This window comes from Saimiri boliviensis, chromosome 11 (assembly GCF_048565385.1).
Source record: "Saimiri boliviensis isolate mSaiBol1 chromosome 11, mSaiBol1.pri, whole genome shotgun sequence".
Lineage (NCBI taxonomy): Eukaryota > Metazoa > Chordata > Mammalia > Primates > Cebidae > Saimiri > Saimiri boliviensis.
In genome coordinates this window covers 102,713,570-102,962,049 of record NC_133459.1, presented here as the reverse complement: position 1 = coordinate 102,962,049, position 248,480 = coordinate 102,713,570, and the positions used below count along the sequence as shown (strand labels likewise).

Here is a 248,480-nt window from a genome sequence, read left to right as displayed (position 1 = left end):
ATGTCAGTTTGAAACCAGATTCTTCTCTGCAGATTGTAAGGGCCTCCCTGGACAGTACAGATTTTAAAAGGTTATGTGACTAAAGAGAAAGCACCCTCTCTCTTGTCAGGACAGAGTAGGGTATGGACACTCTGGGAGAAACCCCCCACACTTCCCCCCAGTAGAGAGGATCACCCAGGAAAACCTTGTACCAGATCACAGCAGAACCTGGCAGGACTCTGATCTGCCCCCTCAGACACTGCCCACATCTCCAGAATAGAATTCTCAGACCCAGTCTTCTTGTTTCGACTTAGCCCACCTTTCTTCAACATCTCGTGGTTTTCTTCCTCTTTCTCTGTCTTACCCTTTCTCTTTCACCTGTTTTCACTTCTTCGCTTCCTGTACCTATGTATCACTTACCTGGTAGCAGCACATAATGAAATCTTTTCTTCCATTTGTATGATAGGTAGAAAATCACTGGTGGAGTTAATCCATTTCACATTATACAAAGTGAAACAAAAAGAAACCTAGGCCAGGCACAGTGGCTTACGCCTGTAATCTCAGCACTTTGGGAGGCTGAGGCAGGTGGATCACCTGAGGTCAGGAGTTTGTGGACAGCCTGACCAACACGGTGAAACCCCATCTCTACTAAAAATACAAAAAATAATAATAATAATAGCAGAGCATGGCAGCGGGCTGTAATCCCAGCTACTCTGGAGGTTGAGGCAGGAGAATTACTTGAACCTGGGAGGCGGAGGTTGCAGTGAGCTGAGATCGCACCACTGCACTCCAGCCTGGGCAAGAGTGAGACTCATCTCGAAAAAAAATCAGGTGCAGTGGCTCACACCTGTAATCCCAGCACTTTGGGAGGTCGAGACGGGTGGACCATCTGAAGTCAGGAGTTTGAGACCAGCCTGACCAACATGGAGAAGCCCTGTCTCTACTAAAAATACAAAATTAGCCAAGCATGGTGGCTTGCACCTGTAATCTCAGCTACTCGAGAAGCTGAGGCAGGAGAATCACTTGAACCTGGGAGGCAGAGGTTGCAGTGAGCTGAGATCACACCATTGCACTCCAGCCTGGGCAACAAGAGTGAAACTATCTCAAAAAAAAAAAAAAAAAAAAATTTAAGAAACCTAAACAGGCATAAATTTAGACATTCCCTGGGTCAGTTATCTCTATCCCATGTGAACTATTTAATAGGAAATGTCAGAGAACTTCCCAAATGAATGTTTAGACCTCCTTCCCAAGCATTTATAACCCAGCTAAGATGAGACATCACCTCAACTGTTACTTATGAAATTGACTTCACTGCAGATCTTCAAACCATATCAACAGTCTTTTTCCTTAGTGTATGCATTGAAGAAAACCTCAAACCTCTGCAGAAAGTTGGCATGCCTAAGATTTTTTGATATCTTGTTTTTGAATCTTATATTGGGGAATCCTTAAAGCGAGTATGTGCAGCTACTTAAAATAGGAAAAGTGTGCCACCTTCTGGTGTTGAATGTCTGTTGATTCAGTTCAAGTCTACCTGTTTTAATTGATCCTATCTGCTCCTATTTCACATATATTTCATGAAATTTAGACCAAAGGAAAAACACATTTTGTATCTTTTCAGTAATTTTTAAAATTTGAAATAATTTCAACAGACTTTGAAGCATTGCACATTTTGCTTAAATAAAGTAACATTGTTTCCTTTGGTGTGGGATTAATGAAAGATTTTGTAAGTACAGTTCCATGAAGATTTCTACCCAAAAGCACTTCATGGGCAGCATGGTAAAGAACATACGTACAAGGCTAGGCAGGACACAGCAGTGAGAAAACACAGAGCCTGTTCAGTGAAAGTAAAGCCTGTTCAGTGAAAGTAAAGGGTCAAGGGTGATGTGTAGTAGCAGGGAGTTGTATTGCTGGGGAAGACAATCAAATGATCACAGCTTCATCTGATGAATTCTAGCTTGAGTCACAGCATGCAGGATGAAGTGGAGCAGATAGAAATGAGATCGTTGCAGCAATGGAGGCAAAAGTGTGCAGGCAGAGTGCATACAATTCAGCAGGAACATCGTTAAGAAACCAATAGAGAAATAGACAGAGGGCATGAATTGTTAACTTTCAAGATAAAGGTATATGACACATGCTGCTGGCTTCAAAAGCTTGTATTTAACATTTACCGTACACATTTCTGACTTCCAGCTCCTAGCAACTTGTTTGCTAAACCTCAGCAATATTCCCAAGTGTCCCCTTTTTCTTTTTTTTTTGAAACAGAGTCTCACCCTGTCACCCAGCCTGGATTGCAGTGATGTGTGATCTCGGCTCACTGCAACCTCTGCCTCCCAGGTTCAAGTGATTGTTCTACCTCAGCCTCCCGAGTGGCTGGTACTACAGGAGCATGCCACCACCCCAGCTAATTTTTTTTTGCATTTTTAGTAGAGACAGGGTTTCACTTGGTTAGCCAGGATAGTCTCAGTCTTCTGACCTCATGATCCACCCACCTCGACCTCCCAAAGTGCTGGGATTACAGACGTGAGCCACCGCACCCAGCCGGTGTCCCCTTTTTCTAGATATTACCAAGGATGTGCATCATATATGTGAAAGGAAAATATCTTGGGCCCCCAAAATCACTAAGCTAAAAGGAAAATTCAAGTTGGAAACTACTCAGGGCAAACCTGCCTCCCATTCTACTCAGTCATCCTTCTGCTGAGATAGATGTGTATCTGATTGCCTCCTTTGGAATGGCTTATCAGAATCTCAGAAAATGCAACCATTTGTTTCTCATCTACCTGTGCCCTGGAAGCTCCCTCCTTGCTTTGACTTGTCCCTGCCATTCTGGAGGGAACCAATGTACTTCTTACATCATTGATTAATGTCTCCCATCTCCCTAAAATGTATAAAACCAAGCTGTGCCCCAACCACCTTGGGCACACGTCATCAGGACTCCCTGAGGCTGTCATGGGAGTGTGTCCTCAACCCTGGCAAAATATACTTTCTAAATTAACTGAGACCTGTCTCAGATTTTCAGGGTTCACTTATATAATGATAAGCCATGTTTGCTGTAGTTAGCACCTAGCATCCTCCATGAAGGCAGAAACCCACAATCTCCACAGGACCAGACATAATGAGATAAAGATTTAATGTCCTTGGCACCCAAACTCTAGTTGAGGAAATGGCCTTTATTTGGAGTGCTCCCCTGATAACCACTGGTGGAACAGAGAGCTGAGAACACTTTAAGGGAGCTGGGTGGTGCTGTGGAGGGGGAGGTTGGCAGTCACTAGAGAGGAGGGGAGAGGGTGGGGCGAGCAAGGGCAGCTGGGGAAGGTGAGCTGAGAGCCGCTGCCGGTGAGGAGGCGGGGAAGGTGGGACTTGTGAGCAGCATAGAAGAGGCTGAGATTCACATCTCAGTTGTATGGAACTGAACTTGAAGGCAGGCAGTGCTGTGATAACTTAAGCTTTTAGGAAATCATAGAAGTCACAGAGTTTTGGAGTTGCCCAGACCACAGAAATAGGAGTTGGAGGCAAATCCTATTCAGATCTCAAGAGCCAGGGAGGTTCCAATACCTGGCAGTGCAGATTTCATATCTAGTCTGGGTGGTGGGCAGTGGCAGTGAGAACCTTCTCTCAAAGAAGACGGTAGATTAAACTCTTCTCCTGCTGAGCCCACTTGTTTTCTTATTGTCTGTGGTGGCTTTGACTCAAGCAGAGTTGAATAGTTGTGATAGAGACTGCATCACCTGCAGATTTACTATCCAGCCCCATTAGCACATTTGGCAACTCCTGGCCTCGAGTATTAATGAGCCTTTCAGTGTGCAAAGAAAGGCCTGTATCCAGGCTGGGGGAAAGACAAACTTCTCAAGAAGAATGTAAGTACCGAAGTCACAGAGAGAGCAGGAGGGCCATGGAAGAGTGGCTCCAGCCCCCATGGCAGTCACCAGCACTTAAAAGGTTTCCACGTGGCGGCTTCAGTGATTAAGCTAGAACAAAGTTAACTGATTAACTTTCAAGAAAGAGCGGAGAAGGGGCTGGTCTTGGCTAGAAACCTTGGCTCTACCACAGAAAAGCAATGGTAAGGGAACTCTAGAGTGAAAACTGTGCAGAGGCCTAGAAAGGTGAGGACAGAGGGACTTTGCAGGCAGGAATGAGATGAGGCTACAAATCTCTTGCTCACATGCACCTTTGAGCACTCATTGGGGAAGTCTGATAGCAGTATTAGAAATTCAAGGAAAAAACAAAGCTGGTTTAGCAACATAATGTGATTAAAAGACTCTTTTCACCGGAATCCTTTCATCTCTCCCTGCTCACCAAATCCCCTTCCCTTCTACATTATTATTAACCCTTGGAAACTCAGCTTGAGAATGACTGGCCCCAGCCCTCTCCCAGCACCAACTCTCTGCATTGGCACAGCCCCCATTCCAGACTGGTCGGGATGTCCCAGCTGTGGCACAGATGGTTATTTGCCACAATGCCTCTTCTCCCTTTGTTCGTTGGCAGGCGAAGTGGATACATGGCCTCCCAGAATAAAGACTACACTTCCCAGCTGATATGGTTTGGATCTGTGTCCATACTCAAATCTCATGTCAAACTATAATCCCCGATGTTGGAGGTAGGACCTGGTGGGAAGCGAGTGATCATGGAAGTGGATTCTTCGTGAATGGTTTAGTACCTTCCCTTTGGTGCTGGTCTCGCATAAGAGTCCTCCTGAGATCTGTTTAAAGGTGTGTAGCACCACCCCCTCGCTCTGTCTTGCTCCTGCTCCCAGGTAAGACACCTCACTCCCCTACCCTTCGCCTTCTGCCGTGATTGGAAGTTTCCTGAGGCCTCCCCAGAAGCAGAAGCCGCTATGGTTCCTGTACAGTCTGCGGAACCATGAGCCAATAAGCCTTTCTTTAATGCGAGAATAAACTAATAGACCAGCTTCCTTATGTGTGGCCTGAAGACTTCATTCTGATCAACAGGAAGCAGACATGTTGTGTAACAACTCAAAGCAAGCCTTACCAGACAGCTTGTGTATGTCCTTTGTCCCTTCTTTCTGCTTGCTGTTTTAGAATATGAAAAGTGGTAACCAGACCTCCAATCTCTGTCCCTAGATGGCATGCTAAGTAGCCACAACATGCAAGATGGACCTCTGGGTCCCTGAAGTGGCAGAGCCCCCATGCCTGGGGCTTACCTCTAGACTACTGTGCCTAAGAAATACCTCTCATTTCAACTACCGTTTTTCCCCCAAGAGATGAAGCCATGTTTCTTTCTCCCATTAGTACTACCACACCAATTTCAACCAGGATGTTCCTGAGAAGGTGCTCAAAAAACAATCCCAGCACTTCAGGAAGCTGAAGCAGGAGGATCACTTGAGCCCAGAAATTCAAGACCGGTCTGGGTGACATAGTGAGACCCTATCTCTACAATTTATTTAAATTAGCTGGGCATGGTGGTGCACACCTGTAATTCAAGTTACTGGTGGGGAGGGGGTGAGGTGGATTATTTTATCCCAGAGGCTGAGGCTACAGTGAGCCATAATTGTGCCACTGCACTCCAGCCTGGGTAACAGAGCAAGACCCTGTCACAAAAAAAGAAAAAAAAAAAAAAAAACATGGACAGCAATTACGTTATGAAGAGGCTTCTGTGCCCTCCAAGCACCTACATTCATTTCTCTTTTGTTGATGTTCTAGGCTAAATATTACCCAGGTTAGAATTTGGCACAAAGGAGACAAATCCTAGAAAGATTTTAAAGCTACTGGGAAAAGGTTTTGAACACTTCAATTTTTAATATCACAATTGATATGGTTTGGATTTCTGTTCTTGCCCAAATCTCACGTCAAACTGTAATCCCCAATGGTGGAGGAGGGGCCTGGTGGGAGGCGACTGGGTCATAGGACAGATTTCCTCCTTGCTGTTCCTGTGATAGTGAGCTCTCATGAGATCTGGTTGTTTAAAAGTGTGTAGGCCCTCCCCAAGCTCTCTTCCTCCTGCTCCAGCCATATAAGACATGCCTGCTTCCCCTTCCCCTTCCACCAAGATTGTAAGTTTCAGGAGGCCTCCCCAGCCATGCTTCCTGTACAGCTCCTTTCTTTAGAAATTACCCAGGTTCAGGCAGTTCTTCACAAAAATGTGAGAACAGACTAATGAAACAATCAACTCATGGCTCTTAACACAAAAAATATAGGTAAGTTCAAAATTAACATGATGTTACCACATACAACTTTTCTTTATTCTTGAGAAAAAAAAGTCCAAGATCAAAGGAAAGCACCTGTTTTTAGTTAAACCCTAGTATCTTTCTCAGGGCTCACTGCAGTCTGGCCATATGTCAAGCAGGTCTGTCCAACGGCTTTGAACATAGACTTTTGCACTAAAACTTTAAAAACATTACTTGAATTAGGACCACACACACACACACACACACACACACCCCCACCCTAAATTCTAAGTGAACACAACTATTGCTGAGACCCTGAAACTTCAGGAAATAAAGATGGTTTAAAACTCAAAACTGCTCATCAAAATAATCACGCAGGTCAGCCACCACTGCAGAACCATCACTGCTCAGAGGAATTGAGTCAGCAATGACTGATCTCATCATCTCTTCATTAGCACATAAGCGGTTCAACTTGGGATAAGCAAGTAGTCTCTGCAGAGGCACAAAAAATTTATCTCCAACACAAAAGGGTTTGGGAGAGTTCTCTATCTTAGCTTTCTCAACCTCTGTGAAGACTGGTCCAAAGCATGGGCCGGGGGCCTTTGAGTCTTTGGGCTTATCACCCCATTCCTCATCCTGTTTTTTCTGCCGTGGCAGGTGGCTCACTCTCAAGCTTTCCACTTGTTGGGACACCTCATTAACCAACACAAGTTTAAAGAACTTTTCCTGCTGTAAGCTCGGGTACGAGGTGGTAAAAACCTAAAGGGAAAAAACAAAACTCTTAGAACATGGAAAATTTTTTGAAGCTTTTTTGCCATGTAAGAATAAATGTACATACTGAATATCTGTCAGATCCTACTAATCATACATGCCTCATTTACAATGGGAATCAAATTACTGACACACAGACATTAACTATCTGATGCTAATACTCCATGTCTCCCAGCTAGGTTTCTACCAAGTCACACAAACCCAGTATTCCTACTTGCTATTACAAGGGAAAGGGCAAAAAATGAAAAATGGTTCAGTTAAAAGGGAAAATATGGCTAAGTGCAGTGACTCACACCTGTAATTTCAGCATTTTAGGAGGGTTGGGCAGGATTGCCTGAGGATGGAAGTTCAAGACCCACCTGGGCAACATAGTGAGACCCATAGTCTCTATGGAAAAAAAAAGTAATTAGCTGAGCATGGTGGTACATGCCTGTAGTCCTAGCTACCTGGGAAGTTCAAGTGGGAGAATTGCTGTGTCCAAGAATTCAACGCTGCAGTGTGCCATGATTGTGCCAGTGCACTCCACCCTGGGTGACAGAACAAGACCCTGTTCCTAATTAAATAAATTTTTCAAAGAATGGGAGGATGTGTTTCTTCTTCTTGCCTCTTTAAACCCAAAGGGTCTAAGAAGTTTGTAGGTTCAGTCCTAAGAGTCATGTCCTAAGCCAACTGGAGAGGAACTGCTGCTGGCCTTCCTTTTTACTACTGATAATCCTAACAGATTACAAAAAGAGTCTGCTGAAGTACTGCTTTGAAGTATTCTAGGTGTTTTTGTGTAGAGATGGAGATCTCATTATGTTGTCCAGGCTGACCTCGAACTCCTGGGTTCAAGCAATCATTCTGCCTTGGCCTCCCAAACTGCTAGAACCACAGGTGTGAGCCACTATACCCAGCTGCTCTGAAGTATTCTAAGACGACTCCAGCAGACCATTGCCTTCAATGTACCTTGCAACATAACAAAAGGCCAGGCAGTCTAAAAGGATACCATAGGCTAACTCTGACAGCAGTCATGGGGCCTGAAAATTTTACACTTATCTCTACTTTGGGGATTCTTACCCCTCAAAAAGTTCACCACCCTAATGTATCTCTAGCCCTGACAGATACCTCACAAAGAATACTCACAGCTTTATAAACATGCTGATCATGCTGCTCTGAAACACATGATTCCATTGCCTTTCCTCCATTTTTCTGGAAGATTCCTATCTGGGTACAGTATCCAACATTCTCAGCTCCAGCTGGTGGTTCCCCAACACCAGTAAACTCCACGGAGTAATCATAGCGATTTGCCACAGATAAAGCCCTGAAATCAAAATAAGGACAGCAATCATTTGTCTAAATGTAGAGCTACTGTTAAATAAAGAATGATTTCTGCTCAGCAGTACAATAGAACACAAAAAATACAAAGAAATAAATACTTCCAAGTTTCAAATTCCTAACCACTAGTGTATTTATTTCTATGACAAACCAAAGCAAGGACATAGTGTCAGTTTCCAATTTACCCTAAGAGTACGGAAGAGAAAAGGGACATCATGGACAGGGTGTAGGGATGAAGAAGGAAACCACAAGGGCTCAAACCGGCTACCCATTTGGGTTTGCAATTACACCAGAAAACATGACCAATCTCCAGGAGATACCCCGGGCCAGGGGCCTGAGGCTCACTCTCACTGCCCCAAACCTTCCCTCTGTTTTGTTCCTCATCTCCATGCCAATACTGCAGATGCCTTCACATAAAAGTAACCACAGACCCTCTCCACGCTTGCCCAAATGACCACACACCCTGTCCATACTTGCCCAAAATGCAATGGTCGCTTTGTGATCTTATTACACACTAAGTCACAGGTTGGAAATCAATTTTATTGGAAGAAAGTACAAAACAATTTAGGCAATATATGTATATCAACATTTATTTCCTAACATTTTAAACTCCCGCAGGATCCCAAATAAACAAAAATCCTTCTGAACTTACCAGGTTTGAAACTCCATTCTGGTCCACTCAAATTTATGATCTGAATCTCTTAAGGTCACTGATGGGAACAGGGGATTGAATTCAGAGTTTGGTGTGCTGATGACAATCATGGATGGAGATAGGTACCCAAATACCACTTCAGGAAATCTGGCCAGATCACCTGAATCCAAATGTTCTATTCTAAAATGGTTAATGAGAAAGATATAATAAAATCTAGCTTCACTTGCACCTAGTTTTCTAATTGATTTATCAAAAACAATTTCCATCTGTATATCAATTTCTCCCTTCTTTGAAGATGTAATAATGCTTACATGACCTAAGAACAATTATTCAGGCTGGGCGTAGTGGCTCATACGTGGAATCCCAGCACTTTGAGAGGCCAAGATGGATGGATCACCTTAGGTCAGGAGTTCGAGACCAGCCCAGCCAACATGATGAAACTCCATCTCTACTAAAAATATAAACATTTGCTGGGCATGGTAGCACATGCCTGTAATTCCAGGTACTCAGGAGGGTGAGGCAGGAGAATTGCTTGAACCCAGGAGGCAGAGGTTGCAGTAAGCCAAGATTGCACCACTGCAGCCTGTGCAACAAGCAAAACTCAATCTCAAAAAAAAAAAAAAAAAGAAAGAAAGAAAAAAAGAAAGGAAAGACCAATTATTCACATATTCTCATCCTTTCCTACCCCTCAACTCCACCTATGATGTTTCCTTATCCAACTAAGGTCCTTTGCTGTGTTCTACAGCTTCATTATCAATACCTCTAAAAAAAAAGTCTCTGAGGTTAAACCTCCCTGATATAATGCATCAGGGAGGACAATATCACTTCTATGATACTCTTGTCAAAAATGCAGTCCCTGAATTTGATAATGAGGAGACACTTAGATTGAGGGACATTCTAGAAAATAGCACATATTCTTCAGAAATATCAAGGGCAAATAGGACCAAGCAGAAAGGCTGCACAGACCTGCTTCAGATTAAAGGAGACCACGCAAACATGACAACCAAATGCATTGTGTGATCCTGGGCCATTTTAAATTTTAGCTAAATTTTAAAATAGCTATAGAAAAACATTACTGGAACAAATGATGAATGGTGAATATGGACTTAGATGAGTTAACAGTACTGTATCAATGTTAAATTTCCTGATAGAGTTATGTGGTTATGGTAAGAAGTCTTTGTTCTTAGAAAATATTTACCAAGGTATCTAGGGGCAACAGGACACAATATACCCAACCTACTCTGAGATGGCTGAGATAAAAAAATACATGTAGAAAACTATATTTAGAGAAAAAGACAAAGTAAATAGGATCAACTATAAACAAGTGGTAAATCTAGGTAAAGAACAGCTGAGAGAATTCCTTGGACCAATCCTGCAACTTCTGTAAATTTGTAATTATACAACAACTAAATGTTACCAAAACAGAATCTGACAAAGTTTTGCTGCCATCCCATCTAAGTCAGTATATCCTAAGGAAACTAGATTATTGACAAAAATGCTTCACACAGGCCTGAGCTTCTACGCAATTCCCAAGAAAATTAGGAGCCGGCTGGGCGCAGTGGCTTACACCTGTAATGCCAGCACTTTGGGAGGCTGAGGCAGGCAGATCACAAGGTCAGGAGCTCGAGACCAGTCTGGCCAACATAGTGAAACTCCATCTCTACTAAAAATACAAAATAATTAGTCAGGCATGGTGGTAGGCACCTGTAATCCCAGCTACTCAGGAGGCCGAGGCAGGAGAATTGCTTGAATCCAGGAAGCAGAGGTTGCAGTGGGCCAAAATGGCACCACTGCACTCCAGCCCAGCTGACAGTGCGAGACTCAGTCTCAAAAAAAAAAAAAAAAGAAAGAAAGAAAGAAAAAAAAAAATTAGGAGCCACATTAAGCTGTAGAAAGACAATCTCCTTCCACAGGCTGCAAGGACATCCCCATATCACCACTAGGCCTCTATTTCTCAGCAGGATGGTGATGGGCAGAAACATCATGACCTTTCATCCGGTTATAGGAAGCAGCACTGAAGGTGAACTGATGACCTGTTTCACTAGTCAGTAATGGTCTTCGAGCTGCCAAATCTAGCTGTTTCTTGAGTCTTCTTATTCTACCTGACTTCTTTGCATCACCAGTGCAAATACTACCATAACCGCAATCTAGGGTTATAAACATAACATAATTAGAGGGAAAGTTATTGCTTTATCATATACTGGAAAATAAGAAACGCTGAAATTAAATGAGCTAAGTATTTATTTCAAGAAGTTAGGAAAACACAGCAAACGAAATCCAAAATGAGCAGATGCAAGGAAATACAAAGGGATTTTTATTTTCTTTTTTGAGACGGAGTCTTGCTCTTGTTGCCCAGGCTGGAGGGCAATGGCTCAATCTCGGCTCACTGCAACTTCCACCTCCCATGTTCAAGAGATTCTCCTGCCTCAGCCTCCCGAGTAGCTGGAATTACAGGTACTCACCACCATGATCGGCTAATTTTTGTATTTTTAGTAGAGACAGGGTTTCCCCATGTTGGCCAGGCTAGTCTTGAACTTCTGACCTCAGGTGATCTGCCCACCTCAGCTTCCCAAAGTGCTGGGATTACAGGTGTGAGCCACCACGCCCAGCTCAGAAGGAAATTTTTAAAAGTAAAACATACACACACTCTTAAACCTATGACCTAACCAGTAATTCCACTCACAAGTGAAGTAAAATTTGCCTTTGCACAAAACCAGTATGTGAATGTTTGTAACAGTTCTATTTATAATCACCCCAAACTGGAAACAATCCAAATATCTTTAAAATGGGTAAAGAATGAAAAGTGGCACTTCCATACAATGGAATGCTACTCAGGAATTACAAGGGACCAACTACTGACACACAGAAGAACTAACTCTCAAAGCCATCACTGAGTGAATGAAGACTGTCTCAAAGGTTATAAACTATATGATTCTATTGTCACATATTCTCAAAAGGACAAAACTATAGTCATGGAAAACAGGAAGGTGACCACAAACGAGTAGTGCAAAATAGGTGTTTGGGGTGATGGACTGTTCTGTATCCTGACCATAGTAATGGTACATTAAACTATGTGTGTTTAAATTCACAGAACTATACCCCCTAAAAATCTTCAATTTTACTACATGCTACTTTTACATCATCATAAAGTCAAAAAACAAAGTGGGTGTAAATATCTGCTATGTGTATCATGGTTACCAGGCTAATTCCCCTAATATAAAAAGAAAGTATATGAATTAGTAAGAAAAATAGCAACAATCCAATAAGAAAAATTTACAAAAGAAACACATAGTTCAGAGAAATTTTCTGAACTCTGGAACAGGTGAAAATGTAATACAGGAAAAATACAAATTCAAACTACACTGAAATTAAACTTTCCTCCTATCAGACTGTCAAAGATCAAGTTGGATAAGACAACACTGGGTAAGTCACACGGTGAAGGGGTAGGAAAATAAACCCTCCTACATGAGCAATCGGCATGTGAATCAGTACAACTCCTAACGAGGGCAGTTTGGCAAACACTTTCGTGGTGGATGCTGCTAGTTTTCAACCAAATTCTACTCTATTCTTCCTCCATAGTAACAGTTGTCACAGGCATATAGCTGCCCAGTTACAGGATCCATTTTCAGCCTCCTTTTCAGCCAGGTGTGACCACAAACCTAAGTTCTCATAAACGGAAGGTGAATGGAAGAGATATTTGCCCTTCTGGGTCTGGGTCTTAAAATATTTAGCATACATGCCTCTGTGATTTTCCCCTCTCATTAACCAGGAGAATGTGTCTGTGACCCAGCTATGACCACAGCTAGGTTTAATACTCCAGGGGACAGTAGAACAAGACACAGGAATTTGGTTCCTGAGTGACTTCAAGGAGCCAAGCCACTGCCAATCATGGACCAGTCAGTGGTAGGTTCATAACGTGAATGAACTGGTGAATCTGTTAGAGAAAACAGTATGGCAGTTCCTCAAAAAATTAAAAATAGAATTACCATACAATCCAGCATTTCCATTTCTGGATATATACCCAAAATAAGTGAAAGCAGGGCACAAATGGGTATTTGTATACCATGTTCAGAAGAGCATTTTTTTGCAATAGCCAAAAAGTGGAAACAACTCAAGCGTCTATCAACAGATAAATGCATAAACAAGCTACGTTATATACATATACCATGGATGATTCAGCCTTAAAAAGAAGGAATTTCTGACACATGCTACAGCATATGGGTAAACCTTGAAGACACTATGAGAAGTGGCATAGCCAGTCAAGTCTCAAAAGGACAAATAATGCCTGATTCCACTTACAGAGTCAGAAAACAGAATGGTGGCTACTGGGAGGCAGGAACTAGGAGTTGTTAACAGGTGAGTAATTGTTTCGGTTTTGCAAGACAAAAAGTTCTGTGGATGGATGGTGGTGTGGCAGCACAACAATGTTAATGTATTTAATGCCACTGAGCTATACACTTAAAAATGGTTGATGTGGAAAATTGTTATGTGTATTTTACCACAATAAAAACAAAAATAATAGATGAGATACACAGATTTTAAAAACTGAAACACTAACTTCAAGGAGGACAAATTGGATATATTTAAGTATGAATGACGAGACCAAAATACGACGAGTAGATTTTCTTATTGCCAGTTGCTGTTCTAAACTTTATATATGGCTTCTTTGTTCTTCAATTTTGTTTCCTATAACTAATATGTTAAATTTGGCAACAGAAAGTACAAAAATACAAAGTAAACTCTCTGCTCTAGAGGAACAGTACATTTTACTAAAAATAAGAAATCAGGCGGGGTGCAGTGGCTCATGCCTTTAATCCCAGCACTTGGGGAGACCAGGAGTTCAAGACCAGCCTGGCCAACATGGTGAAACCCCATCTCTACTAAAAATACAAAAATTAGCTGGGCATGGTGTCACGTGCCTGTTATCCCAGCTACTCAGGTGGCTGAGGTAAGAGAATCACTTGAACCTGGGAGGTGGAGGCTGCAGTGTGCCAAGATCATACCACTGCACTCCAGCCTGGGTGACAGAGTGAGACCCTGTCTCAAAATACATAAATGCATACATACATACACAAATACATACATAAAAAAAATTAGAAATCAACCTGAACACACAACCAGGCAAACTGACCACAGAGCAAGCCCCTTAACTATTAAATGTCATTAAAAAGCACCTATCTTGGGTGTCTAAAAACCAATCCCACTTTAAAAGAAACAGAGCTCCTTTGAGAAATAAATTATTCCAGGACTAGAGAAGGAAAAGTAGAAGAGGGGCCTGACACATCTTGGATGTCAGAAAGTGCTCAGGAAAATGAGACCTATCTCTAGGCTCAGGAGCCAGCTCATTGGGGCCCCCACTAGCCAACCCCACTAGACAATGAAGAAGTGCAGAAATAAATCACAAACTATCAAAATATAAGAATTCATGAGTTCACTTACTGATACATAAATAAATAGGGAGAGGGAGTGCTCTTGCTCCTGGTAAAATGCCAACGGTTGACTGGTAAATGTCCAGAGGTAGTACTGGAATAGCAGTAAATATCATTTGCCACCACTGTCATAAAGATTGGGCCAGATAAGAATCACTGATGATGCTAAATCTAGGGGGAAATATGAATGAGTGACAAGGTATCTGCATAGTCTCGATATGTCTCCCTATAAGTTGTAATGAAAAAAGGCAAAATCAAAACAGTAATTACACAGTGGAGCAAACACCTTGACCGGAAGCAGGGGAGAGGGAATCAAAATTAATGTCACCAAGGAGGGACAGATGGACATCATGTGCTTCCAAATGGGAGGCCCAGAGAAGGACTCAGATAACCTCTGCAGTGTTCCGCAGTATTCCAAAGATGCATAAGCTGAATCTAATCAATAGGAGCCCAAAATGAAAAAGTACTCTTGTTAAAAAGAGGGACAGGGGACTCATTACATAAAACCCCTTGCCTTGGAAATAAGCTGAATTTTTCCCTTTTAAGTTGACATGTAATAACTGTACATATTTATAGGGTGCAGAGTGATAGTTTGATATAGGTATACAATGCGTAATGATCAAGTCACAGTAATGAGGACCTCCATCGCCTCATTTATCATTTATTCATGCTAGAAACATTCAAAATCCTCTTCTAGCTCTTCGAAAACACACAATTGTCGTTAACTATATTCACCCTACAGTGCTACAGAATAAAACTTATTCCTCCTATCTAGCTGTAATTTTGTATACATTAACTCCCTATACTCTCCTCCTTGCTACCCTTCCCAGCCAATAATTCTACTCTCTACTTAAATTTGAGCTTATTTTTTAAGCTCCCAGATATGAGAACATATGGTATTTATCTTTCTATGCCTGACTTATTTCACTTAATGTCCTCTAGGTTCATCCATGACAATTTCATACGTTTTTATGGCTGAATAGTATTCCATTGTGCATATATACCACTTTTTTTTTTTTTAAGACAGAGTTTCATCCTTGTTGCCCAGGCTGGAATGCAATGAACTGCAGCCTCTACCTCCCAGGTTCAAGAGATTCTCCTGCCTCAACCTCCAGAGAAGCTGGAGATGTATTTTTAGTAGAGATGGGGTTTCTCCATGTTGGTCAGGCTAGTCTTGAACTCCTGACCTCAAGTCATCCGCCCACTTCGGCCTCCCAAAGTGCTAGGATTATAGGTGTGAGCCACTGCGCCTAGCCTACATGCCACATTTTCTTTATCCACTCATCTGCTGATGGACATTTAGGTAGATTCCATATCCTGGCTACTGTGCTGTAACACTGGGGTGCAGATATCTCTTCAATATAATCGACTTCTTTCCTTTGGATAAATACCCTGTAGTGGGATTGCTAGATCACATGGCAGTTCTATTTTCAGTTTTTTGAAAAATGAAACCCAGCCTCTCAAAACTGCCTCAGCCCCAAGTGCTGGGAGTACAGGCATGAGCCACTGTGCCCAGTTTTTAGTAATATGTACTGCTCCTCCAGAGCAGAGAGTTTACTTTGTATTTTTTGTTTTTTCTATTGCCTGGTACATATTAGTTATAGGAAACAAAATAGAATGCAGAACAAAGAAGCCATATATAAAGTTTAGAACAGCAACAGGCAATAAAAAAATCTACTCGTAGGTATTTTGGTCTCATCATTCATACTTAAATATATCCAATTTGTCCTCCTTGAAGTTAGTGTTTCAGTTTTTAAAACCTGTTTTCCATAATGGCTATAATTTACATTCCAACCAATTTATATGCGTTCCCTTTCTCTGCATCCTGGCCAGCATTTATTGTCTTTTTAATAACATCCATTCTAAATGGGGTAAGATATCTCACTGTGGTTTTGATTCACATTTCCCTGATGATTAGTGATGTTGAGCATTTTTTTATATACATGTTAACCATCTGTGTATCTTTTGAGAAATGTCTACGCAGGTTCTTTGCCCATTTTTTAATTATTTTGGAGTTTTGGGTTTTTTGCTGTTGAGAACCTTGTATACTCCCTTGTATATTAGCCCTTTAATACTCTGCAAATATTTTCTCCCATTCTATAGGTTCTCTTCACTCCATTCGCTCCTTTGCTGTGCAGAAACCTTTTAGTTTCATATAGTCCCATTTGTGTTTTTGTTTGTAGCCTGTACTTTTGTAGTCTTATTCAAAATCTTTGCCTAGACCAATGTCCTGAAGCATTTCCTGTTTTCTTCTAGTACTTTTATAGTTTTGGGTCTGCATTTAACTCTTTAATCCATCTTGACATTTGTATACAGTGAGAGATAGGGGTCTAATCTCACTCTGCATATGTATATGCAGTTCTCCCTGTTCCATTTATTGGAGACAGTGTCCTTTTGCCAATGCATGTTCTTGTTGTCTTTGTTGAAATCAGTTGGCTGAAAAATGTGTGGATTTATTTGTGGGTTCTCTATTCTGTTCCATTGGTCTATATGCCTGCTTTTATACCAGAACCATGATGTTTTGATTACTACTGCTTTGTAGTACATTTTGAATCAGGTAGTGTGAGGCCTCCAACTTTTTAACTGAATTTTTTAGTAGAGGCAAAGGGCCACATGTATACCCTTAACTGATTCAGAGAAAAAATAACTCTACAGGGAGATGGAGGTGGGGGGGAACAGGAGAGGGAGGGTGGAATGTACAAATGATTTTAAAAGTGAGGAAGGTGTTAACATCTGGATAAAGGGGGTATAGGTATTCTTGGCATTATGTATTTATGGCAATTTATCTGTATACTTGAAATTTCTAAGTAAAATGCTGGAAAAGAAGAGTAAAAAGATATCCCTAACCAATGAGCAGTTTTCTTTACAAATAATAATTAAAATCTAAATATTTAGGACACTAAGATCACTCAAACTTATTCAGGTTTTTCTAATGAACAGTTATACAGTATAAATCAGTTTAAAACTTACAATTCAATACACGTTATCAAGTCAAATCCAAGCAAACGAGAGTCTCTCTCCACAACAGACCCATGATACAATGTGATGGTCAAATTTAGATCCCGAGGTTTCAGAAAATCACCCATGAAAGGAGCTAACGTATCCCTGCAAAATAATTATTGAAGAAACATTCTGAACACGATCTATTTAAAAATTATCACCAGCTACAGAACTCAGATCCTCTGATAATTATCTTCTACCTATGTTGATAGAAGTCTGACATGGCCTGTTTTTCTTGTCTTGATATATTAAATACCAGGTCATAGGGAAACTTCCAGTCACAATGGGAAGTTACTGGCCAGTGAGAAAAAGACTTTGAATATTTAATATTGTTATATTGTTTTCACTTGTAATAGTTTTGGTTTTCCAGCTTTAGTTTCAATGATTTTCATATTTTTGTTCTTTAAAAGATCATTCTTGAAGCAATCTGTGGAAATCTAATGTATATATGCTATATACACAAGAGATAGGAGAAATGCTATGGTTCAAAATGGAGGCAAAGGCCTGGAGCCTTGGCCTTAGTGTTTTGGAGAATTTTAAATCCTCTGCTATAAATTATCCTAGTGTCTAGCATTAAAGTGATGAGATTTTGAAACTGAATTTGAATATCTGAAATTGAATTTGCAATGCTTCTACTATTATAATCATTTAATTGAGGCTACACTTTAAGTTGGTAGCAATAAAATACAAGTATTTTTAGTGTTACGGCAAATCCTGATCATTCAGTGAGTTGAAGACCCCTAATAGCTCCAATCTTTTAAGACAAATATAAAATCAACACTTTCTCTAAACTCAATAATGTCATTAGTTTTATATTAATGAGTAATTCTTTCAGAAACTAGGTATTACCGTCTCCATCGTAATTTATCCTCATTAATGTCTACTCCAACAAGCAATTCAATGCATGGATTGACTTTTAGCAGCCTTAAGAGTGAAGTATCACCACATCCCAGGTCTGCAACCTGTAGATGAGACAGAATGTTATTTCAAAGATATTTACAGCCAGAAAAGTATGATCAAAAACTTTTATTTCTGAGGAGGAGAGAGGGGAGTACATATCAGTAATAAAATAATAAAACCATTATATGGAAGGATTTTTTGGTAGAAGATTCTATACACACACACACACACACACACACACACACACAAATTAACCTGAGACTGTATAAGCCCATAGGCAAATTTCTATTTGATCACAGTAAAATAGAAAGGTCCACTCCTATTCCAGAACAACTATTATTGCCTATATTGAACTAATAAAAAACAATTAGGTACATACTGTTTTCCCATTCAGAATCAGAATTTGGAGTCTTAAATATTCTCAGCATATTTCAGCAACAAAGCTTTCTAAAACTTTGCTTTCATCCCTCAAACATTAATTTGATTAAACAATTACCTCAACCATCTGAAATTCCATACTGAACTTTGAGTTGCCAAAAAGCCAATTTTAGATGCCTTACCTGAATACACATGCCTAGATGGTCACAGAGATGTAAACTAATACCTGCACCTTGGTGTGCAAGTGTGAAACAGTAGTGGTGCAGTTAAGGGAAACCTTTACACACAGGAATCTTCACTGAGTCTTCAACATCAAGCAGAAAAAGAAAGCTTTCATCTAGAAATTCACCTTACCTGCATCTAGTTCACATCCAATCCATTAGTATAGTAACCGGGTATGAATATATGTATGTAGGTTGTATGCAATTATGCCTTTACTCTGAAATTAATTGGGAAGGCTCACTATGATCTAATTTTCTTTTTGAGACAGGATCTTGCTCTGTTGCCAAGACTGGAATGCAGGTGATAACAGCTCACTGCAGCCTCAAATTCCTGGGCTCAAGGGATCCTCCCACCTCAGCCTCCTGAGTAACTGGGACTACAGGCACATACCACCATGCTCAGCAATTTTACTTTTTGTAGAGACAGGGTCTCACTATGGTGCCAGACTGGTCTCAAGCTACTCAGCTGCCTCAGCCTCCCAAAGTGCTGGAATTACAGGTGTGAGCCATCACACCCAGCCCATTATCGTCTAATTTTAAAATAACCACAATACCTGTGGCTACAATACCAGTTTGCCTGGTATTTTTAGAGCATTTTGCTCTAGAAACATGGTACCTACAAGATCACATCCCAGTACAAAAATCTCAAGATTTTCTTCACATTTGAATCGCAATTATGAACTCTACCTCAGCCCTGTGTTTCTGGCATCTGTTAAAGGAATCCACCTATGCTCTGTGTTCCAGGAAAGGGCTCACTGCAAAGAACCACCCTCCTCCATAAAACTTAGATAAGATTCCTTGTGTTTCCATTCTTTGCCTCAAATGATTGGCAGGAATATTTGTCCCCATTGATCAATAGGAAGAAAATTTCTTTTTTAACCATACTTTATTTGAACTTTCCTCCTTCCCCCAGGGCCCTGAACTTTGGCCTGAGGAAACAGTCCCCTCCTTAAGGCTCCCCATTCTACTGTCCTTTCAAACCACCCTTTCATCCCACTTCCCTAGTTTCTAGCTTTTTTTCACTCCTCTAGTAAAAGAAAAATCGCTTTGGCTCAACTCTTGAGACACTTGGGGATCTTGTGGTTACGGCATTCTCCCTATTGCAATAATCCCTGTGAAAAGTCTCTCCACACTAATGCATTTGACAAACCACCTCATAAGACTAGTCTACTAGTCTTAGTAACTGAATGTTTGGAAAGAGAAAAAATACCTACCTTCTTGGGCTCATGTTGCTCCACTAAATTTTTAACAAACTGGTACCGCTGCCTGTATAGTGGAGGTTTAAACTGAATGACCGTCTCCCTAGGAACTTCTTCAAAATTACCGTCAATCACACTACTGCACTAAAGTTCACAAACAAAAAAAGATGGGTTCTAAATCATGCATGACTTCAGAAATTAAATAAAGAAAACCCTTAGTTTCCCCCAATCACTTCGAAAAACACACTGGCCTTCACATACCCCTTGTCTTAAAATCATTAGGGAACACTGTTTCCTCCACAGTTCATCTAAGCACCCTTTCATGACTTTTAATAAGTGAGAATCTGGCTCTATGCTCCCTATAGCTTAGTTTCAACTGAAGGGAACATTACTAATGAATGTATTCAATGAAAACAACTAGAAGCCTCCAAGCCACAAGGGACCTTTTGTGGAGTGAGTTGCCAAAGCCTGTGGTCCAGATAGATAGGAGGCTGGAAAATATTTATAATGACTAACACACACACACACACACACACACACACACAAACACACACACTCTCCCTTACACTTTTTTTCTTCAAGACAACTCTTGCTCTGTCACCCAGACTGGGGTGCAGTGGTGTAATCTCGGCTCACTGCAACCGCTGCCTCCCTCCCGGGTTCAAGCAATTCTCTACTGCCTCAGCCTCCCGAGTAGCCAGGATTACATTACAGGCACACGCCACTATGTCTGGCTAATTTTTGTATTTTTAGTAGAGACAGGTTTCATCATGTTGGCCAGGCTCTTCTTGAACTCCTGACCTCATGATCCATCTGCCTTGGCCTCCCAAAGCAGTGGGATTACAGGCATCAGCCACCATGCCCGGCCAACACTCTTCTCTTTTTAAGAGAAATGGGGTCTCACTATGTTGCCCAGGCTAGATTAAGACTCCTGGGCTCAAGCAATCCTCCCACCTCAGCCTCCTGAGTAGGTGGGCATCTGTAGGAACATTCTACCATACCAGCAAAAGACTCTCTCCCTGACCAAACTTTAGTCAGGTTTCTGAGCCATCTTCTTGAACAGACCTCAATCCTGGCCCCAAACTGGTCCTTGGGCTGCCTAGCCCAATTTTAACAAGAATACTTCTAAGTCAGTTTAGGCAGAATCTTCTACCCCTGATATCTGATCACCCTTAATAGCTGGTCAAATTTTTCATCCTTGCAATGTCCTTATTGCAACAGTCTTCAGTAAAGTCAGACTAATTTTTTATTTAACATGACCCCAAGAAAAAACTGAATTTATAAGATTAATCTGGAACAGTTGTTACTCTGTTCCATTATAAAACAGTCCAGAGGATATCTGATATCTAGTATAGCACTGTCCAATAAAGATAAAATACAAGTAGGCAATTTTCTTGTAGCCCAAGGATTGTAATTATAATTGGAATTAGAATATTTAGCCCAATATATCAAAAATATAATTTCCACATAAAATCAATATAAAAGTGAGATTTTAGATTCTTGTTTTACATATTAAGTCGTCAAAATCCAGTGAGCTATGTATTTTGTACTTCTGCATTTCGATTCCAAAATGTTCATCAAAAACAGTTGTCTGTATTGGATTTCAAAAACTTATTTAAAATATACACTCACACACTCAAATTATTCCAAACATACTTTTTTTCCAATAATGAAATCAAATATCCATTTTTAAACTTAAAATTAAAAATGAAGTTATGAGCCTAGGTGGTCAGCACTGCATGAGTCGTTATTGGGCCAGTGCATTCAAGCCTGTGCAACAGAGCAAGACCCTGTCTTAAAAAAAAAAAAAGTTAAAGTTCAGTTCCTTAGTTCCACTAGCCACATTTCAAGGGCCCACTTGCCATGTGTAGCTACTGGACAGCAGGAAGCTATAACCTAGACACTCCCAGTGTGGTTTCCAAACCAGTGGCATCTTCACCTAGAAACTTTCAAAACACAAAAGCTTGGGCCTCACCCTAGACCTCCTTAAACAGAATCTGCAGCTTATCAAAATCCAGGGTGATCCAGATGCAGGATCACATTTGGGAAAACACTACTTAGAGTGTTTTTAAAATAGATTTTGCTACTTTAACAACTAGTGATAAAAACAAAAACATTTTACTTACATACACCAAATGTGAATCTTTCATCTAAGTATACTCTTGTTTACCTCAACCAACACTGCAGGAAATGTTAAGACCTAAATGTGATTAATTTTGCTTGCAATTATCTCACAATACATACAGGTAGTAATTCTTTTTTATTTTTTTGAGACAGATTTTCACAATGTCACCCAAACAGGAGTGCAGTAGTGCAATCTCGGCTCACTGCAACCTCTGCCTCCCGAGTTCAAGCAATTCTCCTGCGTCAGCCTCCTAAGTAGCTGGGATTTCAGGCGCCCGCCACCACGCCCCGCTAATTTTTTGTATTTTTAGTAGACATGGGGTTTCACCATATTGGTCAGGCTGGTCTCGAACTGCTGACCTCAAGTGATCCACCCACCTTGGGCTCCCAAAGTGCTGGGATTACAGGCGTGAACCACCAAGCCCGGCCTCATCCAGGTGGTAATTCTTAAGAGTCAAATAAACAGCTAAGAAGCGTGGCATTACCTGTAACTTGTTTTCTTCCATTTTGTTTCCACGTTTTGTTGAAACAAACATGAAGATTTATCCTGCAGGCTCTATTTGAGAGAATCAGCACTGACTCAGCTGTAATAAATACAAAACCGTTTTTTGTTTTTTTTTGTTTTTTTACAAAACCGTTTTTGTAAAGAAACACCTGAAGGAATTAACTGCCTAGTTCAGTAGGGAAGAACGAAAGTCTCTTTCTTACTCCTTACTTACTACAGTATATAATTTAAATAGAACGCTTAAAAGTAAATAACGAATTCACCACTGGGTACTCAAAAAAAAAAAAAAAAAAAAAACAACGAAAGCAGGATTGGAACAGATATTTATATACCGAAGTTCACTGCAGCATTATTCACAGCAGCCAATCTGTGGATTAAATGTAGTCTACGTTTAACCCACAGAATGTATCAAGTATTTTTTCAGACATTCGCAAGCAGGCTCAGAAAGCCTAACTTTTCACTACGTCAAACCCTGCTAAGAGCAACACACATTCTTTCCCTTTACCATCATTAACAGTTAAATTTGATACAAACGGAACAATCTTAGGGGTTCTGCCCATTTCATTGCTAAAAGCCTCAACTTCGAATTTTTTCAAAAACAATTTTTCCACACATGGTCAAAATGAAATTTCGAGGCGGGGGAGACATTGCCCTGATAAGCCAGGGGTACCCCAACATCTATCCAATTCACTCACGATCTTGAATTTAAATTTTGGTTCTCTATGGCACGTGTCTCCATCAACTAGACTTTAGACTGAAATTTAGGCAACTTGTTAGTCACCAACTTGTAGCAGGAAACCGTGTTCGCTGGAGCCAACGCTTCTGTCTTTGTACCGGCCGTCGCTTCCATCACCTTGCAGTAAAGAGCACGCCCAACCGGAAAAGCGAAGCCCGGCGCGGAGCAGCCAGCGCCTTCAACGCTGGGCGCCGCCCTGACGCCCGCGCACGCGCAGCCTCGCTGCGTGACGCTACCGCCGCCGCCACGCCTGCGCCCGCACCTAAGCCTAGGCCGCCCTCAGGGGCTCGCCAGCCTCGTGCACTCTCACCGTCAGCCCTGGGCCCCGGGAGCCTTATGGTGCGCTGGGCGCCGTCCCTCTAGGGTCTCGGCTCCCAGGCGTCGGTTTTGCGTATCGTAACGGCCGCCGTGGCGCATGCCCGGAAGCCATTTTCAAGGTCCTCGCCCGAATCTTGGCGACGACCACTTGCGTCCGCCGCGCCGCGTACCCAGCCAGCGCGCGGCTGAGACCCGGGCCGGCGCGGCGGCTGTTGGCGAAGGCCCCCGGCTCCGAGCGCGTCCCCAGACCGCGAGCAGGAAGGCGGCTCGGGCTCGGGCGGCTGTTGGACTCGTAGCGCTCCCGAGGCGCGGCAAAGGCCTAAAAAATGGTCCCGGCCAGCGGAAGGCGGCAAGAGGAGTAGCCAGGCTCCACGCGAGGCAGCCGGTGGCTGGATCCCAGAGCAGTCCACCGGAGCCTTAAAGAACTCTACGCTGAGTGAAGTTGGCCCGGTGACACCTGCGCTTAGAAAAGCATTATTACCGCTCCCAGCGCCCAACTCCCCACCCCCAAACCGAGGTTTCCCCGAATGCTGTGAATAGAACTGTCGATCTCTTAGAAGAGTTATGGTATCCTGCCCTCCTTCCCTCTGGAGACTACTTAATATATATAAGTACTTACTTTCCTGTATGTGACGGAAGAGTATACAGGGTGACGGGAGGGACGAAGCTGCCTTCTTTAGGGGAAAAAAGATTGACTTCTATTTTAAAAGATAAAGCTGGTGTTTTTACTACTGAATTAATAGCCTATTAATGTGCCATAAATGATATATTGGAGCTGTATTTTCAAACATTTAACACCTGTATGCAAAGCACTATGCTAACGGCTCTAGGGTAACGGAAAGATAAATTACACCAATCTTGTTTTTGGTATTTGGGGGAGTCTACTTCCATAGTTAAGAAGTACATAACTAAAGATTAAGCTTCAAAAATTCAAGTATAGGGCCCGGCATAGTGGCTCCTGCCTGTAAGCCCAGAACTTCGGGAGGCAGGCAGATCACTTGAGCCCAGGAGTGTGAGACCCTGTCTCTACCCCCCAAAAAAAAAAGAAATTAGCTGGGCATGGTAGTGCTTCCTGTGGTCTCGACTATTTGGGAGGCTGAGGCGGGAAGATCACTTGAGCCCAGGAGTCCCAGGCTGCCGTGAGCTATGATTGCACCACTGCCCTCCAGTCTGGGTGACAGAATCAGACCATGTCTCAAAAGAAAAACGCAATAATACTTTCATATTATACTTTGAGAGGTCCCTGTTGACTTAGGAAAACTAGTTTTAGCAGACTGTCTTCATTAAAGGAGTATACACCTTGCTACAGGATGTAATTTAAAAAGAACGTTTCAGAGTAAATAATAAATTCATTTCTGGGTATATACTCAAAACAGGAATTGAAACAGGTTTTGGACACCAGAGTTCACAACAGCATTATTCACAGTAGCCAAAATGTGGAAACAACCCGAATGTCCATTAAAGAATGAATAAACAAAATGTGATATAGACATACAATGAGATATTCAGCCTTTATTTTTCCAATCACAGAGTTTCAGGAAAATCAGCCTTTAAAAGGACTGAATTTCTTTTTTTTTTTTTTCAGTCTGCAAAATGTTTAATGTTTAAAATACATTCTCACAACATTGAATGTTAAAATGTTTAAAGCATCTGATTTACCCACAACAGCAAATGATATATGACTGGCCCTCAAGAAAGTCAAGTCCCATGCATATAATATACAAAGAAAAAATATTAGAACAAAAATAACATTTCTAACATAAAGATACAGTATCTGTTAACATCTCTAAGTTTCTTAGTATGTCATGTCTTCATGCCTTTGCCTTTTTTCAATTAAAAAAATACTAATATCTTTAAAGAGTTTGAAGTCTTCAAGAAAGTCATTCCAGAGGAACAGACTCCTATTGTTAAAAGAAGAAAAACATCATCACCAAGAGGTACGAGCTGGAAGAAAGTCAGCTTTTTAATTTCATGTTTGCAGTTGTACTTAACACATGTAAAAATACTAGTATCTTTTAAGCCACAGTGGCTATGGAGGAAATCATTTCAGAGATGGATCCTCCAAGTAGAAGCTGTATGCATGGCTCAGTGAGTCAAGAGAAAATAGAGGGAAAAAATACCTTTAACCTACACACATGGAAGATGGTTGAGTCAGTGTATTTTTATGAAGACTCCAGAGAAAATATATATACACATATTATGAACAAAACATGTCTTAAAGAAAATATTTAATTCAGTGTGAAGTTGATCTGTAATATAATCTCTGCAAGATTAGACCACCTGAGAGCCTCCCAGAATGAAAAGGACTGAAATTCTAACATTTGCTGCCACATGGATAAATCTCGATGGCATTATGCTGAGTGATATAATCAATCACGAAAGGACAAATATTGCATGATTCCATTTATATGAGGTACCTAGACTAGTCAGATTCATAGAGACAAAGTAGAATGGTGGTTGCTATGGGTTGGGAGGAAGAGGGAATTGAGAGTTGTTTAATAGGTACAGAGTCTCAGTTTGGGGTGATGGAGAAGTTTTCTAGATAGTGAGGATGGTTGCACTGAACTTAATGCCACTGAACTTAAAATTTGTTAAAATGGTTTTATGTATATTTACCACGGTTTCAAAAATTTAAAGGAAAATTTAAAAATTAAAATTTATATATATAGGATTCCTGGATCTAGGCTGGTTGACCCATTTATCAACTTGAACTCCTCACGTCCAGTTCCCTCTCCCTGCCTATTTCATCATTCTCCTGCCCTCCTACTCTGAGAGTCTGAAAAATCATCTTTGACTCTATCCACTTCTGTCCTTCCCACACTTGGACAATCACCAAATTTTGACCTCTTCAAGCTGTCACCCACCATCTGCTCCTGCCCACAGCTAATAGCTTAGCCTTTGTCATCTCATCTTGTTATTATAACTCATCTTTCCTTCCTCCACCAGGTAATCCCACTGAGTTACAGATCATGTAACGTCTTTTTAGAGTGAATCTGAAGTCAAATAGGCCTTAAATCCTGATTTTACTATTACTGCATAACCTTTGGAAGTTCACATTCTCTCTGAGTGTTAGGGTTTGGGTTTTTTTAAAATTGAAAAATAGCAGTTAAATGAGATTACTTATTTGGTAAATGTGTATAGAGCATTTATTATGGATCAAGTACTCGTCTGAATTAAAAAGATAAAGGTCCTTTCATAGCTTTTTTTTTTTTTTTTGAGACGGAGTTTCGCTCTTGTTACCCAGGCTGGAGTGCAATGGCGCGATCTCGGCTCACCGCAACCTCTGCCTCCTGGGTTCAGGCAATTCTCCTGCCTCAGCCTCCTAAGTAGCTGCGATTACAGGCACGTGCCACCATGCCCAGCTAATTTTTTGTATTTTTAGTAGAGACGGGGTTTCACCATGTTGACCAGGATGGTCTCGATCTCTTGACCTCGTGATCCACCCACCTCGACCTCCCAAAGTGCTGGGATTACAGGCTTGAGCCACCGCGCCCAGCCTCCTTTCATAGCTTTTACAATCCAGCAGTTGTAGGTGTCTGGCACAGAATGGGTAATCAAAAGTTATCCTGGGTGGAGTAAGATGGCTCATGACTAATCCCAGCAGTTTGAGGGGCTGATACAGTAGCATGGCTTGAGGCTAGGAGTTCAAGACCAGCCTGGGCAACATAGTGAGACCTGTCTCTACAAAGAAAACAGCATTATCTGGGTGTACTGGCAAGCACCTGTACGCCTAGGTACTCAGGAGGCTGAGGCAGGAGAATCGCTTGAGCCTGGGAGTTGAGGCTGCAGTGAGCTGCGATCATGCCACTACACTCCAGTCTGGGCAACAGAGTGATACACTGTCTTAAAAAAAATTAATTTCAAAAAAAAATTTTTTGAGACGGAGTCCTGTTCTGTCACCCAGGCTGGGGTGCAGTGGTGCAATCTCTGCTCACTGCAACCTCCACCTCCCTGGTTGAAGCGATTCTCCTGCTTCAGCCTCATAAGCAGTTGGGGTTACAGTCACGTACCACCATGCCTGGCTAATTTTTGTATTTTTAGTAGAGATGGGGTTTCACCATGTTGCCGGCTGGTCTCAAACTCCTGATCTCCAGTGATCCACCTGCCTCGGCCTCCCAAAGTGCTGGGATTGCAGGTGTGAGCTGCCTTGCCTGACTAAAAATAAATTTTTAAGTTATCCTAGATGCCAGCTTGAGCCTGATGCTTAACAAGATGGAACATTTGGAGGTCTTGAGAAGAGGGTGATTGTATATTGCATATAAGAGGAATATAAACAGTTTTCTGTCCAGAAGATTGTAGCAGATTAAGATCCATGAATTCCTTCTCATCTATTGAGAGAAATGGGGTCTATTTCTTCTCCTTTTGAATCTGTATGGGTTTTGCAATTTCACCAATGAATAGAATACCTCAATGCCAGTTTCTGGATCTAAAACTTAAGAAACTAGCAGCTTCTACTTCCTGTTTCTTAACACATCCATTCTTGGAACCCAAATGACATTCTGTGAAGACTAAGGGGCCCCATGGAGAGGCCCACATGGAGAAAAACTCAAATCTCCCCTCACCCCCTCTCAAAGGCTGTCAGCCAGCACCACCTTGTCTTGCCAGCCATGTGAGTGAGCCATGTTGGAAGTGAATCCTCCAGGCCCTGTGAGCCACTTAAACTAACTGCCTGAAGACAGCAGTTCTGTCCACAAGCACAGAGAGCTGGAAGCACCTGAAAATTGATGTTTTCCTAGGTAGTGCTTTGCCAATGACTGACTGGTGTAGATGTGTAAAAGTCCAGCTCCCTGATTTCAGACTTCTGGCCTCCAGAACTGTCAGAAAATAAGTTTTTGTTGTTTAAGCTATCTAGTCTGTGGTATTTTATTTTGGCCACCCAAGCAAGCTGATAACTCTGAATTATGTATATAACTGAATAATAACTGATAAAGCAATAAGATCACATTTGGAGCATCTTCTCTATCAAGCAAGAAACAAAAATGTCCTCTCACCTTATCAGTATTCTACAGGTTAACCTCTAACTTCTCATAGTTGTTAACTGTTTGGACCTTTGCTTGTAGGGAGCGACTCAGAGAAAGTTACAATCCCCAAGAGAGCCATATGTCTGTGAGACAAGCATGTTATTAAAATGTCAGCCATGTGCAGTGGCTCATGCCTGTAATCACAGCTCTTTGGGAGGCTGAGGTGGGAGGATCACTTGAGGCCAGGAGTTTGGGACTAACCTGGGAAAGACCCGTCTCCAAAAAAAATTTAAAATAATTTTAAAGTTAAATACTGTGAAATAATCCACTTCCAAGTGTTGGATATTTTTTCTGCATAGTAGTGAAATTATTGCTGTCTGTCTCAGTGTAAGAGTGGCCATGAAGCTGCCTGGCATCCTGATGGGAAGGGGCAGGGCCAGAAGTTGAATCACACTATGAGTGCGTCTTATGGGCCAGCTCTGAACTTACATGGGTAATGAAAAAGAAATAAGATTTAAAATGCATGATTCCAAAAGAGTCTGGAAAATTCTTCCAGTTGTCAGACATGCAAAGTTGCCATTGCATATCCATAATTCTTTATGCTTTTTTCTTATAGAAGACCCTGACATTGTATAAGCTTCAGGCCCCACAAAACCTGGATCTGCCCTGCCAAGATCAGCATCTACAGGAAAACTGCTTCTACAATAGCACAACCAATCTGATCATCCCTGCATCAGTCAGCATTCTCCAGAGAAACAGAGCCAATGGGTTATGTGTGTATATATGAAGAAAGACTTATTTTAAGGAGTTGGCTCATGCAATTATGAAGGTGCAAGTCCAAAATCTGAAGGGCAGGCAGATGGGCAGACTGGAGACTCAGAGAAGAGTTGCAGTTCAAGTCCAAAGTCGGTTGGAAGAATCCCCTTTTGCTGGGTGGCGGTAAGACTCGGGAAGTGGGAGTAGTTGGAGAGGGGAGGTGTCAGGCTTTGCTCTATTAAGGACTTCAGCTGATTGGATGAGGCCCAGTTACATTACGGAGGGAAATCTGCTTTGTTCAAAATTTACTGATTTGAATATTAATCTCATCCACAAAAAATAAATAACCTTCACAGAAACATTTAAAATATTTGACCAAATATCTAAGTCCATGGCTCAAACAGCTTGACACATAAAATTATCCATCACAATTCCATTCTCCCAGTACAGGTCGGCAGGGCGTTGGGCAGGTGGTAACCTCAGCCCTGGAGTTTACAGCAGTACTCTCACACCTACCAGATGTATTTCTGTGAGTCCAGGTCCCACTTCTCAAGACAGAATCTGATTGCTAATTTTGACCAAGTCTCCTTTCCTAGTTCAATCACATGTAAGGGTTAGAGCAGGCATCCCCAAACTACAGCCCGTGGGCTGCATGCGGCCCCCTGAGGTCATTTTTCTGGCCCCCCACCACACTTCAGGAAGGGGCACCTCTTTCACTGGTGGTCAGTGAGAGGAGCACAGTATGTGGCGGCCCTCCAACAGTCTGAGGGACAGTGAACTGGCCCCCTGTGTAAAAAGTTTGGGGACGTCTGGGTTAGAGAAAGAGTTGGACTCACAAGGGACTTAGCCTTTCTGGGCTTGGGAGAGCAGGACTTCTCAGAGATAAATGGTTAGAGAGTGACATAGCTTGGATATTTGTACCCTATAAATTTCATGTTGAAATTTGATGTTCGGTGTTGAGGGCAGGTCTGGGACCTCCCTCTCTGTTTTTGTTCCCTGTCTCTCCATATGACACACCTGCTCCCTTCACCTTCTGCTATGAATAGAAGCTTCCTGAGGCCTTCACCAGAAGCAGAGGCTGGTACCATGCTTCATACACAGCCTGCAGAATGGTGAGCCAAATAAACTACTTTTCTTTATAAATCTCCCAGTTTCAGGTATTCATTTGTAGCAATACAAAATGGACTAACACAGAGAGGAAATAATGTTGAGCACATTGAAGGCCCCAAAATATTGAGCTTTTCTTTTTAACCTATATAGTACTTTTCTTGCATCTCAGTTTTCTTATCTATAGAATGAGGATTAATAAGACCTACCAACTTCAGGAGGTCATTCTGGTGAAAGAAGTGAAAAATTAAAATTTGTAAAGAAGTGTATAAACTTGACATTGTTTTTTTTTAAACTAAAATGATCTTTAACACCAAATTGATGATCTGATCACAAAGATGGGGTAGCTGAAATGAAGAGAAAAGGTTTCTGACATCTGTATACTTAGAAATGTATCCAGGCTGGGCATGGTGGTTTACACCTGTAATCCCAGCACTTTGGGAGGCCAACTCATGAGGATCACTTGAGACCAGGAGTTCGAAACCAGCTAGGACGACATAATGAGACCCCCATATCTACAAAAAATTTTAAAATTCACCATTTTAGCTGTCCATGCCTACAGTCCCAGCTACAATGGAGGCTGAGGTGAAAGAATCAATCAACTAAGCTCAGGAATTCCAGTCTGCAGTGAACTATGATCACACCACTGCACTTTACCCTGGATAACCTGTGTCAGAAAAAAATAAAAATGAGAGAAAGAAAGAAGGGAGGGAGGGAGAGAAAAAAAAAATGTATTCAGTCAGTGTTCTTGATTGCAAACAATGAAATTCACTCAGGCTGGTTTAAGTAGAAAAGTAATTTTTTTTTTTTTTTTTTTTTTTTTGAGACAGAGTTTCACTCTTGTTGCCCAAGCTGGAGTGCAATGGTGAGATCTCGGCTCACTGCAGCCTCTGCCTCTGGGTTCAAGCGATTCTCCTGCCTCAGCCTCCCAAGTAGCTGGGATTACAGGCACCCGCCACCACACCGAGCTAATTTTTATATTTTTAGCAGAGATGGGTTTTAGTCATGTTAGCCAGGCTGTTCTCAAACTCCTAACCTCAGGTGATCCACCTGCCTCAGCCTCCTAATGTGCTGGGATTACAGGTGTTAGCCACTACGCCTGGCTGAAAAGTAATTTATTATTGAACTCTCGCCAAATCTCTTTAGACAACTAAAGAACCCTACTCTTTTTATTATTTTATTTTTTTAATTGAGATAATGTTTTGCTATGTTGCCCAGTCTGGTGTCAAACTCCTGAGATCAAGCAATCCTCCTGCCGCAATCTCTCAAGTAGCTGGGATTACAGATGCATAACCACCATGACTGGCTTCTGAATCTAATCCTCAAATCCATGTATCTAATGGACTGAGCTTAGATTATTTCCAGCTTCAAGAGTCTTGGGTTGTAAAATGTTTTAGGTGGTGGGGACAGGGCTTCTATTTGGGTAAGATGAGTATCATTTATGTGGGAAACTACCAAAATGTAGGGAGAGTGTTCAAATCTACAAATAACAAATTTCTACCTCAGAAAAGTGCATATTGAGCATCCCTAATTTGAAATTCCAAAATCTGAAACTTCTGAGCACCCAAGATGATGCCACAAGTGGAAAATTCCACAGCTGACTTCATGTGATGCGTCACAGCCAAAATGCAGTTAAAACTTTGTTTCAAGCACAAGATTATTTAAAATATTGTATAAGAAGATGGAGTAAGACGGTAGAACAGAAGCCTACACTCTTTGCTTCCTGCCCCTTGGCAGGAATACCAAATTTTAACAACTATCTACATGCAGAAAAGTACCATCACAAGAACCAAAAATCAGATGAGCTGTTACCTGATTTTAACTTCATATCACTGAAAAAGGCATTGAAGAGGGTCAGAGAAACAGTGCTGACTCACTGACACCACCCCTCCCTTATCCCCTGGCACAGAGAGTCTATGCACTTAGGGGAGGCAGACCACGGTGACTGGGGAACTTTACATTGAACTCAGTGCTGCCCTGTCGCAGTGGAGAGGACAGCAAAGTTGTGCTGGGATCAGGCAGTGCCTGTGTGTGGAGGGAACATTTGGACCAGAACTAGCCAGTGGGGAATTGCCCATTTCAGTGGTCGGCACTTGAGTTCTTGGCAAGCCTCACCACTGTAAATCAAAGTGCTCTGGGGTTCTAGTAAAGTTGAAAGGCAGTCTAGTACACATAGACTGCAATTCCTAGGCAATTCCTAATGCTAGGCTGGGCTCTGAGCCAGTGGATTAGGATGGCATGTGACCTAGAGAGACACCAGGCAGGGTGGCTAAGGGAGTGCTTTCACAACCCCAGGCAGTGCAGCTCACAGTGGCAAAAGTGACTATTTCCTTCTGCTTAAGAAGAGTGAGACTAAAGGGGACTTTGTCTTGCATACCTATTGCTCAGCTGCAATAGGATGGGGCACTGAACAGAGTGATGTGGCCCCCATTAAAGAGCCCTTGGACCCTGAATAACCAACATGATACCCAGGCAGTATGCCATGGGCCTTGGGCTCTGAGATATGCTGACTTCAGGTGAGACACAGCACATTTCCAGCTGTGGTGGCTATGGCAACAGACTCCATCTGATTAAGAAAGCCAGAGGGAAAAGTAAAGGGGACTTTGTTTTGTACCGTAGATACAAGTTTGGTCACAGTTGGATAGAGCAACAGGCAGGCTCTTGCAGTTCCCAAGTCTAAATAGCCCTAGGCTCTTGGACAGCACTTCTGGACCTGACTCAGGCAGAGGGAAGCCCACTTCCCTGAAAGGTGAGCCTCAGGCCTTTCAGCATTCACTACAAGCTGAGTGAAGAGCCATTGGGCTTTAAGTAAAAATCAGAAGTGGCCTGCCAGAACCTCTGCTGTGGGCTGGTAGTGGCCACAGGGAGAGGCTCTTCTGCCTGTGAAAAGGGGAGAAAGGAACAGGAATGACTTTGTATTGTAGTTTCACTGCGAGCTTAGCCACAGTAGAATAGCGTATCAGATAAATGTATCAGGTTTTTTACTCCAATCGCTGGCTCATCTCTGGACCTGCCTGGGGGAACTTGCTGCTCTGAAGGGAAGGACGTAAACCTGGCTGGCTTTGCCACCTGTTGATTGTACAGCCTTAGGGCCTTGAGTGAACATGGGTAGTGGTTACAGTGGGTCTTGGGCAAGACACAGAACTGTGCTGGCTTCAGGTCTGACCCAGTGCAGTCCCAGTGGTGGTGACTGCAGGGGTGCTTGCATCACTACAACCCCAGTTTCAGGTGGCTCCACAAAGGAAGAGTCTCTGGAAGAAATTAAGGGACAAGACAAAGAGTCTCTGCCTGGTAATGCAGAAAATTCTTCCAGATCTTATTGAAAACCAACAAGGCAGTATCTCTATAATATAGTCTGCAAGAACCACAGCTTTACTGGACTTGGGGCCCAAGCCCCTTCAAATACCTGGAAAGCCTTGTCAAGAAGCATGGCACAAACAAGCCCAGACTGCAAATATTACAATAAATACCTAGCTCTTTAATGCCCAGACACCGAAAAACATCTACAAACATCAAGATCATTCATGAAAACATGACTTCACCAAATAAAGTACCAGGGATCAATCCTAGAGAGACGGGAATATGTTACCCTTCAGACAAAGAATTCAAAATAGCTGTTTTGATGACACTCAAAGAAATTCAAGATAACACAGAGAAGGAATTCAGAATTCTATCAAATAAATATAACAGATTTAAATAATTTTTAAAAATCAAGCCGAAATTATAGAGTTAATGCAATTGACATACTGAAGGAAGCATCAGAGTCTCTTAATAGCAGAATTGATCAAGCAGAAGAAAAAAATAGTGAGCTCGAAGACAGGGCATTTGAAAACACACAGTCGAAGACAAGAAGAAAAAGGAATGAAGCATGCCTACAAGATCTAGAAAATAGCCTCAAAAGGGGAAATCTAAGGGTTATTGGCCTTAAATAAGAGGTAGAGAAAAAGACAGGGGTAGAAAGTTTATTCAAAGCAATAGTATCAGAGAGCATCTCAAACATAGAGAATGTTATCAGCATTCAAGTACAAGATTATAGATAAACACCAAGCAGATTTAACCCAAAGAAGATTACCTCAAGGCATTTAATAATCAAATTCCCAAACATTAAGGATAAAGAAAGGATTCTAAAAGCAGCAAGAGAAAAAAAAAAAAACATACAATGGAAGTCCAATACATCTGGCAGCAAGCAGACTTTTCAGTGGAAACCTCACAGGTCAAAAGAGAGTGGCATGACATATTTAATATGCTGAAGGAAAGAAACTTTTGCCCTAGAACCGTATATTCAGCAAAAATATTGTTCAAACATGAAGGAGAAAAAAGACCTTCCCAGACAAACAAAAGCTGAGATATTTCATCAATACCAGACCTGTTCTATGAGAAATGCTAAAGTGAATTCTTCAATCTGAAAGAAAAGGATGTTAATGAGCAAGAGGAAACCACATGAAGGTACAAAACTCACTGGCAATAGTAAGAATACAGAATAGTATAACACTAATTGTGGTGTGTAAACTTCTGTTAAGTACAAAGACTAAATAATGAACCAATAAAAAGTAATAACTACAACAACTTTTCAAGACATAGACAGTACAATAAGACATAAAGAGAAACAACCAAAGCTAAAAAGCAGGGGGATGAAGTTAAAGTGTAGAGTTTTTGTTAGGTTTTTTTTTTGTGTGTGTGTTTCTTTATGCAATCAGTGTTAAGTTGTCATCAGTTTAAAATAATGGGTTATAAGATAATATTTGCAAGCCTCATGGTAACCTAAAGTCAAAAATCATATAATAGATACACAAGAAATTAAATCATACCACCAAAGAAAGTCACCTTCACTAAAAGAAAGACAGGAATGAAGGAAAACAAAGAGAAGACTGCAAAACAACCAGAAAACAAATAACAAAATGGCAGGAGTGAGTCCCTCCTTACCAATGATAACATTGAATGTAACTGGACTAAACTCTCCAATAAAAAGGGCAAATGGATGAAAATCAAGACCCAGTGATCTGCTGCTTACAAGAAACACACTTAATCTATAAAGATACACACAGACTGAAAATAAAAAGATTGAAAAAGATATTCCATGCCAATGGAAACCAGAAAACAGCAGGAGTTGCTATACTTATATCAGACAAAATAAATACCAAAATAAAAACTGTAAGGCAAGACAAAAAAGATCACCATATAATGATAAAGGGGTCAATTCAGAAAGAGGATATAGCAATTGTAAACATACATGCATGCAACACTGGAGCACCTAGATATATAAAGCAAATATTATTAGAACTAAAGAGAGAGATAGACATCAATAGGATAATAGCTGGAGACTTTAACACCCCACTTTTAGCTTGGACAAGTCTCCCTTACAGAAATTTAACACAGAAACACTGGACTTAATCTGCACTATAGAACAAATGGACCTGATAGATATTTACAGAACATTTCATCCACTAGCTGCAAAATACATTCTTCTCTTTAGCATATGGATCATTCTCAAGGATAGACCATATGTTAGGTCACAAAACAAGTATTAAAACTTTCAAAAAAATTGAAGTAATTTCAAGCATTTTCTCTAACCACAAAGGAATAAAACTAGAAATCAGTAGTAAGAGGAATTTTGGAAACAATATAAACACATAGAAATTTAAACAATGTGCTCCCGAATAACTAGTGGGTCAATGAAGAAATGAAGAAGGAAACTGAAAAATGTCTTGAAACAAATAATAGAAACACAACATAACAAAACCTATGGGATACAGTGAAAGCAGTATTGAGAGAAATTTATAGCTATAAAACCCTACATCAAAAAAAAAAAAGAAAAACTTCAAATAATAACCTAACAGTGCATGCATCTAAAAAAACTAGGAAACTAGGGGCAACTCAAACTCAAAATAATTAGAAGAAAAGTAATAATAAAGATCAGATCAGAAATAAATGATCTGAAATGAAAAAAGAAAAGATCAAATAAACCAAAAGTTGAGTTTTTTTAAAAGAAGATAAAATTGGCAAACCTTTAGCCAGACTAACAAAGAAAAAAAGGTAGAAAACCCATATAAATAAAATCAGAGGCAAACAAAGAGACATTACCGCTGATCCCACAGAAATTCAAAGGATCATTAGTGGTTACTATTAGCAACTATATGCCAATAAATTAGAGAATCTAGAGGAATGGATAAATTCCTAGACACATACAACTCACCAAGATTGAACCATGAAGAAATCCAACTCCTGAATAGACCAGTTACAAGAATGAGATCAAAGATGTAATAAAAAGTTTCCCAGTAAAGAAAAGCCCAGGATCTGCTGGCTTCACTGCTGAATTCCACCAAATATTTAAAGACAAACTAATACGATGTACATTTTAAAATAATATACATGGTATTAGTTCATCTTTAATGAATGGATGGCTGGGCATGGTGGTATAAGTGGATGGCTGGGCATGGTGGCTCATGCTGGTAATCCCAGCACTTTGGGTGGCCAAGGCAGGCAGATCACCTGAGGTCGGAAGTTCAAGATCAGCCTGGCCAACATGACAAAACACTGTCTCTACTAAAAATACAAAAATTAGCTGGGTGTGGTGGTGCACACCTATAATTCCCACTACTCACGAGGCTCAGCCACGAGAATCATTTGAGCACTGCACTCCAGCCTGAGTGATGGAGTGACACTCTGTCTAAATAAATAAATAGTTTGTAACACAAAGGATAAATGCTTAGAGGGGTAGATACCCCATTTTCCATAATGTGATTATTATGCATTAGATACCTGTATCAAATATCTCATAATATATATACACCTACCCCATAAGTATATATACCTACTATGTACTCACAAAAATTTTTAAAAGCACTTTTATTCAAAATATACAAAAAACTCTTAACACTCAACAATAAGAAAAGAACCCAATCAAAAAATGGGCAAGAGACCTAAAAGACACCTCACCAAAGAAGACACACAAGTGGCAAACAGGCATATGAAAAGATGTTCAAAAGCTGAGCAGGGTGGCACACACCTGTAGTCCGAGCTCCTGGGAAGGCTGAGGGAAAGCAGTTTGCTGGTGATTTAGCTGCCAGGCCTTTGTATAAGCAGGTCAACATAGTAAGAAAGGCAATGAAACTTGAAATTTCAAGCTTGTTGAAGAAATCTTGGAGAAGAACTGGCATATGATTTTACAATTGTTTCTTAACCATTAAAAAAGTTGAAACACCTTATTCAGGTGGAGGTGAAGGAATTGACTGATAAAAACATTTATCTATTGATTTTCAAATTTTTTGGCAATGAAAGGACATGCAGTCATCCTACTTTATTTCTAAGGCTTGATATTATTTTTTTCTTTCTTTTTCTGAGACAGGGTCTCACTCTGTTGCCCAGGCTGGAGTACAGTGGTATGATCACAGCTCACTGTAGCCATGACCTCCCAAGTTCAAGCGATCCTCCCACCTCAGCCTCCCAAGAATCTGGGACTACAGGCTGGCACCACCATATATGGCTAATTTTTTATTTCTTTTTTTTTTTTTTTTTTTTTTGGTAAAGACGGTATCATTGTGTTTCCCAGGCTGGTATCAAACTCCTGGGCTCAAGCAGTCCTCCCACCTTGGCCTCCCAAAATGCTGCGATTACAGGTGTGAGCCACCATGCCGAGCCTGATAATTTTTCTTAACCCATTTCTTGTTTGCCCTGAGAAATGAGCACTGGCAGCGAGCTGCACTTTTTTTTTTTTTTTTTTCTAAACAGGAAATGGGTTAACACTTCTAATCCAGCTTTTGTCAGTAACAATTGTTAGATGACATTTTAATCTCCATTTGTCTGAGTTAGTTGTCAGTTGATTCTGAATTCAAGCTCCCTCAAACACCTAATATCTAGTGTACCCAAAATAGGCTTAAAGGATCTGTTGTTTTGGGAAGGGGGCACTTTCTTTCCTTAGGTCAGAAAGACATATGACCCACGGCAACAACAGTCAAAGCCTGCTGGCAATGTCTAGCAGTATCAGACCTGAAGCATCATTGTTAAAACCTGTCTTCATGAAATATTATCTCCAAGTCTGTGGATTGTTTTCTCATTCTGGATCTCTCAGTCATCTTTAAATTAATATATACAATTTTTCATCAAAAGTTTAGGTAGAAGACACGGAGATCGTTGAGGGAGTTCATTCCACCTTCAAGTCTTTACCCAGAGGAGCTCTGGCCCAGTGCAGTTTAGATCCTGATCCACCAGATTATGCTATGTTTTAGGGAGGAATAATAACTGCCTCTTGAGGGCCATGTGTGGAGAGCACTCAGGGGAGGTGTAGGAAGTTCTGAGAGATCCCTCAACATGGGGCGCTGAGGTTCCATACTGGGATTAATGAGACATTTAGAAGGTAGTGACCTGCTTCGAGTTCGCCTAGGGCGTTTTCTGAAGCAAAGAGATCTGTTTGATCCTAGACTTGGAGATGTTAAGTGTTACTAGCCCAGGCTCCTTCTTTTAGATGTTAGGAATAGCTAGTTCAGAGAGGGAATTTCCTCAAAGTTAACATGCTAATTTGGACAGATTTGGGGGTGAGGGCTCAGTGTTCTTTTCCCTGTATCCCTTAGTTGTAACCCAGAATAAGTAGGTCCAGAACCTTCACGTTTTGGGTGGGAAATGGCCCTTGCATGGCCACTCCGCTGCTCTATTCCCCCTAAACAAACAAAAGAAAGCCTGCGGTTAGACTCACTACCTGTGAGTTTACTAACCCAGAAACAGGCTGGCTTGAACCGAAATGCCTTACTTAGAAGAGAAGCTTCTTATAGCCTGGACAGGACAGTGGGACTACCCAGACTCTATAGATGACCCAGAAGTTACTGTTTTCTTCTACAGTTGATTATGTATCTTATATTTGCTTGCAAGGGGAGCTTTCCTGCCTGGGTAGTTTAGTCAATTAGAGCTTTAGCCAATTACGGCCTCGGTCTTTATACACTGACAACTTAAGCTATGATTATTGAGCTCTACAGGCAAGTCATTGCACAGCTTCTATAAATTATCCATTCTTTATGTTTCTTAATTTGTTTTTAATCATAGTTCTTTCATTCTGCCACTTTGGTATGATTGCCTAGAGGAGAGGTAATGCAAGCCCCATCTTTTAATCACCTGAGCAAAGGCGCTTTGACTATCTGGAACATTTGTGAAAGCTTGGAAAACGTCATTTTACAGCTAATATGAATCAAATATATTGTTCAGCCTGAAAGATTATAAATAGCACTGAGTTATTGATTAAATTATTTCCTCTCCCTTTTTTTTTTTTTTTTTTTTTTTTTTTTTTTTTTTTTTTTTTTTTTTTTTTAGTGAGCTCCCATTATTTGAAGGTCAGTCCTCTAATTTTCTTGCTTTTTTTCCTGCATGAGATCTTCACTCTTAAATGGGCCTGGTGTCCTCCAAGCTGAAGAATCTATGTTCTGCCCTCTTCCAAGGCTAAATCTCTGGGCTTCTGCTATGATAGGGAAGGAATCTGGGCATCTCACTAATTTTTTTTTTTTTTTTTTTTTTTTATGGAATCTCGCTCTGTTGCCCAGGCTGGAGTGTAGTGGCATGATCTCGGCTCACTGCAACCTCCACCTCCCGGGTTCAAGCGATTCTTCTGCCTCAGCCTCCCGAGTAGCTAGGACTACAGGCACATGCCACCACACCTGGCTAATTTTTGTAATTTTAGTAGAGACAGCCTTTCACCTTATCGACCAGGTTGGTTTCGAACTCCTGACCTCGTGATCTGCCCACCTCAGCCTCCCAAAGTGCTGGAACTACAAGGTGGGAGCCATGGTGTCTGGCCGCATCTCACTGATTCTTAAAACAGACTTTCTACCATTCTCCCTATTTTTAGGACACCATACTCTCTTCTAGTGTTATCTGGTGCTCCCAATTACTGAGCCTCATGCAAAGTTTAGCTGTGTAAACCAGATTGCTCCACAGCCTGCTAAGATTCCTATTTCTCAAGTCTGCTCAGGTAACAGCCACTTGACTCATCTACTTTGCAGTTTTTCAATACTTTGTTGCTATTTTTATGAGGCAGAAAAAGAAGTGAAAATCAATTATGTGAACAAATATTCAACATCACTCAAAATGCAAATTAAAATAAGCAATGAAATACCATTTTCATCTATCAGTGACTGGAAAGGAAGGAGTTAAGTAGAAGATCTATAATCCATCTTCTCTCTTTGTAGAGAAATATTCCTAGGAAAGCAAGAAAACATGTGATTCTTATAAATATGGTAATTGCAGACCTCCTGGCAAACTAATGATATTTGATAGCAACAGAGTCCATATCTGGCTACCAAGTGGATAAAATTTTATCCTAGTGACAAATATTTTATGTTCAGACATCTCCTACTGGTCATATTATTATATAAAACTACCCATGTTGTTAAAATGCTTTATTTCCAATAAGGCTGATAAGTTCTAAAACTTTTTCTTCTGTTTGACTGTTTAAACAGTTACTATTAGGACACAACTGATATCAAAATAACATAGACATAAATATTGATAAGTAATTATTAAACACAAAAAGTGGCATTTTTATTTTAACTATATCTTTTGATGAGATGACACATCTTTTTAGCAATTACTTCATATAGCTGTTTATGAATATTACTGATTTATAAAATGATACAGTTAAGCATCATTCCTATCCCTATTTTTTTCCTTTTTCACATGTGTTGAGAAACCTCATTTATGTAATGAGTAATGGATCTCAAAGTTTTGTTATAGCAGTGTGACAACTCTTTGAAAGAGTTCCAAGTTATATGCTAAAATGACCTGGTGAGCCTTCATCAAAAATTATGGTTAATGACCAGGTACAGTGGCTCACACCTGTAATCCCAGCACTTTGGGAAGCCATGGTGAGAAGAACGCTTGAGCGCAGGTATTCAACACTGGCCTGGGCAGCATGGCAAGACCTCATCTTTACAAAAAATAAAAATAATTAGCTGGGCATGATAGCACATGCGTGTAGTCCCAGCTACTTGGGAGGCTGAGGTGGGAGGATAGTTTGAGCCCAGAAAGCAGAGGCTGCTGCACTCCAGCCTGGGCAAGACCCTGTCTCAAATCAAAATTATGTTTGATGATCTCTCCGTGGACAATTTCGTTAGATCCTTCACCTATTTTGTTGAAAGCAAAACATTGGAAACCACCTGACTTGTGAAAGGAAATTATACCTGGTCTTTCCAACACCATTTTTTTTAATGGCACTTTGGTACCTTGGGGATTTTGTACCTCAGGGCAATGCACTATTATAAGATTTGGATGAGTGAGATGTGTACCTTTATTTTGCAATGTGGAAGAGGAGGAAGCAGGAACAAAGAACCCATATTAAATCACCACTTTTAGATACAAATATAGTATAGAAATTGAGGACCTGGGAAGCGAAAAAGTGAATCCCTTAAATCAATCCGAATGTCCATGTATACAGGAGAACCTCACAAACCTAAGCTGTTGTACTACTTGTAAGTTTTTTAATAACTATTTAAAGGGTAATAATGATTATGCTACATTTTCATAGCATACTGATTTAAGAACTTAATCTTTTCTCCACTTGATAGCTCCTGCTTATTTTTGGTTTTTGCTTACTCAGAACCTGGGTATGAATCTGAATGATTCCTTCCCTATCTCATTCCATTCTTTCTGTTTTAGTGCATACTGCTAACTGCCTGATTCTGTTCCCCATTCAAATTCCTGCAAGGATCTGGAAGCTCTAGATCATCTATTCTCAAGGGAGCTCTATGACAGGTGACTAGCTAGCATGTAGATTAGTGCCACCTCTGGTCCAACTGGCTGTGATGAGAGAGCCAGGGTCACTTGGTATAAATCATGGCCACATAGGGTTGCCCCATTAATAGCACTGTGAATGAGACAATTTCACTTAGAAGGAGCAATGGGTTTACAAAGGCCAAAATAAAGAAGGGACTAGTCAGAACTCTTCCATCCTGACTTTATTTTGCAGCAAAAGCAATTCATAAAAGGATAAAAAAAAAAAAAAAAAAAAAAAAAAGGTTTGGAATCTATTACCTAATTTCATTTGAGCCTTGGTGTGACAATCACCCATTCAGCCAAGTACTCTGTCTCTAATCAGACATAAAAAGAATTGTCTTTTAAAAGATAGACTGGGCCAAGTGTGATGGCTCATGCCTGTAATTCCAGCATTTTGGGAGGCCGAGGTGGGTGGCTCACCTCAGGTCAGGAGTTCAAGACCAGCCTTGGCCAACAGGGTGAAACCCTGTCTCTACTAAAAATAAAAAATAAAAATAAAAATAAATTAGCCATGCGTGGTGGCAGGTGCCTGTAATCCCAGCTACTTGGGAGGCTGAGGCAGGAGAATCACTGGAACCCGGGAGGTAGAGGTTGCAGTGAGCTGAGTTCATGCCACTGCACTCCAGCCTGGGCAACAAGAGTGAGACTCTGGCTCAACACACAGTGGCTCACACCTCTAATCCCAGCACTTTGGGAGGGTCACTTGAGGCCAGAAGTTCGAGACCAGCCTGGCCAACATGGCAAAACCCCATCTCTACTATAAATACAAAAACTAGCTGGGCCTGGTGGCAGGGGCCTGTAGTCCCAGCTACTCAGGAGGCTGAGGCAGGAGAATCACTTGAACCCAGGAAGCGGAGGTTGCAGGGAGCCAAGATGGCACCACTGCTCTCCAGACTGGGTAACAGAGTAAGACTCCATCTAAAAAATTAGATGCAGTTTCATCTCATTTGTGTAATTTTTCCAAAGGTTTGAGATATAACCTCTGAATAGTTCTTATTTCTTATCAGCAGCTTAAAATGAATCTAGTAGCAACAAATTTATGACCCATCTGCTGAGTGGATCACTTCCATCTGTAACCCTGGCCACGCTACAGAGTTGGCAGCCACACAAAAATGTCCCTGGCAAACACTGTATCAGAATTTAGATTCCTCATGGGAACTAAAGTTAACTGTTAGATTTTAAAAGAGAATAAGACTATTATAACATTTCAAGGTGAATTTAAATAACTTCAATAATTTTCAAATTGTAGTCACAATCAAATGGCCATAATTTAAATAATTCAGGTTCATTCTTATATTATCTTACATTGTAATACTCCTCCCGTGAATAAAACTGCTGCATCTTTAAGACTTGTATCTTCTTTCCCCTAACATGGCATTAACTGACTTCCTGGACTGTTCTCACATTCATTGAAAGCTTTGGATTAGTCTTACTCTCCAGCCAAGTGGAACCAATAATTCATTCATTCATTTGTTCTCTCAATAAATAAATATTTATTTAGTATCTACTATATGTCAATCATTGTGTGTCTGGGGCCTGGAATGATTAGATGAAAGGCATAGACCCTTCCTTTGGTGGCTGGAGATGACAAGCAGATATTCAGCTCCACTATTCAGCTAGTATGTATTTGTATGAATCCGTGGTATTTATTTATTTTTTTTTTAATTTATTTTCGAGATGGAGTCTTGCTCTATTGCCTAGGCTGGAGTGCAGTGGATCTCAGCTCACTGCAACCTCTGCCTCCTGGATTCAAACAATTCTTGTGTTTCAGCCTCCCAAGAAGCTGGAATTACAGGCATGAGCCACCTCACCTGGCTAATTTGTTGATGATGTTGTTGTTGTTTGGTAGAAAAGGGGTTTTGCCATGTTGGCCAGGTTAGTCTTGAACTCCTGACCTCAAATGATCCACCGGCCTTGGCCTCCCAAAGTGCTGGGATTACAGGCATGAGCCACCACACCAGGCCACCACTGGTTTTTAATTTGCCCCTGAAAAAATAGTCAAGTGCCTTAATAGTGACAACCCTTTCCAAACACACCATCTGTTCTTTCATGCCTCAGAGGCTTTGCACAGATTTGCCCTACGTAGAACATCTGTTCTCCTTATTCACCTAGTTAATGCATGGTAATTCTTAAACCTCAATTCATAACTCATCTGATTCAGTATTTTGGAATAATAACCAAGGAGATGGGTAGCTTTGTCCAACACTCTTGATTCTTCAACGCAAACCACCAGTTGCTTCAGATTTTCAATTTTTGTGTGCTTTAGTCAATGGCTTCTTATGTTACTGTAGATTTGTGGTTGTTCTGAATAATCAAATGTGTAGTTTCTTTTAGTTGTACTTGACAATCATTTTAATCTTTTATTCATTTATTCAACAATGATACATGTTCACTGAGCAACAATACATATCAATATACTAGGCTTTTTTTAAAATTGAGCCTTGGTATGATAATCACCCATTCAGCCTAGTACTCTGTCTCTGATCAGACATACAAAGAATTAAAAGGACCTAGAGTAACCAAAGCGACTTTAAAAAGGAAGAATCAAGTTGGAATACTTACTCTACCTGATTCTAAAACTTACTGTAAGCTACAGTAGTTAAGAAAGTTTGGTATCAATGAAAAGATAAACACAATGATCAATGGAACACAGTCCAGAAGTACACCCACACGTAGTAGGGTTGATTGATTTCTGACAAAGTGTTAAAGCAATTCCAAAGGAAAAGGAAAGTCTTTTCAACAAATGATGCTGGATCAACTCAGTATCTGTGGGGGAAAAAATGAACATTAAGCCTACCTCATACCACAGGCAAAAATTAACTCAAACTGGATCCAAGACCAAGATGTAAAAATTCAAGCTATACACTTTTAGAAAACATAGGAGAATATTGTACTCTCCTGTGGGGTTGGGATTGGTAGTTCTCAGAACACAGAAAGCAGGAATCATAAACAAAACAAAAAATGGATAAATTGAACTTCATTAAAATTTTAAAAAACTGGCTCTTTGAAAGACATCATTAAAAAAATGAAAAGGCAGCCCGGGCTCAAACCTATAATCCCAGCCTTTGGGGAGGCTGAGAAGGGAGGATTACTTGAGGCTAGGAGTTCAAGACCATCCTGGGCAACATAGTAGGATCCTGTCTCTACCAAAAATATATAATTAGCTGGGTGTGATGGCACATGCCTGTACTCCTATTTACTTGGGAGGCTGAGGCAGGAATATCATGTGAACCTAGGAGTTTGAGGCTACAGTGAGTTATGATCACACCACTGCTCTCTAGCCAGAGTGACAGAAAGAGACCTTGTCTCCAAAAAAGTGAAAAAGAAGATAATTCAATAGCAAGCCAAAGATTGTGCAAAAATACTTGCAATGCATATAGACAAAAAACTTACGTACAGATCATGTAAAAAGCCCTTGCTACTCAACAATAAGACAAAACAATATAAGAAAATGGGCAAATTATTTGAACTTACTTCACAGTAGAAAATATAGAAATGCCAATAAGCACCTGAAAAAATGTTCAACATCATTAGTGATAAGGGAAACATAAATTAAAGCCACAATGAGATACCACTTTACACCCATTAGAGTGGCAAAAAAAGAAAAGAAAAAGAAAAGAAAAAGTTCTGTTTTTCTTTTTAGAGACAAGATTTCTCTGTCACCCAGACTGGAGTGCAGTGTTGGGATCATAGCTCACTGCAGTCTCAAACTCCTGGGCTCAAGTGATCCTTCCTCTTGCACTCCTGCGTAGCTGGGTCTACAGGCGAGCACCACCACGCCTGGCTAATTTTTCAATTTTTTTTGGAGAGATGGGTATTACTATGTTGTTCCAGGTGGTCTCAAACTCCTGGCTTGAAGGGATCCACCCTCCTCAGCCTCCCAAAGCACTGGGATTACAAGTGCGAGCCACTGCTCCCAGCCAGAATAGCTAAAACTAAAACATATTTATTATGTGAGGTGTTGGTGAGGATATGGAGCAACCGAAACTGTCATACACTGCTGGTGGGAATGAAAAATGTACAACCACCTCAGTAAACAGTTTGGCTATTTCATAAGTGCTGGGCAAGGTGTTAGAGCCTTGGCATCAGAAAGTGGTCAACTCACGGGTCGGTAAATAATTTACGGATGACAGTATAGGTTTAAAAAGGAAACTTCTATTAAATAGAATGCTGCAGAAGAGTGCAGCAGGGCACCTCAGCAAGAGAGGACTGAGTGTGCCACAGTGGATTTTTCCTTAGGGGTATTTATGGACCTTAAAATGGGAGCTTATAGGCAATTTGGACCATATTAGCCATGTAGGTCATGATAAATGATTACATTTATAGACATTCTGGTGCCTTAATGTCAGCTAGGGTTGCAAAATAGGTTTTGATATGCATGCATTTTGGAGATGTATAGAAATTATAGTTACTTATAAATTTTGGGAGGAAAAATCTGGAACCAGATGCCTGTGTTAGATAATAGGGAAGTCTAATTACTTCTGAATTCCTCAGATAAGTTTTTGTCTCCAGGTCCTGCTGGATGGTCACCAGGTGATTTTGCTCTCCTCATTTTCCCCTGACAAATATCTTGGTCAAATCTTTGATCCTTTATATTCCCCCATGCTCACATCTGCCTGCTGCATATTATGGTCTCAAGAAAGAGAAAATAGCATTGTGAAGAAGGGTTCAAGTCTATCCAGGTACTTCCTTCTTAAAGAGGGAACTCCAGCCTGGATGACAGAGCAGGACTCTGTCCCCCACCCCACCCCCAAAAAAATGTCCACATAGTCTAGTCACAAATGTCCACAGCATTTTTAACAATTTATGTTGCTTCTAATTTGGGGCTATTACAAATAAAAACGCTGTGCCCATTAGGGATTGGATAAATAAATTGTGATAAATCCATACTATGGAATACTAACCAGTAATTTTAAAAAACAACAACAACCTGCTGATACATGCAATAAGGACGCAAAAAGAGAACATTGTGTAGGATTTCATTTAATTAAGATTCAAGAAAATGCAAACTAGTCTTTACTGACAGAAGTGGTTGCTTGGGTGTGAAGTTAGAGAAATGGATTACAAAAGGCACAAGAAAACTTTTGGGAATGATGGATGATGATTTTTATTGCTGTAATGGTTTAATGGGCATAAATATATGTCAAAACTGATCAAACTTATAGCTTTATATGTGTGCAGTGTAGAATTCTTCAGTCATAACTGAATAAAGTTTTTTTTTAATGGGGATAAAAAATAACACCTTCAGGCTGTTGTAGGGATTCATTGACTATGCTAAGCATTTTATCATAATACCTGGCTCCCTGAGTTTGAAGCCACGGAGATTTAAATATCAAACTCAACCTCTCTATCAAGCTCTTCATCCAAAGAGACTAGGGGTAAAGACTAAGACTATACAGAAATATCATGTATCTGAGGAATTAAAAATAGTACATAAGAGAAAGAAAAAAAAAGTGCATAAGATTTGGCAATATTTCACTGGATAAACTCAAACTTATCAAGGCAAAAAATGTATATACAAAAAGTAAAAACTGGGTTCAAAAAAACTTTTTTTCCTATGGACTTTTAAGTGATTAACTCATTTATAGAGGGGTTAGGATCTTCAGTTTTCCTTTGGAAGTAAGTTAATAAAAACCCCTTTAGAGAAAGACAAAATCGACTAGGAAGAATGTGAAAACTGCTTTTCCTCTCAGGGGTCATACTGTACAGCTCTAAACATTAATCAATCACTCAATTCATTCACTGTCTTTTCTATTTCCTTGTATTCTGTCATAAAACTGTCTCTTGGTTTACCTCCTTTTTTGCTTGTCTTCGCTCTCTCCTCCTGGTTTATTTTCATTCAGATATCCAGATGTGGATTTTCCCCAACATCTTATTCTTTTTTTTTTTTTTTTTTTTTTTTTTTGAGACGGAGTTTCGCTCTTGTTACCCAGGCTGGAGTGCAATGGCGCGATCTCGGCTCACCGCAACCTCCGCCTCCTGGGTTCAGGCAATTCTCCTGCCTCAGCCTCCTGAGTAGCTGGGATTACAGGCACGCACCACCATGCCCAGCTGATTTTTTTGTATTTTTAGTAGAGACGGGGTTTCACCATGTTGACCAGGATGCTCCTGATGTCTTGACCTCATGATCCACCCGCCTCGGCCTCCCAAATTGCTGGGATTACAGGCTTGAGCCACCGCGCCCAGCGACATCTTATTCTTTTCTTCTCCTCTGTGTATGTGTCACTGAGGTTAAGATTGCCACATTCAAACTTCCTAACCCAAAAGTTTGTAGGAGAGAGTAAATGATTAAAGGTGCCACAAGGAGAAAACGAATAGGTTGAAGAATAAAAAAGTCACTGGATTTAGGCAATTAGGATGTCATTGAGTGAGCAATCCAAGGTTTCTGAATAGGGTAGTGATGCACTTTTGGAATAACTCTGGCAAGCTCTGTGAAGAATGCCTTAAAGCCAGAAAATGTTAACAATAGTATCTTTATTTTTCAATTTTTTTTTTTTTTTAGAGGAGCTTCACTCTCATTGCCCAGGCTGGGGTGCAATGGCACCATCTCGGCTCACCACAAATTCCACCTCATGGGTTCAATTGAATCTCCTGCCTCAGCCTCCCCAGTAGCTAGGATTACAGGCATGTGCCACCATGCCTGGTTAATTTTTGTATTTTTAGTAAAGACTGGTTTTCTCCATGTTGGTCAGGCTGATCTCGAACTCCCGACTTCGGGTGATTGGCCCTCCTCGGCCTCCCAAAGTGCTGGGATTACAGGCGTGAGCTACTGAGCCCGACCAACAATATCTTAGTAGACATTGGGAATTATGGGTGTCGTTATGTAACCCTCAAATTTTAATGTCATCAAGTTTCTAATGTTTCATTTTGTCACTCCAGGTACTTCACAGCAAATATTCCCTCTTTAGGCATATCTCCTGGCCCCTCTCCAACAGCCTGTTCTTCCCTGCTTCTATAAACGTTCAGGCTGCTCTCTACCGATAAAACTGCTCAACCCAATTCCACCTGTGAAAACCTCAATGTCCTCTGTAGCTTACTCTCAACTCCAAACACCATGAATCTTCCCTAAGTAATCAGCAGGTAAAAGTTATCAGAGCTCAGACCGACTCCGACTCGTCTTTATACCGCTTCCCCAACTCCTCCCATTTCCTCACCCCCACTCCCATTTCACAGTATCTCACCCATTGTTTACCACTTCGACCGCAAACCTAGAATGGAAAGATCTGGAGCAGGGAAGGAAAAAAAGGCGCCTACCAGATGCCTGGAACAGTCTACTAGGCGCTACGAGAACATTAGCTCTTTCAATGCTCACAACAGCCCAGCCAGATGTTATCTCATCTTACCGTTGAATAAATTTAAGACCTCTGGCTGGACACTACAGGCTGGCGAAGGACATGACCTTTGATCAGAATCTCATGGAGGAGTGGGGTCCCTGACCACTGTCTCTTCCAGAGATCCTTAAAACTAAGACCCCAGGAGACCCTCTCGGATACTCTGCAGGAGTCAAGAGTCACAATATTAGCAAGCACATCGCAGCCCTGCGAACTCTTTCTGGCTCAACTCTCGACAGAAGAAATCAAGCCCCAGTCAAAACACAACAACAGATTAGGCCTATCACCCTCTCCCCCGCGCCCCACAATTCTCAGGAGAAATCCCCTCGGAGTCAGGTAGGGAGGTCACTGCAGCGACTTCAGGGTGCAGAGATCGCGGGGAACTCGTTAGAGGACGCTCCAGCCCACCTGGGCGTCTCTGATTGGCCGCCAGCTCGGCTTGGAACGCTGGGGTGCATGGCGTCATATCCGCCGGGCCCGCCATCTTGTTCCCAGGGGCAGTTGGCGGAAGAGATCGAGCTCCCAGGCCGCCGGGTCGCCTTCTGCGTGGAGTTCTCGCGGTCTGCGTTTCGCTGTCTGCTCTCGGCCCGGGGTGCTTTTGTCGGCGTCCCGCTTACCCTCCCTTACCCGGCTGGGGCACAGTGAGGCGGCCCCTTCTCCCGACGACGTTCCATGGAGTAGGGTCCCGGACCGTTGTCCCGAAGAGCGAGATCGAGCTTGGCCCCCTCCCCCCCCTCCTTCCCTCCCTCCTTCCTTCCGCCGCAACATGGCTAACAACAGCCCCGCGCTGACGGGCAACTCGCAGCCGCAGCACCAGGCGGCCGCTGCCGCGGCTCAGCAACAGCAGCAGTGCGGCGGCGGCGGCGCCACCAAGCCAGCGGTCTCGGGCAAGCAGGGCAATGTGCTCCCGCTGTGGGGCAACGAGAAGACCATGAACCTCAACCCCATGATCTTAACCAACATCCTGTCGTCGCCTTACTTCAAAGTACAGCTCTACGAGCTCAAGACCTACCACGAGGTGGTGGACGAGATCTACTTTAAGGTACGAAGCGTGTAGGCCTTGGGCTTGGGGGTAAGTTTGGAAGAGGGGGTATGGAAGGAAACGGGCGGAGGCGGCCCCTGAAATCTGAAGATTTGTGGGTGGGGGAAGGTGGTTCGGCGAGGTGGGAGCTGCGGCCTGTAGTCTTGTTTGGGAGGGGTCGGACTGGGGCCGCCCTCTGGTTTCCATTTTAGATTTTTAGGGCCGGGAGAGCCCGCCACTATCGATCTCTCTCCTCCCCCAACCTCCTGCCCACCCTTGGGGGGACTTGGGCAGGAGGGGTGGGGGAGAGGAAGAAAGAGTAACAGAAACCTTTCCAGTTTACAGCTTTAAAATTATTCCTTTTGACGTGGATCTACTGAGCGCCAACTTGTTGGTGCTTCTCCCGCTCACCCCTGGCCAGGGCGTGTAATGACTTCAGTGTTGGCCTCGTGTTGTTGGTACTCACTATCCGATCCAGACAGGGAAATGGTCAGTGCGTGTGTGTCGGGTGGGGTGGGGGGGATGAGGGTGGAGAGGTGCCATTTCTAGAGGTGTACAGAAGGCCTGGAAATTTTCCCAGCAGGAAGTCAGGAGTAAGAGGTCTCAGCCACCTGTGCATTGGGCTTATTTAGAATTATCTGGGCCCTGGGCTTCTGCGGCAGGGTCGGTGCTGGCTTGGCTGTGCTGGGGAGCTCACCTGGCGCCTCCTCACTGCACTCTTGTCTCAGTTCTTGTTTCGTTAGCAGGATTGACTCAGTCTTGCAGCGAGGCTCGGAGCAGCCCAGGGTCGCAGGTAGAGGTATGCACTATTAATCATGCTCAATCGCCATAAATGCATTTCCCTGGTTAAATGAACGGCTAATTAGATTTTTTTTTTTTTTTTGGGCCATTACTTTTGGTCTTTTCGACAATTAGGTAGGCTTTTTCCACTTCCCTGCAAATTATGTAGTATAAAAAATATCTTCCAGGCCTCCGAAGGTTAATTTCTATTAAGAATATTAATAATAGCCTTAGTGGTCTTTAAATATTTTATCTGGAGTGTCTAATATACAATCCATTTTTGTCTATAATGATTCTTAAAAACTGACAGATCACACAAAGTGTTTTCTGTCGTTGGAACCTATTAGTGTAGAGATGTTAACAAAAGGACATTCTCTTTTTGTTTTGCCCACCTTTTCTTCCCAGTTAAGTAATTAGGTTATTGAAGGATTTTGAGAGATTAGTTGCTTTTTATAGAAAACATCTTGAGAAATACAGTTCAACTATGGGTCGATAAAGTACACAAAGAAATTTGGAATCCTCTTATTAGAGTCTATAGTAGGTCTGATTGTAATTCTATAAATTAGTTTTTTTAGTTTTTAAAAGGTAAGATCTTTTTAACATGAATACAGTGTGGTGAATAACATTTAATCCTTAGCTTTATTTATGCAGTAAACTTTAAACAGTTAAAAATTGGTTCCAGCTCTTTTTGCGGCAGGTTCTGTTTTCTAACATAGGCAAAATGTTAATGTAATAGAGGAAAGACTCGGTTTTAAGTTTCAAATGTGTTTTGAAACAAGATTCTACCAGGAATTGTTTTTAAATTCCGTTAAAAAACTAAAGACCCAGCTTTTTATTAATATTACCAAGACATTCAGATTAAATACTCACTGAAATATGTAGGTTTCCAACTTTGTATTGCATCCAGTCCTGACTTTGGCTAGCTTTTAAGGAATGGAAACATCTTTTATATAAGCAATCTGTGGGGAGGAAAGGAAACGTTAAAGCACTGCAAAATAGTGTAGTGCTTAAACTTAAATGCATGCTTTTCTATCTAAAGCCATTGTTCAGTTCTACCAAGTGTTACCGTGTGTGGGTGGAAATAGAGTTTTAGAAATACCTAGTGAAAAAAATGGAATTTTTTTGTTCTAAAAAAAAAAAAAACCAAGATGGGTCTTCCTTCTTGGATTCTCTTTAGAGCTAATATTCTTTTGTAGTTGTTGTTGCCATTTTCTTTTTTTTTTTTTGAGACAGAGTTTCACTCTTGTTACCCAGGCTGGAAGTGCAATGGCACGACGCCTCCTGGGTTCAGGCAATTCTCCTGCCTCAGCCTCCTGAGTAGCTGGGATTACAGGCACACGCCACCATGCCCAGCTAATTTTTTTGTATTTTTATTAGAGACAGGGTTTCACCATGTTGACCAGGATGGCCTCGATCTCTTGATCTCGTGATCTCGTGATCCACCCGCCTCGGCCTCCCAAAGTTCTGGGATTACAGGCTTGAGCCACCGCGCGGCCTGTTGCTATTTTTAGATAAGGAATGGTTTTTATAAGATGTTCCACTTAGCAAATATGATACTGTGTATGCCAGTGACTAGTCACACTCAGTTTTTGACAGAGTTTATACTCTGGGGAATAATTGGATTGATTCACGTATAATAAGGCTGAAGCTTAAGTATCACAATGATCTCTGTAAGTGTGGCCTTTGTAATTTTATCTTTAATCAGGAATAAACCTGATCCTGGTGGACAAAATGTACAAATAAAAAGTTCCATAATTTTGCATCACAAGTAACTCATCACTGTTTTAGCAATTTTTTTAAGTAATTTTCCTTAATTTTATAATGTAGATTTTAAATTACAGTAAATTTGAACTGTTGAAGATATTTTGAAGTTTTTCAAATTAATGCTTAAACTTCATTAATACTTTTTGCTTTAAATTGGAGACTTAAATCCATTTTTCAAGGAAAATATTTTAAAAGCAACTCATAAGGTAGAAAGTTAAAATATTATCAAATAGTTTTTGCAACCAAGTGAGACTATAGAAATTTTCTGACTCCCAGATGTAGATATCAGCTCTTTATAAAGCTAGTTCAGTGGGAGTTCTCCTCTGCAAAGCCATTAAGGTGTAGCTTTATGGGTGGTGTTTAAATGTCTAAGCAGTTTTTCCAAAAATGATTTACACACTTGATGTCAGTAAACATAATATATACTTAATGACAAAATAATTTTGGAAGAGCTGCTCTGTTATGGACTTGGGTTTACTTTTGTCAGGCTTTTAAACGAATTCAAAGTATGAATGTTTGTTGTGTTCCTCTTTTCTATTTTCAGGTCACGCACGTTGAACCATGGGAGAAAGGAAGCAGGAAAACAGCAGGCCAGACAGGGATGTGCGGAGGGGTAAGTAGAAGTACGTGCATTTTTCAGTTTTTCTGTGTCTGATAACTATGTTTATATTTAGAAAACTAGAGGCCTGTCAGTTATACACTTAACTGACAATTTTTTAAATCGGAATTCAAGTGTTCAGTGAAATAGGATTAGAAAAGTGTTACTTTATAATGCCTCTTAGTTCAGGATTATGGCTTGTTATTAATACCTAACAGGATTAATCAATTGGTATTAAGTGTCTGTTAATTATTTTACTTCTTTTTCTTAACTCTTTCCCCTAAAGGTTCGAGGTGTTGGAACAGGAGGAATTGTTTCTACAGCATTTTGCCTGTTATACAAATTATTTACCCTCAAGTTAACCCGAAAGCAAGTGATGGGTCTTATAACACACACAGACTCTCCATATATTAGAGCGCTTGGATTTATGTATATAAGGTGAGGGTGCGTTTATGTATATTTCCAGTAAATACCTCATTTTAGTTTACATACGTTTAATAAGAGTCTTTTGTAATTCTAGATATACACAGCCCCCTACAGATCTATGGGACTGGTTTGAATCCTTCCTTGATGATGAAGAGGTATGTCAAAAAGGGTAATAAATTATTTTTCCTCTGATTACACTCATTTTTTCTTGTCTTTAATTTATTGGTGGTTTAATGACTTCAAGAATTTCCTGTAGTTAAATATTTCAGTCAGATACTTTTGGAATTAATGTTCGTTTCCTGAGATCTGATGGCTTTTGTGTATTTTAGGGTAAATTTCTGAAGTTTTATTTTCTTGTTTTTAAATTGTTTAAATGTATTTGGTAACTATTGGAAATTTTCTCTTCTTAATTATGTTCTGTGTATTGTATTGATTCTGAATTGTATAGTTGATAGTGACTTTTCAGGATGGGTCATGCTCAAGACTGAAGCGGTAAAAGACATGCACATGGAATACTAACCGTAGCTTTTTTTTTTTCCTGTAAGATTTCAGTTCTTCACCCTCTAACTTCTTCCAAGTATCAGTATTCCCACTTGCATAGAAGTGCAGAATTGAAGAGCTGGGTGTTACATAAATAGGCTAAGTGTTTGGATGACTTGTTCAAGGTGACAAAATTTTAATTCCAGCTTTCTGACTCCTAGTACGCTACACATATATTTTTTAAAATTCTTTAATTGGAATTTGAGTCTCCCTAATCTGAAATATTAAGTTAGATTTAAATCATATATGCATGTGTGTACTAGGAGAGAATAATACAAAGTAAATCATGTATGCATTGACTGGGCATGGTGGCTCACCCTTGTAATCCCAACACTTCGAGAGTTCAAGACCAGCCTGAGCAATATAGTGAGACTTCATCTCTACAGAAAAAAAAAGATTAAAAATTAGCTGAACATACAGGCATACATCTTAGTCCCAGCTACTTGGGAGGCTGGGGTGGGAGGATCACTTGAGCCCAGGAGGCAGAATTTGCAGTGAGCCTAGATTATTGCCACTGCACTCCAGCCTGGGCAACAGAGTAAGACCCTTTCTCAAAACAAAACAATATCATATATGCATTAATTTACTTACATAGTGAAGTCCAACATCTCAAAGTGTACTCAATAATGAAATAATGAGCTATATTATCCATATGTCTGCCCATTCTGCTACTTTGTGTTTTAAGATTCATAAAGCAGACTTTGAGTGCTATGTGTCAGTAGTCTATTTACAGAGTTCATCCAAAGAATTTACTGAATTAAAGGGTGGTTCTAATGGAAATGTATTTTGTCATTACATGCACACCTAAAAAAAACTCACTCATTTAGACACAGAGAACTTTCATTTTTTTCTCTACCCCCTTTTTTTTTTTTTGGCCTGTTAACTGAGTTAATAACTGGAAGTAAAATATGTTTTAAATCACAATCTTTAGCGTCTTTTTATCTTTAGATGGGTTTTTCAGACTGACTGAAGCACTTCTGTTTTTAAAAAAGTATGTTCCTCTTCATAATTGGTGTTGTATTGGTTTTGTTTCTAGATGCCTCTATTTTATGTTTTTTATTGTGTTTACAAACCTGAGGTCCTCTGTTTAAGCTAACTTACTGTTTTCTTCCTTAGATATCTGCAGCGATTATATTTGGAAATACTGTATATCTGAACACTTAAATGTGTGTGAGTGCAAGCAGTTTTACCTTTAGCTCTTGTTTTCCTGTTTAGATAACAAATCTCACTTTCCTTGTGTGCTTGCACTATAGGTTTGGGACTGACAATAGCTGACTAACATGTCCTGAGCTGTGAGAGGGCATAGCAAGAAGGCCTTCATGCGGTAATGACCCTTTTCAGAGACAATGGTCATCATGGATTATGCGTTTCCAATTATTTGTTCATTTATTTATTTTCTACATAACTAAATTAGAAACCTCACTGCTTCATGGCAGTTGGTTTGCTATTGCTTCCAGTTTTATCAGGGCTTCATTTTATATTAGAGCTGTTAAAAGATAACTTTTAGACAGGAATTATCTAAAGTAGATCATATGTAGCTAGGTTATGGTGCTAGGTGTATGATGTGTGCAAATATGTCCACAGAAATAAATACATAGTAGGTATGTGGAATGTAAATTTAAGTCAGTCGTTCCACATAATTTAGAAATGTAAGGGGCTTTTTCATATTATTAACTGAGTGAGATCAATTCCCTTTATGCCCATGTGGCTGCAGGATTTGTTCTCACCTGCATGCACACACTAAGCCCAAATATTTCTGTTCATTCATTGCCAGATTAGGATATGAAAATAAAATTTTTCTGTTAGAATTTTTTTGTATTGAGAATCCAAAGATGGTAATATTTTTATAGTATTCGTGTGTATATAGAAATACATTTTTGACGGCTAGGGCATCTTTTGTGTTTCTGTAGGACCTAGATGTGAAGGCTGGTGGAGGCTGTGTAATGACCATTGGAGAAATGCTACGATCTTTTCTCACAAAACTGGAGTGGTTTTCTACCTTGTTTCCAAGAATTCCAGTTCCAGTTCAAAAGAATATTGATCAACAGATTAAAACCCGACCTAGAAAAATTAAGAAAGAAGGGAAGGAAGGCGTTGAGGAAATAGATAGACATGTTGAACGCAGACGTTCAAGGTAATGTCACTCTTGAATTATGCTTATTTTTTATGTATGTTTTATGCAAAGTTAATGGTTCTGAGAAATAGCAAGTTCTTAGGAATTTGTTTTTACTGTTTATTAGTTTGTCACTTTTACCCCCCCCAAAAGTTATTTTCTTTCTTTCAGGGCTTTTTCTGTAAAATTATGCATCTGTAAATGAGAAGTCAAATTTTTTGCTTTAATGACTCTTGACGTGGACTTAAGCTTGAGGACCTGAATAAATAATGCCGTTAAAAGTTTTGTTATGAAAAAATTTGTATATGCTTTATTCATTGAAATTTTTTGTTGTCTCTGTCTTCCTTAGGTCTCCAAGGAGATCTCTGAGTCCACGGAGGTCCCCAAGAAGATCAAGAAGTAGAAGTCATCATCGAGAGGGCCATGGGTCTTCTAGTTTTGACAGAGAATTAGAAAGAGAGAAAGAACGCCAGCGACTAGAGCGTGAAGCCAAAGAAAGGGAGAAAGAACGTCGAAGATCCCGAAGTATTGATCGGGGGTTAGAACGCAGGCACAGCAGAAGTAGGGAAAGGCATAGAAGTCGCAGTCGGAGTCGTGATAGGAAAGGGGATAGAAGGGACAGGGATCGGGAAAGAGAGAAAGAAAATGAGAGAGGTAGAAGACGAGATCGTGACTATGATAAGGAAAGAGGAAACGACCGAGAAAAAGAGAGAGAGCGATCAAGAGAAAGGTCCAAGGAACAGAGAAGTAGGGGAGAGGTAGAAGAGAAGAAACATAAAGAAGACAAAGATGATAGGCGGCACAGAGATGACAAAAAAGATTCCAAGAAAGAGAAAAAACACAGTAGAAGCAGAAGCAGAGAAAGGAAACACAGAAGTAGGAGTCGAAGTAGAAATGCAGGGAAACGAAGTAGAAGTAGAAGCAAAGAGAAATCAAGTAAACATAAAAACGAAAGTAAAGAAAAATCAAATAAACGAAGTAGAAGTGGCAGTCAAGGAAGAACTGACAATCTTGAAAAATCAAAAAAATGGGAACATAGTCCCAGCAAAGAAAAATCTAGAAAGCGTAGTGGAAGCAAAGAACGTTCCCACAAACGAGATCACAGTGATAGTAAGGACCAGTCAGACAAATACGATCGTCGAAGGAGCCAAAGTATAGAACCAGAGAGCCAAGAAAAACAACATAAAAACAAAGAGGAGACTGTGTGAAAATATTTTGTAAAAGTGGATCACATTGAATCCTATAAATGAGTAAATCTGCTTTTTTTTCCCCCAAGTTGAGGTTGTGCAGTAGTTCGCACTCCTCAAGCTCTCCCTGTAGGCTGCATTTTCATTTCCTCTTTTGTGTAGGGAAGTGCCTTTGTAATTCCATTTATTGCATTGATGTTTTCACCCAGTTGTTAAGTTTGATACATGATGCACAGATTGTTCTTGCATTTTTATTGTTTGTTTTTGAAATGTACAGTCTGTACATATGTCCTGAAATGTTTTAATTCCTTTGGCATGGTTGCCATGTTGGTCAAATTTGTATAAGGCAATAAACTGCCACTAATCTATTTTTGTTTTGTAGGTGTGGGATTATGGTTTGTGTACTGAAGTTAGCATGGCTGTGCTTTTCGTAATAGAATGCTAAAGACTTTGAGAATGGATCTTGGATGTCTGTTAGAAGAGAAATATGTGCTGTCAATATACATGAAGGCAGCATTGTAGGATTAACATTCTTGTCCACTGTATATTATCTTGGAAGGCTCTTGTTAATATGTTACACTTAATATTCTCCACAGTTACCCTTAGAGAGAATTTATGAGAAGTTAGTTTCTGATGCAGAGGTTTTTAGGCTGTAATTTCATGAAAAGTCCTTTTAGCATTCTACCTCAAAGGGACACTTAGTATGCCTAAAATTTATTCACTTAGTTTTCCTTTTTTATTTGAAAAAAATACATGACATGTAATCTTTTTTCTTGAATTCTTTCTCGATTTTGAAGTACTATATTAAAGAAAAAAGTTAAGGTCTAAAGCCTAGCATTCTTGCAGAACCCTGTACTAACATGTAATTGGGAGAGGGTGGGGCAAACAAGTAGAGAAACAGATTCCAGCCTCAAGCTTCCAAAGCATTTTTATAAATGGAAAATCCTTAAATTATGAAACAGCTTGATATAGTATCCTTTTTTTAAAATTCAGAGCTTTTTTTATTGATAATGGAGATTGCTGTTGGAGTTTTTAATCTAGAACAGAGGAGTATTCAAAGTAATGCTATGCTGCATTATTTAAGACTATCAGCAAATTATTTGATAGATTGTTCTTATGACTTGTATTCTGATTACAGAGAACCATCATGAGTGTGGAATAAATACTGGATTAAATCCTTTATCCTGGGTCTTGGCTTTTCCCCAATTTGTTAACCTTTTTTTAAATGTATTGTTAGTGTGGAAATTGATGAAATGCCAGTAGAGTCACACTTTTTGTACAGGGATGTCTTAGTGGCCAGATGACAAGTGAATTTTAAAGAAATGCATAGACTGGGATTGGGTTTGTGATAATAATCCTTATTCTTGATCATGGCAGTTCCCTTTGTCAGTGGTTGTTACATGTGTCATTAATTTGTTCCATGTCAAAGATGTTTTTTGAAATACCTTTCACTTAGACAATATGTTAACCTTTTTTTTTTTTTTTTTTTTTTTTTTTTTTTAATTTGGACATGAAGGAAATTCTTTAAGATAACTCACCCAATTCTTTTTAGAAAAGAAAATAGAGGTCGAAAGTAATGTCGTCAGTGCTAGAGCTAAAACTGAGTATTCTTACAGTGTAGTGATCCCGCCACACATTGATGTTTGTTTTATCTCACTGGTTATACTGGCCGACTAATGGGCCCTCAGAAGCCACTTTGCAGAGGTGTTAAATGGAGCAGATGAGTACACTTGCAGGAGTCCTCCGTAGGTGGGCTTAACATTTGGACCACTCCATTTTAGAAAAATCATTAAATGAGGAAATTCATTTTAAAAGGATATGCTTTTTAAGAAAATTCTGTGGTCTTAAATTGAGCATCAAGTGAGTTGGTACTATAGACACCTAGAATTAGAAAATCGTAAATATGAAAACCACTAGATTTATCTTGTGTTGAAAATCTATTTTTAGCATACCTAGATTATGGGGCTGCTACTATGGATGTGGTTCCACATGAAATGTTTATATGATTGTGTATTTTAGGTAAAATGTGGAAAGCATTTAAATTACTTCAAATGGAGGTGAAAGAACTATCGCCTTGATTGATAGTTTGATGATGGTCACTATACATTTGATTTCTTACGGGGTTTTTTGTTTGTTTTGAGATGGGGCCTGGCTCTGTCACCCAGACTGTGTACAGTGGTACAGTCTGTTCACTGCAATCTCCACTTCCCTGGCTCAAGTGAGCCTCCCACCTCAGTCTCCGGAGTTACTGGGACCAGAGGTACATGCCACCACACCCAGCTAATTTTTGTATTTTTGGCAGGAGTGGCGGGGTGGGGAGGGGGTGGTTTCGCCATGTTGCCCAGTCTGATCCTGAACTCCTGGCCTCAAGTGATCCACTCACCTCAGTCTCCCAAAGTGCTGTGTTTACAGGTGTGAGCTACCATGCCCAGCCCTTCTTAAATGATTTTTAAATAATGTTTGCTTTTGAGGAAAATTATGGTAGGTATGAGAACATGTAAATTATGCTAGTTATTGCTATATATATGCATGATTTATTTGGAGAGTGGCTTCCTAAGGAGCTGGGAAAACAAGTGGCTATGAAAGACATCTCACATCTCTTGAGACGTGAGAACACTTAGACACAGGGAGGGGAACATCACACACTGGGGCCTGTCAGATGGTAGGGGGTTAGGGGACTGATAGCATTAGGAGAAATACCTGATGTAGATGATGGTTTAATGGGTGCAGCAAACCTTGATGGCATGTGTATACCTATGTAACCTGCACGTTCTGCACATGTATCCCAGAACCTAAAGTATAATTTAAAAAAAAAAAAAATACAGCTTAATATAACTAGCATCCTCCATCCAGTTTTTGTACTCACTGAAATGATTTCACCTTTCCATGTATTAATATCTTTGCCTGGTTTTTAATGTTAAGTTTGGGATTAAATTCTATATACACCAGGTAGTATACCATCGATCTTAATTTTTAATATAAGATGTTCATTTTAGGCTGGGCACGGTGGCTCACGCCTGTAATCCCAACACTTTGGAAGGCCAAGACGGGCAGATCACCTGAGTTCAGGAGTTTGAGACCAGCCTGGCCAACATGGTGAAACCCTGTTTCTACTAAAAGTACAAAAGTTAGCTTGGTGTGGCGGCAGGCGCCTGTAATCCAGCTACTCGGGAGGCTGAGGCAGGAGAATCGCTTGAACAGGGGAGGCGGAGGTTTCAGTGAGCGCCACTGCACTCCAGCCCAGGCCACAGAGCGAGGCTCCGTCTCGAAAAAAAAAAAAAAAAAAATTATTTTAATATTGCCCAGTTTATCTCTCACTCTGGGTTAGTAATCCCAGCACTTTGCGGGGACCAAGGCGGGCAGATAACGAGGTCAGGAGTTCGAGGCAAGCCTGGCCAACATGGCGAACCCGGTCTCTCCTAAAAATACAAAAATTAGGCGGGCATGGTGGCATGCTCCTGTAGTCCCGGCTACTCGGGAGGCTGAGGCAGGAGAATCGCTTGAACTCAGGAGGCGGAGGTTGCAGTCAGCTGAGATCATGCCACTGCACTCCAGCCTGGGTGACAGACCAAGACTCCGTCTCAAAAAAACAAAAAAAAAAAAACAAAAAAAAAAACGGGGATTGGTGGTAGGCGCCTGTAATCCCAGCTACTCAGGAGGCCAAGGCAGGAGAATCGCTTTGAACCTGGGAGGCGGAAGTTGCAGTGAGCCGATATCTCACCACTGCACTCCACCTTGGGCGACAGAGGGAGACTATCAACAAAAAAAAATACCCTAAAATTCGTGTTTAGTTTCAAAGGAACTCATGAACTGCCCTAGGATGTTGGTTCTGTTCATTAACTGATTTTTTTTAAAGCTATGCTTAGATGTACAGTATTTGGGAATTAATAGCATGATAAACCAAAAATGTAAGTTCCTAAGAGTACTTAGGCAGTTAGTTCAAAAGGCAGTATTTATTTTGTTTTTTTACTTAAAGTTGCAGAGGAAGAAAAAATGGCAATGGTATTCACTTAATTCTCTTCCTTAAAAGTTGTCCTTTATGAATATAAAGTTTTTGGTTAGTAGAAACGAGGTCCCACCGCTGGTAGTTTATACGTCTTTCAACTGATGCCAACGTGTGACCTCACTGACTAGTTGACCACTTGTCAGGTGATATTGGCCAACTGGTGGGCGTTGATTCTGGCCCTAGTTTAATTCTATCATGTAAATGCTGAAATCAGCCATGAATGACTAAATTATAGGACCTCTTAAGTGGAGCTGATTTCATGTGGCAAGAAACACTTCTTGATAATGTCAGTCTCTGAAATTCCCCCTCCGTCATTCCATCCTGTAACGTCCCATAGCACTTTGCCAGTACCTCTGAAATGGCATTTATTGGGACCATTGTCTATCAACATTTGTTATTGTGGGAAACAACGTGCATGATGGCATGAACACAAATGGAGACTGTTAGCATCATGGCTGACTTAAAATCCATTATTTGATTTCTCAGAGCATCGATATTCAAAGGATTTCTATTTACATAATCATGATCCACAATGTATTGCACAGATACATATAGGGGTGTGTGTGTGTGTGTGTGTGTGTGTGTGTGTGTGTGTTGGCGGGGAGTGGAGGGTGCGTTTTCAGCCTATTGTAAAAAGAGAACTGACCTTACAGCATTTCATGTAAACCCTGAGGTTTTGTCAGTGATTGGAAAAAGAACTACTTATTGCAAAGAAATCCTTACATAAGCTTCCCTGATCTGTAGATACTTAAAGTCCACCAATCTTCAGCTATTTTCCTTGGCAGATTCTTGTTCTGGCCATTCTGAAGCTGAATTATTTCTCTATTTCTTGAGTCAGTGGAATTATTCACACACATCCCTGCCACTGCCCTCCAACGAATTCCATCAGCTGTGAACTCCTAACATCCAAAATAAACATATAATCTAAGTGAAAACAAACAGTGCTTGCTGAGCTAATGCAAGGGAAGATTTGATTCCTTGTCTTCTCCTTCCCTCTCATTTAGAAATTTCAAAGTCAGTGTCCTGGATATTCAACTATACCAATAGAGGGAATGTCTTAAATGCAGCACTCATCCAGTCAATCCAGGTCCTGGTTCAGTGAACATTTCCTGAATTAAGTGTTCCATGAGTTATGCTGAACCTTGTGCAGAGACAGCCAGTGAGTTCTGGATGTGCCAGTTACCTATTCATTTTCTAGCTCCACATCCACCTTTTATTTCCCAGCTTTGTGATTCTGGAGCTGGACTTTTAAACATTTTTCTGTTGCCAGCTGGCATAATCTTAAGCTTGTCAGTGGAAGATGCTGGAGGGAGATGTGTTTTCTTTTTTCTTTTTGCTTCTGCATTGTGTAGGGCAGGGGTCCCCAAACTTTTTACACAGGGGGCCAGTTCACTGTCCTTCAGACCATTGGAGGGCCGGGCTATGCAAGGTGTGACACCCTTCACAGCCAGCACTGCTGCCTCCACTATCCCAGACAGCGGTATACAGTGTCACAGGCCCAGCACCGCCTCCAGTGCTGTACACAGGGATGGCGGTGATCAGCCTGTGACTCTGTGTATACAGCGTCCTGGACATCTGCAGCAGCGGTGGGCCTCTTCTGTGGGAAGCCCACTGCTGCATGTTTCCCCTATTATAAGACACCTCCTAAAAATAAGACAGCCCCCGTCTTTTGGGGGTAAAATTAATATAAGACGGGGTCTTATAATAGGGGAAACACGGTGTGTAGTAACATGGAGGGACACTTTTGGGCAAAGGGAGGTTATAGGGGCCATTATGTTGTACATTTGAGGGAGTATGGGGGCCATTGTACTGTGTAGTAATGGTTATAGCGCTTTGCCTTTCTTCCTACTTCTGCTGTTATTTCACACTGCTTCCGGTGATGTGGGGCGCTGCAGCCACAGACCGGATGTGCGTCATATGATGCTCTTCCGGAGCCATGATGCGTGCGTCCCGCGTCACCGGAAGTAGTACTGTATGTGAGCAATGCCGCGCTTTGCGGTGCCGCCACATACTGTGCTCCTCTCATGCATAATAATGTTTGTTGTTATCAAGATTTGCAGTGTGTGTGGGTGCTCAAGTGAATTCTATTTTCCATGAATCTCAAATGTAAGGTGCTATACTGACAGATGTCGTCATCTCTGTCATCACAATAATAACCAACATTCATCTAGGATGAACTTTTTACACAGGAGGCCAGTTCACTGTCCCTCAGGCCGTTGGAAGGCCGCCACATACTGTGCTCCTCTCACTGACCACCAATAAGAGAGGTGCCCCTTCCTGAAGTGCGGCAGGGGGCCAGATAAATGGCCTCAGGGGGCCGCATGCGGCCCACGGGCCGTAGTTTGGGGACCCCTGGTGTAGGGGCTAGTGGCATGTAGAGCACTCAGTGATACCTATCCCCCAGCAAATTTCCAAAGCATCTCATTGAGAGAAGTGGGAGTTCCCCGCAAGTCCACGAGTTCCCCTGCCAGCTTCCTAGCAAGTTTGCTCGTGCTCCAGCAGGCAGTTGCCCAGGAGTTTCAGCAGGACCCCACAGGTTTCCCAGTAAGTCTCGATGGCACCCCAGTGGTGGTGTCCTAGCTAGTTTTGTTGACACCCTCTGCTCTCCAGCCCCCACCGTCAGCATCTCAGCATTTGCTGAGAAGCTACAACTGCACCCTCTCCAACAAGGTCTGAACCTCAGTCTTGCAAGGGAATGTCTCTCAAACGTTTTTCTTTTTGGTTTTGGTTTTGTGTGTTCGTTTGTTTGTTTTTTGATGGTTATTGTTGTTTTAGACAGAGACTTGCTCCGTCACCCAGGCTGGAGTGCAGTGGCACAATCATAGCTCGCTGCAGACTCAACCAAGGCTCAAGCCATCCTCCCACTTCAGCCTCCTGAGTGGCTAGGAAGGACTATGGGCAGGTGCCACTACAACTGGCCGATTTTTTTTTTTTTCATAGGGATGGGGTCTTACTGTGTTTCCCAAGCTGGTCTTGAACTCCTGGCCTCAAGCAATCCTCCCTCCTTGGCCTCCTGACACGCTGAGATTATAGGTGTGAGCCTGGCCACTTCTCCCAAATCTGTTCTTTTCTTGGATCCTCTGCCTCATCACTAGAGGTAATGGCTGCTCCCTGCACCCACTATTACTGTATTTTTTGAGTTCTCTCTACCTTTAATAATTAATCCCGTTACTAGTTAATAATTCTTTACATCAAACTTTCCCTCTTGGACGTATTTTGTGTTTTCTGTCTCTGGATTGGACCCTGAATGATACAAGGTATTAAAATGATGCGAATCATACAAATGCTGCCTCCTTTGGCTAGCTGATGAAGTAGTCTAGTATAAAGGGCTCAGGCCAAGAAGTTTGTTGAGAATTGTGTAAGTGAATCACACAGGCTTCTTTGAGAATTTTGACTGAAAACTAAGAATTGGTCAGTCCTTAGAAGAGTGGACATAGTTGTCTTACAACAGTGGCCGTGTGAAAGAGTCACTGGACTCCGAAGCTGCCTCGCTTCCTGCCGGCTTTTTCCTTCCAGTTTTTTCCCAGTCTGGTCAGTGAATATCCTTGCAATTTCTCTGTTTTCCTTAAGGTGGCCTGAGTTTCTCTTCCCTGGACCCAGGAGCCTAATTCTGATGTCTTTTATTGTAATAATCAGGAATCCCTGATCGGTAAGTGTTTTCCTAATATGTCCTAACATTGAGTTTTTAATCTGTCTATTCTTGTTAATGCCAGCAAGAAAATATCATCTATTTAATTTGAGCAAAAAAAGTTAAAAAAAAAAAAAAGTGTTTGCTTGTTTGTCTGGGACACGGTCTCACTCTGTTGCCCAGACTGGAGTACAGTGGCACAATCACGGCTCACTGCAGCCTCAACTTCCCAGGCTCAAGTGATCCTTCCACCTCAGCCTCCCAAGTAGGTGAGACTACAGGCAAGCACCACCACGCCTAGCTAATTTTTTGTATTTTTTTGTAGAGATGGGGTCTCACTGCATTGCCCAGACTGGTCTGGAACTCTTGGGCTCAAGCAATCCTCCCACCTTGGCCCCCTAAAGAGCTATGATTACAGGCATGAGATACCACAGCTGGCCCATAAAGGAAGTTTTATACAATTCCTTTTCTTTGGTAGAAATGGTCTGCCCTCAGCAGAAGGGAGATGTAGGGGTATGATGGAAGACTATATTATGGATGAGGGCCACTAAAACTCTTGCAGTTTCCAATTTTTTCCTGAACAGTTAATCCTACTCTATATTCCTTCTATATCCCTAAACAATTCTTTTTTCTCTCCCCTACAATGGCTGCTTCAAATATTTACTAGTTTCTGAAGTTCCTGCTCCATCTCCATATTCATTTCATATTCATATTCACTGCAGCCTTGACCTCCCTGGGCTCAAGCACTCCTTCCACCTCAGCCTCCCAAGTAGCTGGGACTACAGGCACATGCCATCACACCTGGATAATTTTTTATATTTTTGGTAGAGATGGGGTCTCTCCATGTTGCCCAGCCTGGTCTCAAACTTCTAGGCTCAAGTGATCCACCTGCCTTGGCCTCCCAAAGTGTTGGGATTATGGACGTGAACCACCGCACCTCTGTATCTTTCTGTTATGTTCTTTTTTTTGAGGGGGGGCTTCTGATTACAGGATATACTCACATATGTGAGTGTATATGTGTGTGTGTATACATATATATCTCTATATACATAAACACATATATAATTTCCCCCTATATTTTCTACTGGTAGGTAGGTTTTTTGTTTTTGTTTTTGTTTTTAGAAAGAAAAAAAGAATAATAAGAAAAAGAATAAAGAAGAGGAAGAAAGAGAAAGAGGCAGAGGGAGCGAGAATGGGGGTATTGCTTTGTTGCCCGGGCTAGAATGCAGTCTAAATATGGGTATGCCTATAATTGTCCTTAATAATGGAGACATGAAAGAAAATGAGGGAAGAGAATAACAAACAAGGAGCCAACCAACATTTCGTTTAAACTTCTAAGTTGATATGATGTGGTACTGATAAGAGTGTATATTTTGTGTAAAGTGGAGAGTTCTATAAATGTTAATTACGTTTACTTGTTCCAGATCTGAGTTCAAGTCCTGGATATCGTTGTTAATTTTCTGTCTCATTGATCTGTCTAATATTAATGTTGAAGTCTTCCACTATTATTATGTGGGAGTCTAAGTCTCTTTATAAGTCTTGTATGTCTGGGTATTCCTGTATTGGGTGCGTATATATTTAGGACCTTTAACTCTTCTTGTTGTTGTGTTGATTCTTTTATCATTATATAATGTCCTTCTTTGCTTCTTTTGATCTTTGTTGCTTTAAAGACTATTTTATCAGAGGCAAAAATTGTAACTTCTGTTTTTTATTTATTTATTTTTGCTCTCTAGTTGGTTGGTAAATCTTTCTCCATCCCTTGTTTTGAGTCTTTGTGTATCCTTGAATGTGAGATGGGTCTGGATGCAGCATACAGTTTTAGTTTTTTGTCCAAATTGCCTGTCTTTGAATTGAGGAAATTAGTCAATTTAAATTTAGAATTAATAATGATATATGTGAGTTTAATACTGCCATTTAATATTAGCTGGCTATTTTGCCCATTAGTTGATGTAAATTCTTCATTATATTGATGTTCTTTACTTTTTGGTATTTTTTAGAAAGGCTGATACTGAGGCCGGGCGCGGTGGCTCAAGCTTGTAATCCCAGCACTTTGGGAGGCCGAGGCGGGTGGATCACGAGGTCGAGAGATCGAGACCATCCTGGTCAACATGGTGAAACCCCGTCTCTACTAAAAATGCAAAAAATTAGCTGGGCATGGTGGCACGTGCCTGTAATCCCAGCTACTCAGGAGGCTGAGGCAGGAGAATTGCCTGAACCCAGGAGGCGGAGGTTGCGGTGAGCCGAGATCATGCCATTGCACTCCAGCCTGGGTAACAAGAGCGAAACTCCATCTCAAAAAAAAAAAAAAAAAAAAAAAAAGGAAGGCTGACACTGTTTGTTCCTTTCTGTGTGTAGTGGTTCTTTCAGAAGCTCTTGTAAAGCAGGCCTGGTGGTGATGAATTCTCTGAGTGCTTGCTTGTTCACAAAAAACTTTATTTTTCCTTCACTTATGAAGCTTAGTTTGGCTGGATGTGAAATTCTTGGTTGAAAGTTCTTTTCTTTAAGGATGTTGAATATTGGTCCCCACTCTCTTCTGGCTTGTAGGGTTTCTGCTGAGAGATCTGCTGTAAGTCTGATTAGGCTTCCCTTTGTGGGTAACCTGACCTTTCTCTCTGGCTGCCCTTAGTATTTTCTCCTTCATTTCAACCCTGGTGAATCTGATGATTATGTGCCTTGGAGTTGCTCTTCTTGAGGAATATCTTTGTGGTGTTCTCTGTATTACCTGGAGTTGAATATTATCCTGCCTTACTAAGTTGGGAAAATTTTCCTGAATAATATCCTGAAGCATATTTTCCAGCTTGGATTCATTCTCTTCGTCACATTCAGGTACACCTATCAAGCGTAGATTAGGTCTTTTCACATAGTCCCATATTTCTTGGAGACTTTGCTCGTTCCTTTTTATCCTTTTTTCTCTAATCTTGTCTTCTAGTTTTATTTCATTGAGTTGGTCTTCGACCTCTGATATCCTTTCTTCTGCTTGATCAATTCGGCTGTTAAAACTTGTGCATACTTCACGTAGTTCTCGTATTGTGTTTTTCAGCTCCATCAATTCACTTATTTTCCTCTCTAAATTTTGTATTCTTGTTGACATTTCATCAAACCTTTTTTCGAAGTTCTTAGTTTCTTTAGATTGTGTTAGAACAAGTTCTTTTAATTCACAGAAGTTTCTTATTATCCACATTTTGAAGCCTGCTTCTGTAATTGGAACACACTGGTTCTCCATCAAGCCTTGTTTCGTTGCTGATGAGGAACTGGGATCCCCTGCTGAGGAAGAGGCGTTCTGATCTTGGGTATTCTCAGTCTTTGTTGACTGTTTTCTTCCCTTCGTTGTAGATTTATCCATGTGGTCTTTATAATTACCGTCTTTGTAATTAGGTTTCTGAGTGGACGTCCAACTTACTGATTCTCAGCGCCGAAATCTGAGCAACCCACTGCGCCGACTAAATCAGCGGCGTTAAGATTGATGGTGGTTTTCTGACTCTGCACCAAGAACCGATGCTCCGAGGCGCCGGCAAAACCGCCTCGCCGGTCACAAGAGTCGCGCTGGCGACCCGTGGGGCTCCTCCGCTGGGAATCTCCTGGTGCGTGAGCAACAAGAATTCATGTGAAGGTGTGGTGTCCTCTCGTTCTTTGCGTTTTCACTGGGAGCTACAGTCCCGAGCTGCTAGTGATCAGCCATCTTGGATCTCTCTCCTGTTATGTGTTTTAAATTCCGCCCTTGGCTAATCTACCTATGCACCCAATCACATTCATTTATTCATTCATTTGTGTGGTAGACTGCCAACTGATCCCCAACAGAAATTGCTGGCATGTATCATTAGTCTCTTCTTTTCTGTCTCCTCTCACTGAATTCTGCTGCTTAGAACTTTGATGTGATAGCTGGAACCTTATCTTAGACCAAACAGAAGGAGGGCCTCATCCTAAGGATGGCAGACTAAAGAGGAAAAAGGAGCCTGGGTCTCTCAGGACTCCATGGAATAGAATTGCCATGCCACTCCTGGAGGCTTTGCCTCTACTGTTTTATATCAGAAACTTGTGGTTAAGCCACTGTCATAGGTTTTCTGTCCACTCTCAGCAAAACCTAATTCTAACTAATCACAGATTTGATATCTGGAATTGCACACCAAGAAACAGAAGCAAAAAGAGTGTGTAAGAGCTTAGTGAAGGAGGTTGTGTGTCAGGAAGCATGGACACAATGTGTGGGCTGGAAAGTGCATGATTGGTTTTTTTTTTGTCTTTTTTTGTTCTGTTTTTTGTTTTTTTGTTTTTTTGTCTTTGGATGATTCTTGAATGTAGCATCCTCACGTTTTCTCTCTCTTCCAATCCAGACTCTTGTCTTTATCTTTATTTTCAGTCCCTCTCCTGGCCTTTGCATTATTTGCTAATCTTCAATTTCCTGGTATTACCTTATTAGTACACTAATAACGTTTAAATGGACTTACTCTTGTAGCTGTTTCCCTGCTTGGTTATCTTATCTCCATTCCCTTCAGTATCGAAATTCTTGCATTCACTGCTTTGCAGAATCTCAATTCTGAAGGGAGAATTTCAGACAGTTGGTAAATTTAGTCATTCAAAGCTTTAAAGTAAATTCATATTACAAAAGAAACTGCCTTATTTGCATTGTTTCCCAATGGAACAGTTCAGTGATAAAACACATTACCTATTTTGACAACAAAGAAGTTGTCATTAGCCAGAAATGGTTGCTAACACAATAATTATCTTACCTAATTCATTTCTTAAAATCATTGTACTTCCACACCATTGTTTTTCTGCCTTTCCTGAACCCCCTGGGTCCTATAAAACACATGTCATCAGATTACACCATCTACTGTCCTTCAGTTGTCTATATCATCCATACCCTAATATTTTAATGCTTACAGAGTTTAATAGATGGTGCAATACCTCTTTCACCACTCTTGCCATAAAGTGATTCCAATATCTATTGGACAATCTTTCCAGTACTCAGACCTCTCAATTTTTTGACCTCCTTACCTCCAATGATTTTTTTCCTTCATCTGCCAGTTCCCATGGTTACATCACAGACCTGCCCATCATCACTAACTGGCACTTTTCCAAGGTTTCCATTTCAAGCATCCCATTCTCTAATCACCGATTCCCATATTTCCCACTTACTTTCTCTAAGATGCTCTCCAACAATTCTTTTTTTTTTTTTTTTTTTTTTTTTTGAGATGGAGTTTCGCTCTTGTTACCCAGGCTGGAGTGCAATGGCGCGATCTCGGCTCACCGCAACCTCCGCCTCCTGGGTTCAGGCAATTCTCCTGCCTCAGCCTCCTGAGTAGCTGGGATTACAGGCACGTGCCACCATGCCCAGCTAATTTTTTGTATTTTTAGTAGAGATGGGGTTTCACCATATTGACCAGGATGGTCTCGATCTCTTGACCTCATCATCCACCTGCCTCGGCCTCCCAAAGTGCTGGGATTACAGGTGTGAGCCACCGCGCCCGGCTCCTTGTAAATACTCTTAACTCCCTTGCTGCTGTATCCATCACATTTGTCTGGTAATACCCAAATCCAAGTTAGATGCAACTCTCTGTCTACTCAAGCGACTGAACATGATTGATCCTGTTTGTGGTCACCCCCTCCCCCGTGCCCCACTCGAGGGGTTTATGCTGTCTGCCTCTGGAACTTTGGGTTTCAGTGAACAGGAGAGTGAGTGCTTCTTTAAATGTTGTACCCTAGGTGCCTCTGTTGCCCTCGTGGATGCCTTGGTATACATCCAGGTCCGCTCCAGAGTTGTCCGGAATCCAGGCCAGGAGCACTAACATTCGTTTATCCGCCAATCACTGGCTGTGGGTGGCCCAGGGAGCAGGTATGACTTTGAGGCAGGCAGCTTTCATGAGCCAAGGGCAGGCCTGCAAGAGATTCAACTGGAGCTGTCAGCCGCCAACACTCCCCGCTGCTGGGGACATGATGCACAGGCTGTTCTAACCAAGCTACTCCCCTCCTCAGGGCTTTTGCACTTCCTCTTCCTTCTGCCTGGATGTTCTTTTCCTAGCTTTCCAAAGGATTCACTCCTTCACTTCCCTTAGGCCTATGCTCAAGCGTCCGGTAGCCCGAGAGGTCTTCCCTAACAGCTGTATATAAGCTAGAACTCTATCCTTCAATATTCTGTCCTATCACTCCGCTTTTTCTTCAGAACATTTAGCAACACTTGACATATGTAATTACGCTAGCTGCTTCGTTTGACCTCCTTTGCTCAAGTGCATGCTCCAAGAGGACAGGGTTCTGGTTTGCTTGTATCTCCCGTGTCCCAGATAGTTCTTGGTCTTCATTAGGTACCAATACGTGAACATATATTTGTTGGGTAACAAATTGAAATGTCTTAAATTCATAGTAGTCAGCTCATAAGGCAGAGTGGTTTAGTGGAAGGAGCTTAAGGTTTTGGAGTTAGACTGACTTTTGAAAACAGCTTTGTTTAGATAGAAGTAGCATGTAATAAATTGCATGTATTTAAGGCATAAACTCAAGACATGTTTACATAGATATACACTCACAAAGCCATCACCATGATTCACATCATGAATGTATTTTGAATCCCCAGGAGTTTCCTCTTGCACTTCTGTAATCGCTCCTTCCTGCTATTCCCCATCCCCAGGTAAGTATGGATTTGCTTTCTGTTTTTTTTTTTTTGAGACGGAGTTTCGCTCTTGTTACCCAGGCTGGAGTGCAATGGCGCGATCTCGGCTCACCGCAACCTCCGCCTCCTGGGTTCAAGCAATTCTCCTGCCTCAGCCTCCTGAGTAGCTGGGATTACAGGCACACGCCACCATGCCCAGCTAATTTTTTGTATTTTTAGTAGAGACGGGGTTTCACCATGTTGACCAGGATGGTCTCGATCTCTCGACCTCGTGATCCACCCGCCTCGGCCTCCCAAAGTGCTGGGATTACAGGCTTGAGCCACCGCGCCCGGCCTGCTTTCTGTTTTTAAGAGTAGTTTGCATTTTCTAGAATTTTATATAATTGAGTCAAACCATCTGTATTCCTTTTTTTGTCTGATATTTTTTGAGATTCATCCATGTTTTTCTGTGTTCCTTTTTTTGCTGAGAAAGATTTCATTTGTTTATTACTTACTTTGGCTGACAGACATTTGGTTTGCTTGCAGTTTGGGGATTATTAAAAATAATGCTACTGTGAATATTCTGTATGTTTTGCATGGACATTGCTTTCATTTCTTTTGAATCAATACCTAGGAGTGAAATGGTTAGGTCATTTAACAGGTATGTGTTTAACTTCTTAAGAAACAGCCAAATTATTTTCCAAAGTGATTGCACCATTTTTCATTCTTACCAGGTATGAGATTTCTGGTTGTTCCACATCCTTGCCAACGCTTAGTATATGCAGTCTTTCTAATTTTATTGTTTATTTATTTTATTTACTGCCTTACTTTTTTTTTGAGACAGATTCTCACTGTATTGCCCAGCCTGGAGTGCAGTGGTGCAATCATGGCTCACTGCAGCATTGATCTCCTGAGTTCAAGTGATCCTCCGCACTCAGCCTCCCAAGTAGCTGGGACTACAGGTGTGTCTCACTACATCCGGCTAATTTTTTGTACAGGCGGAGTCCCACAGTGTTGCTGAGGCCCTTCTCAAAACTCCTGGCCTCAAGTGATCCTCTCGCTTTGGCCTCTCAAAGTGCTGGGATTACAGGCATAGTTCTATGACTAGCTTCTAATTTTAGACATCTAATAAGTATGTAGTGGTATCTCACTGGTTTTAATTTGCATTCTGTGGGCTGGGTGCAATGGCTCATGCCTGTAATCCCAGCACTTTGGAAGGCCAAGGTAGGCAGATGGCTTAAGCCCAGGAGTTTGAGACCAGCCCCGGGCAACATGCTGAAACTCCATCTCTACAAAGAATACAAAAATTGGCCAGGTGTAGTGGTACACACCTGTGGTCCCAGCTACTCAAAAGGTTGAAGTGCAAGGATCATTAGAGCCTGGGAGGTCAAGGCTGCAATGAGCTGTGATTGTGCCACTATACTCCAGGTTGGGTGATAGAGTGAGACCCTGTCTCAAAAAATATATATATTTCTTGCATTCTGCTAATGACAGTGATGTTGAGGATTTTTTCCTTTATTTTCCACGAATATGTCTTCTTTTTTGAAGTGTTTGTTCATATCTTTTGCCCATTTTTTTCCTTTATTTTCCACGAGTGCCTTTATTTTCCAGGAGTATGTCTTCTTTTGTGAAGTGTTTGTTCATAGCTTTTTGTCCATTTTATATTGAGTTGTTTTCTTATTACTGGGTTTTGAGAATACACACACACACACACACACACACACACACACACAATACAAGTCCTTTATAAGACACATGATTTGCAATTATTTTCCCCCAGTCTGTGGCTTATCTTTTCATTCCCTTAATAGTGCAGAAATTCTTCATTTTAATGAAGTCCAATTTATCAAATTTTAAAAATGGATTATACTTTCAGTATTGTATATAAGAAATCATCATCTAACTCAACATCACAAAAATTTTCTTTTATGTATTTTTTCTGGATGTTTTATAATTTCAGGTGCTACATTTAGATCTATGATCTATTTTGAGTTCTTTTTTTAATATGGTGTGAGATATGGATCACAGTTTATGTTTTCTGCATATGGTTATCCAGTTGTTCCAGCACCATCTGTTGAAAAGGCTATTCTTTCTCCTTTGGGTAGCCTTGTATCTTTGTTGAAAATCAATTATCTATATACGTATGAGTTTATTTTTGGACTCTCTGTCCCATTGATCTATTTATCTATCTTCATGCCGATACCATCTGGTCTCTATTTTATTTTAGCTTTATAATATATCTTAAAGTCAGGGAGGGTAAATCCAATTCCTTTTCATTTTTTGCAATCCCATCGTGGTTGAAAGTAGAGGTCAGACTGATGCATTTTAATTCAAGTTTGATCATTTGATTCTTGTGTGATTTCAGACAAGCCAGTTAATTATGATTATTACTCATTTATGTACCTGTTCATTGTTAGAATAATATATTGTAATTCTTAGAGTAAATGCTAATTATTATTAAGAGCCTGAACTAGGAAGATAGCTCTGGAAATAAAAGGAACTAGCCAGGCACAGTGGTGCATGCCTGTAGTTCCAGCTACTCAGAAGGCAGAGGTAGGAGGATTGCTTGAGCCCAGGAATTGGAGGCTGCTTGGCAAAAAAGCAAGGCCCTGTCTCTCTAAAAAAAAAAAAAGAAAGAAAAGAAAAGAAAAAAGGAAAAATTTACTGAGATAGTGAGAGGTCCCTAGTGAGTATGTTACATTTACCCACACCCTGTACCACCTGCAGTTCCAGTACAGGTGCAGTACTGGAACTGCAGGTGGTACAGGGTGTGGGTAAATGTAACATACTCACTAGGGACCTCTCACTATCTCCGTGCAGGGACATGCTCCTGCCCTTTCATCTTCCGTGTTGAAGTTCTGCAGCAAATTCTTCCTGGAAGCAGGGCTGATCACTTACTTTGAACCAAAAGTTAACAACAATAAATAAAGGTGAAAAAGAAAAACAAAATTGGTCAGGATCCCCGAGTTTAAAATAATTATTCTACCATATCAACAATTTTCTGTACAGCTCTCTAGAATTTTTATTTAGACAAATTGTTTTAAAAAGAAAGACCTTCTACATATTACTTTGAAACCAAGGTTACAGTAGCTTTTTGGCCCGGTTGGCGTGGCTTTCTCCAACTCTCCTCTTCTTTTCAGTCTTTGAAATACCTGTCCCTGCCAGTCTCGAAGTGCCCCTGGTTACAGGTCAGCCCCACACTGAAGGGGAGGAGCTACTTCCTAGGGTCTCTCCCCAGCATCACAGCCCCACATCCCAGCGACCAAGGGTGTTATATGCCTGGGGGCCAAAGAGGACCCTGATTGCTTTGTTTTGTGCCATGTGAATATTATGTTCAACAGGATGGCTGGTGGACGGGAGACATGTTTGACTTTGATTGGATTCATTCTTACCTGTCTTAAAATGGTGAGTTCATCATTCCAACTACCTGCAATTATTTAGGGGAAAAAGGAAAGACACATTTTTTTTTCTCTCCTTTTTTTGAGGAGTTGGGAAATGGGGAGATAGAAATCGAAATAGTTTTGGTTCGTACCCAGGTTGTATATGTTTGCGTGTTTGAAATTTAATGCCATATAACAGAGAAAGCAAACAAGATTATCATTATATTTTAAGAACAAAGATTTTTGAAAAATCTGTCAGCAGCTACTGACTTGGTTCAATAGGCAGATTCAAAGGGAAAAAAATGAAATAGTAATGGGATCTGCCTCCAGCCTCTAAATTCTATTTAGAGTTGCTTTGTGGTAGATTTGGGTGCTGGGAAATGATTTGTGCAGATAAACACTTGTGTGGATAGAAAAACTGCTCACATTAGGTATAAACATGTGATTAATTTATTACCGCTTTTATTCATGCTTTACATTTGCTCAAGTGGTATTTTTCTGTATGGTTCTAATTTTCTAAACTTTCTTTTTCAGGTTGCTTCATTAAAATCAGGTACAATTTTCTGACATGCAAGTTTCTCTTCCTCATATTTGATTTTAATTTCCTTTGTTAATTCACGGGCTACCTGAAATGTAAAAGATAGATGAGGAAAAAAAAAATCAACATTTTCTGAGCACTCACTGTGTGCTAAGCACTATATTGGGTCCTGGGGAGATGTTAATTGGTAAGACAAATAAATGGATTGAACTTGAAAGATAAATCTTTATAAAGTGTTCTTACTGAGTACTGTAATGTACGGAGTCATGTAGGCATGGATTTTCTCATATACAGTTAGCCATGTGTGAAATATTACAATGATTATCATTTCATTAAGATATTTAGCAGAGTCTAATTTATATAAATGTTCTTGTTTATCTTCTGGGGAATTAAAGGGAGAAATTAGAAATGTTAGATTTGATTAAATAGTCAATATTCCCTACTTTAAAAAGGGCTTTATACTTCTAATATTGCATATTTAAAATATAGACAATAGTCACTCAGAGCTGAAAGGGGACCCTCTTTTAAAAATATTTGATCTCCATCTTTCTTGAGTAGATAACTGAAGGCAAAAGTAATTTCTCTAGAGGCCCCTCCCAGCTCACTTGTGGTATAAATCTAAGTATCTGCAAAGGAAATTTATTTTTAGGAGGATTTAGTTTATCTGTAGGAATCACATAATATCAACCATGTCACCAATAAATTCTCATAGTGATTCAACATAAATTGGAACAATTTTTATTTATTATTTTGTCTACACCACAGAAAAGGAAGTGAAATTAAGACAATTTAAAAATTTGACATAGATACATGTCTGAGCCATGAAATTTCATAAAATTCATGCATATATAGTAAGTTTTTAAAAATTACTATTTCCTGGCCAGGTATCAAGGCTCACGCCTGATTATAGCCAAGATGGGAGGATCACTTGAGGTTAGAATTTCAAGACCAGCCTAGGCAACATAGCAAGACCCCATCTCTTTAAAGAATTAGTATTTCTTGCTTTATTCTTATTTACTTGTCTTATTCTTGAGAGATCTTTAGGATTAGCCAGGAAACTATAGGAAGGACTGCCTGGCTGTATACAAAGTGGCTTTTTAAATAAGTGGCCTTTGGGTGAACAAAATCTACCTCTGTTGTTTCTTACATGATTCCAGCATACCCAGGACACACCAAGCCCTCAGAACAGACCTCTTTTTGGTCCTCATAGCATCTACACTATTCTAGAGAAGTGGTGGGTCAGGCTAAGATACTGATGCTGCTGCTAACTGAGTTGTCCTGGCTTTCCAAGAGGTGGGATGTGCACACTGTATAGGAGGTTTCACTTTGGTTGCGTGTATTTTGATTCTCTTTGGCCTCTGGTGTTGCTGTGTATCTGTGTCTGGTCACTGGGGCCTTGTCGGCTCATTTAGATCTCTTCGAGCTGATAGAATGCACAGATGCCCAGATGCTGAGAATCAAAGGGTTTCATTTTTGACTGATCAGAGTTATTGGTTGCACATCTAGGGAATAAATTTTTCTCTTTCATGAGTCCAGTCAGTGGGCTAAACATAGAATTAAGAAAGAGTAAGGAAATGCTTCTACCTTATGGAGCCTTACACTCAAACTTCTCATCTCTTAAAGGGCAACATACTACAAAAGTGTTGATCTTCTTTCACTGTTGATGCTGGTCAGAGCCTGCCCTAAAACCAGATGTAAAACAGACAATCTGTCTCTCCAGCTTGTGTTTGTCCCACACTCCTCAGAATCCCACTTTCACAGGACCCCTCCATTGCAGTACATATGGTCTGGCTTTTCCAAACCTATCAAAATTTACTTATCTTGGCTCATACACAAACATGTGCGTGCACACACACACACACACACACACACACATACACTTACATATTTTCCAAGTGCCCTAACATACACTATTTCACTTAATCTTTACAACATTCCTAAAATGCAGATATTTTACATTTCAAAGTAAATCCTAACATGTAGGTATTTATTATCTGTATTTGCCAAGGAAGGTAGCAAGTCTAGAAGAGGTACAATGACTTGCAGGCCTTCACACACAAAAGTAATAGCAGGGCCAGGGTTCAAACCCAGAGTTCTTGAATCCAAATCCTTTGCTATTTTCCCACTACGCAACCCTGAGTTTCATTCTGCTGTATTGGCTTCCTGCATGATGACTTCCAAGCAAATGTGCCTCTCCTAGATCAATTCCACGAGGCCAGTTTTGTGGAGCCTGCAGGCCACATGACAGACATGTGGGGAAAGTCTGTGTCGTGCTAATACCTTTTAGATGCCTTTCAAACCACTCGGTGAATGCATGATCAACCTCTTGTGTCTGTGGCTAGTTTGATTGTCATTTTCCCAGGAAGTTAGTTTATTCCAGTGAACAGGACGGGTAACATAGGAGATAAGATTAAATGTGGAGACAGAGAAAACAGAAGGAGTTGAGAGACACTGGAAAATTAGAGGAAAGAAGGCATATAGCACAGGATAATTACCTGGGGGAGCAGAAGAGGGGTGTGTGTGTGTGTGTGTGCCTGTGTTAAAAGAGAGAGTGCCTGTTGGGCACTCCTTTCCGTTCCTCAGAGGAGAGAGGGAGCATAGCCCTTTCCTACAGAATTTGCTTCCACTGGCAAGTGGCTATGATGAGCAGGCCTGCGACTTTCCCTCGGTGTATATAACTGCCGTAATTTTCTTTCAATGACAAAAGAGACAATCCTGGGTGATGTTCAAGGAATGTCTGGCCAGGGCACAGAGGAGACTTTGTTCATTTTTGCAGCATGGTTATTTCTGAGATGCTGCCAAAGCTAACTCTCTGGGCTATTGGTACAAAAGAGAAGGTTGTCTGTATCACGCACATGGGGAATTGGCTCTGGGAGAAGGGGAGCTGATACTGGAGAATCACCTGTCTGTCTTTACTCCTTCTCCCTCTTTGTCCTATAGTTCTGCTTGTTTGTCTTCCTTTTAGTTTTGAATTTGGCATATAGTGATTTTACCCAGCAAGTGGAGTCCATTAAACCTGAAAGGCCAAATGCCAGTTTCAAATAAAACCCAGCTATTTTTGTTTGACCTTTTCTTCCATTTGGATCTCCTATATCCAAGACATTTTTGCCTCTATGAAACTTTGTAAAGTAGTCTATCTGATTACGGTGCTGTATCTCCTGCTCCACAATCCCAAGTGTAGGAATGCCTTGTGTCCCTGGCAAACCATAGCCTGGGCTGTCGCATTCTTGTGCTGAGGCAGATATTTTGATAGAGAAATGGGGAATAAAGTTTACTTTTATTTTATGTGAGAGAATCTGAGAATTCTTCCACTCTGACAATATAACATGAACGGAAGTGCTATCAAGTAATTATAACAAAGAACTCAATCCTCCTTCCTCCATTGTATTAAATGTTATCTGGAAAACGTGCAAAGTACATGAGAGAGTGACCACAGCCACGAGGCAGAGGTGGGGGAATGGAGATGGGTCCAACTGGAGACTGTGGGACGATTGTGGGACCCAGAGGGGAGATCAATGGCAAAGCAGCCTGCAAAATTCACAGAATGCCCAACTAGAGTAGAATCCTCTGGAAGAAAGCCTCTCAATTATTCTCTCTCTCTTCCCAGAGTTCTTTCCTACGTCAATACTTCCCATTCTTACTTAGCTGTTTTAAAGGTACAAAAAGTGCAAATTTCTCCATAGGCAACGGGGGAAAACTTTGAAATCCCATCCCTGAATGAGAGGGTTGAGCTTTCTAGATCTCTTCTGGAAAGTAGTTTTGTCTTTGTTTTTCTCTGTTTTTCCTTGATCTGGATAATAAGGGCAAAGCTTATGTCTGAAGGAAGGCATGAGAATGATTTATCTTGAAGAGTAAAATGATGAAAGAAGTCACCCTTGTAGGCATCTTGGCTAATGTATAACTCTAAAACCTCTTTCAGCTCCGGAAATACCCACTATTGATCAGGCATATTCAAAAATCAGCAACAGTATCACTGTAGAATGGGCTACAGTGCCGGGTGCCACCAGTTACCTCCTCAGAGCTGAAGATGGGGACAGAGTCATTGAAACCATGGTGGCCAATTCCCCAGGCACTGTGACGGGACTAAAGGCTGCAACCTTGTATGAAATCACCATCAGATCCATCAGCGCTGCTGGGAGAAGCCAGGCATCACCTCCAAAGCAGGCAAAGACAGGTGGCTGGATGGATGCTCATCCTCTGTTGAGTGTTTGCTTGTGACTTGGATCAGTTATTCTGGTGCTCCAAATGCAGAATGTGATTTGGTGTCACATGAGTGCCTACAATTCAGGGCCCAGAAGTGAAAGCTACCAAATGATGCTTTTTGAGAATTCAGCTATCTGTGGAGGAGGTGGCATTTAAATGCCAGATGCTTTGCTTTGGAAAATAAAGCCCATTTCTGGGCATCTTTGAAAGCATCCCAGCTTTTAAATCTCTGAAATAGGGATTTCTGGTGTTAACATGCCAAATGAAGAACACGTAGAAGGGATTTTGCTGCACTCTGACCATATGGCATATAGGTTAACAAAACAAATAAGAGCATTTATGGTTTGTCAGCAGCATTACTGAAATTGATTTGATAAAGTTGTACCTAAGCATATTTCTGACAAGTTATGTGTACGTTAAAATAGTGTGACCCGTCATTTCCCCATTGATTTATATTATGATTATAGGACTGTTTTATCTAATTTCTGACCAACTTCAAGTTAAAAGATATTTAGAGTTTCTCTGTTTCCCATTCCTCTGCCAAGTCATTTATATAATTGCTACACTTAAATAGCAATTATTTAATGAAACTCTGTTGTGAATCCTCTTATAAAGCAAATAACTATTGTATAATATGGATAGCCAACTGCAATTCACTTACTTCTAAATTTGAATTCTCCTCTATTGGACATTGGTAACACAAATGCATGTGTTTGTGTTTTTGTTTTTGTTTTTAGTGTTGGCTGCACCAATTCTAGAAGTAAGCTCTCCAAGTTCAGACTCCATTCTTGTGCAGTGGGAAGCTGTATACATGGCAATTGGATTCTCTGTGTCTATTATGCGAGCCAATGGCTTGGGGAGTATATGGAAAGAGAATACTACAAACACCTCCTTGACATTCACCAGTTTAGAAGCCGGGACTCTTTACACCATAAAGGCCTATGCATGGAATGCCAACGGAATCCCTGGGGACGACTCCACCTGCAATCAGAGAACAAGTAAGAACTCAGCCCATCCTCAGTCTTACTTTTGATTAATGAGGGGGGCTGTGCTTTGCAGCCATCAAGAGCAGTGTTACATGACAAGTGCAGAGCAGCTGGCAGCAGCTATTTAAATTTATTATGAAGTTATTTATAGTGCCTTGTCTATTTCTCCTTGGTAGTTTAAATGCTTCCTGCATGGATAAAGAAATGCTACTCAGAATGCACACAGCATGGCACCACCCTCGAATATCCAACTCAATTTCAGCATTCACATTTGACATCGCACAGAAGAAGATAATTCTTTTTAGGTTTGCCCATCACCCCTTGTCCCTTTCTGGGTTCAGGCCAATATAAGTAAGTATAAGAACTGGGCCAAATAGGAATTCATTTATTCAGCAGATATCGAGTGAGTGTGTGCCAACTTTGAGCTGGGATTGTTCTGCAGATACAGCAGCAAGCACAGCAAGGTTTCTGCAGGCACAGTGCTTGATGCTGCAGCGAATTCGTGTTATTCAGATCTGTTTCCCAAAGGTCTTAGCTTGGGTCTGAAGCCAGCACAGGGCTTCCCACTACTGCTCCTCCCGCTGTGGGGAATAGCTGGAGCTTGGTGTGCATTCTCTCACCGTCCCACCCAGGGGTCCCCCAAGCAGAGGACCCTGCAGCATTACAACTGGAGGTCCAAATCGAGCTGCTGGAGTGAGCCAAGAGAATGAGAGAGAGTGAGAGAGAGAGAGAGAGAGAGAGAGAGAGGTGTTTTTTTCTTTTCTTGAGGCAGAGTAAGCCATCCACTGGCAATGTAACCTTAATAGATAGGAGACTCTCACCAACCAGATTGGGGAGGACTCAGGAAGGGATGGAAAGAAGCCAGAAATGTTCTCTCCAATGTTCGCTACGTTTGGAGAGGTATGGAAGTCCCATAGTCTATGGGGTAGGGAGAAGAAAGGGGTTTGCCTATTATACTATTTCCCTAGGGAGGTAGTATAATCATAGCCCTGAGGTGATTCATGACAGGCTTGGATGAGTCAGGATGTCTGTGATGAGTCAGGATGTCTGCGACAGGTCAGTCTCCCTTGACCTTTTCCTAAGCTGGCTTGCTCTCTTTCTTCCCTTATCTTCCCTTCCCATTCTTCCCTTTCCTTTCCCTTTCACACTGCTTTTTTCTTTCCACATTTCTTTAGGGCCCACTGTGTGCTGGGCATAGGTTAGCTGATGGGAATACAAAAGCAAATACAGCATGATCCCTCCATTCAAAGAACGAATTATGTCAAAGGAGAGACCAGCAGTGAGTCAGCGTTTCCAGTTCCACCTGACCAGTGCTTTGCCGGAAGGCTGCAGACACAGCAAGGCACAGGAGGGAGCATCTTCATCAGGCTAGGGGACTGAGAGAGCATCCCACATAATAACTTGTTTCGGAAAGACTTCACCTTCATAGGTTTCTCCATGTTCTACAAAGCTTTACAGAGTGTAGATTTCACCTCTGGATTAGTTTCCTAGGGCTGCTGGAACCACACACTGGCTGGCTTGAGCAATAGAAATGTTTGGTTTTATGGTTCTGGAGGCCATGAGGTCTGAAATCAAGGTGTTGGCTAGGTTGGTTCCTTCTGGGGAATGTAAGGAAGAATCTGTTCCAGGCCTCTCCCCTTGGCTTGTAGATGGCTATCTTCACATTCACATGGAATTTCCCCTATACGTGTTTATCTGTGTCCAAATTTCTTCTTTTTATAAGGAAATCAGCCATATTGGATTAGGTCCCACACTAATGACCTCATCTTAACTGATTACATCTGCTATGACCCCTATTTCCAAACAAGGCTACATTCTGAGGGTACTGGAGGGAAGAACTTCAACATATGACTTTGGAGGGAACCCAAGTCAACCCCTAAAAGCCTGTTTGTCTTAGTTCTCTCCCATGCCCACTGTGGGAAAAGCAAGTTGCCCTAAAACACTGCACGTTATCCCTACCAGCCTTGGGCTCAGCACTTCCCTAAAGCAATCCTGCCTTTGCAGACAAGCTGACCATGGAGCGGGAAGGGGCCCGTCAAGCTGGCCCACAGGAAGCACATGGCAGGTTCCTGGCTTACAGAGAATGAGTTAGGTCTTCATGTCCTCAAAGAGGCCTTCCCTGTTTATCCAGATGTGTCCAGAGGATGCTGGTCTCTGCTCACAGACTGTCTGAGCAGTTTCCTAAGGGCTGCTGGGTGGGCGTTATTACAGCACAGATTCCAAGGAACCGAGACCAATTTCTCCTCTCCTCAGGCCAGGACACCTCCTTATGCTTTTTTTTTTTTTTTTTTGAGACGGAGTTTCACTCTTGTTACCCAGGCTGGAGTGCAATGGCACAATCTCGGCTCACCGCAGCCTCCGACTCCTGGGTTCAGGCAATTCTCCTGCCTCAGCCTCCTGAGTAGCTGGGATTACAGGCATGCACCACCATGCCCAGCTAATGTTTTGTATTTTTAGTAGAGACGGGGTTTCACCATGTTGACCAGGTTGGTCTCGATCTCTCGACCTTGTGATCCACCCGCCTCGGCCTCCCAAAGTGCTGGGATTACAGGCTTGAGCCACCACGCCCGGCCCCTCCTTATGCTTTTTAAATGTGGTAGCTGTTAAGAAAGGAAGCCATATTTTCAAGAATATGGGGTTAAGTGTTTAGGAGACACTAAAAGACTGCCTTAATATGTGAGTGTCACACTTGATACCTTCCTTCTTTCCTTTGGATGATGGATGGAAAATATTTGACATATCAGTAATAACATGCCCACGTGGCCCGTTTAGTCCTTCCCATTTATAATTTTATTTAATTATTTTTTTCTTTCTTTTTTTTTTAACATCTCCTGGTAGCTGGTATGTAGCTGTTATATGGTGAGGCTTTTTTTGTTTTGTTTACTGATTGATTGATTGATTGATTTAGAGACGGAGTTTCGCTGTGTCACCCAGGCTGGAGTGCAGTGGCATGATCTAAGCCCACTGCAACCTTTGCTCCTGGGTTCAAGCAATTCTCCTGCCTCAGCCTCCCAAGTAACTGGGATTACAGGTGCACACCACCACGCCCAACTAATTTTTGTATTTTTAGTAGAGACAGGGTTTCACCATATTGGCCAGGCTGGTCTCCAACTCCTGACCTTGTGATCCACCCGCCTCAGCCTCCCAAAGAGCTGGGATTGTGGGCATGAGCCACCTCACCCAGCCTCATGTAATTATTTTAACTACTTACTAAATAGTATATTAATTTATTCAAAATATGCTTTTTAGCACCTATAGGTGTTAGGCATTGATCTTATTAAATCTATTTATATATGAGAAAAAAATAACAAAAAGCGTTAATATGGTCAAGGTCACACAACTTATTATGGGTTTGCTTAGTAGGAGACGTATGACCAGTTCCCAGGCATCATCCTAAATCCCAATTTTGTACTTTAAACACTTGTAATTATCCAACTCTTGGGTACCTTGTTCTCCAGGCTCTGCAACATTGTAATGCCAACTCTTACTTCGTTTGTAAGGTTACTACAAAATCTTAATTGTTTCTCAAAAATGTAGGTCCTCGGGCCCCTGCCAACATTCAAGTCTCTTTCGATAGTGGGGCTCTGAAGGCATCTTTTTCATGGGCACCAGCAGAAGGAGCTTTCAATTATACTGTGATGGCTTTGAGTGACTCTTCAGAGCTGACCTGCAGTACAACTTTGAGCTCCTGCACCATCTCTTCCCTCCAGTGTGGAACTGAATACCTGATTTCAGTTTTAGCAAGCAATGATGCTGGATCTAACAAATCATCTTCAGCAGTGACCCTGAAAACTGGTATGTAAGCAAGAATGAGATTGCTGTAGGGCTTGCAGCAGTGACTGCTGTAAGGGAGCCATTCACTGACAATGTTCCTGAACACTCTGGAAAAAATGAAAATGAAAGCCTGGTCTAAATGAAAGCATTGAGTTGGGCATTCTCATGAATTTGAATAATATTGATAGTGAAGCAAGATATTGTGCACTGCAACAAGCACTTTTTGGAAAATTAGAAGGCCTGGGTTTCTATTCCAGATCTTTCATTAATAGTTTTTTCTTTTTTCTTTGTAAAGCTGTGAAAATTCTAACATCTGGTTTGACTGTTCATGCAGATAACTGCCTCTTCTTTACATCATGTCTCATGACCTAGGTTTGGTGGGAGTTGCCATTTTTTTCAGATAAAGATAGGATATTTCTAGTTCTCAATATGTGTTTAGATATTTTTCCTTTTTTTTTTTTTTTTTTTTCTTTTTTTGAGACAGAGTCTTGCTCTGTCGCCAGGCTGGAGAGCAGTGGCGCAATCTTGGCTCACTGCAACTTCCCCATCCCGGGTTCAAGCGATTCTCCTGCCTCAGCCTCCCAAGTAGCTGGGGCTACAGGGGCATGCCACAACACCCAGCTAATTTTTGTATTTTTAGTAGAGTCGGGGTTTCACCATATTGGCCAGGATGGTCTCGAAATCTTGACCTCATAATCTGCCCCCCCTCGGCCTCCCAAAGTGCTGGGACTACAGGCGTAAGCCACCTCTCCTGGCCCCATTTTCATTCTTATCAGAGAGATAACAACATACACATGTGGAGGTTGACTCCTCTATTTAGAAATATCTATGTGTTTTGAGGATGGAAACTAACACTTAATGAAACTAGCACTTAATAAAGACCTACTGTGTCTCTGGCACTATATTATTTCAGTTATATCTTACTTAGTGAGGTAGATTCTATTATCTTCTTTTTTAGACAAGAAAATTGAAGCTCAGAGAAGTTACGTAATTTTCCCAAGGGCACACTGATAATAAGCAGTAGAGATGGGATTCAAGCTGCTCAAGTTTGCCTAATTTCAATGCTTAAAGCCAAAGAACATGTCGGCAATTACAATAATGTCTACTTTATTCAACAGTCAGTTATGTCATTCTAAGTTTAAAAAGCTTCTCAGCAGGAAGAAAAGGAGCCGTCACTAAACTCATAAGCTCCATTCCACAGGAAAAAAAAAAAAAATACAGCTATTCTCTCAGGCCCGAACTTTCTTATAGTTATATTAGATTAAGGTCAATCACAACAAACTTAATGATTTGGCTTCTCTTTTGATAACTATAATTTAATGTGGATGGTACATTAGAAGTGATTATGAGGACAGCATAGCTGAGAGTGGGGGAAGAGAGAAAAAAACACTTTCAAAAGCATAGCCGTTCTGAATTAGGCAGTTAGGCATTTAATGTAGGGGAGAACCGTGCAGTGTTTTTTAATCTTGGATGCACATTAAGAGCATCTGGGGAAGGCCGGGCGCAGTGGCTCACGCCTGTAATCCCAGCACTTTGGGAGGCCGAGGCGAGTGGATCACAAGGTCAAGAGATCAAGACCGTCCTGGTCAACATGGTGAAACCCCGTCTCTACTAAAAATACAAAAAAAATAGCTGGGCATGGTGGCGCGTGCCTGTAATCCCAGCTACTTGGGAGGCTGAGGCAGGAGAATTGCCTGAACCCAGGAGGCGGAGGTTGCGGTGAGCCAAGATTGCGCCATTGCACTCCAGCCTGGGTAACGAGCGAAACTCCGTCTCAAAAAAAAAAAAAAAAAAGTTCAAATTGAGTTTTCTAGCTGGGCATGGTGGCGCGTGCCTGTAATCCCAGCTACTCAGGAGGCTGAGGCAGGAGAATTGCCTGAATCCAGGAAGCGGAGGTTGCGGTGAGCCGAGATCGCGCCATTGCAGTCCAGCCTGGGTAACAAGAGCGAAACTCCGTCTCAAAAAAAAAAAAAAAAAAAAGAGCATCTGGGGAGCTTTTATAAAATCCCTATACCCAGGTCCCACTTAAGACCAATTGGAGTTGCTGGGAATAGAATCTGGATACGAATGGTTTGTAAAAGCTCCCCAGTTGATTCTACCATGCAGTCAGGGTTAAGTGCCATTGAAGTAGTCCTTCACACTTATGGGTCCAGGAGGTTCTAACGCAGCTTGTGTATAACACAGTCATGATCATGGGGATGACCTTGACTTATCAACAAAAGAACTATGTTTACAAAGTACTATGTGTTTCCTGGGGCCTAGAAATATGTAATATATTTTGGGAAGATTTCCACTAGAGAAGACTAAAATTTTTGAAGCTTAGCACTTGAATAAACCAACTTTATTTGAATTCATTCTTTCAGAAGATTTTGTTCCATCAATAAATGAGGCATTATGTGAATAAATGAGATATTGCCTTAACACAGAGAAACAGCCAATATTAACCGAATTAATCCATGCCTGTTTTTGACATAGCCTAGCATTTATTGTGTGAGATAAATTTTAGGACATCTCCTGGATTTGTACTGAGTTATACATACTATTTGATTGGTTCCTTATTCACAGCATCTAGTATGTTAACTCTATGCTTAAGATGCTCCCTGGAGGATGTAATGGGCATATGAATGTATTCTGTCATCCAGTGCATGAGAGGCTGCAGTTAGAACTTTCCAGGATGCACACAGTGGCTCATGCCTGTAATCCCAACACTTTGAAAGGCCGAGGCAGGTGGAGTGCTTGAGTCCAGGAGTTTGAGACCAGCCTGGGCAACATGGCTAGACCTCATCTCTACAAAAAATACAAAAATTAGCCAGGTATGGTGGCATGCACCTGTAGTCCCAGCCACTCAGGAGGCTGAGGTGGTGGATCACCTTAGCCTGGGGGGCAGAGGTTGCAATGAGCCGAGATCGTACCACTGCATTCCAGCCTGGGTGATAGAGCCAGACCTTGTCTCAACTTAAAAAATGATAATAATTAATTAATTTAAAAAAAACATTTAGGCTGGGCACATTGACTTACTCATGTAATCCCAGCACTTTGGGAGGACAGGTGGGAGGATCACTTGAGGTCAGGAGTTCGAGACCAGCCTGGCCAACATGGTGAAAACCTGTCTCTACTAAAAGTACAAAAATTAGTTAGGCATGGTGGTGCACACCCCTAGTCCCAGCTACTCAGAAGGCTGAGGCAGGAGAATCACCTCAGCCAGAGGTGGAAGTTACAGGGAGCTGAGATCATGCCACTACACTCCAGTCTGGGCAACTGAGTGCGACTCTGTCTCAAAATAAATAAATTAATTAATTTAAAAAATAGTTTTCTTAAAAAAAAACTTTCCATGCCATGGAGACTTTACATATAAACTCCTAGAAAGACCTCATTCCATTCCTTCCTACTTATGTGATCTCGGACAACTTACCAACCTCTACAAGCCTCAGTTTTCTCAATTGTAAGATGATAATAGTTGCTGGAAGAATTAGAGAAAATATTAATATAAAACACAATAAATGATGTCTATATTTTAATCTTTAAAACATATACTTCTGGGATATTCATTATTCTACTCAAGCCAGACTAGTTTCATCTCTGGTTGAGTCAAATATTTCAACAAATAATCTAACAATGAAAATATTCATGCCTTAAGATGAATATGAATCTCTGATGACCCATTATTTCAAACTATATTTCATTTAACAAGAGAATGTGACCGGTCGTTGAAATTTGTTGTAGTGGTTTGGGGCCTGTAACGTAGCCTTTGTTCCTATAAAGAAATGTTCTATGCTTCCAGTGCACAGTTTTGCATTTTGTGTATCACATTCAATCTGTCACAAAGCTCAGAGTTGCTGATTTGGGTTGTAGTGAAATCTTGGATAATTGCAAAGATGCAGAGAAAATCTCCTGAAGCAGTCTCATGATTGCTTATTATTGATCATTTCCTAGTTGCTTGTGCACCTGGAAGAGTGATGATCCAAGAAGAGCCCCCTGGCCACCTGTCTGTGACTTGGTCCGATGTAGATCTGGGTGACTACTATGTGGCCTTTGTGAAGAGTGATGATGGCTTGGAAGTCCACTGCAACACATCTCTCACTCAGTGCAATTTCTTATCTGAGTGTGGCTTCACGTATTTTATTAGTGTTTTTGCCTATAATAAGGCAGGGCAAAGTCCTTTGGGTGACATATTCAATTATACCACAGGTAAGTCCCATGTGATGCTTGTCAAGGGAGTTCTGAGATCACTAACCTCAGCAGCAGAATGGATCACCTATTGCACTAACTGACCTACCACCTGGTAGTCATTCTAGGGCCAACTACAGAAAGTAATCTCTTATCTCACATTCTTTCCAGAGTAGGGAATTTTGGCTTTGTGGACCCAAGCATGACAAGAATGCAAGGTTTAGGAGTGAAAAGAGGAGAAGAAATGTAGTTGTTCAGTCTTGCTCTGAGAAAATCCACTAAGGTGTACTCAGTGAGTGTTCTAGCATGTGCTGCGGCCAAAGAGGAGGCAGTGCCTCTGTTTCAGGAGGTCGCTTTTCCCCTGAGACCAAGACAGACATACAGTGGCCACGATGCTACATGGTATGGAGGGCTTTGGAATAGGACACCTGGGTTTACACCCTAACTTGACCACGAATTCATTCCTTCAGTGGGGACAATGATGTCCATCCACCTTGCTAGTTCCTTAGTATTCTCTACTGCAAAATGGGACACATCATGAGAACATGAATGTGAAAAGGTCTTGTATGTGATATAGTGTGATGCAAATATTTTTATTCGCATCGCAATTGCTGTTGCTATTATTCTCCTCCACTAGGCTTGCTTTTTTTTTTTTTTTTTTTGAGAGAGTGTCTCACTCTGTCACCCAGGCTGGAGTGCAGTGGTGCTATCTCGGCTCACTGCAACCTCTGTCTCCTGGTTGAGTGCAATCTCTTGCCTCAACCAAGCAATTCTCCTGCCTCAGTGCAACCTCTGCCTCCCAGATTCAAGCAATTCTCCTGCCTCAGCCTCCCAAGTAGCTGTGACTACAGGCATGTGCCACCACACCTGGCTAATTTTTTACATTTTTAGTAGAGTTGGGGTTTCACTTTGTTAGCCAGGATAGTCTCAATCTCCTGATCTTGTGATCTGCCTGGCTTGGCCTCCCAAAGTGCTGGGACCACAGGCGTGAGCCACCACACACAGCCTAGGCTTGCATCTTGTACAAGGCAGGAATTATGTCTTATTTTATTTATCTCTTCATCCTCAGTACTTATAATAGTGTGATCAGCATATGGGAGATGCTCAGGTTTTGAAGAATGAGTGGAGTGATTTAAAATTGAATAACTGCATTACAAAGAAGAATACTCAAATATAATTATATAAAAGTCTAGCTGAATTACAGTCAATTTTGCCAGGACAGGGGATCTAAATCATTGGCTTTTTCAGAATTTGGAATAAGAGGCTATTGACAAGATCCTAACACAGGAGGGCCCTCCAGAATGGCCTTGAACTGGATTTTGAAGAATGAATGGGAATGTATGTAGGCAACAGCATCCCAGGGAAACTCCAAACTGAATCAGACATTTGCCAATGGGGTTCTTTTAGAGTCTCTTAAGACCCACCTATATACGGTGGGCACAGTGGCTCATGCCTGTAATCCCAACACTTTGGTAAGTCAAGGCAGGCAGATCACTTGAGGTCAGGAGTTGAGACCAGCCTGGGCAACACGGAGAAACTCTGTCTCTGCAAAAAATACAAAAATTAGCCAGTCATGGTGGCATGCACCTGTAATTCCAGCTATGTGGGAGGCTAAGGCATGAAAATGACCTGAACCCTGGGAAGCGGAGGTTGCCGTAAGCTGAGATCACACCACTGCACTCCATCCTGAGTGACAGAGCAAGACCCTGTCTCTTTAAAAATAAACAAACAAAAAATTACATATATAACTATGATCCCCACCCCCTAGCTTTATTTGATTTAGTGTCTAGAAAGGCTGACAGAATCTGAGAAGTTAGACTACATAACATTTTGCCAGGCAAAAGAGGGGCAAGGCTTTCCAGCAATCTTCTCTGCATAGACAATGAGGGTGCACGTGGCATGGGGAATTGAGGAGTCTGGTGTGGTGGAAAGTCAGGGAGCACAGCTGAACCTTACAGCTCGTGATGGCCTTGAATGTCATGCTGAGGATTTACCCTCTATGCAGTGGCATATAGGCCAAGACTAGACCTGGACAGACCCGTAAGGGGTCACTGTAGACATTAGGGAGGGCAGTGGCAGAGGCTGCGGGCTTGGGAGGTCAGGACTCAGTGTCCTCCTGGCTGCATTGCTCTTGATGGGACCGCCATTTTCCCTCTGCTCCTGCTTTCAGCTCCCTGTTGCCCTAGTGACATAAACCCGGTGTTGGTGTCCAGTGACAGAGTTGAGATTGTCTGGTCTCCTGTCCGTGGTGCCGAGCTCTATGAAACCAAGGCTGTCGATGGGTACAATGTGGTTGAGTGCAACGACACTGCTCCTGCATGCACCCTTTCAGCTCTAGAGTGTGACACCAAGTACAACATCACTGTGTATTCCTTCAGTGAAGTCCGAGGCAGCAATATGTCATGTACTCCTCAGTTCATAACCACAGGTAAGGCACAGCTAGCATCCCACTCACTGGTGTCTGAATGATTCACCCCAGCTGTGAGCCTCAGGATGGGCATTCAGTGAGACCAATAAAAAAGTTAAATGCGGCCGGGCGCGGTGGCTCAAGCCTGTAATCCCAGCACTTTGGGAGGCCGAGGCGGGTGGATCACGAGGTCAAGAGATCGAGACCATCCTGGTCAATATGGTGAAACCCCGTCTCTACTAAAAATACAAAGAAAAAGTAGCTGGGCATGGTGGCACATGCTACTCAGGAGGCTGAGGCAGGAGAATTGCCTGAACCCTGGAGGCGGAGGTTGCGGTGAGCCGAGATCGCGCCATTGCACTCCAGCCTGGGTAACAAGAGCGAAACTCCGTCTCAAAAAAAAAAAAGTTAAATGCTGTTAATCAGTATTTGTGGGGACCAATAGACCCCCTGTTGTATGAAGGAGAGGCAGAGGAGAAGGCAGAAGAGGAAAGTGGAAAAAAACGAAAACAAAAGAGGAGACGGTGGGGTGAGTGGAAGGTTTTGCCAATGATTACCGCAGCCATTCGGTTCCTCCTATCTTTAAGAAGCCTGCCTGTACTCACACCATGAAGGTTTTTAGATGTGTATCTTATTTACTTTCACTTTTGGAGTTCACAATGCTCTTAAACATTTTCCAGCTAGTTCAATACTGTATGAACCCAATGTCCTATGTTCATGTCAACAGTTTTCCACACATAGGCACTATGATTTTGGCCTGCATACATGGCATGGTTGAAAACTATGATGATCTCATTGGGGGGTAAATCAGTTTTAGACCAAATGGCACGTGTGATATTTTTGACTCATGCTGTTTCAATTAATACTCTAAAATCTCTTAGCTCCTTGCAGTCCTGAAATAAAAAATGTGTCAAGGGATGCATTCTCCATGATTAACGTACACTGGCGATCCACTAATGATGACGCTACTTACACGGTGACTGCCCAGGGGGAGAAAGGACAGTATCAGTGCAGCAGCATGGGAGAGTCCTGCACCATGGGGGGCTTGCCCTGCGGCTCAGTGTTCTCTGTCACTGCTGTGGCTGAAACACAGGCAGGACGGAGCCTACCCAGCTACAGTGTGCCTCTGGAAACGGGTATGTAGCAACCACCAGCCTGAATGTTGACTTTGGTGGGGTCCTTAGGAAGTGTTTCAAGATGTGAACTTCCTTATTTAATCTACCCTCACTGCAATAGAAATACATTCAACTCAGAGACATGTCAAAGAGTCCCGGTCATAGAAAATAAAATTTTCAATATTTTACGGGTTCTGTAAAAATATCCTCAAGATTAGTACATCCATTCACTGGCATCAGAGAAGGAATACTTATGCATTCCTCAAAACATTTATTTGGGTTCATATTCCCCTAAGACATAACCTATCAAACCAGCTAACAAATGAGTAGCCACCTAAGCTGGGTTGTTACTTCTTTGGCTCAGCCCTTTCAAATTTTTGTCTTTAGAAAATGCTTTCTGACTTTCAGTTTCCTGATAGGTAACGGGGAGATAATGGCCTCATAGGGTGGTTATGAGTATTAAATTGACTAATGCTGCTTTGCACTCAGCATAGTGTCTGATGCATAGCAAGAGCTCCATAAAAGAAAACTATTATTACATCATAGCATTGTGTGTGAATGAAACGTGGCAAATCACTTCAAGCCTTTGGACATCACTTTTTTTTTTCTTATATATAGTGATATATAGCATTTTGGACTGTAAAAGTTGAAATACCTAAACAAAGAAAGCAGCAGTAGGATAGAGACCATACAAAATACTGCGTACATGAAGAGGTTAGGTATCCTATATTCTGGGTAATGGGTCCCTGAATAATCAAGATGACTGTGGCATTGTAGGCAGCTAAGAAATCAAGCCTTTATATTGGTGATGTCCTATGAAATTTTCAAGAAAGGCAAATTCTATGTAATTGCTAATGCTACAAAATGTTCTATTGGGAGGAGCGAATGCAACCGTTGCTTTGAAATTTGCAATCAGAATTGGTGAACATGGGGGCAACAAAGGATTTCTTTCTTATTCTGAAAAAAAAAACATGGTGGAAACTTTCAACAACCAGGTGCAGTGAATTCATGGGGAAAGCGCCCGCTCTACACAGTGAATGTCACATGACGCATCAGAGGAAATGAACAAAAGGAAATGGAAAGTTTGGGGAATGTAGGATATTGAGTGAAACACAGGCAACATACCATTCCTTGTCATTTCTCACGGATAATCTTCGAGGGAAAAACATCTCCAGTTCTTTTTCTTTTATCTCGTTTCAGCGCCTTGCTGTCCAACTGGTCTGACAGTGACTCAGATCACCCAGTCAGTGATCAATGTGAGCTGGACTATCGGGACAGTGGCTCAAACCCATGTTGTCGTTCTGGAGTCACACACTGGACAGTCTAAGTGTCACACTCATCAAAACCACTGCCTCCTGGGATGCATTACATGTGGCATCAATTACACGGTGACATTAAAAGCAATTAGTGCCACCGGGTTGGCTGCAGATTGCTCCTTCCAAAGTTATTTCTCTAGTAAGTGAATTCTAGCTCTAGAGTATCATTAGCCACTTGACTATTGTAAATCCAGCCTGTCCTCCTCATTTAAAAAGATGCTGCATCTCTACCTAGTTTGACTTACAAACTCAGATAACCTTCTAAAGTGGTTATAGTTTTCCCTTTGACTTAGAACCTCAAAGCTTCAGAGGCTTCTGTTGGTAGTTGGTGAATTAATTCCCCTGGTAACAATGTTCATGTTTGTTTTTTCTGAAGGGACCATGTATCTTTAGATGGCACAGCTACCTGCAACACAGAGTAACTCAGCCTCGCAGAGTTTACTGAAAGCATTAGAGCACACATTTTTTTTTTGTTTGCATTTTTTTCTTCTCATTATTGTTATGCTACTACCTCTCTTTTCTAAGCTTCTTCAGCTCCTTCAATGGTTTCTTATTTCAGCAGGCAAAGAGAGCAAAGACATCTGTCTACTGACAGTATTGTACCTCGTTCTTCACAAAGACCAAAACCATTAGGGAATAGCAGGGGAAGGTAAAAGCAGTGCAAGGTTACCAAATGAGATTTCTCTTGCATGATTCTAAACCACTGAAGTGGCTACTTGTAGCATGGTTTTGAAAAAACTTGTGAGGATGCTTCTCAGGCTTAAGGAGAAAGAGTACAATGACCAGTTACACCTGCCTGGGGCATGAGATGCAAGAGCTGGAATATAATGTTGGCATCCCAGAGGTAGTAGAGTCTTAACGGGGAATCAAAATTAGACAGGGCTTCATGGTTTTTTTGGTTTTTGTTTGTTTGTTTGATTGATTTGAGACGGATTCTCACTTTGTCACCCAGACTGGAGAGCAGTGGTGTGATCTTGGCTCACTGTAACCTCCACCCTCTGGGTTCAAGCAATTCTCCTGCCTCAGCCTCCCAAGTAGCTGGGATTACAGGCACCTGCCACTGTGCCTGGCTAATTTTTTGGTATTTTTAGTACAGACAGGGTTTCACCATCTTGGCCAAGCTGGTCTTGAACTCCTGACCTCATGATCCACCCTCCTTGGCCTCCCAAAGTTCTGGGATTACAGATGTGAGCCGCCATGCCCGGCCAACATGGATTTTTATAAGCTGTGTTGCCTAATCTTCCCTGATTCTGTCTCCTCGTTGAAAAGACAGGAACAGTAATATTTTCCTAATGTATCCTTTGAAGTCATTTTGAGAATCAAAATAAGTCATAATGTGAAAACATTCAGAACATGCTACACATATGTCAGCTGGGGTGTATTTCTTTTGACCATTATCTTGTATCGGATTTACTGCCTAAGTTCTTACCTTGAGAGCCAGTTCTCAGAATATGGCCTATTGCTTATTCTTTAGGTAATAAATCAAGTAAGCCTGATTATAATAACTTTTTTAAATTATGCAATAGGATCTTTAACTTAGTTACTAAGGAATCCGTTTGGTGCCCTTATTGGCACCTAATGTGTGGCTTGCTCAAGGTATTTAGAATAGGATAAAAATACAAATCAACTACAATGGATGAAGTGTGAACCAGCAAACTTGGTCACTGGCATGTTGTATAAATGGCTGCACCCAAGGTGTCATGCTACTCAGCTCAGCAAAATTGTTTTTTTTTTTTCAATTAGGGCTAAATGCAGTTAATTATATTTAAGTTTAATCCCACAAAAATCAAATGAAACTAGGGCACTATGAGAGATCTTGACAAGGATGCTGTACCTTTGACTCACAGTTTGAGTCATGTACAATATGTACATGCCAATTTGTGGACCTTTCTGACTCACCATTGTTCTATATTAAAAATTCATACCACACACCACCTTCACACATGGATTTCTTTCTTTCTTTCTTTCTTTTTCTTTCGCTCTCTCTCTTTTTCTTCTTTTCTTTCTTTATGCCTTTTCCTTCTTCCTTTCTCTCCCTCCTTCCCTCCCTTTCCTTCCTTCCTTCCTTCCTACCTTCCTATTTTTTGAGACAGGATCTCACTTGGTCACCTGGGCTGGAGTGAGTGCTGTGGCACAATCATAGCTACTGCAGCCTTGAACTCCTGGGCTCAAGCCATCCTCCTGCCTCATCCTCCCAAGTAGCTGGGACCACAGGTGTGCACCACCACAACTGGCTGGTTTTTGTTTGTTTGTTTTTGTTTTTGTTTTTTGTAGAATCAGGGTCTCCCTATGTTGCCCAGGCTGGTCTCAAATTCCTAGACTTAAGTGATCCTCCTGCCTTGGCCTCCCAAAGTGCTGGGATCATAGAGATGAGCCATCGTGTCCGGCCACCCATGCATTTCTGATTATATGGCCCACTATGGAAAGAACTTGAGTACTCCTTTAAATCTTGCTCTGACCTAACCAGTAATTAATCCTGTTATTTAGAATAGTTCACTTACATTTTTTCCCTGCAGTGATTAAGACCATGTTTGGATGACGGTGGAATAAAACAAGTGATTTTGCATTTGTTTATTTTTATTGCCTAGGTGCCTGCTGCCCTTTGGGGGTGAAATTATATAGGTTGGGCCCTAACGGCATCCGAATCTACTGGCAAGCCTCCAGGGGCTCTGCCAATTACAGCACTGACCTCTATGGCTCCAAAGGCATTTTCACATGCACCCCAAGTGCTGGCCGCAGTTTCTGTGATGTCGCTGAGATACCCTGTGGGGATGTATACACTGTGATGGTCTCACCAGTTGCTGAAACAGGATTGAAGCTTACTTTCTGTCCAGAAAAAATATATTCAGGTAAAGCAAGTTATGAGTTTATCAAAAAGTAACCCTGAATTCAGATCTGTGAATTAAGAATCAAAGCAATCAAACTTATTTGCTATATAGGAAGAACACAGAGGGCATGAATTTTTTTTTTTTTTTTTCTGATAGCATCTCACTCTGTCACCTAGGCTGGAGTGCAATGGCAGAATCTCAGCTCACTGCAACCTCCACTTCCCAGGTTCAAGCAATTCTCCCACCTCAGCTTCCCAAGTAGCTTCGATTACCGGCATCCGCCATAATGCCCAGCTAATTTTTGTAATTTTGTAGAGACGGGGTTTCACCATATTGGCCAGGCTTGTCTTGAACTCCTGACCTCAGGTGATCCACCTGCCTTGGCCTCCCAAAGTTTTGGGATTACAGGCGTGAGCCACCATGCCTAGCTGAAGGCATAAAATTTCTACACAGTCCAGGCAGATTCTGGCTGTGGAAGAACCCAAGCTTCTTTGAAATTGCGATGCTTTGTTATTATTTAATTTAGAGATTATCTTCTCCGTTCCACTCTCCTCCTTCCTAAAAAGGAATAGATACTTGCTGCTTAACTAGTGAAGCAAATTTAAGATGATTTTCTGCTTTAAGATTTAGGGATCAATTTTTAACATAGTCTTCTTGATAATGTAGACATCCTGGGATGTTGGAAATTAGAAGACTTTAACTTTTATTTGCACAGACTGAGAATTATGACTGAGGAAAAGTTAGAGGATTAGAAAAAATGAATTTACAAATCACAAGCCAGGCTTGGAAATATGAGTGGGCAGACAGTCTGTGATCACAAAACATGGCTGTCAGCAACTGCCATCTCACCAGAGCTGGCAGGAAAACATTAGCAATTCTCCCGCTCTGTGTTCCAGCACCTTCTGCTACCTTGCCCAGGGCACAGTCATATATTTTTCATATATTCCTGGAAGAAAAGAGATGATGAAGCCCTAGAATTTTTCAGGTGGACACAGAAAAAAAAAAGAATAAATATTGGCTCACAAACCTTTACTGATAGCCAGAATCTAGAATTTCCAATGATATGCTGGTGACAAGAGGTTCAGATGGCCCTTGGTGATGGAAGGAGGCCAGTTCCTCCCAAGGGGGTATTCTCATTGTCCCTGGCTGTCATGCTCTGATTCTTTGGTTTTCCATTATTTGGTCCACAGGACAAGTTGGCCCAAGGCATAGTCCTATGGGAAGGGACAGGAATAGGTTTCTGGAGTAAGGATGAGCTCTTAGGAAGATAAGTCTACCGCTCAGTAACAATTCTGCATTATATCTGCATAATATTTTATAATTTATCGAGTGGTTTCATATTATATATCTCATTCAATGCTCAAAATATGTTATGTTGTGGGCTCAACAGATTTTATTATCTCCACTTTATGAGAAAACTGAAAGTCAGAGGCCCCCAAATCTCTATCTACAACTCTTCTCTTCTCCTAACCCCTAAATCCATATTCAAATTTGATACTTCCAGCTGGAGGTGCCCATGCATTTCAAACCCCTCAGGGCCAAAAGGAACTCCTGATCCTCTGCTTTTTCTGATCTTCCTCCCATCGTCCTTGTTTCAGGTACACTAGCTAAAAACTCTGGAGTCAACTTCCATCTCCCTCCATATCTAAGTAGTCTCAAATCCTTGTCCTGGTCACTTTCATGATGGTTCCTAAATCCGCCTTCTTCTCTTCATTCCCACAGCTACTGCTATGCCTCAGGCCCTCACCACCTCTCCCCTAGACTACTGCACCAGTCCCGTCTCCCTATCCTCACTCCGGCCTCCGTACTGTTACCAGAGTTGTCATTCCAGGACACTGGTCCAATTGTGTTACTTTTATGCTTCCAGATCTTCAAAATCTTTCCATTTCCCCATAAGATAACATTCAATCCTCTGAGCACGGTGTTCAAAGTCCCTTATAATCTGTCCCCTGTCTGTCTATACCTGCACTGTTCAATAGAAATTTAATGAGTCACGTATGAAAAATTTAATTTTCGTGTAGCCATATTAAATAAGTAAAAAGATAGAGGTGAAATTAATTTCATAATATATTTTAGTTAACCCAGTATATCCAAAATATTATCATTTCAACATCTAATCAATATAAAAATTAATAGATATTTTATATTTTTTCATACCGTCTTTGAAATCTGGTGTGTCTTTTGTACTTAAAGCACATTTAGTTCAAGCTAGCCATGTGTTCAGTAGCACTTAAGTGTCTCCCATACTGGACAGAGAAATTTTTTTTGCTTGTTTTTTATCGAGACAGGGTCTTGCTTTGTCACTCAAGCTACAGTTCAGTGGCACAATCACAGCTCACTGCAGCCTTGATCTCCTGGGTTTGCACGATCCTCCCGCCTCAGCCTCCCAAGTAGCTGAGACTATAGGCATGCACCTATCAGACTATAGGCTAATTTTTAAAAACTTTTTGTAGAGACAATGTCTTGCTATGTTGTCCAAACTGGTCTCAAACTCCTGAGCTCCAGCAATCCTTTCACCTTGGCCTCCCAAAGAGCTGGTATTACAGGCATGAGCCACTGTCCCTGACCTAAACAGAGAAATTTTAGGCTCATTCCACAACATCTGTCCTGAGAGGACGCTCCTCTCTAGTCTAGGCATCTGGCATCATTCACACATGCTTGCTGCTACTGCACACACCTCCTATGCTAGATCATGTTTCTGAGCTACTGCAGTGCTCTTCTGTTTGACCAAAATTCCACCCCTCCACACACCAAGAAAACTCTTCCAGCCCCAATTTTCCTTGCTGTGAAGGCTTCTCCAATTCTCATAAGCTGAGTTGATCCTCTCTCTCCCTCCTTTATGAACCCCCCAGCACCCTATCTGCACTGCAACATGTTACTGTGAATTGAATGCATGTTGCTTCTCCTGATAAAGTATTATCTATTTGACTTCCAGTATGTAGCACATAACTGTTGCCTGATATATTTTAAATTTTAAAAAGAATGAATCAATGAATTTATGCGCCAAAGATTATACAGCTAAATGAGTGATGGAAGTCTTGTTCTTTCTCCTGCTCCGTGCCCACAATTTCACCCTTAGAGAGTCATTCCTCTGAAGGCTGGTTAGCCACCAGAAGTCCTTGTGAGTTAGAACTCAAGCTCTTTGATGGGATGCCAACTCAAGTCTGCAGCCATTTCAGCTTAGTAACATTAGGTATCTAGACTCAAGTTAGGAAATCCTCCTTTGCTCAGTGTCCCTGGTAAAAGCCGTACATTTGGAAGATGTTTTTCGGTTTTGTTTGTTTGCAATATCAGTGATGCCTCACTCTGATAATCAGGACAATATTGTAAAGGACAACGACCAATATTTATTGTGTGCTATGTGCCAGGCATTATTCTAACGGGTTTACGTATATTAGCTCAGTCCTTATAACAAACCTATGAGATTGGCATTCTTTCTTGTTTGTTTTTTCTTTTGAGATAGAGTCTCACTCTGTCGCCCAGGCTGGGGTGCAATGGGGCACTCTCAGCAAACTGCAACCTCCACCTCCTGAGTTCACGTGATTCTCCTGCTTCAGCCTCCTGAGTAGCTAGGATTACAGATGCACACGACAACGCCCAGCTAATTTTTGTATTTTTTGGTAGAGACAGGGTCTCACCATGTTGACCAGGCTGTTCTCAAATTCCTGACCTCAGGGGATCTGCCCACCTGGGCCTCCCAAAGTGCTGGGGTTACAGGTGGGAGCCATTGCACTCAACCAAGCTTGGCGTTCTTATTCTTATGCTTTTCAGATAAATTAAGGCACAGTGAAGTGACTTGCCCAGGTCATGCTGCTAGTATTATCTTCTCTTATCACCCAAGTTCATTCCTGTTCATTTTTGGTTCACTTTCTTCTATTCTTTCTTCAGTTAAATCTTCACTATCTTAAATACATAAATGAATAAATTTTATTTTAAATGCTTGTGTTTTTATTACAGTAACTTGCTCTGGAAGTATACTTGGAATGGGTAAGTTATTTTTCTCATGGATAAACTAGAACAGGATTTGTGTTGCTCCATTTTTTGGGTTACTTAATGAAGTCAGCTGACTCTTCAATTAGAAAGCACATGCTTGCTTGCTTGCTTTGATACGAGGGGTTCCTGCTCTCTTGTCCTGTAATTTTTTCTCCCCATTATAGTGTCTCCTCTCAGATTCCACCAGTTGAGATGAATTTGTTTAAATTCTGAAGTCTTTTCAGTATTCTAGGGTCCTACAGGAAAATGTAAACAGTTTTTGGAGGTGCAGACGCTTCATCCCTCAAACTTCAGAAAGTGATTCCCAGCTCAGCTGTACGTTGGAGTCACCTGGAGAGCTTAAAATTAACTGATGTCTGGGTTCTGTCCCCAGAAAGTTTGATTTAATTGGTCTGGGGTGAGAGCTGGGCATCAGGGTTTATAAAAGCTCCTCAGGTGACTAAAGTATAGCCAAGGCTAAGAACTGCTACTTTAGAGCCATGCTGCTCAGACTTTATTGTGCACGCACATCACCTGGGGCCTCATTGAAGCCAGACTCTGATTTGGTCGGTAGAGGAAGGATCTGAGGCTCTGCATTTCCATAAGGTACAGGTGAGGCTGCTGGTCTTACCACACACGGAGTAGCCAGGCGTTAGAGAGAATCTGTTAATGGCCTGCTTCGATGTTTGCTCCTGGTTTGCATGAATGGGTGTACCCTGTAGAGAAAAAGGTGCTGAAAGGGCAGTTGGAATAAAGGAAACCCTCACTGCCTCCTCGGTTTTGCTCAGTGATGATCTTATCTAGGCTATTTTGGTCACCCCAACAGAGATGACTCTTGGCAGGGCAGTGGAGATGAGCAAACGGAGCCATGAGTGCTGACCCAGTAAGCAGTGTGTGCTGCTTCATGAGGAGTCCTTGTCACAGCCTTTTAGGGGACAGCTTGGTCTGAGGCTTTAGGAAAAAATCCCCTGGGAATATTATCAATCCAAACTACAGAATTGCCCCCTGCCCCGCCCCTCCCCATTCAGACATGGCTGACTTCCCATGCTGTGAGTGTAAATGAAGCCTTCCTGCCCATAAACCCCACTGGACAGTCTTCCAGTTGGGGCCGGCTCCTCACCCACACCCGCTTCTACTGGCAGGAGCTGGCTCTAAAGTCTCCACTGCCTGTTCTCTGCCTGGGCTTCCTTCCTCTCCCAGCCCATTGCTTCTCTGAGCACAGCAGGATACATACTTTTCAATTCCTGTTCCACCTGCAGGTCCAAAATAACCACAGTCACTATTAATTTTTCAAGAGTTTTTGTTTTCTGTGACTATAATAAGGAACAGATTTTGCTTACCGAAAACACTGTTAAGACACTTCTAATTATAAAAACTTCCTCTAAAAAATCTCCCAAAGTACTGGAGATCCTAAGCCCTGGTGTTCAGTAAAGATCCATGGGCCTAGGTGTGCATTCTTAATCAGTATCCCCGGGAGACACAGAGGTGTGGTTGAAGTGTCTTAGGCCCCCAGGGGAGAGGAGTGGTTTATGATGCATTGGCCTTCTCTATAGTTTTGTTAAAGAAAGAGTTTCTGATTTAAAAAAAAAAAAAAGTAAAAATAAATTTAAATATTTGAAAAGAAAGAGTTTCTATGTTTTAACAAAAAACAAAAAAGGTGGGGTGGCAAGAACAGGCATAGTGGCTCACGCCTGTAATCTCAGCACTTTGGGAGGCCAAGGCAGAGGATCACTTGAGCCCAGGAGTTGGACTCCAGCCTGGCCAACAAAACAAGACCTTGTCTCTCAAAAGGGTGAAAAAAGTAGCCAGGTGTGGTGGCATGTGCCTGTAGTTCCTCTGTAGTCCCAGCTACTTGGGACGCTGAGGTGAGAGGATTGCTGGAGCCTGGGAGTTCAAGGCTGCAGTGAGCAATGATAGCACCACTGCACTCCAGCCTGGGTGACGGACTGAGACACCAGCATCACCAGAGGGCTTTTTAGGAATGTACAGTCTTGGGCCCCATCCTGACCTACTAAATCCCCAGGTGATTCATGCATGTGTTGAAGTCTGAGTAGCACCGCTTAGGTACTATTCTCAAACTTTGCTGTGTGTTAGAATCTCCTGGACAGTTAATGATGAACACAGAGGTCCAGGCCCTAGCCCAGTGAAGTGCTTCTGTAGTTCCATCAGGTTCCCAGGTGATTTTGATACACAGGAAGTTTGAGGAGCACTGCTTTAGGTCACTAATCTCCTCTTTTCCGTCCTTCTAGGCTTCAGTTTATCTTGGCTATTCCCTTCCCTAGCCACAGCTCAGTCTTTAGCCTGAAATCTGCCACTCTCTTGAAGTAGATACTTGTAGAAATCCTGTAGGAGCCAGGCACAGTGGCACACGGCTGTAGTCCTGCTACTCGGGAGCATGAGGTGGAGAATCACTTGAGCCCAGGAGTTTGAGGCCAACCTTGGCAACATAGTGAGAGACCCCTGCTCTCAGCTCAATCTCTCTTAAAAAAAATCCTGCAAGGCCCTCAAAACACAAGAGTAAGCCAGATTATTTGAGGGTTTCTAAGGTCATATGGAAGTCATTATACCTAGGGGGAAATTCTAAATTGCTGTCTTCAATTTCAGCATTTCCCCTTCCTAAACACAGGGCAAGTCCAGTCAGGCCCCTGGGCTGACATGGAGCCTCTGGATATGCTAAGGGGAGCCATGGGAATCTTGCTGGTCTAAGACTCTGGGTCTTCTTTGACTCGTGGAGTATCCTAAAGCTTTTCAAACTTTTTTTTTTTTTAGATGGAGTTTTGTTCTGTCATCTAGGCTGGAGTACGGTGGTGCAATCTTGGCTCACTGCAACCTCTGCCTCTGGGGTTCAAGCGATTCTCATGCCTTTGCCACTTGGGTAGCTGGGGATTACAGGTGTGCACCATCACACCTGGCTAATTTTTATTTTTTTAGCAGAGATGGGGTTTCACCTGTTGGCCAGGCTTGTCTTAAACTCCTAGCCTTGTGATCCTCCTGCCTTAGCCTCCCAAAGTGCTGGGATTACAGGTGTGAGACACCACACCGGCCATAAACAGACTTTTTAAGAGAGATCTAGATTCAAATCCTGCCACCATCACTTGCTCATAGTCAAGTTGTGTAAATTCTCTCTAAGCCTAGGTTTCCTCATCTGAAAATTGGAATAAATAATAATCCCTCATAGAAGAGAATAAGGATTAAATCAGAATGTAAATTATTGGACACAAAACTAAGATATTTGCATTTTAACCTTGGTCCTCGTAATACACTTACTCACTGATTCTGTAAGTGTGGTCCTGGGGCCAAAAGCATCAGCATCAGCTGGGAACCTCTTAGAAATGCCGTTTCTCAGGCTCCACCATAGACCTACTGAATCAGAAATTCTGGGGCTAGGGCCCAGCCGTCTTTGTTTTAACAAGCCCTCAAAGTGCTTCTGATGCATGCTAAAGTATGAGAAGCGCGGCTTTAATTCAAGAAAACTATTTCAATGCTGAAAATTTGATGCAGGTTGGAATGGAAAGAAAAAAAAAAAACTTGTTGAGGTGATGGGGCTCTAACCCCCAGCTAGATAGATGGGAGGGGTTTGTGCCTGACATCACACCATGAGTGGGGACTGGAGGGGGGGTGTCCTTCATCTTTAGGACCCTGAATGTTTCAGTGTCACCTGCACATCCTGGGCAACTTTGAGGAAGTTTCCTCTCTGTGACACACTTAGCAGCCTAACAGGTTTATGTTCCCCCTATAAAACTCCCTAAGTCAATAAAATTTTGCAGTTCCCTGAGGAGCACAGCAAGTTGGCCAGGGGTGGAAAGGAAAGTGCCTTTGTTTTGAACCAGCAGACTCGGATTGAAGAGACTCTGGAAGGGTTCGTTTTGTGAAGCAGGAGAGAGATCACTCTGGTTAGTTAGAAACTGCTGATCCGTTTAAACACTTTGCCAGTTGTCATAGTTTCAGGTTTACTTGCCATGAAGTGCTGCAGAAATAGCATCTCAAATCAAAATAACACATGAAATCTCAGACATTGGTGCTTTTTAAGAAGATGTCTGCATATTGAATGCATCTTTCGCTGCTTCCCTTCCTTACCCTTTTCAGTGATTTATAGAGGGAAGAGAAATGAAGAATGACACAGTGAGCCCCAGATAAAAACAGAAACTTGACAGAAAGTGAGTAATGTAAATTGATTTTTTGTGATTTTATGGCAAAATTTTTTGTCTTTGTTTAAAATGTTTTCCCATTTGTTTTGCAGAGTTGTCTCAACTGTTAGTGATTAGAGATGGAAAAGATCTACTAGAATCTAGAATACAAAATGCCTGTAGTGTAGGAAAAGCTCCTTTGGCCTTTAGAAGAACAGCTCTGACTCTGTTTCCTGAGGGCAAGGTCAGGTGTGTCCTCACCTGCACAGCAGTTGGAGATCTGCTATGTGAAGACTCTAGAGAGAAATGGATTCAGAAAGTCCCCTGGACGGCTGCCAGTGTGAGTCAGCATACTGTGAGAACCCTGGAAACACGAACGGTCTGCTTAGCAGAAATTCTTTCTGAGATTTCACATCCAGACACACCACAGACTCCAACGCATCCACTTCATGAGTGTTTTATTGACAACAGCACTTGCCTGCGGCCCCCTCAGGGGCTGGAAATTGTTCACTCCCAGAAAGTCAAGCCACCCACGTGGAGACAGCACTTATCCCAAGACAAACCTCCACCAGGACTTCAGTATAGGTTGGATAGCAGTAGCTGCCAGGGCAACATGAGATAACAAACGCCCTCATCGCAACTTAGGAGCAAAGCTGAGCTGCTGCAGGGTTCGCTGAGCCAAAGCATCAGGTGACATGACATCCGTGGGAGCATCGGGGAATGCAGAGCTGCCAGCCTGTTGCTAGAAGGATTGTAGTTAGGATTTCTGCATAAGAGAAGATGTCAAATGGAGAGCCTCAAGCTGTGGCTGACTGACATACATGCATTTTTTGGGGGGAGGACCATCAATCTTATTGGCCATATCCCCCACTTACTTTTTTCGTCTTTGGAGAGGAAAGGCAATGAAATATAACATAAATCTCTCATACCTAAAAAAAGTTTGTCCTTTGAATATCAGTAACCTAATTTAAAAAGTGTGAGTAGGAAGTGTGAGTAGGACTTGTCTCTCTCTCTCTCTCTCTCTCTCTCTCTCTCTCTCTCTCACACACACACACACACACACACACACACACACATATTACAGTGCTTACTCCCTGGACACATGGCTATGGAGCCAAGAATGTCTGTAGTTAGGAACAATCATAAAACTCCACCCAGGGGGAATTGGACCATGGAGTTAGGTTTGAACTAAGCGTGGAAGAAAGAACAAACTTCCCTTTCTAATCTTTCAACTTCCTATCAATGTGTGCTGCAAGAGCGAAGCAATAGGCTTTCTCTATGAAACTGATCAGAGATACATAATGTGTCACTAATAAGAGATCTTCCCCAGAACATATATACACGAAAGGAGACAAGCCTAAGGTATAGCTCTCTAAAAATGGAGTTGGAAGCATCAGAGAGCACATCTAATACCCTACAAATACCAAGTCACAGAAAGTGAAATAGCTCTCTACCTAGCTAGACATTGAAGGCTAAACTGCCCTGGTCAGAATACCATAGAAGAAAATGTGATCCACAGTGGGTAAAGATAAAATCAGTTTACTTAACATGTAACTAGCACAAACTACTGGCTTGTAAGTGCTCTCCATATACTCGTTTTATTCTCATAACCCAAAAAGCTAGATAATAACATTCGCTCCTTTATCCAGGTAGGGAAAAAGAGGCCCCAAAAAGCCAAGTAGCCCACCCACGTTCATGCGGCTAATCAGTTCAAAGTTTCAAGGAGACAAGTAAGTAGCACTGATTAGACCTCCTAATTCATGCTATCTTTTAGTTAAAATTTTAATTTTAATTATTATGGGTGCATAGTAGTTGCACATATTTATGGGGTACATGTGACACTTTGATACAGGCATACAATGTGTAATAATCAAATCATGGTAATTGGGGTATTCATCAACTCAAGCATGTATCATCTCTTTATGTTAGGTATCCATGACATCTTTATGGAAAATATTTCTCTAGATTATTATAAGTAAGTGATCGATTATTAGAGGAGATCTGGGAATAGGATAATGAGTGAGTGATCTGCCCTAACTCATGCTTATACATTCAACCCGCGGTTATTTTGGCCATTTACCTGCTCTGAATTATACAAAGCAACTTTTCATCCCTGGCCAGTGTTAGTAGATTTTACCTTCCATTCTGCTATGTCACGTTTAGGGAATCCAAATTCATTTTTCAATTTGTTCAGGCAAGCAAACTAGAGGAAATGTAGAGAAACAGCCCAGGGAGCTTATGCAAAACTGGGCAGCATGGGAGGACAGGCAATTTGGTACACTAGAAAGAGCAATGGCCTTGGAGCCAGATGGATCCAGATCCTAGCTCATTTTGAGATTTTACATGATTTATTTAACCTCCCTAAGACTCAGTTTTCTCACCTATAAAATAGCAATAGTCATCTTGCTGGGCTGTTGCAAGGTTTGAGATAATATATTCATATTCAGCGCACAAGTGTGATGAAACAGAGGTGTTTGAAGTCATACTGCTAGTAAGAGGCAGAGCCAGAATTTGTAGGATGTAGACCTATGCCTGCGTGCAGTTAAAGCCCATGGTTGCTCTGCTCTTCTGCAGTGCTACCAAGGACTCTGGACTTCAGGAGCATGAGCCACAACTGCACTCCATGTGACCAGAGTCAAACTTCCCACCCAGAGGGCCCCTGTGTTATTCCCTGGCACGTGGTCATTCTCCTGAAGGGTAAGAGATGGAGGCACCTCACCCATCACCCTCTTCTCTCTTACTATGGCTCTCCAGAGCAAGCGGCTTCACCTCAGAAGGGTGAATCTTCCCTGGCACATATTTTTCTTATGGATTGGGGCTTCACCCTGCTAAACTAAGCAGAACTTTATTTTATTTATTTATTTATTTATTTATTTATTTATTTATTTATTTTTGAGACGGAGTTTCGCTCTTGTTACCCAGGCTGGAGTGCAATGGCGCAATCTCGGCTCACCGCAACCTCCGCCTCCTGGGTTCAGGCAATTCTCCTGCCTCAACCTCCTGAGTAGCTGGGATTACAGGCACGCGCCACCATGCTCAGCTAATGTTTTGTATTTTTAGTAGAGACGGGGTTTCACCATGTTGACCAGGATGGTCTCGATCTCTTGACCTCGTGATCCACCCACCTCAGCCTCCCAAAGTGCTGGGATTACAGGCTTGAGCCACCGCGCGCGGCCCAGAACTTAATTTTAAATGAAAAGGGAGAGGGAAATCATATGTGAATTTGTTTTAAAAATTGAGCAATTGAATCCATTTAGAGTAGCTTTAAAGGAGGTCAGGGCTCCAGCTTCCATTCCCATATAAGCCTTGAACAGAAAAACCACTCATGCCATAGGTTGTGCCAGAACCCATGTGATGGCCGTTTTTATTTTTATTTTATATATATATATATATGTATGTATGTATATATATGTGTGTATATATATATATACATATATATGTATGTATATACTAGAGAGAGAGAGAGAGAGAGAGAGAGACGGAGTCTTGCTCTGTCACTAGGCTGGAGTGCAGTGGCGCAATCTCGGCTCACTGCAACCTCCGCCTCCTGGGTTCAAGCGATTCTTCCGCCTCAGCCTCCCGAGTAGCTGGGACTACAGGCGCGTGCCACCACACCCCACTAATTTTTGTATTTTTAGTAGAGACGGGGTTCCATCATGGCCAGGATGGTCTCCATCTCTTGACCTCATGATCCACCCACCTCGGCCTCCCAAAGTGCTGGGATTACAGGTGTGAGCCACCCTGCCCAGCCTGTTCTAATTCTTCATTCTCCTTTACTCTTCTAAAAATTACAGGTTACCCCACAGACTGCTCTGATGCTCTCTGTGTAGCACAAGCCTGATCTTTGTTCCCACTCCACCGCCAAGTGCATCCTTGGCAAGTTACTTAACTTCACTAAGCCTCAGATTCCTTGTTCTAAGGGTTGCTTTGGGGATCAGTGCCTGGCATTACATCTACTTAACATGGTGCCTGGCATATGGTTAAGTAAGAATTCAGTAAATATTAGACATTAGTAGTAGCAGTAGTATCGAACAACTTCTACTTCCCTGTGTGACCAGCTTGAACTTTATAGCCACTGGTTCTTTGCAAATCCCTCTAGGAAAGCCTACTTTCTGCCAATGTCATGATGGTTATCTCACAGTTAGGGCTCTCAGCAACTAAATTGATATGATTCATGTTTGATGACTTTGATTTCAAGTCCCAAAAGAACCATCTTAGTAAACAGATCTCTGCTAAACTTTCCGAGCCCAGATCTCCTCCTCTGTGAATCAACTTTCAACGATAATTTTAGATCCTGAAGCATTAACAGGCCCTCCCTACATTTGCTGCATACATTTTTTTTTTTTTTTTTTTTTGAGACGGAGTTTCGCCCTTGTTACCCAGGCTGGAGTGCAATGGCGCGATCTCGGCTCACTGCAACCTCCGCCTCCTGGGCTCAGGCAATTCTCCTGCCTCAGCCTCCTGAGTAGCTGGGATTACAGGCGTGCGCCACCATGCCCAGCTAATTTTTTGCACTTTTAGTAGAGACGGGGTTTCACCATGTTGACCAGGATGGTCTCGATCTCTCGACCTCGTGATCCACCCGCCTCGGCCTCCCAAAGTGCTGGGATTACAGGCTTGAGCCACCGCGCCCGGCTTGCATACATTTGTTAATAAATGATTATTGTTTCCTTAGTTCATTTACCTATATCGTATCATTAAGGCATTCCCTTTTTAAACCAAGTATTTACGACCTGCAGCATTCCAGAAATTGTGCTCTTTAGTTAGATTAAAAATTCCTCAGGGGGAAAAGTCGGCCTCTCATTTCTCTGAGCGTCATAAAAGTCCAGCACAGTTCTTGGCACACTGGTGCGTATCTCACAGTTCTATGCAATTACTGTGACCTTGAAAAATGAATGAATGGAATCTTGGGCGACAGTACATTTTCCATGGGGTAGCTGGATTGGCTACTGAGTGAAGTCTGTTAGGAATCGCCTCGCGAAGTGAAGGGTTCTTCCGTAAAGGGGAGGATATCTTCGTGTATGTGTGAACTCGGAATTTCACAGCCGGCCTTGACTCACGAGATGGATTTGGCGCTTAGCGTTCCTAGACCACAGGACGTCTAACCTCGGGCGACAGCAGCCTCCCACGAGGGGGCGCCCGACTTCCCAAGAAGGTTCCGCCCGTGCTACGCAGCCTCCGTCCGGGAGTGGGCGGAAATTCCCTTGCAGACGCTCGTGACGTCACCGGAGGGCGAAGTCCGCGAGAGGGGGCGGGGCCTCCCTCGCAGTGAGGGGCGGGGCCCCCCCGACGCCGCTTCCACGACCGAAGTAGGTTGGGAGTGGAAGGTGGTGAGTGCTGTTCCGCAGTGCTGGGAAGATGGCGCCGCCGGTGGCAGAGAGGGGGCTGAAGAGCGTCGTGTGGCAGAGTGAGTGCGGTGGGGTAGGGGTTGAGAGAGGGAGGACCGGGAGGACGGCGTTTCGGGCCTCATTTTGCATCCCCAGCCCAGCGGTCTGTTTGAGGGGCTGCCGCGAGCACTTGTTGCTTTGGGACTTGTGAGAGGACTTCTTCCCGCTTTCCTGCCCTGCCCTGTTCCTCGCCAGCACCAGGGATGGGCTGCGTGCGACAGGACGCGGCCTTCTCGTTGGTGTCCGGCACCCCCTGGCCTCGGCCGAGCTCTGGCCACGAAGCGCCGCCCTGGGGGAGCTGCCTCGGACCGTCTCTCCCTCCCGCAGGCCCCGCGCGCGTCCTCGGCTGAGCTCCCCACTCTTGTCCGCTCCCGCCCGCGTCCCACCAGCTGGGGATGTCTCTCCATCCGAGACAATCCGGGCGCTGTTTATTCCGCCCCTGTCTCCTCCCCACGCTGGTGTTTGCAAGGACTGTTTCTTCTGCTCACTCGTGTTGGTATCAACCCGTGCTTTCCGAAAACCCTCACTGTTCAGCAGACCCCTCTTCTGTATTCCGAGAGGAGCCAACTTCCTGAAAGTTCTTGAGAAGGAACCATTGGAATGACCAGGTGTCCCGCCGTGACATCTTCCTGCCTAGCCGGAGCAGAGCTGCTCCCTCCCTTTTACTTTTAACACTCTCGGAGCCTCTCCCTGCTGTTAGGACCGGATTTCTTTATTGGGTACTGATGTTCTGCGGTATCATCCACAACTTTCATAAACATCGCTCCAAACTTAGGTCCGGCAGGTTAGACAAAGAATGAAACCACCCAACAGGAATAAGAATCTGTTTGGCATCGCTGAGTTCAAAATAGTTATGGCCTAGTAGTGGAAAGGGAATAACCTCTAATTAGTATTTCTTAGTCCAACCTGTTGAACAAAAACCAGAAATGATTTAGCAGAATTCTGGAGGTTACAGAGTTCCTTGTCTAAAATTAAAAATCTAAATTAGTAACTGGGATAGTGCTTAACATAGAGCACGCACTAGCAAATGTATAAATGGGTGAAAAATATGAAATTATCTTTTAAAAGATTAGTTTAAGGTTGGCATTTGCTTTTTCAGGATTTACATGGCTGACTTAAGATTTGGGGATGTTTTGAAACAATGGTATTTAAATACATTTATGTGAAAATGGGTAACAAATTGTGTTGTATAAATAATTTCCAAGATATATATGTGCTTAACATCAGCATATATGTATTTAAGCCAGTTCTTATTGAATCATAAGGTTTCTCCCTTTTTCACATTTTCCTTCTGTTCCGCCTGTAGAAAAAACCACGTTTTTTATTATCTGTCCTTCTGTGACTTCCTTTTTTAAGCAACTAACATTGACTCAACATTTTTCATGCCACTTCAAAATCTTCGTAATTAAGGTTTTAAATTGCTTTTGAAATACCTTGAGGTGACAAAAAATCTTGAGAGCAGGAAGGAAAAGAAATTATGGGCAGGTGCGGTGGCTCTTGCCTGTAATCCCAGCACTTTGGGAGGCCAGAGCAGGAGGATCACCTAAGCCTAGGAGTTCAAGACCAGCCTGGTCAACATAATGAGACTGTCTTTAAAGAAAAAAAAAGTAAAATTAAATTTTAAAAATTTTAAATAAAAATAAAATCAGTCTTCAACCAGACCCCTAGCCTTCCTCTCCAGAGACAGTCACTCTTAGGTTTCTCATAAATCCCTTCTACAAGTTTTTTTAATGCAAATACAAGCATACATAGAATCATATGTTTTTGTTTTAATCAATTACAGTATCTTTATCTTTTTTCATTCTGATTGCTTTCTCTTTTATTTTGGGCAAAATTTTTTTAATTTTTGGATATTTACACGGTCATTTATGTATTTAAATCAGTGTTTATTGAGTATGTACTCTGTTCTTTGATTTTCTAGAATTAACAATTTAGTGGGAGAAGACAGGTCCATAAGTACTTAGTGCTGTATTAGCAGTATGAAGTTTTGGAAGAAGAGAGGAAAAAGGAATTATTTCCTCTATAGGAGGATGTCAGGGAAGGCTCAAGAGGAAGTGACATATAAGATGTTTCTTGAAAGGTAGTAGGATTTTGACAGGCTGAGGCAAATATATGTCAAACCCCAAAGGTGACAAAGTAAGTGGTTGATTATGAAAGAGGGAACAATTCCTTTTGATTGAGTACAGGGTATTCATTGCAGGAATAGGGGAACATAGACCAAAAGGTAGATGGGAGCCAGATTATGAAGGGCCTGGTTCCTATATTATTTCCACATTCTGTAGGCAATGGGGAACCATTAAAAATGATTTTGTTTTCCTTCTTTCTCAAGGAATAGTCACCAGCATTTTCGGCATTCTATTAAACAATGCTGAGAGGAAGCAATTTTCTTGTTCCTAAAGAGAAGTGACTCTAAGATTTAATTAAGTGTAATGTTAGTGTGAAGTGCACTAATGGTAAGTGTACAGCTGGATGAGTTTTTTTTAACCCATGTAACTATCATCCAGATCAAGATAAAAAATGTTTCCAAGCACCCAATTACCCTTCCCAGTCTAAACTGTATCCTCTCCTCTAGAGTAACCAGTATTCTGAATTACATCACCACCAAATAATTATATCATGGTGGCTTTTTACCCTTACACTGTTATGTTTAAGAGAAGTCCTCCGTACCTATTATTGTAGTGTTTTCTTCAATAATAATATTGAATTGTGCACACCTGTAGTTCTAGCTGTTTGGGAGGCCGAGGTAGGAGGATCACTTGAACCCAAGAGGCAGAGGTTGCAGTGAGCTGAGGTTGTGCCACGGCACTCTAGCCTGGAAAACAGAGTGAGACCCTGTCTCAAAAAATAAATAAGAATAAATCTTGAATTTACTACATTTCTACCTAGAAATAATTGCTTTAGTATTTACTTTTGTATATGTTTAGTTGGTCTTACAGTAGTCCTTAGTTTTTATATATTCTGCTTTCATACAATTTTTGATCATTATATCTTGAAAGCTCTGGGTGGTCTTTCCCATTCACAGTTCAGTCTGTTTTTATTCAGCTGACTCGTGATGATTATTGCTTTTTTCTCCTACCCCAGGTCCCTGGGTTTGCTTTTATAAAGATTCTTACCTGTTCACTGAATAACCTGGACCAGAGGCAGAATCTGTTGGAATCATAATTAGGAATTTAATAACATGTTTTAGTGTTCTGAGAATATAAATTCCCTTATGGCCTGCAAGTCTGACTTTTTACTTTTGCTATTTGATTTTCAAAAACATTGTCATTATGCACTAGTTATAAAAGCTTGGTGTATTATTTCTTCATACAGAACTAGTCATTGCAAAAGTTGGTTTCCATACAGGTTATACTTCTGTTTCTTGACTTAAACCATGAGGGGTTTGGACTACGTTTTCTTCAACATGTTTTCTTCAGCTTGAATTCTCCATGATTCCATTTTTTAGATCTTCACTTTGTTGTATTTTCTTTATTTCTGCTTGTATTCCTGATAGTTTTCTCTTATGCCGTAGCTTTCTTTTATGTTGTTTTGTTTGAGACATAAATATTTGCTATTAGGTTTTTATTGCAGATTATTTCTGTCTTAAGGCTTTTTGCCTAATATCTTTTTTTGTTTGTTTGTTTTAATTGTACTCTCTTGCTCCTCTTAAATACTTAGGCATGATCTTAGTCCATCTCTAGCAAATTTTAAAAATTCATTATAAAGGTCTAAAATATAAAAAGACAGTAAAGTATAGAGCAAATATAGGATAGTATGGGTTAGACTTTTAAAAATTAAGTGGTAACTTAGAAAACATAAAAAAGATTATATAAAAATTCTAGGTTGGGCATGGTGACCCAAGCCTGTAATCATAGCACTTTGGGAAATGGAGGTGGGTGGATCATGAGGTCAGGAGTTCAAGACCAGCCTGGCCAACATGGTAAAACCCCATCTCTACTGAAAATACAAAAATTAACTAGGGATGGTGGCACATAACTGTAATCCCAGCTACTCAGGAGGTTGGGGCAGGAGAATTGCTTGAACCCAGGAGGCAGAGAGCTGAGATTGCACCACTGCAGTCCAGCCTGGGTGACAGAGCAAGACTCTGTGTCAAAAAAATAAAAAATAAAAATTCTAAACCAGATACTATGGCTCATGCCTGTAATCCTAGCACTTTGAGAGTCGAAGGTGAGATGATCCCTTGAGCCCAGGAGTTTGAGACCAACCTGGGCAACAAAATGAGACCCAATCACTACAAAAAATATATAAATTAACCATGTGTGGTGATGCACCTATGTTGCCAGCTACGTGGGAGGCTGAGGCAGGAGGATCCCTTCAGCCCAGGAGGTTGAGGCTGCAGTGGGCATTGATTGTTCCACTGCACTCCATCCTGGGTGACAGAACAAGACCCTGCCTCTAAATCAGTCAGTCAATAGCTAGCTAGCTAGCATAAGGCCTGGCACAGTGGCCTGTGCCTATAATTGCAGCACTTTGGGAGGCCAAGCCAGATGGATCACTTGAGCTCAGGAGTTCAAGACCAGCCTGGACAACATGGTGAAACTCCATCTCTACCAAAAATACAAAAATTAGCCAGGTGTGGTAACATGTGGGACCAGCTGGGGTCCCAGCTGGGAAGCTGAGGTGGGAGGATCGCTGGAGCCTGGGAAGTTGAGGCTGCAGTGAGCAGTGATCGTGCCACTCACTTCAGCCTGGCTGACAATGCGTGACTCAGTCTCAAAAAAAATAAATGAAGTTATTATTTGGGTAGCATTTGGACTGGTGGACGATTAATTTAGAGATTAAGTAGAAGCCAGTCAGTGGAGAAAGTTAAGTAGTAGAGTTTCGATTTCATTCTGTGGGCAAGAGTAAGCATTTGAGGTGTGTATTAATATAAACAAAGGATTGTATTTCAGGAAGTTGACTCTGACAGCAGTGTGAAAAATTGATTGAAATGGCAAAGGTGTTTGAGGTAGAAAGCAGGAAATTCAGATAGGATTCTATTGCAGTACTTCAGTGAGAGAGAAGAATCCAGTCGATGCTGGTGACAGTGGCAATGAAAAATTACAGCTACGAGAACCATCAATATGCCTGATAGGTGCTTGGGGGGGAAGGGAGGAAATAGCCAAAGACAATGACTAAGAAAATGACAATAATACTTAGAGAAATAAGTCTAGAGCAGTTTTTAGGGTACTCTAATCTCAACTTGTGGCATGTAGGTACTTGAATCTGTATTGTATGATTGAAGTTCAAAGAGAGAAGGGCTGTAAGACTGTTGAAAAATTGAAAGACTAATATGATAGATGAAACTTTGATGATGAATGTGGTCTCTGAAGAGACCAGCCACAGGAGCAAATTGTCTTACCTTTGCTCTGAGTAAAAGCAGAGCTTGTCCTATCACATCTGTCAAACACTTTCAAATCTTCCCAATCACAATAAAACCTTTGCTTGAGAGCAAGCAGAACGAAGGTAAGAAAATTGAGTCTTGGGGTATATCCATATTTAGGATGCTAGAGAAATGGATATAAGGTCAAATGGTTTTCATTAGTATTTAAAGGAAATACCTTCTTAGTGCTGTAGTATTTGTTGATATGATTTTCTTTGACTCCTCTCTAAACATGTCTACCTGTGACTATGTCACTTTTCATGGATGCCCCTCCTATCCCCAAAAACTAGTTCTTTCTTTTTAAGACAATAACACTGACCCTCCAGGTATCTTCAGTTTCTTTTTTTTTCCTTTGGCAGACACAGATCTAAGTTATCTTCAGATTCCAAGACAGTTCTGTCATTAGAAATTTAATGCAAGCTACGTATGTAATTTTAAATTTTCTGGTAGTCACCTAAAAAGGTAAAAAGAAAAAGGTAAAATTAATATATTATATTTGACCTAATACATTTTTTACATTCCTTTTTTTGTACTAAGGTTTTTGAAGTCTTGTGTGTATTCTGTACTTACAGGATATCTCAGTTCAGACTGGCCACATTTCAGGTGCTCAGTCGCTAGATGTGGCTGGTTTCTACCATCTAGGCCAATGCAGTTCTGAGGTTTCAAAGACTATAATGAGATGACTTCTGCTTAGGGAGCCTTTCTCCAATCTGCTCCATCATAAATTCCATAAGCATTCATTTCTTAAGAGAAAGACGTAAATCTAATATAAAAACAAGCAAATGTCTTCAACTTTCAGCTTGTTTGAGGTATGAGGAATGAAGCTAGCTTAGAAAGAGAAAGGAGCGGGGCTGGGCGCGGTGGCTCAAGCCTGTAATCCCAGCACTTTGGGAGGCCGAGGCGGGTGGATCACAAGGTCGAGAGATCGAGACCATCCTGGTCAACGTGGTGAAACCCCGTCTCTACTAAAAATACAAAAAATTAGCTGGGTATGGTGGCACGTGCCTGTAATCCCAGCTACTCAGGAGGCTGAGGCAGGAGAATTGCTTGAACCCAGGAGGCGGAGGTTGCCATGAGCCGAGATCGTGCCATTGCACTCCAGCCTGGGTAACAAGAGCGACACTCTGTCTCAAAAAAAAAAAAAAAAAGAAAGAGAAAGGAGCATAATATTTCTGTATCTGAGCTCTGCCTGAGAAAATCCTTTATTTTTGCCTGTTCTAGAGGCAAAGGTTCCAGAAGCCAGTGACTTTGGCTTAAATTATGGTTAAATATTTCAGACATTTACCGTAATTCCCATGTAACACTATACTCCTCCTAGCAAACAATGTATAGTTAGCTGATATTTCTTGACACTTTCAAATCTTCTCAATCACAATAAAATCTTCCAAATCACAATTCTGAAAATGACTATAAATAACTGAATTGTTTTTACTAACAACATTTCTGACACCAAATATGTGGTTTTTTTTCCCACCCTCACACCAACAAATTCTCCAACTCTGGACACCAAATGAATTAGTGTGAGAACTGAAATGATTGTAGGATAAATGAATTAGTGTGAGAACTGAAATGATTGTAGGATATCCAGTTAGTTAGGAACTAGTTCATTAGGAACACTAGTTAGTGTCAGACTCCACAGGATTAAGGGGTCAGTCTCACAATACTGCCTTCACTTCAGATGCCAGTAGCAAGTCCCTGGGTTATGTACACTTCTGTCTGGCTTGGCTACAAAGTCAGAGATTCCCACAACCCTCCTTCCCTTTCAGGTTCATTACTTTGCCAGAATGTCTACAGAACTTTAGAAAACACTTTACTTACTGTTACCAGTTTATTACAAAAGATATAAATGAACAGCCAGGTGAAGAGGTACATAGGGTAAGGTCCAAAAAGGCCCCAAGCATAGGAGCTTCTATCCACATGGAGCTTCTATCTGGCACGTGGTTTGTTCACCACCTTGGAAACTCTCCAGACTCTCTTAAGGGGTTTTTATGGAGGCTTCATTATGTAAGCATGATTGATGTAAATCATTGGTAACTGAACTCAATCTTCAGTCCCTCTTCCTTTCTTAGAGGTCCCGGGGTGGGGCTGAAAGTTCCAAACCATGTATTCACAAGGAATGCAGGGTGGGGGTGGGGGTCCAACCCTCTAATCATGGCTTAGTCTGGTGACCAGCCCTCAGCCTAAAGCCGTATAGGGGTATCTCACCCAAGAGTCATTTCATTCACAGACCAAAGAGACACTATCACTCCGGAGATTCCAAAGCCTTTAGGAGCTCTGTGCCAGGAACTGGGAACAAAAACCAAATATTTTTTCTTGTACCACAGTAACTATTATTATTTGTACCCTCTGATATAAGAGCTGTCATTTTTTTATCATGACTTATTATCAAAAACTTGCTGATAAATTTCCCAAAAGTATTAACTTAAATATAAATTAGGAAACGGAAAAGCTTAAGTTAATGATACAACCATCTTATTAACAGGAATTAATTAAAAAACAGGTTACTATATATTTTAATTATATTTTATGTATTACTACAGATTTTAAAATCAGTTGAACATTAATAAAACATAGTAAACGTGGGAAATTGTTTTATTAAGTAGAAGAACAGGTATTTGTGTAAATTATCCACATGTATTATTTGATACATAATAGAAAATGTTTGCAAATCAGTGAACTAATTTGTAAAATGTATTTAGATTAATTTTGAAAATCATTGTTTATATTTATTGATTATAAATCAAGACTGAATATTGGTATCCAAATTCTGTGATATGTATTGTAGAAAAGCATATTGTAGTAAATCAGTATGAAAAATGTTTATGCAGATTTGATTGTCAGATGTAATTTAGCAATGGGCAACTTAAGGATGTTCCTGTGGGTTTTTTGTTTTCATTCTGTTTTACTTGGGACTTAAGTAGAATAGGAAAAACCAAATCAGGTAACACTTTTAGAAATATTTTCCCTATATGTTCATGTACTTAAATAGAGTAACCCTTTTTACAGTACTTTTTAAAGTTAAAAATTGTTTACAGTTTAAATGTACTGTATAGGTTAGGTATTAGAATTGGATTTTTCCTTAGGGTTTAACAAATACATATGTGTCGGGGACGGTAGGGACGGCACGTCTGCCGGGGATCTCTCGACCTGCAAGAGGGTCCCAAAACCTGGAAGAGAGCGTGAGCTTAAAGAAATAAAAAAGAGACAGAAAGCGGGGGTCTAGAGGGCTGTATAGGCCGTGCCTAAAAACAGCAAATTTATTTTTTCAAAAGGCCAGGAATAAATACAGTTTCTTTGCTCTGGTTTACGTCATTGCAAGAGGAAATGCAAATCTGTACCTTACATGGCCTATACAATAGAGAAGTCAGATACACAATCAGTGGTTGTAAAAAGTAATAGAATTTCCTGTGATCACAAAGCTTATTTACATCCAGACATTATTCCTTATGGCTGCAGGTATTTTTGGTTTGATCCTGTTTTAGGACTCACATGTGAAAAGGTTTTCTGGTTTTGCTCATCAGAATATCTTTTAACCAGATTCTCCTTTGTCTGCTCCTGACTCAACTTATCTCAACTCCCCCATTCAGGAGTCTCTGAGTCTGGGATCAAAGCCATCCGTAAAGTGGCATTTGCTTTGCAAATATCCCCAAAGTTAAACCATTATCTAGGGTACAAGGCAGTCATGCAAGTAAAGAAAAGGTGAAAGCTATTAAAAGTTAAAAGCAGAAACTGGTTGCTGGTAGGGAGTCACTTAGTCTAGCAGCACCGCATAGTTTAAGCCCAAACGATATCATGGTTAATATTAGAAACTGATCAGTCATCTTTCAGTCCCTTCTTTCTGATAGCTCGACTGCCTCCAGTAGGAAACTGTGTTTGGGATCAAGCTCACCGTATAGTGAGACCCACGCCTTTTGGGGGTCTCACATGAGAACGTCCCCCACATGTATGCTTTTTACGTAGTTTAACAAATTTCAAATTGGATTTTTTTCTTAGCCATTTTGGACCTTTTGAATAGTCTATTACTATGTTTCTGTTGATTTAATTCCTAAGTAATTCCTTTCTTCTTTAAACAGAGATAAAAGCAACAGTGTTTGATGACTGCAGGAAAGAAGGCGAATGGAAGGTAGAATTTGCATACCTTGCTCTTATAAAAAATAATACAAACTTTAAAAACAATACAGTATAAAAACTATATAGTATTTACATTGTATTAGGTATCTAGTATAAGTAATCTGAAGATGATTTGACATATGGAGAGGATGTGTATAGGTTATATGCAAATACAACACTGTTTTTATATAAGAGATTTAAACATCCATGGATTTTTGGTATACACAGGGGTCTTCAAACCCCCATGGATACCGAGGGATGACTAGATAGGGTCTGGAATTACACTACTTGACTTCAAATACTAACTTCACCACTTAATAGCTGTGGCTGCTTGCAAAAGTTGACCTTTCTCTGCCTGTTTCCTTGTTTATAAAAATGGTGATGGTTAATACTTTATATGGTAACTGTAAATATGAGGTGAGTTTATCCATGGAAATTGCTTAAAACAGTGCTTTGAGCAATAATTGTTCTACAACTGGCAGTTGAAATTTTAAGAAAATTTGATGTTAAACATAATGTAGGTTTAAAATTAAGCTCTATGCTTCAAATTAGGAATATTTCTGTTTGCTTACTTATGTATAATACTGTATGCACATATATTGAGAAAATCTCTAGATCATGCAAGATAAAAGATGAGTTGAGATCATTTTGCCTCCTGTCCTGATATTTTATGTTATAAAGGGATTAAAAGGTTTAATGATTAACATTCTTTTTTGAATTCTTGGTAATAGGATGCTTATCGTATTTTTAAATTTGTGTTTGTTTTAAGATAATGCTTTTAGATGAATTTACCACTAAGCTTTTGGCATCGTGTTGCAAAATGTCAGATCTTCTAGAAGAAGGTATTACTGGTAAGTGTTATTCTTGGCATGAACACTTTTTAATTGTAATTGGGGAGATCTGAAGTAAGAAATTTTAGTTAGTAATTGTGTTTCTAAGGAACTTATTTTTAAAAATTACTGTAGCCACAACAATTGGATTTAACATTCTTTGAATCTTCTGTCAGTTTTTTTCCCCCTCAGCTGAGATGTATAATTAATACCCTTAACCAAGCCTAACTCAATTGCCTTATTGAGGTTGTTCTTTAAATGTTTTACATATATAACAGTTTTGTATATTGATACACTAGCTTTACTTCAGTATTTTGATTTAGTTTATGGTTTCATGTATTGCTTTAAAATGGATATCAAGATTTATGTCATAAAATCAACTTTTGTACATATTTACAAATGTATAATGCTAACTTTGTAAATTTATCTTTATTACTAGAAATGAGACAATTATAAGTTTAAATCAGTTTTAGTATGAAAATTTGTAATACTTACATATTCTGAATAAAAAATCATGTCACAAGAAGTTATCTTCCACTAGGCAGGATTATGTTATTGAGATATTAATCTGTATTACGTTTTGAGGGAAATAACAATATTTTGTAACATTCATAATCATGTTGTCTTTAATTCATTATCTTTTAACTCACTTATTAAAATTTAGTCTTCATAACAACCTTATGAAGACAGATATTAATACTGTCATTTGTAATGAGGAATCTGAGGCTCCAAGTGAAATATAATTCATTTATATTTTGGATCCTAATAGAGTTTATGTACCCTCTGTCATTCCTAACTTAATGAAGTTCAAAAGTATACCCAGTATTCTCAAGAAAGCCTAATCATAGAATATTTTGGTTTTGATGTTTATACATAAAATAATCTTTTTAAAATATTTATTTATTTTGAGACAGGATCTCACTCTGTCACCCAGGCTAGAGTGCAGTAGTATGATTTTGGCTCACTGCAGCTTCCTCCTCCCACTTTCAAGCAATCCTCCCATCTCAGTCTCTCAAGTAGCTGGGACTAGAAGTACACACTACCATACCGAGCTAATTTGTGTATTTTCTTGGATAGAAGCAGGGTTTCACCATGTTTTCCCAGGATGGTCTTGAACTCCTGGGTTCAAGTGATCCACCAGCCTTGGCCTCCCACAGTGCTGGGATTACTTGCAGGTGTGAGACACCATGCCCAGCCTTAAAATAACCTTTATTGTTGATTACGGATTCAATTTGTAGCCTTTTTGATCCTCAGTGTAAAAAGCTCTAAACTAGAAATTAGAAAATTAAAGCTGTGATTTTTCTACTACTGGATAAGTGAAATATTGATTAAGCCACTTAAGTTTTTTCAGTTCTGAAAAGTCATTCTGATGTGCAATTAGGGTGAGAACCATTTGATAACATGTAAAAGCTCTGTGGAACTACAGAGCCATTATGCACTGTAGGGAGGTTTTATCACATTTTGTAGACCATTGTTTCGTATTGTATGCTCAGTACTGACAGATATTCTTCGAGGAAGGGATTCCGTGGCCTGTATATTTAGGAAACAGTACTAAACAGAGCTCAACAGGTTTCTTTAGGATTTTTCAGAGTCTTTTATATGCCAAGGCATAAGTGGATCCCCTGGGTAAAATGATAGTGTTCAGTTTTCTAAACTTACTTGGAAACAGAAAGCTATTTTTGAGAAGCATTTCATAGGACTGTATATCATAACACTCCCTGTTGTGGGATGCTTTTGATATCTGCCAGAATCACCTAAGTTTGCTATGGTTTAATTGTAGTCATAATTACTAACTTAAAACAGTTCCTCTGAGTTCCACATTAGCTATTCTGAGAATCCCTCTATGAAACTGGGCATTGGCAGGTTCAGTGGTCAAACTTCTGTTGTCATTCAGGTAATTTGTGAAAATATTTAGTAGTGTCTTGGAATTAAAAAAAAAAAAAAAACAAGTTGAGACAGGTGCAGTGGCTCACACCTGTAATCCCAGCACTTTGGGAGGCCAAGGCAGGCAGATCACCTGAGGTCAGGAGTTCGAGACCAGCCTGACCAACATGGAGAAAAACCCCGTCTCTCAAAAAATACAAAAATTAGCCAGGCATGATGGCAGATGCCTGTAATCCCAGCTTCTCAGGAAGCTGAGACAGGAGAATCGCTTGAACCCAGGAGGTGGATGTTGCAGTGAGCCAAGATCGCACCATTGCACTCCAGCCTGGGCAAAAAGAGCAAAACTCCATCTCACACACAAAAAAAGAAGCAAACAAAAAAACAAAATCAAGAATAAAATGCTCTGTCAGTATTTGCTACTTCAGTGGAGAATAAAGTCAAGTGTAAAAGCCTTAAAAAAAAAAAAAAAAAGACTGAAGCTGGGTGCAGTGACTCATGCCTGTAATCTCAGCACTTTGGGAAGATGGGGCAGGAAGATCACTTGAGCTCAGGAGTTTCAAGACCAGCCTGGGCAACATAGTGAGACCTTGTCTCTACAAAAATTCCAGAAAATTAGCCAAGCATAGTGGCACGTACCTGTAGTCCCAGTTACTTGGGGGACTGAGACAAGAGGATTGCTTGAGCCAGGGAAGTCAAGGCTGCGATAAGCCCTGATTGTGCCACTGCACTCCAACCTAGGTGACAAAACAGACCTTATCTCAAAAAAATAAATAAAAAGTAAAAGACTGGGAATTAGATGATTCTTTTTCACTATTAAAGAACTTTCTCTTTGTTTTTCTTAGTCGTTTGATAGATATGTGCTTTTCAGTGAATGGAGAAATGGTACTTTCTGTTAATAATAAAGAGATTTCAGAATATTTTCAGAGCCTATGTCCTAAATCATGTCACAGTATTTTCAGTGTGTTAACATGCACATTATTCACCAAACAAAATAGTATCTATAGCATAAGATGACTGTAAGATACTCCATTTTGAGTATTAAACAATTGAAATAAATGAACACAGATTAAACCTTAATTTTTTTCAAATAGTTTTATTTATAATAGTTGAGAATAGAGATAAAAAGAGTAAATTTTTCCTTAGAAATATTATTCATCTAGTAGAAGCTATGATACACCTATACATTACTAATATACATTTAGGAATGTAAAAATGAAATCCACTGTATTTAAAAAAGAAGTCCAGCAGTAACCTCTCTTGCCTGTCACATTAACGTTAATTCTTTCTAGGCCCTTTGTCAACATGAATCTTGAAAGATGGCTCTCTGGATTTGTTGAAGGATACTTTAAATTAGTTTTAAGAAATATATATTTAGCTTTAAATAGTTAATTTGACAAAGTTTATAACTTTATATTAACTTTGCTTTAGGTAATCTTACAAACTTCTTAACTTCCATAATAAAAATATAATTAACTAAATTCTAGTGACATTCTGTTGTTGAAAAATGCTTTATAAATATTTATGTGTGGTTTTAAAAGAATAGGAGTTAATTGGCAATTTATTTAAACAGCATTGTGGTAGGTAAAAACTTGGGTTCTGGAGTCAAATCTGGGTTAGAACTCTGCCTGTTTCACTGAGTTACTTCTTTAAGCCTCAGTTTCCTCATTTGTAAAATACTTGGCAGGGTTATTGTGAATTTTAGTGAATAATTCATGTAAAGTGCTTATAGTCTAGTATCTGGTGTCATATTTGCTATTATTATAGTAGTATATTTTTAAAAGAAACAACATTTAATTTTTGATGCCTTTTCTTGGTTTCTTCATGTCACGTTGTTTATGCTGTTAGACCTACCTAACTATGAAGTAACCGCTTTATCTTTTTCTCCTTATGATGAGAAGGCAGTTCAGCCCAAGGTTTAGCCACACAGGGAAGATACATTTTTCATTCTTCGGGATTTTTAAACGTATTGAATGAAGACAAATAAAATGTTAAACCCAGTAAATGTGTTTGTTTCCATATTATTTGTAAATATGTTTTCATATTATAAATGAAAAGTAAAGTTTATTTTAAAATTATTTTAAGTTTATTTTTAAATTATTTGGTCATATAAAATGGCCTTTTTTCTTGTCAGTTGTAGAGAATATTCATAAGAATCGTGAACCTGTCAGACAAATGAAAGCTCTTTATTTCATCACTCCGACATCAAAGGTGAGTATTTTGAGGCTTTAAAAAGTAGGTTCATCATATTTCACCATTGTTATGCATTACTAATAGAAAATTGAAAGTAATAAAGTACGCTTTAATAGAAAAATATTGCCATAAACTAGTTTGCTGAGGACAGTTTTTTTCTGTGTTAGAAGATTATTTGCATTCTTCCCAGTGAGAATATATAAGTAAAAGGATTCCTTTTTTCCTTATATATGAAAGCAGAATTATATTGTATAAAATAACATTTCTTTGTATGTTTTGTTTTTCATGCAGTTCCTATTGAACTATACCATTTGGGGGGATGGAAATGTAGGTAAAAGAAATAATCTATAGTCTTGGATTACTTCTTTGTCTCAGTGACTTTCCTGTAGCATAGTTGTATGTATATATGAAGATGGGTGTATATGTATGTGTGTATATATATATTTTATGTGAATGGAAATTCTTTAGTTTATAATCTGACTCTATGACCTAACTCATATTTGATGCCAACCTTTTAGAGCAAAATAAACTGTTAAAGATTCCTTTATTCTGTGCAGTATCTCAGAATGCATTTTTGAAAACCTGATCTCTCACTTATTCCCGTGTAAAATGTTAATTTGGCAATCTCTGTTTCATTTCACTTCTCAAAAAACTCTAGCAGACATTTAAAAACAAAAACAGATACTTACTTTTTGGTCACTACATATTGACTGCTAGTGGGTTTTAATGATATTTTATATCTTATCTGTAATATAATTCCATAAGAAAATTTGTGATTGGAAAAAATGCAAGTTAAAAGCACCGTTTTTCATCTAGCAAATTGGCAGAGGGATTTAAAAATATGTATATATGGGTGTGTGTATATGTGTACATGTATATATATCACATTCTAGCTATTCAGGTTATCAGTGGATAATGGAGCAGAAACTACCATATACTGCTAGTAGGAGTATAGATTAATACAGCCTTTTTGGAAAATAATTGGTAATTTTTTATCAAGAACCTGAAAAAATGTTTTATATTTTAGAATTTATTGTTAGGAAATAAATAAATGGTCTAGCTAAGTTTCTAGCAGTAAATAAGTCTAATTAAATTTTAGCATTAATAAATAATAAACCATATGATGATATATGAATGAAATATATGAATAAAATGATAAATAAAACCCATGTGACCATTAAAAATAATTTTTTTAGGAGTTGTCAGTGACCTAGATAAATGTTCATTTTGAATGTTAAGTGACAAAAGCCAGATACAAAATTGCGTATTCCTCGTTCTTGCAGTCACCTACCAAGCTTTGGGTCTTTCTAATCACTTGATAGTTTAAGCTTCTCAGTCAGTGTCTCTCACTTCAACACTTGTCCAGTCGTAAGTGTTGGCAGTTTCATTATCCATGTAGATGATACTTATAGTATGTTGGTTTCTAGTTCCTTGAACTGTTATCTTCCAGTACTCTTGTCTTCTGTGTTGTTTCAGTTTTTCTAGACCACTTCATTGCCAATTAAGAGCGCCATGTTCATACATATTACCTTACTCTTTTTTTTTTTTTTTTTTTCCAAAACCAAAAATGGTCCATATTACCTTATTCTTGTTACTTTGCTACATAATTAGCTATCACTGGCTGGAGAACATAGCATCTTAAAAAATCAGTTTATAAATTAAACTTTTAGCCAGTAAGGATTTGGTTTATCACTGAAATAAAATAACCTTACTTATTTTAAAAGGTAACATATTTAAATTAATATTTAATAAAATGTGTATTAATCGCTAACCTTTCTTTTTAAGTCTGTAGATTGTTTCTTACGTGATTTTGGGAGTAAATCGGAGAACAAGTATAAAACAGCATATATATACTTCACTGACTGTAAGTCTTTTAAAAAGTTATTGCTTCATTGTTTAAAATCCCATTAGTTTTAAAGTGTCTACTTTTTAAAAATCCTTCAGCCCAAAATGTCATTAAAGTGCTTACTTTTTATATTATTTCAGTCCTGGTGATTTTCTATTTATCATGTATTCTAATTAGGCCAGAAAGAATCTAAAAATGTAAGATTATATCTATCCTAATTCATGTTGAGGTGATAGAAAATTAAAAGAAACTATTCCCAGCTACTTTCAAAAGACAATCATTTTGTTGGGATGTGAGGGACAGGTGGAGGGGGCTAGCTCTCAAATCCTATGCTGGTGACAGGAAGAAATATTTTTAATCAGCGTTTCAGTTAGGGATTTGATTCTCTAGTTAAAAAAAACAAAGACCTTTTGAGAGGGCACTGAAGAAAACAGCCATCTGTTTGGCAAATATAAAGGGAGAAACTTATCACATTTATCTTACTCTGCCATATGATCACTTAGAAAACTGGCAACTAAAGAATCACAGAGAAGTCCAAAGACACATACAATTCTGTTTTATGTTAACACGTTACATAATACACTTCAAAATAAAAATATCATTTATCTAAGTTAAGTGTAGGTCTCTGCTATTAGAGGTTCCTCACTTTAGTAATATATCATTTTTCCTATAAATTTTTATCTCATGCCTAATAGTTTGCATTTTTAAAAACATCACACCGTAAGTATTTGTAATGTAATCTTATTATACAGAGCGTCATGTTTATGAAATTGATGAAATTTAATGAATATGAACCTTGTTTTAACTTATGGAATCTTAAGGCTGAAGAATATCATGTTAGCCAATGGTTGATGTTTTAACCTAGATCTAATGGAGTGATAAACTCTTTGATGAAAGGGGAAAAACACTGGCTCTAAGTTCCAGAACTTAGTATTATAATGTCTTAGAAGTTCCTAATGTTAGAAAGCTGCCTTTAATTCAAGGAAAAATTAACCATTTGTGTTGTGTGGTTGTAGTATAGATCACTAAATGGCAATTTGGAAAGTAGTATAAATTTCTAAGATGTCCTGAAAGTGCTGCTATTTATTAAGTCATAAGCTTGGGCATGATTTTTCTTCCTAACAATTTCAGTTTACTCTGTTAGCAGATCTTTAAGGCAATACATCTGAGATAATGGTGGATGGGAATGGGAAAGATGGCATTTCTGTTATAGTCTTTTTGACTATATATATCTTTTGTAAAGCAAAAAACAGTATTTTTATGTTATTTATGTCCTTTAATAACTTTGTGAAAGCCAGTAATTATGTATAACTGTTCCGGGATGTTGGAATGATTTATTTAAAAGGAATAAACATTTGGATGGAACTATATGCTTGATTTTTTTTTTTCTTCCCCCCTCAGTTTGCCCTGATAATCTCTTTAACAAAATTAAGGCTTCTTGCTCCAAGTCAATAAGAAGATGTAAAGAAATAAATATTTCCTTCATTCCACATGAATCTCAGGTACTTTCTATTTTTATCTTTTCATTCATGACAGGTTTCACATTTGGTTTTATGAGCTTATTAATAAAGTATATTCTGAAGATTTTTTTATATGTATTTGGTGAATTTTGAACCTAATCCACAAATAGACATTTCCTACAATGAAGTCAGAAGCATGAGCAATAAATTGGAATTAACAATGAACAGCAGGGCTTAAATTTCCTATCTCACACCAAGTCCTGTGTTTGTCAAATTACAGAACCACTAGATTATTAAATCAAGAGAGTTTTGAGCACCATCTTTGTTAGATGACTCAAAAAAAAAAAGTATTTCATTTAGCTTGTGTAACCTTTTGTGATTTTAAAACAAATACTCTTTAATAAACTTTTTATATAATATTATACAAATTATTTTAATTTATAAAATGGAGGGATTTTGTTGACTTATTTTGCCTTTGGAACATTGAGCCTTCAATTAGTAATAGTAATGATTATAATGATTTAAGCAGACACTCATATAATACTCCCTATGTGTCATATACTTTCCTGAGTGGTTTACATAAATTTATTCATTTAATCCTCACAATAGCCATAGAAACAGATTGTACTTGTGTCTCCATTTTGAGGAACAAGAAATCAAAGAGGTTAAGTAACTTGCCTCAAATCACACAGCTGATGAATTGTTAAGGTTTCTTGTGCTCTGTTCTCTGTGTTTGGATTCTAGCATTTTATAGAATTGAAATAGTTGACAGTTGTTTGGAACTATGAGATCAACCTTTTAAGGGATAGACAAGTCCTACATAAGGGATTTCTAATATACTGCTTTTAAGATACTGTTGGATTTGGTTGGTTGGTTGGTTGGTTGGTTGGTTGGTTGAGACAGGGTTTCACTCTCGTGACCCAGGCTGGAGTGCAATGGTTCGATCTTGGCTCACTGCAACCTCCACCTCCCAGGTTCAAGTGATTTTCCTGCCTCAGCCTCCTAAGTACCTGGGATTACAGGCATGTGCCACCACACCTGGATAATTTTTTTCTATTTTTAGTAGAGATAGGGTTTTTCCATGTTGATCAGGCTCGTCTTGAATTCCTGACCTCAGGTGATCCACCCATCTTGGCTTTCCAAAGTACTGGGATTACAGGGGTGAGCCACTGCACCCAGCTGATACTGCTGTTTTTGACAAAGAAAGATGATAATCCAAATTATAAAATTTTAACATAGCTACTTAACTTTAAACTGTTTTCCAAAAGTTTCCTTTAAACTTATTCTTTTAATATGATGTAAGTTTAGGGTGAAGATGAGCTTCTGAAAATGATGTGGGATTTAAGTGGTAGTGTGAGAAATATTACAAACATTTCTAGAACATCTCACTTCACAGAAAATAGATATACGATTTTAGCACCAGAAGTTATTAAAATTCTGTAGTTGCTGTATTTGAAGGAATGATTTATGTAGATACCTGAATAATTTGATGGTGAATAGAAATAACCTGTCTTTCCATGTCTAGAGAACACTCTTGAGAAGTTTCTACTTATCAGTCTTTACAAAATACTGTAATTATGTAAAGTCCCATTTATTGATGGTTTTTAAAAGAAGAATTTTTTTCTTTTAATTTACTTCCTTGATAAGGTCTTAAGAGGGTCTACTTGACCAGGCATGGTGGATCTCACCTGCAATCCCAGCACTTTGGGATGCTGAGGCAGGCGGATCATGAGGTCAGGAGTGCAAGAACAGCCTGGCCAACATGGTGAAACCCTGTCTCTACTGAAAATACAAAAAATATTAGCCAGGCATGGTGGTGAGCACCTGTAGTCCCAGCTACTTGGGAGGCTGAGGCAGGAGAATCGCTTGAACCCAGGAAGCGAAAGTTGCGGTGAGTCAAGGTGGCGCCACTGCCAGCCTGGGTGACATGTCGAGTGAGACTCCGTCTCAAAACAAAAAAAAAAGAGGGTCTACTTAATAAATCTAACTGTTTTGGAGAAATTACAGTGAAAGTATTTTGAATTTTTGTTTGTAAGTGAAAATATAAATGAAATATACTAGGTGCTTTAAACTATGAGCATAGGCCTACTGAGCATTTATGAAGATCATGTTCAGGGCACATTATCTGCTAGTTGCAAAGCAGTCTGCTGTGAAAAGATGAGCAAAATATATGTTCTACCCTCATTTGAATACTATAAAGAGATAGAAGGTATTATACATCTTCAAAAACTACATCAATCAAAAAAAACTACATCATGGTTAAGTCAAGTAGGATTAGGTTCAACTAATTAAAACTCTGGACTTTGAATGGATTAAACAACATGGAAATTTATTCTTGCTAATATAAAAGCAGTCAGGAATAGGCTATGTAAGGCTGTTAATGCCGGCTCTACTTAATTGTTAGGGGCCTAGTCTTCTAGGCATGGCTCTTATGATCTAAGATGATTGTAAATTTTTTTTTTTTTTTTTTTTACTGTTATATCATTTTAAAAATGTTAAGGAATATTTTTTTATTTTTATTTTTATTTTTATTTATTTATTTTTTTGAGATGGAGTTTCGCTCTCGTTACCCAGGCTGGAGTGCAATGGCGCGATCTCGGCTCACCGCAACCTCCGCCTCCTGGGTTCAGGCAATTCTCCTGCCTCAGCCTCCTAAGTAGCTGGGATTACAGGCACGCGCCACCACGCCCAGCTAGTTTTTTGTATTTTTAGTAGAGACGGGGTTTCACTATGTTGACCAAGATGGTCTCGATCTCTCGACCTCGTGATCCACCCGCCTCAGCCTCCCAAAGTGCTGGGATTACAGGCTTGAGCCACCGAGCCCGGCTAGGAATATTATTTTAAAACAGCATTATTAATAAAAATCATAGGCTTATTTCAGTATTTTAAAATATCTTGTGTAACATTGCACTCAGAAAGTAGATAACAAAATTATTCCCAAAGGAAGGGTGTCAATGGAATATGATATTATATTATTCAGTTATTCAGTTTTTTCCTCCTACCTCATTTTTGCTGTGGAACTGCTCACTTAACATCCTGGGAGCTATCTTGTTGAAATTTGCCACCATCGTGTAAGAGCAATGAACCTTCTCAATAGTGTAATGACTGTGATACTGCCTGTACCTATCCTGTGGGACAGCTAAAAGGACAGCACCTCAGCATCATATGCCAACCAGTCTATTAGAGCAATCACACACATAACTGCTTTTACCAAAATCTTCCAACCTAACTTCTAAATAGCCAAAATACAGTCAAGGCCATATGGGTACTGTACCTGGAACTACAGACATACCCTTTTCACACACGTTAGATGTTACAGCAACAGCATCCTGGGACAGGTTAGGACACAATCACATTTTTAAAAATCAAGAGTAAGAAGTAAACACAAAAGAGTATTTGCACAAGGCAGAGAATCCTGTTTCTTGGCAGTAGACAGAAAACAACTGGCTAAAGAAATAGATTTACAGAGAAATACAACCTAGAATTTGATTCTTTGAGTATCAATCTTAGAGACATAGCTATATATGGTCCAACGTACAATCTGATATATTACATTAGTAGTTTCTTATGCAATAGTTAAGGGAAAAACCTATCAAAAACCAACCCAAATTATATTAACCATTGGATAACCCCTTTTATCCTTTATCAACCATTTTACTCCGGGTTTGGTTAGTGTAATCATGAGGTTGTCTAGCCTAATGGTCTAGGAAAAATTCTGTGGTTGTAAGATGATGCCTTGCTATAGAACCATTAATTATTAAGCTCCAAGTGAAATGAAGCAGATATTTGTGAAAGATGATACATTTCCAAAAATATGAAAAACAGATTTAAGGCAGATGGTAACTCTAAGAAGAGCCACTAAAGTATTAAAATGGCACTCTGGAAATGGCTCATAGCAAAACTAACTTTTTTTTTTTTAACTTTTAGTTTCAGGGTACATGTGCAGGTTTGTTATAGGTAAACTCATGTCAAGGGAGTTTGTAACACATTATTTCATCACCCAGGTACTAAGCCTAGTACCCAATATTTTTTCTGTTCTTCTCCCACTTCCCACCCTCTACCCTCAAGCAGGCCCAGCGCTTATTGTTCCCCTTTCTGTCTGTGTATTCTCATCATTTAGCTCCCACTTATAAGCAAGAACATGCAGTATTTGGTTTCTGTTCTTGCATTAGTTTGCCTCTAGTTCCATCCATGTTCCTGCTAAAGACATAATCATTCTTTTTTATGGCTGCTTAGTGTTCTATGGGGTGTGTGTGTGTGTGTGTGTGTGTGTGTGTGTGTGTGTGTGTTTGTGTATACCATATTTTTTTAATCCAGTCCACCACTGATGGGCATTTAGGTTGATTCCATGTCTTTGCTATTGTGAATAGTGCTGCAGTGAACATATACGGGCATGTGTCTTTATGATAGATTTATATTCTTTTGTGTATATAGCTAGTAACAGGATTGCTAGGTCAAGTGCTAGTTCTGTTTTTTAGATCTTTGAGGAATCAGCACACTGTCTTCCACAATGGTTGAACAAATGTACATTCCCACCAACAGCATATTAGCATTCCCTTTTCCCTGTGACCTTACCGACATCTGTTATTTTTTGACTTTTTTAAAATGGCCATTCTGACTGGTGTGAGATAGTGTCTCATTGTGATTTTGATTTGCATTTCTTTAGTGATCAGTGATTTTGAGCCATTTTTCATATGCTTGTTGGTTACCTGTATGTCTTTTGAAAAGTGTTCATGTCCTTTGCCCACTTTTTAATGGGGTTTTTTTTCTTGTATATTTAAGTTCCTTATAGATGCTGAATATTAGACTTTTGTCAGATGCATAGTTTGCAAAAATTTTTCCCATTCTGTAGGCTGTCTGTTTACTCCGTTGATAGATTCTTTTGTTGCACAGAAGCTCTTTAGTTTAATTAGATTTTATTTGTCAGTTGTGGTTGCATTCGCTTTTGGCTTCTTTGTCTTGAAATCTGTGCCAGTTCCTATGTCCAGAATGCTGCTACTGCCTAGGCTGTCTCCCAGGGCTTTTATAGTTTTGGGTTTTACATTTAAGTTGAGTTGATTTTTGTATATGGTGTATGGAAGGGGTCCAGTTTCAGTCTTCTGCATGTAGCTAGCCAGTTATCCCAGCACCGTTTATTGAATAGGGAGTCCTTTCCACATTGTTTGTTTTTGTCAGCTTTGTCAAAGATCAGATGGTTGTACACGTGCAGCCTTATTTCTTGGCTCTCTGTTCCATTGATCTACGTGTCTGTTTTTGTACCAGTGTCATGCTGCAAAACCTTCTTTTCTGTTAGGTTCATCACATGGGTGAAACCACTGTCAGTAGAGAACAAACAAGAGGTTCCATGGGTAGGCCCCCACCAAGAGAATTTTCCTCTTATTGGTCCACAGAAGAAAAATACTTTTTGGTACCATGTGGCTTGCACTTGTCTCCAGCAAAACAGTCTAGTTCCCTCAACCCTATTGTGTGTCTGGGAAAAGATAGTGGAAATATTTCTATAAGAGCTAAAAACTACAAGAAAGCTACAAATTCACTGTGAAAATGTCATGGTAAAGAAGCACCACATGCTAATTTTTCTTTTCTTTTTTTTTTTTTTTTGAGACGTTATCTCACTCTATCGCCCAGGCTGGAATGCAGTGGCACAACTTCTGCCTTCCTGGGTTCAAGCAGTTCTCCTGCCTCAGCCTCCAGAGCAGCTGGGATTACAGACATGTACCTCGACTCCCGGCTAATTGTTGTACTTTTCGTAGAGATGAAATTTCACCATGTTGGCCAGGCTGGTCTCGAACTCCTGACCTCAAATGATCCACCTGCCTTGGCCTCCCAAAGTACTGGGATTACAGGTGTGAGCCACTACACCCGGCCTTTTTTTTTTTGAAACAGAGTCTTACTCTGTCACCAGGCTGGAGTGCAGTGGTGCAGTCTTGACTCACTTCAACTCCATCTCTCGGGCTCAAGCGATTCTCCTGATTCAAGTAGCTAGGATTACAGGCATGTGCCACCAAGCCCAAGCCCAGCTAATTTTTTGTATTTTTAATAGAGGCAGGGTTTCACCATGTTGGCCAGGCTGGTCTTAAACTCCTGACCTCATATGATCTATCCACCTTGGCCTCCCAAAATGCTGGGATTACAGGCATGAGCCATGGTCCCTGGCTGATTTTAACAGCTTTTTTTTTTTTTTTTTTTTTTTGAGACGGAGTTTCGCTCTTGTTACCCAGGCTGGAGTGCAATGGTGCGATCTCGGCTCACCGCAACCTCCGCCTCCTGGGTTCAGGCAATTCTCCTGCCTCAGCCTCCTGAGTAGCTGGGATTACAGGCACACACCACCATGCCCAGCTAATTTTTTGTATTTTTAGTAGAGACGGGGTTTCACCGTGTTGACCAGGATGGTCTCGATCTCTTGACCTTATGATCCACCCGCCTCGGCCTCTCAAAGTGCTGGGATTACAGGCTTGAGCCACCGCGCCCAGCCTAACAGCTTTTTTTTTAACTGGAAGAATCTATTTGGCATGTATACACCACAGAAAAATTGCCCCTCACCCCCCCAAAAAAAGTCATGCAGGAAAATCAGAATCATAATATTTAAAAAGTATGTATCAAAAGTAGGCAAAAATATAGGTTTATTTTTTAAAAAGAAAATATGCAAAATTTCACTATGAAATGCCTTGGAGCATGTGACTTAGTACTTATTTCATATTAACCAGATCTAGTTGCTCCGATAAGTCTCTGTTTTAGAATAGCTGTTCTTTTAAAATATCTATTTTTAAGCAAGAACATAAACATTACATTTTTGCATCTATGTGTAAGCTATTCTGCTTGATATGGACCCAAGATACTAAAAGGTTAATAAAATAATTTTTAAAATCTTCAGTCACAGACTAGCAAACAATATATTTCCTCAAGTTTTCTGGGCCACACTACTGACTTGTATTAATGCAATCTGAATTTTCAGATATAAATACCAGTTAGTGGTTGGTTGTGAAAACTTAAAAACAGTTGAGTTGGAAGGACCTTCACAATATTGGCTCTTAAATCATAAGTAAAATTGTTCTTAGAACTGGACCATAGTAAGCAGAAAGACTTCAGTTCTTTTAGTTCAAACCCTGCAAATTGACTCTTAACATAATCACGCCCTTTTAGGTGCTTAAAAGGACATACTGACTTTGTGGTCTGTACTTTCTAAGAGAGCTGGTAACTCTAGCACGAAAGAAACTGTAATACAGAACTGGGAAGGACTTCAGTGGTCCTATTCCAATTGTTTTGATCCATACTGTGGATTTCAACCCTGCATTGAGGCCTCCTTGTGTGCCGATTTCTAACATGTCACCAACCATCACACGGTCCACAGGTTGTACTTCAAGGAGATTGCAGCAGTAATAAAATATGGAAGGTGCAGGCCTCTCTCTACTGTTCACCTACAACAGCCTGGAAATAGGACTGACAGGCACAACCCTCAGTCTTCGCCCTCTGGATCTGTCTGACCCCATTCATTACTAAAAGTAGGCAGACCACCTTTCCAATTTCAGTGAGCATGGCTTTGACAACTCACTGAAATTAGTGTCATGTGCTGTAAATGTGTAATTTCCGAAGGAGGTAACATTCTTCAGCCAGTTTCCTATTGGCCACACCACGTTTTGTTTCCTGGATTGCATCTTCCCAATGTGGATTCCCTAGATCAGTAATGTATGTATTGTAATGATGAGGACATTCCTTGCTGAGTTTAACTTGAACTTTATCACAGGTGACTTCAGCCTCCTCTTTATAATGGTATTTTGATTTTAAGAGCTTTATCACCTCCAACATGCCACTTCTGCTCACCACAGCTGTGTCAATGAGTGTGTTGTACAGGTCAAAGAAAATGGCCTGCACGTGGCTCAGCCCCATAGCCCTGCACCCTGCCGCAACCTGCCGCCTCGTTAACGGCACATGTACAAGGTGGGCGGCTTGATTTTTTTTTTGTCTTTGAGAGGGGATCTCTCCCAGGCAATCCTCCTGCCTCAGTCTCCCAAGCAGCTGGGACCACAGATGCATGCCACCACACCTGGCTAATTTTTTCCTCATTTATAGGAGAAACGAGGTCTTGCTATGTTGTCCAAGGTGATCTAGAACTCCTGAGCTCAAGCAGTCCTCCCACCTCAGCCTCCCAAAGTGCTGGGACTGTAGGAATGAGCCACTGCTCTCAGCCACACTGTAGAATTATTACATCATTATTTGAGGATATAAGAAAACAATGAGAGAATAATTTTCGTTTTTATCTCATTAGCTAAAATTTAGTCACATGACTACACATAAGTGCATGGGAAACTGAGAAAATTTTTTAGCTGAGCAAAAATGTCTGCTCTTCACAAAGAACTGGAGTGCAGTTACTAAAAAGTAAGGAGAGGATTTTTTGGGGGGAGGCACCTTGTAGTCAGCCACAAAAGGAGGAAGATTCTCTTTTTAAATATTTATTTATTTTATACATTGTAATACCTATTTATGAAGTACAGTTTGATGTTTTGATACATATCTGTTAGATAATGATTCAAAGTAATGTGTCCATTATCTCATATATTTTGGAGCTAGGTTTTGTTAGGTTTTGTTTATATTTTTAGTAGAGATGGGATTTTACCATGTTGCCCAAGCCAGTCTTGAACTCCTGGGCTCAAGCAATCTACCTGTCTCGGCTTCCGAAAGTACTGGGATTACAAGCATGAGCCACTGCACCCAGCCATGAGAGAGGCTAATTCTTACTGGGAGATTGGGAAAATGTTTGAAGAATAAGGTAGTAATGAAGAGGGAAAGAACCTTTTAGGAGATGAAAATAAACTGAAGTAAAGATAGGGAATCAGAAGAGTTCAGGAGAACAGCAGGAATGTGGCTTATAAAGGGTGAAGGAGTGAAAGATAGGCTCTCTGTTGATAGGTTGGAACTGTATTGTATGTAGGAGGCTCCAGGTTCCACCAAGAATAATGGCAGAAAATTAGTTGGTGCAGAAAACTCTGGAACTGGTCCTAAAGTCTTTAAGGAAAAGTAGAGTCCCAGAAGTCAGGAGATCATTGGGGAGAGATTGGTAAAGTTGGATATGATAGTGCTTCAGAAAAATTAAGTTGGACATCAACATGTTTAGGAATTACATGGAGAAGCTGGTGCAGTGGCTAAGCCTGTAATCCCAGCACTTTGGGAGGCCAAGGTAGGCAGATCACAAGGTTAGGAGATCGCAAGGTTAGGTTGCAGTGAGCTGAGATCATGTCACTACACTCCGTCCTAGCAACAGAATAAGACTCTGTTCCTTCCCCCCGCCCGCCAAAAAAAAAAAATTACATAGGAAGGAAGAAGATTAATTCACTCCTTGTGGTGATTCTGTAAGTCAAAGGGATTAAAGAAAGATCTTCTTTCCCTTTCTAGAGTATTTAAGGTAAATGATTCTGTCATGTATGCAATATAGCAAGTACAGTTGATCCTTGAATAATGTGGAGGTTAGGGGCACCAACCCCTGTGTGGTTGAAAAATTTGTGTGTAACTTTTAACTAGCCAAAAACTTAACACTAATAGCCTGCTGTTAAGTGGAAGCCTTCCTGATAACCAACACTAGAATAACACATACTGCGTATACTTTATGTATTATATACTGTTTTCTAACAAAGTAAACTAGAGAGAAGGAAATGTTATTAAGAAAATCATAAGGAAGAGAAAATATACTTACTATTAAGTAGAAGTGGATTATTATGAAGGCCTCATTCTTGTCATTTTCAAGTTGAGTAGGCAGAGGTGGAGGAAGTGGAGAGATTGGTCTTGCTGTTTCAGAGGTGGCAGAGGCAGAGGGGGCAGATACACTCTTTGTAACTTTTATTGAGAAAATCTGCATCTGGGTGGATCTGTGCAGTTCAAACCCTTGTTCTTCAAGGGTCAGCTGAAGATAGAAAGCATTTGAGAACATGAGGGAGTTTGTTTACAGTGAGCCTTAATGAGTATAGAGAGTCTGGTATGATTAGTAGAGAGGATGCTAGAAGGGATCTGGTAGAGATAGAAACAAGCTAGCTATAGGTTAGCATGAAGAGTAGACGGAAGACAGGATCTGTATTTAACAAGCTGATACGGGTTTATAAAAATGAAAAAAGCATGTGGCAGTAGTCTAAAAGAACTTTCAATGATGGTGATAGGAAGTAGGAAGGAGGTAGAGGAGGAGGGAAATGGAGGAAATGTGAGTATAGAATGAGAACCAGCCCCCAGATTATCTTTGGTACATTGGGGTATTAGATGGCTTAGGTTAATTTGTGGTCGGAATACCCCAGATCTCAGTGCATTACAACAACAAAGGTTTATTTCTCATACGTATTGTCCATTGTTGTTTGTCTGGGGCTTTGTTCTACATCCTCTACATTCTAGTACTGAGTCTGAAGGGCTAGTCTGACATAGCCAAGGGAAAAGAGAAAATAGTGGAGCCACACAGTGGCTTTTAAAGCTTCTACTGGGAAGTGACTCATGTATCTTCTACACACATTCCAGTCTGGGCACAGTGGCTCACATCTGTAATCCCAGCACTTTAGGAGGCCGAGCAAGAAGGATTTCTTGAGCACAGGAGTCCTAGACCAACCTGGGCCAACAAAGTGAGACCTTGTCTCTACCAAAAAAAAAAAAAAAAAACTTAAAAAAGGAATTAGCCAGGCATGGTGGCACATATCTGTGGTCCTTGCTACATGGGAGACTGAGGCAGGAGGATCGCTTGAGCTCAGGATATCGAGGCTTCAGTGAGCCATCATCATGCCACTGCACTCCAGCCTGGGTGACAGAGTGAGTCCCCGTCTTAAAAAACAAAGACAAAAACAAACCTGCATATGACCATGGCCAAACCTGATATCAGTGGGTGGGAGGGAAAAGCCTTGGGCTGTGCAGTCAGTGTCTTTGAACAAATAATATATTATCACTGCTGTGGGATATTATACTATGAGAAAGCGACAGTTCAAGTATAGGGTGCTTGTTGACAATTAATATAGCATCCTGGCCTTTGAGCAGCAAAGAGATAAGTGGTTGAGCCACAGCTAAATTTTCATCCGCGTTCAGGCTGCTGTTGGTGGTGCAAGACTATGTCCAGAGAAATAAATGTGTGCAAAAAGAAATACAAGAAGTTGATTCATAATTCATTGCTTAACCTATAATGTTTATTTCTTGCCTACTTTTACTTAAATAAATTTTCATAGTTTTAAGAGAAATTACTATCATTGTTTAAAAAAACAACAAAACTTAGTTTAATGGGGGAACTCTCCGTACCAACTAGGAGCTCCTGCTTTTGTATTCTCCAAATCCTCTAATCCAGTTCTTTGTACATAAGTAACTTCTTTTGTTAATTCAGTGAATGAATCTGTGAGGTTTTGCTGCATATACATATAGTAAGGTTTATATTATGTTTGGCACGATGCCATGTCTTTTGGGGAAGTTTATCTCTTAAGGACATGAAGAGTAGAAGCTAAAGAACTGAAGACGTATCAGCTGTGGGAGATTTCTATGTTATTCTGTAATGGGTTAAGGTTTTTAATTTATGTCTGACATGTAGACCAATTTTGATACTGTTGTATTTCTTTGTGCTAGGAGTTAGATTTTTATTTTAGTTTGACTACCTCAGATTCCTTCATCTGTTGCACAGGTAGTGAAAAGCAGACAGTACGATCTGTATATGAAACAGGAATTGAAGGACAAAGGTAGACTAAGCAGGAAAGGAGAGTGAGAAAAGAAATAAAGGATGAAATCAAGATGACAGAGAAAATGAGATTTGATTAAGGTGAAAACACAGTTGTTTCAGGAAACAGCATGGTTAATGCAAGTGTTTTTTTTAACTGTCCCAAATAATTGCCTCATTTTCTTGATATATATGTTTTAATCAGGTCTCCATATTGACAGTGAGTTTTTTTGGCTTAATTTAGGTGTATACTCTTGATGTACCAGATGCATTCTATTACTGTTACAGTCCAGACCCTGGTAATGCAAAGGGAAAAGATGCCATTATGGAAGCAATGGCTGACCAGATAGTTACAGTATGTGCCACCTTGGATGAAAATCCTGGAGTACGATATAAAAGGTAAGACACTCAGCACCTGAACTTGTTATGCTTCTATTTACCACTCATTATAGAAGTAAGTAATGTCTCTGTACCTTTGTATATTGGTTTGCAAAATTTATTTTCTTTTTATAATTACCATACTCTACATATAGGAGATTTAAAGCTTGTGGTTTAAATTTCAGAATAACAAATAGCTTCTGTTACTGAATTTCAGAACCTAAATTTGGTACAGTTTACCAGACAGTTTTTCATCAGTTTAAGGAATGCTTAGAGGAAATGTCTTTGTAGTCACATAGGGAATACAGTGGTACAGTTAATGTTTTTCATTAAATCGTCACCAAATTTAAATGGCAGTATTCTTTGGATACCTGTTACAGTGTATAAATATCTATAGTATCTAATCCCAGTACCTTTTCTACATAACTTTTGGGGGTTTTTTAACAGGTAAATTTTAACTTTAGTACTGTATACCTTGACTTACATACTTATTTTTTAAAATGAAGTTTACTGTAAAGTACATAAATTGTCTATACAGTAAGTCCCCACTTAATGTTGTTGATGACTTCTTGGAAACTGATGAAACCAACTTCACCATATGCTAATTGATAAAAACAAGAATTAAGTTCCTTGGTTATGTAATGTCACCACACTTCTAAATACCTGAAACACTTCTAATATTAACACTTAAAGCAATGTGACTACGTACATTTAAGAAAGAGTAATAAAAACAGGATCATTTTTTGCCCAGTTATTCTAGTTCAGGCTCATTAGAAGGATGGTCAGAGCTCATCCCAGCAGCTCATGGCACAAGGCAGGAACCCACCCAGATTAGGATACCATCCCAGATTAGGATACCATCCCATTGCAGGACACACTGCATGCACATCCATACTCACTTGGACTGGGGCAATTTAAACATACCAGTTAACCAAACATGCACATCTTTGAGATATGGGAGGAAACCAGAGTATCAGGAGAAAACCCATGCAGACGTGGAGGGATCATGCAAACGCCACACAGACAGTGGCCCCAGCCAGGAATTGATTTTTTTTTTCCTCAGCAGTATAATGAGATGCCATTGAACAAAATGACATTATTTGAGGACCTGCTAAATGTGGTGTGATAATTCATTCCAAAATAAACATATCTATCTAACACCACCAAGATTTAAAAAATAGAACATTAACAGCATCTCAGAGGCCTCTCTCTTGATCCCTCCCAGCTCTCTCACCCCTTTTCTTCCCCAGAGATGACTACTATCTCACTTCTCACACAGAGTTTAATTTTGCCTGATTTTGAACTGGTATAAATGGAATCACATGATAATTTTTGTTTTCTATTTCTTGACTCAACATTATTTCCTGAGAGTCATCCATGTTGTTGTGTGTGCCAGTTTTAGTTTTAATTTTGGTCTGCTAGTTCATGTGTGACTCTCTTGCCTCAGTTTCCTTATCTATAAAATAGAAAGGATAATACAGTTGTTTTTAGAGTTAAATGAATATCTGTAAAGCATTCAGAATAGTACATAGCACTAATAAATATGGTAGTAGTAAATACACTACATTACCTGTAATAAGTATTATTACTCATTTGTCTTTTTAAAAGTTATTTAATTTGAACATTGGCATTTGTCAAGTTAGTTGGCTGGACTGTTTAATTTTAAATTCATGTAGTGCTTTAAGTCATATTACTCTTAATTTACCATTTAAAAATTCCACTATTAATACTTAGAAAAAATATAGTGATCTTAATTCAGGTATTACCAAACAAGCTCTTTATTCATACCTTGGGTATTAAAAACATTCTTTTTCTTCCGTTTTTGTTTTTGTTTTTGTTTTTGTTTCGAGGTGGGGTCTCTTTGTGTTGTCCAGGCTGGTCTCAAACCCCTGGGCTCAAGCAGCCCACCTGCCTCTGCCTCCCAAAGTGCTGGCATTACCTTTTTCTTATAAGAGATGTGCTAATTACACTCTGGACTCAGTGGAGCTGAGCTAAGTGGTTTGGCTCCTGTTAAGAGTTTAGTAACTGTTGAAGCTTCTACTGTTGGTGATTGGTTATAATTGGGGAAATGAGTAAATATAGCCAATTTATAATTTAGTGGCTCACATGGGGGCTAGTTTTGAGTTACACTAATAAATAATATGTAATCCTGTGTTTTAAAATTCTACCTGCTTTCACAAAATACTTCTTTAGGTGGGCTAGACGCAGTGGCTCACACCTGTAGTCCCAGCACTTTGGGAGGCTGAGGCGGGTGGATCACTTGAGGATCGGAGTTTGAAACCAGCCTGACCAATATGGTGAAACCCCATCAATATAAAAAAAATATATATATATATTTCTTTAGGCTTTATAGACTTTAAAGTATAATTTTAAAATGAAGTGTCTTTCTTTTGAAAATAAAGGGTAATGAATTACCCTTTATAGATGTTGCATTATTTATTTTTAAGGTATAAAACCTAAAGATTCTGTAACACTTTGAAGCCCTCACAATGAGACCTCCCATTTTCAAGGTGGTTGTGCTGCTGAAGAGCCTTTTTCTTTTTCTCTTTTTTTTCTTAATTAATTGTTTTGGATAAATAGTAGGTGTATATATTTATGGGGTACATGAAATATTTTGATACAGGCATATAATGCATAATAGTCACATGAGGGTAAATGGGGTATCCATCACCTCAAGCATTTATCCTTCCTTTGTGTTATAAGCAATCCAATATACTCTTTTAGCTATTTTTTAATGTACAATAAATTATTGTTGACTGTAGTCACCCTGTTGTGCTATCAAATACTAGATCTTATTCTATCTATATTTTTGTACCCATTACCCATCCCCACTTAAACTCTCACCTGCCACTCCTGCCCCTTTCTAGCCTCTGGTAACCATCTTTCTACTATCTCCATGAGTTCAACTGTTCTAATTTTTAGCTCCTGCAAATAATTGAGAACATGCAAAGTGTGTCTTTCTGTGCCTTGCTTATTTCACTTAACATGGTGACCTCCAGTTCCATCCATATTGTTGTAAATGTCAGGATCCATTCTTTTTTATGGCTGAATAGTACTCTATTGTGTCCATGTGCCACATTTTCTGTATCCATTCGTATGTTCCTTCCAAATCTTGGCTTTTGTGAATAGTGCTGCAGTAACATGGAGTGCAGATACCTCTTTGGTAAACCGATTTCCTCTCTGTTGGGCATATATCTAGCAGCAGGATTGCTGGGTCACATGGTAGTTTAGTTTTTTGAGGAGCCTCCAAACTTCTCCTTAGTAATTGTACTAATTTACATTCCCACCAACAGTGTACAGGGGTTCCCTTTTCTCCATATCCTCACCAGCATGTGTTATAATATTACTTATCTTTTGGATAAAAGCCATTTTAACTGGGGTAAAGTGATATCTCATTATAGTTTTGATTTGCATTCCTCTGGTAATTAATTATGTATATGAGCACCTTTTCATATACCTGTTTGCCATTTGTATGTCTTCTTTTGAGAAATATCCAACTCTTTCGCCTGCTTTTAAATCAGATTTTTTTTCCTATAGAGTTATTTGAGCTCCTTATCTATTCTTGTTATTAATTTCTTATCACGTAGGTAGTTTTTAAATATTCTCTCCCATACTGTGGGTTGTCTTTTCACTTTGTTGATTGTTTATTGTGCAAAAGCTTTTTAACTTGATGCGATTCCATTTGCCCATTTTTGCTTTGGTTGCCTGTGCTTATGGGGTATTACTCAAGAATGTTCCGCAAAGAACTCTTTGCCTAACTCAGTGTCCTGGAGAGTTTCCCCAATGTTTTCTTGTAGTTTCATAGTCTGAGGTCTTAGATTGAACTCTTTAATCCATTTTGACTTGATTTTTTTGTACATGGCAAGAGATAGGGGTCTAGTCTCATTCTTCTGTATATGGATATCCACTTTTCCCAGCACCATTGATTGAAGAGACTATCCTTTCCCCAACCTGTGTTCTTGGCACTTTTGTTGAAATTGGGTTAATGGTAGATGTATGATTTGTTTCTGGGTTCTGTATTCTGTTCCATCAGTCTCTAGGTCTGTCTGTATACCAGTATCATGCTGTTTTGGTTACTACAGCTCTGTAGTATATTTGAAGCCAGATACTGTGATTTCTCCAGTGTTGTTCTTTTTGCTTAGGATAGCTTTGACTATTCTGGGTTTTTTGTGGTTCCATGTACATTTTAATATTTTTCTATCTCTGTGAAGAATGTCATTGGTACTTAGATAGGGATTGCATTGGATAATGTAGATAGCTTTGGGTAGTATGGACATTTTAACAATATTTGTGCTTTCTATCCATGAACATGGAACATCGTTCCGTTTTTTATGTCCTCTTCAATTTCTTTTAAAGAGCTTTTTTCTGCATTTTTTTTTTTAAGTAGAATTGGAAGTGACACTAATACCACTGGTCATGAAGTTACAATTTAGAGTACAACGTTATCATTTTAGAAGATAATGATATACAAGATTTTATGCAAGACATTGGAAAGTTGACTGGATGTTAGCATGTGGGCAAATCTCACACTGCTGGTGGGAGGGATATTGGTCACCTAATTTGTAGAGTAATTTGATAATACTGAAAAAAGTTGAAAACATATATGCTCTATGACCCAGGAGTTATACTTTTACATGCAATGTACCTAGAGAAACATGTACATATACCTAGATGCATATGTACAAACATTTGTTTCAGTGTTTGTAATAGTGTAATATTAAGAATGTCTCATGTCTGTCTTTAGAGGAATCAATCCATAGAATCCAATATAATCATGATGGGATACTATATAGGAGATAAAATGAATAAATTCGATATGTGTGTCAGTCTACATAAATCTCAAACACACACATATACAAACACGTGCACACACATGAAACAGGAATGACTAGAGGGAAAATATACATGAAATTAATGATAGTGGTTGCCTTGGTTTGGAGGAGGGGCATGGGAAAGGACCAGGACTTACGAGCAGAATAAAGGGAACTGCACCTTTACATGTAATATTTTATTTTCTTTATATTAAAAAATCTGAAGCAGATATGATAAGGTTTGTCCTTATAAATTCCAAATATATTGATATAATATTATTTGATGTATTATCTAAACTTTTACATGTTTATAAAATTTTTCATTTTGTAAACATTTTTAAAGTTCCATGGTTTAATTTTAGAATTAAACTTTGTGATATTATAAAGTATATACTGAAAGAAAGATAATGTTTGATCCTTTTTTCCATTTCTAGTAAACCCCTAGATAATGCCAGTAAACTTGCACAGCTTGTTGAAAAAAAGCTTGAAGAGTACTATAAGATTGATGAAAAGAGCCTAATAAAGGTAATGTACACAAGGCAAATAGAAACTATGCATAAAGTCTGTCTTATTTCTTTATTAGCCAAAGAAATTTCTTCATTCATTTTCTAGTATTGATTTGGCAGCCATTAACATAGATCTCCAATACTGATTTGAGAATCATTAACATACACAATTGTGGAAACCCTAATAGATGGTATGGTTTAAAGAAGAATCAGTTAACTAACGGATTTTGAAGTCGTGTCCAAATCTAGTTCTGCCATTTAATTCATAGTTAATGTCTATTTGAGCAAATTATGTAACTTCTATGTAACTATGTTTTCTTTTCTATAAAATGGGGATAATAAGAGAATACCTATTTTTAAAGTTATGATTAAATGAGTTAATACATGCAGAGTCCTTAGAATAATGCTTGCCAATGAGTAAACATTTAATAAATGTAAGAATTCTTGTTATTAGTAGCTCTGTGACCTTGAGTTTGTTTTTCCATCTATGAAATAGATGAAATAACATATACCTTGCTTGGCGGTATGAGGATTAAGTTAGCAAGTAAGTATTTGACACCAATAGGAATTAAATAAATGGCAGCTATTATCATCTTATGGCAATAATATAATCAAAGACTAAGGTTGAAATCTGGGAAATACCAGCATTTACCTGTGGGTGACAGAATGAAGAGCTTGAGGAGACTGACAGAGTTGGGGCCAGAGGGTTAAGAAGCGATATTACAGTAGCTGGAGAATGAAGAAAAGGAACCGTTGCTAGTTTAGAAGAGGAGTTGTGTCAGGAAACTACCAATTACAATACTGTCTAATAAATGGGATGAGAGAAGAATACACAGAGTATAATGGGAATATAGTCTCAGGCTTGTCTTCTAAATTGGGAGTGCTGGAAGGCATCTCAACAGGAAGAGGCCCTTGAGCTTGAAGAATGAGTATAAGCTGTTAAAAGGAGTTTATTGCATGGAAAACAGGATTCTTCTGGTAGAGGCAATAGAGAAAAAGGCAAAATCCACAATTTAAACAATGTGGCTGGAATGGAAGATATAAACTTAGATGTTAGGTTAGTTACCTTAAAAGTTACCTGTTTTTGGTTTAGAGGCCTAGTGAAGGCTGTTATTCTGCTTGTAGTTTTGAAGACAGCATGGCTTAGTACACGTAGTATATAGTGAATAAATGTTTGTGGAATGAAGAGATACACAATCAAATGTCCCTTTAGTCCTTTATGTTTTCAGTGGAAAAAGAGTAAAATCCACAAAAATTAAACTTGTCCTTTCCATTCTTTCTGCCTGGAAAATTAATCATCCTTCAAATACTTGATACCTTTCCTTTATTCAGGAATACCTGATAAAGTGTCACCTCATTTTTGAAGTCTTTCCTGACCCTTCAGGCCAAGTGATGCTTCCTTCCACATGCTATCATAAGCCCTAAGCCTGCTAAAGAACTTATGTTGCACTTTTTCCTGTTTATTTCTGAAGATTCATAGCTTACATTTTTGAGAGCTTACTGTGCTGTGTTTCATGGTATGATTATATTTAATCTTTACAATAATCTTATAAGGCAAAGATCCTGTAATTGTATTTCATTTTACAAAGAGAATACTGGCATATAAACAGGCTAAGCATTTTGTCCAAACTTGTACTGCAAGAATATGGTCAAAACTGGACTCAAATTCAGACCTAGTTAATTCAGAGGCTGTGCTGTAAACCACCATATTATACTGTCTCAAAATTTAATTAAATGAGTGTGCTTAACTTTAAAATATTTTTAAAAGTAGCCTATATAATTCACCTGTTATATGTAAATAAATAGAAAATGTTTAATGAGCTGTAGTTATCTGTTACTGCTTCAAAGAATCCAAAGAATTTATTACTTTTAAAATGAAGTATGAAAGATACTGACATTAACAATAATTTTTTCCACACTGTTATTCACTGTTTAGTGATTAGTAATATTTGTGAATTAATTATAACAAGGCTTTCATTGTGATTTATCATCTCAGTTTGTATCAATATAGTCTTTTAATATAGCACAATGGTTATGCTATTGGAGCAGACCTGTGTTTGAATCTCCATTCTGCCTCTTACTACCTGTATGATTTGGGCAAGTGACTTCATTTCAGGTCGCAATGCCCTCATAGCGTACTAGAGATGATAATACCTGTCTCACAGGATTACTAAAAGAATTAAATGAAATAATCCATGTATTTTTATTTAGTCAAATGTCCAATACATAGAACTCAGATCGTAGCTAGTTATAATTTATATCAGTTTTCCTGCTTTTGGAACTGAATTTGTAAGAAAATAGATTTAGTGCAAACAAAATGTTACTTTTTTAAAAGGAATTTTCAGGCTATTATACAATTGTCCCTTAGTAAACACAGAGGAGGGGAGGGTTGGTTTCAGTACCTCCTGTGTATACCAGAATCCACACATTCTCAAGTCCTACAGACAGCCCAGCAGAATTCCTCTATCTGGAAAGTCAAACCTTCATACATGCAGGTTTCACATCCTGAGAATACTGTGTTTTCTATTCGTATTCAGTTGAAAAAACTCTGAGTATAAGTGTGCCCACACAGTTCAAACCCATGTTATTAAACGTTTCCTCTTACTCTAGTTACAAAAGCTTTTAATTATATAGTCTTCATCTTTTCTCTCTTGTGCTACTCAGATTTTTCTTTGTTTTATTATAACTTCACATTCTTAAGACAATTAGCCATTTGTTTTGTTTTTGTTGTATGCTTTTGGTGGGGAAAAGGGATAGAACTTAGGAAAAGGCTGCTTTGTATTCTAAGATATTAAAAATACGTTCACACTAAGAAATTGAAGCTGCTTAAGATTATTTTATCTTGTTATTCTAGGGTAAAACTCATTCACAGCTCTTAATAATTGATCGTGGCTTTGATCCTGTGTCCACTGTCCTGCATGAACTGACCTTTCAGGCAATGGCATATGATCTACTACCAATTGAGAATGATACATACAAGCAAGTATAACTTGAAGGGCATATAAAGGGCATATACAAACAGGATAGAATATGAGCATTTAATGATTTATGTAGGCATCAGAAATCTGAAAACCCCTGTAACCTTTTCTATTCAGTGACTATCCTTCTATTATTCCTGCAGTTATAGTCTTTGACAGATATGTTGACCTTGTAAGTTAAAGCATAATTTGATTGCTTTGGAGCAGTTTTGGTGTGTTTGCTTCCTTAACTATGTGACAACAGAGCTATATTTAAACACATGGAATTTGGGCCTTTTATTCATGTTAAAAGTAAATACCAGACTCACTATCATATTTATCGAAGTAGAAACCATACTCAAAATTGTTAGGCTATAATTATTCTGAATCATGCATTCAAAAGTGTATGTGTCTTATCAACGTAACATATTTTAAAAGATCAGAACACTGGAAAACTAAATAGGATGGCTATTGAAAACAGCAGGCATAGTTTTACCATTTTGATACTTTTTATTGAGTTAATCTTGGCATAAACATATTTATTTTAAAAGTAATGTCAAATAAAAACATGAAAAATGAAATAGTTTTTCTATCAAGGAATCATCTTACTGCATCTCTGTATCATTCATTTATGGGTGTGCATATGTATTCCATACATTACAGATGTTATTTGATACGATTTTTAAATACAAAGTAGTGTTTGTCAGCTAAGATTTACTGCTTGAGTACAGTAGTAAAAATGAAAATTAGTTTTCTGAAATTTTATGTTTAAAGTAATTTGGTAGTTTTATTAGATTAAGATATAGACACTTGTGATAGTTATACTTTTTTTTCTTAAATATTGTTAAAATTTGCATTTTCTATTGTATTTTTATTTGCATTCTGGTTGAATCTGGGTTTCTGAGTTTTTCTCTGTATTACCTATATTAATATTAGATAACATAGCTATTTTTCTAAAAGTTATTTTAAGCAGTTTATTCAGAGGGGATATTACTTAACCTCTGTTACCCTTTAGGTCTGTAAACCTGCATTGCTCAAGAGATTTCTAAGAGAATTAATATAACAATGGATAGTAAAGGATTTAGTTCCAGACCATAGATATAAATTTTAGGTATTTCTAACCTAATATTTAAAATATGTATTTCTTTAGGTTCACTGGCAAGCAAAGCAAGTTTCAATTTTTTTAAAGTAGAGATTTATTTTTTAAAAAGCCACTATACCCCTTTCTTTCTGAATCAAAGTTCAGAGATAAGAATTAGATGGGAGTAAGGCTCCCTGTGGTTTGTGCTCCATTACCGTTTTGTTTTGTTTTGAGACAGAGTCTTGCTCTGCTGCCCAGGCTGGAGTGCTGTGGCATGATCTTGGCTCACTGCAGCCTCCGCCTCCCGAGTCAAGTGATTCTCTTGCCTCGGCCTCCCGAGTAGCTGGGAGTACAGGCACTTGCCACCATGCACAGCTGATTTTTGTATTTTTAGTAGAGACGACGTTTTGCCATGTTGGCCAGGCTAGTCTCGAACTCCTGACCTCAGGTGATCTGCCTGCCTTGGCCTCCCAAAGTACCAGGATTACAGGGGTGAACCACCTGATTACAGGTGTTTCCAATTTTTTTTGGAAACAGAATACAAAGCAGGAAGCTTTAAGGGTCCAGATTCAAGTTTTCATTTTGGTGACCTCTTTAAATTTTACTTTTTTGCGGGGTGGGTGGGACAGAGTCTCCCTCTATTGCCCAGTGGCTCGATCTTGGCTCACAGCAGCCTTCGTCTCCTGAGTTCAAGCAATTCCTGGCCTCAGCCTCCCAAGTAGCTGGGACTGCAAGTACGCACCACTGTGCCCAGCTAATTTTTGTATTTTTAGTAGAGATAGGGTTTTGCCATGTTGACCAGGCTGGTCTCAAACTCCTGGCCTCAAATGATCCACCCTCCTTGGCCTCCCAAATAAATTTACTCTTAAAATGGGATATTCATCTCCTGAGTATTGTCAGGCTTGCTACTCTTATCTTTATTTACAGATCACTTACAAGTCGAAGGTATTGTATAAGAACAAAGTGGTATGTTAAATGACAAAAGGGCTTTCATCCTTAGTACTGTAGCCTTACATAATTGAGCACAGTGATTCTGTCTTTGGACATCTGTAATCTACACAGGTGGATGGTTTTATAGATTGATGTATAATTTGGGGGATTTTAGAAATGATTATATTCATATAGCAGAAGTCTACATGTATTCTTTTTAGTTGAGAGCTAGGAAGACTCAGTGCAGTCCTTCCTGATCTTGACTCAGGAAATCAGTAGTTCCAAGGATGATTTGGACTTCTCTAGTTCCACAAATGGAAGGAGGGTGTCTGCATAAAAAGATAAGGGGAATCAGGAAGCCCATTTTGAGTAGCTTCATGAACCCCTTAAATTGTTGCTCACTTCAGTAGAATTCATTAAAGCTGTCACAATTTTTATAGAGTATATATTTTTTTCTGTCATTTCCTTTCTCATTCTGTAAAGGAGATATGGTTATAGGGTTGGGGAAGAATAAAGAAACAGATGATATGTGTTTGTGAATTTTGTACCAATTCTGAAACACCTTCAGTATTGAATAGGTTATATTGGGGATGGTGTTCCTGTTCTTACTTTTTCTTTTCTTTTTTGAGACAGAGTCTCACTGTGTCACCCAGTCTGGAGTGCAGTGATGCGATCTCAGCTCACTGTAAACTCCGCCTCCCAGGTACAAGTAATTCTTCTGCCCCAGCCTCCAGAGTAGCTGGGATTATAGGCACATGCCACCACACCCCACTAATTTTTTGTGTTTTTTATAGAGACGGTGTTTCACCATGTTGGCCAAGCTGGTTTTGAATTCCTGACCTCAAGTGATCCGCCCACCTCAGCCTCCCAAAGTGCTAGGATTACAGGCGTGAGCCACCACGCCCAGCTGATATTCCTGTTCTTAATGGAGTTTTGATCATTGTACCTTGGGTTATTAACACATCAAAAGATTGTTTTAGGCAATTAGAACACAAATCGTTAGTATATTCAGTCTTGTTCTTAAAGGCAAATTGTAGGACATTGAATTTTTGCTTTATAAGGTACAGTTTTGCCAAATTAAAACTCTGTAATAATGACACCTAAACCTAACATTTGAAAATGTCTTGGTAGGCTTAGCACTTTTATTTTTAACGTAAGGATAGCAATATGCCGTAGTTTTGAGTAGTTATTCATTACCCCGCTAAAACAGTGGATTGTACTTTTCAGTTTCTTGAGTTGTGTCTTGAAATTGTTGTTAGTAAAAATGCTTCTTTTGCTTTTGGAGGGAAAAACATCCGAACGTTTTAGTGTTTCTGTCTACTTGTAGATACAAAACAGATGGAAAAGAAAAGGAGGCCATCCTTGAAGAAGAAGACGACCTCTGGGTTAGAATCCGGCATCGGCATATCGCAGTTGTGTTAGAGTACGTGAATCCATTTTAATTTTTATTCCGTATTTTTAGACACTATGTGATAGTACATTTTATAACCTTAAAATAGTTCTGTAAAGAATTACAGCTTAGAAATTTAAAGAATTCTCTCACAATTTGACAGGGAAATTCCCAAGCTTATGAAGGAAATTTCGTCAACAAAGAAAGCAACGGAAGGAAAGGTAAGAGTCTTACTTAACTTTCGAAATAAGAGTGAAGGTGAATTTTAAATCTTTGTTTAAAATCTTTATTTTATTTCTTTAACTTTTTATTTTGGGAAAGTTCTAACACAGAGGTAGAGAATGAACTCCTACATACTCATTGCATAGTTTCAGTAGTTAACAACATTTTGTCTGTCCTGCTTCATTAAATTTTGTTTTGTTGTATTTTATTTTTTGAGACAGAGTCTGACTCTGTCACCCATGCTAGAGTGCAGTCGCACCACCTTGGCTCACTGCAACCTCCACCTCCCAGGCTCAAGTGATTCTTTTGCCTCAGCCACTCAAATAATGGGGATTACAGGTGTGCATCACCACACACGGCTAATTTTTGTATTTTTAGTAGTGATGGCGTTTCACCTTGGCCAGGCTGGTCTCGAACTTCAGGCCTCAAGTGATCTGCCCACCTCAGTGCCCAGATTACAGGTGTGAGCCACCATGCCTGGCCCTAAAGTTTATTTTAAGACTGTTTAGTCAATTTTATCAATACATTGTTGGGATTTTACAGTGAGATACAACCTACAAGTAAAATAGACAAATCTTAAATGTATACTGGATAACTTTTACTTATATATACACTTGGAACCACCACCTAAATCAAGACATGGAACATTTTCATCATTCCAGAATATTCCCTCTTGTCCTTTCCCAGTCAGTACCCATCCTTCCAGAGGTAAACTCTATTCTAATTTTCATCACCAGAGAGCCTGTTTTTGAACTTCACATAATGAGATTCACCCGTGTTGCATATTTTAGTAATTCATTTATTTTTCATTTGTGTATAATAGTAATACCATTATGTAAATATGCAACAGTTTGTTCATCTTGTCTCCCTTTGATGGACATTTAGTTTGTTTCCAGTTTGGGGTTATTATGAACAAAGCTGCTGTGGATTTTTCTGTAAATGTCATTTGGTGGACATACACACCTTCTCTTGGGTATAGGTTATAGGGTAGGATTATGTTTAGCTTTAGTAGGTAATGCCAAAGTTTTGCAAAGTGTTTGAACTGATTTACATCCCCGTTAGCAATAATTGAGTGTTCTAGTTGCTCCATATTGTCACCAACACTTGATACATTCTTGTTTTTTAACTTTTGTAAGAATTTTCGTTATATGAGGTGGTATCTTATTGTGGTTTTAATTGTAATTTCTCTGATGTTCTTGTGCATATTGGCCATTTGAATGTTTTATTTTGCAAAGTGCCCATTGAAGATCTTTTGTCCATTTTGAATTGAGTTGTCTGTTTTTCTTACTGATTTATAGAAGTTATTTTGTGGATAGGAGTCCTATACGTGTATTTATGTATGTATATGTCTTTTGATAAACATTAGAGTATCTCAATTTTAATGAAATCTAGTTCATCAATTTATTTCTTTTACAGTTTCTCTGTGTCCTACATAAGAAGTCTTGGCTTACCCTGAGGTCATTAACATATTCCCCTGTTTTCTTCAGGAAGATTGATCATTTTAGCTTTTATACTTAAGTCCATAATTTACTGTTTTAGTCCATTCTCATGCTGCCATGAAGAAATACCTGAGACTGGGTAATTTATAAAGAAAAGAGGTTTAATTGACTCACAGTTCCACAGGGCTGCAGGAGGGAAAATGAGCACTGAGCAAAGGGGGAGGCCCCTTATAAAATCATTAGATCTTGTGTGAACTCAGTATCACAAGAACAACATGGGGCAAACTGCCCCCATGATTCAGTTATCTCCACCTGGTCCTGCCCTTGACACGTGGGGATTATTATGATTCAAGGTGAGATTTGGGTGGGGAAACAGCCAAACCATATCATTCCATCCCTGGTCCCTCCCATATCTCATCTTCTCACATTTCAAAACACTGTCACGCCCTTCCAACAGTCCCCCAAAGTCTTAACTCATTTCAGCATTAACCCTAAAATCCAAATATCATCTGAGATAAGACAAGTCCCTTCAGCCTGTGAGCCTATAAAATCAGAAACAAGTTAGTTACTTCCTAGATACAATGGGGATACAGGCATTGGGTAAATACACCTATTCCAAATGGGAGAAATTAGCCAAAACAAAGGGGCCGCAGGCCCCATACCAGTCCAAAATCCAATAGAGCAGTCATGAAATCTTCAAGTTTCAAAATGCTCTCCATATTTCACATCCAGGTCATGGTGATGTAAGAGGTGGGCTCCCATGGTCCTGGACAGCTCTGCCCCTGTGGCTTTGCAGGGTATATATCCCATCTCCCAGTTGCTTTCATGGGCTGGTGTTGAGTGTCTACAGCTTTTCCAGGCACATGATGCAAGCTCTTGGTGGATCTACTATTCTGGGTTTTGGAGGATGGTGACCCTCTTCTCACAACTCACTAGGCAGTGCCCCAGTGGAAACTTGGTGTGGAGGTTACAACCCCACATTTCCTTCCTGCATTACTACCAGAGTATTCCCATGAGGGCTCCACACCAGCAGGAACCTCCTGCCTGGACATCCAGACTTTTCATACATCCTCTGAGATCTAGGCAGAAGTTCCAAAACCTCAGTTCTGACTTCTGTGCACCCTGTAGACCCAACACCACATGTAAGCTGCTGGCTTTCACCATCTGAAGCAATGGCCTGAGCTCTACATTGGTCCCTTTTAGCCACAGCTGGGATGTTGGGTACCAAGTCTCAAGACCACACAAAGAAGCAAGACCCTGAGCCTAACCCACAAAACTATTTTTCCTCCTAGGCCTCTTTGCCTGTGATGGGAGAGGCTGCCATGAAGGTTTCTGACATGCCCTGGAGACATTTTCCCCATTGTCTTGGTGATTAACATTTGGCTCCTTGTTTCTTATGCAAATGTAAGCAGCCAGCTTGAATTTCTCCCCAGAAAATGAGTTTTTCTCTTCTGTCACATCATCAGGCTGCAAATTTTTCAAACTTTTATGTTCTGTCACCTCTTGAACACTTTGCTGCTTAGAAATTTCTTCTGCCAGATAACCCTAAATCATCTCTCTCAAGATGAAAGTTCCACAGGTTTCTCGGGCAGGGGCAAAATGCCACCAATCTCTTTGCTAAAGCATAGTAAGAGTCATCTTTGCTCCAGTTCCCAAGAAGTTTCTCATCTCCATCTGATACTGCCTCAGCCTGGACTTCATTGTTTATATTACTGTTGGCATTTTGGTCAAAGCCATTCAAAAGCCTGTAGGAAGTTCCAAACTTTCCCACATTTTCCTGTCTTCTTCTGAGCCTCCTAAACTGTTCCAGCCTGTGCCTGTTACCCAGTTCCAAAGTTGCTTCCACATTTTCGGGTGTCTTTACAGCCACACCCTACTCCTAGCACCAATTTACTATATTAGTCCATTCTCATTCTTTTATGAAGAAATACCTTAGACTGCATAATTTATAAAGAGATTCAATTGACTCACAGTTCCACATGGCTGCAGAGGTCTCAGGAAACTTACAATCATGGTGGAAGGCACCTCTTCACAGGGTGGCAGGGGAGAGAATGAATGCCAAGTAAAGGGGGAAGCCCCTTATAAGACCATCATATCTCATGAGAGCTCACTCACTATCACAAGAACAGCATGGGGGGAACTGCCCTCATGATTCATTTATCTCCACCTGGTCCTACCCTTGACATATGGGGATTATTACAATTCAAGGTGAGATTTGGGTGGAGACACAGAGCCAAACCATGCCATTCATTGACGTTAATTTTGGTGTATGATGTAAGGGTCTAGGTTCATTTTATTTCGATATGCATATCTGATTACTCAAGCACTGTTTGTTGTAAAGACCGTCCTTTCACCATTCAGTTGCAGTGATGCATTTGTTGTAAATCAAATGACCATAAATGTGTGGGTCTGTGGATTCCATGTTCTTTCCCATGGTCAGTTTGTCTATCCTTGTACCAAGATCACACTGTCTTACCTACTGTATGTTTGTATTAGCTTTGAAATTTGGTAGTATAAATCTTCCAGCTTTGTTCTTCAAGATTGTCTCAGCTGTTCATAACCTTTGTCTTTTAATACAAATTTTAGATTCCGCTTGACATTTTCAACAAACATTTAGCTGAAATTTTGATTGGGATTACATGAATCTGTACAACAACTTGGGAAGAACTAACAGAAACATTGAGTCTTCTGATCCATGAACATAGAATACAGCTCCATTTATGTAGGTGGTGGTTCATTTATCTCAGCCACATTTTATAATTTTCATCTTAGTTGTTTTGCACATTGTTCTTTGATTATTTCTAGATATTTTATTTTCTGGTGTTATAAGTGGTATTTTTTAAATTCTATTTTACTTTATTAGTATATAAAATGTAAATGGTTTTTGTGTATTCACCTTGAATCTGGTGACCTTACTAAATTTATTTTTTAATTCTAATACCTTTGTTTACAGATTGGCTTTTTTGTTTCTTTTTTTTTTTTTTTTTTTTTTTTTGAGACGGAGTTTCGCTCTTGCTACCCAGGCTGGAGTGCAATGGCGCGATCTCGGCTCACCGCAACCTCCGCCTCCTGGGTTCAGGCAATTCTCCTGCCTCAGCCTCCTGAGTAGCTGGGATTACAGGCACGCGCCACCATGCCCAGCTAATTTTTTGTATCTTTAGTAGAGACGGGGTTTCACCATGTTGACCAGGATGGTCTCGATCTCTCGACCTCGTGATCCACCCGCCTCAGCCTCCCAAAGTGCTGGGATTACAGGCTTGAGCCACCGCGCCCGGCTTGTTTCTTGTTTTTAAGAGATGGGAACTCTGTTGGCCATGCTAGTCTCAAAGTCCGAAGTTCAAGCAGTCCTCCCACTTTAGCCTCCCTAGTAGCTGGGACTACAGGCAGGTACCAGTGTACTTAGCTGGATTGTTTATATACACAGTAATATCATCTGTGAATAAAGAAAGTTTAGTCTCTTCTAAATTAATTTGCCAAGGTTGTCCAAAGGAGAGAATACAGTCATGGGTTCTTAGTTTCTGTTTCGGCAAGTAAATTTCCTTCCTTGTCCCTCTTTTCCACTTAACCACTAGAGACAAAAACTAAAAACCATGGCTTCAGGCTGCAAAAAGCTGAAAACAAAACAGGACAACAACAAAATAAGGTGCATTAGACAAGCTTGTCATACATTTAAAATGTAGACCTCCTGGTTCTGGCTAATATCTCCAGTATAACTTGAAATCAAACTGGTGATAATGAGCATCCATGTCTCATTCCCAGCCTTATGGGAAATGAATTCAATATTTCATCATTAAGTATTATGTTAGTTTTAGGTAGTTTTAGTCTTTTATCAGATTAAAGATACTCCTTTCTATTCTGAGTTTGCCAACAGATTTCCTTTTTTTCTATTTCTTTTCTTTCTTTTTCTTTCTTTTTTTTCTTTTAGAGACAGGGTCTTGTTCTGTCACCCAGGCTGGAGTGTGGTGGTACAGTCTCAACTCACTGCAGCCTCAACCTCCTGGGCTCAAAGGATCCTCCCACCTCAGGCCCCCAAATAGCTGAGACTGCAGGCATGCACCACCACACCCAACTAACTTTTTCGTGTTTTTAGTAGAGATGGAATTTCACCATATTGCTCAGGCTGCTGTCAAACTCCTGAGCTCAGGCAGTAGGCGCCTCAGCCTCTCGAAATGCTGGGATTACGGTCATGAGCCACCACACCTGGCCTGTTTCCGTTTTCTTTTAATCTGGAAAATTCAGTGTTGGATTTTATCAAAGGCATTTTGATACTATCTTTTTTTTCTCCTTTATTCTTTTACTGTGATGAATTACATTTATTGACTTACTAACATAAAAGTAACCATTTCTAGAATAAACTGCAGTTGATCATGATTCATTATCCTTTTTGTCTATCACTGGATTTTGTTTGCTAATATTTTGCTTTAGAATGTTTGCTTCTATATTTATGAGAAATATTTTTCTGTAGTAGTCCTTTTTTGTAATGTTCTTGTCAGATTTTAGCAGCAAGATTATTTTGGTCTTAGGAATTGTGATCCACACGCCGTCATTTCATTCTCTGAAAGAGTTTATGTAAGATTGCTATTACTTGTTCTATTGCTGCTTGAAAGAATTCACCACTGAAGCAGTTCAGGCATGTAGATTTCTTTATGGGGAAGTTTTTTATTATAATTAATTATAAGTTATTTAATACATACAGAACTGTTTAGATTTTCTTTCTTATATTAGTTTCGGGATACCTCATTTTTCAGGAAATTTGTCTATTACGTCTAAATTGTGAAATGTCCTCTTATCCTTTCAATATGTATAGAATCTATAGTTAGATTGTATTTACTAATCTTGATATTGTTAATTTGCTTATTCAGCTGTATGTTATTAATATCCCCTACAGGCGCGTGTGGTGGCTCACACCTGTAATCCCAGCACTTTGGGATGCCAAGGTAGTTGGATCACCTGAGGTCAGGAGTTTGAGATCACCTTGGCCAACATGGTGAAATCCCGTGTCTACTTAAAAAATACAAAAATTAGCCTGGTTTGGTGATGCATGCCTGTAATCCCAGCTACTCAGGAGACTGAGGCAGGAGAATTACTTGATCCTGGGAGGCAGAGGTTGCAGTGAGCAAAGATGGTGCCACTGCACTAAAGCCTGGACAAAAGAGTGAGACTCTGTGTCAAAAAGAGGAAAAAAAATCCCCTACATATGTTACTAATATTTCAAAGAACCAATTTTTGACTTTGTTGATTTTCACTCTTGTATTTTTACATAGTTGATTTTTACTCAGTTTTATTTCCTTCCTTCAGTTTTCTTTGTTTTAAATCAAGCTTGTCCAACCTATGGCCCATAGGCCACATACAGCCCAGAATGGCTTTGAATGTGGCCAAACACAAATTTGTGAACTTTCTTAAAACATTATGAGATGTTTTTGTGATTTTTTTTAACCTCATCAACTATTGTTAGTGTGTTTCATATGTGACCCAAGACAGTTGTTCTTCAACTGTGGCCCAGGGAATCCAAAAGCTTGGATACCCCTGGTTTAAATTTTTTTTCTAGCTTCTTGAGTTGGAGCTTTAGAGCATGATTTCCAACCTTTATTCTTGCCTATTGTATGTATTTTATAGTTATTTCCTTCTCAAACTTAGCTGTATCCCAGGAGTTTGGGAATAACTTATTTACATTCAGTTCAAAACATTTTCTAGCCGGGCGCGGTGGCTCAAGCCTGTAATCCCAGCACTTTGGGAGGCCGAGGTGGATGGATCATGAGGTCGAGAGATCGAGACCATCCTGGTCAACATGGTGAAACCCCGTCTCTACTAAAAATACAAAAAACTAGCTGGGCGTGGTGGCGCGTGCCTGTAATCCCAGCTACTTAGGAGGCTGAGGCAGGAGAATTGCCTGAGCCCAGGAGGCAGAGGTTGCGGTGAGCCGAGATCGCGCCATTGCACCCCAGCCTGGGTAACAAGAGCGAAACTCTGTCTCAAAAACAAACAAACAAACAAACAAACAAACATTTTCTAAACTTTATTATGATTTCTTCTTTGGCCAATGTGTTATATAGGAAATGTGTTTTTAAATTTCAAAGCATTTGGGAATTTTCTGGTTATCTTAGTGTTACTGAGTTGTAATTTAATTATACAGTGGTCAGAGAATATGCACTATATGACATCAATCTTTTAAAATATGTTAAGAATTGATTTATGGGGCTGGGCATGGTGGCTTATGCCTGTAATCCCAGAATAATAATGCCTGTAATCCCAGGCTTGGGCCTGTAATCCCTGCCTTTGAGAGGCCAAGGCAGGCAGATCAGAAAAGGCCAGGAGTTCAAGACCAGCCTGGCCAACATGGGGAAACCCCATCTCTACTGAAAATACAAAACTTAGCCATGTGTGGTGGCATGTACCTGTGGTTCTAGCTACTCAGGAGACTGGGCAAGACTCTGTCTCAAAAAATAATAATAAACTTGATTACTGACCTAGCATATGATATATTGGTAAATGCCTTATCTGTACTTGAAGGAAATAAAAATTCTATGGGTTGGTTAAATCAAGATAGTTAATCATGTACAAATCTTCTCTTTCTTTTCTGATTTTTTTTGGCCTTTTTCTGTCAGTTATTAGAAGTGGCATATTAAAAACTCTGATTATGACTGTGAATTAATCTGTTTTTCTTTAGTCCTTTCAACTTTCAAAGTTACAGTAACTGATAAAGCTATGTTAAGTTTATTATACATTTAACATAGCCATCTTTCTGTTGAATTTAGCCTTTTATCATCATGGTGTCCCTATTATTACTTGCAATATTTCTTGTCTTAATGTCTACTTTGATGTGATTACCACTATACCTTCTTTGTATGTTAGTGTTTATATAGTACATCTTTTCCCATCCTTTACTTTCAACTACCAAATGCCCATCAGTGATAGACTGGACAGGGAAAATGTGGCATGTATACACCATGGAATACTATGCAGCCATAAAAAACGATGAGTTCGTGTCCTTTGTAAGGACATGGATGAACCTGGAAACCATCATTCTCAGCAAACTGACACAAGAACAGAAAATCAAACACCACATGTTCTCACTCATAGGTGGGTGTTGAACAGTGAGAACACATGGACACAGGGAGGGGAGCATCACACACTGGGGGTCTGTCGAGGGAAAATGGGTGAGGGACAGCCCAGGGTGGGGAGTCGGGGAGAGAGAGCATGGGGAGAAATGCCAGATATAGGTGATGGGGAGGAAGGCAGCAAAGCACACTGCCATGTGTGTACCTATGCAACAATCTTGCATGTTCTTCACATGTACCCCAAAACCTAAAATGCAATTTAAAAAAAAAAGAAGCTAGAAAACAAGCCATGTATAATTCTTAGTAAAGAAAATACATGTTTTATTGAAGTGCTCCATTGTTTTAAAATATTAAAAATTTCAGGTCCTTACAATTTTCCAAAATAGGATTATTAAAAAATACCTTTATTTATTAAAAAAAAAAAAAGCTTGTAGTTGAATTTTGTTATTTATTCAGCCCAAAAATCTTTTAATTAGAATGCTTGTTTAGTTCATGTATATTTCATGTAATAGGTATATATACAGTTAAATTTATATCTAGTATCATTTTCATTTTTTTAAATCTATTTTTTTTCTTTAACAAGTCTTTTTTTAAAATAAATTCCGTTTCATCTCCAATATAAACATTTTTGTTTTGCATTATATTCCTTCCTTTAGTTATACTGGAAATTTAAAAATGTATTTTGACCCTAGCTTAATAGTATAATTTTATCATGTCCTGAATAATTCAGGAATCTTACAGTAGTTTAACTTCATTTATCCCCATTCTCTTTTGTGCTGTTGTTTCATGTATTTTACTTCAACATGTGTTATAAACTCAAGATGTAATTTTGTTTAGAAAAAAATTAAAAAATGTTATTTTGTTCTAAACACTAGGTAGACTTTTATATTACCCACACATTTATACAGTCTGGTACTGTGTATTTCTTACTGTTTTTCAGTTTCTCCAACTGGGTAGATTGAATTATCCCAGCTTTCTTTTTGTTGAGGACATCTTTGTTTTGCAATTTTTTCTAAGATACTTTTGCTGAATTTAGAATTCAGTTTGCCTTTTTTTTTTTTTCCCCTTCCAGGAATTTAAAGGTTTCAATGTATCATCTTCTGGCTACCATAATTTCTGCTTAAAAAAAAAAAAAAAAAAAAAAAAAAAAAAAGCAGCTGTTAACTATTATTGTTTTCCTGAAGATAAAATGTGTTCATTAATATTTTCTCTGTATCTTTGGTTTTTAGCAATTTGACCATGATGTGCCTTACTATAATGTGGTTTGCTTGGTATTTATCCTCCATGGGATTTCCTGAGCTTCTTGAGTCACTAGGTTGATAACTTTCATTATGTTGGTAAAATTCTTGGTCATTATCTCCTCACATCTTGATTTTGTCCCATTCTCTCTTTTCCCTTTCCAGAACCCCAGTCAACACGTTTTTTAGCTCTCTTGACTATATGCTATATCTCTTACATTTTGTTCTCTTTTCTTCTTCTTCTTTTTTAATCTCTCCACATTGCAATTGAATATTCTCTGTTGACCTGACTTTGAGTACCCTACTTCTGTCTTCTGTAGTATTCAGTCTGCTATTAACCCATTCATTGTATGCTTTTGAAAATTTAGGTATAAAGTAAAATTTCCCCTTTGTAGTATACAATTCTATGAGTTTTGACAAATGTATGCTCACATATAAACACCACAATCAAAATATAGAATAATGTCATCAGCCCCCAAAATGTCCTCATGCCCCTTTGCAGGCAACCTCTTAACTCAGTCCCCATCCCCTGACAACTACTAATCTGTTTTCTGACCCTGTAGTTCTGTCTTTTCCAGAATGTCCAATCAATCAAATAATACACCATGGCACTTTTCATTTAGCATAATGAATGCATTTGGGATTCATTCATGTTGCATGCAAGAGTAGTTTCATTTTTATTGATGATTAATATTCCATATTATGCATGTACCACAATTTGCTTAGCATTTCAGAACATTTGAGTTTTTCCAACTTGTTGGCAATTATGAATAAAGCTACTGTAACCATTCAGCTTTTTATTATCAGCATTCATGTCAGTGAACAAATGTTATCATTCGCTTGGGAGGATACTTAAGAGAGGGATTGCAGGATTAATAATAAATGTTATGTTTACGTTTATAAGAAACTTTCAAACTGTTTTTCCAAAATGGCTGTACTGTTTTACAGTCCCACTAGCAATGTATGAAAGTCAGTCATTGAACTTTTAGCTTAGTCTTATATTTAACTCCAGGACATTCACTGGATTTTTAAAAAATGAATTCTAATTCTCTGTTAAAATACTCCATCTTTTGATCCATGTAGTCCATCTTTTCCCGTTTCCACTTTAACATAAATATGTTATTTTGAAGTCTTTGTCTGCCAACTCCATCTTAGGTCTACTTCTTGGTGAGTTTCTTTGTTTTTTACATTTTGAGGTTTTCTTTTCTTAGCTTTTTTATTGATACATAATAAATGTACATATTTATGAGGCATGTAATATGTTTATACATGCATTCAGTATGTAATGATCAAATCAGGGTATTTACAATACCCATCACCTTGAACATTTATTATTTCTTTGTGTTGAGGACATTTCTAATCTTCCCCTTTAGCTATTTTGAAATATATATTGTTAAACTATAGTCACTGTTGTGCTGTCAAACACTAGAACTATTCCTTATCTTGGGTCTACTTTTATTGACTGTTCTTGAGTATCAATCACTTTCCTGTTTCACCTGTTAATGTTTTATTGTGCTAGACATGGTGGATGATACATTGCAGAGGTTCTAGATGATGCTTTGTCTACAGAGAATGTTGAGTTTTGTTCTGGCAGTCAGTTGAGTTGCTGAGGAATAATCATGATTCTGTTGTAACTTCATGTTAGACAATGTTATGGTAAGTTTATTTCACTTTTGCTCTTAGTCCTAAGGCATAGCCCCAGGACTGAATGTTTAAGATGTTCTCTTAGGTCACTTTACTTTATCTGAATTAGGGGATGCTAGTATTTTCTTAGCACTAAGACCCTTCTGAAATCTCTGTGTCCAACATTTAGCCACCCAGAAGTTGTTCTCTATTGCATGTTTGAAGGTTATGCCCTATACATGTACAGCTTAGGGATCCAAGGACAATCTCTGTAGACATTTTTGGGTTTTCTATGTAGCTCCTTTCTCTCTAGCACCCTTCTTCCCAAAATCTACCTCACAGCCCCAAGCTCTTACCTCCTTTTTTTTTTTTTTTTTTCACCCAGAGAGATAACTTCTCTCTACTTGGAACTCTGTTTCTTTTCAGTAGTGTTTGGAAAACATCTTCAGGGGAAAGGCAGGGTGAGTGCAGGGATCACCTTTGGTGCTTTCCTTCACTCAGCTGTCTTAGCTATGAGCTATTTTTATCCGTTACTTGAAAGCCGTTGTTTTATTTATGTGTCTAATCTTATTTATTTATGGAGGGAGGGTAAGGTTGATATCAGCTACATTATTGTGAGTGAAATTGGAAGTCTCCTGAATATTTCTTTTAAAAAATTGTCAAATATTCTATAAATTTACTAGATTTGGTAATTTGTAAAACTCCAGGATTTCAAAGTTGTAATATGGAGTAACTGAATCATAGGTTTGCCTAAAAAAAAAGTTTGATTTTTCCTAGACATCACTGAGTGCTCTTACCCAGCTGATGAAAAAGATGCCCCATTTCCGTAAACAGATTACTAAGGTAAGCAGTATTGCATAAGAGGTGCCTAATTAGTTTTAGTTTATATTCAGTTCTGTAGTTCAGTTTAGCAGTGGGTTTCATGGAATACTTGGTGTTAGTTGTCCTCTAAAATCTTACTGTAGGTCTGAGAAATATCCCCTATATCTAAGCTTCATAACTTCTCTACCTATATAATCTAGATATATCTGACTCCAGCTTAAACTTTTCTATATCTTTGTCTTGAATAGCCTAACAGAGTAATGTTTGTCAACCTTATAAGAAATTCAGCACTAGATTGACTAGTGGATGTTATTCTACGTGTTTCTTTAAAGTAATAGTTAGATATTAGTAGGTTTAAGAGCATTTAAGCTGTTTAGTCAGGTAAACTATTTTTTTGTTCCTTACAAATATCAGAATAATCTTAACATTTTTGTCATGTTGTACCCTAGTCAACCAATGAATTTTGTGTGTGTTAAAATACTTGAAACGTTTAGAAAGATAAAGATAATATTATAATACAACTTGATTCTGATGAACTTAACTTCTGGGCATTTTTCTACATTTTTTTTCATTACTCTCAAACTCAAAACAAATTCAACACTTCCATCCCATTTATGCTTTCTGTTGATTGCCCCCCATTATATTGGTCTGTTCTTACGTTGCTATATGGAAATACCCAAGACTAGGTAATTTATAAAAGAAAGAGTTCTAATTAATTCACAATTCTTCATGGCTAGGAAGGCCTCAGGAAACTTACAGCCACGGCCGAAGCCAGGCACCTTCTTCACAAAGCCACAGGAGGGAGAGAAGTACAAGCAGGGAAAATGACAGATGCTTATAAAACCATCAGATATCATGAGAACTCACTCACTATTATGAGAACAGCATGGGGGAAATCACTTCCATCATCCAAACATTTTCCATCAGGTCCCTCCCACAGCACATGGGGATTATGGAAGTGACAATTGAAGATGAGATTTGGGTGGAGACATACCCAAACCATATCACCTGTAGATCACATTGTCATTTACTTCCTTTCTTGAGTTGTCCCTTGCTTACATGTTATCTTCATTCACCTCAGCCCATACTTACTTTCCGGCCTGTCTCAAAAGTTTAATATTACTAGTTGCACAAAAGTCATTAAAATGTTTTAAATGATTGATTTCTTCTGTTTTTCAGCAAGTTGTTCATCTTAACTTAGCAGAAGATTGCATGAATAAGTTCAAGCTTAATATAGAAAAGCTCTGCAAAACTGAACAGGTATGTGCAGAGTGAGAAGTGTCTATGTTCATAATAAATTTCCAGAATAAACTTGGTTTTTACAGAATCACAGACCCTCTCTTAGCAGGGAACCCACATAGGCAGTATTTAATATGTCATTCCCCACTAACATTAGCAAGTAGCTGTAGAGTATCTTAGTAAACAGTCCCTCCTAATACGCTGTATATTTTTTGTTAAGGAATGATTTAAATTTTGGGAGCATTATTTCAGGGTAGCATTGTTGGCAGGACTTTCTTGATACAGCATTTAATGTAGCATCCTGCAGAGCTCATTTTACAAGAAGCCTTTTATATCATGCCTCAATTGTTTCAACCATTGCTCCTAATAGAAACAGAATACAAGCTGCACATAAGTTTAAATATTCTAATAGCCAAATTACAAAGGTAAAAAGTAAAAAGTGCAATTAATTTTACGAATAAGTTGGGTGCAGCAGTGTGTATGCATAGTCCCAGCTACTCAGGAGGCTGAAGCAGGAGGATTCCTTGAGCCCAAGAGTTTGAGGGCAGTCTAGGCAAGACCCTGTCTCTTTAAGAAAAAAAAAAAAAAGGTTTGACAGCCTTATGTATTCAAAATATTATTTCAACATATAATCAATATAAAAAGTTATTAATTAGATATTTTGCATTATATTACCTCAAGTCTTCTGATATTCTGTACCTGCAGCACATCTTAATTCAGACTGTTCCCATTTTAAGTGCTCAGTAGTCATATGTGACTAGTGGCTACTGTACTGGATAGCATAGGTTTAGATTAATGATTTTTGTCTTCTCTGATTTATTTTTTGACCTTTTGTATTTTGTACAAACAGTAGTTTGCAAGTGATGTTTATATTTTCTTCTGTAATGTCATCAGTGTTCCAATAAAATTTGACAAGATTTAATAATAGATTTTGTTTGTTTTTTTGGTTTTGGTTTTTATTTCTGTTTTGAGATGGAGTTTCATTCTTGTCACCCAGGCTGGAGTGCAATGGCCCCATCTCGGCTCACTGCAACCTCCATCTCCTGGGTTCAAACAATTCTTCGGCCTCAGCCTCCTGAGTAGCTGGGATTACAGGCCCCTGCCACCACACCCAGCTAATTTTTTGTATTTTTAGTAGGGACGGGGTTTCACCATGTTGGCCAGGCTGGTCTTGAACTTCTGACCTCAGATGATCCACCTGTCTTGGCCTTCCAAAGTGCTGGAATTACAGGCGTGAGCCACCCATGCCCATCCAATAATAGATGTTTTTAACTGAAAAATGAATTTCGATTATAGATCATGGACAATATTTTATTTTCATTAAGGATCTGGCACTTGGAACTGATGCAGAAGGACAGAAGGTGAAAGATTCCATGCGAGTACTCCTTCCAGTTCTGCTCAACAAAAATCATGATAATTGTGATAAAATAAGAGCAATCCTACTTTATATCTTCAGTATTAATGGTAATGGAGATAATCCCTTTTTAATAAGTGTTTTACTATTGATCATAAAAGAATCCTTAAAAACTGAAAGACAGTTGCTGAAGTTGGTTAAGATAAATAAAAGGGAAAATATGAAATTGAGAGAAGACTAAAGGAGATATAAATTGACTGTTTCTTGTGGGTACTACCTAAAACCCCCGAAATTATTTTGGTAGCAATTATGTGATTATGCACCCATATTTTTACCTATTCAAGGAACTACAGAAGAAAATTTGGACAGGTTGATCCAGAATGTAAAGATAGAAAATGAGAGTGACATGATTCGTAACTGGAGTTACCTTGGTGTTCCCATTGTTCCCCAAGTAAGAAGTCTTATGTTGTGTATATACTTCACATATATGTATATATGGTTGTTTGCATTAACTGTGTTTTTTATGTGAACAGTATTCTTATGTTCACTGTATAGATTTTGAATAAGCAGTTAAAAATTTTGTTTTCTTTCCCATATGTAATTTGGGCAAATATCAGTTTTCTAGTGAGTTTATTTTATGGCTTCTATCATAATTTACTGCTTATACTTTTGTCTTTGTGATTCATTTATAGCAATTGTCAAATTTTAGTTAACGTGTAACCTTTATAATTTGGCAGAGAAAATAAATATATATTCTCTTGATTAAAAAAATTTAGGCTCACCAGGTATGGTGGTTCACACCTGTAATCCCAGCACTTTGGGAGAGGCTGAGTCAGGAGGATTGCTTGAGCCCAGGAGTTCAAGACCAGCCTGGGCATCATAGTGAGACCTTGCCTCTACAAAAAGCAAAAAACTTAGCCAGTTGTGGTGGTATGTATCTGTAGTTCCAGCTACTCAGGAAGCTGATGTGGGAGGATCACATAAGCCCAGGAGATCGAGGCTGCAGTGAGCCAAAATCAAACCACTGTATTCCAGCCCAAAGCAAGACTCTCTGTTTTTAAAATAAATACATAAATTAAAAAATTTTTTTTAAAAAAAAGACCAGGCGCAATGGCTTACACCTGTAATCCCAGTACCTGGGGAGGCCAAGGCAAGTGGGTCACAAGATTTAGGAGTTTGAGACCATCCTGACTAACGTGGTGAAACCCCGACTCTACTAAAAATACAAAAATTGGCTGGGTGTGGTGGCAGACACCTGTAATCCCAGATACTCAGGCGGCTGAGGCAGGAGAATCACTTGAACCCGGGAGGCAGAAGTTGCAGTGAGCCGAGATCGTGCCATTGCACCACAGCCTGGGGTACAGAGCAAGACTCTGTCTCAAAAAAAAAAAAAATTTGAAAGAACTCTATTTAGAATCTCACTCTATACCATCAATTTTCTTTTCTTTTTTTTTTTTTTTTTTTTTTTTTTTGAGACAGAGGGTAGCCCAGGCTGGAGTACAGTGATGTGATCTCAACTCACTGCAACCTCTGCCTCCTGGGTTCAGGTGGTTCTCCTGCCTTAGCCTCCTGAGTAACTGGCATTACAGGTGCCTGCCATCCGCCCAGCTAATTTTTGTATTTTTAGTAGAGATGGGGTTTTACCATGTTGGCCACGTTGGCCTTGAACGCCTGACCTCGGCTTCCCAAAGTGCTAGGATTACAGGCGTGAGCTACCACACCTGGCCCCACCAAGTTTATACTTTTATTTTAATAAACATATTTTCTGATATGATTATAAATACATTTTAGCATTAAAGCACAAAATACTGTTCAGTGGAATGTGACCACACTTAACTCAGATTTTTTTAACTAGGCATCTCCACTCTCAGTTTTCAATCATACAGAATATAGTATTTGCTGGTAAATTAAATATCTTTGTTAGGAAACATAAGAGTATTATATTTGAATAGAATTACTGGTTTTTACTTTTTTTTCTCTGATTTTATTAGTCTCAACAAGGCAAACCATTAAGAAAGGATCGGTCTGCAGAAGAAACTTTTCAGCTCTCTCGATGGACACCTTTTATCAAAGATATTATGGAGGTAAAAAATCATTAAATTTTTTCTTCTACCTGAGTGCCCTCTTTAGCATATTCTTTACTTTTTGTAATTTATGTCAGTTTGAGCATATGTATTGGGCAGGAAGTTTTCTGCAGTGTTTGGAGGCTTCACAAAAAAAGCCTGTATCTGGGGTCAAGGGAGGAGACGAAATTCTTGAAGATTCCTTTCTTTCTTTCTTTCTTTCTTTCTTTCTTTTTTTTTGAAACAGAGTTTCACCTTTGTTGCCCAGGCTGGATTGCAGTGGCACAATCTCAGCTCACTGCAACCTCTACCTCCCAGGTTCAAGTGACTCTCTTTCCTTAGCCTCCTGAGTGGCTGGGACTACACCAGTACACTCGGCTAATTTTTGTATTTTTAGTAGAGACAGGGTTTCACTGTGTTGACCAGGCTGGTCTTGAACTCCTGACCTTGTGATCCACCTGCCTCGGCCTCTCAAAGTGCTGGGATTACAGGTGTGAGCCACCACACCCAGCCAAAGATTATTTTCTTAAAGACCTCAGACAAACTCATACTACCGACTGTTTCAAAACAAATAGATTTTTAAAAGCACATTATGCTTAATGAAAAATACTGCTTTATTTAAATAACTACATGTGACATAATTGTAATTAATTTATTTGATTGAAAGGTCAACAAAATAACATTTCTATGTGGACTACTATTAGAAAGTGTTAAATGCCAATATACTTGGAAATGTATTTGGATTAAAATGTAAACCTCATTATAGTTTTCTGTCAGATGAATCATGGCTTTAATACTGTTTATGCCTAGAGAAGATTATTCAATTATAGGAAATTATAAAATGAGCTAATTTTAAAATTACCTTATGAGCTTAATAAAATCATGACACTGATTCTTCAGTCATGATCATATAGTTCCATTTATTCCCCTTTTCCTTCAACTTAAACCCCAGTTTATACTTTTTTTTTTTTGGAGCTAATTTGGTACAGTGCATAACTATGATTTTTCTGTTTTGCTTGGCTAACTTTATGTCATTCACATATGCTTAAACACATAGGAAAAATCTAAAGAATTTAGACTTTATTTTCTGTAAGGATTTTTTTTTTTCCTTTCTCACAGGATGATGTAGAACTAAGTAGTTTCTCATGGGTAGTTTTTGTTAAATATATTCCTAATCAGTTTACCATGGCTCGTAATTTGTAAAATAAGAATTGACTTTCTTGAACCCCTGAACAAGTACGTGCATGTTAAATTCAGAAAGTACACATTTGGATCCATGACAGTCTTAGGCTTTTAGAATTTCTCCTGAAACTTGATTTCCTCCCTTCTTGCAGTCTTACTGAAATGTTCTTGGATGCTGAGTACTTTGTGCCCACTCCTCGTGCCCACTTGTTAATACTGTTTGTACTACCATGCTGTATACTTTTCAATTCATGAACACCTAAGCATAAAAAATGTGAGCATGAACCTATTTATTTATAAGTTATGCATTACTATACTAAAAAAGTATAATCTGTATACAGTATATTAATACATATACATATATCATAAAATCTAACACTGAAAAGAGGGAAATTTTTTAAGAATAAAATGAAAAGGAAACCTTCCCATATCCTATTGGATTGTCTTGAGTACCCCTAGGCCATAGCAGTAGCTCTGAAGGGCAAAGCTTTAGAGGTATGTCGGGACTGGAATGATGATTAGAAACCCCTGGCGCTGTAGAACTAAAGGCCCTGATAAGGTATCTGGAATCCTTATAACAGCGTCGGAACCCTGCAAATGAAGAAAAGGAGTCATGCAGCAAATACTGGTTTAATAAGTAAATGATTTCACTAATTTTTGAAGCAAATAAGATTTGTGAGTTTCAAAGAAAAGGCTAATCTTATTTTACTAAATATTTATGTCTAATGTTCCTCAATTTCAAATGCAAGTTTTGACCTTTATGCAAAAGAGTCCTGCAATTTACAATTTTCTTGATGGAATTAACTCTTTCCTTCCTAGGATGCTATTGATAATAGATTAGATTCAAAAGAATGGCCATATTGTTCCCAGTATCCAGCAGTATGGAATGGTTCAGGAGCTGTAAGGTAAAATTTATAACTGAAAATCAATGAAATTTTCGTTCTACAGACTAATAATTTAAAATGGTACACAGGTACTCATATTTGGCAACTTTCTTTGAAGCATACAGTCCTATATTTTTTCTTTAACTGTAACTTGTTTTAAATGAATCTAGATAAACAATATGAAAATGTAACTTTATTATAAAAAATATTTTCATGAAACAAGAGGTATTCCCTTCCCCACCTACACTTCCTTCACATAGCAGATACCTTAATCCTTTTCAGTAACTTTTTTGTGTTGAAATATTTGAAACATTTAGAAAGATGTAGAGAATGTTACAATGTTCTATCCAGTGTCTAGCTTATCAACTAAATCATTGTAATTCAAGCTTCCTGTATATCACACTCTGGTTTTATTATTCTCCCTTTCTTTTCTGTCCTGAATTTGGTGTTTATTGCCTGTATGTCTGTATACTTTTTCTACATATGTTTGTATCTTAAACAGCGTCTTGAGTTACCTCTTGCAGGATTTTCTCTTAGTCTTTCACTTTCCACCGTTTTTAACTGTGTTGTGTCTAGGAGTAGTTCTCTTTGTGTTTATTCTACCTCAGGATTGTTGAGTTTCTTAGATCTGCAAGTTCATAATTTTCCTCAAATTTGGGATGTTTTCAAACATTACTTTTTTTTTAATTTTTTTCTGCCCATTTCTCTCTCCTTCCTTTCTCCTTCTGAAATTCCTGTTACACATAAGTTGGAGGGTTTGACACTGTCCTGTGAGTTACTGAGGTTCTCTTTTCTTTCATCTTTTTTAAATTTGTTGTGTTTTTCACATCTAGAATTTCCATTTGAGTTATTTTTCATTTCCATTTCTGACTGTTAAGATTCCCTGTTAACTTGTTAGCATATTTTTTATTTTAATTCTTTCAACGTATTTGTAACTGCTTGGAAGTCCCTAACATCTTAGTCTACTCAGGGTTAATTCCTATTGAATGTTTTTTGCCCCAAGTGTGAGTCACACACTCCTGTTTCTTTGCATATCTAATTTTTGATTGAAAAAAATGACCTTTTAGATAATGTATTATAGCAGCTCCAATTGTCTTAGTAATTTGTGTGGACTTAAACTATGGAATCTTTCTCTCTTGCTCTCTTGTAGTCACTGGTGTCCTTGTTTAATTTTTTTTAATTTTAATTTTTGTATCTTAGCTTCTAGTGGTTGCCCCTATGTCTGTGTAGTTTAGTCGTCAGTCAGTTTCTGTTCATACATTTCAAGCCTGTATGGATTCCATCCTCTGCAGATCAAGCTGAGTGTGGGTTAGAGATTGCATTCCAAAATATGCCGTTCTTAAGTCTCCCTCCTTTTAAAATTTTTTTTTCCTTTAAATAGAGGTAGGGTCTTGCTCTGTTGCCCACACTGGAGTGCAGGAGTGCAGTGGCATGATTGTAGCCTACTATGACCTCAAACTCATGGGCTCAGATGAGCCTCCCACCTCAGCTTCCCAGGTAACTAGGGTTTCAGGTACATGCCACCACACCCAGCTAATTTTTTTAAATATCTTGTAGAGGTAGGGTCTTAACTATGTTGCCCAGGCTTTTCTTGAACTCCTGGGCTCAAGCGACCTTCCTGCCTCAGCCTCCCAAAGCACTGGGATTACCGGTGTGAGACACTGCACCTGGCCCCGCTTTTTTCCCTCTTTTTTTTCCCCTGGACTTTCTCAGGTTTTCCCCCACACATGCGTAGTTTAGCAGTCAACTAATAATGTGTAGAGAGCTTATCTGTTCTTTCTTTGGCTTCTTTACTTCTGGGATTTCCTTAATAAATTTCTACCTGGCCTGGTACGGTGGCTCATGTCTCTAATCCCAGCACTTTGGGAGGCCAAGGCGGGCAGATCACGAGGTCAGGAGTTCAAGACCAGCCTGACCAACATGGTAAAACCTGTCTCTAGTAAACGTACAAAAATTAGTGGGGTATAGCAGCATTCGCCTGTAATCCCACCTACCCAAGAGGCTGAGGCAAGAGAATCACTTGAACCCAGGAGGCAGAGGTGCAGTGAGCTGAGATTGCACCACTGTACCCCAGCCTGTGCGACAGAGCAAGACTCCATCTCAAAAAAATAAATAAACCAATATTGACTGCCCATTTTAAGTTGAGACCACACTTAGCAAAGCTGCAGGATTGTGCACTCCCCTCACTGCTCCACCTTGAATCAAGTCTTACACCAATGGCAGTAAAGCTATAATTTTTCTCTGACTGAGCTGGGAGAGCAGTGAGGGTTAGATGCAGCCCAGGCTAGAAGGTTACATATTCACCACCACCATTCTACCACATATGTTAGCAGACATTCAAGACTAAGTGCTTCTCAATTTGTTGTCTGCCTATGGTTTCCAGTTAACCTGAAATGTTTGGTTTGGTTTTGTTTTCCCCCACAATTTTATCCAGGGATACATTTGTTTTCTTAGAGGGGAATCACCTGACCACCTTATTCTGCCATGACTACAAGTGCTCTCTGTATTATGTTTTTAAACTTAACATGGTGTCATATTGTGTGTCCTTCTGCAGCCTGCTTTTTTGTTTCCCTTACATTATGTTTATGAAATTTATCCCAGACTGATACATGCATAAATTTTCACTGCTAGTTTGTATATACGTAATATGAGTATAGCAACTTATTAATCTGTTTTCCACATGATAGAAATTTAGGCTGTCTCAGAACTGGCATTATTACAAACAGTATGCAATGAACACTCTTTTTTATATGTATCTGAGTGTTTAGGTCACTTCCCTTGGACTGAGGTCTTTTCTTTAGTTTTGTTCTATTTTTTCCTTTCTACAAAATGTTTGGTGATCATGTTATCTGTTTTTATTCTTGTAGCAGTTTATTACTACACATATTTGACTCAACAAAGTCTAAGATTAATTAGTATCTCCGCCCTCCTCTTGAATGATACAAGAACCTTAGACCAACTGGATATAAACCATGCACCCCTTAAATGTTACAATACTTGATTTTTGTTCACTTTATGTCTTCTCCCCCCCCCAATTTAATAAGCAGCATTATTGTTTTTTTAAATTCAGTTGTATGTGTATGTGAACCTGTTAAATTGCCCACCACTCCTTTTGTGTGGGCTCAGTTTCTTTCTTTCTGAAGTGTATCCTTTCATGTGAGTCTGTTGGTGGTAGTCTTTTTTTTAGATTTTCTTTGTTTTTTATTTTTTCCAAGACAGAGTCTTGCTTTGTCACCCAGGCCAGAGTGCAGTGGTATAGTCACGGCTCACTGCAACCTCTGCCTCCTGGGTTCAAGCAATTTTCGTGCCCCAGCCTCACGAATAGCTAGGATTACAGGCGCGTGCCACCACACCCAGCCAGTTTTTGTATTTTTAGTAGAGACAGGGTTTCACCATGTTGGCCGGGCTGGTCTTGAACTCCTGACCTCATGATCTACCCGCCTCGGCCTCCCAAAGTGCTGGGATTACAGGCGTGCGCTACCATTCCCAGCCAGTGGTGGTAGTCTTCATAGTTTCGTTCATTTCTTCATTTGGTCATTGTTCTTAGCCACCTATGAATTTCTGAGAGCTGAGGTGTGTTCACTCAACACTTGTAGAAAATTATTCTGCTGTTTCCAAGGTCCTACTTTAGTTCTTGGGAAAGTAGAGGGATTGTGTTTTCTGTCAGTCTTCTTGTACGTGTGTGGGTAATAAGCCTTTTTTCTCTGGTTGTTTTTTGTTGTTGGTTCTGTATATTCCCTGTGCTGTGTACATCTGAGGATTTATTTTTTTTTTTATTTCTTTGGGATAAATTTATGTTTCCTGAATCTGAGGATTCATATCTTTCATAAATTCTTCAAATATTGCCACTTCTGTAGTCTTGGTTTTGTTGGAACATCTTATTCTGTCATAATGTCTCCCAATCTCTTACACTTTTTTATTTCTTCTGCTTGTGTTTCACTCTAGAAATTTTTCTTCAGATTTAGTTTTCAGCTCTTTAGTTCTCCCTTACACTTTGTCTCATCTGCTGTATAAGCTGTTTTTTCTTTTTCTATTTTCAGTGACTTTATTTTTCCATTTTAGAAGTTATCACATTTCTTTTTTAAATATACTTGGACTTTTTGTCATTTCTTATTTTGTCATGCTTCTACTTTATTGTCCATTGTCATTTTAAACAACCTAATTTGTAGTATGTATCTAATAATTTCACTATTTTACACTCTTTAGGTTCAATTCTGCTGCCTTTTATTTCTGCAGACTTATAGTTACTTATTTCCATATATGTTTTGTAATTTTGAATGCTGAGTTTATTATGGTAGCCAGCATTGAGAACAGGTCCCTTCAGACAGGTTTGTGGTGTCCTTTTGCCAGATTAGAGGTTTTTTTCTTTTTCGTGTTAATTTCTCAGTTTAGGGTTCCTCAGACCATGAATATAGTATAATTAACACCTAAGACTCTCATCAGACAGTCGTGTGGCTAAATTACCAGGTAAGAAGCTTCCTTGCATCTCCCCTTGCCTTTGAGGGTGTCCTGACCTTATGCAGGGTGTCAGCTCCCAATCTCTATCTTGCACAATACCCAGGGCTTGCCCCTTGTTTGCTAAGATTGGAAAATACTCCACAAGGCAGGTCAAGCCTCAACTCAGTTTATTATTCTAATATTTAGCCTCCTTTTTACCAACAGCTCCTGGAGATTTCTCTGACTTGTTTATTCTCAGCTATGGTTTAAAAACATATTTGCTCTTATTTTAATCAGTGCTTTTTGGTGCTATTTAGAGGGAAGGTTTCAGGATCTAGGAATTTAATTATTATCTTTATATCTCTCAGTCTTCACATGTATCTGAAACAAATTAAATATAATCCCATTGCTCTAAAATTGCTATTCAAAAGCTTAGAAATAGAATTGTTTTCAGCGGTGTTGTCTCCTTTTCTTTTGCCTTCTTTATTTCTCTCTGTTGATACAGTTTTTAAGCCAAATTTATGTTTTTACTACATTCTTGACTTTGTATGGGAACAAGAGTGTGTCTTGTTCCTGTTTCATCTTTCAAAGTGGCCAACATGGCGAAACCCCGTCTCTACTAAAATACCAAAATTAGCTGGACATGGTGGTGCATGCCTGTAGTCCCAGCCACTCAGGAGGCTGAGGCAGGAGAATTGCTTGAACCCGGGAGGCAGAGATTGCAGTGAGCCGAGATTGCACCACTGCATTCCAGCCTGGCGCCTAGTGACAAAAGCGAGACTCTGTCTCAAGAAAAAAGAAAATAACCTTATTAAAAGTTTGATGGGGCTGGATGCAGTGGTATACACCTGTATGTCCAGCTACTTGAGGCTGAGGTGGGAGGATCGCTTGAGCCTAAGAGTTCAAGGCTGCAGTGCCCTGTGATGGTGCTGGTCAACAGCTGCTGCACTGTAGCCTAGGCAACATAGCAGGACCCTATCTCTAAAAAAACAAAAATTTGCTATGAGATCCTATATTGCAAGACTTTGTAGGTCATCCAGAACAGTGGCTCTCGAAGTAGGTAACAAAGTGAACCATTGGGTACTTATTTTTACCTAAAAAATAAGAAATTAAGCTTTCCTGATATATTCTAGTACATATAGGTCATTTATACATTAATATATATTTGTTTGTAAATGCATTTGTTTATTTTGAAATATTTACTTTTCAAACAAAAGCTAATAATTTTTACCAGTGGAACCTGTGAACAAAAAAAGTAATTCCTATGCTCTAGAGCAGTGCTAACCAATAGAACTTTCTGCAGTAATAGAACCATTCTGTGTCGGCACTGTATGTGACAGCCACTAGCCACATGTGGCTATTGGGTACTAGATATATGGCTGGTGTGGATGAATAACTGAATTTCTTATTTTATTTAATTTTAACTAAATTTAAATAGCCTCATGTGGCTAGTGGCCACTATATGGGAGTCTGGAAATCTAGAGCAATCTGGAGGAGGAATGTTAAAAAGTAATCACTACTATTTATTGAGTATTATTACCCAACACCAGATTCCCTACTTAGTATGTTCTCTACGTTGTTTCATTTCATCCTTGTAACAACCTTTGAGGATTTTTTTGTTTGTTTGTTTTCCCCCCCTTTTTAAATTGCATTTTAGGTTTTGGGATACATGTGAAGAACATGTAAGATCGTTGTATAGGTACACACAGGGCAGTGTGATTTGCTGCCTTCCTCCCCATCACCTATATCTGATATTTCTCCCCATGCTATCTCTTCCCTACTCCCCACCTCCCGCTGTCCCTCCCCTATTTCCGCACTACAGACCCTAGTGTGTGATGCTCTCCTTCCTGTATCCATGTGTTCTCATTGTTCAACACCCACCTATGAGTGAGAACATGTGGTGTTTGATTTTCTGTTCTTGTGTCAGTTTACTGAGAATGATGGTTTCCAGGTTCATCCATATCCCTACAAAGGACACAAACTCATCGTTTTTGATGGCTGCATAATACTCCATGGTGTATATGTGCCACATTTTTCCTGTCCAGTTTATCATCAATGGACATTTGGGTTGGTTCCAGGTCTTTGCTATTGTAAACAGTGCTGCAATGAACATTCGTGTGCATGTGTTCTTTTTTTTTCTTTTCTTTTCTTTTTTTTTTTTTTTGAGACGGAGTTTCACTCTTGTTACCCAGGCTGGAGAGCAATGGCGCGATCTCGGCTCACCACAACCTCCGCCTCCTGGGTTCAAGCAATTCTCCTGCCTCAGCCTCCTGAGTAACTGGGATTACAGGCACGTGCCACCATGCCCAGCTAATTTTTTGTATCTTTAGTAGAGACGGGGTTTCACCATGTTGACCAGGATGGTCTCGATCTCTTGACCTCGTGATCCACCCGCCTCAGCCTCCCAAAGTGCTGGGATTACAGGCTTGAGCCACCGCGCCCAGCGCATGTGTTCTTATAGTAGAACGATTTATAATCCTTTGGATATAAATAGTTTATATTTATATATATATGTTTATATATATAAATACATATACTGGATATATATACCCAGTAATGGGATTGCTGGGTCCTTTAAGGTTTAGAGGAGAAGTTAATTAACTTGCTGAAAGTCATACTGAATCAAAAACAAGCAGAATACAAATCAAAACCCAGGTCTGATTCTTAACAGCCAACCTCCTACCGTCATAAGTTCCTGAATTACGTTCCAGCAGGGAACAACCAAATACCACATCAGCTTCCAAAGTAATACTTGCCTCTTTCCTCTTCACGACTTCAAAACTTTATCAGTGCCACTCTGTATTTTTTTTTTAATTTCAAGAAGTTGCAGACTTCTCACATATATTATTTATTATGAAATAATAAGGGAGGGTGTTAGCTCTACTCTATAGGTTAAAATGCCAAGCCAGATTATACGTGATTTGTTAAAACTGTTTTTGAAATGTGGCTGTCTTGCTTAACCCTTGGTGTTCTAGTCATACTATGGTTAAGTCATTTCCTTAAAAATCAGTGTAATTGGTAGCAAGTTTGAGTTTGGTTGAGTTAGGCTTTTTAAGTCTACAAGCATTATGGCTTTGGAAATGTTTATAACATGTTTACTTTTTTAAAATTGCTTTTTAGTGCTCGCCAGAAACCCAGAGCTAATTATTTAGAAGACCGCAGAAACGGGTCAAAGCTGATTGTTTTTGTAATTGGAGGGATTACATACTCTGAAATGCGTTGTGCTTATGAAGTTTCTCAGGCACATAAATCCTGTGAAGTTATTATTGGTAAGATTTTTCTGTTTTTAAATACAGACTCTAAATGCAAAAATACACATGTAAAATGTTATCTTGCATTATACATTTGAGACAAAATTTAATGCAAAAAACATTGTTAATCTTAGAATGTGTTTTATCTGATGTATTAGGGTTTTTCCTGGTTAACTTTTTGATAGTTTTATTTTTAAATATGCTTATTTGATGAAGAGGAGCTTGCTCCTTTAAAATAGTATGTTCTGTACATTTGCTTAACTATTAAATAGTTTTTTATGCACAAATACATCTCTACTTCAAATATGTTTTCAAGTTTTTGTGGATATGGACATGACATTGGCAAGGCCTGTGTGGAATTGAGTTTTAAGAATTTCAGGCCAGGCTAGTGGCTCATGCCTGTAATCCCAGCACTTTGGGAAGCCAAGGCAGAAGGATCACTTAAGGTCAGGAGTTTGAAAGCAGCCTGGGTAATAAAGCAAAACCCCATCTCTACAAAAAATAAGTAAGAATTTCAGTCAAAGCCAATGATAGGTAAACCCTCCTGACCCATTGAGGTGTTGGATTTGTGTGTTAAGCCTTGACCTGCAGCACTGCTTAGTAGGTCTCTGTTATTAAACAATAACTGTTACAGTGCTGAGGATAGGGTAATCTCCAGTTTTGCCCTTCTGTGTACCAATGTATAGCACAAAGTAGATAAAGCACTAGGAATGGCCTGTTTCTGAAAAGTTACTGAGCATGCTCAGTAGTGAGGAAGGTTTGAAACATTGTAGCATAGGCAGATTTCAGGTAGATCTTACAGAAATTTTGTTAAATTGCCCCAGGCTACTGTACTTTGCATATTTGAAGGACAACACATTATATTAAGTGAAGGAAAACTGATTTAACTGCTGGCCTCTGAAAAGTTCTCTTTTCTCCTACCAGGTTCTACGCATATCTTAACACCCAAAAAGCTGTTGGATGATATAAAGATGCTGAATAAACCCAAGGATAAAATCTCCTTTATTAAGGATGAATAGCTTTTCTTTTTGGAGGGTTTAGAGATTCTTACTAATATGTTGAACTAAAATAGAAAGAAAATGTTGCTGTCATGTAATTTAAACAATGTAAATATTTTATGGAATAATGGCTTTTCAAATACATTTCTTAAGGACCTTTATGACTATGTATTACTGAAGTTGCCATTTTTGATAATTTAAATATTGCTGCTGCCTTGTAGATGTTGAGAAGAAATGTTAAAATGCTTTCTAAAAGAAAATTTTTTCACCTTTGGAGCAGAATATATTAGAGTTGTGGGTGATTTTCACAGCCACCTGTGTACATACTAATTACCCGCTGGATACTTATATCTGTCTCATGCTGAAGAATAGTTTTTTTGAGAAAGAAAGATTTTAAGTAAAGAGATTGTAGAAGTAAAAACTGGAAATGTGTATGTATGATAGAATTGTTTCCTATAAGTGCAGTTTTTCTTTCAACTAAAATTCAGTTTGTTTTACATGTAAAATAATTCAGTCATTAGTAGAAATGGAGTGATTTCACAGTGTATACTATCTTGCCACATACTTCTAAAGAACACAATTTTATATAATTTTGAAATCATGTATGTTTAAATTAGAAAACCAAAAATAATCACGAACATTCTAAGAGAAAATAAATATAGAATTTTAAAAATTATCCTGGTTTGTTTTTTCTGTAGGGGAGAAGGGAAAGTTTGAAATTTTAAAAGTTCTAAATTAGAGTAACAAAGAAGAACAAGAATGTACCATAATATTCCCACCAAGATAGCTCCTAATGACTTTTTCAAAAATAATGCAATCCTACTATATAAGGTTAGATAATGTATGTCTGCAGGTGTGTTTTGTTAAACAAAGGGAATGTCTTTGTTTCAGATCTCTTCTTTTACTTGACCTCATAGTGTTCTGTCATACAGTAGACCATAGTTTTATTGATTCAGAGTTTTGCTCTTATAAATAATGCTGCATTGTTTGAGTACTTACCTTTGCAGACTTACACAAACATTTCCATAATGTAAATTCCTAGCAGTGGTCAAGAGATTTGTGCATTTAAATATTGATGGATATCTATTTTTAATTTTAATATAGATAAATCCATCACTTTTCCATTTTGGCTTCTGAATTTTATGTACTACTTAGAAATACCTTCCACACTCCAGGATTATAAATTCACACATGATTTCTTCTATAACATTTTGACAGATTCACTGTATTTTTTTTACAGGTAACTCACCCATCTGGAATTGGTTTTAGTGTAAGAACTTGTGCTAGATGTTCTCTATTAGCCCGTGGTGTGGCATCCCATGCCTCCTTACCCCATACCACAGTGGATGAAAGGCTAAACATGAAGTTTTTCAGACTCTAAGTAAGGTGTGAACAGTTTACATTCTAACAGTGATGTGCACTTGGTCAAGATTTGAAGGCAGAGGCTATCTACTGTGCCAGTAGACAAGTTCCTGCAGACAGGAATTGTTTGTAGCAACCAGACTCCACATCTTAGTGTCTCCTCACCTGCTTCGTGGGTGTGAGTTAATGCTGTGGCAGCAGCACTAGCTTCCTGTCCTTTGGGTCACAGATGGTAAAATGATCACGAGTCTCCAGTTTCTGCTCCTACTCCTTTTTCAATGATTTTTGTAAGGACCTAATTCTCTGTATTAAATCCCTTTCTGCTTGAAATATCTAGAGAAGTTTATTTCTTGCATGGAACCCTGACTTTAAATAGAGTATCTCATAGTTGTCCAGCTTCACTCCTTTCTAAACAGCCAGATGTTATACCAGATCCTATTGGATAATCTCTCTTTCCCCAACTAATATGAAATACTACCATTATCATAGACTGAATTTCCATTTGTATTGTGGTCTATGTCTGGATTCTCTTTTAATGACCTACAGTTTGTTTTGCATTTCTTTTTCCCTATTTCAATTCATGGTATGTTTTCATATGTAGTGGGAGAAGTCGCTGTTTCATCCACCTAAATTACTATTATTTTTCAGAAATTTTCTATCAGATTTTTCTAGATGAATCATAGTATTTTGTTGAGTTCTCAAAAAAGTTATTTTGATCTTTACATTATTTATAGGTTAATTTAGGAAAAATCAATATCTTTATAATGTTGAAACTTGATAATTCAGGAATGTGGAATGTCTTTTCATTTATCTAAATCTTTATAACCTTCAGAATCTTCATTTTCTTTATATAGTTACTGCACGTTGTCAAAATACCTTATTTTTGTAGTTTCATTGTGGGTTGAATCTTCTATTATTTTCAAATGGGTTTTTTCTATATAGAAAATATACCTACTTTTGATTTTTTAAAATTTATTTATTTATTTATTTATTTAATAGAGACAGGGTCTTGCTATGTCACCCAGGCTGGAGTGCAGTTGTGTGATCATAGCTCACTGGAATCTTGAACTCCTGGGCCATAGTGATCCTCTTGCTTCAGCTGCCCAAGTAACCAGGACTACAGGTATGTGCTACCACATCTGGCTAATTTCGGGGGGTTTGTCTTTTTGCTTGTTTGTTTTCATATAGACAGAGTCTCACTGTGTTGCCCTGGCTGGTCTCAAACTCCTGGCCTTAAGCAATCCTGCTGTCTCAGCCTCCCAAAATGCAGGGATCACAGGTGTGAGCCACTGTGCCTGGCCAACTTTTGATACGTTATCTTATAACTTCACTAAATATTGATTTGCTAAGTATTGATAATAAAGTAATAATATACAAATGCTTAATTAATGCTTTCTTTTATTAACTCATTCAGTCTTCTCATGTATTCCTGTGAGCATAGGTACTGTGATTATCATGTCTATTTTAAAGCTGAGAAAACTGAGACACAAAGAGATGCATGTAACTTGGTGTGGATGAGTGCGTCAAAAGGAAGAGCTTGGCACAATAAACAGCCCTCTTTGCAAATTAGGCATGAAAACAATACATCTCCAGTAAGAGGATTAGTTTTTGGTGTCTGCATTTTATCTGAGATCTTTGTATGCCTCAGTGACTCCCTTTCCAGGGTGAGAACATGTACTGGATAGATACTTAGATTAATCCAATGGCCTGGAACAAATGGAACTAAAAGTCTGATGACAGCAAACACTGGACTGTTTATTCATTCGATCCCTTAACATCTCAGTGACCACTTTACCCTGATCACACTGAGATCGGATGCTTTGGGTCCTATATTTCACATATATGTTAAACTTTGAATTGCAGAGACCCTTTGTTTAGTAAATCTCTTATGAATTTGAAGGCATAAGAGGGCATCTCACATGAATTCCTCGTATAAGCTGATTTTTCCCCATAGAATTAGAAATGACAGTCCAAAGCAGAAGGATCACTTGAGCCCAGGAGTTTGAGACCATCCTGTACAACATAGTGGACCATATCTTTTTTTTTTTTTCTTTTTCTCTGTGAAGATTCCAAAAGTAGTGAGTCCACATCTCTACAAAAAAAAAAAAAAAAAAAGGTGGCTTCGGAGACACACACCTGTGATCCCTGCTACTACTCAAGACGCTGAGGCAGGAGGATTGCTTGAACTAAGGAGGTGGAGGCTGCAGTGAACTGTGATCACATGACTGTACTTTAGCCTGGGTGAGAGTGGGTCCCTGTCTCAAAAAAAAAAAAAACACACACACACTACAGGTTCTGATTTCAAGACCCAGAAAAAGACCTTTTTGTTGTTGCAACCAACAGCAGCCATTTGTTCACTGTCTCTGAAGCACCGTTTTGCTTCCTGTTGAAATGTACTTTGTTTATAAAGTACAGTGGATTCACATTCTTCAACCATATATTAGTAAAAAATAAGTAAGGATATCTTTATTAATCCTGTTATCTGGTTCCTAGACCCTTAGCCTCAACTGCTCCAGGGTCACAACAGGAGTTCACAAGGTCTCAAAATTCTTGGATTTGAGCCCCAAAGGGCCTGACCCCACATTGTCGTGTAAGATATGACACCTCCATAACTCAGTTCTTCCCTAGGTATTTTATACCCTTGCTAAGTCCTATTGGGATGCAAGCAGATTTCTTCTAGAATCAAAGGAGCAAGGAATGTCTTCCTCCTATAGGAAAATTTTTACTACCAAAACAATGTTTTGTCTATTAAATATAAATACATATTCATTTTGAGTACAAATTAGGCCTATTTTATATAATTCATTAACAACAAGATTACAATAGAAAGGATAAAAAGATGAGATTTCTTTTGCAAAATCTAATAGTTAACTAAAGGGGATGGTTATCTCTTAAAGATGATAAAAGCCCTCTACAGACAGTCCCACTGCAACCTACTGGCAGCTTCAAGCAGCCAGAGCACAGCTAGACCTTGGAGTAAATACTAAAAGTCCTCTGCACCCTGGAGACTCCCGAGGGTTTTTTACAGCACCACTGCTGTCAGGCAATGCTGAGCCCCTTGACCCCCAGCATTAGGGGTACCATTATTTTTACTTCATAAGCTTGTTTTTCTGGTTTATTACTGGAACAGAATTAGAAGAGAGATCATAAGAATTGACACAAAAGAATTGCATGAGGGAGGAGATGGCCAAGACTACAGAATCAGTAAGTATAAAGTTATCCTTGTAAATCAGAGTCTAGTGCCTTACTAAAACTCCTTAAGGGCATTGCCTGCTCTTTTTTTCTGTTTATTAGATTAGTCATGTTGCAGTGATTGCTCACAATGACCCCTAATCTTCAAGGAAATGGAAAATTACATTTAGAATATGGTTTGATAAAGCAGAAATGGGCCATATTTTTTAAATCAAAAATAATTATAATTACAAATTTCTATAAATGTTAATTTGAGGGATTTAGAAATATTCATTAATGGTAGATGTTTCTAAGCAAGGTTCCGTGGCTTTGTTTCAGGGTGTCCGTGAACTTTTAAAAATGTATTTTTTTCCATGAGAAGACAAAGCATGGGGAAAGGGAGACTCCATAGCTTTCACCAGATTCTCAAAAAAGGATGAGCCCTAGCCGGGCCCGGTGGCTCAAGCCTGTAATCCCAGCACTTTGGGAGGCTGAGATGGGTGGATCACGAGGTCAAGAGATCAAGACCATCCTGGTCAACATAGCGAAACCCCGTCTCTACTAAAAATACAAAAAATTAGCTGGGCGTGGTGGCATGTGCCTGTAATCCCAGCTACTCAGGAGGCTGAGGCAGGAGAATTGCTTGAACCCAGGAGGCGGAGGTTGCGGTGAGCCAAGATCGTGCCATTGCACTCCAGCCTGGGTAACGAGCGAAACTCCGTCTCAAAAAAAAAAAAAAAAAGGATGAGCCCAAAAAAGGTTAAGAACAAATAAATCATGTAAGAACACTTCAAGCCAGAGATTATGTGATTTTTAAACTTGGGAATGAGATAGTGACACTTGGCTTTTAAAACAGGTTAGCACGTTGTGATTAATTTGAGATATGTGATGAAGCTGGAAGCCTCTTTTAGAACTGCCAAAAAAACAAAATGTCAGCAAATTGAGTCCAATGACCTAATTGGCCTTTTTTAGCAATTAATTAATTGGGCAGCATCCCATCTATGAAATAGAAAGGCTGAGTGCAGGGAGTAGGTTTTATAGGCAGAAAAGGCAGAAGAGAGTAGAAAAAAAGGAACAATAGGTGTCTTTGTTTGGGTTGCAGCAGAGGGGACTTCCTTATGCCAGCTCAGGTTGATGGGGCCCCTTCTAATGGGATACTGTGAATGTTCTGGGTTCTTGTTAAAAAAAAAAAAAAAGGCCTATTTTAAAGTTCAGTTTGATTACATGGCACCTAACATGAGTGACTCCATTCTAGCTTGGTCTGGTCTGTTGGGATCTCATGCAGGAGCTTAGTCCAAAAAAGAAAATGACCTCCCATAAGTTTTATTTAATAGAACATGCAGAGTTTAAGCTCTGTTTTTTCTCTTACAATACTACCCATAGTTCCTTGCTATCTTCTTTACAGTGCCACAGCCTAAAGTAAAGTTGACCATAAAGTCAGAGGTATTTTCAGACTGACCTCTGCTTTATCTCTTCCAGGGTACCCTAAACCAATTTATAAGCCCCAAAGTTAAAAACAGCCCGTTCTCCAGCCAGCTGGACAAATAGCAACTGCCCACATTGGCACAAAAAATCTAAAGTAGGAACAGATTCAGCTCCCTCCTGACCACTGAGCCAAACTTGGGAGTTGAGAAACCATTCATTGAATGTCTGGGGTGAATGAAGATCAGAAGTTTCAGGAAAGGGGGAAAGAGCCAAACCCTGCTCTGCTGTCACTAAAGAGGTAGTAAATCAGTCTTAAAGAAGCAAATCAAAAGCTTGCTGTGAAAAAATAAAATGCCTGCTCTGGTCTACATGAAACATTACATATTTACTTAATCTCTGGTACACAGTTTTAATGAATTGTCTTTTCCAAAATATTATTAATCTAAGGCTATTATTTTTGCAAATTTTTGATTTTAAGATATCTTTAAACAAAAAATTTTTATTTATAACGTAAGTATATTGTAAGACTGTCATATAGTACAGAAAATAAGGTAAAAACCCCTTCTCCCCCAAAACTCCCAGTTTCATTTACTAGAAGTTCACTTAAGATTTTTTAGAGCCGGGTGCGGTGGCTCAAGCCTGTAATCCCAGCACTTTGGGAGGCCAAGGCGGGTGGATCACGAGGTGGAGAGATGGAGACCATCCTGGTCAACATGGTGAAACCCCGTCTCTACTAAAAATACGAAAAATTAGCTGGGCATGGTGGCGCGTGCCTGTAATCCCAGCTACTCAGGAGGCTGAGGCAGGAGAATTGCCTGAGCCCAGGAGGCGGAGGTTGCGGTGAGCCGAGATCGCGCCATTGCACTCCAGCCTGGGTAACAAGAGCGAAACTCCGTCTCAAAAAAAAAAAAAAAAAAAAATTTTTAGATATCTTTCCTGAAAATATGTATACCCTTAAAAAAAAAAATACACAAATGAAGAACCAGGCACACAGTGCTTACCTGTAATCCCAGCCACTCAGGAGGCTAAGGCAGGAGGACTGCTTGAACCCAGGAGTTCAAGTCCAGCCTAGGCAACATAGTAAGACCCCTGTCTCTTTAAAAATATATACAAATGAGGTTAGAAGTACATATATATATATATGCCTAGGCATCTTGCTTCTTTCACTATTTTGCAGATAATTCTTTTTGGTGGCTACAAAGTATTGTCATTTATGAAGCATCACAGGAGATATTTAGATTAGTTCCCCCTTGGGGTTATTACCATCAGTGCTCCAGTGGCCTTCCCTCTACATATATCATGCGACATTGTATGACTTGTATATAAAGGAAATTCCTAGTGGTGGAATTGCTGCTCTGAAGGTACATGATTTAGAATTCGTAGAACTTGGTAGATATTATCAAATAGTCTCCCAAAAAGGTTGCATTTCTGCCAACAGCCTATGAGACTACCAGTTTCCCTCCATCCTCACACAGGGTTCCTTCACACTTCAATTTTTTTTCAGACCTAATAGATAAAAGGAAACTCATTGTTTTGTTTTGATTTCTTTTATTATGAGTTAGGAAGAACATAGATTTATTTTAAAATAAATACCTGTTGGTTGCTTTTGATTTTAAGAATCAGAAGTCCTTTCTTTTTTTCTAGATTTATTAAAAATAAGTACTTGTTTACTGCTTTTGATTTTAAGAATTAGAAATCCCTTCTTTTTTTCTTTTTCCTTGTAAGTACTTTGTGTTACACATTTCTTATAGTTTTGTGTGTTTTCTCTAGAAAGTTATATCCCTAAATTCTGTAGCAAGCAAAATACATTTTGGGGGAAGATCAAGTTTTCTTTGCATTTTTTTCTGTTGCCTGGCGTTGAACTAGTATTTCAGCCGCTTCCTCCACCTCTGTGCTTTAGCAAGATCTTCTGCAATCATTTTAATCATTTGATCTGTAGTTTCTTTCAAAATGGTTGCTGTCCTTAGGGCATGATCCAAAGCCAAGTTTAAATTCTGCAGAGAAAAAGTCCATACATTTTAATTACATAAACTAACTGCTGTTTCTGCTCATTGGGTTCTCTCATTAAACATTACAAGGTGGAATTTTTGTAGTATTCCTATTTTCCACTTGGTCTATTTCTGTTTTTGAGGGTTGGTTTCCTAGGAGACCAGTCTGAGATGGAATATATTTGTTAGGGAAAGGGATTGAAAAAAAGACCAGCACGTGACTGATGGGCATGAATCAGAGGGTGAGGTCAGCCGCCAGCTGGGCTGTTTCCCTGCCGCAGAGGAAGAATAAAAGAACAGCTCTTAAGGGCCATTGATGGGGATTTGGGAGCTATAACCACTGAGAGGGTACTCAGGGATACAGCGCATGCGTTTGTAAACATTTGAAAGTGGCCTGGGGATTCGAGTTAGTGACTTGAAATAGGAAACCACTGGCAACCCTGATCACAGTGTCACTGGAACAGATCCATTGCGTTCAAGCCCGGGCCAGGGATATCCTGTAGCTGAGGCACCAGCCACAAATCACTTTCTCCAGGAAATTTCCCTTGGAACCATTTTAGGAATAATATAGACCATGCAGCGCTGAGGCTGTGTGTCTTTAGCTTAGTACTGAGCACATATCTTTAGGCAGAGCATTTTCTGAAGCCCTGATACTGTAGTAACTTAAGAGCTATCAGTTCTTTGGTCATCAAGATCAAACTTATGAGCTGCAAGGATTCTTGAATGATTTTCTAAGTCCTCACCTTAGATTTTGTTTCTTCAGTGCTATCAAAGTCATCTAAGGATTTGCTTCCAGATATCCTGCAGGAGTAGAAATGGGGTGAGGGTGTTGCAAGGTCTGAGCTGTAGGTCCTGAAAGCGTGACGATTTTTTCTGGAAGACAAAAGCACATTGATACTTGTGTAAAGCACCACCTTCTACCACACTCTTGTTCACGTCAGCTCCGTGGTCGGTAATAGCTCTATGTGTGTGGTTTGGGTGTGGGTGGATTTGTGCACCCGCTGCCTTCGTAGCTCTCATGCTCCCATGTGGCTGACCACGGCTGAGCTTCAGAAAAAGGTTGTTGCCATGACCATGAGGGTTTTTCCTCCCAGAATTTATCTGATTTTCCTCTGGTACAGGAAGAGGCAAGACTCCAAAGACATTTTTTATTCTGTTTTTATTCTTTGGGGGCCAACTTTCTACCTTGCATTTTTATAAAACAAATACACAAAACTACCAATTACAGGTACCTTGGGTTGAGTTAATTCTGGCACCAGTGAGCTTTTTCACCCCAAGGAGGCAGAAGCAATAAAAAAATAAAAGCCGCTCCTTTTGAAGTAAACAGGCTGCACTTGCCTGCTGCACTGCGATGGGTTCTGTCTCTTAGGGATGGGCTGAAGTCTGCTCTAGGTGAATTAGGGGTGCAGGGCCACTGGGCTGTTCAGGTCGTGCAGAGCATGGCTCTTGGGGGTTATTTGCATAGTCTGTGAAGGCTACTGCCTGAAGTTACACTTTTCTCAAGCATGAGCAGTGGCCCTGAGGGATGCCATGAGAACTTGCCTGTTGACAGGGCTGTCATAGAGCCACCCTCACATCTTCCCCTAGCTTCAGGTTTCCACTGTTAAGCATTACTTCTTTGGTACATAAAACACTTGTGAGCAGTATCATCTTCAGAAAACATCCCTTCTTCCCTCTCCCCTGCCATATGAACATCAGTCAGTTCTGCAAGTTATTTTAACACATTGAATTGATCCTCCAAGCAATAGGTGGTCCAGCATCAGGGGCCCGCAACTAATGAAATACTCTCGGTAGGGGATGGCAGAGTGGTGCAGAGTCCTCTCTCCCCATATCCCATCCGTCTCCACTGTCAACAATACAGTAACAGGCATCACTTGCTGAGTACTCATTATGAACTGGGTACCATTCTAAGTGCTTTGTGTGTATGGATTCAGTCCTCAATGAGTTTGGCACTATTATGATTCCCATTTCACATTTGGGGAAGTGGAGGCACAGAGATGTCAAGGAAACTGCCCAAGGACACAGAACTAAGACAAACCCAAAAAGCTGGCCCGGTGCGGTGGCTCACACCTGTAATCCTAGCACTTTGGGAGGCAAAGGAGGGTGATCACCTGAGGTCAAGAGTTGGAGACCAGCCTGGCCAACATGGCAAAAGCCCATCTCCACTAAAAATACAAAAATTAGCCAGGTGTGGTGGCCAGTGCCTATAATCCCAGCTACTTGGGAGGCTGAGGCAGGAGAATCATTTGAACCCAGGAGACAGAGGTTGCAGTGAGCCAAGATCTTGCCATTTCACTCTAACCTGGGCAAAAGAGCGAAACTTCATCTCAAAAAAACAAAAAACAGGAAGTCTCCAAAGGCCACATTCTTAAATTCTTAAACGTTCTTAAAACACTGGGCTAGACTATGATAGAGGGTAGTAGGTTCAGACTGAGTGGCTCTGAGTCAGAGCCTGAACTATTAGCCACTCTGCTGCACCATTGGTTCTATCTTTTAAATAGCTCTTGAATGAATACACAGACTTTTCTCTTTCCATCTCCACCCTTAGCCAAGCTGCAGCATTCTCACCTGAATTACTGCACTAGCTTCTTATTTGGCCTTTGTCCTCTAATTGTAACTCCTCTAATTCATTTCTACTCCCTCAGTAGCTAGACTGATCCTTTAAAACACTAAAAAACATTTTAAATTCTCTGATTAAAAAACTTAATTGTGGAGGGAAGGGCCTGCCACAGTGGCTCATGCTTGTAATCCCAGTGCTTTGGGTGACCGAGGTAGGAAGATCACTTGAAAGCAGGAGTTTAAGATCAGCCTGGGAAACATGGTAGGACCCCATCTCTACCAAAAAAAAAAAAAAAAAGTAGCTGGCTATGGTATCACATGCCTCTACTCCCGGCTACTCAGGAAACTGAGGCAGGAAGATCACTTGATCCTAGGAGGTCAAGTCTGCAGTGAGCCAAGATTGCACTCTAGCCAGAGCAACAAAAAAACTTTTTTTTTTGGAGACAGAGTTTCGCTTTTGTTACCCAGGCTGGAGTGCAATGGCACGATCTCAGCTCACCGCAACCTCCGCCTCCTGGATTCAGGCAATTCTCCTGCCTCAGCCTCCTGAGTAGCTGGGATTACAGGCACGCGTCACCATGCCCAGCTAATTTTTTCCTATTTTTAGTAGAGTCGGGGTTTCACCATGTTGACCAGGATGTTCTCCATATCTTGACCTCGTGATCCACCCACCTCGGCCTCCCAAAGTGCTGGGATTACAGGCATGAGCCACCGTGCCCGGCCCAAAAAACTTTTTTTTTTTAAACTTCACTGGGGGAGCCAGACATCTGTAATCCCAGTGCTTTGGGTGACCAAGGTAAGAGGATCATTTGAGGTCAAGAGTTCAAGACTAGCCTGGACAACACAGCGAGACTCTTGTCTCTACAATTTTTTTTTTTTTTAATTTGCACCGATAGTCCTAGCTACTCAGGAGGTGAGGTGGGAGGATGGCTTGAGCCCAGGAGTTCAAGGCTGCAGCATGATATGATCACCACAGCACTCCAGCCTGGGTGACAAAGGGAGACCCTGTCTCTCAAAATAAAAACAAATTAACAGCAAAAAAAATAACCATCCTAATTGGCTTCCCCTTGCTCCTAAGATTCTGAAATACTTCCTGGAACTGAAAAGCCCCTGTACGGTCTGGCCCTGGCAATTCCATCAGCCTTCACTCATCAGCCTCATCTTGCTCCACTGCCACTCCCTCTTGTGCGTTCCAGCCACACCATTCCTCAACTTGCCAAGCTCCTCCTCACACCAGGAAGCTTTCTGAGACTGGAATGTTCTTCACTGCTCCCAGGTCCCCTTGCTAGTTCATTCATACTTACCCTTTGAAGCTCAGCTTCCCTTAACTACCAAATTAGATCAGTAGGACTTTGTGCATCCCTTTCTTGGCACTATGTGGCTTCTCTGCCAAAACAGTAAGCTCTGTGAGAGCAGGGACCGTGGCTGGCTTTGTCCTGTGTCCTCAGTACCTAGCACAATGACTTTGTTTATTGAATAAACAAATGAAGGATTGACGCATTAGATAGGTTTAGGTTTGAATTCTGGCTCTACTAATAATCATCTAGGTTAACTTGGGGTAGGTTGTTAATGCACTATCAAGTACACTCTATTTACCCAACCAGTGAGAGATGTTTTGTTAGTAATAATGAAATAATACTTACTTTCCTGGTGTGGGCTCATGTTCACCTTTAAAGGATTTTGAATTCACTCTCTGAGAACAGATCCGTTTTGGTTTAAAAAAAGCTGAAAAATGTTAGCTATGATTAAATTCAGAGTATCAAAATGAGACCCAAATGGTACATATGTATCATTTCTTGAACTTTTTATATGAATGAAATACTTAATAAAATTTTAATAAATCAGAAAACTGGGAAACATAGACAACAAACAACCCAACAAAGAACTTTTGCTGGGTATGGTAGCTCATGCCTATAATCCCAGTGCTGTGGGAGACTAAGGCGGGAGGATTGTTTGAGGCCAGGAGTTCAAGACCAGTCTTGGCAACATTGTAAGACCCTGTCTCTACAAAAAAAAAAAAAAAAAAAAAAAAATTCATAAACCCCTTCCATACTAACCACAAATTTTTTGTTAAATTAGCTGGGCATGGTGGCATGTACCTAAAGTTTTTCAGCTACTCAGGAGGCTGAGGCAGGAGGTTCGCTAGAGCCCAGAAGTTCATGGAAGCATTGAGCTATGATCACATCACTGCACTCCAGCTTGGGTGACATGGTTAGACCCTGTCTCTAAAAATAAAATTTTTTAAAAAGAAATTTCTATGAAGTATTCTGAACTTAGGAAAGGAAATTCAATTTTAAAAGGAGTTTTAGGCTGGGTGCAGTGGCTCACACTTTTAAGTGCAGCACTTTGGGAGGCCAAGGTGGGCAGATCACCTGAGATCAGGAGTTCAAGACCAGCCTTGTTAACATGGTTAAACCCCATTTCTGCTAAAAAAAAAAAAAATTAGCCAGGTGTAGTGGTGGGTGCCTATAATCCCAGCTACTTGGGAGGCTGAGGCATGAGAATCATTTGAACTTGGGAGGTAGAGGTTGCAGTGAGCTGAGATAGTGCCTCTGCACTCTAGCCTGAGTGAAGACTGTCTCAAAAAAAAATAAACAATAAGGGGAGTTTTATTAGCAGACAGAAACCAGGAGTTTGGGTTCCCTGGGTGCTTGCTATGTGACCTGTGCATGATGTCTGACTTCTCTGGCTTTAACTACCGCATCTGATAAATGGAGGGATAATATCTTCCAAGAGGTTGGACCAAATGGATTCCTGAAATCCTCTTCAATTTTAGGAGTTAAGATTCTAGGAATGAAAACTAATGATCATGTTACGAAGACAATTTCAGAAAATAGAGACTAAACAGAGAAGAAGAAAAACGTGGAAGTGTCACTATGGAAGACAAGAAGAAAGCCAGGGAAAGGAAAAGAGATGAGGCAGTGGCCAACAAATCTGCCTTCTCTATCACCAAGACTCCCTTCTCCCCTTCCCTTTCCCTCTTTTTCTTCTTCTCTTCTGTCTTCCCTCGTTCTCCCTCCAGGTCTCCTGCCTTATTCATTGGTGTCAAGTAGCCAGGCTACCCTCACCCTCAAGAGGGTCCCATTGGATAACGGAAGCTGGGAGAGATTGTCCCTCAGAAACGCAAGGCAGGGCAGAACCCAGAAACCCAGATTTAGTCATGTGACCACCGAGACTTGGGGCATGACGAAGAGGCACTGATGAGCTCAATCTTGATTCTTTGGTGGTCTCCAAATGTAATTTTGGATTTTCCTGGAAACTCAGAGTTAGAAAGGACCACAGTGTCACCTGGTCCAGTTCTAGTCCAGTGTACACATCTACAACACCCAGACAAAGTACATTGCCTCCCAGTCCACGGATGGGCTCACAACCTCCTGCCACAGCCTACTCCATTTTCTGTCAGCTCCAGTGCTGTAAGGGTCTTTGTACCCTGGAGGAAGAGCTGCTTCCCTGTGACTTCTACCCACTTAGTTAGCTAATGGAGTTCTAGATCACACTGCGGATGACTCCGTTGCAGCCCTCGTTCATACACTGGCATGACAAGTGTCACAGGCTGTAGACTGCAAGACCAAGGAGATAGCCAAGAAATCTGCCCTGTGGCTTCGGCAGTCTTAGTAACTGTCACTTCAAGAGAATACATGCAGTTGGAGGATTTGGCTGCTGGAGGTGGGGAGGGGAGACACACCTGAGGTCAATCAGGTAAATGACATTCTTAACTCTTGGGCACTGGCGATCATGAAAGATAAGAAACATTCTCCCTGGTGCCCTCTCCCAGAGAAGGAGAGAAGAGCTCTGAAGGTATGAGGGCAAAGGATGTGGCGCCTATCAGAGAACCAGGTATAGCTGTCGTTCAGCAGTAAAACAAGGAGTATTGGCCGGGTGCGGTGGCTCATGCCTGTAATCCCAGCACTTTGGGAGACTGAGACGGGCAGATCACCTGAGATCAGGAGTTCAAGACCAGCCTGACCAACATGAAGACACCCTGTCTCTACTAAAGATACAAAAATAAATTAGCCACGCATGTTGGTGCATGCCTGTAACCCCAACTACTCAGGAGGCTGAGGCAGGAGAATCACTTGAACCCTGGAGACAGAGGTTGCAGTGAGCCGAGATCGTGCCATTTTACTCCTGGGCAACAAGAGCAAAACTCCATTTCAAAAAAAACGAAACAAAACAAAAAACCTAGGAGTATTTCCTTCCCTCTTTCCTGTTCCCTTGGCACACTTTGCCCTGCTTTTAGAACTTACCCCATTTTGCTTTGAACTTTCCTTACTTGGGTATGAGTTCCTTTCTTTTAAGAGCTTGGGACAGAGCAGACATGTCATTCATCTTTTTAAATACATTTGTGGGATTTTAATTTTTTTTCAAAGACAGCAAATTTTTGCATTGGAAGTTAGCAACATGATGTCTATGGAGTATAAAAATAGTCTATTTCTCAACATGCTGACTCTCAGGAGGGATGTATCTAAAGCATCAGCCACCTCTGAATAGTAACAGTAATAGTGGTGATTATCCAGTAAGTCATTTATTTGTTCAGCAGACATTTATGGGTTGTTACCAACTTGCACTGGCATAGCACTTAATAACTTTCAAAGTCCTTGGTCACTGCGATTTCATATTTTCCAGCCCCAGCTCAGCCTCTTGCCGTCCAGGTGTAGGGCTGGATTTGGACGTGTCAGGCGCGTGCATGAGACCTGGGCAGCAGAATGGAGAGGCCAGGGCTTCCCAGATGGAAGCAATGGCCAGTGTCATGTGGGTGTTCCATACCTGGGACATTAGGTTGTTGACATGGATGGGATCATGCAGGAAATGTACTTACAGGGAGAAGAGTTCTTACTTTCATCTAAAGAATGGGGCTGGACAAAGCCACCTCTTTTGCTATGATTTGAGTAATTCTGTCCTGGAGTGTTATATCTGTAATGAAATTCTGGAAAGAAAAGATTAAAAATACAGTTCATTGCCTGGAAACAGCGCCTGGCTCCCTTCTCACCTTTCTGAGGCCCCAGATCAGTCTTACCTTTAGGTGGTTCTTTCCTGCAGCCTCTTTGGGAGGCAGGAATCTTACTGCCGCAGTCCTGACATTTGTTACTCTGCATTTCAGTGCCAGAATCAGAACAGAAGCTATGTCCTGTATCAGAATCTGAAAAAGCCCAAGTTGCATGAAAGAAGTGTAAGTTTCTTGATTACAGTCATATAATACAGTGTGGAGAGTGGAGTTCTAACAGTGCAGGGTATGCATTCAGCACCAAAGCGCTTAGTGTCCTGGCTGTGTCAACTCCAAAGGGAGTTGCCAGCCTGAGGTAACATTTGGGATTCCCTTCTGACAACTGAGAAATGTTTTGATAATTAACATTTCTTGTATGAAAATCTCAAGATGTGTAATACATATTTAGGCTTAGTAAAAGTCTGCTGAATGAACCGCTCAGCGACAATTTGGCCCACTGAACTATCAGACAATCTTGCATTTGTATTTGTTTTTCCATAGTTGCCCTGATACATCCACATTCTTTCTCTCAGACCATGCTGTGGCCAAGAGCTTATATTTCGTTATCCAGGCAACTGGATAGACGGTTTTCTTCTATGTGACATTCATAAGCCTATAAGGGAACCTGAATCATAACTTTGCACTCTTAGCCCCAGAGAGGCTAGTAGCAGAGAGCATGTGTATCTGGTACAGGTCTAGAACCTGTCTGGTAGGCCGTGGACAGAGGAGCACTCTAGGTAAGGCCAGAGTGTGAAAGCCTGGGGCCAGGCGGTAAGCATGTCCGCCCTGGATGGCCAAGCAACATCTCGCTGCAGGACAGATGCCACAGCAACAAAATCTCTTCCAACACTTCTTGCCTTACTGAACTCATGGTTACACTCATCTTTAACTTTATCTTTCAAAATTTGTTCAAGTGAAGTCAAGTGAAGTCATCCCTGGCTGACATCTTGACTTTTAACATATCATGCAATATACAGTAACTTCATTGCATAATAATAAATCCATTTCATATTAGCAAATGGAATGAGTTTGAAGGCCCACGGGTGAAGCCTGGCTCTGCTATCTATTAGTTATGATGGTTGAAAATATGTTCACAAATTCGTTAACATTCTATTCTTATTTATTTATTTTTGAGCCAAGGTCTCACTCTGTTTCCCAAGCTGAAGTACAGTGGCTCAATCACAAGCCTCGACCTTCTGGGGTTTTTGTTTTGTTTTGTTTTTGTTTTTAGACATTAGGTCCCTATGTTGTCCAACCTGGTCTGGAACTCCTGAGCTCAAGCAGTCCTGCTTCAGCCTCCCAAAGTGCTGGGATTACAGACATAAGCCACCACACCCAACTGACACTGTCTTTAAAAGGTGCTGCCTAATTTCTCTCTCCTTGAGTGTGGGCTAGGTTTAGTGACTCACTTCTAACAAATCGAATAAAGCAGTAGCGATGGCATATAACTTCCAAAACTAGGCCATACCAAAGCGTCCATCTCAGTATTTCTCTCTTGGTTCACTTTGGGGGAAGCAGGCTGCCACGTCCTGATGACACACAGCCGCCCGCTGGAGAGATCCACATGCCAGGGAAGGAAGACCACAGATCTTCCAGCCCCAGTCAAGCCTTTGGATGACTGCAACCCTGGCTGACATCTTGACCAAGCCTCACGAGAGACCCTGAGCCTGAACCCCCCAGCTAAAGCGCTCCCAAATTCCTGACCCACAGAAACTGTAAGATGTTAAGTGTTTGTTGTTTTGAGCCTTAAGTTCTGGGATACTTTGTTACACAGCAATAGATAACTGATACACTCACTGTGATCCTGCCAAGTCACTTAATTTCTCTGAGCCTCCAGTTTCTTATCTATAAAATAAAGATAATCATTCCTGCATTGCAGGGATGTTGTAAGAGTTATGCTATATACACTGGCAACAGTTTTCAAACTGTTGATTCTAGAACCCTTTTACAGTCTTAAAATTGAGGACCCTTAAAGAGCCTTTGTTTCTCTGGTTTTTATCTACCATAAAATGCTAATATATACCATTTTATATACCTGAGGTGAAATCTGCCCCCCCCCCCCCATTGGAGAACAGTTATCATTCAACGTTCAGTCCACTGCAGATGGACTGGTAGAGAGCTACTGATTTATAGATTACAAGTCATTTTTTGCTTGTGCAGAATCATTTAGATTACCCAAAACTAAATGAGCATTTCCAAGGCACTTTTTTTTTAGAACTGAGACATTTAAAAGACAATTTTATTTATTATAGTGTTTTAAAAATAATAAATCCATTTCATATTAACAAAACAGCATGTTTTTAAAGAAAATAACTATTTCCAAAAAATTTCAGTGAGAAGAGTGGCATCATTTTAAGGTACTTTCTCTCCTTAAACTGTCTTCAAAGAAAGGATCTTATACGAAAAACCAATGAACTGCATGCACTGGTGCTCTCTGGGGCACCTCCCAGCTCCAACTCACTATGCTTCTATGAAATGCATATATCTAAGGCAGCAGCAACACTCACATTGCCAGTACCCTTACCAGGTACAGTTCTGGGTCATGTGGGAGGGATAGAACGGACAGACTGAAAGACACCTTGTGAGTGAGTCCATGGAGCCCTGCATTTTCAGCTAGAAACAGGTGTTCATGCTTCACTCTACTTAAGCACATCTTATTGAAAGTTATTCTTTTTTTTTTTTTTGAGACAAGTTCCTACTCTGTCACCCAGGCTGGAGTGCAGTGGCACGCTCATGGCTCACTGCAGCCTTGACCTCCTGAGCTGAAGCAGTCTTCCCACCTTAGCCTCCCAAGAAGCTGGGACTAAAGGCGAGAGCTACCACACCTGGCTAATTTTTGCATTTTTTTGTACAAATGGGAGTTTCACCATGTTGACCAGACTGGTCTTGCACTCCTGAGCTCAAGTAATCCACCCACCTCAGCCTCCCAGAGTGCTGGAATTACAGGTGTGAGTCCCCATGCCCCCCCTATTAATTCTTTACATTTTGCAAATAATAGAACATGCAACATCCTAGTGTAAGGAAATGCTCTTGGAGTGGCAGATGGCAAGTGGGTACCTGCCGTGAGCAGACCCCACAGGGAGGTACCCTGGAGACTGAGCACCCAGCCCAAGCCCATCAACTTACTGGGAGTTGAATCTGAGTGCAGTGACTTTTCATGAAGGACGATTGAAAATCTTCCACAGTTGATCCTTCTGTGGCCTTTTTTCTCCACTTTTTGCTTCCTAAAAAAGGTGTATAAGATCCTGTAAACTTTCAGTACATTTCTAATAGAGATAGGGAAAGTTTTCGTAAAGCTAAAAAGTTAAGTTTTGTTAGAGCCTGGAACAGCGTGGGAGGGGCGTGTCATCCACACAGAGCTCTCCTCTGCCTGCCTGTCTGAGAGCTTTTCTACAAGAAATTGCACCTTGGCACAATTTGGCCAGATAAGAAAATGTATACAAGACATGAAAAATAAATGTTTTGTTCTGCAGAGGTTAATATCTAATCATCGTATACACATAGACAAAACACATTTGAAGTATGGAATTATAAAATTTGGAGTTTTCCTCAAATGCCTCAAAATCCACTCTAGGCTGGGTGTGGTGGCTCATGCCTGTAATCCCAGCACTTTGGGAGGCCAAGGCAGGCAGATCACCTGAGGTCAGGAGTTCAAGACCAGCCTGACCAACACAGAGAAACCTCTTCTCTACTAAAAATACAATATTAGCCGGGCGTGTGGCACCTGCCTGTGATCCCAGCTACTTAGGAGGCTGAGGCAGGAGAATCACTTGAACCCAGGAGGCGGACGTTGTGGTGAGCCAAGATTGTGCCATTGCCCTCCAGCCTGGGTAACAGGCTGTTTGTTATAAAAGATAAGGATAAGAGCAAAACTCCATCTTAAAAAAAAAAAAAAAAAAAACAGAGTTTCTACCAAGGGAAGAAGCTATGCAATATGTCAGTAATGGATCACGTAGCTTTGGCCCTGGAAGTACAAGCTGATTATATACAACAACTCCAGCAAAGTGGGCTTTGTCGGGTGTCTGGGACTAAAGACTGTGAGAGCATGTGGAGATGATTTTAGTTGCATGTGGCCACCAGGGGGCATCAGAAAGAAGCAACTGCAATGAACATTCTTCAGGAGCCTTCCTGTGGCCCACCTAGTTTCCTCCCTCCTCCTCAGAAATCCCAACTCCTCCAAAGGAATTCGAATTAATAACAGCTCTGAACAAAGCTCTTGCTCAACTCCTGGGATACAGTAATAGCCCCCAGGGAAAGTTGTGCATTCTTAGTGTGGAAGGCACCATGCCCAAGACATCCTGGCATGAATGAGGTGGATTGTCCAGGGCTAGGGTTTGAGCCCAAGGTATTACTGAGCAAACACAGGCTCACAGCACTGTGCCCTGGCCTGCTATTGGTGGAAAAGGGATGGGGCTGGAGGTTCGTGAGGCTGGGGCTGAGAAGCCAGGCCCTTTTCCTCCTCTTGGAAAAACATGCTGTCCTCCTGAGTCACATATTTTCTCACACCTCATTTTCTGTCTCCACCCTCCTCCTCTGGGGCATTTGAACATCTGCTCTTCAAAGTGGGAAACTTGGATCTCACTCAAGTGCGTGCAGTCCAACACAGGACTTTTTCTGCTGTTAAACTCCTGGCACTGAAATCTTCTGGCCAAACCTAATTCCACTGGAGAAGACAGTTGTTTGTTACACAAGTAGCCAAGTACACCCTTAAATCCAAAGTTTTGCATTAGAAATAGCATAAAGAGATAAGCATATTTTACGTTTTACACATATATAACCTCCACTTATATATAAACAACTTACAAATATCCTGAAAACAGTATGTACATCAGCAAGCTTCATAAAGGACAAGTCCCATCAGAGAGATTTAATCTTCTAACAGAAAGAATATATAGCCCTCCCTTCAATCAATAATTCCTCAGGAATTGTGTAGTTTGCCAGGATTTTAATTCATAAGTCATGTGTATCTCCTCACCCCCCCAGCAGTGGATTCACTGTGAGATCTGATTTTCACTTGGTTGTGCTTCTCTTTCCATCTTGTCTATCATAAAAGTATATTTATTTAGTCTGGAACATTGGTCCCTGACTTGGTACTGATGTACTTCTGTAGGGTGTAGACCAGGAGTTTCAAAGAGAGAGATTTAGTACCTTGAATGCTTAATAAAAATGTTTTTAAATGTTAAAATGCTTTCATTATACTTTAAAAATCCAAAATTAGACTTTAACTCAATAAATAAAAATAGTAGGCCTAGGATGACTCTGTGAGTAAGCTTCATGAGTGCCTCTTGGATTAAAGGGGAGCTCAAAGCTGATGACTGACACGGTGGTTTCATGACCCACACAAGATGACACGTGACATTTTTAACATGAGCTTCATGCAGTTTCTTTTTTCAGGGGTGGACACTCAGAACACTTAAGGCAGGTGCCCATTCCCATGATGGAATGCTTTCTAACAGGAAGCCTCAGTCTTTCAGACCCTGCTATCTGCTTCTATTAAAGTCCATTACGTACATATAACAGTGGTTGCTAAACACCTGCTGCCTCCCTGACTTGACCTTCCAAAGGTCAATGAGCCAAGCTTTGGCTGGAGTCCATGGTGAGCTTGGAAGTAGCATCTCTCGCTACCTGAAAGCAGCTTCAAATAAATGATACTGAAGTGACATGGATTAATAGTTGCACCGATAGGTGTTTCAAAAACAAAGGATTTCTCCTGAGGATTTTACATGATTTACAGCTTGTTAGCTCTGGAAGAGTTCTTGCTTAGGAATAGGAAGAAGTCAGTCCTGAGAAGATGGATGAGGCTTGTTCCTGGGACTGGGGGGCTCAGGTGAAACCCAACAGAGAATACTTTTGCTCATCATAAGGAGAGAGTAGGGATGGTGGGAGCTGTTTGTTATAAAGGATAAGAATCCCCCATGTGGGCAATGTTCAAACAAAGCCTACAGGACTCCCCTCCATGGGCTGTAACCAAGGGACTTATCTGAATCACCTGGGGAGATTTAAAAGCAATATTCCTAGCAGAGCCCCACCACTGGCAATGCTGAGAGGGTAGACAGGGTGGAGGCATGTGCACGATTTTTAAATCTCCCATGCTGATTTCGATGTTCTCCCCAGTTGAGAACCACTGCTAGAGGATCTGTGCCTCTCTATCTCAGCCAGTGGCCTCAGTCAGTTGCCGCCCACTCTCACTGGAGTTACTATGCCAGGACTGACTCCCACCCATCCTGGGAATGTAGCTGCAAGAATCCCTCACCATTCAAGGAGCCTGCGGCAGAAGGTACAGCTTGGACTGGGTGCCGTCGTCTCTGCACATTCCTGCCTTCCCGAAGTGCCCTTGGGGTCCTCCTGCACCACAAAGCACACACAGATGGAGAAGTGATGGAGGATGTGACTCACGCCACAGCTGCATGCGCACAGCCCAGCAAGCCGCTCAGGCCCGGCTGAACTTGCCACCTCTGGCCGAGACAGAGACTCACCAAGCCTCTCCTCCAGGTGGGGAAACAGAGCCCCAGGGGGAACAGGAGGAAAAGAAGAAAAAGCCCACCCATAGTTCTGATGTCTCACTCAGTCGGGGCTGTGCCTCTAACGGCCTGGGCTGAAGAATGGAAGTTTCCACCCTGGTTTGCCTCTTTCCTCTAAACAGATTTTAAAATCTGGTGTACAGATGACAGAATACTTTCCCCTTTTTATCTTTCCTTTAGTTTCACATTACTCCAAGCTTCACCCGAGAATGAACAGATTGAGGAACATAATTTTTAGATTACTAATCTGACCACTGGCTAGTAGAGCTCTAAAAGCCTTTCCAAAGAAACATATTCAACTGGCCTGGCGCAGTGGCTCACCTGTAATCCCAGCACTTTGGGACGCCGAGGCCGGAGGATCACCTGATGTCAGGGGTTCGAGACCAGCCTGACCAACATGGAGAAACCCCATCTCTACTAAAAATACAAAATTAGCCGGGCATGGTGGCGCATGCCTGAAATCCCAGCTACTTGGGAGGCTGAGACAAGAGAATCTCTTGAACCCAGGAGGTGGAGGTTGCAGTGAGCCGAAATCTCACCATTGCACTCCAGACCGGGCAACAAAAGCGAAACTCCATCTCAAAAAAAAAAAAAAAGAAAGAAATATATTCAACTATGAATTAAAACAGGGTTTAGGGACTGTCTGGAGGCCTAAATGATTGGTTACATGTTCCTTTTAAACACAAAACAATTACTCCACTGACCTGTGAGGGCTGACACCACCCACTGTGTATTTCCTACTACAGTAAGATCTTACCCTTTATGTAAGCAAAAAATAAATGTACTTTTTTCCATTATTAGGCAGAAGCATCATTGTATACATAGCTTTTTCCACATCCTAAATTACTTCCTGAGGAAATGTCTGGGCCAAAGGTTGCGAACATGTTTGTGTGATGATCCATATTGCCAAATGGCTTTCCACAAAACTGCAGATTTCACAGCCACCAACAATGTGGTTGGCTCAGTTTGACCACACCTTCCTCTGCGTCAGGAATTATCACCTAAAAATGTTTCTGTTAATTGAAGGGGGGAGGGGTGTCACCTTGTGTTAATTTGCATTTCCTTTGTGACTAAAGGAGATAAGTCTCTTCCCATATGCTGATTCACTGGTTGTATTTCCTGCTTGTGATTTTTTAGTTCATGTCCTTTGTCCATCAATTTTCTCGGAGGGTTTCAGTGTTTTCCTGTCACCATTTGTTAGTTTTAAAGAAACGTTCCACCATCCTGGCATGTTGTCTCCTTTTTTTTTTTTTTTTTTTCAGACAGAGTTTCACTCTTGTTACCCAGGCTGGAGTGCAATGGCCCAATCTCTGTTCACCGCAACCTCCGCCTCCTGGGTTCAGGCAATTCTCCTGCCTCAGCCTCCTGAGTAGCTGGGATTACAGGCATGCGCCACCATGCCCAGCTAATTTTTTTGTATTTTTAGTAGAGTCGGGGTTTCACCATGTTGACCAGGATGGTCTCAATCTCTTGACCTTGTGGTCCACCCACCTAGGCCTCCCAAAGTGCTGGGATTACAGGCTTGAGCCACCGCATCTGGCCTGTTGTCACCATTTTAATGGTGAGTAATCTGATGCTCAGAGGATTTAAGCAGCTTGGCAAGGTCTCATCATGAGTAAGTGGCAGAGCTGGGATTTGAACTTTTACTCATCTGACTGGTATGCTGTGTTCTCTCTTTTTTTTTTTTTTTTTTTTTTTTTGAGATGGAGTTTCTCTGTGTCACCCAGGCTGGAGTACAGTGGCGCAATCTTGGCTTACTGCAACCTCCGCCTCCCTCCCAGATTCAAGCGATTCTCCCACCTCAGCCTCCCTTCCAAGTCACTGGGACTACAGGCATGCACCGCCACACCCGGCTAATTTTTATAGGTCTTAGTAGAGACAGAGTTTCACCGTGTTGGTCAGGTTGGTCTCAAACTCCTGACCTCAAGTGATCCACCTGCCCTAGCCTCCCAAAGTGCTAGATTATAGGCATGAGCTACCGTGCCTGGCCAGCATGCTTGTGTTCTTAACCACAGTTCTGCTCACTGGGGAATTTGTCTTGACATTTGATATAATGAAGTTCTCAACAGTGAACATTATTTGCTCTTAATATTTTCTCAGTTACCTGTCTACATTTTTTTAAATTGACTGTGGTTTCAGTTTTGTAAACAACTTAAAATATCAATGTTGTCAAGGAGGAGGTGGGAGTGGCCAATAAACATATGAAAATAGATTGAATTTCAAAAACAGTCAAACAGATTAAAGTAATGAGCTATCAGCCGGGCGCGGTGGCTCAAGCCTGTAATCCCAGCACTTTGGGAGGCTGAGGCGGGTGGATCACGAGGTCGAGAGATCGAGACCATCCTGGTCAACCTGGTGAAACCCCGTCTCTACTAAAAATACAAAAAATTAGCTGGGCATGGTGGCGTGTGCCTGTAATCCCAGCTACTCAGGAGGCTGAGGCAGGAGAATTGCCTGAACCCAGGAGGCGGAGGTTGCGGTGAGCCGAGATCGCGCACTCCAGCCTGGGTAACAAGAGCGAAACTCCGTCTCAAAAAAAAAATAATAATAATGAGCTACCAGTTTTCACTTACATATTTAGCAAACGTTGGAAAAAGAAAAAAAATGTCTGTGGTAGGCTCAAACCAAAGACATCAACATTCCCACCACTGCTCTCAGCCAATAGACCCCCACTGCCTTCCTAAGGCCAGGTGATCAGAATTTTCAGCATATACCATCTGAACCATTACCTGCAATCCTAGGGTTTTATTCTAAAGAAATAATCAACTACAAAAGTTTGCATGTAAAATGATGTTACTTGAAGCAATGTTTATGATATCAAAGAGCTGGAAAAAAACTAAATGTCCATCAATAAGAGATTGTCTAAATGTGTCAGAGTAAATGAATATAATGAAATATAATGCAGTCATTAAAAATGAAATGATAGGTTTGTTCTAAGTGATGTGGAGAGATGCCCAAAATATAACATTAAATGAAAAGCATAAAACAATATATATAGTAAAATCCTATTTCGGCCAAAATGTATATACAGGAGAAAAGAAGACTGGAAGGATATACACCAAAATATTAGCAATGGGCTGGGTGCAGTGGCTCACGCCTGTAATCTCAGCACTGCGGGAGGCTGAGGTGGGTGGATCAGCTGAGGTCAGGAGTTCTAGGCCAGCATGGGCAACATGGTGAAATCCCCTTTAAAAATACAAACATTAGCTGAGCATGGTGGCACACGCCTGTAATCCCAGGTCCTCGGGAGGTGAGGAAGGAGAACCACTTGAACCTGGGAGGCAGAGGTTGCAGTGAGTTAATGGTGATTGCACCATTGCACTCCAGCCTATGCAACAGAGCAAGACTCTCAAAAAAAAAAGATTGATTTTCCCCTCAGTGAAAGTTTCTTCTTTATTTGCTCATTTCTTTTGTAATAAGCATGTATCCATTTTATAATTTTAAAAAATAAGGGTTTTTTCATCCCTTTTATTCAGTTTTCTTTGTTTAATTTGTTGTTGTTGTTGTTTAATCACTGCTAAGCTTACAGGGTTACTCCTGCACTTGACACTTAAGGCAGATTTACATTAGCAGACTGCAGGGAGGTGCCCCTGCACCCAAGTTGGAGACCTGGGCTTTAATATCACCTGCCATTTGCCCTGAACAAATCTCACCTTTCTAAACTACTCTTCCTCTGTAAAAAGTCTTTGTAAACTGTAAAGCTCTGAGCCAACAGAATTATTGTATCATTGTTTACTGCTTATCATAATATTGCTATCATTTAAGACCCCAGGGTTGTTAATCCCAGCATTTCCAGTTCATTTAAAATGAAATAATCTCTAGACCAGGCGTCCCCAGACTTTTTACACAGGGGGCCAGTTCACTGTCCCTCAGACCGTTGGAGGGCCGCTACATACTGTGCTCCTCTCACTGACCACCAATGAAAGAGGTGCCCCTTCCTGAAGTGCGGCAGGGAGCCGGATAAATGGCCTCAGGGGGCCGCATGCGGTCTGCAGGCCGTAGTTTGGGGACGCCTGCTCTAGACCCTTGGAACTTAATGTGTGGTCCCTAGGCCAGAACCAGCAGCTTTGGCATCACCTGGGGCTTGTTAGCAATGCAGGACTGCAGGCCCGCCCCAAACTTACTGAATTAGAGCCTGCATTTTAACAAGATCTGCAGCTGACTCACAGGCTGGGAGAAGCTGGAGAAGCCCTGGTGGAGGTACGCCTGCCAAGTTTCTCAGGAGTGCTGAAAGCGGGAAACTGTCAGCAGTACCAGCCGTCACCAGCACCGACACCCAGGATGCCATTAGGAAAAGAGGCAAGTGATCTTGATTATGCCAATTTCACAGTCACATTCAGCAACGCTGGTGTTAGTTAAAAAGCCAACAATGAGCAGAACCCAGCCAGGTCCCGGCTGCAGGACATTACCCTGGAGTCAGAAGACAGCCTCGTGGCCACTTGGTCTGGTTGGTTCTGGGCAGCTGTATCTCCATAATGACCATTTAGGTAACTAAATTTAAAAAAAAAAAATGAGCGAAAAGAAAGTAGTTTGAATTTTAGAATCAGTCCTTGAGCTACCTGGGAGCTCCACTATTTGGAATCCTATGGCTTCATTTGGAAAAGTGTCACTGGGAATTTAATTTAGCAGCCCTGGGAAAGTGGGAGCGAGCAACCTAAGGCAGAGAGAGCCATGGGTCTCGTGTGGCCACTCGACCTTCCCCTCTCCCCCACGTCCCCCAGCCCCAGCCATCCGGCCCCTCAGATCTCTGCCCAGAGGGTGGCAGAGACCTTCTGGTTGCCACAGGGCAGGTGAGGAGCCAGGCTCACAGGCTTTGTAACTCATGGTCCAAGACTAGTTTTCCTGTGGGAGCCCCGTGGCCTCCCTAGAGGCTGCATGAGGAAGGGGCCTCTTGCTATGTCCTGTGCCTGCTGGAGCTGCGGGATGAGGACTCACATTTGCAGGGGCAGCTCACAGAGCTCCTCGTTGGGGCCCTCCTGCAGTCCTTCCTGGGCTGTTCCTGTTTGCTCACTCCCACCTGAGCCTTGAGGCCCAGGAGGGTGGCCAGGGTGCTCCTTGGGAATCTGAGGGAGCCACACAAAAGGACTTAAATTAGTGCCACAGTCCCACGAGAGGTGACTCAAAATCAGTTCAGCATCCCTACAGCACCCCTAAGGCACCATAACCTCCTGCATGGCATCCCCACCCCTGTCTCCCCCAGATCCTTACCTAGCTGCCTCGTCCTCCAAGACTCAGTTCAAATCTCACCTTCTCTGAAAAACCTTCTCCCTTAGTAACTCAAACCTTCTGCATTTAGTTGCTTTTGGTCATATCCCGTTACTTAATAGTCATGATAGCTAACACCCAGGAGTAATGTGCTTACTGTGAGCCAGGCCCTGTTTTCAATACACGCCTTATATTAACTCGTTTAAACATTGTAACAGCCCTGTGAGGCAAGTATTATTATCCCCATTTTACAGAAGAGAGAACTGAGGCACAGGGACATTGCATAACTTTCTTAAGATCACAAAGCTAATAAGTGACAGAGCCAGTATGTGAACCCAGGTAGCCTGGCTTCAGAGTCACATGGAATGTATTATTATTTTCTGCACTGCACTTTTAACATTTCATAATTTTATATTAATTTGTTAAATATATGTGTCTTCTCACAGAAATGTGAGCATCTTGAGGGCAGGTGATTTGCCTGTATTGTTCATGTTGTATCCCAAATACCTAGGAAAGTGCTAGCAAATAGCAGTATATACTGCTTAGTGAATGAAGAATGCCAGAAGTAGACTCTTTCCAGGGCCACTTATCACAGAGTTATGTAGAGAGTTCTCATCATTTCACAACAGTGGCTGTAAACTTGGGACCTAGTAAAGAAGGGCAGATCGAGACCCCAGGGAGCCACTAGGTGGAGGGCAGTACCCACCCTGAGGTGGCCTCACAAAGACTCGCCACTCCTGCAAGTCCAAGACTAGCAGGGCAGCCACTGGGAGCCTGGAGACTGCTTGGATGCCTTGAGATGGGCTGTTACATCCACAGTGGCTCAGGGCTTCCTCTATCTTCATTGACTCTCCTGGGCATTCAGGTGAACATTCAGGATTTAAAGATGAGTGCAGAGTCACAGAGACAAATGAGACCCAGTGCTGTGGGGACACAGAGGCCAGGACCAAGCATTCCTCCAGGTGCAGGGGATGGGGAAGCTTGGGGTGAGGAGGGTGGCTGGGCACTAGGGGTGCGTAAGTGACCGGACACTAGAGCTAGGCCTTGAATGAGTGAGGTTTTGCCAGGCAGGTAAGTGTTTTGAGGAGGCAAACACTTCTTTGGAAGGGCTAACATTGACATAATCTTTATCACTTTGTCCTTCACTCTGACAAAGCCCTCATTCAAGTTTGAATATCAGCCCCAGGCTGTGGCTTCAAATACTGTATGAAATTAAAGAGTCTGCCGGGCGCGGTGGCTCAAGCCTGTAATCCCAGCACTTTGGGAGGCCGAGGCGGGTGGATCACGAGGTCGAGAGATCGAGACCAACCTGGTCAACATGGTGAAACCCCGTCTCTACTAAAAATACAAAAAATTAGCCGGGCGCGGTGGCTCAAGCCTGTAATCCCAGCACTTTGGGAGGCTGAGGCGGGTGGATCACGAGGTCGAGAGATCGAGACCATCCTGGTCAACATGGTGAAACCCCGTCTCTACTAAAGATACAAAAAATTAGCTGGGCATGGTGGCACGTGCCTGTAATCCCAGCTACTCAGGAGGCTGAGGCAGGAGAATTGCCTGAGCCCAGGAGGCGGAGGTTGCGGTGAGCCGAGATCGCGCCATTGCACTCCAGCCTGGGTAACAAGAGCGAAACTCCGTCTCAAAAAAAAAAAAAAAAAAAAAAAAAAAATACAAAAAATTAGCTGGGCATGGTGGCGCGTGCCTATAATCCCAGCTACTCAGGAGGCTGAGGCAGGAGAATTGCCTGAACCCAGGAGGCGGAGGTTGCGGTGAGCCGAGATCGCGCCATTGCACTCCAGCCTGGGTAACAAGAGCGAAACTCCGTCTCAAAAAAAAAAAAAAAAAAAAAAAAAGAGTCCATTTAGGTAGGTAGATAAGGTATTTATTTAAATGACTCCCTTTCTCAGAATTTTAATTTTAGTCTGAATGTTCTGATAGTTGAGGCTACAAAAGCAAAAAGTATAGAGAAAGACAGTGGTGGTTGATTTGAATTCCCAATCTTGCATATTTAGATATCCAAAAGAATTTAACTTGAGAGAAGGAAAATGTGGAAGTGGATTCACGGGAAATAATTATTTCGCTGAGGGTGCTATTCTTTATTTAGAAGAGGGAGCACAAGCCGGGTACGGTGGCTCACGCCTGTAATCCCAACACTTCGGGAAGCTGAGGCAGGTGGATCACTTGAGGTCAGAAGTTCAAGACCAGCCTGGCTAACGTGGTGAAACCGCGTCTCTACCAAAAATATAAAAAATTAGCCAGGCAGTGGTAGCATGCACCTGTAATCGCAGCTACTCAGGAGGCTGAGACAGGAGAATCCCTTGAGCCCAGGAGGTGGAGATTTCAGTGAGCTGCAGTTGTGCCCCTGCACTCCAGCTTGGGTGAATACAAAACTATGAAGAAAAGGAATTATTTTTTCCAGGGATGATCCACAAAAACGTTCTTATTCATTTGGAAGAAATAGCTCTTTAGTAGTTTAATGGATTTAAACAGCATCGTTACATCCTAAACTATAAAGATGTTTTAAAAATTAACACTTGAAGTAGCTTCTAATCTTTAAAAGCTGGTTCCATTTAAAATAATATAATTCATGGGACTTTGGAAAGTTAAATTTTCGTAAGATATTAAAATGAAATTCAGTGAATCCATGAATTAGGAGTCTATACATGCATAAACATTTTTCCTGGCACAAAATTAGGCTGTACATTGCTATATTACCTCATTTGAGAGTGAAGAGGAGGTGGAGGCCAAGTTATCCAGGGTAAATGGAAAACTCACAGGAAGAGAAGGAGCTGAAGTATATTTGCTTTCATCCATTTTCTCTTTAACATCTTCAAGTAGCATCTCCAACTTGAAGATTTCACCTTCCATTTTTCTAAGTAAATGTAAACATACAGGCATCTTCTGGGCTATGTAGCTGATGTTCTGATTAATAACAACAGTTCTTGAATACAGAGTTGATTTATATTATTAGTGTGGCCTGTCTTCTGACACAAAGGATAATGGGCGCCCACGTGACTGTTCATAACTTCTCTGACAGCCTGGGCTGTGATCCTCGCCTGCTGTCCATTACCTGTGTGTCCTTGAGTAAATCACGTAGTATTTCTGAGCCTCCAATGTCTCACTTACAACCTTGGATAACAATACTGTACCTTGCTTATCCAGATTTGATGATTTTGAGATCCCTTACAAGGGATTCTAAGAACTGGGATTCTATGGAAATACTTGTTATGCTAATTTTAAAAGAGGAAGGATATAAGATAGCTGAATAATTAACAAGTTCTAATCTATATGAACATATGTGTATGTGTATATAAATACATATTTTACCCAACAAAGAGAATCCATTTTCTTTAAATCATTACATTTATAAAAATGTACCTTGTATCATTCCACAAAGAAAAATTTTAAGAAAATCCAAAATATTAAAAATTATATTACCTACATTCTCTTGTCACTAGAAATTAACAAGAAAAAGATAGCCCACCCAAAAAAGCCCTGTTTAATTAGAAATTTTACACCTAGCTTTGTACTAAGTAGGAAATAAAAATGAATATTAAGGATAACTTACAAGTCGATGGCAAATGAGTGAATAATGTATGAAAACCAATGTAATGCAGTTAAAGCAGTATGCTGAGGAAAACTTATAGTCTTAAAATGCATTATTGGGGGGAAAAATCAATAAACTAAGTATTCAAAATAAGAAGATAGAAAGGGGAGTATAAAATAAACCTCAGAAAAGAAAAGGATTCATAAAATTACTAGAAATAAATATGACTTATAAGAATTTGATTAGTAAGATAAAACGTGTTTTTTTCCAAAATATCTATAAAATGAGCCACTGGATGTCTGACTGAGAAATAAATAACATTAAGACTCAGAAAGGAAAAATTTTAAATCAAAAGGCATTGAAAACTTCATATCAACACCATTTAAAATATAGGTGAATTGGGCAAGTTTCTAGGAAAACATAAATTATTAAAATTCACTTTAAAAAGTAGAAAATATGAAAAGACTAATAACCAGAGAAAAATGGAAATTGTCAAAAATCTCCCCAAAAGACATGAAGAATGACATAATGGGTGAGTTCTACTAAGCCTTTAAAAAAATTTCTCAGTGTCCCTAATACATTAATTCTTATGTATTACGTAATTTAAAATGTAATTTATTGAAAGTATATATTTCAACATATATTTTTAAAGGAGAGATTTAAATCAAGTATATTCAGACCCCTGAAGCACTTGTATAGAAACTTAGAGTTCACTAAACATAATTCTACCAATATTTTTAAGTAATAGATACATCCTTTGTTATTAGACTCTTCCAGAAAAAATGAAAAGAAAAGGGAAGATTGCCCAATTCATTCTGTGGTTCAACATTAGGATATTTATTAATATATTCCACTACATGAATAGATTAAAGGAGAAAAACTAGATTTCTTTTTTCTTTTTCTTTTTTTTTTTATGATGGGGTTTCACCATGATGGCCAGGCTGGTTTTGAACTCCTGACCTCAGGTGATCCACCCACCTCGGCCTCCCAAAGTGCTAGGATTACAGGCTTGAGCCACCACGCCCAGCCTGAAAAACTACATTTCTAAATTCCATTTGATTAAACATTTTCTTAAATTAAATAACAACAAAAGCCCTAATTCTAGAGAGCTAGGAATAGAAGAAAACTCTCTTGATTGAAGCTTACTACTTGAATCATACTTGGGAGAATTCTCATTATTATTAGTAGCATGAGAAGAAAGCTGTCTTTCATGGCTCATGCCGGTAATACTAACACTTTGGGAGGCCAAGGCGTGGGAGGATCACTTGAGCCCAGGAGTTCGAGACTAGCCTGGACAACAGAAGGAGGCCTTGTCTCTACAAATTTTTTTTTTTTTTTTGAATTAGCTGGGCATGGTGGCGTGCACCTGTAGTCTCTGCTACTTAGAAGGCTGAGGTGGGAGGATCCCAGACTCCAGGAATTTGAGTTGCAGTGAGCTATGATTGTGCCACTGCATTCTAGCCTGGACAAGAGTGAGCCTTTGTCTGAAATTTTTTTTAAATGCTGTCTTTCGCCAATATTAATTATCCAATATTGTTCTGGAAAACAATGAACAATAGCAAATGAAATAAAGAAAAAGAAATGAGATACGTAAGAATTGGAGAGAAAAGAAATAAAGTACAATAAAAATGTTCTAGAGTAAGAAGCTTATTAATATTTTTAGATACTATGGATTGTCATACCTAAAAATGAAGACAATCAACTAAAAATCAACAAAACACTAAGGACAGAATTGCATAAGGTAGCCCAGTACAAGTTAAATATATAATATATAAATATTTTCTATAATATAAATTAGATAAAACATCTGTCAACAATACTCAGAAAAAAACACAAAATAGCTAGTAGTAAACTTAACAAAAATATGTGTAAAATCTGCATGAAGAAAACATTCTCCTAGATGGGAATACTCACTGCAAAGATTTCAGTTCTTCCCAATCTAACCTACAAATTCAATACGATCCTAAGCAAAATCCTCATGAAATTTTATTAAGAAACTTGGTGAGTTGATTGTAAAGTTTCTTAGTAAGATCAATGTGTAAGAATAGCTAAAAGAAAATTTTAAAAAGAAGAAACATTTCTAAATATACACTAACCTATAATAATTCTAAACTATGTGGATAATATAGAAATATAAACATAGATCAATGGATGGACTAGAAACAGTTCTATATACACATGGAGGTTTTGTATCTAATATAAAGGGCTTTTTCTTTCTTTTCTTTCTTTTTTTTTTTTTTTTTTGAGACGGAGTTTTGCTCTTGTTACCCAGGCTGGAGTGCAGTGGCGCGATCTCGGCTCACCGCAAACTCCGCCTCCTGGGTTCAGGCAATTCTCCTGCCTCAGCCTCCTGAGTAGCTGGGATTACAGGCACACGCCACCATGCCCAGCTAATTTTTGTATTTTTAGTAGAGACGGGGTTTCACCATGTTGACCAGGATGGTCTCGATCTCTTGACCTCGTGATCCACCCGCCTCGGCCTCCCAAAGTGCTGGGATTACAGGCTTGAGCCACCGCGCCCGGCTATAAAGGGCTTTTTCAATCGGTGGGGAAAGGCTGCCCTATTCAATAAGTGGTGGGACAAAGATCTAAGCATGAAAAAAACAAAGTGATAATTGAATAAAACATAGAAAAATATATTGTAATCTTACTGGCAGAAGAGAATAAGCAGGGGACAAGGAGAGACTGAAAGTTTAAAAGTGGGTGGGAGCGGTGGCTCACATCTGTAACCCCAGCACTTTGGGAAGCCAAAGCGGGCAGTTCACAAGGTCAGGAGTTCGAGACCAGCATGGCCAATATGGTGAAACCCTGTCTCCACTAAAAATAGGAAAAATAAATAAGTAAATAAAAAGCCAGGCATGGTGGTGCATGCACCTGTAGTCCCAGCTACTTGGGAGGCTGAGGCAGGAGGATCACTTGAACCCAGGAGGTGGAGGTTGCAGTGAGCCAAGATCGTGCCACTGCACTCCAGCTTGGGTAACAGAGTGAGACTCTGTCTCAAAAACAGAAAGAAAGAAAGTTTAAAAGAAATAAGGCTGGGGGAAGCGGCTCATACCTGTAATCCCAGGACTTTGGAAGGCCAACATGGGCGGATTACTTGGGGTCAGGAGTTGAAGACCAGCCTGGCCAACCTGGTGAAACCCTGTTTCTACTAAAAATACAAAAAAATTAGTCAGGCATGGTGGCACATGCCTTTAACCCCAGCTACTCTGGAGATTGAGGCAGGAGCATCACTTGAACTCAGGAGGTGGAGGTTGTAGTGAGCCGAGATTGTGCCACTGCACTCCAGCCTGGGCAACGGAGCAAGACCCCGTCTCAAATAATAATAATAATATACAGCGAGTTGGTGCTGACCAAGAAAAAAATAGAAATAATCATAATAAAATAAATGAAATGATGGAGCAAGGCCTCAAGGTAGTAGAAAGAGATGGGTTCAAGGACCACGGTTAGAGAGATTGGAGAGCAAATTAAGGAAGGGAGAGGAGGTGACAACATGGGGATTTGGAGATGGAGGAGACATTTTTGAGGAGTTGTGATCTTTTCTATAAAGCAGAAGATAAGATTTTATGCTGAAACTCTCAAGAAGTGGTTGATGAAGGTAGAACCCCATTTCTTGAATTCTTGGCTTCTGCTGTTACTTTGTGAAAGAATCAAGTTACTATTGGACTACATTCTGATAAGCAAGATGCATGAAATCCAAGCAAATCTTTTTGCGTGTTACCTTGTAAAGGTAATACTGAGAAGGCTTTGATAAGAGCACAGCAGGTGATGTAAACAAGGGACTAGTCAATGAATTCTTGCCCCTCAAGAACGCCTTCTGCATTAGCCTTTGGACTCAACACTCAGAAGGTTCTCACCATATCAAGAACCCAAGGACTGTATGGGATTCTGTTCCTTGTCACATTATGCCCATTTGAGAACAAGTGAACCACTCTGGAGCTGATCAGTCTTTGCCTGACCCAAGGTGGCTTTAGCTGAGATTTGGGGAAGGCTGGGTCCCTCCCTCGCCCCTATGTTGAAAGCTTCTCCCGTATATGGAATGTAATTGCAGTTGAAGCTCTTTTTATTTATGCTTGCGCCAGGCACCTTGTGGTTATAACTAGGATATAAATAAGACGTTGAATAACTTTGGTCTTAATGTGCTCAGAAGCCTGTCTTTAAAACGACTGCCCAAACAGGACATTTCTTGGAAAATAAATACCCTTACTCTATTGATTTTAAATAGTGGAAGTATGTGGAGTTCTTTCTACACCTAGCCCCCAAGAAAAGCCTTTAGGAAAAATCAATACTAAAACCCCATGCTTGCTGTCTAATTACTCAGTATTGACATAAGGGTAGACAGACATTTCATTCATTTGGAAAAAGTAAAACCATACCTTGGGGGAAAAATACCACAGAATGCTAGGACAGAAATGTAAACCATTAAAAATTTTGGCAACAGCAATTCCATATTAAAATGCTATGAATAGAAAGGGCTGGACTTACAAATATTAAGCCTACTAAATAGTCTATTTTACTTTATACCAGGAAATTATAGGGAAAGAATCCTCTCCTTGAGTCCTGGAATACAGCTTACAATTATTTGGAACGAAGAGAGGAGAATATACGGTGCCCTAAAAACTACCAGTTAGAAACTTCAGTTTGGAGTGAGTGTCCAAGATTCTAAAGAGAATTAACTCAGAAATCATTTAACTTTAAGCTTTAACACTTTTCCTTTATCAGGATTTGTAGGTCCCTCACCCCAACGCCAATCAACCTTACAGTGACCCCCTCCTGCCCAGTGCCTCTTGGAATGATCAGTGAATGGAAAAGAAATGGGGGAAGAGGCCAAGTGCAGCGGCTCACACCTGTAATCCCAGCACTTTGGGAGGCCAGGGCAGGTGGATCGATCACAAGGTCAGGAGTTCAAGACAGTGAAACCCTATCTCTACTAAAAAAAAAAAAAAAATACAAAAATTAGCCGGGCATGGTGGCGCACACCTCTGGTCCCAGCTACTTAGGAGGTTGAGGCAGGAGAATCGCTTGAACCTGGGAGGCCGAGGTTGTGGTGAGCCAAGATAGTGCCACTGCACTCCAGCCTGGGCAACAGAGCGAGACTCTGTCTTAAAAAAAAAAAAAGAAAGAAAGAAAAGGGGAAAGAGAGGGACAGAAGAGAGAACCAGGCAAAGACAATGAAGGCAGTGTGAGGAGAGATAAGAGAGGCAAAAGCTGAGAGGGAGGGGAGAGGAGAACTCGAGAAGAGGGTCCTCTGTAGTTATCATGTGAGCCTTTCCAGGGTTTTCTTACACTCCTCTGGGTCTCCAAACCAATTATAATGGCATCCAACAAATTGCAAAATCTTGGCACAATGCCTTTGTCCCAGGAGGCAATTGTTCGTTCTGGGTGCTCCATCTGATCAGTGCCCAGCACAGTACCTTACACTCAGCAGGTCCTCCATGCTGTCTGTGGCATGAGGTGACACTTTGTTCATTGGCGACACAGTTTTTGCTGACCCTAAACGGGTGGCTCTCCAAGCACTAAGCCAGCAGCCACACCAGAATCCCACCTGAAGGGGGTCACCTTTGACCCCTCCACCTTACACAATTGATTTAAACCTGACCTTTCCGGGTCAAAGTCACCAACAATTGTTGACTCGTGCTCGTGGACTTGCTGCTGCAAAGTCAGATGCTTGTCCTTGGTGGCCAGAAAGTTCTGCTCCAGCAGTTCAAGCCGTCCCTGCAGTTTCTCCAGGACCTGCAGCAGTGAAGTCACTGGAATCATTCACACGCAAGCCTGTGTGTGTGATCGTTTTCCCAAAAATGCGACGCAGGCGTACTCTACAGTCATGTCAACATGGAGCTCCCAGCAGTATTAGCTGCTTTGTCTCAGAGTCTGACATCTAAACTACAGCCAACCCAAGGATCATGTCAACATTCACAAGCCCCCACAGCACAAAGCTCAAAAGTATAGTTACTTCTGATTTCTCTCTCAGAACCCACCCAGAGGCCTCTGGCCTTCCTTAGCGGGACATTCATAATCCTATATATTTGCAGAATGGTTTTTAGCTCACAAAGCATTTTCCCATTCCTCATCTTACTTAATCCTCACATCGATGTTAATGCGGTAAAGTATATATTATTATCCCAGCTTTACAAAGGAGGAAATTGGAGCTCTAGCGATATGTCTGAAGCCACACAGATCTTAAAAACGAACTGTAGTTACAGGGCCTGGGTTTCAATCTGCGGGGAATTGGAGGATGAGATGGGGAAGGAACAGCAGGAAGATTTAGCCGAAGCTGTGAATGAGTCTTCCAGACGTCACTACATGCAGCCTTGGGCAGATACATGTTTAAACTGTGCAGGATAGGGGCATGTTGAAGACGTGTGGAGGCTTCAGTCTCACATCCCCCGTCACTGAACGTTCCCTGAGCACTGCCTGGGTCTGCCCCTGGACCAGAAGTGTGAGATTAAAAAATTATATTAGGCACAGTCACTGGTCTTAGAGATGTTACTCCATTGAGATAAGAGACTGTGGCTTAGAGTACTTTGCCAAAGGCTAGAAATGGTGGCTCATGCCTGTAATCCTAGAACTTTGAAAGGCTGAGGCGGGCAGATCACTTGAGGTCAGTAGTTCAAGACTGGCCTGGCCAAAATGGTGAAACCTGAAAACCCCATCTCTATTAAAAATACAAAAATTATCTGGACATGGTGGTGTATGCCTGTAATCCCAGCTACCCAGGAGGTTAAGGCAGCAGAATCACTTGAGCCCGGGGGGCAGAGGTTGCAGTGAGCCGAGATCATGCCATTGCACTCCAACCTGGGCGACAGAGCGAGACTCCATCTCTCTTTCTATCTATCTATATCTATAGATGTAGATACGAGCTCAAGAGCTCTGGCTTGGGGATAGATAGATAGATAGATAGATAGATAGATAGATAGATGATAGATACCTTTGCCAAGGCCCAGTGGATGGAGTGCAAATTAATTCAGGTTTAAAGGATGCTCTGGAGGGCCTGGACCAGGAGAGAAAGTGCTCAGGGCAGAAACATACCTCGGTGAGCTTATGGGATCAGGCACAACTGGGTTCAAGTTCAAACTGTCACTCACTGCATGATTTTAGCAAACTTGAACTCTCTAAGCTTCGGTTTCTACATCTGTAAAATTAAGATAATACTCCTTGCCTCATATTTAAAAAGCTAAATGAGATAATGCATTGTGCCAGGAGTATAGTGCATACTCAACAGATTAGTAATTCTTTTTAATTTTTTTTATTTAAGATGAAGTCTCTTGCTCTGCCACCCAAGCTGGAGTGCAGTGGCGCGATCTCGGCTCACTGTAACATCCGCCTCCCAAGTTCAAGCAATTCTCCTGCCTCAGTCACCCAAGTAGCTGGGATTACAGGTGTGCACCACCACTCCAGGCTAATTTTTGTATTTTTAGTAGAGACAGGGTTTCACCATGTTGGCAAGGCTGTTCTCAAACTCCTGACCTCAGGTAATCCACCCGCCTTGGATCACTCATCCTCCGTCTTTCTCTGTGCTGACTTTTAATGGACTGCACAGGTTCCCCTGTGCCCTGGCTTTGGTTGTTTTTTAGTCAATGGAAGGCAACAGCAGAAGAGAGGTGTTGGAGGATGAGATGGGAGTCTTTTTTTTCCTCCCTGTGCCATCATGGAGTTGATTCCATGTCTCCATCAAAAGCCGCAGGGCTTGTCAGCTACTCCCACAGTGACAGCTCTCTAGGCTCCAGGACCTGCTTTTCCTCTGTTCCTTCAGGACAAAGGGGAGCTCCCCAGGGTCCTTCCTGGAGATGCTTTTCCATCCCTCATTGGTTTCCCTTAGCCTTGCCCACACTGTTGTAAAACAATGCCTTTGTTCGGGTCTCCTCAGGCGCCCTATTTGAGTAACCATCTGGTCCCTGCCAGAACTCTGAATGACACTGTAAATCTCACAGAGAACGCTTGAGTGTCTGAGCTTGGGAAGTGAGAAGAATGTGGTAGACCTGACTAAACTGGGGAATTTGGAAAGGCTTACAGGCCCAAAGATGTCAATGTTGGATAAGGCAGAGTTTGCAGTGGGGGTGGGATGCCCAAAGTGAAGATAGACACAAACATCTGTGCTATAGATGAGAAGTCAGGCCAAGAAATTAAGGAACTGGAAGCCTGAAAATGGCAGGTGAAGCCATGAGGGGGAATTAGGCGTTCAAGGGAGAAAAGAAAAAAAAGTGGCCAGGCACAGTGGCTCACGCCTGTAATCCTAGCTGTTGAGGAGGCCGAGGCGGGTGGATCACAAGGTCAAGAGATCGAGACCATCCTGGCCAACATGATGAAACCCTGTCTCTACTGAAAAATACAAAAATTAGCTGGGCGTGGTGGTGCGTGCCTGTAATCTCAGCTACTCAGGAGGCTGAGGCAGGAGAATTGCCTGAACCCAGGAGGAGGAGGTTGCAGTGAGCTGAGATCGCGCCATTGCACTCCAGCCTGGCGCCTGGCGACAGAGCGAGACTCTGTCTCAAAAAAGGAAAGAAAAGAGAAAAAAACTCATTATGAATTATAATTCAGGATCTTGGAATTTAAATTGTGTTATGCTGCAGAAGATAGGGCACAGTTTTCCAGGCAGAAATGTGCATCACTGAATTCTCTTAACAACTCTGAGAGGGAAGACGCGCTGCAACACGTCTACAGCTGTGTAACCAGTAAGTGGAAGTGGGACATCTGCTCCAAAATCCAAATGCTTTCTGCTGTGTGGTGCTGCTCGGGCTGAGGCAGTTGCTTGTAGCCCTGTCTGGCTTCTTTCAGTTCTGAACCACCTGGGCCCAGATGTCCCAGACCACTGGCTAATACTGTCAGGAGCCACCTTTACTCTCCTCTGAGTCAGCAGGGATCCCCACATACCTGATAACATCAGGAAGCAACTTCCCACATCAAGGCTTCTGAAGGCTCATGCCTGAACCAGTTTTCTCTGTTTTGCTTGGCCCTTTAAAATTCTGTGTTCCGGCCGGGCGTGGTGGCTCAAGCCTGTAATCCCAGCACTTTGGGAGGCCGAGGCGGGTGGATCACGAGGTCAAGAGATAGAGATCATCCTGGTCAACATGGTGAAACCTCGTCTCTACTAAAAATCCAAAAAATGAGCTGGGCGTGGTGGCACATGCCTGTAATCCCAGCTACTCAGGAGGCTGAGGCAGGAGAATTGCCTGAACCTGGGAGGTGGAGGTTGCAGTGAGCCGAGATCGCGCCATTGCACTCCAGCCTGGGTAACAAGAGTGAAACTCCGCCTCACAAAATTAAAAAAAAAATTCTGTGTTCTTCCAATTTCTGAAATCCTAGCTATCTAGAGATCTTGTTTATCTATCGTTTACTCCACAATCCCTGCAATCTGGCTTCCAGGTTTACCACTTCATTCAAAAGCAGGCTTGCCAAGGACCCTTATAACCTTTTGATTGCCAAATCTAATGCACTTCTTGTTTGGGTCCACTCCCCTCTCCTTCAGATCTCTTTTTCCTTGGCTTCTCCACCTCTGCTCCTCCCCACCTCTTGAGCCTCTCCTGGACCCTCTTCGCTTCTTACTCCGCATATTTTGCCTGGTCCGTCTCATCCACTCCAGAGCATCAACCCATAACTATGCCCAAATCTACATTTCTCACCCAAACAGCTCTGTAGGCCAGATCCACTGGTCTAAGTGCCGACTGGACCTCTCCACTTAGATGTCTCAAAGGTAGCTCAAACTCAAAATGCTCCAAACTGAACTTGACATCTTGCCTCCTGCCTGACTTCTCTACTAAAAATCCAAAAAATGAGCTGGGCGTGGTGGCACATGCCTGTAATCCCAGCTACTCCAGAGGCTGAGGCAGGAGAATCGCTTGAACCCAGGGAGCAGAGGTTGCAGTGAGCTGAGATCATGCCACTGCACTCCAGCCTGAGTGACAGATTGAGACCCTGTCTTGGAAAAAATAAAAATAAAACAGACCCTTCAATGCTGCCCAACTTGTCAGCCTCAGGATGAAATCTAAGCTCCTTGGCATGGCTTAAGGGCCTTCATTATGTACCCCTGTCCACCTCTCCCATCTCCCTGACCGCCATCACTGCATGCTCCCAAGCACAGTATTAGAAATCGCAGTGCCCACAGCCCCTCACGCTGGCAGCACTTCCTCACCCCTGTGCCATTGCACCTGCCGTGTCCTTTTTCTAGAATATCCCTTGGTCCCCTTCCGCCAAGCTCATTCCTGTTTCTCCTGCAACACCTAGCTCAGAAGTGACTTCCAGGAAGCCTTTGACATGTCCCCTCACTGGCAAGGGTGAGCTGCTTCTAGGCTGCCATTAGCATTCTCTGCAACATTTCTCCCCCTGCATTTTAGTTACCTGTTTACCAGTCCATTGTAAGAGCCTACAAGCCTCTTGAAAAAGGACTGTTGCTTCATCTTCAATCCCTAGTGCCTGGTACGGGGTCCAGGACATAGAAAATGCCTGATAAAGTTTGTTGAATGAATGATTTAATCAATATGATGAATGAGTGAATAATCAACTGTGTCTTTTAGCATGTGGGTCCCCAGTTTTTGTCCATGCTGCTGGGTTTCTGAAGCACAGCCTGCCCTAAACCTTGCTTGTTTCTGTGTCAGAACTTTTGACCTCCTGCCTTGTTGATGAGCCAACAGCCTCAAGTACATCTTCGACGTCAGCATATTTCTGGTTCTCCGAGCCTCAGTCTTTTTTTTTCTTTTCTTTTCTTTTTTTTTTTTTTTTTTTTTTGAGATGGAGTTTCGCTCTTGTTACCCAGGCTGGAGTGCAATGGCGCGATCTCGGCTCACCGCAACCTCTGCCTCCTGGGTTCAGGCAATTCTCCTGCCTCAGCTTCCTGAGTAGCTGGGATTACAGGCACGTGCCACCATGCCCAGCTAATGTTTTGTATTTTTAGTAGAGACGGGGTTTCACCATGTTGACCAGGATGGTCTCAATCTCTCGACCTGGTGATCCACCCGCCTCGGCCTCCCAAAGTGCTGGGATTACAGGCTTGAGCCACCGCGCCTGGCCAAGCCTCAGTCTTTATCCCATTGCTCCACCCCGCTTCCCATGACCCTGGCACTGACAGCAAGGCTGCTGTGGCTATGACATAAATTAATGGTTTTATTAAATGCAGCAACTCGCAAGGATGTAAAAGTAAAATAATTTGACCTGAAAAACATTGCTTTGAGGTTGATTTTATGAGTGTTCAAAATCATATTTAATTTCCAGATAATGGAGATTTTTTTATAACCTCAATCCACCAGAACCCATCAACCATGACAGGCCCACCCTTTATAACTGATTATGGGTTCTTCTCTTGAACCTACCGTGGTGTTAGATTAATTATGAGTAACTGGCAGGGAGTAATAGATAGTAATAGCCATGAGTAATAGATTCCCTGAGAAGGAAAGAGGGCTAAATAGATACAAAAACAGAATTCTATGCTCTTTTAGCCCCCATAAACAAAGATGGTTTAATCTTCAGCAAAACATTTCCATTCCCACCACTGTCGAGAAAACATGGCACTGTAAAGTCGTTTGTCTTTTATCCAAGCCAAATTCTCTAATCAAGATTTTTAAACAGGATAAAATGTATTACCAGCTTCTTGTCTTGCAAATGATAAGGAGAATCCTGTTTTATTCTTCTGGAAAATTCTTGTACCTGCAGTGAAAAAAATTCCAGTCTCTCATTAGTATAGCATGGTGTCTCATGTATGAATTTGGTTACTTATATTGTTAATAACAAGCTTTAAAAGTATTACTTTAGTCTTCAGTTGATCCGTCTGTTCTTTTAACTTCTGACACATCTGTTTCCCTTGGGATAACGTTTGAAATATGTAAGAAGAACTTGAGGAAGTGCCTTTCTGAGAGGTTGGTGACAACTTTGGGAGACTTGCCTCAGATTCTATTCCTATACAAGAAGGAACACATTTGGGCTACCATTCATCTCAACTTATCACAGTTTTACTAAGTACCGAAAACAGAAAGCTGTTGCAGTCACCACCACTTGCTATGCTTTAGAAGAAATATTGTTTTCAAAATATATAGCTAGGCCAGGCACAGTGGCTCACACCTGTAATCCCAGCACTTTGGGAGGCCAAGGCAGGTGGTTCTTGAAGCCAGGAGTTCAAGACCAGCCTCAACAACAATGTGAGACCCCACTTCTACAAAAAAAAAAAAAAATTATCTAGGTGTGGTGGCATGCATCTGTAATCCCAACTACTTGGGAGGATGAGGTAGGAGGATCACTTGAGCCCAGGAGATCGAGGCTACTGTGAGCTGAGATCGTGCCACTGCACTTTAGCCTGGGCGACAGAGTGAGACCCTGTCTCAAAAAGACAAAAGCAAAACATTAAAATATTAGTACCTTTGAGAAGTTCTTGGTGGATTTGTACTGTAGGTTCCATCTGCACAATTAAAGGGTAAGAAAACATTACTGTTGATATTGATCAATGACAACACTATTCAGAACGAGTCAGCATGTCTGGTCATCATAGACGCAGCCAGTGTTGTAGGCAAGAGCCAGGGCCATGATGCCAAGGCTGAGTTCCACTCTGACACTTACTTGCTGGGTGACCCAAGCAATTGCCTCATCCACTTATAAGCCTCCAATTCCTTGGCAGGAAAATGGGAATAGCAAGTGAACCTACCTCAGGGAGTTACTATGAGCATCTCAACTATACAATGGATATAAAACTTGCCGGGTCCAAGTCTCCAATCTGAATTGACAGGACTAGAAAAAAATCAGATACCTGACCTCAAACCCCCATACCAGAGGAAGATGAGCCAGATATCCACCTGCTCCTGCTAACCACGGGCATTGAGAACAGGACACAGTGAGAATGTTCTCCTGCAACCAAGACAAGGAACCCCAACAGCTCCCAATACCACGGGGGTGTAGGTTTCTCTCAGACTTAGAGAGCATCCCCGTCACGGCCAGGTGGGCTATTGGCTCACATTTGGATGTAGGGGGTTTTGCTCAAACTCCCCAGAGCATTCAGTTGAAAGAGAGGGAAGCTAAGGAATGAGAATCTAAATGGAAATTTTAAGAAAGAAAAGAGAAAAATGACTTCCAAGGGTAGGTTACAGAAAAGAAGAGAGAGAGAATAGAAATGGAGGCAGGCAGTGTGGTTCAGTCCAGAATGCCTTCATACAAGGCTCAAAAGAAAGACCATGCAGTCTAGGCAAAGTGTCAACTAACTAAAATGTTTATTCTGATTATTCATATGGATTTACGTCACTATTGGGCCTCAATAATCCATGAGGTCCTGAGCCTCAGCACGTTGGAAGTTGGTAGGGGGGTGTGAGAAGACAGGGTAAGGGAAAGGAGGAAATAGCATAAATTAACCATTAACGAAGTTTTATAACCAAATGGTTACCAAGATAACAAGCTTGAAATCCATTATTAAAGATCTTAATTCCATTCAACTTAGCATTAATAACTAAGGGCAAAATGTACATAAAACACAGGGCTAGGCCTCTGGAGGAAGTTAGCAAATGGAAAGGCGAAGATACGGTTGCTGCCCTCCAGAGCCTGAGAATCTAGTGGAGGAAGAAGATGCCTCTGTCCTTATGATCCGAAGCAGGTGAAGTACACACACTGATGAAAGGACTAAACAGACAAGTGTGGGAAAACTCGTGACTTGGGAGACCCGAAAAGTTACATGGCCCAAGGGGGAATTGAAAGGAGGCCATGAAAACGAGCAGGTCTTGTGGTAAGTTAAGATGGGATTGTCATGCAAGGCAGGAACTCAGAGAGCTCAGGGCCTGAGAAGAGGTTCGGGGCCAACCAGGGAACTGGGGATAACTCCTGAGGAAAGGCAGCTAAGTTTAAGTGAGGAGAGCCAAATTCCAGCTTGCGGAATATGGATTTTATTCTCTTACATGTTTTTGTCAGCATAGCCCATGATGCTTCTCATGAGGACATCGAGAGTCTGAGTGGCCATGTCACTCAGCCAGGGTGACCCAGAGTGCTGAATGAAACCTTGGAACTAGAACCAAGCTCTATTCACGCTCCAAAACCCACACTGAAAGAGATGGGCAGGGGTCCCAATTCGTGTATTTACAGGAGACCGTTTCCTTTACCTGGATTTGTTGCGAAGGTTCAGTGATTTCCCTTGTCTGCTCTTGATGGCGTTTTTCAGCATAGGGCGACTCACGTGTGGTTTCTAAAATATCTTGCACAAGAGCAGGTTTATCTCCCAACTTGGAAGAAAAGCTGGCTTGCGTAGCTATTGCAAGTGGTTTATCAACTATTTCATTTTTAGGAATTTTCACTTTGGGAGCAATCTTAGAGAAATCAGGAAGCTGGTAATGAACTGGACCCTGGCCATATTTGAACCTATTGCCCAAACTTGCTCTTTCAGTCTGCTGTTTCTGGGGAGCCTGCCCTTGACAACTGTTTTGTTTATCACCTGGACCCTTGATTTTAGGTAAAACATTTCCATTTTCTTGATGGCTGCTATCTCCAGCAGCCACTGGCTCATCTAATTCAGAGGTATTTTCTTCTGTCGTGGTGGGAAAACTGGGTTTATCACTGTTTTCACCATTCCTTTGGGGGCTGAGTTGGTCAGTGAGTTCTGGGGTTTGTTCTTTTGGCCAAGAATTCTTAATATAACATGAAATCCTCTTTTTAATAATAGCCTCCTCTTCAAAACTGTCAGCATTTGAGATCTCTGGGAGGGTTTCACAATCAATGCCTTGACCTCTTAAGAACGGCTCTTTGGAAAGATGATGGAGTAAAATATCTGAAACGCTTGACTTTGAGGCATCTCCTTCCTTAGCTGGAGTATGAGGAGTTGCAGAGTATTGTTTCTCTTCCTCACTTTTTTCATTGGCAGCATTTTCAGCCATTTTGCCCAGGGGCATGGTCATAGCTGGATTTCCACAAGTCTCATTATGCATAGCCTTCTCTTGAGGGTCATCTGCTACGAAAATAATTTGATTTGAAACTTCAAGAGCATCCTTTTTTGCGGTAAAATTGTAACCCTTGCATATCTTCATCTGGGAGCGGTCCCTGTCATAAGGCAAATCCTCCTGCTTATACGTTGTGCCTTGTGAAAAATCGGCCTCGTCCATGTGGGTGCAGCCCGCTCTCTCTCGTCCTCTGCCACCTGAGCTGGCCGCTGTCAATTTTCACAGTAGCTCCGGTTCTCACTGACCATCTTCACTGTGTGCTGTTCGGTGTGAAATGAGGAGAGCCTCATTGTTAAAAATATTGGAATAATGTATACAACTGCCAGAACAAAGGGGATGTTTTTTAATTGAAAAAATTCAGTTACAAACAGGAAAGCAGAAAGCTCAGCCACGAGCTGACCCATCCTCAGTCCACACTATGTTAACACAACCGGTAGGATAAAAGCAAGGAACAGAAAAAAAAGGAGAGTGTTAGACTTTTCATTTTTCATTTATACATTTTGAGGGAGACCTTGGTCTAGAATTAATGGTCAAATATTTATCAACCTCCCTTAGGAGATACTATTTGGTGTTTATTCTCCCAAAATAGGAGCTTGGGATGCAAGTAAAGAGTTGATTTTTTTTTTTTTAAACTACCAGAGCCACGCCTTGTCCACACATCACTGACAATCTTTTAAGCTGTGTGGTGCTCGAAGCCAGCCTCGCTCACACGTAACACCCACCCTCTCCATTCTGGTACTTTTTCGCCTATTCCTTTAAACCTCCTTCTCACCTTCTCCTGACTTTCCCTTGCATGTCTAAGAGGGGCAGAGAAGGACTTGCAGAAATATGACCAAGGGGCCGGGTGCAGTGGCTCACACCTGTAGTCCTAGCCCTTTGGGGGACTGAGACAAGCAGATCACCTGAGGTCAGGAGTTCAAGACCAGCCTGGCCTGCATGGCAAAACCCCATCTCTACTAAAAATATAAAAAGTTAGCCGGGTGTGGTGGCACACACCTATATTCCCAGCTACAGGGAAGGCTAAGACAGGAGAATTGCTTGAACTTGGGAGGCGGAGATTGCAGTGAGCCGAGATTACACCCCTGCACTTCAGCCTGGGTGATACAGGGAGACTCTGTCTCCAGAAAAGAAAAAGAAATGTGACCATGGGACAAATAGGCTTTCAAACACCCGGAGGCCAGTCTGCAGCCAAATGGCCTTCTCCTAATTCACACTCGGGCAGGGACCTAGTCAGAGAGGCTGCCTTCCCTGAGCCACCCCCGCCAGCCACCACATTCCAGGTGGCAGGCTGGTGGCACCAGAGCCTTTGGGGATGTTCCTGAAAATGGCTGGAGTAAAATCAGCTGCCATTTGGTCTGAGTCCTATTTTCTCAAAATTTAAAGCACCCATTCAGATATCTCTTCCTGATTTGTGAACTTTTGGGATGATTCCTCAGAAGTAGTCAAATTATCTCAAGTTTTAGGTGGAGTCACTGAGGTTCCCCCCTCGTCCCTGGAGCATAGCCCAGCGTGACCGCAGCTGCCGGTAGCCTCCCTTTCCCATACAATGATGAGATTGGGTGGGCAGGTCTCTGAAGTTCTCTCTCCAACCAAATTTTTATGAGTCTATAAATCAGTGATTTATTAGGTAACCTCAAAAGCTAAAATCACGTTTGACCCCAAAAAAATTTTTTTTGAACTAAGTCATCCAAGAAAAAAAGGAGTACAAACTAAATGTGGTAAAAGCATCTGTGAAACCTTACACAAAAATCTTAATTTATAGTCGCATGCCAATATTAGAGACCCAAATCACAAAGATTCTCTGTTTAGAGAGGGTGGAGAGAAAGGAGAATATCACTGCAGGATGATTTTACAGCATTCATAGAGGGTAATATTTTGTAGAAAGTGAGGCACATTTGCATGAGTAGACTTATAGGCTACTCTAACCCAAGTTGAAGAACAAAGGAAAAGCCTTCCCAAGAAAGTGGAAGGCCCAGTGGGAAAGCAGAGTGGAGAGACATGGACCTGAATTCTGGCTTCTCTGGTTTCTAGCTGTGTGTCATCTGGCAAGTTCTTTAACTCTTGTGAGTCTTGGTTTCCTGTTCTGAAAAACAGGACTAGCAACACCTGAGATAAGGCATGTAAAGTACTTGGCATAGTGATTGGTACAGTGAGAATTCCACAGATGGTTGTTGAAAAATGAAAAAACAAAACCAGTTTCAGTATTGGGATACTGAAGGATGCCAGGACCAGAGGTGAGGCACTCCTTATCCATGGGGTTATTTAAAGGATAAAGAAGGAACTGCATAAGTAAAACATAATCTCTATAAGAACTTTAAGACAATTTTAAAACTCAACCAGTAAATAAATATATTTGAAGGTAAAAAAAAAAAAAAATCAGGCCAGGTGCAGTGGCTCCTATAATCCCACTCCTATAATCCAAGCACTTTGGGAGGCCAAGGCAGATGGATCACTTGAGCCCAGAAGTTCAAGACCAGCCTGGCCAACATGCTGAAACCCAATTCTACTAAAAGTACAAAAATTATCCAAGCCCTGAGTCCCAGCTACTTGGGAGACTGGGCAGGAGAATCACTTGAATCTGGGAGGCAGAGGCTGCAGTGAGCCAAGATAGTGCCACCGCGCCAGCCTGAGTAACAGAGCAAGACCCTGTCTCAAAAACAAACAAACAAACAAGTCTCTGAACAATTTAAAACAAAATATTGTATAATTTTTTAGAACAAAAAAAGAGAGAGTTTTGTTTTTGTTTTTGTTTTTTTGACAAGGTTTCACCCTGTCACCCAGGCTGGACTGTAGTGACACCACCACACTCACTGCAGCCTCAACCTCCCAGGCTCAATTGATCCTCCTCCCTTAGCCTCCTGAGTAGCTGGGACTTCAGGCACACACCACCACACCTGATCTTTTTGTAGAGATGGGGTTTCACCATGTTGCCCAGGCTGGTCTCGAACTCCTGGGCTCAAGTAATCCACCTGCCTCAGCCTCCCAAAGTTCTGGGATTACAGGCATGAGCCATGGTGCCCAGACTAAGAGTATATTTAAATGCCTACAGAGAGAAGGGTAGAAGAAGAAAACATTCTGGTTTTGCAAGACGTTTAATGACCCAAGCAACAGCCCCAAAGTTACCCCCGTGCTTGCTTTATGTTTTCAGGAGCTGATCGCCAAACTCCATGCCCTTCTTGTATAGAAAGGAAAGATACTTTGTTGGCCAAATTCCCACTTTTAAAAAATAATTCTATTAAAACTGATAAAATTTGAATTTTGCTCTGGCTCTTAAGAAAAAGAAGAAGCAGCCATGCGCAGCAGCTCATGTCTATAATCTCAGCCCTTTGGGAGGCTGAGACAGGAGGATTGCTTGAGGACAGGAATTTGAGAACAGCTTGGGTGACAAAGCAAGACCCTGTCTCTACAAAAAAATGTTTAAATTAGCTAGGGGTGGTAGTAAGTGCCTGTGGTCCCAGCAACTTGGGAGGCTGAGACGGAGAATCAATTGAGCCCAGGAGGTCAAGGCTGCAGTGAGGAGAGATCACACCACTGCACTCCAGCCTGGGTGACAGAGCAAGACCCTGTTTCTCTTTCTCTTTCTCTCTCTCTCTCTCTCTCTCTCTCTGTCTGTCTGTCTCTCACACCCACACAGAGAGAGAGAGAGAAAGGAAAAGAAAAAAAAAGTGAGATACCATTAAGATAAGCCAGAAGCCTGAAGAACTCTCTCATTACATGCAAGAAGACAGCTTTTGTTGTTATTATTATTATTTGTGTGTGTGCATGCAAAATATCAAGAGGATTTTTCTGGAAAAGGACAATCCATACCCTTAGCATTGTAATGGGCTCCTTTCAGATAGCTGGAGGAACTGGAACATCTTCCCAGGTCAACACTCAGCTCAATCTTGAAATCCAAAGGCACATCCAAAGAGATTCCAGTCAGAATCCAACAGAACCTTTCTGTAGAATCCCAATTTGATTTGCTGAAGCCAGGTGACTACATCTGGGGCCACGCCTGCTTATGCAGCTCTCCTGACCATTATGTGCTCAGCAATAGCTCACAAGTCACTCTGAGATGAACACTTTGAGCAAACAGGCCCAGGACATCACAGTGACCCCGCCTGTGAAAACACTGCAGGCCGGGCCCTGAGTAGGAATGAACAAGGTGGTCACCATGCTGACAGGTCTTCCCTGTGTGATTTACTTTATCATGAAGTCTAACTTTGACGCTGAAGTGCTAGCCTAAGCTCACCGACCTGCCAACTTAGAGAAGAAGGTGACCATGGCTAGGATGACTGGGAATCTGATGGACTCAATTAAAAATTTCTACAGATGGGAAAGCCAAAACTCCTTAGTGGCAAGAGGCCAAAGATGGTCAGTGAATCATCGTTTCTGGCTGGTAGGTGAATTTCTTCTTTTCACTAAGCCTATTTTGTGATAATACAGTTTTCCATATTGAGAGGATTATTTTCATCACCAAAGGAAAACTATGGGGCCATGTTCCCGTGATAATCTCTCTACCTCATTCCCAGTACGCTCTGTTCTGTGTTTAAACCCCTACCAACCAGGCAAACTGAGGGAGATGCGTAGGACCCAGACACGGAGGAGAAAGCAGGCATTGCTTCTTCTCACCTCCTCTGCTCCTCCACGAAAGCACCGACCAGGTAGCACAGCCACGTAATGCTCGCAAGTGCTACACCCTACACTTCTAAGATCAGCGCTACTGACTTTGTCACAGTATGAGGTGGCTGCTGGAGTCAATGATTCAACAACCCAAATTCCGGCTATTTCTTTTGTATCTGTCATTTAGAGTGTGAATAGTGTACAGCTAAAAGCTTTAAGTGCCTGATCCATTAATAATCTGTCCTGCCCAAAGCAATATGCTGCTCTGTCTTCAGCCAACACAGTGCTGCAGTCAACACGGAGAGGCAAAACCGTGGCAGTATGGCAGTTACAATAGAAACTCACCAACATCCTGAAGTCTCTGGATATCATGGGGTGAACAAGTCGAAGGGCCTTGCGACACAAACAATCCTTTAAATCATCTTTTTTTCAACAGTTGGAAGATGACTGCAGTCGAATAATAGAACAAAAACGGAGCTTCAAAATCATGGCGTGCCTGCTTCTTCTGGGTTCCTTTAACTGCAAGAAATCAGCTCTGACGACCACATAGGGAACTTCTGATGTGATTCAAACTTTTGTCTTTTTTTTTTTAAGAGCATTCAAAAACACTTGGTCTGGCTGTTTTAATCTTCTCATTCTCTCCTTCTATTCCTAGCTCAAGAATTCTATTTACACATGAAAGAAAATAGGAGATGGCTCAGAATAATATGTCGAAGGCCACGCCCAGGGGTCAGGGATTCATGAATTTTGTATCCAGCGTATGGTGTTTCTAGATTAAAATATTTTCAAAGGTAATGTGATATAGGCTCCCACTGTAATGACTGCATTTGATCACGCTCTGGTAATTCTATCAGCTAACTTTGTCTCAGAAATGTGGGGAGCCACAATGCAGTGCCTCTAACTGTAACCATATACCATTGAGTGAGGCCGTCTGGCTTCACCCCGTCATTGTGGGGTGGCAGAAGGGAGACACTGTGATGGGCAACAAGTCAATCCAATACTCCTACGAGAGCCAGATGGATGGATTATTTATAGTCAGTCTTAGGGATGGAGTCCTTTTGGGAGTGTACCTGAATTTGATGACCAGCTGTTAGAAATTTGTTTTCCTGAAACTATTTTAAAAGTTAGGGGGAGAAAAAAAGCCTTTTGAAAGTATGAGTCAAGCAGTATTTGGAGAAACTTCCTGCCTGTGTTTTACCAGCAATCTTCGCTGGTTTTCCTTGCTCTTTGGTGAGGTTAGCACTGTCTTTTTATCCAATTTTCCCATTGACGCAGCCTAGTTTGTGCTGTAAACCATAGACCTCTGCTGTGCTTTCGGAACATTTAGAAAACTCTTACCAATTGATTTTCTGAAAATAATTCCAGTGATAAACTTTAAAACACACTGACTTAAAGAAGTATACTTTTTTTATTTTCGAGACAGAGTCCCGCTCTGTCGCCAGGCTGGAGTGTAGTGGTGCCATCTCAGTTCACTGCAACCTCCACCTCCCGGGTTCAAGCGATTCTCCTGCTTCAGCCTCCCAAGTAGCTGAGACTACAGGCATGTACCACCACGCCCAGCTAATTTTTCTATTTTTAGTAGAGTCGGGGTTTCACCATGTGGGCCAGGATGGTCTCGATCTCTTGACCTCATGATCCACCCATCTTGGCCTCCCAAAGTGCTGGGATTATAGATAAGAGACACTGCGCCCAGCCAAAGCATAATTTTCAAATTTTATTTTATTTTTAAAGATAGAGTCTTGCTGTGTCACTCAGGCTGGAGTGCAGTGGCATGATTATGGCTTACCACAGCCTCTACCTCCTGGGCTCAAGAAATCCTCCCGCTTCAGCCTCCCAAGTAGCTGGTACCACAGGCATATACCACCATACCTGGCTAATTTTTTTGTTTGTTTTTTTGAAGACAGGGTCATGCTATGTAGCCCAAGCTTATCTCAAATTTCTGGGTTCAATTGACCCTCCTCCTCGGTTCCCAAAGTGATGTGATTACAGGCATGAGCCACCATACCCAACCTCAAATAAGTATAATTTTTTTTATCTCATCCCTGAAACTCCTTTGCCCATCCCTAAACTTTCAAACTTAAGTTTTGCAGCCTCTTCCTGGACATAAGAAGAGCCAGAATATTTTAGAAAAATCCCCTTCCTCCCTTAACCAAAGACTTATCCTTCTCTCCTCTGCCCTCCTCCCCCTGCCTAAAGGAAGAACATTGACTTGTAATTATAATTTTTTTAAATAATGAATACAAAGTTAAACATATTGCATATTGATACTTAATCTACGCTCCTCAAAATGATTTCTAAAAGTTATGATTTTGATTAAAAGTCTCTTTTTATATTAGAAGAAATATCTAGAGAATGAATCTCAACATCTCTACGTGGTAGGATTACAGGTAACTTTTATTTTCTCATTAGAACTGTTCCTTCATTTATTAAACAAATACTTATTGAGTGTACCTGTTAGGCACAGTGTACCATGCTAGGTCCTGAAATCAAAAGGAAATATAGAGAACAGTTAGGTGTGTGGACTTTGGTACCAGACTGAGCTGTGCTATCTTAGAGAAGTTGCTTAACTTTTCTGTTCCTTAGTTTGTTCATCTGTAAAATGGGGGTATTAATAGCAATACCACATAGGGTTGTTGTGAAGACTATGTGAGTTGGTGTTTAAATCAACACTTAGGTAGCACAATGTGCCTGATGCTATTCTAAACACTTTCCAAATATTCATCAACTGAATGCAAAGGATTTAGAATATTGTCTATATTATAAATGGTGATAAGTGCTGTGAATGATAGGAAGAAACTACTGGAAGAAAGAATATAAGAAAGGAAGGGAAAGCTTTCTTGAGACTGGATAGTCAGGGAAGGGCTCTCCAAGGCCATGCGTTTCAATCTGGAGCCTGAAGGATGCAAACCAACCATGCAGAGAGTCAGGGCAGAGCACTCTGGGCTGAGAGGACATGTATGCAAAGACCTGATGATGGAAAAGAATATTGTTTATTGGGAAAGCTGAAAGGAACTAGCGTAATGGTGGCAGAGATTAAACAAATTGATGTGTTCAAGACAGAAGACATTTTTGAGTCACAACGAAACAGGGCAACGTGTTTGTGAAGGCAGGGGAGAATTTAATCAGGACCGCTTGTCATGCTTGCTTGTATTTTTCCAAGTATTAGAATAAAAATCACTCAGCTGGGTGCGGTGGCTCACGCCTGACATCCTAGCACTTTGGGAGGCCAAGATAGGTGGATCACGAGGTCAAGAGATCAAGACCATCCTGGCCAACATGGTGAAACCCCCTCTCTACTAAAAATACAAAAAATTAGCTGGGTGTGGTGGTGTGTGCCAGTAGTCCCAGTTACTTAGGAGGCTGAGGCGGAAGGATTGCTTGAACCTACTTGTTTGTTTGTTTTTGAAATAGGGTCTTCCTCTGTTGCCCAGGCTGGAGTGCAGAGCCACAATCACAGCTCACTGCAGCTTCAACCTCCGGTGCTCAAGTGATCCTCCTGCCTCAGCCTCCCAAGTAGCTGGGACTGCAGGTTCCTGCCACAGCACCCAGCTAGTTTTTTGTCTTAATTTTTCGTAGAGGTGGAGTCTCACTTTGTTTACCAGACTGATCTTGAGCTCCTGCGTTCAAACAGTCCTCCTGCCTTGGCCTCCCAAAGTGCTGGAATTACAGGCATGAGCCACCACGCAGACCCTGATGCCTACTTTAGCTTTAATGCATGCATAAGGTTTTAGAACAGCATGGGGCACATGTCTTGATACATCCTAGCTTTCAAAACTTATTAACTATTGGTCGGGCACGGTGGCTCAAGCCAGTAATCCCAGCACTTTGGGAGGCCGAGGTGGGTGGATCACGAGGTCAAGAGATGGAGACCATCCTGGTCAACATGGTGAAACCCCGACTCTACTAAAAATACAAAAAATTAGCTGGGCATGGTGGTGCATGCCTGTAATCCCAGCTACTCAGGAGGCAGATGTTGCGGTGAGCCGAGATCGCCCCATTGCACTCCAGCCTGGGTAACAAGTGAAACTCTGTCTCAAAAAAACAAACAAAAAAAAAACACTTATTAACTATTATGTAAAATAATCCTCTCAGTATTTCACAATTTTAGCTTTTTTAGTCAGTTTGTATGGTTTTATGTGAGATAAGGATTTGAAATGTAAATGTGTTATAAGTTATTCCATGATAGAAAAACAATAGCTATCAATACTTCCCTAACCCCTTTCTTGTAAAAAGCACAAAGCTCTTTGCATCGTCATAAGTTAGCGCCCCCAACACGATTATGAAGTAAATATTACCTGATCCAATGCTGCAATGCCAATTTTTACTGGACGGTGTTAAAATACCGGAAGTGACAACCATATGAAAGGTAAATAATCAACATATAACCTTTTATGATAGGTTTGCATAAGCATCATAAGCGTTAATTAATAAAACTCACAACACCTAGGTAAGGTATCTTTACCCTCTCACATAATGTCATCATCTCAGAGAAGGAAACTCAGTACAAGGTTAACAACTTAGGACAGGAAACAATTATCTGCTCAAAAATAACAGCATTTTGCCTCTAAATAATACTTTTCAATCAACAGTATCCAGTCACATTGCAAACCCTAATTAAATACTCTCAGGAACTTAAGGATCTCCCTTTAACCTTGTGGAACAGATTGAAGGGGAGGAAGTGGTTTAGCTAAAATTACACAGCAGGCCACTAGCAGCCAGGATTTAAGCCCTTCAAATCCGATTTGAGGTGCGAATTAAAAGCCTACTGTGTGGTAGGTGCTTGGTATATGTCTCCTCAATCCTTTCCACAGCCCCTAAGGTAAATATCATTGCTTCTTTAAGATGAGAACTGAGGATCGGTGGCTCATATATGTAATTCTGACTCTTTGGGAGGACAAGGAGGGCAGATCACTTGAGGACAAAAGTTTGAGACCAGACTAGCCAACATGGCGAAACCCTGCCTCTACTAAAAATCCAAAAAAAAAAAAAAAAAAAAAGCCCGGCATGATGGTGTGCACCTGTGGTCTCAGGTGCTTAGGAGGCTAAGCCACAGGCATCACTTGAGCCTGGGAGGCAGAGGTTGCCGTGAGCTGAGATCATGCCACTGCGCTCCAGCCAAGGGTAACAGTGAGACCCTGTCTCAAACAAACAAACGAACAAACAAAACTGAGCTCAGAGGAACAGAGCTAGGAAAGGTCATCCAAAGCCAACATGCTTCTACTGTAAGACCACATGTCACAAACAGGAAGAGGAAAGAGATGCAGACTCATCAGTGTTTGGTTTTTTTATTAATAAGATTGGTTATTGTTTTAATTTCCTATTGCTTCTATAACAAATTGTTAAGGAACAAAATTTCAACATACTGATTTCAAAGATCTAATTGGCTTTTATTATCACTTCATGAATCAGGCCGCATCCCCTCTATGAAACAGAAGGGCTCTTCAGTGAGCTGAGCAGAGAGGCCGGGCTTTATAGGCAGAAAAGACTGTTGTAAGCAGAAATAAGGAACAAGGAACAAAGAGCGGATTGGTTGTTTCGAAGTGACTTCAAGCAGAGGGGACTTCCTTATCTGCCTGATCAAGTTGACTGGGCCCCATTAGATGGGTTGCTGTGAATTTCCTGCTTTTTGGAAAATGGACTCCTTTCTAAGTTCCGTTTGGTTATGTGGTCCCTGGCACAGGTGATCCATTCTGGTTTGATCTGGTCTGTTGGGGCCTAGTGCAGGAGCTCCGTCAACCAGTGACCTCTCATAAATTTTATTTCACAAAGTTATCACAAATGTAGTGTACAACTACACAAATTGATTAAGTTCTGGAGGTCAACGTCTGCAAATAATTTCACTAGATTGAAATAAAGGTGTAAGCCGGGCTGCATTCCTTCTGGAGGCTTGACAGGACAATCAAGTTTCTTGCCTTTTCCAGCTTCTAGAGACCATTTGCATTCCTTGGCCATGGCCCCTTCCTTCACCTTCCAAAGCAACATCACAACATCTTCAAATTTTTCTGACTCTGACACTCCTGCCTCAGTCTTTCACTTACAGGGACCCTTGTGATTACATTGGGCTCACCCAGATAATCTAGGGTAATCATCTCAAGACCCTTAATTTAATTGCACCTGCAAAATTCCTTTGACATGTATGGTAACACACTCATAGATTCCAGAGATTAATACTTAGACAACTTTTGGGGCCACTGTTTTGCTTACCACAGTACTCTTTTGGATGATTCTTTGAAAAATAGGATCTATGTCTCATTATTTCATCCCTAAGCAGCATTTATTTTATCTCTAGGGGGTACTACCCCAAAACCCCTCTCGATGTGAAGTTTTTTTTATCCCGTAAAACAATTGTAATTTATTGAGTTACAGCAGGAGGGCATACCTCAAAATTGGAAAGTTTTAAAAAATGTAAAAGGATAGACATTGATACGTGCAACTGTAATACATGGATGAATCTCAAAATATAGTTATTTATCACTTAACACCAGGGATACATTCTGAGAAATGCATCATAGAGTGTGCTTACACAAACTAGATGGTATGGCCTGCTACACACCTAGGCTATATTATATAGCCTATTGCTTTCAGGCTGCAAGCCTAATTTAGCATATTACCATACTAAGTTATGTAGACAATTGCAACTCAATAGTATTTGTGTACCTAAACATAGAAAAGGTTCAGTAAAAATATGGTAATATAATCTTACAGAACCACTGTCATATATGTAGTCTGTCACTGACCAAAATGCTATTATGTGGTACATGACTGTAATTTAGCTATTTGAAAGAAGCCAGGTCTCTCTCTCTCTCTCTCTCTCTCTCTCACACACACACACAGAGTATATATTGTATCATTCCAGTTGTATAAAATTGTGAAAAATGCCAAGTGATATATAATAATAGAAAGTAGATCAGTGGTTGCCTGAGTTGGGTGGAGGTTGAGAAGGCAGATAGGAATGACCAAGAGGCATGAGGAAATTTTTAGGAGTGATGGATATGTTGATTGCGGGGATTTTTTTTCAGAACTTAACAAATTGTGCCCTTTAAATATGTGCTGTTGATTGTATGTCAGCTATGGCTCAAGAAAGCTGTTAGAAATAATACATGATCCCAGCATTTTGGGAAACCAAGGTAGACGGATCACTTGAGGTCAGGAGTTTGATATCAGCCTGGCCAACATGGTGAAACCCTGACTCTACTAAAAATACAAAAATTAGCTGGGCTTGGTAGTGCACACCTATAGTTCCAGCTACTTGGGAGGCTGAGGTGGGAGGATCACTTGAATCCAGGAGGCAGAGGTTGCAGTGAGCTGAGATCATGCCACTGCACTCCACCCTGGGTGACAGAGGCAGATCCTGTCTCAAAATAATAATAATAATAATACATGAGCAGGCCCTGGTGGCTCATACCTGTAATCCCAGCACTTTGGGAGTCCAAGGCTGAAGGATCACTTGAGTCTAGGAGTTTAAAACCAGCCTGGGCAACACAGCAAGAACCTATCTTTAAAACACACACACACACACACACACACACACACACACACAGTAGCTAGCATAGTGACAGAAGCTCACAAGTTTGTAGTCCTAGCTACTCGAAAGGCAGAGGCAGAGAAAGGCTGAGGCACAGGGGCTTGAGCCTGGGAGTTGGAGGCTGCAGTGGGCTATGATCACACCACTGCACTTTAGGTTGGGTAACAGAGGGAAGGAGACTCTGTCTCAAAAACATAATATTAATCCATGAAAAGAAACTTTAAAATCCTCCAAGGCACACAGGCAGCTTCATAAAATGAGATTATAAAGCCAGGGAGAAACTTGTATCAGACAGCAGTAACCTTATCTATAAAGCTCTTCACAACATTGTTAGTGACCTCATTCAGATGCTACCATTTTAGGATAATTGCAGGTTTGCAAGTGTAGCGCATTTGGGAGCTTATTTTGCATGCTGTCTAAGCTCCACGTGGCCTTTAAGGCCCTTTGTGAACTGCAGCAGCCTACCTCTCCAACCAGTCTTCCTACCACACCCTGCCTCGAAATTCAGGCTTCAACAATCCCAAGCTATTTATAGCTCCCCAAGCTCACCTGGTGTTTTATGTCCCCAAGTCTTTGAACAAGACATGCCTGGAATACCCTTCCTCTCTGGCCTTCTTGGCCAAGAGAGGTCAACCCCTTGTCCTTTGCCAATTCATGCCCTGTACAAGGTTCCTCGGTTACACTTTCCCCGCTATCTTGTAATTAATTGTTTCAAACCTGTCCTGTCACTAGCCTATCTGTACTCTCAACCTGGGCATATGGTAGGGATGGCAGGGTCTTGACATTTATTTCATGGAGCTGAAAATGCTCCCAGTGTGTCACGGTGGTATACATGGGAACCATTATGGTGTCTACAGGGAGGAAGATCCACCAAAAGAGGAGTTTGGGTGTTGCTGGATGGAGGGATAAAGCATGGTCGTGAAGTTGGTGGCAGTGACGCTCCTGCAGCCTGAACTAGAGCAGTTGGTTCTCAATAGGATGGCAGGACCACCCAGAGGCTTTTGGAAATGGAGGGGGAGTGCAGCTGGCATTTGGTACTCAGGGGCCACAGTGGAAGCAAGGTATGGAACAGTCCTGTGCAAATAAGAACGCTCTTGTCCAAAACGTCAGTAGGGCCCCCAGTAAGAAACGCTACTCAAGGATAACACGTGTTTTTTTTTCTGTCAAGGCTGCAAATACTCCTCTTCCTTAGTGCTTCATGTGAGTGTGATGTGCCGCTAGTGATGAGAACTGGAATCCTCTCCCTGAAGTGCTCATTCTCTGCACTTACTCTTTGGCCCCTGGGACTCCCCTGTCCCCTGAACTTCTTTTCTTTCTCAAATACACTGCCTCCTGCCCACCTTAGACCTTCCCTTCATCTGTTCCCAGGGCCTGAAGTGTCCACTCCACCTTCCTCCTGCCTTCCTACCTGATTACTTCTTACTCAACTCTTAGCACGCTGCTTCCTCCAGAACCTTCTTTCATTCTTACAGTAGGCCAGCGTCCCCGGTGTAAGCCTCCAGAGTACTCCGTGTATCTCCTTAGTAGCATTTACCACAATAATAAAATACTGGTGGAAGGAGGGAGGGGAGAGAGTGAGAAACGGGAAGGCAGATAGAGAGGAGGGAAGGAAGGGAGGCAGACCTGTTTGGCTGCTGGAGGAAGTGGAAAAGCACAAGTTGTTTTAAAACTGAGTTTCAAGCCGGGCGCAGTGGCTCAAGCCTGTAATCCCAGCACTTTGGGAGGCTGAGGCGGGCGGATCACGAGGTCAAGAGATCGAGACCATCCTGGTCAACATGGTGAAACCCCGTCTCTACTAAAAATACAAAACATTAGCTGGGCGTGGTGGCTCGTGCCTGTAATCCCAGCTACTCAGGAGGCTGAGGCAGGAGAATTGCCTGAACCCAGGAGGTGGAGGTTGCAGTGAGCCGAGATCGTGCCATTGCACTCCAGCCTGGGTAACAAGAGCGAAACTCCGTCTCAAAAAAACAAAACAAAACAAAACAAAAAACTGAGTTTCGGCCGGGCACAGTGGCTCATGCCTGTCAGCACTTTGGAAGGCTGAGCCAGGCAGATCACAAGATCAGGAGACCAAGACCATCCTGACCAACATAGTGAAACCCTGTCTCTACTAAAAATACAAAAATTAGCTGAGCATGGTGGCATGTGCCTAGAATCCGAGCTGCTCGGGAGGCTGAGGCAGGAAACAGCTTGAACCAGGGACTTGGAAGTTGGCAGTGAGCTGAGATCGCGCCACTGAACTCCAGCCCGGCAACAGAGAGAGACTCCATCAGAAAAAAAACAACAAAAAAAACCCTAAATTTGACCCTTAACTCTGCTCCTTAGTAGTCAAGGGCCTTGGATAAGTGATCTAAGTGATCTGAACCTTGGTTCCCACATCCGCAAAATGGGGATAAAGGGTGCTCATGGCAATTAAATTAGCTAAGTATATGGAAGTGCCTTGCTCAGTATCTGACACATGGTGGGTGCTCAAAAACTGTCAAATCCTTTTACTTTCTCTCCTTCTTCCTCTTCCCCAAATGGAAGAGCAAGTAAGTGTGAGAATTTAACTGAGAAAGGTGGACTGGAAAAGCCTTTGTACCTAGGTTGCTAGAGAGAACATCTATAATCCTCCTAAACGGATTTGAGAGGCTCTGTGAACACAAAAATGTCTTAAAGGAAGCCTGTGGTCAGGGGATGAACAGTCATAATTGGTGAGAGTGTGGGCAATGGGTAGAATTCATAGACATTGGCATGGTCGTGTTGCTCAAATATTCATTAAAATCTACGCTTTTCTGCACAATCCCTCCAACATGATAGAGCTAGCAAGTATCTGTAGGATGACTACACCTGGTTTCTTGGAAAGAATGTGACCCAGTGGGGAAGTGAGACACCACTAAAAATTTACTTAGTTCTTATGCCTGGTGCTCCATTATTGGAACTCTAAGCATGTGGGAGTTATTTATATCCTACTGCACAAGGTCATCGTGAAGGTCTGACTGCAAAAATTCAAAAAAATTGCAACCTCAGGCATAAATGGGTTAATGTCTCTGAGACCAGAGCCCTACCAAGGTTCTACTAATGCAAAACACAATGGTTTGGGAAGGGTCAGTGACAACTATCTAGTTGACAACTAGTAGAGTCTAGCCACTAAAGTGGAAAGAATTCCAAATGATGACAATTTGGATTGGTATGATTTGCCTAAACCTCTGGGCACATTTGCAATCCCATTATTAAGACTGATAATAGCATCATAAAACAGTGGCATTATCTTCAGAGGACAGCATATGAGCAAGCGTATTACCCTAAAGGCAAACAGACTCAGAAGTTAGGTACATGGAGAGTGTCTAGGGTCATCATAAGAGTCTTGTTTCCTTTCTAAGCAAGCCACCCTACTGAGTTTTTGAACAATGTGGTAGTAATGAAGTTTCACCAGGCAGCTTCTTTGCAACTTCCTTTACATCTGACACCGTGTGAATTAAAAGCACTTGATTGCTTTGTTGGCAAAGCAAAGGCAGCCTCTAGATCTGCTGTTAACCGGTAATAGTGCCCACCTCAACTTTAGTGAACCCCAAAAGGTATCAATATATCTTCACCAATTCTGTAAAAGAAGAGAGATGTCTCCTGGTTAAAGCCCTAAGCTACCTACTTGCTTCTCTTTCTCAGACAGGCTTCTTAAACCTACCTTCTTTGGTCTACAAGTCCTAAAGGGTTTCCATGATCAGTTGCCTTTGCCAACAGCTCAAAGTTTTAAAATTGAAAGTCCCTCATCCTGGGACCCTCTCAGTCTTGGGATGACTGGTCACACCAACTCTCCACCCCACCCAACCACTAACATCTATATTATCCCCCTCACTAGACACCAGAAGGAAATGATAGAGAGAGGCACGTGTGGGAAGTATGTACAAATCCATAGTGGTTTTTCTTAGTTTTTAACTTCTTTTTTTTTTTTTTTTTTTTTTGAGATAAGGTCTCACTCTGTCACCCAGACTGGAGTGCAGTAAGGTGATCTCAGCTCACTGCACCCCTGCCTCCCAGGCTCAAGTGATCTTCCCACCTCAGACCCCCAAGTAGCTGAAATTACAGGCGTGTGCCACCACGCCCAGCTAATTTTTTTATTTCTAGTAGAGTCAGGGTTTTGCCATGTTGGCCAGACTGGCTTCGAACTCCTGGACTCAGGTGATCTGCCTGCCTTGGGATCCCAAAGTGCCGGGATTAGAAGTATGAGCCACCGCGCCCAGCCAGTTTTTAACTTTCTTATATTGTTTTATATTTATCAGCTTATTGTAGAAAATGTGAAAAATAGAGAAAAGTATAGAGAGACAGTGCTTTAGCATAATTGTTTCTAGTGTTTTGAGGTCATAACATATAAAAAATTTTATACTATACTTTTTTTCACTTAATGTCAACAACATTTCCCCATGTTATTAAAAACTTTGAAATGAATACTTGTTTTTGATAGTTATATCCACTACATGGCTATGTTATAATCATTTCCCTAAGGACAGACATTTAGGGTATATCCAAGTTTTCAACATTTTCTTTTATTTTTGTTTTTGAGATAGGATCTTGCCCTGTCACCCAGGCTGGAGTGCAGCGGCATAATTACAGCTCAAGCTATCCTCTCACTTCAGCCTCCCGAGTAGCTGGGACCACAGGTGTGTGCCACTACACCCAGCTAATTTTTATTTTTTCAGTAGAGATGGAGTCTCGCTACGTTGCCCAGGCTGGTCTCAAACTCCTGGACTCAAGCGATCCTCCTACCTCAGCCTCTCAAAGTGCTGGGATTACAGGAGTGAGCTACTGTAACTGGCCTCAGTATTTTAAAAAACACAACAATAAAACATCTTTGCCTGTATGTCTAATTATTTCTTTAGGATAGATTCTTAGATGGGAAAGTATTAGGACAGAGTATGAGTATTTTAATGCTCTTAATATAAAAACAAATTGACTACAAGCACATACTCATCAACATTGTGGGAATAATATACTGGTATGCTCTCTGCAACACTAAATTGTAATATTTTTTAAAATCTTTGTTAATTAGAAAAGGTATTTTAGTGTTTTAATTTGCAGTACTTTGATAATTCATGAAGTTGGACATTTTTCATGTTTACTGTCCATTTTTATTTCTTCATTTGTGAATTATCTCTGTCCTTTGCACATTTAGCTATTATCTACAATATGACTGTTTTTTAATTACAAGTAATACATGTTCACTGTAAAACATACTAGAAAACATTAATACTTATAGTGCTTTACAACCTGCTCCTAAAGGAAACTGAATCCAATACATTGTGAATACCTTTCCATGTCAACCAATATGTATCTTAGCTAGCAAATAAATTCAACTGCTGCCAGGTACGGTGGCTCATGCCTGTAATCCCAGCACTTTGGGAGGCTGAGGTGGACGGATCACAAGGTCAGGAGTTCGAGACTAGCCTGACCAACATGGTGAAATCTCATCTCTACTAAAAATACGAAAATTACCTGGGCATGGTGGCACGTGCCTGTAATCTCAGCTACTCTGGAGGCTGAGGCAGGAGAATCGCTTGAACCCAGGAGGTGGAGGTTGCAGTGAGCCAAGATTGTGCCATTGCCATTGTACTCCTGCCTGGGCAACAGAGCAAGACTTTGTCTAAAAAAAAAAAAAAAAAAAAATTCAATTGCTGCACGGTATTTCTCTGTATGGATGACCGAGAACTGTTTTCACCAATCTTTCAAACATGTAACTAGTTTCAAATGTTCAAATATTAAAAAATGATGTGTGATATGCATCCTGGTGCATTTATTTTGTACACTTGCCTGATTGTTTATGTAGGTAAAGTCCTAAAGAATGCATTTGTTTGATTAAGAGGTTCTGAGGCTTTAGACACATATAACGAAATCTTCCTCCAAAATGGTTATACTAATTTGCAGCTCCAACAATAGCTTATGACAGGACTCATTTCATCACATCCTCACCAACAGTGGGTAACATAATTTTTTAAAATCTGAAGTCTGATGGGCAAAAATAGGAGTCCCATTGTTGTTCTAGTTTATTTCTTTAAACTAGAACATTTATTTAAATAATTTAGAAAATTTATTTAAATAATGACGAAGCTGAAGTTCATATGTGAGCTCATTATGGTCACTTAAGTGCTGGTCCTTGTCCTTTGCAATTGTGCTATTGTTTTTTTTTCTTCTGGATTATTTCCTCATAAGAGGTTAGGCTGTAAGATTATTTCATTTATTTTTTTTTTTTTTTGTGAGACAGAGTTTCACTCTTGTTACCCAGGCTGGAGTGCAATGGCGCGATCTCGGCTCACCGCAACCTCCGCCTCCCGGGTTCAGGCAATTCTCCTGCCTCAGCCTCCTGAGTAGCTGGGATTACAGGCACGTGCCACCATGTCCAGCTAATTTTTTGTATTTTTAGTAGAGACGGGGTTTCACCATGTTGACCAGGATGGTCTCGATCTCTTGACCTCGTGATCCGCCCGCCTCGGCCTCCCAAAGTGCTGGGATTACAGGCTTGAGCCACCGCGCCCGGCAAGATTATTTCATTTAAATACTGAGTATTTAGTATTAACTCTGTCAGTAATATACTGAATTTGTAAAAGTCAGTATAAATAGAGAGAGTAAAAGCATGGCTCCTGAGACAGATTGATTCTGCCATCTGCTAGCCTTGGTGGATGCTGCATTAGGGGCCCTGTTTAAATACGTTTTGCTGACCAGAACACCTGTCTCTCTGCTGCTGTGAGGTTGGCTGCAAGAGCTCACAGGTGCTCCTTTCTCTAGAGAGTCTACACTAGGGAGCGCAGCCACACCTGGGGGGATTACGCCCCACTTTATCCTGCTAGAAAGGTACAAACAGCCAGCACCTTTGTGTAAGATGGCGGCTAATTCTGCAGTATGGTTTATGCTCTACATTCTAAAGCCCTCCCTCAATGGAGCAGACCGAGGCTAGGATTTCCTAAGATCCATTCTTGCTTGGATCTTTTCCCTTCCCTATCCTGTTTTGCTCTCTCCCTAATGGGTTCCTCCTGAAGAACCCTCCCTCAATAAATCATAGGGATCTCAGTCCCATCTTGGGATTGGCTTCCAGGGAAACCTACCTAAGACACTGTAAAAAATGGGGATGATTTTAGTACCTAATTCATAGGGTTGCTGTGAAGATTAAATAATAGTTAAAATAATAATAAAAGCAAAATTTGGCCGGGCGCGGTGGCTCAAGCCTGTAATCCCAGCACTTTGGGAGGCCGAGGCGGGTGGATCACGAGGTCAAGAGATCGAGACCATCCTGGTCAACATGGTGAAACCCCGTCTCAACTAAAAATACAAAAATTAGCTGGGCATGGTGGTGCGTGCCTGTAATCCCAGCTACTCAGGAGGCTGAGGCAGGAGAATTGCCTGAACCCAGGAGGCGGAGGTTGCGGTGAGCCGAGATCGCGCCATTGCACTCCAGCCTGGGTAACAAGAGTGAAACTCCATCTCAAAAAAAAAAAAAAGAAAAGAAAGGCTAAACTCACTACCCTGGCTTACAAAGGCCTATACTACCTTTTGCATGTTTTCTTCTTTCTCACTTCAGCCACAGTGGCCTTCCTCCAGTTTCTCAAATCCACAAAGCTCTCAAATCCTGCACAATTCTCACAGGAACTTGCTCTGGCTGTTGCCTTTGCCTAATGTGCTTTTCGCTGAAGTTTGTTTGAAGGCTGGCTCCATCTCATAATTCAAATCTCAGTATGAATGCCATTTTCTCAGAGAGGCCTTCCTTACCTTGGCCCCCAATCTAAAGTAGTCACTTATTCACTCTCACATCACCGTTCTTTTAACTCTCTGCATGGTACCTATTATAACCTGATATTTTTCTTTTTTTGAATCAGTGTCTGAATCTGTCACCGAGGCTGGAGTGCAGTGGCTGGATCATAGCTCACTGGAGCCTTGAACTCTTGGGCCTCAGCTTCAGCCTCCTGAGTAGCTGAAACTAAAGGTGTGTGCCACACTATCAGGCTAATTAAAAAAAAAAAAAATTACTTTTGTAGATACAGGGTCTTGCTATGTTGCCCAGGCTGGTCTCAAACTCCTGGCCTCAAAGAGTCCTCCCACTTCGGCTTCCCAAAGTGCTGGAATTACAGGTGTGAGCACACCCAGTCCTGATATTTTTCTTATTATTTATTTTTCTTGAGCTCTGAGAGATCAGGGGCTGTGTTCTATTGTGCTCACTACCATATTCCCTATACCTAGAACAGTTCCTGACACACAGCAGAAACTTAATACAAACTTGCTGATACTGTAATGAATAAGATGAAAAGCTGAGGATGAAAAGAAGCCAACCATTTAAAGAGCTCGGGGGAAAATCTAGGCAGGGAGGAGGTCCTGAGACAACCTTGAGGCTTAGTCTGTTACGGGGCACCAAGAATGCCCTGTGTACTTGGAGGAAAGTAAGGCGGCAGGAGGAAGAAATTGAGAAGAGAGAAATTGGCAGGAGCAAGATGGCTTAAGGCCTTTTTCCCCATAGGGAGTTTGGATTTTATTTTAAATCCAATACTCACTAAAGGCTTTCGAGTAGGATAGTGACACTATCTGACGTGCCATTTAAAAATTATTTTCCAATTTGATTAGGAAGATGGAAGTAACTAATATCAGATACAGAAATCACACATATAAGAGAAGATTTGCAGAGGGCAAATAATTTTGGAAATGCTGAATGTCATGTACTTTGGGCTGGGCAAGGGGACTCATGCCTGTAATCTCAGCACTTTGGGAGGCTGAGGCAAGAGGATCCTTTGAACCCAGGAGTTGGAGACCAGCCTGAGCAACGTAGTAAGACCTTGTGTCTACTGAAGAATAAAATTTCCTAGACATGGTGTCAAGCTCCTGTGGTCCCACCTACTGGGCTACTGGGGGGTAGGGGTGGGGTGAGGTAAGAAAATTACTTGGCCCTGGGAGGTTGAAGCTGCTGTGAGCTGTGATCTCCAGCTTGGGTGACAGAGGGAGATCCTGTCTCTATATAAAACTTCCTCTGTGGCTTTCATAGTATCCATACTTTAAAAGAATTCATGATTAAGAGGGAATTAATACCTACCTCTGAAAAAGCACTGCCAACCAATTCGGTTGCTATTTATAAGAACCTGATATTAAAGGTGGTTGTTGATAATAATGATAATAGGTATCAAGTACGGAGCAGTGTCTATGTGTCAGGCCCTATGTCAACCAGTTAACAACCTTACCTCACTGAGGCATCATAGCAAGCCTTATTAGAAGAGGCTTTATTATGTTTTACAGTTGGGGAAACTAAGGCTAAAGAGGATAACTCATTCAGGGTCAATCAGCCAGTAAGTAGCAGAGTTGGAATTCAAATCCAGGTCTAGTTTGATGACAAAGCTGTCCCTTTAAGCAATTTGCTGTAACATGCACCTAATGGGAAATGTTGCTTGGATCACTGGGTATGGATATCATTCACAGATACTGAACCCGCGGTTTTCTTTAACATAGCCTTAACCCTGTAGAAACATTTAAACTTCATGTCAGTAGAGAAATATCTATTTGAGAAATAATCTAAGTAAATTCATCAGATGCTCTACCCCAGAGAAACTCTGGTCTTGGTATCTGGGGTTTTGTTGTTGTTTGTTGTTGCTGTTGTTGTTGTTGTTATCTGAGACGGAGTCTCACTCTGTCACTCAGGCTGGAGAGCAGTGGGCGATCTCCATTCACTGCAAACTCCGCCTCCCAGTTCAAGCGATTCTCCTGCCTCAGCCTCCCGAGTAGCTGGGATTACAGGCACCCGCCACCACGCCCAGCTAATTTTTGTATTTTTAGTAGAGATGAGGTTTGCCATATCGGCCAGGCTGGTCTCCACTCCTGGACTCAGGTGTTTCGCCCACCTTAGCCTCCCAAAGTGCTAGGATTACAGGCATGAGCCACTGCGCCAGGCTAATTTTTGTATTTTTAGTAGAGACGGGGTTTCACCATGTTGGCCAGGCTGGTCTCAGACTCCTGGACTCAGGTGATCCACTCACATCTCCCTCACCAAGTGCTGGGATTACCTGCATGAGCTGCGCGGCTGGTATTTTGTGAAGAATCAACTACAAGGTGACTACCATTTTGGGGTCACCTTGATATGAATGAGAGGTGAATGGAAATAAAACTTATTCTTCCTAGTGTCTTTTTTAGAATGTCGGTGCTGAAACTGAGCAAAACTGCCACCCAATTTTCCTGGGAACCAGCGATTCTGCAGTTGACAGAAGTTTGCTTTTCCAACAGCTGGAAACGCCAGGGGTGTGGCACAGCCTCAAAAACTGAGGCTGCCTTGTTCAGACTTTCACACGGCCCCTCTGTTCCTTCCACAGAGGACTCTTTCTTCTACATCCCGCATCTGCCGCTTGGGACACTCCTTCTCTAGGGCGCCACCAAGCCTTCCAGAAAGGCGGCGCTGGTTTTGCGCTCCATTTTTAAAGGGGTATAGGCCAGTCCCTACCTGAACTCTGGATGACACATATGTATATGTATATGTGTGTGTGTGTATATATATGTGTGTGTGTATATATATGTATATACTTTTTTTTTTTCAAACAGTATCTTGCTCTGTCGTCCAGGCTGGAGTGCAGTGGTGCAATCTCGGCTCGCTGCAACGTCCGCCCCCCGGGTTCAAGCGATTCTCCTGCCTCAGCCTCCCGAGTAGTTGGGATTACAGGCATGCGCCACCACCCCCGGCTAATTTTGTATTTTTAGTAGAGATGGGTTTCTCCATCTCTGAGGTGGGGAGGCTGGTCCGACCATGCCCGCCTCAGCCTCCCAAAGTGCCAGGATTACAGGCCTGAGCCCACGCACCTGGCCAACTCTGGACGATATTTATTGCTCTACTTTTTTTTTTTTTTTTTTTTTTTTTTTTGAAACGGAGTTTCGCTCTTGTTACCCAGGCTGGAGTGCAATGGCGCGATCTCGGCTCACCGCAACCTCCGCCTCCTGGGTTCAGGCAATTCTCCTGCCTCAGCCTCCTGAGTAGCTGGGATTACAGGCACGCGCCACCATGCCCAGCTAATTTTTTGTATTTTTAGTAGAGACGGGGTTTCACCTTGTTGACCAGGATGGTCTCGATCTCTTGACCTCGTGATCCACCCGCCTCAGCCTCCCAAAGTGCTGGGATTACAG

At 40.7% G+C, this 248,480-nt stretch overlaps 5 protein-coding genes, 1 long non-coding RNA gene and 1 pseudogene across 16 annotated transcripts; 4 read left to right on the top strand and 3 right to left on the bottom strand.

Annotated features, from left to right (window-relative positions):
* Positions 1-6,142: 6,142 nt before the first annotated feature.
* HENMT1 (HEN methyltransferase 1) lies at positions 6,143-23,463 on the bottom strand. Its single transcript, XM_074381521.1, has 8 exons — positions 23,379-23,463; positions 22,574-22,672; positions 19,980-20,108; positions 18,116-18,228; positions 17,237-17,371; positions 8,838-9,017; positions 7,994-8,171; positions 6,143-6,859 (listed from the first exon to the last, which is right to left on the bottom strand). The coding sequence occupies exons 2-8, from the start codon at positions 22,622-22,624 to the stop codon at positions 6,449-6,451; spliced, it is 1,197 nt and encodes a 398-aa protein (XP_074237622.1). The 5' UTR covers positions 22,625-22,672; positions 23,379-23,463; the 3' UTR covers positions 6,143-6,448.
* Positions 23,464-50,033: 26,570 nt separating this feature from the next.
* On the top strand, positions 50,034-59,164 carry PRPF38B (pre-mRNA processing factor 38B). Of its 5 annotated transcripts, none has more exons than XM_039460884.2 (7): positions 50,034-50,595; positions 51,321-51,373; positions 53,663-53,731; positions 54,003-54,154; positions 54,237-54,297; positions 56,593-56,816; positions 57,145-59,164. In XM_039460884.2, exons 3-7 carry the CDS (start codon positions 53,720-53,722, stop codon positions 58,001-58,003), a joined length of 1,308 nt encoding a protein of 435 aa, XP_039316818.1. In that variant the 5' UTR covers positions 50,034-50,595; positions 51,321-51,373; positions 53,663-53,719; the 3' UTR covers positions 58,004-59,164. The 5 variants fall into 5 exon arrangements, with proteins under 5 accessions (XP_039316818.1, XP_039316820.1, XP_003933435.1 ...); XM_039460886.2 differs by having other exon boundaries at positions 53,663-53,741; XM_003933386.3 differs by lacking the exon at positions 51,321-51,373.
* A 16,296-nt stretch (positions 59,165-75,460) lies between these two features.
* Positions 75,461-105,923, top strand: FNDC7 (fibronectin type III domain containing 7). The gene is made up of 13 exons (XM_003933387.2): positions 75,461-75,598; positions 76,108-76,126; positions 80,031-80,285; positions 81,052-81,312; positions 84,838-85,095; positions 89,008-89,262; positions 91,412-91,669; positions 92,530-92,784; positions 93,964-94,218; positions 96,668-96,928; positions 100,865-100,894; positions 104,966-105,036; positions 105,120-105,923. The coding sequence occupies exons 1-12, from the start codon at positions 75,524-75,526 to the stop codon at positions 104,995-104,997; spliced, it is 2,214 nt and encodes a 737-aa protein (XP_003933436.2). The 5' UTR covers positions 75,461-75,523; the 3' UTR covers positions 104,998-105,036; positions 105,120-105,923.
* A 4,349-nt stretch (positions 105,924-110,272) lies between these two features.
* STXBP3 (syntaxin binding protein 3) lies at positions 110,273-186,478 on the top strand. 7 transcript variants are annotated; one of them, XR_012512550.1, is made up of 20 exons: positions 110,273-110,413; positions 119,829-119,878; positions 120,635-120,716; positions 124,711-124,787; positions 126,555-126,633; positions 128,017-128,117; positions 139,976-140,130; positions 145,355-145,445; positions 148,281-148,405; positions 151,722-151,817; positions 151,948-152,005; positions 164,142-164,207; positions 165,366-165,446; positions 166,751-166,889; positions 167,124-167,230; positions 168,771-168,863; positions 170,844-170,929; positions 178,466-178,614; positions 179,521-180,425; positions 180,835-186,478. XR_012512550.1 is itself a non-coding variant. In XM_003933388.3 (19 exons), the coding sequence occupies exons 1-19, from the start codon at positions 110,365-110,367 to the stop codon at positions 179,613-179,615; spliced, it is 1,779 nt and encodes a 592-aa protein (XP_003933437.1). In that variant the 5' UTR covers positions 110,273-110,364; the 3' UTR covers positions 179,616-186,478. The 7 variants fall into 7 exon arrangements, 2 of the variants coding, with proteins under 2 accessions (XP_003933437.1, XP_074237411.1); XR_012512547.1 differs by having other exon boundaries at positions 179,521-180,980; positions 181,956-186,478; XR_012512551.1 differs by having other exon boundaries at positions 179,521-182,079; positions 184,087-186,478.
* LOC104652273 (N-acylneuraminate-9-phosphatase pseudogene) lies at positions 135,220-135,959 on the bottom strand (annotated as a pseudogene).
* On the top strand, positions 152,012-159,459 carry LOC141580327 (uncharacterized). The gene is made up of 2 exons (XR_012512552.1): positions 152,012-154,849; positions 156,032-159,459. It is a non-coding gene; the product is annotated as an uncharacterized LOC141580327 (long non-coding RNA).
* A 921-nt stretch (positions 186,479-187,399) lies between the features above and the next one.
* AKNAD1 (AKNA domain containing 1) lies at positions 187,400-225,406 on the bottom strand. Its single transcript, XM_010343974.3, has 15 exons — positions 224,414-225,406; positions 222,696-222,735; positions 222,091-222,239; positions 221,928-221,990; positions 215,953-216,086; positions 209,522-209,678; positions 206,540-206,667; positions 206,014-206,095; positions 201,337-201,428; positions 198,210-198,307; positions 195,117-195,239; positions 194,919-195,026; positions 191,743-191,824; positions 188,284-188,413; positions 187,400-187,546 (listed from the first exon to the last, which is right to left on the bottom strand). Exons 1-15 carry the CDS (start codon positions 225,404-225,406, stop codon positions 187,415-187,417), a joined length of 2,511 nt encoding a protein of 836 aa, XP_010342276.3. The 3' UTR covers positions 187,400-187,414.
* Positions 225,407-248,480: the final 23,074 nt, after the last annotated feature.

What these genes read in the sequence shown, in the direction of transcription:
- STXBP3 (XM_003933388.3), top strand. Translation starts at nt 110,365, where the DNA reads ATGGCGCCGCCGGTGGCAGAGAGGGGGCTGAAGAGCGTCGTGTGGCAG. An exon ending in GGAAAGAAGGCGAATGGAAG is followed by an intron (nt 119,879 to 120,634) that starts GTAGAATTTGCA and finishes GTTTGTTTTAAG; the next exon opens with ATAATGCTTTTAGATGAATT. An exon ending in TCATCACTCCGACATCAAAG is followed by an intron (nt 124,788 to 126,554) that starts GTGAGTATTTTG and finishes TTTCTTTTTAAG; the next exon opens with TCTGTAGATTGTTTCTTACG.
- AKNAD1 (XM_010343974.3), bottom strand. Translation starts at nt 225,406, where the DNA reads ATGGACGAGGCCGATTTTTCACAAGGCACAACGTATAAGCAGGAGGAT. An exon ending in TGTGAGCTGCCCCTGCAAAT is followed by an intron (nt 206,096 to 206,539) that starts GTGAGTCCTCAT and finishes TTTTAAATTTAG; the next exon opens with TTACCTAAATGGTCATTATG. An exon ending in GGCTGTCTTCTGACTCCAGG is followed by an intron (nt 201,429 to 206,013) that starts GTAATGTCCTGC and finishes TTTGTGGTGCAG; the next exon opens with GAGGACCCCAAGGGCACTTC.
- PRPF38B (XM_003933386.3), top strand. Translation starts at nt 50,320, where the DNA reads ATGGCTAACAACAGCCCCGCGCTGACGGGCAACTCGCAGCCGCAGCAC. An exon ending in CTTGGATTTATGTATATAAG is followed by an intron (nt 54,155 to 54,236) that starts GTGAGGGTGCGT and finishes TTGTAATTCTAG; the next exon opens with ATATACACAGCCCCCTACAG. An exon ending in CCTTCCTTGATGATGAAGAG is followed by an intron (nt 54,298 to 56,592) that starts GTATGTCAAAAA and finishes GTGTTTCTGTAG; the next exon opens with GACCTAGATGTGAAGGCTGG.
- FNDC7 (XM_003933387.2), top strand. Translation starts at nt 75,524, where the DNA reads ATGTTCAACAGGATGGCTGGTGGACGGGAGACATGTTTGACTTTGATT. An exon ending in TCCTCAGTTCATAACCACAG is followed by an intron (nt 91,670 to 92,529) that starts GTAAGGCACAGC and finishes AAAATCTCTTAG; the next exon opens with CTCCTTGCAGTCCTGAAATA. An exon ending in TCCAGAAAAAATATATTCAG is followed by an intron (nt 96,929 to 100,864) that starts GTAAAGCAAGTT and finishes TTTTTATTACAG; the next exon opens with TAACTTGCTCTGGAAGTATA.
- HENMT1 (XM_074381521.1), bottom strand. Translation starts at nt 22,624, where the DNA reads ATGTTTGTTTCAACAAAACGTGGAAACAAAATGGAAGAAAACAAGTTA. An exon ending in AGCAACATGAGCCCAAGAAG is followed by an intron (nt 18,229 to 19,979) that starts GTAGGTATTTTT and finishes TCTCATCTACAG; the next exon opens with GTTGCAGACCTGGGATGTGG. An exon ending in AGAATGGAGTTTCAAACCTG is followed by an intron (nt 8,172 to 8,837) that starts GTAAGTTCAGAA and finishes TTTTGATTTCAG; the next exon opens with GGCTTTATCTGTGGCAAATC.